This window comes from Bos grunniens, chromosome 10, assembly GCF_055505025.1.
Source record: "Bos grunniens cultivar Pamir isolate PY7600 chromosome 10, Bosgru_T2T1.0, whole genome shotgun sequence".
NCBI lineage: Eukaryota > Metazoa > Chordata > Mammalia > Artiodactyla > Bovidae > Bos > Bos grunniens.
In genome coordinates this window covers 43,534,803-43,775,879 of record NC_141174.1, presented here as the reverse complement: position 1 = coordinate 43,775,879, position 241,077 = coordinate 43,534,803, and the positions used below count along the sequence as shown (strand labels likewise).

The following is a 241,077-nucleotide window of genomic DNA, read 5'->3' as shown; positions in this document are numbered from 1 at the left end:
ATAAAATTTAGAAACTTTTAAATATAAACTTTATCACTTGGATTTTAAATATTATTTGATACTCATCGCCATTCACTTAAAAAAAGTAAACTCTTCTTCAAAATTAGAAAAAAAAATTTTTTTTGGCCTTGCATGCAGCATGTGGAATCTTATTTGCCTGACCAGAAATTGCACCCATGCCTCTTGCATTGGAAGTATGGAGCTTACACACTGGACTGTCAGGGAAGTCTCCCAAGTAAGAAATTTTACGTTATTCTTTTTCTGTCCTTGACTTGTGTTTCTATTCTACTTTCCCCATATGATTTTTTTAAAAATTAATATATTTTATCTTTAGTTTTACATTTATAGAAAAATTGAGTGAGAAAGTATAGAGAGTTCTCTTACACTCCTTTCAAAACCCTCCCCCTCTCCCGAGTTTCCCCTACTATTAACATCTTGCATTAGTGTTGTACATTAGTCACAATTGATAAGCCAACATTGATACCTTATTATTAATTAAAGCTCATTATTTACACTGAAATTCACTCTGTGTTGTATATTCTATGGTTTTGACAAATGTATAATGACATGTATCCTCATTACTCTATCATACAGACTAGTTTATTGCTTAAACATGCCCTATCCTCCATCTATACATCCCTCCCTCTCTCCTTTCAAACCTCTGGCAATCACTAACTTTTAAACATTTCCCTAATTTTGCCTTTTCCAGAATGACACAGAATTGGAATCATACAGTTTTTAGCCTTTCAGACTGGCTTCTTTCTCTTAAAAAATATTTGTTTCCTCTATGTCTTTTCATGGCATGATAATTCATTTATCACAGAATAATATTCTACTGTGTGGATGTACTACAGTTAGTTTCTCTATCCGTTTAATGAAACACATCTCGATTTCTTTGATTATTTGGCAATCATGAATAAGGCTGTTGTTAACAACTATTTGCATATTTTTACATGGACGAAAGTTTTTACCTCATTTGGGTAAATACCAAAGATCACAACTGCTGGATCCTAACAAAAGAGTATGTTTAGTTTTTGTCATACTATCTTCCAAAGTGTCAGTACTATTTTCCATTCCTGCAGCTACACATTTTTTGCCAGTAAGTGGTATTGGTTGTTGGGAGGTCTCAGTCCCTTGTCACATGTTCCACTTCAGAGGCTGCTTGAGTCATGACATGGCAGCTGGTTTTCCCCAGAATTAGTGATCTAAAAGAGTCAGGGGGAAGCCAAAAATGTCTCTTATGGCCAAGCTTAGAAGTCACACATTGCCATTTTCACGGTATCCCATTGATTACACTGATGAGCCCTATTCATTGTGGGAGGAAACTACACAAGAGTGAGAATACCAGGAAATGAGGAACACTGAGGGTCCTACGGGAGGTTGACTAACACAGCTACTAAGACATTTATTTTTGGTATAAGTTAGGCTTGTATCCATCTCTAGTCCCACTAGACCAGTGTTTCTCATCCTTTTTCTCATGATCACTCCACTATGGAGTCTTTTTAGAGATGTTTTTCCTAATTCCATGCTCCCTTCATGAAATGTTAATGTTTATGTATTGTGTGTATATCTGTGCTAGATATATATGTGTGTATATATACACACATATATAAAGTAATATTTTTCACCACTCCCCCAAGAAGCAATTTTCACTACCTTGAAGGAGGTGATGTCATCCCCTCTGAGGTTAAGAATGTATACACTAAACTGAAAGCTAAAAATCCAAGAGTTGGTACAATACCAAAGCTTTACATCTTTTTATATTTCATGAACTTCACTTGATGTTTTAAATAGAGTATAGTAGTAAATGTTTAATTGTTGCAAATAACTGGGCAAAGGTAGGGAGGAGAATGAGTATGTGATCCAGTGAGAGTGGAAAATAAAGATGCCATTGACCAAAATGGAAACAGAGCCTCTATGAGAAAGAAGTGAGAGAAGAGAGCATTTAATGAACTTTATCTGAAATATTGCATTTCTCCATCTTGTTCAGCACTGAATATTGAATAGGACTGTTCTTGATATATTCTTAGGAATTCAACACTTTTTTTTGGAATGAATAAATTCATCCAGCAGAACTGACAGCTCATTGAAGGTCAGCATATGTGAACTTCAGGGCTGTCTGGTCACCTGTAAACTACAGAATTTATTTTCAGTAGTTCAATTAAGGTATTGGCTGGAAAAAAAAAGCACAACATAAAAGTTGAGAATTAGGTTTTATTTGAGGACATTACTGAGTACTATAGCCTGGAAACAGCCTCTTTGACAGCTCCGAGAAACTGTTCCAAAAAGGTAAGGGAGGAGTCAGGTTACATTGGAGTTTTGCTGGAAAAAAAAAAAAAAAAGTAACTGAACATCAAAATATTACTGCTAATTACAAAAAACAGACATCTTAAGTTAAGGATCCTATGTATGGGAAGATGCAAGAGTCTGGGCTCATTGAAGTAATTCCTTTGATCCGCATCTTAACTATCTGGAGCCAATATCCTGTCTTTCTCTGTCCTGAATTCCCCTCAGAGCACAAGGTGGTAGTGGCTGATGGCTTGATCATGGGCAATATTTGTTGTTTACTGATATGGAAGGCACAATTTCTAACTCTAGACTAAATGTTCCAATTTTCCAAAAAGTTTTGGATATCAAGTATCATGGGGCGATTCTTATATCCTTTCTTAAAAAATTCTTTTTATTTATTTGGCTGGGCCAGGTCTTAGTTGTGGTATGCAGGGTCTTTGATCTTCATTGTGGCACTCAGGATCTTTAGTGGTGGCATGGTCAGCATGTGGGATCTAGTTCCCTGACCAGGATTGAACCTGGGCCCCCTGTATTGGGAGCACAGTCTTAGCCAAACTTTCTACACCAGCCAAGCAAGGGGACTTTGGTGTACAAAAAGGCCAGAGACACAAAGACCACGGAGAACAAAGCATTCTTTTCTGGGTTTCTTTTTTTTTTTTTTTTTGATCTTCTGCTTTGTTTCTACTTTTCAGATGATAAATTCCCCAAAGGCAGGAAGTATATAGGCCCTGCTGAGATCTAGATGATAAACATTTAGATCCCTTCCCCAAGAGGCTGACAATCTATCTAGTAGCAAGGATATGACACATTTTAAAACATTTTTTTACCTTTGGTCCCACTCAATAAGGTATCTCAGATGGTTAAGAATCTGCCTGTAATGCAGGAGACTTCGATTCGATCCCTGGGTCAGAAAGATCCCCTGGAGAAGGGAATGGCAACCACTCCAGTATTCTTGCCTAGAGAATCCCATGGACAGACCATGGGGTTGCAAAGAGTCAGATACAACTGAGCAACTAACACTTTGTACTTTCTTTTTCTACTTGATGAGGCATACCTTGTTTTATTGCACTTAAAAAATACTGTTTTTTTTTTTTTAAACAAATCGAAGGTTTGTGGCAACACTGTGTTGTCAGATGCTTAATATTTTTTAAGGAATAAAGTATTTTTAAATTAAAGTATGTGCTTTTTAAAGACATAACGCTACTGTATACTTAACAGATCATCAGATCAGATCAGATCAGTCGCTCAGTCGTGTCCAACTCTTTGCGACCCCATGAATCGCAGCACGCCAGGCCTCCCTGTCCATCACCAACTCCCGGAGTTCACTCAGACTCACGTCCATCGAGTCAGTGATGCCATCCAGCCATCTCATCCTCTGTCATCCCCTTCTCCTCCTGCCCCCAATCCCTCCCAGCATCAGAGTCTTTTCCAATGAGTCAACTCTTCGCATGAGGTGGCCAAGTACTGGAGTTTCAGCTTTAGCATCATTCCTTCCAAAGAAATCCCAGGGCTGATCTCCTTCAGAATGGGCTGGGCTGATCTCCTTCAGAATGGGCTGGTTGGATCTCCTTGCAGTCCAAGGGACCCTCAAGAGTCTTCTCCAACACCACAGTTCAAAAGCATCAATTCTTCGGGCTCAGCCTTCTTCACAGTCCAACTCTCACATCCATACATGACCACAGGAAAAACCATAGCCTTGACTAGATGAACCTTTGTTGGCAAAGTAATGTTTCTGCTTTTGAATATGCTATCTAGGTTGGTCATAACTTTCCTTCCAAGGAGTAAGTGTCTTTTAATTTCATGGCTGCAGTCACCATCTGCAGTGATTTTGGAGCCCAGAAAAATAAAGTCTGACACTGTTTCCACTGTTTCCCCATCTATTTCCCATGAAGTGGTGGGACCGGATACCATGATCTTCGTTTTCTGAATGTTGAGCTTTAAGCCAACATTTTCACTCTCCTCTTTCACTTTCCTCAAGAGGCTTTTTAGTTCCTCTTCACTTTCTGCCATAAGGGTGGTGTCATCTGCATATCTGAGGTTATTGATATTTCTCCTGGCAATCTTGATTCCAGCTTGTGTTTCTTCCAGTCCAGCGTTTCTCATGATGTACTCTGCATATAAGTTAAATAAACAGGGTGACAATATACAGCCTTGACGAACTCCTTTTCCTATTTGGAACCAGTCTGTTGTTCCATGTCCAGTTCTAACTGTTGCTTCAGATCATAGTATAGGGTAAATACATCTTTTATATGTTCTGGATAACAAAAAAATTGTATGACACAGATTATTGCAATATTCACTTTATTGCAGCGATCTGGAATGGAACTTGAAATATCTCCAGGGTACATTTGTACTTAAAGCTTGTTCACAAGTATAGCGAAAGCCTGTTAGGAAAAACAATGGGTGGATCAATTTTGTTGAAGAGAATTGCCTACTTCAGGGACTTCCCTGGTGGTCCAGTGGCTAAGACTCCAAGGTCCCAATGCAGGGGTGCCCAAGTTCCAGTCTTCTTTGGGGAACTAGATCTCATGTGCTGCAACCAACAGATCACACGTTGCAACTAACAGTTCACATGCAGCAACTAAAGATCCTGCATACTGCAACTTAAGTTTCCATATGCCACACTAAGACCTGGTACAGTCAAAGAAATAAACTTTTAAAAATATTTAAGAAAAGAATATTCTACTTCAGTGAATTGAAAGTTATAGCTATGCTGGCTGAAAGAAGCCAGATTCCCCTTGTCCCTCAAAAGTACATAGGGCATAATTTCATTACATAAAACTCTATGCTGGAGAAGGGCTTCCCAGGTGGCGTTAGCAGTAAAGAAGTGAAAGTCGATCAGACGTGTCCGGCCCTTTGAGACCCAATGCACTACACAGTTCATGGAATACTCCAGGCCAGAATACTGGAGTGTGTAGCCTTCCCCTTCTCCAGGGGATCTTCCCAACCCAGGGATCAAACCCCTGTCTCCCGTATTGCGGGCGGATTCTTTACCAGCTGAGCCACAAGGGAAGCCCAAGTGGTAAAGAACCTGCACGTTAACACCAGTGATACAAAAGATGCAAGGTTCGATCTCTGGGTGAGGAAGATCCCCTGGACAAGGGCACGGCAACCCACCTCAGTATTATTGCCTGGAGAATCCCATGGGCAAAAGAGCCTGGTGAGCTACCGTCCTCCATGGGCTCACAAATAGTAGGACATGATTTAGTGACTGAGCACTAGAATGTGCAAACTGATCTATAGTGACTGAAAGCACATTAGTGGTTGTTAAGAGGGCTTCCCCAGTGGCTCAGGTGGTAAAGAATCAGCCTGCAATGCAGGAGACCCCGGTTCCATTCCTGGTTCAGGAAGATCCCCTGCAGAAAGGGAAAGGCTACCCATTCTAGTATTCTGGCCCAGAGAATTCCACGGTCTGTATAGTTCATGGGGTCGCAAACACATAAATGACTGACTGCCTTTCACTTAAGAGGCGGTGATGGGGAGGGACAAGATGGAGGAATTAAAAAGAGTGGAAGGAAATTTGGGGGTAATGAATACGTTCACAATCTTGAGTGTGATGATATCCTGGATATATCAATATGTCAACACTCGTCAAATTGTATATTTAACTACTCATAGGTTATTGTAGGTCAATTATTCCTCAAGAAAGCAGTTTTTAAAAGATTTAACAAAGAATCACATCACACACGATCAGACAGAGGAACTCCTGACGCTTTTCTGGAGTATGAAAAGCAACATTTAATAAATTATCCCTAATTGTCAAACCTGGGCTGGTGCAAGAGCAAAAGAAAAAAAACCTGCACTCTGGTTTAGGTGTATGCGTGCCTGTGGGTGATTTCTGAGGAAGGAAAGACTAGTGCCCACAGTTAAAGACAGAAGAATTCTTGCTAGCAGAAACAGAGGAAGCTAGAGGAAGAACATGATTTGGGGTAAGACAATTTTGCATTTTGGACGAGGAGAGAATAACTTCTAAGGCCTCCACCCTCGCTGAGGCACAGCCAAAGGGCTAGGGAAAGCTGCTCAGAATGCAGACAGGGGCCAGGCCGAGTAAGCAGAGATGTGACCATGTCGCAACTCCGCCAGGGTCCCAGAGGTCTGGAACCTTAACCCTCAGCTATCGCTTCCTTAAGTTCCACTCCCCAAGCTGAGACAGACTTTTGTAGAAGTCCGGCCTACGTAGTCCACGCAGCCCTGGGGAGAACAACCTACCCAACTCGGCTAACACGGGGCGGTGCGGGTAGGGCGCTCGTGCCCAGCGCGTGCGCGCGCGACGCGCTAAGACGCGGCCTGGAAACGAGGGAGCGCGCGCCCTCCACGTGACCCGGCCCGCGGGCGGCGACGCACACGACGCGCCCCTCACGTGGTCTGTCTCCAGCCCCGTCGCCGGCGGAGGCGGGCGCGGGCGCGTCCCTGTGGCCAGTCACCCGGAGGAGTTGGTCGCACAATTATGAAAGACTCGGTTTCTGCTGCTAGCGCCGGAGCTGAGTTAGTTCTGAGAAGGTTTCCCTGGGCTGTCCTTGTCCGGCGGCCTCTGCTGCCGCCTCCGGAGACGCTTCCCGATAGATGGCTACAGGCCGCGGAGGAGGAGGAGGTGGAGTTGCTGCCCTTCCGGAGTCCGCCCCGTGAGGAGAATGGTACTGGACCCACTCAGGCCCCGGTTGGGGAATGGCCCGGGGGTTGCGATCAGGGAAGCGGGAGGACTCGGCTGGCAAGTGTGTGAGCGGGGCCGCTCTTTCTGGGGCGAAGGATCTCGGATTTGCGTTGAGGCTTCCGGACTTGCCCTGACGGGACAGGAGTGCGGATCTTTTCGCGGGTGAGGGGCAGGAAGCAGGTAGCAAATCTGGCGCCACAGCTTATTGCGGGAATCCCCTGAGCGGAGCCTGGGCTCCGGGGAGGGCCCCTCGAGGCGGCAGAGGCGCGAGCCGGGGAGGACCTGGCGGAGCTGAGCGGCCGCAGCGCGCCAGACGCAGCGCTCAGCCTCCAAGCTCCGCATCTCCCGGGAACGTGTTCCTCCTGGCGCTTGTTGCTGGCTGATAAGAGAGCCAAATGCTCTGCTCAAGTTCCGCAAGGAAGGGGAGGGAGGGCTGAGAAGGGAACAAAAAAGGGATAGAGGATACCGGTTTGGAACTGTGCCTTGTTTGCTGCGCAACGTGTACTCCACAGGTACATTTTCTTTTAGAGCCAAAGAGGAGGGATTTGACGATATTGACGCTAGCTCTGATTTGGAATTTTCTTTAGCAAGAATTAAGGGTTTTTATTGGGCTTCCCAGGTGGCTCAGTAGTAAAAAATCCGCTTGCCAACGGAGGAGACGCGGGTTCGATCCTTGGTGTCGGGAAGATTCCCTGGAGGAGGAAATGGCAACCCACTCAAGTAGTCTTGCCTGGGAAATCCTATAGACAGAGGAGCTTGGCGGGCTACAGTTTATAGGATCGCAAAGAGTGCGACACGACTGACCGACTAAAACAATAATAAGGGTTTTATTGGGGCGCTGCTGTAGGTACGCGAGACGATGCGTTGTCTGGGTTTGTGTCGAACCACCTCATCCGTTGCCGTAGAGAAGGGTTGGTCGTGTTTTAAACCAAAGGTGCGGAGAGGGATGCGGCGCATTGCAGCTTTTTGATAGAAGTTTTTGTTAAGGCCAGGAATAAATTAGAAAATTTCTTACAAAAAAAGTCATTTAGATCAGGGACTTGAAAGAGCGGGTAGGTGTTCCTGGTCAGTACTTGAACTAGATAGGCTTCAGGCGAACAACTCTCCCTCTGCTGGAATCTGGCAGGTATACTTTTCTCTAGAAACGAATTCAAATGCCATACAAAACTGAAACCACGAATATAGTTACACTGACTAAATAGTACATCTTTCCATTATTTTCCACCTTTTTGGGTAAATGTAAAGTCAATAAAAATGTCATTTTACCTTTTTTCATAAATTTTAAAAAGAAGGATTTAAGTTCATCTACCAACACTAAACTTTAACATTTATTAGTTAAGTGGATTTTAAGGGAAACTTTTTTTTTTTGGTGGTGGTGAGGGGTTGAATCAAACTGGTTTTTATTAAAAAAAAAAAAAAAAACAGCAAAGCATTAATAATGACTCTTCAGTGATGTGTCTCATTTTCTTAAATGGTAAATAGCATACATTGAACATACCATTTAAGTATTTAGAAAAAATTTAGATACATTAGAAAAAGGAAATGGAGGTGATTCATCATCTTCAAAACCATTGCTTCCTACTGTTTTGTTAAAGCAACCAGATGACTTTATTTCTAGTGACTTTCTAGTGAAAGTCAATTTCTTAGTCTTACCTTAGGTCCTGTTCTTAAGTCCAGCCTCTTAATGTCTTGCTGTTTACATACGTTGAAATGCAGCTTTCAAAATTTAAGATGTGTTTTTCTTGTGTTTGCTGAGTTTCCACTTTGTCCTGTCCTTTATATATGTATATATAGCAAATGCACTCTCCCAGACAACATGTTTGTATACAACATTGTTGTTTCTACAGGGAGAAATTCTCACTTTAAAATTTGACAAGAAGAATCTGGTTTTATTTTTTATGTTTCTTGGGTCCTGACTGCTGTTGAGTCCTGTGATTTTCCCTACAATTTCCAATTATAGTGAAACCTTCGGATAACCTAAGACTGAGGTTCTCCAATAATGATAATTTGTTGAGCCTCCTGCACTTTAAAGTCAACGTTGTGACCTGAAGGTTTCCCGAAGTATGCTGTAGTTATAATTCCTACTATAAAATCTTCTGTTTCTGGTAGTCATTTTCTTCTTTGACACTAAGAGAAAGTGTACAAGAATGTTCTGTACTGCTTTGAAACTAATCAGCCAAATGACCAAAAAAAAAAAAAACCAATAAATACAAGTTAAACTGGCATGGAATAAAATTTCTTACAAAATTAAAAACTATGGCTATTAGAAGTATTTGTTTTATTCATTTGGTTAACACTTAGTATTTACTAAGGAGAAGGAAATGGCAACTCCAGTATTGCCTGGAGAATCCCATGGACGGAGGAGCTTGGTGGGCTACAGTCCTCGGGTTGCAAAGAGTTGGACACGACTGAGCAACTTCATTTCACTTTAGTATTTACTATATTCTAAGTACAAAGAGTAGGACATGACTTATGAAATGACTTAGCATGCAGCATGAACAAGCACTGGAGTGGCAGAGATGTGATAGACAAGCTTCTACTTTCAAACCACTTACATTCTGGTTATTTATATAAGAACTATCTGTCTGTTGTCAAAGGAAGATGCCTACCTTACTTCACAAAACAAATACTTAAGTGTCTACTGTGTTGTAGATTCTATGATACTCTGTCTTGAAGGGCAGTATAGATATGCAGAAAAGCAAGAGAGTTCAGTCGCTCAACCATGTCTGACCCTTTGCTATCCCATGGACTGTGACACTCCAGGCTTCCCTGTCCATCACCAACTCCCAGTGCGTGCTCAAACGCATGTCCATTGAGTTGGCGATGCCATCCAACCATCTCATCCTGTCCTCCCTTTCTCCTCCTGCCTTCAGTCTTTCCCACCATCAGGGTCTTTTCTAGTGAGTCAGTTCTTCGCATCAGGAGGCCAAAGTATTCAAGGTTCAGCTTCAGCATCAGTCCTTCCAATGAATATTCAGGACTGATTTCCCTTAGAATTGACTGGTTTGATTATTGCACAGATTACTGTGAAAGTATAGGATAATCAGACAGAAAAGAAAGTCTGGATAGGCTTGCAAAGGAGCTGATATTAAAGGTGAGTCTTGTACCATGTGTGCTAAGTTGCTTCAGTCGTGTCCAACTTTTTGTAACCCCCCAGACTGTAACCTGCCAGACTCCTTTTTTCCATGGGATTCTCCAGGCAAGAATACTGGAGTGGATTGCTATGCCCTCATCCAGGGGATCTTCCTTACCCAGCGATCGAACCAGTGTCTCTTACATCTGCATTGGCTGACAGGTTCTTTACCAGTAGGGCCACCAGAGAAAAGGCAATACTAATTAATTAACCTGGAAGTAGAAGAGATGTAGAATTGGTGGTTTTAGTTTGAGGGAACTGAGCTTTAGAAGAGAAGCATCCATAGTTCATCTGACATCTATTATACTGTACATAGTTTAGAATGAATAGCGTATGAGATGATATAGTGTACTAGTGCGAGTGTTATAAAGATAGGCAGGGACCAGTTTTCTGAGGGCAATGTATGTCAGGAAGAGAAGTCTTGATTTTGTTCTGGAGATTAAGGATCCACTGAAGGAACAGTATGGAAGGTGAATTGCTGTGTGTTTAAACTAAAAACGGAGATCATAAGAAGTCTTTAGCAAGACTCTGAGCAAAATATTTAGGACTTGAAATGAAGATGGAAAGAAGGAACCAACTGAGGTGTTTAGTAGGAGTTAGAATATTCAGTACTTGGTTCCTTCCGGGAAGGGTGTTTGTGTGTGTGTCGGCAAATGTCAGTAGTAAGAACCAGATGTAAAATGAAAACATGAAATAGTTGAAGTCATTACTTTAATACGTGCACAGTGTAATGTTTAAAGGCAGTACTTAAAATATGTATTTTTGATTTTGATTTTTAAATGAAGATCTATTGATGCAATAACCTCTTAAGATTTAATTTTGAGAATTTTGCCAGTCATAGATATTTTTGATACAGTGCTCTGACATTCTCTTTCTTTAACATTCTAATGTGGGAAATTTGAAACATATAAAGGTGTAATAGTAAAATGAATCACCATATACCCATGACCCATTTCAACAGTTTGAAACATGTGAATATTGTTTCTTTTATTAACTCTCTCATTCTCCATCAACTGGATAATTTAAAAACAAATCCCAGACATGGTCCATCTATAAATACTTCATTATGTCTATCTGTAAATCCACAGTACTGTTGTGCTCAGTCGTGTTCCATTCTTAGCTTCCCCATGGACTGTATCCCACTAGGCTCCTTGTCCATGGGTTTTTGCAGGCAAGAATACTGGAGTGGGTTGCCATTTCCTATTTGCAGGGATCCTCCCAACCCAGGGATCAAACCTGAGTCTCTTGCATCTCCTGCATTGGCAGGTGGGTTCTTTACCACTGCACTTCCTGGGAATCTCTTACAGCACTATTAGCACACTCAAAATTAATAATTCTTTAATATCATTAAATATTCAGCATATTGCCTTAATTCTTTTTTTTTTTTTCCCCATTTGATTTGTTTGAATCAGGATCCAGAGAAGTCTACATAGCATTTGGTTTGATAAATAATTCTCAGTCTCCGTATCCCCCTGCCCACTGCTTTTTTTCCAGTCTTGTGATTTACCATTTAATAGGGGGAAAAATGCATTTCCTTTGCCCTGCAGAATTTCTCACAGTTGGGATTTTGTTGCATGTGTCCGTGTGGCATCGTGTAGCATGTTCCTTTCTCCTCTGTATTTCCTGTGAAGTCGTGGTTGATCTTAAGACTCTTAGATTCTTGTTTGATTTTTGGTAAAACTACTTAACAGGTAGTGAAGTATTTTGTATTGAATTACATTAATAGGCACATACCGTGTGGCAGTTTTTCTCTTTTAGGTGTTAAAGATTATCTAGTGGGTTGCTCAGAGAAGGCAATGGCACCCCACTCCAGTACTCTTGCCTGGAGAATCCCATGGACGGAGGAGCCTGGTAGGCTACAGTCCATGGGGTCACTAAGAGTCAGACATGACTGAGCGACTTCACTTTCACTTTTCACTTTCATGCATTGGAGAAGGAAATGGCAACCCACTCCAGTATTCTTGCCTGGAGAATCCCAGGGACAGAGGAGCCTGTTGGGCTGCCATCTATGGGGTCGCACAGAGTCGGACACGACTGACTCGACTTAGCAGCAGCAGCAGTAGCAGCAGCAGTGGGTTGCTGTTGTCAGCTGCCTGATCTTTTAATCGTGAAGTTTCCCATCATATGTTCACATAATAGTCGCAATTGGTGATTATTGCCATTGCTTAGTTATTTCATTCTAGATATCTCTTTCTCCTTTTTGGCACGGGTGATGGGGGGAGCCTTTCAGCATGTGATTAAATTGTACAGTTTTTTGGGGGGTGGGTAACAGCTTTTGAAATGCCTGTTTTAAGTTTGGTGCCTGGAAACACTTCAGAGTGGTTGAGATTTGTTTAGAATATGAGCAACATTTGGCTATCTATGGGAATTTGAACTGAGTCATTTATGTGAATTAGTATTAAAAAAAACTTAGATGTGTATCACTTTTATAGCGTACTTTGCAAATTATTAGATTAGTTTGAATATGAGTAAAAAGTGTGACTTGGAGAATTGGACCTCTTCTAGTTTATAAAAACAATTGGTTTAATTTGGTTTAAGCTCATACATTTAGATATTTTGTTCACCCTTTGGTTTGGTTCACCTTGGATTTAGAAAATTATTCTGAATCTTTTGGGGGAACATGTATTTAGTTTCCTGACCATTTAAAGGTTTTAGAACCCTGTTAAAGAAATTTTAGATATGGAGGTAAGCAGTTCTTTGAAACTGATAGACATGCCTATTCACTGAAGCATTTTTTGCCAAGTCACACTCTTTTACGAGCATCACTGTTACTGTGTCTGTGAAAGGCAGATGATAATCTTTTTTCTACTTGACCTCAGGAGCAGTACTCGGATTAAAGTCTGTGAAACACTGTCCTTCCTTGCGTCATGAAAACATGTTCGCAACACCTCAAGTATCCCAGCTACCACACTTCTGGAAACTTCAACCTTTGGAAACCCAACTCCTCATAGAAGGGAAAAAAAGATTTTGAGCCAAGCCATTATCAGAAATATGGCAACCTTGAGCCCAGAGTTCACTGGTTGAAAAATATGTGCAAAGTGAAATTTAATAGGCTTACTTACCTACTTTGCTCTGACAGTTTGGTAGTACACTAGAAACGATAGAAGTTATCTGGGAAGCAGACTGCTACTGCAAGGAGGAGACTGGAGAAACATTCACTAGAATAGAAAAATAGGACTGTAAATTACCCTTTAGTATGTGAACCAGTTCTTCCTTGTTTTTGAGTATTTTACCATACCCAATACCTGGAAGGGCTTCCCTGTAGCTCAGGTAGTAAAGAATCTGCCTGCAATGCAGGAGACCCTGGTTTGATTTCTGAGTTAGAAAGATCCTCTGAAAAAGAGATAGGCTACCCACTCCAGTATTCTTGGGCTTCCCTTGTGGCTTAGCTGGTAAAGAATCTGCCTGCAATGTGGGAGACCTAGGATTGATCCCTGAGTTGGGAAGATCCCTTGGAGAAGGGAAAGGCTACCCACTCCAGTATTCTGGCCTGGAATATTCCATGGACTGTACAGTCCATGGGATCGCAAGGAGTTGGGCATGAATGAGCCACTTTCACTTTCTTTCACATTTTCAGTACCTGGAAGATACTCTACCCAGAAGGTACTCCTGACTAAAAAAACTGTGTGATAGGCTTTAGACAAATTTTCACAATATTAGCTAACATGTATTAGCATATTAGCATTTTGGAGAAGGAAATGGCAACCCACTCCAGTATTCTTGGCTAGAGAATCCCATGGACAGAGATTCTAGCAGGCTACAGTCCATGGTGTCACAAAGAGTTGGACACGACTAAGGGTCTAATATTAGCATTTAGCTGTCATTGTTCTAAGTGCTTTGAAAAAGTGAAAGTGTGCCTGGCTCTTTGTGACCTCATGGACTGTCGCCCACCAGGCTCCTCTGTCCATGGAGTTGTCCAGGCAAGCAAACTGGAGTATGCCTTTGGATGCTTTTGTAGCGTTGCTACATAGAGTATATATACTATGTTATGGTCCTTTGGTGTTCCTAAGTTTGGTATATATAGAATTATGTACATCTTTTTATGGATCTTGGTTTTTTATTGAAGTATAGTTGATTTAAAATACTGTACTAATTTCTCCAAAGAAGACATACAGATGGCTAACAAACACATAAAAAGATGCTCAACATCACTCATTATCAGAGAAATGCAAATCAAAACCACTATGAGGTACCATTTCACACCAGTCAGAATGGCTGCCATCCAAAAGTCTACAAATAATAAATGCTGGAGAGGGTGTGGAGAAAAGGGAACCCTCTTACACTGTTGGTGGGAATGCAAACTAGTACAGCCACTATGGAGAACAGTGTGGAGATTCCTTAAAAAACTGGAAATAGAACTGCCTTATGATCCAGCAATCCCACTGCTGGGCATACACACTGAGGAAACCAGAAGGGAAAGAGACACGTGTACCCCAATGTTCATCGCAGCACTGTTTATAATAGCCAGGACATGGAAGCAACCTAGATGTCCATCGGCAGATGAATGGATAAGAAAGCAGTGGTACATATACACAATGGAGTATTACTCAGCCATTAAAAAGAATACATTTGAATCAGTTCTAATGAGGTGGATGAAACTGGAGCCTATTATACAGAGTGAAGTAAGCCAGAAGGAAAAATATAAATACAGTATACTAACGCATATATATGGAATTTAGAAAGATGGTAACAATAACCCTGTGTACGAGACAGCAAAAGAGACACTGATGTATAGAACAGTCTTATGGACTCTGTGGGAGAGGGAGAGGGTGGGAAGATTTGGGAGAATGACATTGAAACATGTAAAATATCATGTATGAAACGAGTTGCCAGTCCAGGTTCAATGCACGATACTGGATGCTTGGGGCTAGTGCACTGGGACGACCCAGAGGGATGGTATGGGGAGGGAGGAGGGAGGAGGGTTCAGGATGGGGAACACATGTATACCTGTAGTGGATTCATTTCGATATTTGGCAAAACTAATACAATTATGTAAAGTTTAAAAATAAAACAAAATTAAAAAAATAAAAAAAAAAACATAAAAAAAAAAAACTGTACTAGTTTCATGTGTACAGCATAGTGATGCAATATTTTTATAGATTATACTCCATTTAAAGTTATTATAAAATACAGGATATAGTCCCTGTGCTGCACAATATATCCTTATAGCTTATTGTTTTGTTTTGTTTTTTCATTTTAATGAAATTAGGTTTTGGAGATTGTCATGTTGATACATGTAAGGTTTAGTTTATCCCTTTGAGCTGCTATATATTATTCCATTGTAGGAATAAAAATAAATAAATATAAAATGTTATCCATTTTACTATTGGGCATTTAGGTTGTTTGCAGTTTTTTATTACTGATGTAACATTCTTGTGTGTATCATGAGAATTTTTCTAGGAAGTATATAAATAGAATTGCTGGGTCACAGGGTAGGTGCATCTTGAACTTTGTAGGTATTGCTGGAGTGTTGAGTAAAGTAGTTGTGCAGTTTCCACTCCCTCTAGAACTGTGTAAAATTCCCTTTCTTTTTTCCAACATCTTTGCCAACGTTTAATTGCTTAGGTTCTTCTGTTTTGCCCGACCCATAAATGTAAAGTAGTTCCTCATTGTTCTAATTTACATGTCCCTGGCCATGAATAATGTTGTTTTTTTTTTGGGAATGAATAATGTTGTGTGTCATTTCAGGTTAAAAGTTTTTGGCTATGGTTACTTTCCTTCTGGTGAATTCCCTTTGCTCAGTTTTCTAATGAATTACATTTTTCTTCTTTACTTGTAGAAGTTCTGTGTGTAGTCTGGACAGTATTTTTTATTGTTTGTTTTTTGTTTTATGAGCTACAAATATCTTCTCCAGTCTCTAACTTGTTAAGTTTTTATTTTGTTAATGGTGGACTATTTACTTGTTTTTAGATTGTTGATGTATATTGGTTTTTAGTGTAATAAGTTATCAGTATTTGAGCGACTGATCTGATCTGATCTGATTTTCTTTATAGCCTGAACTTTCGCTTATCTTGAAGTCATAAAGCTATTTATTTATTTTTGGTAGAAGTTGTAAAGTTTTGCTTTTTCACATTATGACTTAACCCATCTAGTATTCATTTTGGATTCTAGTGTAGTGGTTCGTATACATATAATAATCATACTGTCTCCTGATTTGTACTGCTCTCTCTGAAATCGCTGGGTCGTGTCCAACTCTTTGCAACCCCGTGGATGGTAGCCTACAAGGCTCCTCTGTCAATGGGATTCGCCAGGCAAGAATACTGGAGTGGATTGCCATTTCTTCCTCCAGGGGATCTTCCCACCCAGGGATCGAACCCAGGTCTCCTGAATTGCAGGCAGATGCTTTACCCTCCAAGCCATCAGGGAAGCCCATTGCTCTCTCTAGCACTCACCAACTTTTCTTAAGTGCAAGTTCCTGTTTTCCAAGTGATATATTCCATTATTCTGTTTGTCTTTTTTGTCAATGTATTTATTTGGATTTTTAGTAATCTTTAGGTGTCTACATAAAATTTCTTGACTTTGTATAAGAAATTAAATTTTTTGCCAACATATGTATCATCCTTTTTCTCATAAAACAATAAGTTTTGATCCCTTTTCATTTTAATAAAAGTTCTTTATGGTAAAATGATAAATTATTCTGAGTTAGACTTTATTTAGAATACTTGAGAAATAAATTACTGCTGTTTGAGCTAAATTAAAGTTGGTCACTTTTTAGACTCAGTGTCTGATCTTCAGTTATTTAATATGTTGGACTCCATGGAATGACACAGTGGCAACTGCTCATACTTAGCTTTATCAGACATTTTCTATCTTTTAAATTGGAGCAGTACTGTAGTGGTAAGCAGGTAGGGTAGCAATCTCCATGAGGTCAGCAGGGCAGCAAAACCAACAGAAAATAAGATTAAATGTAGAAGTTGGACTCTCTTTGCAGACACAGTCATGGTATGAATCTGATTCTTTTTATTTATTTTTGGCAAAAGTCTAACAGTTTATTGGAGCAGACTAGAAAAGTAGTCACTAAAATGACAAAAACAATTTTTTAAAAAACTTTTGATTTTATATTGAAAACAATTAACCAAGTTTTATTTTTTAATGTGTAAAACTTTGCCAACTATTTATTACTCCACAGAAGCTTTTCAGCAGTGTCTTTAAAACCTGTTCGGAGAGTTCACATCTGAATTATCAGTAATATCTAATTAGTTAAGTGATTGGCAGCCTTTTAAGCATAAGAGCAGAACTCTATAGAGTAGGGGCCTGAGTGCCAGGTCTCCTACAGAGGAAATCAAAGAATGCCAGCCATTTTCAACGTTTTGCTTCAAGCTAGCCTTAAGTTTTCTTTGTCATTATGCCTTTGCTGACGGACATGTTGTCCAATGTACAGAATTACCACAGAACTCAGAATTTCTACATCTGTAGTTTCATTTAACTTTTGTAAGCTGTTGCAGTTTATTAGTAGGCAAGCTTCCTTTTAATTTGATTGGCTTTTCTTTTGAATATGGTCACATTTTCCTGTTTCTTCTTATATCTACTAATTTTTGATTATATCGTAGATGTTGTGAATGTTATCTTGGAGAGACTGTGAGTTCTGTTTTAGTCCTCTGAAGATTATTGATTTTCTCTTTTAAAGTAGTTGCTACCGATTGAATGTTTATGTCTTCCCAAAATTCAGTGTTGATGTTATTTAAAGACAGGGCTTTGGGAAAGTAGTTAGAATTAGAGGGGGTCATGAAGGTGGGGTCATTATACAAAGAGACCAGAGAGCTTGCTCCCTATCCCCACCTTGTGAGGACACAGTGAAAAGACAGCTGTCTGCAATCCAGGGAGGGGGCTCTCAGATGCAGACCTTATTGGCCCCTTAATCTTGAATTCCAGTTTCTAGAACTTGGAGCAAATGAGTTTTGGTTGTTGAAACCAAAGTTGTCTTATTGTATTTGTATGGCAGTCAGGCTTCCCCACTCCAGTACTCTTGCCTGGAAAATCCCATGGATGGAGGAGCCTGGTAGGCTACAGTCCATGGGGCCGCTAAGAGTCGGACACGACTAAGCGACTTCACTTTCACTCTTCACTTTCATGCATTGGAGAAGGAAATGGCAACCCACTCCAGTGTTCTTGCCTGGAGAATCCCAGGGACGGGGAAGCCTGGTTGGGCTGCTGTCTATGGGGTCGCACAGAGTCGGACACGACTGATGCGACGCGGCAGCAGCAGCAGCAGGCTTCCCTGGTGGCTCAGAGGTTAAAGCGTCTGCCTCCAATGCGGGAGACCCGGGTTCCATCCTGGGTCGGGAAGATCCCCCGGAGAAGGAAATGTTAACCCACTCCAGTATTCTTGCCTGGAGAATCCCATGGACGGAGGAGCCTGGTAGGCTACAGTCCACGGGATCTCAAAGAGTCAGACACGACTGAGCGACTTCACTTCACTTCACTTTTCACTTCATTGCAGTCAGAGCACATTAGGATAGTAGTTGATTAACCTGACTGTACTCAAATTCCAAACTCTGACTCCTTCAATGGGCAGTAAAAATATCTGTTCGGTTAGTTACTCTATTCTTAACTGACCTGCTTGGAATCTGCCCCATGTATGCATGCTTCATGGGTCAGCTAGATTTCAGCAGTGTTAATATGCAGTATTTAGGGTTCCCTTTTTTTGTGACTCTGTCCTATGCAGGACTTTTCCCATCACTTTCCAGCTGCTGTTGTCACCTCTAAGTTTGTATTCTGGTTCTTCAAGCCAGTAAAACTATGGAATTTCTATTGGAGTTTTAGCTACTTAAGTAGGTATGCAGTGGGGCCTCTCTTAGCCATAAAATAGGAAACTCACTCAGTACTGTTCCTTTATCCTGAATACAAACTTCATCTGATTCCTTCCTGCTTTTGGTTGCCTGTTCAGTGCTGCTAAGTAGTTTTCTTTTTTTTAATTTTTATTTTATCCTGAGTTTATGGTTATTATCTTTGGAGCTTTAGTCCAATAGAAGCTCCATAGCTGGAGGCTCCTTTCTAATATTAATATATAGAATTGTTGGGTGTATTTAGTTGTAAAAATAGATTGATTTTCAGTGTTACCTTGAAGTAGAACTTTTAAAGCAGTCCTTTTTTTTCCCCCTCAATTTTCACTATCAGTATCTAGTCAAGAAGGATGTGCTGGTACTGATTTGTTTGAAGAGTAGAATGTGGTTAGTAGACTTCTTTGTAGCATATATGCCCCTTATTACTAGGAGACAGGAGGAATCTAAAATTGAATTTTGAAGCATTGTTGAGATATGACTGTGTGGGGCGCATTTTGCTAAAAACATGGATCATAATCTTCAGAGCAACTTTGTGAGATAGGTATATTATTCTATTTTATGGGTGAGGAAACAGAAGTTCAGACACTTAAGGTTGCATTAATAGAATAACCAACAATGAACAGGTTATTCTGAACTCCAGAATCTGATCTCTTTTACCACTGAAGATCACGTTTCCTTCTTTTGCTAACATTCTGTGGTTATAGTTTTTACTTTATCTAGAACATTTAAGTTTAGGAATTTTCAGATTTGTGTTTGTAGTGTGCCATCTTTTGGTAAAATACAGTAATGCAGTCTAGCAAAATAAGGATAAAATTAGGAATTTTTATATGTATTTATAATCCAGGGCACATTTTATTGGATTCTTGATTGTAGAGCAGAAGCTCAGAATTTCAAAAATTGTAGAAACCTATTATTGGGAATGATTTGCCATTATCAGCTGGGATATGTCACTGTCAGGCATAGGAAGCCAATCCCTAATGTAATCAATGAATGCCATAAATGACAAAACTGCTGTGTATGGGGAGAATATATTTATATTTGGTGTTTACACAAACAGGAGAGATGGTAAACTCTTGAAATAAACTTGGTGAATAATGAAGGTAGGGGAAACTGTGATAGTCTTGAAGCGTGGTAATGTTTTTGTATGTCTCTGTAGGCACAAAATTTGATAAAAATTTGTGAACATCAGAGTGACACTATTTAAGTGACTTAACCAGTTCAGTTCAGTTCAGTCGCTCAGTCGTGTCCGACTCTGCATGTGACCCCATGAATCGCAGCACGCCAGGCCTCCCTGTCCATCACCATCTCCCGGAGTTCACTCAAACTCACGTCCATTGAGTCAGTGATACCATCCAGCCATCTCATCCTCTATCGTCCCCTTCTCCTCCTGCCCCCATCCCTCCCAGCATCAGAGTCTTTTCCAATGAGTCAACTCTTTGCATGAAGTGCCCAAAGTACTGGAGTTTCAGCTTTAGCATCAGTCCTTCCAAAGAAATCCCAGGGCTGATCTCCTTCAGAATGGACTGGTTGGATCTCCTTGCAGTCCAAGGGACTCTCAAGAGTCTTCTCCAACACCACAGTTCAAAAGCATCAATTCTTCAGTGCTCAGCTTTCTTCACAGTTCAACTCTCACATCCATACATGACCACAGGAAAAACCATAGCCTTGACTAGACGGACCTTTGTTGGCAACGGTTTACTAAAGTTTTGGATGGATTTGTCAGAGACTACTATGAAAGATTTGAAGTTGTGAAGAGATAGTACTGGCTGTTTGTTTATTATTTTTAATAAGAGTGATAAAATGAAACTAACTATGAGTACATTTGTACCAGTCCTGCAATTTAACAATGTACCTGTTTGGGTAGTTTTATATTTTATCATAATAGACAAATGAGTACCGAAAGAAAGTGAAAGTGTTAGCTGCTCAGTTGTGTCCCACTCTTTGCCACCTCATGGACTGTAGCCCGCCAGGCTCCTCTGTCCATGGAATTCTCCAGACAAGAATACTGGAGTAGTTAGCCATTCTCTTCTCCAGGGGATCTTCCTAACACAGGCATTGAACCCATGTCTCTGCATTGCAGCCAGATCCTTTACCGTCTGAGGCACCAGGGAAGCCCTAAATGAGTACTAGAAGGGACTCAAGTGTTTTAAGTTGTTGGTGATTGAAAGTGACCATTTCTGGGGAAAGAAGCTAGGTATATGTACTCGAACACTGGATATTTTTCCCTCAGTAATGTTTACATTTCACGTTTACATCTATTTATTTAATGCCTTTTCTATTGAAATTCCTGCAGAAAAAAATAACTTTGTTCATGTACATCTGAGACTCTTTAGCCCCATCTTGTTTTTCCTGTCTTTAGAAAGCAACTCTTAATACAAGGGTCTACTGGGATTGTAGGCCTGGTAGAAGGGACGCTAATTATATCCAAGAAACAGTGCAGGGGAAGACTCTGAAGGACATGGCATAGACTTGTTAGATGGAATTGGCTCAGTGGAATTGTGAGATTTTTTTGTGGGACGCTTTTGTGAGATTTAGAGCATGGGTTGGCAAACTATGCCATGTATACCAACTCTGGCCAAGGCCTGTTCTGGCCAGGGCCTAAGCTCAGAATGGTTCCTATATTTTTTAGTGGTTGAAAAACAAAACAGTAGGTGATAGAGGCAGTAAGTGGTCCAAAAAGCCTAAAATATTTACCATTTGGCTCTTAATAGAAAAAGTTTGTTGATTGCCCATATAGAGTATAGCCGTACTTCTCTAAGTGCAAGTCGCTCAGTCGTGTCCGACTCTTTGCGACCCTATGCCTGAATACTGGGGTGGGTGGCTGTGTCCTCCTCCAGGGGATCTTCCTGAACCAGCATCTCTTAATTCTACTGCATTGGCAGGGAGGTTTTTTACCGCTAGTGTGCCCCTTGGAAACCCCACTGTTGTGAATGGAGTATTCTATGAGTTCCATCAGGTAAAACTGACTGATAGTGTTTAAGTCTACTCTGTTCTTTCTAGTTTTCTGCCTACTTATCCAATCAAGAAAAAGAGGAGGGGGGAAAAAGGGGCTGTGAATTGTACAAGATTGCATTTCTTAACCTTTATCTAAGCCGTATATTTTCAAGTTCTCCCTAAGATGTTTTCCTCTTGACAAAACTCCTTAAAAAGGTCCACTGTATTGTTAATTAATAAATTTGCTCCTGTTGTGTTCACTTTTCACCCATCTTTCATTCATGCTGTAGGCTTTAGGCCTGTGCTCATGAATTGCAAATAATTTAGTTTTTTAAAAAACATGTAGTTCATACTGAAGCAATCTGAGTGCGTCTCATGCTTGTATATTGCTGCTGTTTTAGTGTGTTATTTGCATATGTTGAATGTTTAGTTCTAGAGTCTGATTTTGATGGACTTCATTACTGTATCATGGGACTGAGCTGCCTTTTTGTTTGCAAATAAGCTCACAGAGAGAAATTCCAAACAAATCTTTTGTCTTGCTTTAACAACCAGTAAAAATATAGCAGTAAGTACAATCACTGAGCTGTTCTCCCCCACCCCAGCACAGTTCCAGTTTTTCTAAGAGAGAAGCAACCCTTTAAAAGATAAATCACAGTATAATTTTTGTTATTATAAACCCATTTTTATAATTTAAAATTTTATTTATTAATTTGGCCATGCCAGGTCTTAGTTGCAGCACTCAGAATCTTTAGGTGCAACGTGTGAAGAAATGTAGTTTTCTTGGCCAGGGATTGAACCCAGGCCCCCTACATTGGGACATGGAGTCCTTAGCCACTGGACCACCAGGGAAGTCCCTGCATTTAAAAAATATATATTTATTTATTTTTGGCTCTGGTGCATCTTTGTTGCTGAGAGGGCTTTTCTTTAGTTGTGGCGAGCAGGGGCTACTCTCTAGTTGCGGCTTCTCATTGTGGCTGCCTTTCTTGTTGAGAGCACAGGCTCTAGGGCACATGGGCTTTAGTAGTTGCAGCACGTGGGCTCATCCTCTGTGGCACCCGGGCTCTAGCGCACAGGCTCAGTAGTTGTGGCGCACCGGCTTAGTTGCTCCGTGGCATATGGGATCTTCCCAGACCGTGGAGAGAACCTGTGTCTTTGGCACTGGCAGGCAGATTCTTTACCCCTGAGCCACCAGGGAAGCCCCCTGTGATTTTTAATAATAGAAGAGGAGCATGATAAAAATTTCATGAGTTTAAAGTGTAAGTTAGTTTTAGTAAAAATTCAGCCTCACATCATCATGTATTAGAACAGCCTACCAAATGATTATTTTTAAAGTTACAAACAGAAGTCACATGAATAAATGTCTCCCAGTCCAGATGCGCTGCCTACCTTCAGTGTACTATGGTTCTGGAGTGGGAGAAGGGTGTAGGATAGCAGTAATATCAGAAATCTGACTGACATGGCCAGATCTTTTGGTTGTCAGGACAGTGCTCTCACTGTGATCCTGGGGATGGTTCCATTGTTCTGTAGTTGCATAAGCAGTAGAGGGAATCATGATTGCATATCCTAAATAGTGTAAGCCTCTTTGGTGGGCACATTTGCTTCAATTTTCTGAGTGAAATGAGAAGTAGGTCATCAGTTGAGAATAAGAATGGTGAATGAGGGTTGGAGGTTTGAGGAGAGGAGGAGATAGTGTGAAATCGTATAGGAGAATGAGAAAATGGACATCATTAAGGGATGTTTGTGGTTTTAAAGTGAAATCAAAAGGTGTTGTTTTGTTTGTTTTTTCCTGTAGTCGCATTAACATAGGCAGTTATGGAATGGATGAGGAATTGGATTGAATCAGGATTGGGTTTGCCGGGTGTATTCTTAGTTCAGTAAAACTGAAGAGAGTCCTATTTTTTTTTTTTTCCCCCATGAGAGATATGTAGGTAAAGCAGATTCTTCAAAGGAATATCAGACTTTAGTTAGAATAAGAATGTGGTGGAGGGACTGTGTTAATTGAGCCTTAGGGTGTAGGACATTTTCCTGATGAAGGGTCATGGGTTCTAGAGGGCATTCTGTGAGTTTTAAAAAATTTGTTTATTTACTTTTGACTGTACTGGGTCTTCAGTCACTGTGCACAGGGTTTCTTTAGTTGTGGCAAGTGGGGGCTACTCTTCTTTGAATTGCATGACTTCTCATTGCACAATGGGCTCTAGGCACATGGGCTTTAGTAGTTGGAGCTGCCAAGCTCTAGAGCATAGGCTCAATAGTTGTGGCACACTGGCTTAATTGCTCTGTGGCATGTGGGATCTTCCCAGATCAGGAATCAGACCTGTGTCCCCTGCATTGGCAGGTGGATTCTTAACCATTGGACCACCAGGGAAGTCCCCATCCTGTGGTTTTTGTAACTAGGGGATCATGGTACACTGCTTAAGTGTACCATTCACTTAAGCATGGATCACTGCTTTAGTGAATGTATTTAAAGGAGAACCATTGACCTAGAAAATGGACATTTTGAATGAAGAGACAGAATTTTGCAACCAGAATTAGATTAAAGGATATGCTAAGGTTTATGATTAGAATATCTAAAGGATTTGAGAGGAACCTGCAAACTTCACCATCATAATTCTGTTTAGAATATCTCTTCTCCTAGGGGCTTCTTTTTTTGTTGTTTTTGATTTGGCCCCCTGGTTGGCTTATGGGATCTAATTTTTCCAACTAGGCTTGTACCCTTTGCATTGGAAACTCCCCTGCCTAACCACTGAACTGTAGAGGTTTCATTAAGGAATATAGGCTCTTCCTTTTTGTATTGTCCTGGTAAGAAAGAGGCAGATAGAGAAGGGAAAAGAGATTCTGATAGAGAGCATGCTAATATCTATATTTAATATATAGTAATATCTATAGACATATTAGATATATAATTAATATTTTCTATATATCTAACATGTATGTTATATGGAGGATGAAGCTCAAGATCTTTAATCTACTCAGTCCTAATTTGTGGAGTTTCACTTTTTTCAATATATAATGCCCCATCTCTTTCTAATCAGTCACCAGTAGTAGGGTACAGAGGCTAGGGATCCAAGCAAAAACTTAAGTAGTGGTATAAACAGTAATTTTTAAAAACCTTTTAAACTTGAAATTGTTTCAGACTTACAGTAATTGAAGGAAATGTGTTAATCTTCCACTGTGATCCTAGATTTGTCTTACTCTCCCTGTTAATTTTTGTGCTGTATTCATTTTAGGACTGTCATATATAAGATTGTTCTAACAATCTGGTGAATCATACATTTGAAATCATGTAGTAACCTGTTGCTGTCTAGCATCTCTTTTTTTCTAGTATTATTTTTCTTTTGATTAGAATTTGCTTGATGCATTTTTGGGTGCCTGTGCCATTAGCCATTCCATGCCCCTGTACTTTAGGTATTTATCTTAGAAACAGAACAGAATATATCTAGGGGTTTCTTTTGGCTGTGTCATGCAGCCTATGGGATCTTAGTTCCCAGACCAGGGCTCAGAGGACCCAACTTGCGCCCCCTTCAGTGGAAGCACAAAGTCTTAGCCACGGGAATGCTTGGCAGGTCTCTGACAGTCACTTCTAATTGGCTGTAAAATGATCCACTTCCCGGGATCGTACCAGCCCCTCTTGAGGTTTTTGGCTCTGCATAGCACTGTTGATTTAGTATCTGCATAGTACTGTTGATTAGTAGTCTCAAACTCAGTGGATTTAAATGGAATGATTCTCATATTTTAGGTGTGCTGTCATCAGTAAACATGTTATATGTAATAAATAGTGAACTAAAAATGGAATTTTTTAATGTATTTTTTATTAAATTTTTCTTTGTAATATTAATTGGTTAATTTATAAACAGTCTTTTTAAACTTTCTGTTTTAGTCCCAGAAATCCTGGATAGAAAGCACTTTGACCAAGAGGGAATGTGTATATATCATACCAAGTTCCAAAGACCCTCACAGGTAAGTATACTTCTCTTTATTCTGAATTCTTATAGAAATTTAGATGTAAATTACATTGCTATTTTATTAAAAACTAAAGTTATTAATTATTTGTAGTTACTGTTGGGTGAAGGAAATGGCAACCCACTTCAGTATCCTTGCCTAGAGAATCCTGTGGACAGAGGAGCTTGGTGGGCTGCTGTCCATAGAGTCGCAAAGAGTCGGACACAACTGAAGCGACTTAGCATGCATGCATGCGTTGGAGAAGGAAATGGCGACCCACTCCAGTGTTCTTGCCGGAAAATCCCAGGAACAGAGGGGCCTGGTGGGCTGCTGTCTATGGGGTTGCACAGAGTTGGATATGACTGAAGCGACTTAGCAGCAGCAGCAGTTACTGTTAATTTTTGTGTTTACTGTTAATCTTTTAGGATTAGGAGGAGATAGTAGTAGCAAGATATCAGCATTCTGCAGTTCTTAATTGGAGAAGGCAATGGCATCCCACTTCAGTGCTCTTGCCTGGAAAACCCCATGGACAGAGAAGCCTGGTAGGCTGCAGTCCATGGGGTCGCTAATAGTCGGGAACTACTGAGCAACTTCACTTTCACTTTTCACTTTCATGCATTGGAGAAGGAAATGGCAACCCACTCCAGTGTTCTGGCCTGGAGAATCCCAGGGACAGGGGAGCCTGGTGGGCTGCCGTCTATGGGGTCTCACAGAGTCGGACACGACTGAAGTGACTTAGCAGTAGCAGCAGTTCTTAATGACATTTCACAACATGAAACCTCTCATTCAGAGTATTCTTCCTTCCCTGATCTTCCCCCATATCATACTAGTGTATTACAAAGATCAGACAGTTAAGTCTCTTTTTTAAAAATTTGATTTATTGATACTGAGAACTTAAAAAGTTTATGTATCTGTTTAAGGGGCATCTATTGAGTACCCAACACTATAGTTTATGCTGAAGAAACCAGTATGAACCTAATGGTTGCTATTTTTGTTTGCCAGTATGTAGCTGCAGATGAGCACCTATTGGAAAACCCGTCACCAGGAATTTGTTGGCATTTCTGATTGTCCTTTGGTCTTAAAAATGGCATTGATAATAGAAAAAAAATTTAAGTAAAGGACATGAGTTAGAATTCAAGAAAAAGATCTCTTGAGGTATTTATTGAAGAAACATTTTTCCTAATTTTCTTCTTTTTTCTGAGACCTAAAAATAGCAAAAAGCTTAAAAGGGTACCTCAAAGATATACTTACTTCCTGGACTACAAAGCACTTTTCTTCACAGGCACTTAGGACAAATTAATTGAAAAAGGTGTTTACTGGAGTTTTTAGTCATCTTACCATTCCTGTCTCCTGTTAAACCTTGTCTTCTATGCAGTTATCTTCTCTACAGCTTTTACTTCCATTTGATATATGGCTCTTATGCCAAGTAAGCAATCTTTTATTAACTATTTTAAGTTACAGTATGTGTGTGTTCAGTCGCTCAGTCATGTCTGACTCTTTGCTGCCCTATGGATTGTAGCCCGCCAGGCTCCTCTGTCCATGGGATTCTCCAGGCCAGGAGTACTAGAGTGGGTTGCCATTTCCTTCTTCAGGGGATCTTCTCGACCCAGGGATCAAACTGGTGTTTCCTGCGTTGGCAGGCAGGTTCTTTTACCACTGAGCCACCTGGGAAGCCCAGTCTTTTATTAATTGATGTATATTAAGTTATAGCACCTGTCCCTATTATTATGATATCATAGTGAATTCTCGGTAAATGTTTGTTGAATAGAATTTCTAAATATTTTGTTTGTATATTACATAAACCTTCTGTTTGAAATTCAACATTTCTTTTTATATTAATGGCAAAAAAATTTTAGTATCTGTCTCATTTATACAAATTTTCATTATAAGAGAAATGTGCATGATAAATTTTGCAAACTTGAGATGTAGAAAGTTGGCTGAATATTCAGAGTATCAAAACATGAAGACAGTCATTAATAACATTTATTGCGCCTATTTTTAATCTTTACTCAATGCATAGCTTTTGTTTTTAAAATATTGCTAAATTCAGTCTATATGTAAAACATTGTATCTGTTTTTTTTTTAACAAAATGTTATAGTAACTTTATTTTTCCATAATATCCCTTTAAGAGTAGTAGTTAATACTCTGTTGGTCTATATACAGTTCATGTGCATATCCTGCTATTGGGCACTTGAGTTGTTTTCAATTTTGAGCCTATTTTAAATTAAAATTAGGTCGTAATGGAGGTCTTAGTGGATAAAAACTATTTTTGTGTTTCAAGTTTTATTCCCCCTTAATATATATAATGCCAAAAAACTTTCCAAAAGATTAAAGAATATGATGTACATTGTCACCAGTAGTGACGAGAATGCCTGAATATTGATTAATGTTAGCCCTCATCTTCAAGAAAGTGATTAACAGAAAATTACGTATTAAATTTGCATTTATTTGATCACCATTAAGAAAACATTTTTTGTATTCTTTAATATTCCCCCAATTTTTAGTAATTTCTGTAAATGTCTTTTTAGATCGTTAAAATAGATAACCTTAGTGTCTCTTTCAATCATTACTCTGTGATTTATCTGAATTTCATACTAGTTATTAAAGATGGGTTTTGTTATAATATCATGTTTTTTAATCAGAGAGCACCAATGACATTTCCCAGGTCACATTGTTCTTTGTTCTTAATTGTTGCATCCTTACTAATTATATATCTGGATCATAATTTTAATATTCCCTGATTGATGGACATTTTAGCTAACCTGTTTTCTTTTTTGCTATTAGACAAAAGTATTCTGTAGTGAATAACTTTATTTTACACATATTCTATAGATATTTTTAACCTTTACTCTTAAGTACTGGAATTAAAGTTTGAGAGTACATTTTTCGTTTTGATGAGTTTTGCCAAATTGCCCTCCATTTGTACTCCTACCAGCGGATATAAGACTACTTTCTTCTATATTCATACTAAGACATTGTCTTAAAGGATTAAATAATTTTCTTCCAATCAAATATCTTTTCATATGTATGTTTTTACTTTGAATTATCTGTTCATATGGACTTCCTAGGTGGCTCTGTGGTAAAGAGTCCATCTGCCAGTGCAGGAGATGCAGGGGACATTGGTTCAATTCTTGGGTCAGGAAGATCCCCTGGAACAGGAAATGACAGCCCACTCCAGTATTCTTGCCTGAGAAATACCATGGACAGAGAAGCCTGGTGGGCCACAGTCCAGGGGTTGTAGAGTGTACACGACCGAGTGACTGAGCACACATGCATATATCTGTTCATATATTTTCCCATTTTATATTGATTTGATAAATATATTAGGGAAGCGAATACACTTTTTATATTATATATTCAGTTCAGTCGCTCAGTCGTGTCTGACTCTTTGCGACCCCATGAATCGCAGCATGCCAGGCCTCCCTGTCCATCACCAACTCCCGAAGTTCACTGAGACTCATGTCCATCGAGTCAGTGATGCCATCCAGCCATCTCATCCTCTGTCGTCCCCTTCTCCTCCTGCCCCTAATCCCTCCCAGCATCAGAGTCTTTTCCAGTGAGTCAACTCTTTGCATGGGGTGGCCAAAGTGCTGGAGTTTCAGCTTTAGCATCATTCCTTCCAAGGAACACCCAGGACTCATCTCCTTTAGAATGGACTGGTTGGATCTCCTTGAAGTCCAAAGGACTCTCAAGAGTCTTCTCCAACACCACAGTTCAAAAGCATCAACTCTTTAGCGTTCAGCTTTCTTCACAGTCCAACTCTCACATCCATACATGACCACTGGAAAAACCATAGCCATTAGGGAAACTTTATATATTATATTTATATTTAATATATTATATTATTAGGGAAGCTAACCTTTTTTCTATAAATATTTTTTCTCAGTTTATCTTTGGACTTTTATTAGTGACGTGTTTTTGCCATATAAATTTTTTTTTTTTTAATGTAGTTAAATCTGTCTTTTGTGGTTTCTGGGTTTTATGACACAACTAATTGTATTTAAAAAATGAAAACTGAGTTTTTAAAAAAGGTACAAATGACCTAAGATATCTCTTGAAAAATATATAATATTCCTTTGTTTTGTACTTTTTTTAATGGATTATTATAGTTTAGTTTAAATGAGAAGAAAAATGATTTTTCCTTTAAATAATAGATTTACCTTGTTTTATAGATGCCTTCCAGGATGTCAGATTTGTCAGCAACTTGTCAGGTAAGTATCATAACAATAACAGTATCGCACACATTTTGGAAAATAAAACTAGTATATGAAAAAAGTCAGAATACACTGGGATAAAATTCATAGGCCATTATGTTTAAGCATTACTTAACTCACACTTGGGAGGTAAAGGATTAGGCAGAGTTACTTGAAACTCAAGTGCAGGTGCCTGAGCAGAGTGCTAAAGTTGAATATGAATTAGCTGGTTAAAGATTGAGAAAAGGGATTTGAAGCAGAGAGAACAGTTTGTGGGCAGGCTTGGCAATGAAAGAGATTATGGTTATGTCAGGAAACTGCAAGCTGTAGAAGGTATTAATAGGATGGATATTGAAAAGACCTGAGTCTTGAGAAATAAATAGGGCCAGATCATTTTAACTTTTTGTATACTATGCCACACAGTTTTGATTTCATGTTAAAAAGATATTATATAGGGAAGTAGATTTTCTTTTTTTTCCCCTCAATAAAAGCAGTTGGCATTTTGAGGAGATTGGATTGAGAGGAAAATATAGTTTGGAAGTTTTTAGAGTAATTCTGGCAAAAAATAAGAGCCTGAATTAAGATACTACCTATGGTAATGAAGAGAAATAGGCATATTTGAAAAGGGGGATCAATCAGATAAACTCAGTAGGATTGGTGGTGTGTGGGGAAAGGGAACATTTGAGGACAGTACCTAAGTTTCTTACTCGGGCAACTAATTAAAGAGTAATGTTATTCTTTAAGATGTGATGAAGGAATGTAAGAGAAAGAAGAGAAGGTCTCCGGTTGGCAGGCTGAACAGCAGAAGTGTATAGAATGAGTTCATTTACATATATTGAATTGTTGTACCATTTCCAGGCCTATTCATTCCTTCCTCTAGATGGGTAGTTCGATCTGGCGTCTGTCTTCAGGCTGAAGAGCTTCCTTTAGCTTTTGGTATAATGCTGGTATACTCGATGGACATGGGTTTGGGTGGACTCTGGGAGTTGGTGACGGACAGGGATGCCTGGTGTGCTGCGGTTCATGGGGTTGCAAAGAGTCAGACACGACTGAGTGACTGAACTGAACTGGTATACTGGAGATGAGTTTTCTCAGCTTGGTTTATCTGAAAATATGTTTATTTTAGTCATTTTTGAAGGATGTTTTCCCTGAATATGAAATTTTGAGTTTTCTCATTACAATGATTTGAAGATACCATTCTGTTGTCTTCTGGCTCTTGTTTCTAGTGGGAAGTCAGCTGTCATTAGTGCAGTGGTTCGTCTGTGTGTAATGGGTCTCTTTTTCCTCTGGCTGTTTTAAGGATTTTTTCCCCTGTAATTTTGGTTTTTAACAGCAGGCCTGTGATGTGCCTGAGAATGGTTCTCTTTTTCCTTCTTTTTGAATAAATCTTGAATCAATTCAGTTCAGTTCAGTCTCTCAGTTGTGTCCGACTCTTTGCGACCCCATGAACTGGAGCACTCCAGGCCTCCCTGTCCATCACCAACTCACGGAGTTCACTCAAACTCCTGTCCATCGAGTCGGTGATGCCATCCAGCCATCTCATCCTCTGTCGTCCCCTTCTCCTCCTGCCCCCAATCCCTCCCAGCATCAGAGTCTTTTCCAATGAGTCAACTCTTCACATCAGGTGGCCAAAGTATTGGAGTTTCAGCTTTAGCATCATTCCTTCCAAAGAACACCCAGGACTGATCTCCTTTAGAATGGACTGGTTGGATCTCCTTGCAGTCCAAGGAACTCTCAAGAGTCTTCTCCAACACCACAGTGCAAAAGCATCAATTCTTTAGCGCTCAGCTTTCTTCACAGTCCAACTCGCATATCCATACATGACCACTGGAAAAACCATAGCCTTGACTAGACGGACCTTTGTTGGCAAAGTAATGTCTCTGCTTTTTAATAAGCTATCTAGGTTGGTCATAACTTTGCTTCCAAAGAGTAAGCGTCTTTTAATTTCATGGCTGCAATCACCATCTGCAGTGATTTTGGAGTCCAGAAAAATAAAGTCTGACACTGTTTCCACTGTTTCCCCATCTATTTCCTATGAAGTGATGGGACCGGATGCCATGATCTTAGTTTTCTGAATGTTGAGCTTTAAGCCAACTTTTTCGCTCTCCTCTTTCACTTTCATCAAGAGGCTTTTTAGTTCCTCTTCACTTTCTGCCATAAGGGTGGTGTCATCTGCATATCTGAGGTTATTGATATTTCTCCTGGAAAACTTGATTCCAGCTTGTGCTTCTTCCAGCCCAGCGTTTCTTATGATGTACTCTGCATATAAGTTAAATAAGCAGGGTGACAGTATACAGCCTTGACGTACTCCTTTTCCTATTTGGAACCAGTCTGTTGTTCCATGTCTAGTTCTAACTGTTGCTTCCTGACCTGCATATAGGTTTCTCAAGAGGCGGATCAGGTGGTCTGGTATTCCCATCTCTTTGAGAATTTTCCACAGTTTATTGTGATCCACACAGTCAAAGGCTTTGACATAGTCAGTAAAGCAGAAATCTTGAATAAATATCTGCAAGTTCGTGTTTTTCACCAAATTTTAGCCACTGTTTCTTAAGATCCTTTTCTGCCCCTTCTCTGACTCCAATACTCTTCCCTGGAAAATCCCATGGATGAAGGAGCCTGATAGGCTGCAGTCCATGGGGTTGCTAAGAGTCGGACACAACTGAGGGACTTCACTTTCACTTTTCCCTTTCATGCATTGGAGAGGGAAATGGCAACCCACTCCAGTGTTCTTGCCTGGAGAATCCCAGGGATGGGGGAGCTTGGTGGGCTGGCGTCTATGGGGTCGCACAGAGTCGGACACGACTGAAGCAACTTAGCATCAGCAGCAGCAGCCCCTTCTCTGTCTCTCCTCCCTCTGGGAGTCTGGGTATATTAGGTTGCTTGATATTTCCTGCAGGTCACTGAGGCCCTGTTTTATTTTTGTTTAATTAAAATAATTTTTTCCCATTTATCAAATTATATCATTTGTATTGATCTGTCTTCAGGTTCACTAACATTTATACATTCTCCAAAGCTGTAGATGGGGAAACAGTGGAAACAGTGTCAGACTTTATTTTTTTGGGTTCTAAAATCACTGCAGATGGTGACTGCAGCCATGAAATTAAAAGAGGCTTACTCCTTGGAAGAAAAGTTATGACCAACCTAGATAGCATATTGAAAAGCAGAGACATTACTTTGCCAACATCCGTCTAGTCAAGGCTGTGGTTTTTCCAGTGGTCATGTATGGATGTGAGAGTTGAACTGTGAAGAAAGCTGAGCACCGAAGAATTGATGCTTTTGAACTGTGATGTTGGAGAAGACTCTTGAGAGTCCATTGGACTGCAAGGAGATCCAACCAGTCCATTCTGAAGGAGATCAGCCCTGGGTGTTCTTTGGAAGGAATGATGCTAAAGCTGAAACTCCAGTACTTTGGCCACCTCATGGAAGAGCTGACTCATTGGAAAAGTCTTTGATGCTGGGAGAGGTTGGGGGCAGGAGGAGAAGGGGACGACAGAGGATGGGATGGCTGGATGGCATCACTGACTCAATGGACCTGAGTCTGAGTGAACTCCATGAGTTGGTGATGGACAGGGAGGCCTGGCGTGCTGCGATTCATGGGGTCGCAAAGAGTCGTACACGACTGAGCCATTGAACTGAACTGAACTGAAGTAGATGCCTCAAACTAAGTTTATTAATAGAAGCCTGTATCATCAAATATTAATGTATTTATAGTATTTTAATGCTATGGTTAACATATTAACTTACTGATATCCTAAAATCAAAAAGTCAGAGTATTTTCATATTCTTCAAAAGTTCCTTTATTTTCAAACAGTTTTTCATTGACTGATTTTTTTAAAAGGTCTTTTAAAAGTTTTATTATTTTTTTCCCTTAGGTGTTTTTGTGGTCGCTTGGTCAAGCAACATGCTTGTTTTACTGCAAGTCTTGCCATGAAATACTCAGATGTGAAATTGGGTGACCATTTTAATCAGACATTAGAAGAGTGGTCTGTGGAAAAACATACAGAACAGAGCCCAACGGATGCTTATGGAGTCATAAATTTTCAAGGGGGTTCTCATTCCTACAGAGCTAAGGTATATTGTGTATTAAAGTGTCTTACTTCATTTACCTTTTAATTAATTCCAGCTCTTTGCAACTCCATGGACTAGAGCCCACCAGGCTCCTCTGTCTGTGGAATTCTCCAGGTAAGAATACTAGAGTGGGTTGCCATGCCCTTCTCCAAGGGATCTTCCCGACCCAGGGATCAAACCCAGGTGTCCCACATTGCAGGAAGATTCTTTACCATTTGAGCTACCCAGGAAGCCAGTTAATTAAATAATGTATGTTTATTATCTGACAGCTTATATAATAGTGTGTCAGAAAATCAGTTTTAGTCATTTCTTTATTTTGAAGTTCTTTGTATTGGTACACACAAATACAGAATGTGTTTTGGTGCATTGAACCTTTTTTAGTTTCATTTACTATTTCACTTTCTCTTTGTTCCCTTTTTTAATCTTTTTGGTTAACGTATTTTTAATTATTGCTTTTCTTTATAGCATCTTATTTATATATTTTTCTGTTCTGCAGGTTAATTTTATAAATACTATAAAATACATCTTTAACTGGTTACTGTTACAGATTAGTACTTTTACTACTTCCTGGTCAATGCAAGAACCTTTAAAATACTTGTGACTGCATTTATTTCCCTCATGACTTACGTGCTTTTGTTGGCATAAATTTTATTTGTGTGTGTGTGTGTGTGTTTTGAAAACTCCCAAATTGATCCTCCTTGGTGGATCAGTGGTAAAGAATCTGCCCGCCAATGCAGGAGACACAGATTCGATTCCTGATCCTGGAAGATCCCACATGCCACAGAGCAGCTAAGCCCATGTGCCACAACTATTGAGCCTGTGCTTCAGTGCCCAGGAACCACAAGTGCTGCACCCACATGCTGCAGCTACTGAAGCCTACATGCCCTAGAGCCAGTGCTCAGCAACAAAAGAAGGTACCACAGTGAGAAGCCCAGAGCACTGAGGGAAGAGTAGCCCCCGCTGGATTCAACTAGACAAAGCCTACGCAGAACAAAGACCTGGCACAGCCAAATATAAATAAATAAAAATGTTTAAATCCCCAAATAATAATTTATGATTCATTTAGACTTGTCTACATTTTACCTTTTAAGTTACTGTCCCTGGCTCCCTCCCCGTCTTGATTTGCTAAGCAGTGTCATATGATGGGCCTGTCTCTCTGGGTTTTTCTGTTCTTTTGGATCCTGACACGACAAGTTGTCACAACTTTGGTAGCTTACTGATGTCTTAATAACAGGGGTCGTTAATCTAGTTTGTCTAGTTCCTAGGGGCAGAGTTGGTCCAAAACAACATAGTCCATCATTGTTGAAAATGGAATTCCTCATTTATTACTAACATAATCTCTTTTTTTAAAATTTTATTTATTCATTTATGACTGTGATGGGTCTTCATTGCTGTGTGAGGGCTTTCTCTAGTTGCTGCAAGCAGGGGCTACTCTTTTTTGCAGAGTGTGGCCTCAGTAGTTGTGGCACACAGGCTCATTTGCCTCACAGTTTGTGAAATCCTCTTGGACCAAGAATCAAACCCATGTCCCTGCATTGGCAGGTGGACTCCCAACCTCTGGACCACCAGGGAAGTCCCGTAATCTGTTTTTTAAATTTATTAGCTTTAGATTATTTTCCAAGCACCACTTAATGAACCCAAGTATAATGATAAGTTAAACAAAGCTAATACTTAAAGACTTAGAAGAAATCTCATTACAAATCATTCTTAAGGGAATCTGGAGTCTTCTCAGTTTTATATAACTTATGATATTTGGGGATATTTTCCCTTGGTGTTTGATCTCTGTAAAGGAATGGCTAATATATTGTTTTGGAAAGAACCTTTATTAGAGAAGATTAAAAGTGTTTTTTTCCCCCCAACATCTGAGTATTATAAGATTTGATATGAATATTTTTGATTTCTTCTTACAAGGCAAGAAATACTGTGGACAAATCTGTAAACCAGGTGAATGGTAATTTGGTTTATATAATCAGAAGGAGTAACAAATTTACATCTTAAAGTTTGAAAATTAGAGTGCCACTATTTCTCTAGCTCTTACAGAATGATTTTCCAACCTTAAAATTGTTTGTTTGTTATTGCTTATTCTTAGGAGTGTAAATATATTACAAGTAGCCTATGAAATCTACTTTATAATAATCTTATGCAAATAAAGTTTTTCTCAAGTCATGTGATGCTGCATTATGAAACTTATGAATTATTATTTTTTAAAAATCTTTCTTGTTAGTATGTGAGGCTATCATATGACACCAAACCTGAAATCATTCTACAACTTCTGCTTAAAGAATGGCAAATGGAATTACCCAAACTTGTTATCTCTGTGCATGGTGGCATGCAGAAGTTTGAGCTTCACCCACGAATCAAGCAGTTGCTTGGAAAGGGTCTTATTAAAGCTGCAGTTACAACCGGAGCCTGGATTTTAACTGGAGGAGTAAACACAGGTAAACAGTAATAAAATTGGTATAATATTTATTTGATGTGTTTGTAAATTTTTCATATCAGATATTTGAAAAGTCAACACAGTATAAATGTATACTAGTCTTCTGTTAAGTAATCTATAGTTCTTAAGTATAAATGCTAACTGAAAAATGAATTTGGTTTTTGTTTGTTCTTTTAAAAGAATAGTATGCTTTATCATTTACTTTTTTTTTTTTATTAAGACTTTGTTTTTGGCTGTGTCTTGTGGCTTGCAGGATCTTAGTTCCCCAGCCTGGGCCATTGTGATGACAGTGCCAAATCCTAATCATTGGACCGTCAGGGAATTCCCAAGAATAATGTGCTTTGGAGCAAGGGTTTGCAAACTATGGTTCCCTGCACCAAATCCAGCCTACTCCTTGTTTTTGTAGATAAAGGTTTATTGGAACACAGCCACGTTTGTTTTTGTATGGTTTTGTATCACACTTCTGTGCTATAAGAGCAGAGGTGGATAGTTCTTAGATTGTGTGTCTTGCAAAGCCTAAAATGCTTCAAATTTGGTCCTTTATAAAAAGTTTGCTGACCTACTGTATAGCAAAGTGTTATTCTTGTCACTTTGTAACTGCTGGTAAATTGAGAAAAGAATGGCAATTCATTGCCTGCTGCTAAGTCGATTCAGTCGTGTCCGACTCTGTGTGATCCCATAGACGGCAGCCCACCAGGCTTCCCCGTCCCTGGGATTCTCCAGGCAAGAACACTGGAGTGGGTTGCCATTTCCTTCTCCACTGCATGAAAGTGAAATGTGAAAGTGAAGTCGCTCCGTTGTTCCCGACTCTTAGCGACCCCATGGACTGCAGCCTACCAGGTTCCTCTGTCCATGGATTTTCCAGGCAAGAGTACTGGAGTGGGGTGCCATTGCCTTCTCCGATTCATTGCCTAGACAGTGGTAAAAAAATAGCTTTTGAAGTTAATTTTTAATATAATCTTATATTCTAAGTCTTTCCTTTCACATACACAGTTTGGATAGAAGGAAGGCCAATTAATTTTGATATCCAAAGTAAAACATAGTTATTATTTAAATTAGTTTGCAAAAATATATTTCATTAACAGCAACTGTTTTTTGAACCTTATTGTGGCACTCTTCTAGGCACTGAAAATATATCGTTACACAAAATATTTGCCTTCATGGAGCTTATATTCTAGTGGGAAAGATGTAGAAAACAAACAGATAACTAAGTGTGTAATAAATTAAATAATAAGTGCTTTGGGAGACGCATAAAATGTAGAGGAGGGATAGTGAGGGATGGTCAAGGAAGCTTTGTTCATAGGGTAACTTTGAGTAGAAGTGGAAGGAAATGAAGCAAATGAGATGAAGAATAATGTGGGACAGAGCATTTAAAGGAGAAAAAATGGGAAGTATTGGAAAAATAGTAAGAAAGATCCAATGTAGCTTGAGTAGAATGAGCAAGGACTGCTGGGTGATAAGAAAGTTACAGGTGAGTGGTGATGGTGGGTTTGACAGGGTTTGTGGTGAATATCAGGAGCAACAGATAGATCATCATATAAGGCCTTGCAGGCCATTATAAGCACTTTGACTTTTAATCTGAATTAGAAGGGGAGGTTTTAAACAGAGTTGACAGGAGCAAAGATATCTTGAATGATGGTTTAAAAATAGACTATAAACAGGCAAAGCAGCAATTGGAAGAACAGTAAAGATGCTATTTCAAATATCCCTGTGAGATATGAGATCTAATGTGCTATAAAAATCTAATTGAGTGATGCATTGATTTGCTAGGGCTATTAAAATACCACAGACTGGGAGGCTTAAACAAAAGAAATTTATTTTCTAATAGTTCTGGAGACCCAAGATCAAGATGTTAGCAAGTTTGGTACCTCCTGATGCAGCTCTCCTTGACTTACAGATGGCCATCTTTTCACTGTGTCCTCTTGTGGCCTTTCCCATTGCATGTGCATCTCTGGTGTCTCTTTTGTGTCCAAATTTCCCCTTCTTATAAGGACACCAGCCAGATTGGATTAGGGCCTACCCCAACATCCTCATTTTCACACGATATCCTAAAGGATCTATTTCCAAATACTGTCACATTCTAAGGTACTGGGGTTAGAGTATCAACATAGGAATTTTGGGGAGGATACTGTTCAGTCCATAACAAGTGGTAATGAGAAGTTATGTGCTCTTTTGAATTATTTTTTCTGTATACTTTCCTCCCAGTTTTTGACTCAGTTGGAAAACTGTTGTAGTTTTTTTCTGAGTTTGTATGTTTTGCTTATAGTCCTGAGCCATACTCTTCTTTTTTTTTAGATGATGTATAGAGCAGTAACAAAAACTACAGTTAACATGAGGAATCTAAGAGAGGAGACTAGGCCTAACAACATGGTAAAAGTTAGTTTTACGTGTGTTTCAGGCAGTTGTAGTGGTTTGACATTGTGGGTTTTTTTTTTTTTTTTTCCTTTCTTTTTCGTCCTTGTGTTTTCTTTTCAAAGTTTGTCTTTTGGACTTTGTTGCTATTTGTGAAAAAAAAAAAAAAAAAACCTAGCATCAGTTGTAACGTTACTGAGAATAGGATTGTTCTGAACACAATAAAGACTTTCAAATAAAGTGAATTTAATTTTATATGAACAGGTGTGGCAAAACATGTTGGTGATGCCCTTAAAGAACATGCTTCCAGATCATCTCGAAAGATTTGCACTATTGGAATAGCTCCATGGGGAGTGATTGAAAACAGAAATGATCTTGTTGGGAGAGATGTAAGAGTGTTTTTAAAAATTTCTTTTTTTTAAGCTTATGTCAGAACAAAATTAGAGTAAGAATAGTGCAAAGTCAACCTAAAATATTCATGATCATACTACAGTCCTTTTGAAAACACCATCATAGATTTAAACAGTTGTAATTATAGTGTTAGTACATTTGGTTTCTGCCCTTTTTTGTATAACTATTTCACACTTTTTCCATATCATGCCAGTCTGTGTAATTAAGTTTGTGATGATTGCATGATGTTAAGAATTAATTGTATTGTCTGTGAAAGTAGTAATCAAATGCTGGTGTTTTATTCAAGTAGGTTAAAGACATGCGAATTGGTTGTAGATATTTTTTCAAGAGATTATTAAAAAGGAATTAATTATAATGATCATTTTCAAATGCAGTTGAATTTCTAACATCAATTTTAAAGATTCTACTTATGACTGGAAAAGTAGCAATATGACATTAAACTGCTTTTATTCAATGTCCTTTATATATTGCACGTTATTCCCTAATAATCTAAGAGTTTCTTAACATTCTTTATTTATTTGCTTATTTGCTGCTGTTTCCTTTGCATGGGATGATGAAATATGATATATTCTGCAGTGAGAGCCAAAATATAATTGTTTGGTTTAGCCCATTATTGAATAATCTTCAGTTGCTTAAAAGCTCATGCTTTTTGATACATTCTTTTATATTTTGTATTTTTGCCTTTACAGATTATTTCAAAATTTGTTTTTACTGTATGTTATATTTAATCCTACCCACTAACTCTCATGTTTGTTATTGTTTAGGTGGTTGCTCCTTACCAAACTTTGTTGAACCCTCTGAGCAAATTGAATGTTCTGAATAATCTGCATTCCCATTTCATATTGGTGGATGATGGCACTGTTGGAAAGTATGGAGCAGAAGTCAGACTTAGAAGAGAACTTGAAAAAACTGTTAATCAGCAAAGAATTCATGCTAGTAAGGGCATTTATAAATTTGTTGTTAAAATTATTCTGGGCTGTATTAATTGCCAGCAGCATTCTATGAAAGGTAGAATGTTCTTTTAAGTCCTCATTTCCTTAGTAGCAGGATGACATTAAACAACAAAGAGTAACTGACCCTACACAAAATGAGACCTAGGAAAGGAAGTTTGAGATTAAACAGGATACTCAAATATCAAGGCCAAAGCCACAAAAGTTCATTGGAAGCTTTGTTGCTACTGTAATCCCATTGCATCTCAAGGAATTCAGAAATATTCTTAATGTATGATATATTCCAGTACATGACTTTGAAGTTCAGGATTGAAGAGGAAAAACATACTTTATTGTGAAGTAAGAATCACTTTACATAAAGTTGATAACATAAGTAGGTATCACTCTTTGGTAGATATGTCTTAAAAATTGGTATTCTAGAAACACATCTTTTCTAACCATGGTTAAACTTTCTGGTTCAACATCTAGATTTTTATTTCAAAAAGAAGAAATTTTGTAATTTTAGGACACCAAGAAGGTGAGCTCTATGATGAAGTGAAATATAAGTACAAAAATTACAGGATAGTATTTTCAGATTACGATGGAGTCATAGCATCTCCTAAAACTTAGGAATGTTTTAGAACTTTGAAAATACCTATATTTTGGATTTTTTCACTAGGTATTCACTAGACAAGGTATTCCCTAAATTTCTTTTCTGTTACTCTTATAGAGGTCTTGATTTTATTGATCTGTTCTGTTTATGTAATCCTGATTCTGTCATTAATTTCTATACTAATGTCTCATTGCATTTGGAATAAAAAAGTGATTAAAAATAGAAACATTGGAAGTTCAACTCATGCCATATTAAAAAGGAAACTGAAAACCAACTTGGTGTTTTAATTTCTAATCAAGAGTTAAAGTAGAGAAATATGCAAAATAGTTACTGCTTTCCAGTGAATATATGTTTTAGTGTATGCCTTGTTATATATTGAATTTTCTAATTTTGTTACTTAGAATAGACTTAAAAGTCAGTGTAAAAGTAATTGTTTTAGTATTTTATTTATATCAGACTAGTATCATGTTGAGTACTTTAATCCAACACAGTCTTTTAAGAAATTTTATTTTGGCTTTTTATTGTTTTTGATTGAGATAAAAATAAGATTAAATTATTGAATTTTGCCTAATATCATAATTAATCTTTTTACTTTTTTAAGGAATTGGTCAAGGTGTTCCTGTGGTGGCACTTATATTTGAGGGTGGGCCAAATGTTATCCTCACTGTTTTAGAATACCTTCAGGAAAGTCCTCCTGTTCCAGTTGTCGTATGTGAAGGAACAGGCAGAGCTGCAGATCTACTAGCATATATTCATAAGCAAACAGAAGAAGGAGGGTAAGTGTATGATTACAATATATTTTTAATGATTTCACGTAAAGAGGGCTGAGGGGGCTTCCTAGGTAGTGGAGTGGTAAAAAATCTGCCTGCCAGTTCAGGAGACGAACAACATGCAGGTTTGATCCCTGGGTCTGGAGTAGGAAATGGCAACCCACTCCAGTGTTCTTGCCTGGAAAAATTCCATGGACAGAGGAGCCTGATGGGCTACAGTTCATGGGGTCGCAAAGAGTAGGACACAACTGCGCACCCTTGCATAAAGAAGCTTGTGGCTTCTAGAATATTAAATTCATTTCGGTGTTTTATGAACATGAAAATACCTTCCTAAGTGTTGAGGAAAAGGCCTGTCTGACACATTATTAGAATGAGTTAAAATATAACTGTCTGTTATGGACAATTTTGCAAGATCTGTTAAATATACAGAGGCACATATCTTTTGACTTGATAGTTTTATTTCTGGTAATTTTCCTACAAATGTACACATATGAAGTAACTTACATAAAGTTATGCATTACAGTGTGGTTTGTCATAATAAAAGATTGGAACAATATAGAGCATATATCAAGGGGACTAGATAAATAACATGGTACATCTGCACAGTGGAATAGTTTGCAATAGTTTTATGTATGGTTTTAATCTGGTTAGTAGACTTGAGAAGATTAACAATATATATGTAGAAAAAGGAAAATGTACAGTAACATATATATTATGGTGCCTTTCATGTGGGAGAAAAGCAGAATTGTATGTATGGAAAGAGATCCTGGAAAGTTACACAAAATAATAGTGTTTCTTGAGAGCCGTTGAGATGGAATGGACTGATAGAAGACAGTGAAAAGGACACGTTCACTATGAATTTGCACATCTTTATATTTTATATCAAACTTTTGAGCCATGTAAATATATTCCACTTTGAGAAAAAGAAATAAAAATGCAAATGTGCTGATATTTAACACATTTTGGTGAAATACTGGTTTACACATCATAATATCTTAAGATTATACAAAATCTTATAGAATGTGAGTACTGATAATGTACTCACATGCCTTATAAAAAAATGTTGGAAATAATTCAAAGAGAAAAATCACTCCATTTTCCATTTTTCACCCTTGTGATTTGTAGTGGGAGTCTAATGAAGCAGATTTCACTCACGGTTGAGTATTTAGTTTTTTCCCAAGTACTTAATACAGTATCTTTAAATGCCTTGCCTGTCCAACAGTACTTGATGATACTAGATTCTTCAAATTGCAGAATTTGAAATCAGTGGATTAAGTTGTGTTTCCTCTTACTTCAGGAATCTTCCTGATGCAGCAGAGCCCGATATTATTTCAACTATCAAAAAAACATTTAACTTTGGCCAGAGTGAAGCAGTTCATTTATTTCAAACACTAATGGAATGTATGAAAAGAAAGGAGCTCGTAAGTAGATTTCATCAGAATAAGCCTTTTTATTTCATTCAAAGCACATTCTAAACTAGAGAAATACTTTTAAAAAATTAATTTTTGGCCACCCCTGTGGCTTGTGGGATCTTAGTTTCCCAACCAGAAATTGAACCCAAGCCCTTGGCCATAAAAGCACGGAGTCCTAACCACTGGACTGCAGGGAGAATTCTCAGTTAGAAAAATATTAAAGGTTTGAATATACTTGAATTTTATTTGGTAAATGATACAGATTTTTAATTTTGGGGTTTTTTTATTATAATGAAATTATTTCTGACCTCCCAAAATTGTATATGCCATGTACTTTGAAATTACTTTGTGATTTATGTGTGATTTATTTGCTTTATGCCTTAGCTTTTAAAATGTAAATGCATAATATTATGGATTAATCTTTAAATAGATCACTGTTTTCCACATTGGATCAGATGAACATCAAGATATAGATGTAGCAATACTTACTGCACTGCTTAAAGGTAAGGTTTCAAATTTATTTGTTAGGTCTTTCATTTACAGTCTTTATATAAGTTAGTGTTTGTTAATTTGAGAATTAAATTTTTCAATAATTTTTCTTTGTAAAAGACATAGCATTCACTTTCTATGACAGCAAATTCACTTTTGTCTTTATAGTATATAATTTTTTTAAAAGTTCAAACTAGAATTTATGCCATTAGGCCTGTTATCTTGTTAAGGATGTATAAAATGTGTTACATTTTTAATTGGCTGAAAAATAAGTGTTTAAAGGTAATAAGGTATTAGTTGATAGAAATTAAAGATAGTATTCTTAAATGTGCGATTTTTATTAGGAAGGAAAGTTTGGAAAGAAAACTTGTATCTTCTAGGACTGAGGGGTTATTATACTTTCACTTGAATTGTTTTTCTCTCATTATCTTTCCAAAGGCATCCAACTGATAAACAGTATTATAGTGAGAAATCTTTTCAAAAATTATAAACTAAAATGTTGTTCCATCTAAATACCTGACAGTGTGGAATGAGGTAGCAGAAGCAGAGCAAGAGGGTGTTGTCTTATCATTCACAAGAATTTTGCAAATGTTAGGCCATAATAAATTGCCAAAAGATCAAACATTTTAAAAATACTATAATAAATATAGCATGTTTACGTCATCTAAGAATAAAGATCATAAATAATAGGAAGCCTAGAAACCATAAAGGGAAAGGTCAATAAGTATGATTTCATAAGTATAAAAAATAAAAAGAGAGCACTAATATTTGCTATATTCTTTCTGTGAACTAGCTACTGTGCTTTAGTAGTTTATGTTGTTTACTCTTGCAGCAGCCCTAAGAGTTAGATTTCCTATTTTCTTCATTTTATAGATGAGATAACTAAGAACAGGAATGTGGAAAGATCACTGGAAGGTGTTAAAAATTAGTGATAAGCAGATGAATAATCCATGGAAAAATGAGTCAGAATTTATGTAATAGATATTAGCAGAAATGTGGAAATTTGGAAATGATAGAAAGATGTTAAAACAAAGAAACCCTATAAATTGGGGGTGGGGGGAAGCTTTTTATCCTCCTACTGGGTATTTGTATACTCCTGAAGGATGGTATAACATTTCTGGAATTTATTTTGGCAGTGTATCAAAAACTTTATATATCTTTCTACACAGCAGTTTGACTTCTATAAATTCATCCTATTAAACATGTACAAAAATGTACTTGCCAAAAAATTCAAATAAGTTAAATAAACTTGTCAACTGTTTTCTTTATTCAATTAGGCACTAATGCATCTGCATTTGACCAGCTCATCCTTACATTGGCTTGGGATAGAGTTGACATCGCCAAAAATCATGTATTTGTTTATGGACAGCAGTGGCTGGTATGTAAATAATGTATACAAGCAATGTATACATTTAGCTTAGTAATTAAGCTGAATTATAACACAATATTTGCTGAAACTGTGTCCTAACTTGACATTTTACCTGTCAGTCAAAAGTGCAAAATTACTGTAACTAAACATTTCTGCAGCATCCAGATCCATTTAGAATTTAGTAAGTTCCGTTTGCCTCTTGATAAAAACTGTGTTTTTTTAATAAGATATAGATCTCTAAAAATTCTATAACTTGCATCTGTGTTTGTCTGGAATGTTTTCCTGTAATTGCTTTTTCTGGTGGCGTCCTTGTCTGATTTGGGGCTCAGAGTAACTTTGGGTTCATAAGATAAATTTGGAAGAGTTTGAGAAGGATTGGTATTAATTCTTCTTTGAATGTTTGGTAAAATTTACCAGTGAAGCTGTCTGGTCCTTATTCCTAATTAATCTGTTCACAATTTCTATTTCATCATGATTCAGTTTTGGTAAGTTTATGTTTCTAGGAATTTAACTGTTTCTTCTAGGTTGTCCAGTTTTTTGGCATATAATTTTTATGTTAACCTCTTATGTTCCTTTATATCTCTGGTATCATTTGTAACATCTCTTTCATTTTTTATTTATTTGAGTCCTCTCTGTTTTTCTTCTTGAGTCTAGCTAAAGGCTTGTCGGTTTTTTTTTTTTATTGGAATTATAATAACTTCACACTGTTGTGTCAGTGGAAGCTGTACAACGGAGAATTAGCCATATGCACACATGTATCCCCTCCTCCTTGAGCTTCTCTCCCACTGCCCCGATCCCATCCCTCCAGGTCATTACAGAGCACCGAGCTGAGCTCCCCGTGTTATACAGCAACTTCCCACTAGCTATCTGTTTTACACATGGTAATGTATATTTTTCAGTGCCACACTCCTAATTCGTCCCACCTTCTCTTCCCCCTCTGTGTTCACACATGTCTATTTTCTACATTTGTGCCTCTACTCCTGCCCTGCAAATAGGTTCATCTGTACCAGTTTTCTAGATTCCTTATATATATGTTAATATATAGCATTTGTTTTTCTGACTGACTTCACTCTGTATGACAGACTCTAGGTTGATTCACATTACTACAGATGACTCAATTTCATCCCATTTTATGGCTGAGTAATATTTCACCATATATATGTAGCACATCTTCTTTATCCATGTCTTGGCTGTTGCATATAATGTCTTGGCTGTTTCATACAATGCTGCAATGAACATTGGGGTACAAATGTCTATTTGAATTATTTTTCTCTAAGTATATGTCCAGTAGTGGTATTGCTGAGTCATATGGTAGTTCTATTTTCAGTTTTTTAAGGAACCTCCATGCTATTCTCCATCATGGCTGTATCAGTTTACATTACCACCAGTAGGGCAAGAGGGTTCCCTTTTCTTCACACTGTCTCCAGCATTTATTGTTGACAGATTTCTTGATGATGGCCATTCTGACTGGTTGAGGGGATACTTCATTGTAGTTTTGATGTGCATTTCCCTAATAATTGGCTTTTCAGGTGACACAGTGGTAAAAAATCTTCCTGCCAATGCAGGAGATGCAGGTTCAATCCCTGGGTTGAGAAGATCTCCTGAAGGAGAAAATGGCAACCCCAGACAGAGGAGCTTGGCAGTCTGTAGGGTCACAGAGTCAGAGACAATGGAGCATGCGTGCACAGTTGCTTTGTTTGCAGGTATTTTCCTCCATTCTGAGGGTTGTCTTTTTGTTTTGTTTATGGTTTCCTTTGCTCTATAAAAGCTTTTAAGTTCCAAATGTTTGGGCTTTCAGTTTTATCTTTTCGAAGAAGTAGCTCTAGTTTCATTATAGTTGTCTTTTCAATCTGTTTCATTTATATCTGTCTAATCTTTGTTACTTTCTTCCATCTGCTGACTTTGAGTATCATTAATTCTTTTTTGTTCTGGTCTCTTGAAGTATAAAGTTATGTTACTTGAGACATTTTTTGTTCTTCTGTGAACTTCCGTTTTAGAACTGCTTTTGCTGTATACCATAAATTTTTGGTATGTCATATTTTCATTTTTGTTTGTCTCAAGATATTTTTTTATTTCTATTTTGATTTCTTCTTTGACCCATTTGTTGTTGAGTAGCATGTTGTTTGATCTTTACACATTTTTAAATTTTCCAGTTTTCTTTGTATGATTAATTTCTAGTTTCATATCACTGTGGCCAGAAAAGATGCTTGGTATGATTTCAGTTTTCTTAAACTTATTAAGACATGTTTTGTGGCTTAACATTGTCTGTCCTATAAAATTTTATGTACACTGTAGAAGAATGTGTATTTGTTGCTTTGAGGAAGGAACTTTCTGTATATCTGTATTAAATCCTAGGGTCTATTTTGTCATTTAAGGCTTATGATTTCGTACTGATTTTCTATCTGAATGATCTATCCATTTATGTAAGTGGCTATAATTTTGAATTGCTGTCTGTTTCTTCCTTTAAGTCTGTTACTGTTTGCTTTATGCATTTAGGTGCTCCTATGTTAGGTACAAAAATATTTACAAATGTTGTATCTTCTTGTTGAACTGACCACTTTAACATTATGTACCATCCATCTTTGTTTCTTATTACAGTTTTTTATTAAACTCTCCTCTATCTGATATAGGTAAGCTTTTGTTTGGTTTCCATTTGCATGGAATATCCTTTTCCATTTCTTTACTTTCAGTCTGCGTGTCTTTACATCTAAAATGAGTCTGTTATAGACAGCATGTAGATAGGTTCTTATATTTTTATTCATTTAGCTACTCTTTGTCTTTGAATTATTGAATTTAGTCCATACTCCACTCCAGTACTCTTGCCTGGAAAATCCCATGGACGGAGGAGCCTGGTAGGCTGCAGTCCATGGGGTCGCTAGGAGTCGGACACGACTGAGCGACTTCACTTTCACTTTTCACTTTTATGCATTGGAGAAGGAAATGGCAACCCACTCCCGTGTTCTTGCCTGGAGAATCCCAGGGACAGGGGAGCCTGGTGGGCTGCCGTCTCTGGAGTTGCACAGAGTCGGGCACGACTGAAGCGACTTAGCAGCAGCAGCAGCAGCACATTTAAAATAATTATTATAAGTATGTACTTACTGACATTTTGTTAACTGATTTCTGGCTGTTTTTGTAATTCCTCTCTGTTCTTTTCTTTTTTTTTCCTCTTGCTCTCCTTTTATAGTTTGATGACTTTCTTTAATGATATGTTTATATTCCTTTCTCTTTATCTTTTGCATATTTACTGTAGCTTTTTGCTTTGTGGTTACCATGAGAGTTACAGATAATAACTTATATCTCTTAACAGTCTGTTTTATGTTAATAACCACTTCTTTGATCCCATTCTAAATATTAACATTTTCATATTACCCTTCCTGTTTTGTTTTTGATGTCACATTTTACATCTTTTTACTGTGAGTTTCTCTTAACTAATTACTGTAATCATGGCTGTTTTTACTACTTTTGTCTTTTAACCTTTATTCTAACTTCATAAGTGATTAATTTACTACTTTACTGTATGTTTACCTTTCCACTGAGATTTATTCTTTCATATGTTTTCTTATTACTAAGTACCACCTTTTCTTTTCAGCTTAAAAGAAGCTCCTTTAACATTTCTTGAAAGGCTGGTTTAGTGATGATAGACCCCTTTATTTTTTGCCAGTTTGGAAAAGTCTCTCTCTCCTTCAATTCAGATTAAGAATTTTTGCCAAGTTTAGAGTATTCTTCATTGGAAGTTTTTTCTTTCAGTTCTTTGAATATATCATGCTACTCCCATCTAGCCTGCAGAGTTTCTGCTGAAAAATCTTCTGATAGTCTTATGGAGATTCCCTTGTGTGTTACAAGTTGTTTTTCTCTTATTGCTTATAATATCCTCTCCTTGTCTTTAACTTTTGGCATTTTCAGTTATGTATCTCTGTGAAGGTCTCTATTAGTTTCAGTTCAGTCACTCAATCGTGTCTGACTCTTTGCAACCCCATGAACTGCAGCGCACCAGGCCTCCCTGTTCATCACCAACTCCTGGAGTCCACTCAAACCCATGTCCATTGAGTCGGTGATGCCATCCAACCATCTTATTCTCTGTCGTCCCCTTCTCCTGCCCTCAGTCTTTCCCAGCATCAGGGTCTTTTCAAATAAGTCAGCTCTTCGCATCAGGTGGCCAAAGTATTAGAGTTTCAGCTTCAACATCAGTCCCTCCAATGAACACCCAGGACTGATCTCCTTTAGGATGGACTGGTTGGATCTCCTTGCAGTTCACCTTATTTGGAACTCTCTGAACTTACTGTATCTGGATGTCTGTTTTCTTCCTGAGATTAGAGACATTTCAGTCATTATTTCTTCAAATATGATTTCTACCCTTTTGTCTCACTCTTTTTCTGGGAAACCTAAAATATGTTAGTCCATTTGATATTGTCTTGTAAGTTTCTTAAGCTAACTTAACTTTTTGAAAAATTCTTTTTGCTACTCTGATTGGGTGAATTCTACTGCTTTATCTTCAAGTTGACTGATCCTTTCTTCTGCTTCATCTAGTCTGCTGTTGAACCCTGTTAGTGTATTTTTCAGTTTAGTCTTTTATTCTTCAGTTCTGTGACTTCTGGTTGATACGGTCCTAGATTTTCCATCTCTTCATTGAAGTTCTTGCTGTGTTCATTCTTCTCCACAGTTTGGTAAGCATCTTTATAATAATTACTCTGAACTCTTTCTCAGGTAAATTACTTACCTCCATTTCATTGTTTTTTCTTACTCTTTCATTTGGAACATATTTCTCTATTTTACTTGACTCTGTACTGGTTTCTATACAGTAGATGAAATAACCATCTCTTCCAATTGTGTGGTTTTTTTTTGGTCATGTGGTGTGTGCAGAATCTTAGTTCCCTACCCAGGAAGCAAACCCACACCACTGGAAGCATGGCATGTTAATCACTGGACTGCCAGGGAAATCCCCCAGCTCTTCTAGTGTTGAAGAGGTAGTCTTGTGTAGGGGATGAACCTTGTCAGTCAACTTTGCCCCAGCTTTTTGTTCTCTCTCAAACCTTTCTGCTTCTTCAAGCAGCATATTATATTTTTACTAGCTCCCAGTAGTTGAGAATGTGCCAGTACCTTTTAGTGTCCTTAAAGGGAGTGTTTTAGCATCCAGATTCAGACAGATGGAACCCAGTTGCTCAGACAACAACTTTTGAGAGAAGATCTTAGAAAAGTGAATTCAACAATATACCATAATCAGGTGGGATTTATTCTGGAGATCTACAAATCAGTCAAGCATGATACATCACAAAAAATGAGTGATAAGGGCTTCCCTGGTGGCTCAGTGGTAAAGAATCCACTTGCCAATGCAAGAGACACAGGTTTGATCTGTGATCTGGGAAGATCCCACGTGCTCTAGACCAACTAAACACATGCATCATGACTATTGAGTTTGTACCCTCTAGCTCGGAAGCATAACTGCTGAGCCCATGGGCCACAACTACTGAAGCCCCATGTTCCCTAGAGCCTGTGCTCTTCAACAAGAGAAGTCACCACAATGAGAAGCCTACAAACTACAACTAGAGAGTAGCCCTCACTCGCCACAACTAAAGAAAAGCCCATGCAACAGTGATGACCCAGCACAGCCAAAAATAAATAAAGTTATTAAAAAAGAAAGTGAATGATAAAAATTGTGTAATCAATTCAATAGATGCAGAAAAAGTATTTCACCTAATTCCATATCTGTTTATGATAAAGACTCAACAGAGCAGGTATGGAGAGAATGTCCTTCAATATAATAAAGACATATATGACAAACCTACAGCTAATGTCATGCTCAATGATGAAAAGTTGAAAGCTTTTCCTCTAAGATAAAGAATAAAACACCCTTGCTGCTTTTATTGCACATAGTGTTGGAAGCCCTCACTATAGCAGTTAGGCAAGAAAAAGTAATAAAAGGCGTGTAAGTTGGAAAAGAAGTAAAATTGTCGCTCTTTGCTGATGACGTGATACCATATGTAAAAAACCCTAAAGACTTCACCAAAAAACTGTTAGAACTAGTGTGTTCAGCAAAGTTGCAGGATGCAAAATCAGTATGCATAAATATATTGTGTGAAATGCTGGACTGGATGAAGCACAAGCTGGAATCAAGATTGCCAGGAGAAATACCAGTAACCTCAGATATACAGATGACACCACACTCATGGCAGAAAGCAAAGAGGAACTAACGATCCTCTTGATGAAAGTGAAAGAGGAGACTGAAAAAGTTGGCTTAAAACTCAACATTCAGAAAACTAAGATCATGGCATCCAGTCCCATCACTTCATGACAAATAGATAGTGAAATAATGAAAACAGGGAGAGACTTTATTTTGGGGGGCTCCAAAATTACTGCAGATGGTGACTATAGCCATGAAATTAAAAGACGCTTGCTCCTTGGAAAAAAAGTTATGACCAACCTAAACAGCATTAAAAGCAGAGACATTACTTTGCCAACAAACGTCTGTCTAGTCAAAGCTATGGTTTTTCCATTAGTCATGTATGGATGTGAGAGTTGGACTATAAAGAAAGCTGAGCGCCGAAGAATTGATGCTTTTGAGCTGTGATGTTGGAGAAGACTCTTGAGAGTCCTTTGGACTGCAAGGAGATCCAACCAGTCCATTCCAAAGGAGATCAGTCCTGGGTGTTCATTGGAAGGACTGATGTTGAAGCTGAAACTCCAATACTTTGGCCACCTGATGCGGAAAACTGACTCATTGGAAAAGACCCTGATGCTGGGAAAAATTGAAGATGGGAGGAGAAGGGGATGACAGGATGAGATGGTTGGATGGCATCACTGACTCAGTGGACATGAGTTTGAGTAAGCTCTGGGAGTTGGTGATGGACAGGTAAGCCTGGCATGCTGCAGTCCATGGGGTCACAAGGAGTCGGACATGACTGAGCGACTGAACTGATTGTGTGAAAATCTCATTCACAATTGCATCAAATAGAATAAATTACCTAGAAATAAATTCAGCCAAGGAAGTGAAAGATGTATGTGCCGAAAACTATAATATGTTGATGAAAGAAATTGAAGAATGTATACAGAAATGGAAAGATATTTCATGCTAATTGATAGAAATCAATATTGCTAAAATGTCTGCACTACTTAAAGCAATCTGTAGATTCTGTGCAGTCCCTATCAAAGTTCCAGTGGCTTCACAGAAATAGAAGAAGCAATTCTAAAATTTGTATAGAACCCCTGAAGATCCTAAGTAGCTGAAAGAGTCTTGAGAAAGAAGAATAAAGCTGAAAGCATTATGCTGCTTGACTTCAAACTTTTCACAAAGCTGTAGTAATTTAAACATGATGGTGGCATAAAAATAGATACATAGATCAATGGAGCAGAATAGAGAGCCCAGATATAAACTTATGCACATATTATGCCAATTAATTTTTGACAGTAGTCAAGACTATACAAAGGGGAAAGGACAGTATTTTTTCAATTATTTGTGTTAGAAAAACTACACAGTTGCATGAAAAGACTGAAACTTGACCACTGTCTTATACCCCACACAAAAATCAATTCAAAATGGATCAAAGACTTAAACATAAGACTTGGAACCATAAAACTTATAGAAGAAATCATAGGTGGTAAGCTCCTTGACATAGATTTTAGTGATGATTTTTTTAATCACACCAAAAACACAACCTAAAAGTGCAAACAGGTAAGACTACCTCAAATTAAAAATCTTCTGCACAACAGAAGAAGCCGTCAACAAAATGAAAAGGCAGCCTACTCATGGAAGAACATATTTACAAATCATAAATCTGATAAGTGACTAATATCCATAATACATAAGGGAAAGCAAAAACAAGCAAAAGATAAAAATCAAACAAAACCAAAAAACCCAACTGAAAAATGGACAGAAAATCTGAATAGATATTTTTCCAAAGAAGGCATGCAAATAGCCAATATATTCATGAAAAGACGCTCAGCATTATTAATCATTAGGGGAATGCATATCAAAACCACAATGAACTATCACTTCACACCTGTTCAGTTCAGTTGCTCAGTCATGTCCAACTCTTTGCAACCCTATGAATCTCAGCACGCCAGGCCTCCCTGTCCATCACCAACTCCCGGAGGTTACTCAAACTCATGTCCATTGAGTCGGTGATGCCATCCAGCCATTTCATACTCTGTTGTCCCCTTCTCCTCCTGCCCTCAATCTTTCCCAGCATCTGGGTCTTTTCAAATGAGTCAGCTCTTCGCATCAGGTGGCCAAAGTATTGGAGTTTCAGCTTTAACATCCGTCCTTCCAATGAACACCCAGGACTGATCTCCTTTAGGAGGGACTGGTTGGATCTCCTTGCAATCCGAGGGACTCTCAAGAGTCTTTGTTTTATCTCAAAGATTTGTTCTACATAGTATTATCTATTTGATTTATGCTTGTGCTGTGTGCTTAATCACTAAGTCATGTCTGATTCTTTGTGACCTCATGGACTTATAACCCTCCAGGTTCCTTTATCCATGGGATTTCCCAGGCAAGAATACAGGTGTGAATTCTTTGAATACAGATGTAATTCTTCTCCAAAGGATCTTCCTGACTTAGGGATCAAACCTATGTCTCCCTTATCTCCTGCAATACCACTGAACCACCTGGGAAGCCTGATTTTATGCTTCTTCACCCTGAACGTAGTCTGCAGGACAGTTGTTTATATTTTTTACTTTTATTTTTGTTAGGAGTTCAGTATGCACTGAGTATGTAAACAAATTCTGTTTTACAGACTTGTTTTTTAACTAAGCCTTTTTTCCTCAGGTGTGAAAATTTTGGTAGGCTTTGTTACTGTTCTAGGTCAATGATTATAAACCCAGTTGGCTAGAATACTTCTTTTTTACAACAAAAACTTTGTTACACCTTTTTTTATTATGTGGAAAAGAAATTCGGTAAATACCTACTACACAAATTGTTTTGAAAAATACTATAATGCCCTAATTATATTGAAGATAGGGAAATGAAGATGATTTATAGTAGAAACATATTTCAATAGAGCAAATGTTGTTAATGTTAGAATAAGTTAATTGCAAATCAGATTTGTATGTGATAAGAGAAAGTAGGATGTAATCTTAAACTAACATAGGAATAACATGCTATGATAAGTTACAGACTGTTAATATTTAAGAAAATAAGTGTTACATTCTTATAAGTTGTGCCTTGTTTTTAAGTGCAATGTCAAAATGTATTCCTTCTTATGAGGTAGAACTGAATGGTGAAAAAAATCACAGAAAATATCTTCCATCCATCCATCATGTGTTAGGCATGCATTAATACTTAGTCTGTATACTTAAAAAGATTTTGGAGACCATACCCTTTGCGAAATAATAGAAATCGATGATGGATTGATGAAGAAATAGTACTAGAAGCTGCTGTAAAAAGGTTATATAGTTGTAAACTTTTCTTAAAATTTATTTTTAATTGGAGGATAATTGCTTTACAATGTTGTTGATTTCTGTTCTATAGTAGTGTGAATCAGCTACAAATATACATATACTCCCTCGCTCTAGAGCCTCCCTCCCACCTTCTCCCTCATATAGTAAATTTCTGAAGATAGAATCGGAATAAGATTAAAACACAACAGGTGAAAAAAGCTAATGATTTGCTATTGATTTTCATCAGAGTTTTTTTTATTATATGATACCAAAATATTTTAAAATATGCAAAAGCGATGAAAAGATACTAATATAACAGTAGTATTAAATATACTGTTTTTAATGGATTTTAGATTCTTGGTGAAATTTCTCTATTTGCGTCTCCATTAATTTTAGGGTATTTGATTTAGAGTCTGTTGAAGCCTCTAAAAGAGTCTGTAAACAATTACAAGTGTTGAAAAGTTGTTAGTCACTCAGACGTATCTGATTGTTTGCAACCCCATGGACCTTAGCCCACCAGGCTCCTCTGTCCATGGAATTCTCCAGGCAAGAATACTGGAGTGGGTAGCCATTCTCGTCTCCAGACTCAGGGATGAAACCTGGATCTCCTGCATTGCAGGCAGATTCTTTACCATCTGAGCCATCAGGGGAGTGCCACAAATACTGATACATGTGTTATATTAAACTACAGTGCTGCATGTTATGTTGCTGTTAGAGATGTGACTTTTCTCTAATGGTGAATGGTTTCTTTTAAAATTCTAAAGAAAACTAAATATAATCTTGTCTGATTTATTCAGTAGTTGTATTTTTAGAAAGTCTGTGGCAATACTTTGTGTTTATATGTAAAGCAAAATTACTGGATTTTCATTTGTTAGTCTAACAGGATAATAAAAAGTTGTATAAGTGAAATTATCTGGCATACTGCATGATTTCTGTTGTCTTTTGACCCTGTCCACTAAATGTAGTTGTGGCCCCTAATTATTAAAATGATTCCTCTAAAAAAACCTTTCCTAAACACTAAAAATCATTGCTCTAAGCTATTTCCCCCCAAATTTACTTGATGATGGATTTTTTCTTATACCTCCACCCCCTTGTAACCCTTGATCTGCAGAATGTTCTTTTGGGAATACTACTCTAGATAGGTCTGTTTATCTATTCCCTATATAGTTTAAGTCCTAGCCTTCTAGATTTTGCATCTTTTAAATTTTGTTTTAAGTCTGTTCAGGAATAAATATGTGTAAATCCTAAGGATGTGCACTTAGAACTGTTTGTGTAATCAGAATGTGTGAAACATATTTATTAATTTTGATGCTGTTTTAGGTTGGATCCTTGGAACAAGCTATGCTTGATGCTCTTGTAATGGATAGAGTTGCATTTGTAAAACTTCTTATTGAAAATGGAGTAAGCATGCATAAATTCCTTACCATTCCTAGACTGGAAGAACTTTACAACACTGTAAGTATATGTTAAATTTCTTTGTGGACTAAGTTTTATCGTCTTTGAAAAGTGTCATTTTACTTGAATATATTCATTCCTATTGGTAAAACCTTTAATATTTTGCTAGATTACCTGAAAAAATTGTATCCAGTCTTTGTATAGATTGTTTATGACAGTCTGAGGCCCTTTCCCTGTTTCTGGAGACCTCCTCTGTTACCATAGCTACATAGGAAAGAGATGTAGTGTTAACAACCCTTTTTTCACCTCACCCCCCTTTTACAACTTGTAAGATCAGCTTCTTAATCATAGAGCCATTGTATTTCTTCTATTTCTTGGTGGTCATCTGTTACACCAAATTTGTTTTCCTTTAACGAATGGAGAAATTACACATTGCTTTTTTCATGTCTCCTTTTTGTTGTTTCTATTTATGATTTTGACCTTGTGGTATCTACTGTTAGCTTACATACTGTTTTCCATTTTTTTCTTTTAAAGAGCTCCTGAAAACTAATTATTCCCTTTACAAAGCTTTTCTCATTATGTTTGAAATTTCATGTCACTAACATTCAGAGGTAAATAACTACTACTCTTACAAATTTTTGTTACCAATAGCACTATACCTTGAGGAGTACTATGACCAAATCCTAGCTGTCTAACTTTGACTTCTCTGCTAAGCTGTTTCCCTTTATTCATCATTTTCTACCTCTTTATCTCTACCTTTGCATTCTTAATGTCTTTGTACTATTCAATCATTTCTAGCCTTTACTACTTCAATAATCTAATCTCCTTGTCTATCTTCAAATCTTTAACCCAAATATTCTTATAGTCACATATTTTATCATAGCTTTCCCAGTTTAGAGTTTTTTGATGGCTCATTGATATGTATACAATAATACTCAGGCCTTTAGACTAATTTTCAAAGCTCTCCGGCTTTTGAAATTTTGCCTCTGCTATTTCTGTCACTCAGCCTCTCAATTCCTAACTCACATCTTCCTATAGAATGGCTGTTGCAGCTATATCATCTACCTACTATTTCCCTTAAATATAAGCTTCTTTAGAAAGCATTTGCTATTTACACAGTGCTGGTCTGCATTTTTCTTCCAAACTACTTACCCAGTTACTGGATTTTATTCTTTGTTTAAACTTATTTCAAATGCCAAGGCATTGGTACAGTAAACCCCAGTGTCATAGTTTGTTAAGTACAATTTTATTTTCTACTATGGACCGTAAATTTCCTTTGAGTAGGGATTATATCTTTTTTCCCCCCATTTTTTTTCCTTTAATAGTGTCTAACACAGTCAAATTGAACTTTGTTGGCATTATACTGTCTCTAGCGAACAGATATAATATTAAACGGATTATTCATTGTGCTGAAGTAAGGTTTATTCCTGAAATGTAAAGCAAGTATAAAACAGTAAAAATAAAAATTGATCCGATTAGCAAGGCAAGTAATGTTTTAATAGTATAACTCAAAATTATTAAAATAATAGTTAACTTTCAGCATCAATTATTGATAAAATTATTTAAAGTTTAAGGGATTATATATACCATGATACAGCAGTGGTTCTCAAACTTTTTGGTATCAGGGTCCTATTATATGAAAATGGAAAAGTAGATTGAATTGATTACTAATAATACCTCAAAAAATTAACTATAACACAGAGAAAGTTTTTGTTTGAAAAATTTGGTGGGAGAAAATTTTCATTTGATATGTCTTTTAAACATCAGATTTAAAATATTGACAGAAAGTCTCTTGATTTATGCTGCATGGAATTAATTGCAGTAAATTTTATATAGATGAGGGCATTTCTAAAAAGTTTAGAAGAATATATTTTTGACTCTTTTATCTCAGTCTTGATGAGAGAGATAATAGTGGGTATTTTTTCAAAATATAGGATACCCTCAAAATAAGATTATGTAAAAATGAAACTTGTTTAGTCTACTGTAATATTTCATTTACATAGAGTTAAGATAATAGGGAAAAGACAGCATATATAAATGTTAAAGGTTTCTTACCCAAAATATTTAATATATTGCTGAAACTTGATGATTAATAACAGAAACAGAGATGGATATTTTAACAAGAGGAAAGAGAATGTGTGCTTCTACTCTCAGTAAAATATGAATTAAATTTAACATAATTGTGAAGCTTGCAGTGTTTGCATGACTGTTAGAAAACAAAAGCTTTTGTGTTTTTGCGTAAATAAATGTAAGAACATAAGAAAGTATACATCCTGTTTAAGGTAAATATGACAGTGTGAAATGGGTATATCTTTTTCTTTGTTCCATTTTATGAACAGAATTTCTATAACTCAGAAACAGTGTAATTTGTGTAAGAACAAAAGTCCTATAAGTAACAAAAACGTTATTTTAGAAGAAAAATAATAGTTTGCTCTGATTTTTTTTCTCATTAAAGAAACAAGGCCCAACTAATCCAATGCTATTTCATCTTGTTCGAGATGTCAAGCAGGTAAGAGATTATTTTTGTTTCTGAAAAGTGTTGTTTTAAAATCATTTATACTTCATGTGTTTCTAAAAACATTTCTATACATCTTAAAATCAGCAATAAGATCACTTTTTTTAAGATCAAAATAAAATGAGATAAATTTGTGATAATATAGGTGTGGAGAACATAATATATTAGAAATCAAGAAAAATAAAGTTTATGAAATTAAGACCTGAGCTTCTGGTCATCCAGGATAGAGTATGATGAACTTCATGATGCTCATTTGTCCATAAAGGATGATCATTGATAGGATGGATCTTCTTTCTCTGTGTTCAGAAGAAATTTGTTCCCTGGACATTTAAAGGACATTAAATAAAAGACATTGAGAGAAACACTGATTGATGATCTTCAGTGGCAGATTTGCCAATAAAAAGGCTGAAAATGCTCTCTATCTTTCTCCCTATGTCTGTCCTCGTCCATCCCCCGACTCCACCCCACCCCGCCTATTGCCGCCATCTCTCCTCCTTTCTCCCTCTCCCCCTTTTATATTCAGTATTGGTAGTAATTGCATATGTAACACTGTCGTATGATCTAAAGCCATTCTGTGGTGACTAAATTTGATACACTGATGTTTCTCTTCTACTGGATTCTCTGTGAGTTAATAGTTTTGAACATTTATTTTTAAAATTTATAACAATGTAAACTATTGATGTCCAACAGTTTTATTTTACTTGATGAAAAAGTACTTGTATTTAGTTAATTGAATTATTTTTAAAGCTTCTGCATGAAAATGCTTACTTTCCAAAATTCTTTACTTTTTACTTGCTAATAAGTGTGAGTGTGCTATTAAATGGTTGAAAACTGGATAGAAGTGTCATTTTCTGTGTTGTATAACATATCTAATAAAACTGACATTTCATAGAAAGAACTTTTAACTTCACTTAAAATGTCTTACTTTAATTCATTTTTCCCCACATGCTTATCTTTTTAGTTTTATTGAAATGTGTTTCACATACCATAAAATTCATCCACTTAAAGTGTATAGTTCAGTGAGTGACGTTTCTGTATTCAGGGTAGTGGCTACCTTTACCACAGTTTTAGAGTATTTGCAGTAGTCCCCTAAAGTAACTTCATATCTATTAGCAGTCTCTCCTCCTTCCTGTTCCTTCTTTACTCCTTACTTCTGACTTCACCCTCAGTTCAGTTCAGTTCAGTCGTGTCTGACTCTTTGCGACCCCATGAATTGCAGCACGCCACACCTCCCTGTCCATTACCAACTCCCAGAGTTCACCCAAACTCATGTCCATCGAGTCAGTGATGCCATCCAGCCATCTCATCCTCTGTCGTCCCCTTCTCCTCCTGCCCCCAATCCCTCCCAGCGTCAGAGTCTTTTCCAGTGAGTCAACTCTTCGCATGAGGTGGCCAAAGTATTGGAGTTTCAGCTTTAGCATCAGTCCTTCCAAAGAACGCCCAGGGCTGATCTCCTTTAGAATGGACTGGTTGGATCTCCTTGCAGTCCAAGGGACTCTCAAGAGTCTTCTCCAGTACCACAGTTCAAAAGCATCAATTCTTCGGCGCTCAGCTTTCTTCACAGTCCAACTTTCACATCCATACATGGCCACTGGAAAAACCATAGCTTTGACTAGACGGACCTTTGTTGGCAGAGTAATGTCTCTGCTTTTGAATATGCTATCTAGGTTGATCATAACTTTCCTTCCAAGGAGTAAGCGTCTTTTAATTTCATGGCTGCAATCACCATCTGCAGTGATTTTGGAGCCCCAAAAAATAAAATCTGACACTGTTTCCACTGTTTCCCCATCTATTTCCCATGACGTGATGGGACCAGATGCCATGATCTTAGTTTTCTGAATGTTGAGCTTTAAGCCAACTTTTTCACACTCCTCTTTCACTTTCATCAGGAGGCTTTTTAGTTCCTCTTCACTTTCTGCCATAAGGGTTAATCTCCTTGCCCTCTCTATGGATTTTCCTATTCTGGACATTTCACACTAATTTTTGTTTGTTTAAGTCATTAAAGCTTCTTTTTTATTCTCCCCTTAGAAAGCCTGAGTAATGGGGGAGACTTTCAATACTTTCTTAAACACATTTGCATTGTGATTTACTTAGGTGGTTTAGCAGAGCTATAGTTAATTCTGGAAATCTCACATATGAGATTTGTTATATTAACTACTTTTACATTGATGACTATAGTAATTAGTCTAATTTTTCTACTTCCATAAGTGAAAAATCCTAAAGTACAAGCAGTAACTGAGTATATTCTGATTCAAAAAAAGTTTTATAAGAGCTGTATGTATAGTTTGAGAAATTGAATCTTTTTTTTAGGTAATTCACATTATTTTCCTTAATTTATTGAAAATATTTATTTTATTTGTTTGGCTGTGTTGGGTCTTAGTTGTAGCATGTGGCATCTTCATTGCATTGTGAGGGATATTTCATTGTGGCAGGTAGACTCTAATTGGCACGCGGACTTAGTTGCTCTGTGGCGTGAAGGATCCTAATACCCTGACAAGGGATTGAACTGCATCCCCTGCATTGCAAGGCAGATTCTTAACCCTGGACCACCAGGGAAATCCCTGTTTTTCTTAATTTAAATATTTCCTATTCAATTGAATTCACAACATAAGGGTATTTGTCAGATTTTAAAAAAACAAACTAAGGTATCTATCGTACATGACATCTTCAGTCATAAAACATATTTTGAGATTGCTTAAGATAAAATAAAAACAAAAATCTTGTATTTAAGGTGAAAATATGTTTTTATTAGTTTTTAAATTGGTGACCTAAAGAACATAGATGTCTAGTTAGAAACTTCACAGGTGTAGCTAAAATATAAAAAGTATAAGCATTTTAAAAAGTACTAAGTTCATAAAATTACAATTAGGGGGATGAAAGAATGTTGACTATAGTAGGGCGGAATTGGTTAATATATATAAATTAACTGATGATTGAACTCTTTTAAGATTATTTAATGAAATTTAACAATACTTCTTTCTGAGACAGTCTTTCCAAACTCAAAAATGGCTTATGTTCCAATTCATAAATTGATGCCCTAAAAAGATGTCTTAACTCTGAACAGTGTTGTAGGTGGTAGTTGAATTTTAGTCAAGGCTATACAAATTTGTGTAATCTATAATATAGCCAATATAATTTTGGTTTAAAAATAGTAATAAGTGTTAATGGTCCCAACTGAAAACATTTATAGCATTATTTTTGCAGGAAAATACAACTTATGTGCCATGGTGAGGTGGAACACTTGGCACTTAGAGCTTTCTTTGCTTCTGTGTGAAGTATTATTACAGTGGAGAGATCAAATTTTCTTCCTACTGTAAGTCATACTCTTGTCCTGAGCCACACTGTTGGGACCTCAAACTTCAGAATCCCTGTTCTTACAAAAGGAAACAGAAGCAGGTCACTCTTTTCTGTAAAGGTAGCTGCTGGCAACTCCAGCTTTCTGTAGCAAGTGAACATTTGTTATTTTGGAGAATAATAGACACGTTGCTAGGCATGGCTTGGAAACATTGAGAAATACAATTTTGCCTTTTTAAAATTAATGTTTTGTTTCCAGGGGAATCTTCCTCCAGGATATAAGATCACTCTAATTGATATAGGACTTGTTATTGAATATCTTATGGGAGGAACCTATAGATGCACCTACACTCGGAAACGTTTTCGATTAATATATAATAGTCTTGGTGGAAATAATCGGGTATGTAATATTTGGGGGAAGTGCTATAGATGTTCTTTAAAATGAGCTTTTAAAAATTAACTCACAATGGTAAAAGTATTGACAGAATTGTCTTAAAAACAAGATTTTCAACTAAGAGTACTTAGAAATATTTTCTAATTGAAATTCTAAAGAAATCATGTTGGGTTTTGTTTTTTTTTGGTGTGTGTATATGCACATTTATATATACATGTATATGTAAAAATAGATTTTTAATTTTTATAGCATAACAGTGTATTTAAAATAGATTTTTAATTTTTATAGCATAACAGTGTATTTAAATCTGTAAAAACTGATAAACTTTTGCTTTCAGAGGTCTGGCCGAAATACCTCCAGCAGCACTCCTCAGTTGCGAAAGAGTCAGGAATCTTTTGGCAATAGAGCAGATAAAAAGGAAAAAACGAGGCATAATCATTTCATTAAAACAGCACAGCCCTACCGACCAAAGGTATTTTTGTTTAAATATTACCTGTTCTGGCTTTTGGATTTTATTCTTTTTAAGTTACTTGGTATTATGAAACAAAAAAGTCACTTGTTTTAGTAAGAATTATCTTTTGTTTTTAGATGTTTTATAGTATTCCTCAATTTTTCATTTTCCTATATACCAAAAAATAATATGAGGTAATAATTCTATTAAGCTTTTCATATTTAGCTATGATAATCAAAATTTTTAGATATTTTGGTCAGTGCTTAACTGCCTTCTTTTATTCCATATTTACTTGATTACCAGCATGCAAGACAAAGGTGGTACCAAACTTTTCCTTCATTAGAACTGTGTTTTATCAGATGTTAGTGGAAATATTGAGGCCCTTTCTCTCATCTTGGAAAACTTTTACAAAGACATTTTTGTGGAATAACATTTCTATAAAATGAATTTGAATTGTAATAAAAATCAAATATATAAAGTTTATTCTATTTTCATTTGTACATTTATCTGAAAAATCAAATAAAGGACATTTCATTAAAATTCTTACATGAGTGTCATATGGCCTTATTTTAATGAGCCTTATAATTATTTCCTCTTTAAGATTGATACAGCTGTGGAAGAAGGAAAGAAGAAAAGAACCAAAGATGAAATTGTAGATATTGATGATCCAGAAACCAAGCGCTTTCCTTATCCACTTAATGAACTATTAATTTGGGCTTGCCTCATGAAGAGGCAGGTTATGGCCCGTTTTTTATGGCAGCATGGTGAAGAATCAATGGCTAAAGCATTAGTTGCCTGTAAGATCTATCGTTCAATGGCATATGAAGCAAAGCAGAGTGACCTTGTAGATGATACTTCAGAGGAATTGAAACAATATTCCAAGTAAGTTATATTTTATCATTTGAAACATTTTAAAAATACAAAATAGATGGGGTTTAAGTGGAGATTATAGTGCCATGCACTAATTGGGTATGTGTATATATAATTTTATTGGTAAAATTAGGAGAAATCCACTTTCTAAATGTTTAAGTCTTTTTTAAAAAAATTCAACAGTATACTAACGCATATATATGGAATTTAGAAAGATGGTAACAATAACCCTGTATTCGAGACAGCAAAAGAGACACTGATGTATAGAACAGTCTTTTGGACTCTGTGGGAGAGGGAGAGGGTGGGATGATATGGGAGAATGGCATTGAAACATGTATAATATCATGTATGAAATGAGTCGCCAGTCCAGGTTTGATGCACGATGCTGGATGCTTGGGGCTGGTGCACTGGGACGACCCAGACGGATGGTATGGGGAGGGAGGGGGGTTCAGGATGGGGAACACATGTATACCTGTGGCAGATTCATTTTGATGTATGGCAAAACCAATACAATATTGTAAAGTTAAAAAATAAAATTTTAAAAAATAAATAAAAATTAAAAAAATATTCAGAGACCTAGGCATGTAATAAAGAGGTTATTATATCATTTACAATTCAAGAGTTAAATATTTCAGCAAGAAAGAAGAAATGCCAGATGTCAGTTTATTAATTAGTTGCACATAATAGCAATTAGATTAGATAAACTTCCATTTGAAGTGGTAGAGGAAGGAAGGAAGGGAAGCTTAAGCTGTTTTCTAAGGAAATAAATTTAGTTCAACTGGAAAGGCATTGCATATGGTGGAGCTACATGTGTAGAAGACTGAAACAATTCCCAGAAGTTCTACAGTTTACTTAGGGGAGTAATGGAATATTAAGCTAGAACAGTAGTTTGTATTGATAGAAAGCTTTGTAATAGAGAATAGGACCTCCCTCCCTGCAAATGGCCTCTCTTTGGAAGAGAATAGGAGTTATTAGGAAAATAGCTAAAACAGAGATCCTATGATCAACTCACCAGGGATTGAAGATTAGGATATTTTTCATACTAGGTTAGTCCGTATTGACATTCTTTTTCTCTATTAGGTACCAACCTTTTCTACTCTTTGAAATACTACATAGAGACTTTTTGAACAGAGCATCTGAACATTGTCAGTTTTAGTTTCCTGTGAGTCTGTAGGTTTATTTCTATGACCAGGGGAAAGTGCTCTGAAGTCACATTTTCAGTCTTGTTCCTAATGTGACATATTTTAATACTTTGTAATTTCCATAGAGTAGTGGAAATTACAGTGGAAAATTCTATCTGAAAACATAGGGCTATTCTGATGCTTCACAATTCCCCAAGTGTGTCTGAAGATATTAAAAAATTGGAACATGTTATGAATGACCCTAAAGATAATGGTTTAAAACTGCAATGTGGTAATTTGAATATGTTTTGGCTTTTATCTTTTGATAGTGATTTTGGTCAACTGGCAGTTGAATTACTGGAACAATCCTTCAGACAAGATGAAACCATGGCTATGAAATTGCTCACTTATGAACTGAAAAATTGGAGTAATTCTACCTGTCTTAAGTTAGCAGTTTCTTCAAGACTTAGACCTTTTGTAGCTCACACATGTACGCAGATGTTGTTATCTGATATGTGGATGGGAAGGCTGAATATGAGGAAAAATTCCTGGTACAAGGTATACTTTGGAAATAATTTAATATTAAGTATGTGATTAGATAAAAAGAACAGAGGAATTAGCCCACCAGTACAGTAGAATGTAAGGGCAGTAAGAGTTGTTGTGTTGGCATTTTATTTTAAGTGGCATTAAATGGCCTCCTTTTTCCCCCTTCACTCTGAATTCTTTTCAGATGTGGTGTATAATGATTATTTTCCCAGTTTGAGCCAGATGCATGATTGCAACAAATGGGAGTGGGAGTGTTGGCATTTATATAGCCCTGTGCAGCCATGAAAAAAAGTTGGTGTTTTATGAAAAGATGATTCCTAGATTCTAAAATTCTAGATCCTGGCCCATATCTACTAACTTAATAATCTGTTACTTTTCATTTTTACTTCACACATACTAGATCTGCTTGGTTTTTATGGTTAAAATTTTGGGTAAAATATTAACTGGTACTCTCAGTTTCATTATAGTGAGAGATTTTGCTTTAAACTTTCCTTTTTGTTGTATCTTAAATAAGGCACAGAAATATGGAAGGCAGAGATCATGCAAGAAGTTTAATCACAGACCATTATAAGTGAATAATAAATACTAATCATACATTAAAAATAATGGTGAAAGATTAACCTTGATATACAGTTATCATAGAAACCCTGATACACAATTATAATTTCTTTGTGCTTTTAAGATTTTGCAAATAATACATACAAGTTTAGAAATAAGCCTTTTTGTTTATAGGATACAACTTGAGTAATCACATTACGAATGGAACACTTGCAGAGAGATTTAGGGTAAAATTAAGCACATAGCAATTTCATAAGGCTTGAATTTTATTTATAACAAAAATGTATTCTCTGAACAAATTGTAATCTGATTCTTTAATGGGACAAGTCTATATTAATTATTAATTTTTTTCTATACCCTTCTAATACTAAAATGTTTTGTTATTCCTTAAAGCAGTTCCCCTTGGGCCTCTTTATATATAAGTGAAAAGTGAAGTTTTTTTTTTCCCTATACTACCAGGGGCAAAATGGCTAACTAATAACCAGGATTTTTATACCTTTTTATTGCTTTTATTATATTCTTGAAAGTCATTAGTTTTAAAATGTGAACTTATCTGTTTCTAAAATTTTTAGGTCATACTAAGCATTTTAGTTCCACCTGCCATATTAATGTTAGAATATAAAACTAAGGCTGAAATGTCTCATATTCCACAATCTCAAGATGCTCATCAAATGACAATGGAAGACAGTGAAAACAACTTTCAAAACATAGCAGAAGAGATTCCCATGGTAAGGAGGAAAAAAAATTTAAAGTAAATGTAAATTTATTGTGAGAAAATGTACCATAATGTTATTTTTATTTCAGGAAGTATTTAAAGAAGTAAGACTATTGGACAAGAATGAAGGGAAGAATGAAATGGAGATACAAATAAAATCAAAAAAGCTTCCAATCACACGAAAGTTTTATGCCTTTTATCATGCACCAATTGTAAAATTCTGGTTTAACACGGTATGGTTTCTTTTTATTGAAGTATAATTGATGTACAATAATATATAAATTATAAATGTATAATATAGCAATTCACAATATGATCCATTTATAGTTATAAAATACTGGCCGTATGTCCCATGTTGTACAGTATATGCTTGTAGCATATTTCATTTTTTGTAGCTTATCTCACACCTAATAGTTTGTACCTCTTGGTCCCCTACCTTTATGTTGCCCCTCCTCCCTTCTCTCTCTGCCCACTGGTAACCACTAGTTTGTTCTCTACAGCTGTGAGTCTGCTGCTTTATTGTTACATTCATTGGTTTGTTGTATTTTTTGGATCCCACATATAAGTAATATCATGCAATTTTTGTTTTTCTGTGTCTGACTTATTTCATTTAAAATAATACTAAGTCCATCCATGTTGCTGCAAATGGCAAAATTTTCATCCTTTTTTATGGCTGAATAGTATTCCATTGTAAATATTTACTACATCTTTGACCATTCATCTGTTGATGGACACTTAGGTTGATACTATATCTTTGCAGTTGTAAATATGCTGCTGTGAACATGGGGTGTATGTATCTTTTTTAATTAGTAACGTGGTATGGTTCAAATAGTATGAGCAAAATAGATTTTTTTTAACCACATTAAAAATCATTCAGTTTTATTAATACATATTAAATTCACACATGGTCTAAGCAAACCTTTATTCACCTATGATCCTCTTATCAAAATATAGATTATAGAAATTCAGAAGAATTCTTCTAATAGACTGATGTGAGAATTGTGATTTTTATGGTTTATAGAGAAAAGGCTAGTTATTTGATAAACGTGGATATACAGTTATTTTATAACTTCTAATGGAAGGGTTACCTGTATTTTTCTTAGTTTTCAATGAAAATGTATTGTTTCAAACATGCCAACTAATATTCATGACTTCTGTTGATTTAGTGAATGTTTATCAGGATTTTAATGAACTACCATCTTTTTATCCTTAAAAGCAAGTGGACACAGCTTCTTAAATTTAGAGTGATTCTCTTTCTTTAGAGTAAGTCCCTGAACACTTAACTAATAGTCATCATAAGAATGATTTAAATAAACAACACATGTCATCTCCATTTAGATTTTCATTATACATTTTACCTTATAGTCTTTAAACATACATGGAGTAGTGAAAATAAATGATTGCCCCCTAATATAGAACTTCTTTTATCTCTGAGGCATCAATAGTCAAACACATGAATTTACATTCACACTAGAAAGAAAGGCATATCATCTAATTTGGGAGTTATATTACTTTCAAATAACCTTAAATAATACTAGTATAAAAAAGATACTGATAATAGTTATACCTGGCTCAACATCAATACCAACAATAAATTGGATCAATATCTGTGATCAGTACAACAAATAAGTTTTACAGGTGCTTCAACTTTAGATTATTTTCTAAATAATAGAAAATATTTCCAGAGTAGTGCTGGAAAGTTATTGATTTTAATGCTTTCTACTGTGTTTGCTGATATTTATTTAGATTTGATTTTTGATTGAGTGCTTTTACATTTTTTTCATCTTTCAAGTTTCTTTCCACTATGAACTCTTTGGCTGTTTTCTGAAGTATATACTTGGGACTAATGTCTTTCACCACTTACTATGTTTGTAGGATTTCTATGATTTTGAGTGAGGTAACAGCTTTGATTAAAATTTTTGTCACATTCTCTGCATTTGTACAGTTTTTTCCTACTATGTTTTTTTTCCTACTTTTCTATGAATTTTGTTATTCTTTGTGAGCCAGTTAAAGGCTTTGCGACATTCTATACATTGGTGAGGTTTCTTCCAGTATGAATTCTTTGATGCTGAGTAAGATATGGATTTAAGTCTGAATTTGGTAATAAGGAGTTCATGATCTGAGCCACAGTCAGCTCCTGGTCTTATTTTTGTTGACTGTATAGAGCTTCTCCATCTTTGGCTGCAAAGAATATAATCAAACTGATTTTGGTGTTGACCATCTGGTGATGTCCATGTGTAGAGTCTTCTCTTGTGTTATTGGAAGAGGGTGTTTGCTATGACCAGTGCATTTTCTTGGCAAAACTCTATTAGTCTTTGCCCTGCTTCATTCCGTATTCCAAGGCCAAATTTGCCTGTTACTCCAGGTGTTTCTTGACTTCCTACTTTTGCATTCCAGTCCCCTATAAAGAAAAGGACATCTTTTTTGGGTGTTAGTTCTAAAAGGTCTTGTAGGTCTTCATAGAACCGTTCAACTTCAGCTTCTTCAGTGTTACTGGTTGGGGCATAGACTTGGATTGCTGTGATATTGAATGGTTTGCCTTGGAAACGAACAGAGATCATTCTGTCATTTTTGAGATTGCATCCAAGTACTGCATTTCAGACTCTTCTGTTGACCATGACGGCTACTCCATTTCTTCTGAGGGATTCCTGCCCGCAGTAGTAGCTATAATGGTCATCTTAGTTAAATTCACCCATTCCAGTCCATTTTAGTTTGCTGATTCCTAGAATGTCAACATTCACTCTTGCCATCACTTCCAATTTGCCTTGATTCATGGACTTGACATTCCAGGTTCCTATGCAATATTGCTCTTTACAGCATCGAGTAGGGAAAACCACTAGACCATTCAGGTATGACCTAAATCAAATCCCTTATGATTATACAGTGGAAGTGAGAAATAGATTTAAGGGCCTAGATCTAATAGATAGAGTGCCTGATGAACTATGGAGTGAGGTTCATGACATTGTACAGGAGACAGGGATCAAGACCATCCCCGTGGAAAAGAAATGCAAAAAAGCAAAATGGCTGTCTGGGGAGGCCTTACAAATAGCTGTGAAAAGAAGAGAAGCGAAAAGCAAAGGAGAAAAGGAAAGATACAAGCATCTAAATGCAGAGTTCCAAAGAAAAGCAAGAAGAAATAAGAAAGCCTTCCTCAGTGATCAGTGCAAAGAAATAGAGGAAAACAACAGAATGGGAAAGACTAGAGATCTCTTCAAGAAAATTACAGATACCAAGGGAACATTTCATGCAAAGATGGGCACAATAAAGGACAGAAATGGTATGGACCTAACAGAAGCAGAAGGTATTAAGAAGAGGTGGCAAGAATGCATAGAAGAACTGTACAAAAAAGATCTTCACGACCCAGATAATCACGATGGTGTGATCACTGACCTAGAGCCAGACATCCTGGAATGTGAAGTCAAGTGGGCCTTAGAAAGCATCACTATGAACAAAGCTAGTGGAGGTGATGGAATTCAAGTTGAGATATTTCAAATCCTGAAAGATGATGCTGTGAAAGTGCTGCACTCAATATGCCAGCAAATTTGGGAAACTCAGCAGTGGCCACAGGACTGGAAAAGGTCAGTTTTCATTCCAATCCCAAAGAAAGGCAATGCCAAAGAATGCTCAAACTACCGCACAGTTGCACTCATCTCACATGCTAGTAAAGTAATGCTCAAAATTCTCCAAGCCAGGCTTCAGCAGTACGTGAACTGTGAACTTCTTGATGTTCAAGCTGGTTTTAGAAAAGGCAGAGGAACCAGAGATCAAATTGCCAACATCCGCTGGATCATGGAAAAAGCAAGAGTTCCAGAAAAACATCTATTTCTGCTTTATTAACTATGCCAAAGCCTTTGACTGTGTAGATCACAATAAACTGTGGAAAATTCTGAAAGAGATGGGAATACCAGACCACCTGACCTGCCTCTTGAGAAGCCTACATGCAGGTCAGGAAGCAACAGTTAGAACTGGACATGGAACAACAGACTGGTTCCAAATAGGAAAAGGAGTACGTCGAGGCTGTATATTGTCACCCTGCTTTTTTAACTTATATACAGAGTAGTACATCATGAGAAACACTGGACTGGAAGAAAGACAAGCTGGAATCAAGATTGCCGGGAGAAATATCAATAATGTCAGATATGCAGATGACACCACCCTTATGGCAGAAAGTGAAGAGGAACTAAAAAGCCTCTTGATGAAAGTGAAAGAGGAGAGTGAAAAAGTTGGCTTAAAGCTCAACATTCAGAAAACTAAGATCATGGCATCCGGTCCCATCACTTCATGGGAAATAGATGGGGAAACAGTGGAAACAGTGTCAGACTTTATTTTTCTGGGCTCCAAAATCACTGCAGATGGTGACTGCAGCCATGAAATTAAAAGACACTTACTCCTTGGAAGCAAAGTTAGATAGCATATTCCCAACCTAGATAGTATATTCAAAAACAGAGACATTACTTTGCCAACAAAGGTCCGTCTAGTCAAGGCTGTGGTTTCTCCAGTGGTCATGTATGGATGTGAGAGTTGGACTGTGAAGAAGGCTGAGTGCTGAAGAATTGATGCTTTTGAACTGTGGTGTTGGAGAAGACTCTTGAGAGTCCCTTGGACTGCACGGAGAGCCAACCAGTCCATTCTAAAGGAGATTAGCCCTGGGATTTCTTGGGAAGGAATGATGCTAAAGCTGAAACTCCAGTACTTGGCCACCTCATGCGAAGAGTTGACTCATTGGAAAAGACTCAGATGCTGGGAGGGATTGGGGGCAGGAGGAGAAGGGGACGACAGAGGATGAGATGGCTGGATGGCATCACCGACTCGATGGACGTGAGTTTGAGTGAACTCCGGGAGACGGTGATGGACAGGGAGGCCTGGCGTGCTGCGATTCATGGGGTCGCAAAGAGTCGGACACAACTGAGCGACTGAACTGAACTAAAGATATGGATGCTGATCAAAGACTCTGCAACATTCTGTACTTGATAAAGCTGTGCAATATGAATTATCTGATACTGCTTAAGATTTAAGCTCTGTGTAGAGGCTTTGCGACATTCTTTACATGTGTATGGTTTCTCCCCAGTGTGAATTATCTGATGTCTGGTAAGTTTTGAGCACCATATAAAGGCTTTACCACATTGTTTACATTTATAAAGTTTTCCTCTAGTGTGAATTTTCCTGTGTCTACTTAGATTTTTTTAAAGACTTTCCCAGATTTATTACACTTGTAATGTTCCTCTGTAGTATGAACGATTGATTAAAACCTTATCACATTCACTACATTTGTAAGTCTTTTCTCCATATGAATCCTCTTATATGTAGTAATATTGAGCTTTGATAAAAGACATTTTTTTATTTATTACTTTTAGAATGGTTTTCTGAAAATTCAGTGCCCTGATTCATAAGCTTTGAGTCTTGGTCAAGGTTATTGTCTGATTTATTGCAAGGATTGCTTGTCATTCCATTATAAATGCTGTTGTAGTTATTGAATAACAGAGCTCTTGCTTAAGATCTTACACAATTTATTGCAGTTTAAATTTACAAGGTGACAGCTTTCATGTTTTCCCAGCAGCATTTTTTTGAAACAGATCTTCCACACCTACATTTTTGGTCATCAGAACCTGGGTGTCATAATAAGACAAAGCTTGGTATGTGGGCTGTTGTCTCTATTCTCTTCACATCCTAGAGATCCTTCTTTTGTGCACAAAAGGTGACCACATGTCTGGCTGACAGTAAGACCCAAGGAGACCAGGTCCCAGTAGTTCTCTAACATCACGTTCCTGTGTAATTCCCAGTGATTTTGATCCAGGCATTGCCACTCCTCTTGAGAGAAATCAGTGGCCATATCCTAAACATCCACAGTCCCTGAGAGGCTGCCATTTCCTCCTCTTCTTCCTGCTGCTGTGTGCTGTGTTCTTGTTGGTATCATGGTGAGGAATCACACCAGCATCTTAGAGCACACCTTCCCAGGTGTGTGCACTTCTCCCTCTCTGGCTCCTGTCACACCCACAAGCCAGGCTGTCAAAGCTGACTTTGAAATGCTGAAAGGGCCAGCCTCTCCGAGTGTCCTTTGTCTCAGGAGAGATTCAGGAGTTTGGGTTTTGGGGGGTGTGAACCAAGCATGGCCCTGCAATAAACCTTTCTCTGCTCCAGATTCTCCTGTTTAGGTACTGTTTGGCTGGGAATGTGGCTGCAATGGATACCACTCTACTCAGTTGGGGGCACCCTCTCCAGGACTCCTACCTGCCTTGGGGTGGGGCAATGCATTCTACTCCCAGCTGTTCCCTCCAAGGAGGGCCCCCCACCACCGAGTCACTGAGGGTGGAGCAGCCCTGCCCCTACCACCCAGAATGGAGCCCAGGTCTCCTTGGAGCCAACAAAATGTTTAAAGGATAGGCTTTAAGGGTACTTTTGATTGAGTCCATACTAATCTTGATACAGAACTTATGATACACAAATATAATTTCCTTGTGCTTTGGGACTTTGTAGATAATATTACAATTTTAGAAGTAAACCTTTTTAAAGTGTTAGTTGATGGTGATACAAGTAATCTAGATCATTCATACAGTTTTATTTTTCAGTGGTATAATAGCTTATTTCTTTAACTGTAGTACATGTTTGGTTATCTGTCACATAATTGGTTTTTTTCCTTGCCAGTGGAAAGACAGATTTTACTACCAGCTTAAAGAGCATACATGTCAATAGATTAATGGATTCTATCTGAGAAACATGAGATTGGTTACTTTTATCCAGGGGCTGAGTGACTTAAGTTTTTACTCCTCTTACCAAGAAAAATTTTCAGTTGTTTTTAATTTTGTTGTCATGTTTGTTGTGTTTCATTTTCATCGCTGTCAGGCTTTTCTTGAGTTGCCAAAGTAGGCAAATGGTTTTATGCTGAGATGAACATTTGAGAATTTGTTTCTTTGATCATTGCTTTCTCACCCACACACAGGCCCATTAATCTAAGAATAATTCTATACATTTCCTTCTCAGTATGAAGATTTTCTTGCTTGATCTTGTTCTGGTATTAAAATTACAAATCTGGATTATCTAATAGAATCCCCAAATTCTTTCTCCACTAATGGAAATAACATAGGTTTCATATGTTTGCATTTGTATGAATGACTAAAAGTGGACAATTCATGGGACTATAGGAATTTCTTTTTTTCTTTCTTATTGCATTGTACTTCCCTTCCCTGTCATAGCTTAAATCAAAGATATGACTTACTTTAAGACTTGTAGATGAGCTACAAGTGATGAGCTACAGTGATGAGCTAAAGTGATGAGCTACAGTTGTTCAGGGGTCAAAGAATTTGGGTTTTTCTCTGAAATGAATTGATTCTTCAGAAGTTATTTTACATTGTTCCTTATTATCTCCTTATAATTTTTCTTGTTAAGAGTCTGAAAGGTGGGATGTTCTTTTACCTAGGAAGAATGTTTTTCATTTTTGTTTCCATTTCTTGGGATTCAGCCTCAGTGACCAGGAGCTAAGAAAATACCAGTTGTCTTTCTTAGGAGTACTACTTGGTTGGAAGAAGGAGGAGCTAGGTAGTATGCATTTCTGAATGATGGTGATGAAATTCTATAGTAAGTTTAAAATGTTATGGTACTTTAGGTATAAGTGAAATTATGTGGACTATACTGAGAACATAAAGCTGGTATTATAAAATTCTTCCTGTGGGAAGTACTAAAAAGTTAACTAAAGTCTAGAATAATACATTTATACCTTGGGGGCCATTTATAAATGACTGGTTGATAAATGGAAAAAGAGTTAACCTCTGAAACTTTTCTAATGGTTAAAGCTGGGAGATACTTCACAGGGACTAGTTTAGTCTCTTTTTGTGTGTATGTTTAGAAATTTTCATAGTAAATTACATTTTATAATCAATTTTATTCATATCTTGTTTTTTTGTTTTGTTTTTTTACTAGTTGGCATACTTAGGATTTCTGATGCTTTATACATTTGTGGTTCTTGTACAAATGGAACGATTACCTTCAGTTCAAGAATGGATTGTTATTGCTTATATTTTTACCTATGCTATTGAGAAAGTCCGTGAGGTATGTCTTTAGTTTTTCCTACCAGTAACTTAGTTTGTAATTAGAGGGTGTTTTGTTTGTTTCAGTTATGTGTATGGGTATGTGTAGGTGTTATTCATAATTTCAGTAGGTGATGATATTATTAAAGTGTAGAATGTTTGGTTTTGCTATTCTAAAAGTGATGACCAAAGAATAGAGATTAGTGTGTTGTTAACTTTGTCCTAATTACAAAGATAGTGATTGTCTCAAAAAGTAGATTAGATTTTTATTTCCTCAACATTCATATTTATGATCTTTGCCACTCTCAAAGAATTTTAAATATACTAGCTAATCAGTTAGGTAAGTTATAAGTAGTTTCTTATTGTACACTCCTCTAAAGCATCTTGTGGACTTCCCAGGTGGCTTAGTGGTAAAGAATTCTCCTGCCAGTGTGGAGTTGGGAAGATTCCCTGGAGTAGGAAATGGTAGCCTACTCGAGTATTCTTGCCTGGAAAATTCCATGGACAGAGGAGAGTCGTGGGCTACACAGCCCATGGAGTCACAAAGAGTCAGTCTGAGCGACTGAGCAAAGTGTACTATATTGCCCATTGAATTGTCATTTAGATTTAGATCCCTGTGTCTATCAGAGTTTTCAGTGTAAAATTGTAAATTTTCTAATACCCTGACTTCGGGGGGAAAAAAGTTTTAAAAATCTTTTTACAATTTTCTGTTTAAAATGATACCTATATATATGTTGTTTTATAACATACTTATTTAAATACATCAGAATTATTTCATGTCTCTGTGCTTTTCATTTAGAGAATACATGAAATTGCAAAAATAGAAGGCATTGTACTTCTCTCCCACTTAAGTATTGTAGGATTTTATCTTATTAAATAACTTACTATGCATTTTAAATTCCTTTGAGTGCCATGGCCACTATATTTATGAAATCTATTGTTTTACTAATATGTTTAAAGAAATTAAGTTGTTAAATGGTAAAAGCAAGTTGCAAAGAATTCTTTTAAATGTATATTCATAAAACAGCTCTGCAAGAATTCATTAGATAATAATAAAAGTGGTTGCCTCTAGTCGGAAGGGGAATCAGTTGACTAGTGGAGAAGAATGGGAGACTTTTCAATATTTATGATTCACTATGATTTTGAAGCTGTAAATGTACTACCATTTCCCACATAAAAAAATTTTTTTTCATTTTATATCAAAGAGAAGAGCTAAGTATAGCATTTTAAACCATTGAGTTGTTTACTTTCTGCAAATAAGGCACTTTTGGAAGATCCTGCTTGAATGTCCTGGTGTTGTTTCAGTGAAAAATAAAACAACTTTTCAAAAGTATCTCACATTCCAAGCCTAGGGATCTTTGTTCTAATCCAGAATTTACAGCGTCTTAATTGGATGATCTTGGTTGAACAGGTTATTTATTTGTGGGTCTTTTTCCCCACACACACAGAAAATGAGGATAAGAACTGTCTCTCTGATATCTTACTGAATTGTTTTGGTGATCAAATACCAAGACAGTCAAAAATACTTTGAAATATTAAAAGATATATAAAATTTTATTGTGCTGTTATAACTGAATTCTGTTTTAATAGGAAGAAATTGATTATTATTATTTTTTAACCTTTAGATTTTTATGTCTGAAGCTGGAAAAATAAGCCAGAAGATTAAAGTGTGGTTTAGTGATTACTTCAATATCAGTGATACAATTGCCATAATTTCTTTCTTCATTGGATTTGGACTAAGATTTGGAGCAAAATGGAACTTTGAGAATGCATATGATAATCATGTTTTTGTGGCTGGAAGATTAATTTACTGTCTTAACATAATATTTTGGTATGTGCGTTTGCTAGATTTTCTAGCTGTAAATCAACAGGCAGGACCTTATGTAATGATGATTGGAAAAATGGTAAGTTGGGAGGTGTCTGATAATACTTGTGGGTTTATTGGTATTTTTTTCTTAGAATCATAAAAATGTTGCTAATACAATTTTACTTGAATCAGAGAATAGATAGTTCATGTTTATTTGCCTCATATTCGAAATAAACCATTTCTTAGGATGTTAACTTTTAAAGAAACTGTTTAATAGGATAAGGTTACAAAATCTTACTTGTTTTATCTTGAAATACTTTAATTTTTAAATGCTACTTTTAAATGTTAGGACTGTTTGAAAAAAATAGACATTTGCCAGGTCTAATCTGTGAATTTCTTTTCATCTTTACTGCCACCACACTAATCCAATCTGTCATCATCTGGTAGCAGCAATAGTCTAGTAATCTGTTTATTCATAAGCAGTCTGGCCTGTCTTCAATCTATATAATAGCTAGAGTAATATTTCAAAATGCCAATCTGAACATGTTACTTCTCATTCTTAAAAAAATGTTTTTTTTGATGGTTTTCCATTACTCCTAGAATCAGTGTACTTAATGAAACACATAAGCTCTGCCCAGTTTGACTGTTGGTTTCCTTCCTTTCTTCCTATCTCTCTCCCCTCCTTCCCTCCCTTTAAATTTTGAAATAATTACAGATTTACATGCAGTTGTAAGAAATAAGAGCAATTATGTGTACTCTTTGGTTTCCACCAGTAGTAACATCTCCTTGCTTTCTTTCTGAACCTTACTTACCCTTACCGTTTTTGACCTCTTTCCTGTGCTCTAGTCACACGTGCCTTTGTCATTTTTCTTTAACAGAGCCCCTACCAGAGAACCAAGAATAGCTCTTTTTTTTTTTTTTCCTGTGTAAAATGGTCATACTCATCTACACTCATATCCTTAGGATTTTTGAGTAATTAGTTTTGTTCTTCAGATCTTGACTCTTAACATGATTTTTTTTCAGAGAGAATTTTTTGTCTTTTTCAACTGGATGAAGTTTATTATCTGTATATTTTTATGGCACCCATGTTCTTCCTTTTAGAATATTTATCTGTGTCTAACTTTATTTTAAACTACATTTTTATTGGGTTATTTACATTCTCCTCTAGACTTTAAATTCATTGGAGTAGGAACTTTGGTGTTGAGCTATAGTGCTTATCACAGTCCCTGTCACATAGAATCTCCTTACTAAATATTTGTTGTTTGGATGGATAAAGCCATTTCAAGTAGTAAAAAAACAATGTAAAAATAGTGAACATTAATTGTACTTTAAAAAGTTGGTTCTTAAGATTTTTTTCTCTGATTTTTATATCCTTAACAGATTATGCATTTAAAAAACAGTAAAAATTCAACAAGTAGTTTTTAGTGTTCATTATATTCTCACTGCTATGCAAGACAGTGCAAAGGTATTAGGGATATTGTCCCTGAACTTTGTGAAATCACATTTTTCTTTTTTGACTTTATGAGTCCTGTCATTATTTTTAACAGTTACATAATCTAGCTTGAGGGGCCTGTCCTACATAAGGGATTTTAGGAAATATGAGATATTAGTAAACTATCAATGTGGTTGATTGATTAAGTTAATGAGTAGGGGATATAGGGATTCATGGAAAGAGAAAAGTCTATAGAGGTTTTTCTTATAAAGCAATGAAATGTGAACTAATCTTCGAAAGCTTGAGATAGATGGGAATAAAAAGGAGCAGCCTGTCTGGAACTTCTTTTATGATAAGGTACAGTTTGTTAGCACATTGGATAGAAGAGAGGGCATAGCTTCGAGTATATAGAACATTGAAAAGTAGGACTTTAGAGAAGAAAAATACAGGGAAACCATTGAAGAATTTTCCCCCTAAATTTTGATTTTTCTTTACCATAAAAGAAGTACGGTGACACTTTTCTGTCTTTCCTTATCATTTTGAAGTTACTTTTCAGTGTGTGGATTTGAAAGCAGGTAAGTCAGGTTGTTATGATGATTTTTAACCAGAGGGTCAGTCTGAAAAAGTCTTGCAAGGATTATGTGCAACTCCAACTCACCACACTAATCTTGTCCCTTTAAACAAATACCGTCATGGTTTATATCTTTAGATAACTCTTTCTTCCTCTCTTTACTGATCCAGACTATTTTTAAAGTTTATAACCAGAACGTCTAATCTTTTCCTGATATAATATGCCCACTATTTTGCTCTTTCTCATAGGCTTAACCAACTGGCAGATTCTGTTTTTTAAATATAGATGTCAGATTTAATGTGCAATCTTTATGCATTGAACTGAAAAAATCTAAAATGTATTGGGCCTACTCCTGCCATAAATAGCTTTCAGATTTTAGGGTATAAACTTTGTTATGCTTCTGTTGCTTTTGTGAAAGTAACTTCTTTCCTTGTTCTAAAATTACTATTCAAAATTTTAGCAAGAGCAGACAGACTACCCTCCAGAGATATTCAGTGTTAACAATTTGAAGTAAACCTTTCCATTCTTCAGGAGATATATAGGGAAAAAAAGACGTGTATATGAATACATGTGTTTATTTGTGTTAAATTTCACAAATGGGCTTATATATTATGCTTTTTCTCAATTCTTTTGAAATATCCACCCCTTTATAAAAATCTGTTCCTAGAATTTTTGAAACCCTTTTCCTTAATCTTGGAAGATTGGTTTTCTATATTAAATTTATCTTCTAAGTGACCCTTCTAAGTAATCCAATACAGGATTACCTGCATTGCTTTAAATTATGAAAACAGAATTTTTACAGTTTTTGAATATAAAGTTTTATTATTATATTTGCTTTTTCACACTATACTTTTTCCCTCTAGGAGAGTGTATCCAGCTCTCCCCAGTTAAAAATTACTAGTTTACTATTTGTTACATTAAAGGAGTACTTACTATTCATCATTTTGCATTATTTCATGAAGTAGTGGTATTTCCAGGAAAAGCAGGGGAATTAAGATTGTCAAATAGGCTTTACATGAACAGGTATGAAGTTCTGAGACCTCTGAATCATCAGCCAATACACCTTGTATAATTTTAGGATATTTCAGGTTTGGGTTTTGATCTGGGCATTTTCTTTAATTACAGATATATATTTGGGTTTCAAATTATAGCAACTGCCATGAATAATGTTTTGATGAATTATTTGCCTTTTAAAATCTTTTATCCCAAGATTTTGTTTATTGAATGCATACATTCTCTTAGTAGTGCTCTTAAATGGTCAACTAAGATATTATTTAACTATTTTATAAGTAAAAAAACTGCATCTTGGGAGAGTGTATTAGGATTCTTTGATTGCAAGTTACAGAGACCCTGACTTAATTTTAAAAGGAAATTTATTAGCAGATCTAACAATTTTAAAGCTAAAGGATCAAGACAAAATGATTATATTTAAGTAAATGTTTTATAATTTCTCCATCTATTCTAGATTTACTGTCCTCTTTACTTTTCACAGTCTCACCTTCCATTTCTACTTTCACTGTATACTTGTTCAAAACATATATGAAAATGTTACAATAACTTACTTTAGGTTGATTTATTACTGCAATTATTTTTAGTTCATAGTAGATTAAAATACAGATTTATTATACATGTAGTCTCTTGAATGGGATTTTCCCCTTATTTTCTGTGGATGAATACTACTACATATTGCTAGAGTGAGACTACATTCACTGTTTTATATGTAATTGCTGAATACATGTGTATATAATAAGTGGATAGAAATTAAAGTTTTCTTATTACATTTCACTTAATTATTTGAATTCCTGAGTAATGATGTCAAAATTCACATTGTGATTTAGCAGTAAAAATTGTTTTTTAATGATTTATTGTGTGAGAGCTCAGTTAGGCTCTTTTTAATTTTGTTGAAATTAAATAGTTGCAAACCATCTGACTTGCAAAAGGGTTTTTTAACCAGATATGGGGATCAGTTCTTTTTTAGACACACATACTGATAATTCAGTTTGTTGTTGTATTTACCTCTTAGAAGGTTTCACAGCCCAGGAGACAAAGCACCATGATAGAGTTCAGGATGGAAGAACATTCACGGAAATTGATTCCTTGCATCTGCCCCTTATGTCTATACTTCTTTAAAAGGCTTCATGGACATGAGATAGGCAGACTCTGGTTTCAGCCTGTGTTATGGTTCAGTATATAGAAGATGCCTATGAGTTGCCTGATGTCACAGATCAGTTTTTATATAATTTCCTTTATGTTCAGGCTTATATAGTGATGAGATTTCCTGAATGTTACTGCTAGGAATAAAAAGAAACTCAAAGATTCAAACTATCTGTTGGAATGTTAGAAACTTTTTTAAGATGAAGAATTATCTGTGTGTATAAATCCCCATGTATTTTAACAGTGTTCATTTTTTAACAGGTGGCCAATATGTTCTACATTGTAGTGATTATGGCTCTTGTATTACTTAGTTTTGGTGTTCCCAGAAAGGCAATACTTTATCCTCGTGAAGCACCATCTTGGACTCTTGCTAAAGATATAGTTTTTCATCCATACTGGATGATTTTTGGTGAAGTTTATGCCTATGAAATTGATGGTAAGGATTTAATGTGTATGAATTTATCTTATGTTAAAGTCAGAATTGCATTTTAATAATACTGTGTATTTTCAAAAATTAAGGTGTTACAACCTTAGCCTTCTCACAATATATTAATCTCAGAAGAAACATAAACATTAATTGAAAAAAGTATTTCAGATTTTTTTTTTTTAGTTGCAAATAATGGAATTTAGCCTAAACTGGCTTACACAGTAAGGACATATATTAATTCACATAACAGAAAGTGCTGGAGTGTCTTTGTGATGGGTTAGCTGATAGCTAAGGACACCTGTTCTTTTTCATCCCAGTGCTCTGTAATCAGTGTCTGATTCAAAAAGGGTTTCCTTTACAATTTTAAGACTCTCTAATTAGTGGCGGGAGGAAAGAGACACTGTTTTCCATAGTTCTCTCCAGAGGAAAATGTCTCGTATCCAAGATGCTCCCTATTGAACCTGTATTTTTATCTCATTAGCTCAAATTGGCTTCAGGTTACCTATGTCTAAACAAGGCAAGCATAATGGAATTGATTAGTTGATTGTATCAATCAGTATATACTATTGAATTTTAAAATTCACCTTTCAATACATTCTCTGCATAAGGTTATTCTGTTCTTTTTAAAGAGGCAAGTGGGCCTTAGGAAGCATTACTGTGAACAAAGCTAGTGAAGGTGATGAAATTCCAGCTGAGCTATTTCAAATCTAAAAGATGATGCTCTTAAAGTGCTGCACTCAATATGCCAGCAAATTTGGAAAACTCAGCAGTGGCCACAAGACTGGAAAAGATCAGTTTTCATTCCAGTCCCAAAGATGGGCAAGGCCAAAGAAAGTTCAAAATACCACACAGTTGCACTTATGTCATGCTTGCAAGGTAATGCTCAAATCCTTCAAGCTCGGCTTCAACAGTATGTGAACCAAGAACTTGCAGATGTACAAGCTGCATTTAGAAAAGGCAGAGGAACTAGAAATCAAATTGCCAATATCTGTTGGGTCATAGAAAAAGCAACAGAATTCCAGAAAAACATCTTGTTTCATTGACCATGCTAAAGTCTTTGACTCTGTGGATCACAACAAAATGAAAAATTCTTAAAGAGATGGGAATACCAGACCACTTTACCTGCCTCCTGAGAAGTCTGTATGCAGGTCAAGAAGCAACAGTTAGAACTGGACATGGAGCAATGGACTGGTTCAAGATTGGGAAAGGAATACATCAAGGCTGTATATTGTCACCCAGCTTATTTAACTTATATGCAGAGTACATCATGCGAAATGCTGGGCTGGATGAAGCAAAAGCTGTAATCAAGATTGCTGGGAGAAATATCAATAACCTCAGATATGCAGATGACACCACCCTAATGACAGAAAGCTAAAAGGAACTAAAGAACCTCTTGATGAGGGTGAAAGAGAAGAATGAAAAAGCTGGCTTAATACTCAACACTCAAAAAACTAAGATCAGGGTATCTGGTCCCATCACTTCATGGCAAATACATGGAGAAACAATGGAAACAGTGACAGACTTTATTTTCTTGGGCTCCAAAATCTCTGCAGACGGTGACTGCAGCCATGAAATGAAAAGATGCTTGCTTCTTGAAGGAAAAGCTATAATGAACCTAGACAGCGAATTGAAAAGCAGAAACATCACTTTGCAGAGAAAGGTTAAAGGTCTGTGTAGTTAAAGCTCTCGTTTTTCCAGTACTGATGTACAGGTATGAGAGTTGGACCCTAAGGAAGGCTGAGCGCTGAAGAATTGATGCTTTCAAATTGTGGTGTTGGGGAAGACTCTTGAGAGTCCCTTGGTCAGCAAGGAGATCGAACCAGTCAATTCTAAAGGAAATCAACCCTGAATATTCATTGAAAGGAGTGGTGCTGAAGCTGACACTCCAGTACTTTGGCCACCTGATGTGAAAAGCTGACTCATTGTAAAAGACCCTGATACTGGGAAAGTTTAAGGGCAGGAGGAAAAGGGGGTTACAGGATGAGATGGTTGGATGGCATCACTGACTCAGTGGGCTTGAGTTTGAGCAACTCCAGGAGGTAGTGAAGGTCAGGGAAGCCTGGCATGCTGCAGTCCCTGGTTTTGCAGAGAGTCAGACACAACTGAGCAGCTGAATGAGAAGACAACTTGAGAACATAGATGATAATGCAAACTTTCAGGGATGTTCTTCTGACCTCCACATTGAGTTACAGAATCTTATTTTTGTTAGTTTGCTTGTGTTCTGTCTTGCTCTTTCTCTTCCGTCTTACTTTACTCCTCCCTCTCCCTATTCCTGTGTTGCTCTTTACCCACCTATTTATAGGTGATTGGAACAGGGGATGGTAACATAGTGGTCACCAGTTGTTACCAGATGTTGATTAAAACAGATTTTACCAGCCTGGTAAAATTTTGTGTTTAATGGTTTCCTTTTTGGTTTCTTTTCCAGGTTTTTATTGTCTGTTCTTTTTCTGATGTGGTTCTAGTTTAGTTATAAAACATTAGATAAAGTTTTTTAGTCTCCTGCATTCTCTTTCTTGGGTATTTGCTTCATCAAACTAATCCAAATAGAATAGAAATAGTTTGGAAAATTTTTTTAAGAGTGAAAGGACTATATGCATCAGTTTGCCCATAAAACCATTTATTTGAAAGGAATGATACAGCCATGATGAGAATTTCAGTGGTGTATATTTTAAAAATGCATACAAGCACTTCCCTGGCAGTCCAGTTAAGACAGCCCTTCCACTGCAGAAGGGATAGGTTCGATCCTTGGTCAGGAAGCTAAGATCCTGCATGCTGCAAGATGAGGCCAAATTAAGTAAAATGCTTAGACAGTACCAGGTGCTAAGTGTATTATAAATATTTGTATAAAACTTGTCACTAATTGATGATTATTTAATTTTAATCCTTGCCATACTTGAATTTATTTTATCTTATTCCTCATAACTCTCTGGTGGGTATTAAAGCTCTTCCCTTCCTTAATCCAGGTATGTTATAGCTTCAGAAACATTCCAGGTGGAGGCAATAAAAAGCAAGGAATTAAAATCTAATCATTGTGTATTTGGGAGACCCTTTAACCATTCCTTCAACCCTGTTTTGTGGCATTATAAACTGAACTCAGTAGTCTACATGTTTGTAAATGTACCATGAGTTTATCATATTCTTTTATGGTTCAGTTATTTTTCTTATAGAATGTGTGGCTGAATCTCAGAATTTTATTCTCCTTAATGTTCCTCTGGCTAAACCCTACCTTGAAGGGTAGACATAATATGGAAATATACTTCCTTGTGTGGAATAGAGTGGTAAAATTGTACCTGCGTCCCTCACAAAATTCTTCTGTGTTTATATGGCTGCCTGCCCAGAAACTTTTGCTAGAATCTGTGAAACAGATTTATACTTAATCAAAACTTCCTTCAAACAAATATAATCTAATACTGACTAGAAGCAGTTAACTGCTAAATTACTGTGTTTTAATTCTTTTTTCTTTGTCTCTAAAGTTTGTGCAAATGATTCCAGTATCTCTCATATCTGTGGCCCTGGGACATGGTTGACTCCATTTCTTCAAGCAGTCTACCTCTTTGTACAGTATATCATTATGGTCAATCTTCTCATTGCATTTTTCAAGTAAGAATTTTACTCAGCTGCTTATTGTAATGAGATCATTTAATATACAGTTTTCTTTTTGAAGGAACTATACAAAATTTTAAATATGATTATATTGAGGCTTAAGCTACTAAGAATTATTTCTGACAAATATAAATTAAGCGTGCTTTTTCAAAATCACATCAGCTCTAAGTTTGAGACGCTACCTTTCAGCATTCCATTCTTTTATAAATTTAATATTTGGGATTTATTACTCAATGGTCAGAGAACACATGTACAGTATACAAAACAGAAAGGCAAATAGAAAATTCGTAAGTAATCCCATTCTTAATATTTTGATGTACATCTTTATCTTTTATGAACATATATGAACCATTTTTTTCCTTCAAAAACAATGTTCTTATAGTTTTGTGTACTGTTTTTAAGTAAGCAGAACATGAATTTTTCCTACATTAATAAATACTCCTCTCCAGTTTTTTAATGGCTGGCTAGTATTCCATGATACAGATCATGAGTTTTAAGCTAGTATGTTTTATTGCTGCATTTGATTATTTATAATTTTTTCTTCCCCAAGACCACATTGTGGTTAAATTTTTGATCAGTCCTTATGTATTTTCTTAGAGTGTTTTCCTGAAAGTAGAACTATTCAGTATATTTATATTTTGGGCTTCTTGCACGTAAGTCAAAATCTGCCTGTTTCCCCAAATCTGTGCTAATAGGAGGTGTTATCTTTTTGATGGTTGCTTATTTTTTATAGCACATAAGAGTCTTATTTTTATTTGCAGTTAGTGTGTTACTTCAGATTGAATATTTTCTTTTGTTTTTGTCATTTATATACCATTTTAAAAGCTTAAAATCATATTTTCTGCCTATTTTATGTTGGTTTGTAATTAAGACCCTCAACAATATCAATATGTTTATGTTTTTGCTGCGTATGTTTTTTCCAGTTTCTCATTTGCCTTTTAGTCTTTTTTATAATGGGATACTTCTTTGAATCCTTGTTTAGAACATAATTACAGTAAAATTTTAGTACTTCAAACTTTAAAATGTGCTTATCTGAGTTTGTTTATTCTTTGTTATTTAAGCAATGTGTATTTGCAAGTGAAGGCAATTTCCAATATTGTATGGAAGTACCAACGTTATCATTTCATTATGGCTTATCATGAGAAACCAGTTCTGCCTCCACCACTTATCATTCTCAGCCATATAGTTTCTCTTTTTTGCTGCGTATGTAAAAGAAGAAAAAAAGATAAGACTTCGGATGGACCAAGTAAGTAAAGTATATTAAGGCAAATGTTTTTATCACATGCCAGTATTATACTGAAAGATAAATATTGATTTTAGTCAGAAGACTTAATTGGTTAATGTTATTGTAAAGGCTTTTGGATTTGCCTAAGCATAAAGTATTTTTAAGTGCAATATGGTTATCTTTAAAAGTAAATTTAGTATTAAACTTGCTTTTTGATATGGCATCTCAATTTAGTTTTCTTAAAATGCTAATATAAACCATAACACTTGCTGTTTTACAAACCATTTTGACTGCTACATAAAGAATAACACTTTTAGTATATTTTGTAGACTACATGATACGAAGTCAAACTCTGCCTAAAATTTTACAGTGACTTTTTGTTCTACCAATTCAGTGTTTAAATTCTTCTACCTGAGGGAGAGGTGAGGGAGAGGTGAGAGAGACAGATGAGAAAGGGTGTTTCACAGGAAAAGGAAATTAGAAAAGGGGAAATACCATTTTCTGCTGACATCACACTGTGAGTGAAGAAAGAAGTAGAAATGACTTATGTATGGCTTCAGAAACAGTAAGTTTTTTAATAAGAAAACATTTGCAGATGATTTACATGATTTTATGAGCTCTTATTGACTTCCCTGGTGGCTCAGACAGTAAAGCGTCTGTCTACAATGCGGGAGACCTGGTTTCAATCCCTGGGTTGGGAAGATCCCCTGGAGAAGGAAATGGCAATCCACTCCAGTACTATTGCCTGGAAAATCCCATGGAGAGAGGAGTCTGGTAGGCTACAGTCCATGGGGTCACAAAGAGTTGGACACAACTGAGTGACTTCACTTTCACTTTCATGAACTCTTTAGCTAAAGTTTATCTTGATGTCTTTATGTTTTTTTTTTCCTTTTCCCTCCATAGAACTTTTTTTAACGGAAGAAGATCAAAAGAAACTTCATGATTTTGAAGAGCAGTGTGTTGAGATGTATTTTAATGAAAAAGATGACAAATTTCATTCTGGGAGTGAAGAGAGAATTCGTGTCACTTTTGAAAGGTTCAGAAACTCTTTAATTATAACTGATTTTATGTCAGAGTGGGTTCTGTTAGTTATGTCTCTCTTACATGGTCATTTTGCAATTTGTGTTTGTCAAACAAGTAAGTTTAGTAATGGTTTTACATTATATATTGGGAGACAGATCAGTTGTTTACTTCATGTAAGTCAGTCAGTCTCTTAATGTTTTTGGACCCTTGTTACAGGGGGCAGAAAAGAGTTAATATTCTTTACTAGTTGGTGGAGAAAAATTACTGTTTAATTATTTTAAATAATTATGTCTTAATTACTATATCTTTAATTATTTAAAACATGTGTTTCTTTACATTAGCTTTGCTACATTCTAAAAGTATATGGTGTTTGTGTAGTTACAGTAGTGGTAATAATAGTTCTATATTATATGTAGAATATAGAATATGTATATTCAATATATGTAGCTGAATACTCTTGTGTTACTCTGATGTGGGAATAAATAGCCTGTGGCACAAAAGCGTGTTTTGAAATCTTGTATTTTTACTGCAATAGGATTTTTCTTAAACATAAGGTATGCCTTGTTATAAATGAATAATTGTACAAGATTTTATATTTTACCTTGTTTGAGTGCATGTAAAATTTCTTTTTACCAACATCATTTATTAAGATTACAGAAATAATTTCTAAACTAATAATTTTTAACATTTGTAAAATGCCTGTGTTTCCGTTACAGAGTGGAACAGATGTGCATTCAGGTTAAAGAAGTTGGAGATCGTGTCAACTATATTAAAAGATCGTTACAATCATTAGATTCTCAAATTGGCCATTTGCAAGATCTTTCAGCCCTGACTGTAGATACATTAAAAACACTCACTGCCCAGAAAGCTTCAGAAGCTAGCAAAGTTCACAATGAAATCACACGCGAATTGAGCATTTCCAAACACTTAGCTCAAAACCTTATTGATGATGGTCCTGTAAGACCTTCTGTATGGAAAAAGCACAGTGTTGTAAATACACTTAGTTCCTCTCTTCCTCAAGGTGGTCTTGAAAGTAATAATCCTTTTCTTTGTAATATTTTTATGAAAGATGAAAAAGATTCCCAGTGTAACATATTTGGTCAGGATTTACCTGTAATACCCCAGAAAAAAGAATTCAATTTTCCAGAGGCTGGTTCCTCTTCCAGTGCCTTATTCCCAAGTGCTGTCTCTCCTCCAGAACTGCGACAGAGAATACATGGAGTAGAAACCTTAAAAATGTTTAGTAAAAATCAAAAACCAGGCAATTCATCTAACAGTATACCACATCTATCATCCCCACCAACCAAATTTTTTGTTAGTACACCATCTCAGCCAAGTTGTAAAGGCCACTTGGAAACTGTAACCAAAGATCAAGAAACTGTTTGTTCCAAAGCTGCAGAGGGAGATAACATAGAATTTGGAGCGTTTGTAGGTAAGTTTGGAAAAACTGATATTTGTCATCAACAGTATTTTTATAAAATTACGATTATCACCATAGAAATAAAAGTAAATTGCTGATTAATAAAATTATGTAATTGTGTGAAAAGTGCACTATCTTTTCATAGAGTATAGTCCTGAAGTTTTTAAAGGAATCAGAAGTAGGGGAAATAGGTTGAATTGGGCTGTAGTAGTTATATTAGCACATAACCTCTTTGGTGCAACTTACTATGATAGTGATTGTTTGGAAAACTTATTTGTACTCTGTCTTTTCTTTTCAACGTAGGATAGTCTCTTAATAATCAACTTTCATTGAAAGAACTAGAGTGATGTGTAAGTAAGTTTCAAATACTGAGGGAAAGAGGAGGCTAAAAGTAACTGGCAAAGAACAGTGTTTTATAAATAGGATGACCATATAGTTTTTCATTCAAACTAGTACACCTTTGAGAATGAAAGGTTATATTACTTATATTTACATTAGGACTATAGGGAAAGCTAAGATTCTGCTTGAAAAATGAGTATTTATGGCCAACCCATTTATGTACCCAGAGGAGAGCATTTCAGAAAGGAATGATTCAGTCTTATACCTCACCTGAAATAAAATGAGGACTGAAAATATGTATCTTTTGGCAATGATAACATATCAATGACCTTGGTGAAAACTGTTCTGGTGAAGGAAGTGATGTAGGGAGAAGCCAGATTATAGTGAAATATAGTGTGAATGGGAGGAGAGAAAGTAAAGTACCAGTGGAAAGGGGGCTGCTCAAAAACTTGGCAGTTAAGGCAAGAAGAAAGAAATAAGTAATATTTTGATTTGTATATTTAAGGCTTTATTTGTTTTGTTTTTGATAATAGTTTGTTATTTAAATGTTGACATTATGCCACATGAAAGGAAAAGGTGAAGAGAGGATGCTTTACAGAGCTAACCAGATCCCAGATATGTGTAGAATAACATATCTAACAGCCTTCCTCTTAGATTATTAAAGATAAAAGTATTTAAGAAAGAATTCTTAGAAAACAACTGGAGTTGTTTGTGGACATAACCAGAGTGTTCCAAGGATTGAAGGAGGCCCTCTGTCTCTTTGGGTTTGAATTTTTCCATGAGGTGGCTTCTTAGCCTTGTTTTTAACACCGTATGTAGCTTCCCAGCCTAGGAATTTACCTAGTCATGGAACATGTATAGAGATTGTTCAGAGAATATGTTACATCTATGTGAAGTCTCCACATTAGGGCCAACCCCATGATTTATCTAGGTACTGAGCATGCTGGTCTTTATTGCTAGACTGTGGTTTATAGAGACGATTTTTCCTACATTAAATATATCCCATTTCATTTTTAAAAAACACATTTTAGTCTATTTGTTAATATATTGCCACTGGGATGGATACAGATATCCTTACGTTTGATGTCTGTATATGTAATATGCATGTGTCATATGTATAATAAACATCTTAATATATAATGCTTTTTTATTGATAATAAAAGCTTCCCTGATGACTTAGACGGTAAATCTGCCTGCAGTGTGGGAGACCCGTGTTTGATCCCTGGGTCAGGAAGATCCCCTAGAGGAGGGAATGCAACCCACTTCAATGTTCTTGCCTGAAAATTGTGTGGACAGAGGAGCCTGGCAGACTATAGTCGCAAAGAGTCAGACACGACTGAGCGACTGACACACACACACACACACACACACACACACACACACTCTGATAATATAATGATTGTTCCCCTCTTCTTTTAAATTTTAAGCAATTCACTTCATATCACTTGTAGGACTCTTAGGATCCTGTTACTATAAACTGAACAGCTCATGTTCTCCAACTTTTAACAAGTATTTTCACTATCAGGAAAGCTACAGAAAACGGCAGAGCCATCAAAACTACTTACAACACAACGTAAATCATGTGTTTGAATAGACTAGGCAATCAGATTATTTTGATAGATCAAAATAAACAAGTACTTTTTGTTGTAATATTTCTCCCTCCTCTTTTTAAGGACACAGAGATAGCATGGATTTACAGAGGTTTAAAGAAACATCAAACAAGATAAAAGAAATGTTATCTGTAAGTAAATCCTTACAGCAGTGCAATTTATTTGGTTGTTTTGGGGTTTAGTTCAAAATAGAATTAAACATGTTTTTCAGTAAAAACAGTTTTAGCAGAGACCATCCATCATCATGATGATCTGAAATATGTTAAGCTCAGCAGACATATTTCTTTTCCTCCTGTATTTCCTGCCTCTGTTAATAATGTCAGCATTCTAGTTTACGAGGGCAAACTTGCACTCTTAGTCCTCCCTTCCAATCAACAGCCAGGTCTAACTGGTTTTGCTTCCTAAATGTTTTTTTAGTACTTCTGCTTCTCTTCGATTGTTAGTAGTAGTTACCCTGACTTAGGCTGTTATTCTCTAACTTATACTTCATTGAGCTCTTAATATATCTTTAACAAGGTGTTACAGCAACAGTTGAAAGAATTTATCATTACACTCTGATGGCATCATTTTGCTGTTACGAAGTACTTGTTATATATGGGAAATCATTTAGGATAAATGGACATTTCCTAGTGGGAAACGGTAAATGTTAGGGTTTCCCCACAGATTGCACCTTTTAACAGTGACCCTATTAAATGAGCTTAAAGCCAAAATATACTGAAAAATTTTAAGTGTGCAGATAGCTTCCTGCTAAAAACAAAAAGAAATAAGTTTCTCTGAGTGGCAAGAAAAGTGGTGGCTATGTTTTCAGTTTAACAATTTTGAGTAACCTACTTAGAGAAAAAGAACTATGCTAATAGAATAATGAGTTCTAGCTCATGTTGGTCAGAGACTTTGAGTTCTTAAACATTTGTGGGTTACATCCCTTTGAAAATCTAATAAAAATTTTAGATCCACTCCAGGAAAAAATGCACATATGTTTCTGCTTTTAAGGTATAGAGTTTACAGATACCTGAAGTTCACTCTTCAGTCCCATACTGGAATTTCTGTCAAACATGATTCTATAAAATTGATGTGTCACTGCATCAAAGAGTATATCAAGGAAAGTATTTAAGCAAAACAGAAACAAAAAATAACTAGAACTGGTTCCAAAAGAAGCAACTAAAATCAGAAAGGAAATTAGAGTTGCTTTGTGACAAAAGGAAGATTAACACTTTTTGTTCGCTAAGTAAATCAGCTGTAATGTGAAGAATGTGAAGCATCAAAGGTAGAAAAGTTTAATTTTCTTGAGATATGTTAAATTTGTTAATGAAAGTAATAGTTTATTTTGGTAGTAATATTTTAAAACCCATTGTTTCTGAGGGGTGGTAGAGGTTTAGAAATATTTTAAAGTCATAATAGTGTGACCTGTTTATAGTTAAAAAGAAACAAAATGAATTTATCAGCTTACCCTCATTAGTTTAATGAAATTCATTAGTTCATCTGGAAAAATGAATAGGTAAAAAGAAAATGAGGGGGAATTAGTTGTTAGATACTAAAATATCTATACAGGTGGTACAGTTGAAACATGAATATTTAGTAAAACATTTTAATGACTCTGAAATAACTCTTCTACAAATTAGAATTTAGTAAGGGTAAAATTAGAAATCAATGAGAAAAGGAATGCTTCGTCAGTAAACACACAAATTGGACAACTGGGTGGAAATTTGGAAATACCTGTTTCATATCACTTTATAAGCTCAATGAATTCCAGATTTAATGTAAAAATTCAAATCATAAAAAAACCTAAGAAAATAGAAATATTAAGTCAGTAAGTCAGGAATGCTTTTTAAACAAATATTAAGGGAACGATGTAGAGAGATGAGTACTTAAAAATATGAAGCACAGATAAATCTTAAAAAAATAGAAATCTGACAAATAATGATCAGATAAATCTTTGGTATACAAATCGCTTATACTGATCAATAAGAAAGCTACTGAAAATCCCCCAAATAAATTTCCCCTCCACTCCTTTACCTTCCAAATTGTTATCACTTTTAATTTTAGTGTAAAATAGTTTTTTTCTTTTTTAGGTTAACTGATAATGTTTTATTATTTCCCAAATTGTTTCCTATTTTTTCCCAAACTTTTTTATGAACTTGTATTACTATGGAAAAGGATTCATTCAGGTGGATTTATGAACAGTAAGCAAGTAGGTTATTTTGATGGCAGTTTTTGAGATTGATATTGAAGAAAATAATTGTAACTTGTAATATACTCTTTGGAGTCCAGGTAGATTAAAACATACTGAGCTAAATACATCCAGAGACTCTTATACTACTTAGAACAGTGATTTGAAATTTAGTTAAATTGTTTTAAAATTGTGTATGTGTACCCTGTGCAGAATGATATTCCTTCTGAAAACACTTTGAAACATGTGAGTTCTCACGCTGGATTTACTGAGTGTCACAAAACTTCTATTCCTCTTCATTCAGAACAAGGTGAGTGTTTTGACTACGTGAGTTATATTAAATAAAAGATATTTTATGTATGTCACATACCTGAGCAGTGAATGTTTCAGGAGTCAGAAAATGAAGATTCTGGTCCGTCATTGTTGCTCTCAACCTTGAATAGAACATAATCTTAACATTCTAATAGTTTTTCTTTTTTAACCAATTGTTTAGTCCTAAAAGAAATGCAGACTTACTTTTTACAAATCTGCTGATTTTAACTTTTACGAATGCATCTGCTCTGTTTTAATCTGTATAGTCATTTAGTCAACTTGTTTTTCTGATTTAATCTTTAAAAATAGCTAATACATTTATTGACTCAAAATTAAAATACACACAAGCACTTGGAAAATCGTTGTCAGTTTCTCACTTTAGCCCCATACGTAACTACTGTTATTTTTGCTTTTCCTCTAGAGTTTCATGCTTATATAATCATATATGACAATAAGTCTTTTCTGCCTCTCATTTTTAATACAAAATGTAGCATACTGTACATGCCCTGAACCTTTAGTTTTTTATCTAAAAATCAAATGGCCTGGGGATGTTTCCATATCATGCTTTTTTTTTAGTCATAGTTATCAATATTATATGTATATAAGTTTATTGTTACCTAAGTTTTCAGTTAGGTACATATAATCTTTTTAAGATTTCTTAAGAAAAGCAGTACTACTATATCGCCCTCCCCATCATTTCTCCTTTCTCTTCAATTTAGGTTTACTCTAGGAGTGCAAATGGGTTTAACATTCAAATATAATTAAGGCATGATGATAACAAATTAAAGGAAAAAAAATTATCTGGTCATCTTAATAGATGCAAAAAGGCTGACTTTGATGAAATTCAACATCCGTTCATGATTAAAAACTCTTAGCAGATTAAAAATAGAATGGAGTTCCTTAATCTAAATAAAAGGTATCTTAACAAAAATTTACCACAGATACCATACTTCATAATGAAATATTAAAAGCCCCAGAAGGGAAAAAGGATTCTGGCTTTTATCATTCCTATTTAACATTTTAGCCAAAGGAAGAAAAGGAAGAAAAATTGGTAGAAGGATTGAGAGGGAAGAAATAAAACTCTTATTTTCAGATAACTTGGATATTATTACTAACATTAGAATGCCTGTAGTTTTACATCCTCGTGTTTCAGTTTTTGGCAGTATCTATTGACCTCCCAGTAAAAAAGATAAGGGCTAGGATTATAGCAAGAATTTGAAATCAGGCCAAATGTCCATTAATTGTAGTTTGGTTAAACAAATCATTGTATGTCCTTTGTATGAAGTTCAATGTAGCATCCAAGTAGAATAGAAGAATCTTCTGTGTATTGATACTGAAAGATCTCCAAGCTTAAAGTTCAAAATCCAACAACAGGGACTTCCCTGGTGATTCAGTGGTTAAGACTCCATGCTCCTGATTGAGGGGGCCTGGGTTTGATCCCTGATCAGGGAGCTAGATCACACATGTCACAAGTAAGAGTTTGCATGCTGCAACTAAGACCTGGCACAGCCAAATAAATATTTTTAAAAACCACCAACAAAAAAAAGTCTGTAAATTAATTTTTAAAAAAAGTCTGAAGATATATGATTAGCATTTATGTTTAAATAAAAAAAAGGAAAGGCAGGGGTATATATACAAACACAAAGTATCTGGAAGGATACACAAGAAATTTGGAAACAGAAAGAGCGGGGTTTTTTTTTTTTTTATACTATTCTGTTTCATGTTGCCTATTCACAGAAAAACTGAATAATTTGGATATCCTGTCAAGAGACCCACGGGCCTCGTGTAATTCTTATGTTTAGCACTGTTAGGGAAAGGATACTTAGCCTTGGAAATTTTTATATTATGCCTTGAAATGCTTGTGTTTCGTTCAGTTCAGTTCAGTCGCTCAGTCGTGTCTGACTCTTTGCAACCCCATGAATCGCAGCACACCAGGCCTCCCTGTCCATCACCAAGTCCCAGAGTTCACTCAGACTCACGTCCATCGAGTCAGTGATGCCATCCAGCCATCTCATCCTCTGTCGTCCCCTTCTCCTCCTGTCCCCAATCCGTCCCAGCATCAGAGTCTTTTCCAGTGAGTCAACTCATTGAGTCAACTCAACTCATGAGGTGGCCAAAGTACTGGAGTTTCAGCTTTAGCATCATTCCTTCCAAAGAAATCCCAGGGCTGATCTCCTTCAGAATGGACTGGTTGGATCTCCTTGCAGTCCAAGGGACTCTCAAGAGTCTTCTCCAACACCACAGTTCAAAGGCATCAATTCTTCGGTGCTCAGCTTTCTTCACAGTCCAACTCTCACATCCATACATGACCAGAGGAAAAACCATAGCCTTGACTGCTGCTGCTGCTGCTAAGTCGCTTCAGTTGTGTCTGACTCTGTGCAACCCCATAGACAGCAGCTCACTAGTCTCCTCTGTCCCTGGGATTCTCCAGGCAAGAATACTGGAGTGGGTTGCCATTTCCTTCTCCATTGCATAGAAGTGAAAAGTGAAAGTGAACGGACATTTGTTGGCAAAGTAATGTTTCTGCTTTTGAATATGCTATCTAGGTTGGTCATAACTTTGCTTCCAAGGAGTAAGCGTCTTTTAATTTCATTAGTTGGTATTAAAAGTTTGTTTTAGTTGTAAAACTTTTTTTTTTTTTTTAATTTTCTCTTAGTGGAAAGTAGCAGCAGAAGGTCATCTGCAGAAGAAACTCATGAAGTAGATTCCAAAGCAGCTTTGCTACCGGTTTGTACATTTCAATTAAACATATGCATAGTATAAAATCATATTTATTAGAAAAGAGCTAAAACGTGATATTTTATTTGAGATGATGTGTAGCTTTAAAAAAAATTTTTTTAACTGAAGGATAATTGCTCTACAGTGTTATGGTGGTCTCTGTCATGCATCAACATGAATCATTCATAATTACTTATATATATATATATATTTATATATAATATATATATTTTGAGCCTCCCTCCCTCTTGAGCCTCCCTCCCTGAGCCACATCCCACCCCTGTAAGTTACACAGAGTACCAGGCTGGCTCCTTGTGTATAGCACCTTACTAGTTATCTGTTTAACACATTATAGTGTATAGATGTCAATGCTCCTTTCTCAAGTCATCCCACCCTCTTATTCCCTCACTGGGTCCACACGTCTGTTCTCTACATCTGCACCTCCATTTCTTCAATACTATTTTTCTAGATTCCATATATATGTGTTAATATACGATACTTTTCTTTCTCTCACTGACTTACTTCACTCTGTATACAATGAAATAATACTCAGCCACAGTGTAACATAGCTTATAATTAGATGGAAAATGTGTTAAACATTAAAAATATGGAAAATACTTCTGAATTGACCTTGGGAGACTAGATAGAATTTGAAGAGATTATAAACAACTTACAGTTTTCCAAAATCATGAAATGTATGATGATTCAAATTCAGGAAACATGAGTCCCAAACTGGGGAAGTAACAATAAATTGACACTTAGAAACGTAAAACAGCTGAATAAAACCCACCACATACACACATAATATGCCTGTTACTAGTGATTTCTTTGTCACAGTTTGCATGATTTTAATTTTTTTTCTTTATACTTTGATACATTTTTCTTTTGGCAGCAAACACATTTTTTTTCAGAGTCATAGAAACAAATGTGTATTTTAAGAAGAGAAAATTGTTAACCGACAACTATAATTATATTATAGGAAATAACACTTGTAAAATTCTTTATTCTACTTTGTGGAATGACCTTATGGTACCTTTTATAGCTATTTTTTATTCTATTGGCTCAGTTGTATAAACAAAATTCATAGTAACTTCTCAGCCCTTTATTCATAAAACGTATTACAGGATACAAAGCAGAGATAAACACTTATGCTTTGTCTAGAGACTTTTTCTTTTAACTTTTCATTTGTGTTTGTTTCTGTCTAAAGGACTGGTTACAAGATAGACCATTGAATAGAGAAATGTAAGTAAGCCTTGTCTCACCGTTAGTGTGAAAAGTACTCCAGTTACTGAATGTTGTCTTTTTTCTGTTCTTTGCATAGTAATCTCTTTAATACTTCTTGCAAGTGTTGATGATTTATTTTGGGATCTCCTGTCTTTACATTGAAAAGATTGGGGAATCATTTGTTATGAGTCAATGTATATATTTTATGATTTTATATAATTATACTATAATTATGTGCATATTGTAGTCACAACTTGACTAAAATTTTCCTTATAATGATAGAATTATGATTTTATTATTTAGTCCTATTTCCAGGTTTCTTGCAAAGACCTAGTTTGACACCTTAGTTAATTTCTCTGCCCATTGTTCCAATCAACAAGTCTTTCTTCTTGCCTTTGGAAAGCTTAGGTGATTAGAGCAGTAATACACAGTGTACCTTAGAAAGCCTGGATGCAGGGAAATGCCCTAGAAAGCTGATGTGGTAGAAACAGAAGACCATCTGACAAGTAGTCATCCCGAGAAAGTAAAAAATTTCAGTACAGATTAAGCATAAGAATCAAAGATAATCTATGTGTTTCTCAGCCTAGAAATTAGTATTTTAGGATTCCAAAGGACATTAAAGTAATCTTGTTTTGATACCTATTTGATATAGGAAGCATGCTTAAGAAGGGAAGCCAGTTTGAGGGAAATTATTATATATTATACAGTGTTTAGCCTATTTCCTTCTCTATATCAGACATAGATGCGAGAGTATAGAGAAGAAAATAAACCAGATGTTACATATGTATGCAGCTGGTCAAATTTTGGAGATATCCTGGTCCTGACTGGTACTTGAAAGACCTGTTTATAATGAAACCGCTTCAGAGAATAAATGTCTTTTGTAACTAGAACTGTAGGGTGTAAGTACAGATTTGGTACTTAAAGTTGGTATTAGTTTAGCTAATGAGAGAAAATTGAATTACAGAATCTTGACCCAGAGAAGTACCCACAAAGGTAGAGTTGGCAATACTCTTTGGGTGGTAAGAAAAGAGTGCTTTATCAATAGTAGAGAAAGGGCTAATGCTCGGTCAGAGTATTTCCTGTAAGAAAATATTTGTGTTATTAAGGTGAAAACCAAACATCAGAATCAGAATTTTAAAGCTAGAAAGAGATTACCAAGTTTCTACTTCTACTCTATAGGTCCTTTCAGGATCTAGTCCTTTAGTCCTGAGCAAAGCCACATAACTGTTTAATGGGAGAATGAAGCTTCTAATCCATTTTCTTTATTCCATTCCACTCTCTTTTCCACTATACCTGTCTATCTAATCTGGACTGTAATCTGTGGGATTAATAGACCCTCTACTTGGTACCAATATATGTTATAAATAAATTATGTTCAACATTGGAAAGAAATGTTTTTCAACTTTAGCAGTTGAGTTTTGCAAAATGATACTTAATTACTGTTCTTTCAGTTCTTTGCCTATCAATTCTGTTGAATTTTTATAGTCTTGCACAGTCATTTCAAGGCATTGTATAAAAGTACTGGAGTGAACCTCTATAGTAGAGGAGTCATGGAATATATTACTCTATTAGTACTCAACCTTCAGTTTGGCTCCAGACTACTACTGATATTTATGTAGGCTTGAATTGGAGGTATGAGTTATTGATAATGGGTTTATACATATCTGTGTGTGAATTTGATGTTAACTTAAGGGAAATGGCAAATACTCAAACAAAAATGAATCTGAATCTCAGAATTATTTTAATAATGTTATATTAAGAATTTATAATAACTTCATAAAATAAAGTTTTATGGTAGCCAAAACTAAAGCTGTAACTTAACTTATTATATTTTTTGGTGTTTTCCTTAAGGCCGCCTGAAGAAGGAACCTTAAATGGTGAGTGTGCAGTAAATATAATGTGAAAAGCTAAGGATTGTATATAATGTATTTTATTTTAGCAAATACTAACATTGTCCTAGAAAAGAAATATTAGGCTTCATATTTGAAAAAAGCCAAGGATGTAGAAAGTTGTTCCCTCAATTCATTTTTCTTTATTATATGTGTTTCACAAATATGGTAATTCACCATGTAAATGATGATCTTTTTGCAGTCTTCCGACTTCCCTTCATCCTTGCTGCCCAAACTGCTTCTTCCTTATATTCCCTGTGTTACTGAATGGTACTCTTTCATTCAGCTAGGTGAAACCTGAGAGGACGGTATTCTTGACCCCCTTGACCTTGCACTCACAAAGTCCTATTATATTTACCTCTTAAAACATTTCTGGAATCCATCTTCCACTCTGCATCCTGCTGCTGCTTTCAGTTCAGACTGTCATCATTTTTAAATCCTTTTATTGATGCATATACAGAAAATATGTAGTAAGTGAGCAATCCCATGTAATCGGCACCCAGATCACAAAATACACGTTGTCAGTATCTGAGCTACTGTATCATCTTATAACCTCTGCCCCTTAAACAACACAGATTGATTTCATCTGTGTGTATGTACATGTTTATCTATTTTTCTTTATTTTATGTATATACATTTGTGTGTATTTATATAAAATATATAAATGGAATCTTACAGTGTGCACTCTTCTTTTGTGTCTGACTTTTGTCCTAACACATGCTTATGAGATTCATAAACATTGTTGTATGTAGTGATGGTTTGTGCATTCTCACTACTATATAGTATTTTCTTATATGAATATATTCAGTTTATATATCGATTCTACCATTTGATGGGTATTTCAGTAGCTTCCAGTATATGGCTCATATTGATAGTGCTGCATGAGCATTCTTGTTCATGTTGTTTGGTAAACGGGATGTATTTATTTTCATTGGGTATGTACACAGGAGTGGAATTGCTGGTGGTAGGGTGCATGTGTTCACATTCAGTAGTTACTGCCAAATAGGGTTTCAAAGTAATTGTGCCAGTTTGGGCTCCTTTCCAGTCTCTTTTCTACTCTACCACCAAAATGATTCTTTTCAAAAGATCTGATTTTGTCACTACTCTACTTCCCATTTTTCTACTGTTTTTGGATAAAATCAGCATCTTTTCATTTTTAAAGTATTTTAAAAGTTTTATTTATTTATTTTTGGCAGTGCTGGGTCTTTGTTGCTGTGCGGGCTTTTCTCTAGTTGTAGAAAGCAGAGGCTAATCTCTAATTGCGTTGCATGAGTTTCTCATTGTGGTGGCTTCTCTTGTGGAGCACAGGCTTTAGGGTGCGTGGGCTTCAGTGGTTGCAGCACATAGGCTCAGTAGTTGCAGTTTCTGGGCGCTAGAGCTCAGCTCAGTAGTTGTGGCATACTGACTGAATTGCTCCATGGCATATGGCATCTTCCTATATCAGGGTACCCATGTCTCCTGCATTGGCAAGCAGATTCTTTACCACTGAGCCACTAGGGAAGCCCCCGGTGTCTTTTCTTAACATTGCATATTTGGCTTTTAACAATTTGGTATTCCCTGCTTCTGTAGCTTTATTTCCTACTGGTATGCCTGTACTTTTGCTCATTAATGTAAGATCTTGGTTGCATATCCAGATACGTGGTTATAAATCCAAATCAGTTGTATGCTGACACATACCTGAAGAGTTAGAATATTTTGGAGTGAGATCTGGGTAAGTCTATGTTTGAAAAGCCAGACAGGTGATTCTGATATATGGATAGGTAGGTAGATTGGTAGGTAGGTAGGTAGATAAATAAATAGATAGATGGTGTTGAAAACCACTGTTCTATTCATATTAAACAGGTTTCTGTTTCTCAAGTGTAGCAAATGTTACCCTGACCATGCCACACCTTCCAAACTACTCGCTTTTCCCTTCCTCTTTTCTCTGAGACATTCTTCAACCTTTCTTCAACCAGGAGACATTTGGTACCTCTCCTCCACAGTCCTATACTCTGTGTGTGAGAGAATATGCATACACACACTATATTTTATATAGTTTATCACACAGTGTTATAACTGTTAACTGACTTCCTTCTCCTGTAAGAATGTAAATAAAAAAGAACCTATTCTTGCACTTACATTCTAGAAATTTCTAGAAGCTTAACACGTAGCAGGTTCAATGTATTCTCCATCTTTCTCACTATAGTCAAGTGAAGTCCTCACAGAAATTAACATAACATTGTAAATCAACTATACTTCAATAAAGAAAATTTTTTAAAAAGTGAAGTCCTCAAATATATCTAGAGTTGGAGGAAGGGGTTTTTTTGTTACATTTCACGTTTGCTCGTGGTCAACCTGCTAAAATGGTTACAGGGCTATGTCTCCACACCCTGAAGATATGACACTTCTCTGACACTTTGAGTAGGAAATAAAGGGAAGAATGTAGTTTATGACAGGAGAGTGTGAACTATCATATGCTTTTTGAGTGCACAGTTACCACTAATCTGCCTTATCTGGCAAAATAAAATATGGTAATAAAGCACATGAAGGACATAATTTATCACTTTTTTTATTGCAGAGAGCTTACCTGCAGACAGCTTGGAATGATTAAATGAGAATGCCTGAGCAAAAATTTATGCTGTATTATTATTTTTAAAAGGGTCTCATTTGTTTATTTGCTGTTTTAGGTCTTGCTTCTCCATTTAAGCCAGTTATGGATACAAATTACTATTACTCAGGTTAGTAATAGTAAATATTAAAAACAAAATTTAGTAATGCTTTGAGCTTTGGGGGATTTCATTATTTCTCTCTCATTTTTTTATGCAGCTGTGGAAAGAAATAACTTGATGAGATTATCCCAGAGTATTCCATTTACACCTGTGCCTCCAAGAGGTAAAACCAAGAAGTAAAAATAAAAGGAGAAATAAACCCTTAATTAGTATGTGGGTTTAAACTGTAATATAGAACATAGGTGGTGACAGAAAGAGGAGAAATTGCATTAAGAAGTGTTAACTTCATGTAAGTTTTAATCAGCCTGATTACAAGAGTCAGGTATGTTTAAATAGACGAAGGCTTCAGACGTATTGATTTTTCTTTAATCTGACATATCCAGAAGCAGTGGTGTATTTTAATTCAGAAAAGCTCTTGATCATAGTTTAGTAATGAAAGCACTGATAAATTGATATCACAGGATTTGTGGAACAGATCTAACCTCCTGTCTGAAAGTTTAGCTTACAAATGCTTAGAAGTCTAGTTACTTTCTAAAAATTTTTCTCCAAAATATTCATGATTTCAAAAATGCTTATCATTACCAAATACATGTGAACTTAGAGATATTAGATCTTGGTTTCTGAATATTTCTTGTCCTTAAACTTCTTTTATAAAACTACAACCTGGTCCATCTCATTTTCTATTCCTTACTTAATCTTAACCAAAGATACCTGCCAATTGTTGCTCCATGCTTTTTAGAGTCATATTTTGACCTTAAAATGTGTCCATTCATCTTGCAGGTGAACCTGTCACAGTGTATCGCTTGGAAGAGAGTTCTCCCAACATACTGAATAACAGCATGTCTTCTTGGTCACAGCTGGGCCTCTGTGCCAAAATAGAATTTTTAAGTAAAGAGGAGATGGGAGGAGGTTTACGAAGAGCTGTCAAAGTACAGTGTACTTGGTCAGAACATGATATCCTCAAATCAGGACATCTTTATATTATCAAATCTTTTCTTCCTGAAGTGATTAACACATGGTCAAGTATTTATAAAGAAGATACAGTTCTGCATCTCTGTCTTAGAGTAAGTGCTAGTGAATGCATACAGTGAAGCATTGTTTGAGCTTCTTGTTTTCACTGCTAAAGTATAATTAATAAAGTCTTAATGTCAATGTTGAACAAGGGTTTCTTTTTTTCTGTTCTGTAGGAAATTCAACAACAGAGAGCAGCACAAAAACTCACATTTGCCTTCAACCAAATGAAACCCAAATCCATACCATATTCTCCAAGGTAAATCTTTACAAACTTCTGAGATCTTTTAGTGGATACATTCTCTTTTGACCTTCATTATAGATGCTGAATTTCATTATTTACCCATTTTACAGATTGATTAGAATTTTATTAACAAAACTGCTAGTAATATCTCTAACTTTCTCATAAGGTTCCTTGAAGTTTTCCTGCTGTATTGCCATTCAGCAGGACAGTGGTTTGCTGTGGAAGAATGTATGACTGGAGAATTTAGAAAATACAACAACAATAATGGTGATGAGATTATTCCAACTAATACACTGGAAGAAATTATGCTGGCCTTTAGCCACTGGACTTACGAATATACAAGAGGGGAGTTACTGGTACTTGATTTACAAGGTAAATTTATTAAAATATTGCTGAAAGGAAATTATGCATCAGGTTCTCATCTAGTCAACGTACAGAAATCTGCTTATCTGTAGATACGTAAAATCTTAGGTCAGTAAAAGCTGTTAAAACAGCAAGTCAATAATGGCCGTAGTATATGGCTATCAGGGCCCTGAAGAATAGGGTCTGGCTATTTTAATTGTTATCTAGGCAGTGCAGATGTTTTAATAAGCAAAAACATGTGAAATCCCCTATTTTACTCATAGATCTATAGCCTTAGTTTTTTAAAAGTATAAAGATTATTTCTTTAAAACAATAAGTAATCTTTATTGTTTCTGGAGTACCTGCTATTACTGTCAATTAAACTACCTAAATATTTAGTGGATTAAAAAAAAATTTGCTTTCACTTTTTTGGTTCAAGAATTTGGGGCTGGGTTATCTCTGCTGTACCCTTGGAGAATTTGAATGGCTGGATACTAGTTTGGACAGCTTGACTGAAGCCAAATGTTTTAAGTCTCTGTTTAAGACAGCTGAATTCTTCAGTTCTCTACCCAGTGATCTCTCTACATGGCTCGCTAGCTTGGACTTTTCTTATAGCATGGTAGTTTGGGGTAATTAGACTTTTTAGGTCTCATTTAGCTGGCTTCTCCAGAGAGAAAGCAGGAATTCTTAGGTTAGGCCCAGAATGGGCCCAGATCCGTTCTGCCACATTTTACTGGTGAAGGTAAGCTGTAAGGACAGATCAGATTTAAGAGGTAAGGAATAGATTACAGCACTTGGTTGGTGGAGCAGCATGTGTACTAGGAGGGAAAAACTGATCGTAGCCTCTTTGTAGACAGATTGTTTCGTATCTGTGAAAAAAAAAGAAGAAACTGGCTGCGAAAGAGCAGTGATTTGCTTTTTTCCTAAAGAGTAGCTTTAATTTCAACTGTTAACAGAGATCAGAATTCAAGTCACCTAAGAACAATTGTTCAGAATATTTATTACTTGATGACTTCTTTCATTATATAGATATAAGATTTATTGACAAGCCAACATTTGTCATTTCAATACCAACTCAAGAAAATTGTATAAAAATAGCTATTGTTTTTTCAGTTATTCATTTTACATAAATGATTAAGTGGTGTATATATAGTGAAAACTCTGATATATTTTATTAGGTGGGCCAATCCATTTCAAGTGTGCCTAGGAAGTAAGGCCAAACTATGAATATTGATTAAGAGAAGGCAGTTACTTTTAATAATCAGGGTAATTTTGATGTTCTCTATAAAATTAATGTTATGGAGCCATTTTTAAATAAAAATATTTTAAGATAATTACTACAAACAAACGACATAGAAATGTATAAAGAACAGAATGCTCCCATCTTTACTGTTTCTGTACTTTTGTGAAGACAGATTCACAAATTTTTTTTCCTTTAATCATTTTGTGTTGTGATTTTTCTCCAACTGGAATCATGCTGTATGTGTGTGTGTGTGTATGAGTATGTGTTTGTGTTTCACTTGTTTTTTTCCCTACCTAACAGTATATGATAAACATCTTCTGGGTTATTACTGATAAATTTGAGTCATTCCTTTTAACAGCTGTAGTATGAAAGCATAGAATGATTTAAATCCTCTGTTGTCACACAGTCACCCTATTTTTTAGGTTTAGAGAGTGCAATTTTAAGAGTGCCTGCCATATTAACTTCCAAAAGGTTGTAGGAATTCATACGCAGCACTGTGCAAGCACTCATCACTGCCCATGTCTTCATCTGTTCAGTATGGAATATCTTTGCCAGTCTGAGAAGAAATTAGTATCATATTTTAATTCTAGATTTTTCTGTTGTGAAATTCTAACCAGTTTATTAGATTTCATTCTAATGGGTAAAATATTTTATGATTGTTCAAGTATCAGTAGTTGTTCTTTCTTTATGTGAATGAATAGGTAAGACTGAAGAGATTTAATCTCACATTTAACACCTCTGGAGAGGACTGGAGGTGAAAAAAAATGTTCACAATCTTATTCTTTATGTAGTCTGAATCTTTTTTGAGCCAGGTGTATTCATATGTTAGTGATTTTTAAAACTCCAGGATACTTTTAAAATGGCTTGTAGATCATGCCTTCATGTACTTAATTGTTTTTTGCTAACTAAGGTGAAACAAGGGCAAATTGTAAATAAGGAAATATTTACTTGCAACCTTGGCCTTGTTGCATCAGAAACTGGTGCAATCAGGAACTTTCGTTGTCTCCCTGCCAACTCTGACATTTAACTGTTGTTCATATTGCAGGAACTGTACTTGTTGCTAGTGCAATGTTGAGGTCAAAAGAGAAAAACTATACTCTTTTTGAACAGCTTAAAACTGTGTAATGGTAGATGATACTGTAGAATCTCCTGTGACCTTTTTATTATGTATGTATTAGTATTTTATATCAATTACATAATATGAATTGTCTTCTTTGTATATACATATAAAGGTGTGGGTGAAAGTTTGACTGACCCATCTGTGATAAAGGCAGAAGAAAAGAGGTAATAAGTTTTAATAATTTCATGAAAATCTTTTTATAATTTCAGACTGTACATTTCTGTTTGCATCAACTGACTTTTTCTTTTAACTACCAATTCCACAGATCCTGTGATATGGTTTTTGGCCCAGCAAATCTAGGAGAAGATGCTATAAAAAACTTCAGAGCAAAACATCACTGTAATTCTTGCTGTAGAAAACTTAAACTTCCAGGTAAGCGTTTTCTTAATCAGTATAAAGTATATAAATTGTTAGCAGTTAGTTACTGCAGAACTTCATAAGGCCAGAAACATAAATGAATCTGTGCTTTCTTTCATTACTTACAGAAATATAGAGTTCACTCTCTTGATATATATTTATTATGTGTCTGGTGGATGCTAGAAATTGTGTTAGATTTTGACGATATGATAGTGAATGAGGCAAACTAGGTCCCTGCTCTCAGTGGAGTTTAGTCAAATCTTAAATACTAAAAGATTAACAGAATTATAGGACTATCATAAATATCAAGCAGAAAAAATAGACCAGGTAAACAGATCACTTAACACAAAGTTAAAGGTCAAGGAATGTTACCTATGGAACTAACAGATTTGCCTAAAACCGAAGGAGAAGGCAGTGGCAACCCACTCCAGTACTCTTGCCTGGAAAATCCCATGGACGGAGGAACCTGGTAGGCTGCAGTCCATGGGGTCGCACAGAGTCGGACACGACTGAAGCGACTTAGCAGCAGCAGCAGAAGGATGCATAGACTTTCAAGTTGGCCTGGAAAAGAGTATTTCATGAAACAGAAACAAGGAATTGCAGATACAGTTTCTCATTATAGTAATTTCATCTTTATATTTGAGAATTACAAGTTATTATTGAATTGTAAGTTGTTTCACAGACCAGTGGTTCTCACTCTTTGGTGTGCATCATCATCCTCTGTGGAACTTTTCCAAAATTACAGGTGCTTGGCACTTTCCCTGGACCTGTATTTCTGAAAGTTCCTCTCATTATGACCAGTAATGTCGTAATGAAGAACTTGGGCCTGGGAGCCAGACTCCAGGTCCTCAAAGAATATCTACATCATAGAGGTTTGTAGTTTTTTGTTTGTTTGAGGTTTAAACAAGTTGGTATTTGTGAAGTACTTCTGGAGCAGTGCCAGGGACATAGTAAGTATGTTACTACTACTGTCCGTAATTTTTTTTAATCGTTCATGTTAACAGATTCAGGAATTATTTATTTTTGTATATTGACCTTGTATCCTGCATTCTTGCTAAACTCACTTAGTTCTACGAAGCTTTTTGATTTGGTTTAGTTTTGTTTTTTGTTTGTAAATTCTGTGTAGACAGTAGAGACAGTTTTGTTACTTCCTTTGTGATTTGTATCCCTTTTATTTATTTTTCTTGACTTTTTTCACTGGCCAGGAATTCCAGTACAGTGTTCAATATGAATAGTGAGAGTAGACATCCTCTTTCACACCTTATTCCTTGAAGATGCTTATCCTGAATGGACCTTGAATTAGTCAGATGTTTTTTCTGCATCTGTATTTTTTGTTTGATCATTTGGTTTTTCTTCTTTAATTGGTTACTGTTACATTGAATTACACTAATTGTCTTTTTAAAATGTTGAGCCAGTCTTATATTCCTAGGAAAAACTCCACTTCATCTTGATATATTATCTTTTTTTGTGTTCATTTGTGTGTTCAAATTGTATATGGATTCAATTTTTTAATATTTTGTTGATCATTTTTATATCTATGTTCATGAAGAATGTTGATCTGTGAGATTTTTTTCCCCCCTTGTACTGTCATGCTTGTTTTCGGATAATACCTTAAAAATAAGTTGGAATTATTTACACCTCTTCTGTTTTGGGGAATAGATTGTATAGAATTGATACTATCCCCACTTCAAATGTTTGATGGAATTATCTAGCAAAACCATCTGTCTGAAGTTTTCTTCATCAGATACTTTTTAACTAAGAGTTTATTTTTTTAGATAGATACTGGTTTTTTGAGTGAGTTTTAATAGTTTGTGTCTTTCAAGGGGTTGGTCCATTTTGTTTGTTTTGAGAAATAGTTAATAATACACCTGTGTAAGTTTAAGGCATACAGACAGCATGATGGTTTGATTTACACAAACTGAAGTGATTTTACCACAATAGATTCAGCTAACATTCATCTTTTCATATACATAGAATAGAAATTAAAGAAAGAAAATATTTTTCCTCATGGTGACTCTTGGTATTTATTTACTCTCTTAACAACTTTCCTATGTATCATACATCAGTGTTAGCATAGTCATGGTATTCTACATTATATCCCTAGTGCTTATTTATTGTGTAACTGAAAGTTTGTGCCTTATGACCGCCTGCTTCCAGTTCTTCCTCACCTCACCCTCCACCTCTGGTAACCACAAGTCATCTCTTCCTGTCAGTTTGTTTTCTTAGGTTCCATATACAAATGAGATTGTGTAGTATTTGACTCTGTTTTATTTAAATTGGCAAATTTATGAGCATAGTTCTTTTTGTGATACTATTTTTTAAAACGTCTGGGATTCTGGTGAATCCTCTCTTTTATGGTATCATATGCTTTTTTTTTTTCAATCTGGCTAAAGTGTATCTGTGTTATTGGTACTTTAAAAGAACCAGTTTTTGTTTTCATTGTTTTATTCTATTATCTGTTGTCAGTTTCTTTGATTTTTTTTCTCTATTATTTCCATTTTTCTGCCTGCTTGCTCTGGGTTTAGTTTGTTTTTTCTCTAGTTAGGGTAAAAATTTAGATTATTGAGACTAGTGCTATAGATTTTCCTGTAAGCATTGTGTTAGCTGCATTTCATAAATTTTGTGTTAAAAAATATAGAGGAATATGTATTATTTTTGTTTTTAATTTTTTTAAATATAGCTTATTTCCCTTGAGATTTCCTCTTTGACCTATAGATTATTTACAAATGTCTTTTTTAGTTCTCGAATGTTTGTAATTTTTCCTGGTAAACTGATTTCTTGCTTAATTCCATTATGATAAGAGAACATTCTTTGTATGAATTCGATTTAAAGAAAAATTGTAAACCTTATAAAGATACTGTCTGTAGTGAATGAATGTTATATTTCAAGAGAATAGTCTCTTCTTGGATAAAGTATTTGATTAATGTTAATGACAAAGTTTTTTGATAGTGTTGTAGTGCTTTTTTATATCCTTGCTGATTTTCTGTGTACTTACTCTGTTTGTTACTTAGAAAGGAGGTCTTTAATTGTGAATTTGTCTGCTTTGCTTTCAGTTTTCTCAGTTTTTCCTGCATATATTTTGAAGCTTTGCTACACTGATTTACAGTATATATAAAGATTTTTATATATATACAAAGATTTTTACCAAGACGTTAAGGCTTCTTGATTTAATTTTTATCATTATGTAATGCTATGGTAATTTCCCTTGTTCTAAAGTCTACTTTGTCTGATATTAGCATAGCTTTTGATTGGTGGTTCCATCAGATATCTTTTCCTATTATTTTTACCTGTATATATTAACTATTTTTAAAGTGATTTTCTTATAGACAGCATAAAGTAGTTAGTTCCTAGGTTTAATCTGTTTTTCTTAAATCTAGCAATTTCTATCTTTTAATCGCTGTTTTAGACCCTTTATGTTGAATGTAATTATTGGTACCGTTAGGTTTTTATCTGCTGTTCTGTTGTTTTCTGATTGACGTCTCTGGTGTGTTTTGTTGTTGTTCCCCCTCCTTTTTATTTTAGTATTCTCTTTTATCTTTATGTTGTTGTTTTTTAGTGGTTGGTCATAGGTTCCCTTACCTAAGAACATATTTTGCTTTCATTCCTGAAGGGTATTTTCACTGGATCTGGAATTTTAGGTTGACGCTTTTTCTGTCAAAACTTAAAAAATGTTCTGCTGTCTTCTGGCCTCTCTAATTTCTGATGAAAACTCCACAGTCGTTTGAGTTATTCTTCCTTTTTACATGATATATCATTATAATATATCTCCTTTCAAGATTTATTGCTTATTTTTGGTTTTGAGCAGTTTGACAGTTTGATTTTATGTCTAGTTGTAACTTTCTCTGAGTTTAATCTTGTTTCAACTTTACTAAGCTTCTTAAGTTTGCAAATAGATGACTTCTGTCAAATTTGGGGAGTTTTTAGTTACTAGTTCATCAAATATGTGTCATCAACCTTTTCATCTGTTCCTGGACTCTCATAAAAAGAATGTTAGACCTTTTGATAATTGTCACCCAGGAACTTGAGACTCTGGGGACTAACTTAAAAATTAATTTTTCTCTTTTGTTCAGATTAGATAATTTCTACTGATCAATATACACATTCACTGACTCCTTATTCTTTCTTTATTCTGATATTAAGCTTTGCACTGAATTTTTTATTTCACGTAAATTTTTCAGAACTATAATTTCCTTTTGGTTCTTTTTGTGCTGACTATTTCTCTTCTGAAAACTTGTTTTCCTTTCATTTCAGGTCTTTTGTCCTATATCATGGAGTATGGTTATAACAGTAGCTAAAGTCTTTAATTCTTCCATCTGGGTTATCTTGGGATTGGCATCTCTTGGTTGTCTTTTTCTTTGAGAATCTTTTAAATGTTTCTGTTTTTTGTATCTCTAGTAATTTTAGAATATGTCCAGGATATCTAGAATATTATGAGATTTGAGATCTAATTAAAAATTCTCTAGAGAATTTTGAATTGTTGAATCCTCTTGAGATTTTTGATGTTGTTATATAACCATTTCAGTTAAATTCAAATCACAGTCTGTCTTTTGTGTGACTGTGAGTCCAATGTTGGTTTGGTTTTTAAAACCTTTGCATTATCATTCAAGTTTCTCTAATGTGTGTCAAACAGGGTCAAGTCTGGAACATGAACAAAGGCCTGCACCATAGTTTAATTCTCAAAGCCTGTGCTGTGCTATCTTTCTACATATGTGCCACTCAGGGGGTATCATGCACAAATTGAGGGTGTCTCTCCATTTTCCTCTTCTCCATGATCTTCCATACTTCGTGATTCCCAAGGGCTTGTTTTTTTCTTTTTTGGTACACTGACTAGAAAGCCAGGATTTTGGCCTCCCTGTGCTATCATATACTTTCTGTAATGTAGTCCATTTCTGGTGCTGACAGTAATACTTTTTGGATCATCAGATCAGATCAGTTGCTCAGTCGTGTCCATGAATTTGTGACCCCATGAATCGCAGCACGCCAGGCCTCCTTGTCTATCACCAACTCCCGGAGTTTACTCAGACTCACGTCCATCGAGTCAGTGATGCCATCCGGGCATCTCATTCTCTGTCGTCCCCTTCTCCTCTTGCCCCCAATCCCTCCCAGCATCAGAGTCTTTTCCAATGAGTCAACTCTTCGCATGAGGTGCCCAAAGTACTGGAGTTTCAGCTTCAGCATCATTCCTTCCCAAGAAATCCCAGGGCTGATCTCCTTCAGAATGGACTGATTGGATCTCCTTGCAGTCCAAGGGACTCTCAAGAGTCTTCTCCAACACCACAGTTCAAAAGCATCAATTCTTGGGCGGTCAGCCTTCTTCACAGTCCAACTCTCACATCCATACATGACCACAGGAAAAACCATAGCCTTGACTAGATGGACCTTTGTTGGCAAAGTAATGTCTCTGCTTTTGAATATGCTATCTAGGTTGGTCATAACTTTTCTTCCAAGGAGTAAGCGTCTTTTAATTTCATGGCTGCAGTCACCATTTGCAGTGATTTTGGAGCCCCAAAAAATAAAGTCTGACACTGTTTCCACTGTTTCCCCATCTATTTCCCACGAAGTGATGGGACCGGATGCCATGATCTTAGTTTTCTGAATGTTGAGCTTTAAGCCAACTTTTTCACTCTCCACTTTCACTTTCATCAAGAGGCTTTTGAGTTCCTCTTCACTTTCTGCCATGAGGGTGGTGTCATCTACGTATCTGAGGTTTACTGATATTTCTCCCGGCAATCTTGATTCCAACTTGTGTTTCTTCCAGTCCAGCATTTCTCATGATGTACTCTGCATATAGGTTAAATAAACAGGGTGACAATATACAGCCTTGACATACTCCTTTTCCTATTTGGAACCAGTCTGTTGTTCCATGTCCAGTTCTAACTGTTGCTTCCTGACCTGCATACAATACAGGTTTCTCAAGAGGCAGGTCAGGTGATCTGGTATTCCTATCTCTTTCAGAATTTTCCACAGTTTATTGTGATCCACACAGTCAAAGGCTTTGGCATAGTCAGTAAAGCAGAAATAGATGTTTTTCTGGAACTCTCTTGCTTTTTCCATGATCCAGCGGATGTTGGCAATTTGATCTCTGGTTCCTCTGCCTTTTCTAAAACCAGCTTGAACATCAGGAAGTTCATGGTTCACATATTGCTGAAGCCTGGCTTGGAGAATTTTGAGCATTACTTTACTAGCGTGTGAGATGAGTGCAATTGTGCGGTAGTTTGAGCATTCTTTGGCATTGCCTTTCTTTGGGATCGGAATGAAAACTGACCTTTTCCAGTCCTGTGGCCACTGCTGAGTTTTCCAAATGTGCTGGCATATTGAGTGCAGCACTTTCACAGAATCATCTTTCAGGATTTGGAATAGCTCAACTAGAATTCTATCAACTCACTAGCTTTGTTCGTAGTGATGCTTCCTAAGGCCCACTTGACTTCACATTCCAGGATGTCTGGCTCTAGGTGAGTGATCACACCATTGTGATTTTCTGGGTCGTGAAGGTCTTTTTTGTACAGTTCTTCTGTGTATTCTTGCCATCTCTTCTTAATATCTTCTGCTTCTGTTAGGTCCATACCATTTCTGTCCTTTATCGAGCCCATCTTCGCATGAAATATTCCTTTGGTATCTCTGATTTTCTTGATTTTTTTTTTTTTTTGGATCATAGAGGTATCTATTCTCAGTTCTTCTGGTCAGAGAGGTTTTTCTCTTGGAGTTGTGGGTGCTTTCCCTGCTTCCACCAGTGTAGGAATGCCTCTTCTTGACTAGAGCTTGTCTTAGGTAAAGGGCAGAAGAGCAAAAAGAAAAATTAAAAAGAGCATTCCCCTCAACATTTTCCATCCCACAGGACCTCCTTCTTATCCTCAAGCTGGGAACTCTTGGAGCTTTTTGTCCACATTCATTCTGTGATTGAGCTATCTTCAAGTCTAAGCCTAAAATAAGAGATGAAAAAAAAAAACCAAAAACAGGAAATTCACCACCATATAGCTCATTCTTCAAGTTCAGATTTTCCTTCCTATATATCTGCTGTTACTTTTCAGAAATCTCAGGTAGTTGCTTTATATATCATGTAAAAGGTTGTAATCAGTGAAAGAGAAGATGGAATATACTTGTCTGTTTTAGCCAGAAGTGGAACATACAGTGGTGAATTTAACAGGCAGCCCAAATACAGTTTTTACTTGGTTTTTGATATAGTGCAATTTTAATAGCATATCTGTTTTTTAAATTATCATTATAAGCAGGATTTCACAGCTTAATAGGGACATTAAAAGCAATCCAGTCCAAATCCATTGTTTTGCAGAATATAAAATAAGAGTTTACATGATTTGCACATGGTTACACCATTAGTTAACACTGCAGTTGTGAATTGAATTATAATTATGTTTCTGTCCATTGTTCTTTGTGTACAGTTCATCTGCAAATTAATTTGCATTCCTTAGGCCTAATGCAAAGTCTTAAATTTAAAGTTTATCAAAAATTGTTCATACTGTAGTAAGTATGTATTTGGATCATTGAACATAGACTGTTGCTGAAATTAAAATTAGCAGTTTATATTCTGAGTGTTAGTTACCTCTTATTTTTTAATTGGAGTATATTTGCCTAACTGTGAGCGTAAGTTCGGTTTTATATGGAAATAAAAGTAGAAGAGTTTATGGACAACTCTGGTTTAAAATATAAATTTGATTCTACTCCCTTAAGTTTTTCAATTCTGCAACCATTGTCATATGTGTCTGTAATGTCAAGTTCATCCTATCCCATAGCTATATATGCAGTTCCCATGCTATTAGTACCAAATTTAACTGAAGACTAACTTTTTTGCTGAGCTCCTGTTTCTATATTCCCTTTCTTTCATTGCTACTTGAATTACCTTTTTTTTTTTAATTGGAGGATAATTGCTCAACAGTGTTGTATTGTTTTCTACCATACAACAATGTGAATTAGCGAAAAGTATACATATATCCCTTCCCTTTTGAGCCTCCCTCCCACCTCTCCCCAATCCCACCCTTCTTGGTTGCCACAGAGCACTGAGCTGAGCTCCCTGTGTTGTATAGCAGCTTCCCACTAGCTATCTGTTTTATACATGGTAGTGTATATATGTCAGTGCTACTTTCTCAGTTCATCCCACCCTCTCCTTCCCCTGCTGTGTCCACAAATCTGTTGTCTGTCTATGTCTCTATTCCTGCCTTGCAGATAAGTTCATCAGTGCCATTTTTCTAGATTGCATAAGTATATCCATTATTTGTTCTTCTCTTTCTAATATACTTCACTCTGTATAACAGGCTCCAGATTCAAGTAACATTTTCACTTCAGAATTCTTGACTTTCATTTCCCTTCCCCACAAAACTCTACTTCCCTGTCTCATTAATGGTTACCAAGTTGCTCAGGCTCAAAACCTAAAAGCTAGCCAGTTCCTTTTTTCTCTCACTTTTCATAACCAATCTGTCAAATTCTGTCTGCTCAAATTCTGAAATCTCCCTAGAATTTATCAATTTCTTTTCATCGTCATTGCCACTATTTTGTTTCCTAGAATCTTACCATGTGACAATTGGAATGGTCATTTTAAATAAATTTGATTATGTTACATTCCTCCCTTAAGACTGCTTAATACCTTCCAGTGGAGTTTACTGTAATGTGTACTTAGCTTTGCTTGTGTCCCCTGAATCAGAGGTCAGCAGAGTTTTCTGTAAAAGGCAAAAGAAACAGGGACTTCCCTGGTGGTCCAGTGGTGAAGACTCCACACTTCCAATGCAAGGGGTATGGATTCAATCCCTGGTTGAGGAACTAGGATCCTGCATGCTGCATGGTGCAGCCAGGAAAAAAAAAAAAGCAAAGTATGTATTTTAGGCTTTGTGGGCCATGTGACTTACGTCACAGCTACCCAGCTCTCCCATTGTAGTACAGAAACGGCCATAGACAATCTATAAACAAATTTGTATGGCTGCATTCCAATAAAACTATTTACAAAAACAGGGCAGACCAGATTTGGCCCATGGGTGTAGTTTGACGACTATTGGTCGTTAACTGTTGCTTGACCTCATTTTTTCCTAGTCTTTCCCTATTTGCAAGCCATGCTGCTTCTTGTCATTCTTGGAACACACCAAGTCTATTTCCTTTTTATAGTCTGTAATCAACTTTCTCTCTGCATAGAGTACTCTTCTTCCTGGGACTTTGATAGGTCATTTCTCAATTGATGTTATTGTTCAGTTGCCAAGTCGTCTGACTCTTTGCAACCGCATGTACTGCAGCACTCTAGGCTTCCCTGTCCCTCACTGTCTCCCAGAGTTTGCCCAAGTTCACATCCATTGCATTGGTGATGCCATCTAACCATCTCATCCTCTGTTGCCCACTTCTCCTTCTGCCTTCAGTCTTTCCCAGAATCAGGGTCTTTTTCCAGTGAGTTGGCTGTTTATATCAGTTGGCCAAAGTATTGGAGCTTCAGCTTTAGCATCAGTCCTTCCAACGAATATTCTCAGTATTTCTCAATATTCAAGTCTTTACTCATATGTTATCTCCTGCAGCTCTTCTGCCCAGCCCTGTCTAAAAGAATCACCATATACCATCTCCCACTTGACCCTCTTCACACTGTTTTCTTCAAGGCACTTGTTACTGCTTATAATTCTGTTATTTTTCTGTTTGTTTTTCTTCACCCTTAAGAACATAAGCTCCATTAGAACAGGGACCTTATCTGCCTTGTTCAGTGCTGCATTTCTATACTTACATGAGTTATTAACTCATAGTCAGAACATAATTATTTGCTGAATGATTTCGTTTTTATGCATATACATTTTGTGACTTTTGAATTTATGACAATATTGTAAAAAATAGATCTGGCATGTTTAGAGGGAAATTGGTTTAGGAAATGTTCTTAATTTTCTTTTTCTAAGTAATACTGACTCTTTTTTTCTTTTTTTGTTGGGGTTGTGAATATAGATCTGAAGAGGAATGACTATACACCTGATAAAATAATATTTCCTCAGGATGAGCCTTCTGATTTGACTCTTCAGCCTGGAAATTCCACCAAAGAATCAGAATCAACTAATTCTATTCGTCTGATGTTATAATATTACTGAATCATTGGTTTTGATTACACCTCACAAAAATGTTACTGTGTCACTTTTCATTAGGAGGAAATTGTTTGATAATACAGAAAAGTGTGTGCTGAATCTAGCACAGTTAAAAGGTCAATATTCTTTTGGCACAATTAAACTAGTCAGTCAAGAACTCCCTATATGATACAGCTGGCAGCTGTTAAATTTTAAAGGTAAAGAAAAATTAGTATTTATACCTTTTTAAAGGGCTCTTTTTAACAGAGAATTTCATTTGACTTTGTTCTGATGAGGGTAATAACCCTCTCTTTGTGTGGTGCAATACCATTAACCAAAGTTAGGTGTCTGTGCAGATTTTCTTGGCAGCTGGTTTACTGCCATTCAGCGAGTGAAATGAAGTCACCAAGTCTTTTGGTTAAATGGCAGTCAGATGTCTTCCTCAATGTGTTTTAGTGTGTTCAGTGATAATGTCACTAGTGCCCAACTAGATGCTTGTTGGCCATGGGAAAGGAGAAGGCTTCTTATATAATTCTAGATCTACAGGGATATAGGAAGCCCAGGCTGAAAACCATTTTCTAAGAGGGACTTTATGAATCAGGGTTAGGCTCCTATTTAAAAGATAGAGCCAGTTTTTTGTTAAATAGAGCCCAAATTGTGCAGAAGTATAATTTTTTTTAAAAACATTGTTTTCTCAAGACATTGTTAAATAGAAGAAAGCCATGTTAGATTGCTATAACCTAAATATATCAAAGGAAAAACTTAACTCACTGTTCAAGAGAAGTTCCCTTGTGAGAAAAGTTAAAGTGCTTTTTTCCTATCATATATATAGTGACAACTTGGAAGTTACATACTTCTCAAAAGATTTTATTGACCAGTATATCAAATCAGAATGTAAACATGAATTCTTGCATATATTTAAAATTGTGTAGGATCATTTGAACATGAATATTGTCTGTGGTACTTAAGAAATTGAATTGGATTATCATTATCTGATGTTGGGAGATTGCAATGCAACTTTATGCCAATAAAATGTAATTTAACTGCCCCAGATATTGTTGAATGCTCAACAATAAGAAAAGCTTTTCATCTGTCTAAAGTTCTGTGCTTTGATTTTTTTTTTCTTTCCTTTTTTTTCCCCCTAGGTACTAATTTTAATTTTTATTTGGGAGGGAGCAGTGTAAATCTTATTTGTATTCAGTAGTGTATCTCATAGATACAGACAAGGCAAAAAGAGATAAGCTGTTCAAATAGTGTTTAATATTGATGAGGGGGGAGAAAGAAAATGTATTAAAAATATACTATATACATTTTGTATATCATTAAATCTTTAAAAGAAATTAAATAAATTTATTCTTGTTTACAGATGTTTTACTGAGTTTAATCATTCTGAAAAACAGTATTTTCAGTGTTAATTTTTTCGATTTTTTGTTGATTATATCCACATGAAAATAACAGTAATAGAACATTTATTTAGTACTTAATATGTATCTGATATTACTCTAAATACTTTACATATATTAACCCATTTAATCCTTAAAACAATCTTATGAAATAGGTGTTATTGTTATCCTGTTATGCTGGTAACAGGATAACAAGGCATTAAGTAAAGTAACTTTTCTCAGATTCTTACACTCACTAAGGAGCAGCACTAGTATTTGAACCCAAACAGGCTTTTATCTACATTCTTCAGCCCCATGGTATATTGACTTTCAAGTATAATGACTGATGATTTCTGTACCAATTCCTAGTCACTTTTTGGAAACAAATCTATTCATTAACTTTTTTGACTAATTCTAGAAAGTAACAGTTTACCTGAAAACTGCATTTCTCATTCAAAGAAGTGTTGTTTTTAGATTACTCAAGTTCATCAGTATTACTCCATGGTCTAAAAGTGTCATTTGCCTTCATCTCTTTGATACTTCTCAGTCTCATCCTTCTCAAAACAGAACTCCACCTCTTTACCAAATTACTTCATAAAACATCTTCTGCAAGTGTTCTCTAATAATATGCCTTCCTCAGTGTGGTGGTATATGTAAGCTACTATTATTTTTAAAGTAATGCATGTTGATTGTTGGGACATACAGAAACAATTTTAAATGTAAACAAAAATATAAAATTACCCTCCTTTTCCACCTTGAAGTTGAAATATGCTGTTTTCATAGTCACTGTCTTTCTTTTTACCCCCATTAGACTGTACAATTCACAAAGGAAAAGAGACCCCTAAAATTTTTCACTCCTTTAACACCCCCTCCCTACTTGTATACTGCATGCTTTGTGATAGACATTCCATAAAATTATGAGTTTTTAAATGTGTTTCTACAATATCAAAATTTCTCTAGGAAGATAGATCAAAATGATAAAATATTACGTATTTAAGCAGACAGTCAAGGCAAGAGCACCCAATAAATAGCTGTTATCACTTATAGGATATATCACATTATTTATTTGCAGGAAGGAGATGTATCATTGAGCAGGGATTTTTGTGATCCTCCTCATTTATCATATCTGTTCTCATTGTTTCCTAGGTAGTTGTCACACAAAGCATCTGTCTTTGAGGAACCCAGATATTCAGATCTGTCACAATTACCATGTAGTTAAATAAATAACTCAGTAATTACGTATTAGAGTAAAACTATACAACCACTGTGTGTCTCTCTCAAAATTAGATTGTCTGTATTACCAACTAAGAGATGTCTTATTTTTGTATTTCCCTTAGAGCCTTGCTGGAGCTTGTAGCAAACAAAATATAGGTACTAAATAAGTACGTGTTGAAGAAGTACCACAGAATATTTTCAACATTAGATGATCTGTGAGCTTTTTCTTAGAAAAAAAATCCCAGGTAAGGTTCTAATTCTCTCTAGAATATGTTTTCCTTCTAGGTTTATTGGAATTCCTCAAAGCAGAGTTTCTTCTTGGGGTCCTTGATTCTACTTTAGTGGATATGAGAGGGGCTGGGAGAAGGTATGGTTATTCTTCAGAAAAGTTACAATACATATACCAGTTTACAATAAACAGCACCTTTTAGTAGGGTACTTTCTTTAGTGCACTGTCCTAACCTACAGTTAGCACTTGCCTGTTTTTTACTTGGAATTTCTGAAGTCCTGGAATTTTATGAAGTCCTGAATTACGGAACTTAACTTTCACTTTAAATGTTTTAGTATGTGTTTCTAAAATACCAGAACTATAGTATCTTCACATCTAATAATTTAACAGTTAGTTAATATCAGAGAATGTAATCATTCTCAAAACAAATTTTTAAAAATAATTTGCTTGAATCAGGACTCAGATAAGCTTCATATATTGCAGTTGCTTGATTTGTCTTTAAAGCCTCTTTTAATATATAGGTTTCTGCTTCCACTTTCTTTTTTTTCCAGTTTATTTTTTGAAGAACCAGCTCTTTTGTTCTAAAAAGTTTCCCACATAAAAGGTTTTGTTGATTACTTCCGTAGTTGTCGTTTTATGTTTCCTGTTTAGTCCATAAACTAGTTGTTACGTATAGAGACTTGGTCACATTCAAGATTGATTGTCTGACAGGAATGCTTCACTGGTGGCATTGTGTACTTCCACTAGGAAACACAGGTCTTACTGTCTTTTGGGTGGTCATTGCCTAGATTTCTTCAATAGATCAGTGGTTCTCAGTGTGGACCACAGCCCCTGACATTCCCCACTACACTTTCTTTGGCCTACAAGGTCAAAACTTCTCATAACTGTAAGTTATTATTTGTCTTTTTCAATGTGTTCAAAGTTTTACTGTTGTTGCAAAATCATTGATGGGTAAAAATGCTGCTACCTTAGCATGAATCAAGGAAGTAGCATCAGACTGAACTAGTTGGTTGTTACAGTCTTCACCATCATGCCAGTTTTTCTTTTTTTAATCCATTTCATTTCAAATGTCACTGATGAAGGAATAAGGCAATTTTTAATTAATTTTAACCTTAAAACATGCCTTTAATATTCTGTGGGGCAAAATGAAAAATAGGCATAAAGTACTTTGCTTCATAAGGAAATGGGATGATTGTTTTAGGAAAAGGCAATTATGCAATTGTGTGAGTTACAAACTGGACTAGTCACTTTTTTCATTGAACATGTCTGCTTGGAAGAATAATAGACAAACCAGGGTTCTTCACACTGGGAGTGTTTGGTGGAAAACTAACAGTACTTACTAAAATTTGAGCTTTCAAGAGAAAGTTGCAGTTTTGGAAAACTTGCCTCTTAACATGGTAGCATGACAACATCCCGATACTTTTCCAATAAAATCATTGCTGATTTAACAATTTATTTTTTATAGTGTATAAAGAAATGTGTCAACATTTGTATAATCTGTGAAACAATCAATATTCTCCAAATGCTCTCTGCATGGATTACAAAATGGTCCATGAGTGGAAAAGGGAGTAAAACTCTAGCAGGGTAGAAGTTTACAGAATTCCAGATTCTACACTGCAGCTGACCTTTAGGAAACCACCATTTGTCCATTTTGGTACTGTTTCAAATATGAATATCCAGGTGTTCAGTCGTGGCTGACTCTTTGTAACCCCATGGACTGTAGCCTGCCAGGCCTCTCTGTCCGTGGAATTTTCCAGGCAAGAATACTGGAGTGGTTTGCCATTTTCTACTCCAGTGAATATCTATGGCTGTCTAAAAAGGCTATTAAAATGTTCCTTCCCATATAAACTTGACAAATGAAGACAGTGTATTGTGGCATATAGATTAATAAAATAGAATTGAGAGTCCAGAAATTTGTGGTTAATTGATTTTCAACAAAGGTGCCAGAGCAGTTTGATGAGGGAAGAACAGACTTTTCATGAAATTGTTTTGGAACAACTAGATACCCACATGCAAAAGAATGAAGTTGAACCCATACCTCACATCATATACAAAAGTAAACTTAAAATGGATTGCAAACCTAAACTTCAGAGCCTACATCTTGAAACTCTTAGACAAAAATGTAGGGGTAAATTTTTATGACTTTGTATTAGATGATAGTTTCTTAGATATGACACCAACAGCAAAGGCAATGAAAGAAAAATGGACAAATTGAGATTCATCAAAATTTTTAAAATTTTTGCTTCGAAGTACACAATCTGCAGTGAAAAAACAACTCTTATGGTGGGAGAAAAATTTTGCAAGTAATGTATCTAGTAAAGGATTTGTGTAAAGAACTTGCAACACAAGAATAAAAATACAGCTCATAGGACAAGGCAGTTTTCATCTTTCATGTATGTTTATACTCAACAGAAGTGGAAATATCTACACAAAGCCTTGTACACGGATGTTCATAGCAATTACTGATAATAGCCCAAAAGTGGAACAACACACATGTCCATTAGATGAATGGATTAATAAAATATGATATATCTAAAAGTAGAATATTCTCTGCCTATAAAAAGGAAGTATGGTATATCCTACAACATCCCTTTCAGTTCTGGAGCTACTGTGTATGCACGCAGAATGAAGCTGGATAGACTTGGATTCTTGTTCTGTCACTTCATGATTAACCAACTGATTGAGCAAGCCTCTGTGACAGTGTTTGTCCCATACTGTAAAGATTCAGTGAGTTACTGCTGCTGCTCGTCAGTCAGTAAGTCATGTCTGATTCTGCAACCCCAAGGACTGTAGCAAACCAGGCTCCATGGAGTTCTCCAGGCAAGAATACTGGAGTGGGTTGCTATTTCTTTCTGCAGGGGATCTTCCCAACGCAGGGACTGAACCTGCATCTCCTGCACTGGCAGGCAGATTCTTTATCTGAGCCACCCAGGAAAGCCATATACTCGGCAAACAACAGTACTCAAATAATAGATCTGTTCATGCTACCCTTTTTTCTTAGAAGTTCCAAGAAAGAGAAGAGGGTATGATGGAGAATCAAGAACATTCTGAGAGTGATTTTTTTCTTTATAAAGGAACTTATTATCTTGCAGATTCTTTTGTTAGTGTAGTCAAAATAACAGCCCACGCTCAAAAGATATGTGTATGTGTATAATGTGCTCAAAGTGTGTAAATTTTTTCCATATTCATCTCTTAACATTTGAAGCATTTTAGGTTACCCTTTAAGATTTTTTAAGAGTGAGAGAAGGAAAAAAAAAGTTGTCAGAAAACAAGTGTAAAACTAAAACAACAAGAAAATTCAAGTAAACTAACCATAAAAGTGCTTGGTCGTATACTAGTTCAGTTCAGTTCAGTCGCTCAGTCATGTCCGACTCTTTGTGACCCCATGAATCTCAGCACTCCAGGCCTCCCTGTCCATCACCAACTCCCAGAGTTCACTCAGACTCACGTCCGTCGAGTCAGTGATGCCATCCAGCCATCTCATCCTCTGTCGTCCCCTTCTCCTCCTGCCCCCAATCCCTCCCAGCATCAGAGTCTTTTCCAATGAGTCAACTCTTCGCATGAGGTGCCCAAAGTACTGGAGTTTCAGCTTCAGCATCATTCCTTCCCAAGAAATCCCAGGGCTGATCTCGTTCAGAATGGACTGGTTGGATCTCCTTGCAGTCCAAGGGACTCTCAAGAGTCTTCTCCAACACCGCAGTTCAAAAGCATCAGTTCTTCGGCGCTTAGCTTTCTTCACAGTCCAACCCTCACATCCATACGTGACCACTGGAAAAACCATAGCCTTGACTAGACGGACCTTTGTTGGCAAAGTAATGTCTCTGCTTTTCCAATATGCTATCTAGGTTGGTCATAACTTTTCTTCCAAGGAGTAAGCGTCTTTTAATTTCATGGCTGCAGTCACCATCTGCAGTGATTTTGGAGCACCCAAAAATAAAGTCTGACACTGTTTCCCCATCTATTTCCCATGAAGTGATGGGACCAGAATGCCATGATCTTCGTTTTCTGAATGTTGAGTTTTAAGCCAGCTTTTTCACTCTCCTCTTTCACCTTCGTCAAGAGGCTTTTTAGTTCCTCTTCTCTTTCTGCCATAAGGGTGGTGTCATCTGCATATCTGAGGTTAAGTACAGAATAACTAGTACAGGTGTACAAAAGTCAGAGTAACTGTTCTGTGGGAAGAGTTGGAGCCACAGAGAATAAAAGTAGTTAATAGAGGGTGAACTATATATATGAAAGTGAGATGTGTATTTTATTCACTATCAAATACCCAGCACAACGACTGGCACAAAGTAGATTTACAATAAATATCTTCTAGCTTAGTGAATGAGATATAGTGACTATTTAATAAAGCATTCCAGATTAAAAGATTAGAAGAGAGGAAATAAGTGAGAAAACTGCATAATTAATTGCATTTATGTTACTCTGCAAGAAGCAAAAAGAAGTATACAAAGGAAAAAAACATCAGATTGACACAAGAATTTTTTTTACCTGTACTGTAATATTTGGGGGAGACAAAGCAATATGAAGACAAAGGGAAGAGTTTAAACCAAGCTATTTAATGGTATTCTCAGAAAATGTACAGTTTTCTTGGAAAATATTAAGGATAAAATCAGAAAAATAAGGTCTAATTCTTGCTGCAGTAGTGCATATTCCAAAGTTGGAATGATAAAGGGCATGGCTCCTGCCCAAGGATGACACAAATTTTGAACTGTTCCACATTTCCCCTCAAGCCCTGGCCATACCTCTGTCTCCCTCTACCCCGCTCCCCCCTCCCCCTGGTAGATTTCCATTGCTCCTAGGAGAAGCCCAGCTCCCTCAGGGCCCCTTGGGTCATAGACTTGCCCACATAATGGCAGCAACCACCACTGAACTAGGGAGAAGCGATTGCTTGCAACTGAGAAGATGTGGCACCTGTTCATTTCGTGTCCAGCTCTCCAACTAAAGCAACTGGGCACACACACTGCATAGGGCTACTCCCACCCAACGATACACCAGGAAGACATTTGATTTCATAGAGACAAACAGAATTCAAAGCAATATGTTCCAAACAAAAGAGCAAAATCTCAGGGCGGAAAAAAACTAATGAAGGTAAGTAATTTACCTGATAAAGAGTATAAAGACAGGGTCATTAAAATGCTCATTGAACAGGATGAGATGGTTGGATGGCATCACCAACGTGATGGACGTGAGTTTGAGTAGGCTCCAGGTTTGGTGATAAACGGAAGCCTGGTAGTCCATGGGGTTGCAAAGAGTCAGACATGACTGAGCGACTGAACTGAAGTGAACTCAAGAGAAGAATGGAGGAACTCAGAGCTTCAACAAAGACTTAGAACATAAAAGAATGAACAAATCAGAACTGAAGAATAAATAGCTGAAATGAAAATTATACACTGGAAGTCATTAATAGCAGATTAGATAATACAGAAAAATGCACAAGTGATCTGGAAATTATGTAGAACAGTGGGAATCACCCAATCAGAACAGAAAAACAAAAATTTAGTGATAATTAAAGGGACTTCTGGGACAACATCAAGTGTACTAACATTCACATTATAGGGATCTCAGAAGGAGAAATGAGAGAGGAAGGGCTAGAAAATGTATTTAATGAAATTATGACTGAAAACTTCCCAAACCCAGGATACCCACGTCCAGTAAACACAGACTGTCCCAAACAAGATGAACCCAAAGAGACATCAAGAAATACCATAACTAAGGATGGCAGGAATTAAAGAGAATGTTAAAGGCAGCAACAGAAAAAGAGCCACATCTGAGGTATCCCCAGTAAGGCTATCAACTGATACTTCAACAGAAACATTGCAGATCAGAAAAGGGTAGCACGATGTATTTAAAGTGGTGAAAGGAAATAATCTACAATCTAGGATACTCTACCCAGCAAGATTACCATTCAGATTTGGAGAGAATATCCCAGACAATCAAAAACAATGAGTTCATCATCACTAAGCTGACCTTAATAGAAATGTTAACATGGTAGTATTCTTTTAAGAAAAAAAAGGCTATAATAAGAAATACAATACACGAAAGGAAAAATCTTACTGGCAAGTGCAAATAACAATAAAGGCAATGGATCTGCCAATGAAACAAGCTGATATGAAGATTAAAACACAAAACTGTAAAATCAACTGTAACTACAATAAAGTACGATAAAGTGGGCTTCTTTGGTGGCTCAGACGGTAAAAGAATCCACCTGCAATGCGGGAGACCAGAGTTTGATCCCTGGGTTGGGAAGATCCCCTGGAGGAGAGCATGGCAACCCCCTCCAGTATTCTTGCCTGGGGAATCCCCTGGACAGAGGAGCCTGGCGAGGCTATAGTCCATGGAGTTATAAGGAGTTGGAAACAACAAAGCACAGCACAGCACAATATACAGTAAATGGATAGACATAAAGATGTAAAATATGACATCTAAAACATAAAATGTGACGGAGTGAATTTTAAAATGTTTTGAACTGAAATGACTTAGTTTAAAACAAGTAGGTATAGATCAATATATGTGAAATTCATGATAGGCACAGATCAAAAATCTAAAATACATGTGAAAATTAAAAAGAGGAGGCCAAACATAACAATAAAAATCATTAAACCACAAAGAAGAGACTAAAAAAACAAAAGAACTACAAAAATAACCAGAAAAGTAACAAAATGGCAATAAATACTTATCTATCAATAATCACTTTAAGTGGACTAAACACTCCAAAAGACACACAGTGGCTGATTGGATTTTTTAAATGTCGAACAAGACCCATGTGTATGCTGCCTACAAAAACTCACTTCAGAGCTAAAAAACAGACTGAAAATGAAGATATGGAAAGAATGTTCCATGCAAATGGAAAGAAAAAAAGCTATGGTAGCAGTACTCAGATTAGACAAAGTAGACTTTAAAACAAAGTGTTTTCTATAATAAAAGATAAAGGGGTCAATACAAGAAGAGGCTATTAATTTGTAAATGTGCACCTGTCTGCACTTAATATAGTAGCATCTAGGTATGTAAAGCAAATATTAACAGATACCAAGAAAGAAATTGACAGTAATATAGTAACAGTAGGGGACTTTATTATCTGATTTATATCAATGACATGTTAAATGACATGTTAGAAGAACTTAACAGATATGTACAAGTTTCAGTTCAGTCGCTCAGTCGTGTCCGACTCTTTGCAACCCCATGAATCGCAGCACGCCAGGCCTCCCTGTGCATCACCAACTCCCGGAGCCTACCCAAACCCATGTCCATTGAGTTAGTGATGCCATCCAGCCATCTCATCCTCTGTTGTCCCATTCTCCTCCTGCCTCCAACCCCTCCCAGCATCAAGGTCTTTTCCAATGAGTCAACTCTTTGCATGAGGTGGCCAAAGTATTGGGAGTTTCAGCTTCAGCATCAGTCCTTCCAATGAACACACAGGACTGATCTCCTTTAGGATGGACTGGTTGGATCTCCTTGCAGTCCAAGGGACTCTCAAGAGTCTTCTCCAACACCGCAGTTCAAAAGCATCAATTCTTCGGGCTCAGCTTTCTTCACAGTCCAATTCTCACATCCATACATGACCACTGGAAAAACCATAGCCTTGACTAGATGGACCTTTGTTGGCAAAGTAATGTCTCTGCTTTTGAATATGCTATATAGGTTGGTCGTAACTTTCCTTCCAAGGAATAAGCATCTTTTAATTTCATGGCTGCAATCACCATCTGCAGTGATTTTGGAACCCAAGAAAATAAAGCCTGACACTGTTTCCACTGTTTCCCCATCTATTTCCCATGAAGTGATGGGACCAGATGTCATGATCTTCGTTTTCTGAATGTTGAGTTTTAAGCCAACTTTTTCACTCTTCTCTTTCACCTTCATCAAGAGTCTTTTTAGTTCTTCACTTTCTGCCATAAGGGTGCTGTCATCTGCATACCTGAGGTTATTGATATTTCTCCCGGCAGTCTTGACTCCAGCACAAGCTATTCCATCCCAAAACAGCAGAATACACCTTATTTTCAAGTACATGTGGAACTTTCTCCAGAGTAGATTACATGCTAGGTCATAAAACAATTAGCAGTAAATTTAAGAAGACTGAAACTATATCAAGATTCTTTTCCAGTTACAAGAGTATAATACTAGAAATCAAGAGAAGAAAAAATGGAAAAGCATACAGAGACTAAACAACTTGTCCCCAAAAAAGAAAGAAGCCAATGGGTTGATGAAGAAATTGAAGGGGAAAACAAATACCTTGAGACAAATGAAAATAAAAACACAACTTCCCAAAATCTATAGGAAGCAGCAAAAGCTGTTCTAAGGAGGAAGGTTATATTGATACAGGCTTAACTCAAGACATAAGAAAAATCTCAGACAAAATGGCAGGCTTGTGGTGAGCAGTAGTCAAGAAGCAGATTTTAAGAACAGTTTCTCTTCAAATTATTTCATGCTGACAAGCATCTTGATTCCATGGCAATGGCAGCAGTAAAATGGGCAATGTCAAACAGAACTAGCTTGAAACATTATTTTCGAGTTCAAAATGGAACCTTATATTGTGTTTGTCATAAATCTACATAGTCTTCTCTTCCAGATGACTATAATTGCAAAGTAGACAATTTTGTGACATCTGATGGCAGGATAATAGAATGCTATTACCCTTCCATGGACATCCCATATGAACACATAAAACCTATGCCTCAGCCAGATCCTGTACGTAATGAAGAAACACATGATCTAGGGCTGAAAACCAAATTAGAAGAAAAAAGGGAACACTTTGAGCAAGGACCCACGATAGAACAACTTAGCAAAATGTTCTTTACTACTAAGCACCATTGGTATCCTCATGGACAGAATCATAGACATTGTAAGAAACCTAATCCTCCAAAAGACAGGTGATAATGAGGTTTTCAGGATCCAAAGGGAAATATTATCCTTAATCTCATTTGCCGTTTGAGAAAATACAATTGGGTATGCACATGTGTGTGTGTGCTCAGTCGCTTCAGTTGTGTCCAACTCTTTGCAACCCGTTTGACTGTAGCCAGCCAAGCTCCTCTGTCCATGGGATTCTCCAGGCAAGAATGCTGAAGTGGGTTGCCCTACCCTCCTCTGGGGAATCTTCCCGACCTGGAGATCAAACCCAGGTTTCCTGCATTGCAGGCAGATTGTTTACCCGTGAGCCACCGGGGAAGCCCACAATTGGGTTTATCACTAATATATAGTAAAATCATAATAAAATGTCTTCACATACAAAAAATAAGAAAAAACTCAAATAAGTGACCTGATTTAGAACAAGCAAAGCCCAAAATCAACAGAAAGAAGGAAATAAATATCAGAGTGGAAATACATAAAACAGCAAAAAAAAAAAAAAAACCAAGAGCTCAATTTTTGAGAAGATAAGCAAAATCAATAAACCTTTATTTAGCCAGACTCATTAAGAAAAATGAGAGAGGGCCCAAATTAGAAGTGCAAAAAGTTATTAATGCAACCAATATCACAGATATGTAAACAATCATAAGAGAATACTACTAATAGCTATATACCAACAAATTGGACAGCCTGGAAAAAGTGAATAAGGTTTTCAAAATATACAATCTTCCAAGACTAAACCAAGAAGGATATAAAAAATTTGAACAGACCAATTTCTAGTATTAAAATTGAATCAGTAACCAACAAACTTCTAACAAAAGTCCAGGACTAGAGAGCTTCCCAGAGGAATTCTACCAAACATTTACAGAATAGTTAATACCTTTCCTCAAACTATCAAAAAAATTGCAGAGCAGAGAACACTTCAAACTTCTCCTATGAGGCCCGCATTACCCTGGTACCAAAACAGAAGACACTTTAAAGAAAATTACAGGCCAATATCCCTAATAAACAGAAATGCAAAAATCCTCAACAAAATAATAGTGAATGAAATTCAACAATACATGAAAAGGATCATACATCAGTCATGATCAAGTGAGATTTATTCCAGGGATACAAGAATGGTTCAATATCCATAAGTCAGTTATTGTGGTATATCACATTAACAATACCAAGACTAAAAATCACATGATCATCTCAATAGATGCAGGAAAAGAATTTGACAAAATTCAACACCCATTCAAAGGTGACATAGAGGAAACATACTTCAACATAATAAAAGCCATTTATAATAAACTTACAGTTAACATCCTCTAAGATCAAGAACAAGAGAAGGATGCCTACTCTCAGCATTTCTGTTTAACATGATATTGGAAGTCCTTGCCATGGCAATCAAACAAGGAAAAGAAAAGGCATTCATATTGGAAGGAAAGAAAGAAAACAGTCACTATTTGGAAATGACATGATAGAATGGAATATTACTCAACCATAAAAAGGATGAAATTTTGCCATTTGCAACAACATGGATAGACCTGGAAGGTATTGTTCTTAGTGAAATTGGTCAGAGAAAGACAAATACGGCATGTTTTCACTTACATGTGGACTGAAAAATAAATAAAACAGACTCACACATACAGAGAACAAACGAGCGGTTGGTTACCAGAGGAGAGGGATGAAGGAAAGGGCAAGACTGGTTAAGGGAATTAAGAGGTACAAACTATTATTAGATGTAAAATAAGATCCAAGGATATAATAGCACAGGGAATATAGCCAATACTTTGTAATAACTTTTTATATGAGTATAATCTGTAAAATACCAGGTCACAGAATTCCCTGGCTGTCCAGTGGTTAGGAGTTGGCAACTTTCACTGCCATGTCCCTGGTTCAGTCCCTGGGCAGGAAACTTAAGATTCCACAAGCTGCTCAGTGTGGCCAAAAACAAATCACTGTGTTCCATACCTGAAGTTAATATGTCAACTACACTTCACTTAAAATATAGGATTGAAATAGGAAGACCTGAAATAAAAGATACAGAGGTGAGCAAAAGGTTATGAAGTATACAGATTTAAATACTTGCTGAGAAGTGTTTATGTGTGACTTAATCTTTTTAAGTAAATTAGAATAAAAATTTTTTAATATGTAAAGAGTATTCAGGGGAAGGTGTAGTAAAGCATATTTATCTCACCTTTTGGGGTAAAGTTATATATTTTAATTTTTGACATTGAAAAATAATTTTAAGTATGAGTAGCCCTTGCTATCCTGACTTTCACTGTATTATCTCAAACACTGGATAAACTTAGTTTTCACACAAACTCATTACAAACCATCCACAGGTTCAAAACTAAATAGTTTGGGATAATACAGTATCCCTTGGTATTCAAACTTTGGATCCAAATATATTAAGGTAATAAGGGCTACTTGTATATTTGTTGAAATATGTAAAGGAAACATAGAACATAAAAATAATGTACAGCTTCCAGAAAGTTAGAAAAAAGGAAAAATGGGAGAGGAGAAAAGAGGAAGTTTTAAAAAAGGTAATCCATCCTTTCACTCTTCTTTGCTTGGTTCATGTCTTGATGTAACAGTAGCTCTGAGTCTGAAGGGAGACTCCCCAGACCGCTAAGGACTTGGCAGAGTGTATGCACACACTTGTCAGGGCCAGCTGTGTGCACTCACTGTGTCCGAGTTCTGGCTGAGGCCTCCCTGTCGTGGACTACAGTGAGGATGGATGCTGTGCACAGGGTCTAAACTGGCTGTAGTGTGAGAATGTGTGTGGACATCTGCTTTGAATGTCCTCAGTCCAAGGTGGGCACAGACATTGGCAAGGACATGGAGGGCACAATTTGCAGGAGAGACCTGTGTTTTTTGGACTCCTCGCATGACACACTGTGAGTGGGCATTACTGGCCTCTGTCAGAACACCTGCAGTCTATCCAAGTGTGTCACAGTTCTGCTCCCACACTTTTCTATAGACTGTTCTCCTTGGAAAATCCACTAAAGCATTCCTACAGTTGCCGACAGCTGTACCCCACCCCCACACCTGAATGCTCATTCTCAGGTTAAAAAGCTCTGTTACTTATGTTTCTGTAGCAGTTTAGTGAACTTAAAGCAATCTGAAAAGAGACACACACGAAAGGTAATCCATCAAAATGAGAAGCAGAAAATAACAGGGAAAGCCTGCTTGCTTTCTTCTCTTCCAGTATTTATTCACACTTTGATCTAAAAAAAAAGCCATAGTTGAGACCAATCTAGTTAGGCTTCATATTGTGGGGCAGCAGTGGCTTGACGTTGGGTATCAGAGAAGCAGAGTAAGTAAGGATGGTGTCTGTGTGTAGTGTAGTGGGATGGGGATCAGGGGTAGTAGCAGCAACAGGAGATAAGTTGCATGCAGGGAAGCTGATCAAATAAGGAAACAAAGGATAATGGGAGCCTGTGATACTGCAGTAGCATGAGTACACCTAGCTCCCAGATCTTGGTTTCTAAATACTGTTCTCTTCCAACAGGAACCAGGGCTCTCTGAGAAATGGCTGACTTCAGGACTGGTACAGAGGTAGTAACAAGGTAAGTGAAAGATCTTGCTGTGTTAAAAAGTAAGAAGGTGCTCCAAGAGTCAAGTGGGTACAGAAAACATTTTGAAGGGCCTCCTGCTGGCTAATCTTGAGACTCTTTGTACATCAAAAATAAATGATGGTAATAACAGATTCTAGTCCAGTGAATTTTAAAGTAGAAATTTGTGAGTCCACAAAGATGAAAACTTTTTAAAAATAAATAAGGAAAAGGGAAAACTTCTCTTTATAGTAGAGGACCAACTGATGAATGTAGTTGGAATTATGGCATTAGAAAATCGCCATTTGGCAACCCCTGTAGTGTTTTAAGTCTTCCCTACAAAACACTGATTACGTAAAGGAGAATATAACTAGAAATTCCCTGATGGTCCAGTGGTTAGGATTTTGCACTTTAAAACTGCTGAGTGTTCGGGTTTAATCCCTGGTCAGGGACCTAAGATCCCACAAGCTACACAGTGCAGCCAAAAAAAAAAAAAGGAAAAGTAACTATGATGGAGAAACCTGGCAGGCCCCACTTTGAGTGATTTAGAGTTAACATTGCCAGTGTTGGGACAGATCAAAATTGTGTTGCACCTAATATCTAATGTGAGGCAGTAAGAAAACATTATCGCTTCTGTGATATTTGTATGTTACAAATGCATGAAGTGAATCTGATCATGAGGAAAATCAGACAAACCCAGATTGAGGGATATTCTTCAAAATACTTGGCCAGTAATCTTCAAAGGTGTAAATTCTTGAAAGTCAAGGAGATTTATAAGAACTGTTTCAGGTTGAAGGATCCTAAAGACACTTGACAACAAAATGAAATATGTGATCCCAGCTAAGCCATGCCTGGACTCCGACCTACAGAAACCTTAGTGGTTTTAAACCACTTAGTGGTTTAAACTACCTTAGTGGTTTTAAACCACTAGGTATTTGGTAATTTGTGACATGGTAAAGAATACTAATCTGTAGGAGATTTTACTCAGTGAACGTAGATACAAAAATCTTGAACAAAAGATTAGCAGACAGAACCCAGCAATTCATGAAGATGATACTATGTCACAAATAAGATAGATTTCTCTTAAATGTCATGCCCTCCTCCAGGGGATCTTCCCAACCCAGGGATCGAACCCAGGTCTCCCGCATTGCAGGCGGATTCGAGAAATAGAAAGTGAGTTTAATGTATGACCATCATCAATAATTAACCACCGTAACAGAATAAAGAAGATAGAATCTCATGATTACCACAAAAGATACAGAAAAACCTCATCACACTCACAATCCATTCATGATTGCTACTCTCAAAAAACAAATTATGCCTTTAGTAAGTATTATTTTTATTTATTTTTTTTAGTAAGTATTATTTTTAATGGTGAATTATTTAATACTTTTCCTCAGTTCAGGAATGAGCTATGGATACCTACTATCTCACTTTTATTCAGCATTTTATGAGAGGTGCTAGCTAGTTTGAAAGATAAAAAATAAAATGCATAAGAATTGAAAGGAAAAAATCCAAATAACCTATATATTAATAAAAATTATACTAAAGTTTAGAAAGCTTCCTGGATATAAGATCAATATGTGAATATGAAGTTTATTTTTATCTTCCAGCATCAAATATAAAATGAAATTTTAAACCAGACTACATTGATTAGGAGAAACAAGGTCTTGGGAGAAATTAATCTACAAAAAGAGCAGGATGATAGTATTCAAGTCCTCCAGAACCACCACTGTGGTTCTGAACTTCAAGACTTCAAGAAACTCATCTGTAAATAGACTGCAAAGTTCAAATAACTGCAAGAGTTAGCCTCTCTAGTTGCCAGGATCCCTTTTTCAGGCGTCATAAATGATGCCTGAATTCTTAATGTCTTAATGTATTCTTAATGTCTTTGTGTAGCCTGAACATAAATATAAAGGTATATATTAATGTACAAATATCTATATAGATAGATAACCATTTGGATATACTACACGCAACTCTAAAGCATCTTGCTTTTTGACTTAACGGTAATATATCTTGGCTATAAATCCAAATGACAAGTATATCTACTACATTCTTAATTTTGTAACTGTTTGAGATAATTCAAGCTTACAGAAGAATTGCAAGAAGAGTACAATGAACTGTAGTATACCTTCACTCAGATTCACCAGTTGTAGGCATTTGGGCTACATTTGCTTCATATTTGCTTTATCACTCCCTTTTCCCTTCTTTCATCATGTTTCTGTGTCTGTGTATTTTTCTGATCCATTTGAAAGCAGGTTGCTTAAATCATGCGCCTTTACCCCTTAATCTTTCAGTATGTAGTTCTTAAAAACAAGGACATTCTCTTTAATAAACAGAATACAATGTTATAAAATTCAGAAGATTCAACAAAATACAAAATTACTCATATATAATCCATATTCTGATTTTATCAATTGTCCTAATAATACCCTTTTATACTAATTTTCTTCCTGATCCAGGATCCCACTCAGGATTGAGTATTTGGTCTTGTTTCTCTAGTTTCTTTTAAATCTGAAATAGTTGTCAGCCTACTTTCTTTCCTGATAATGACATTTTTGAAGCGCTTTTTCCATTTGTATGCTTGTATAACTGATGCTTAGTCACTCAGTTGTGTCCAATTCTTTGCAACCCCATGGACTGTATCCCATCAGGCTCCTCTGTCCATCAGATTTCCCAGGCAAGAATACTGGAGTGGGTTGCCATTTCCTCCTCCAGGGGATCTTCCCGACCCAGGAATCAAACCCATGTCTCTTGTGTCTCCTGCATTGGCATGTGGGTTCTTTACCACTGAGCCACCTGGGAAGCCCCTTCTGTAATCTCATTCATTTTACTTGATGTAGAGTTGAGAAAAAAGGAATTGAATTGGCCCTGATGGCTCTTTCTTTACCTACTGCTTACAGATTCTGAGTTTGCTTAGAGGAAGAACAGGTTGGTATTAGCTTTGTAGACAGAGCATAAGGTGGGGGGTTCTTTGCAAGGGGTTCCCTCTCTACTGAAGTTCTTTCTTATGCATGGTTCTCTATGAATAAAATGAGAGCTCAGGAGACCATGTGTGCTTTGCTATTTCTCAGCTTATAAATTCTTCTATGATGAACACTTTATTTGCCCCGTGTGGCACTAGTGTGGTGTGTGTGTGTGAATATGAACCTCTTTTGCACTCTAGTTGATGAGCATGAAGGGAAATACTCTAGTCTGTCCTAATGTTATATGTTTTGGGAAGCAGCAAAAACTGCTGTCTCCCTTTCCACCATGGGAAACAGTCCCTCGAAGGCCTAGAAGAGGTGTGGTCACTGGGTAAGTGGATGAGTGCCCTAAGCGGGTAGGGTTGCCATAGTGTCCACTGATGTGGAGGCAAATCCTCTGTGAATGTGTGTTTGTGAGAATGTATAATATATACATACAATAAACACTTGGAAAGATGGAGGAAAAGGGGTCATATGTTCTGTAAATTCTCTGAAATCTAACCTTTGAAAGTTTTAAAGCAGCCAAGTTAACAGTATCAATGGCAACATTGCAGAATCTTGAAGTGTAATGTAAAGGATTATGATGTATGGGAAATCCAAGTTGGAATGTAACTGAAGTACAGATGAAATCAGTTTGCAGCTACTGAAAGTAGAGAGGAACATACAAGTTGTTTATTAGAAACAGAAAGAACCCGAGTAACAGGCTTGGAGAAATGAAGCTAAAAGGATTAGACACAGCTCCTAAATAGAAGTGAAAGACCAATGTGGTTTCATGAAATGGCTTCACAGCGGTCTTTCCCTGAAGATGACTTCAGTATCTACTATGTCCTGTGAGCTTCTGTCTACTATAGTTTTTTAGATAAGCTTAGTTAGGGTGGTAGGAGGAAGCCATGCTTAAGGGGTCAGGAGGTACATGCCGCATTTTGAATGATTTTTCCAGGTTTGACTCATTGGGGGTTCCCCAAATGGAAGGGAAGATGTTATTTAATATCCAGCTAATAGTTATGCCTAAAGAGTGACAGGTCTAGGCCTCCCATGATATTGATAAATAAAAGGGAAATGTCCATCCAGGTAACAGAGAGAACTTGTCAAACTGGCAGAATTGTAAGTAGAGGTACTGAGGTGAGGTACCTGTCTCCTGGAGACCCAATTTGAGATAGTAAGCATGGAAAGAAGAATCGAGGGGACAAAGATACTGGGCTGCCTGGTGCAGTAGCCCAATCACAGAAAGCAGCTCTGTGTGGAGAAAGGACTCTCTTCTGTGCGGGTCTGGTTGATCCATATGGACATATGAATTCCATAGCTACTGCTAAGGATATTCTGGATCAGTCATTTCTTTAAAAATTTAGGTTAAGTTGCCATTTATTAACTATGTAATCTGTGCTTCACACCTTGCATCATTTAATCCAATCCTTAGAACAGTCCTGTAAGCCAAGTAACACTATCCTGTTTTATAGATGAGAAACAGACATATAAAAGTCCCAGATCATGTAACTAGTAAGTGCAAGAGTCAGAATTTAAAGTAAGATCTATTTTTTTTTTTTGCAAAGTATGTGCTCTTTCTCTCCCTCTATGTATGTTTGTGTGTTTATATGTATATGTGTATAATTTATATTATATTCTTGAATGTATATATGGCATATACATGTGTACACACACATATAGACTCTTAATATTTGATATATAAATCCAAATAACTTGACAGACAGATAATGGGTAGGTAGATAGATAAATATCCCTTCTCTCTACAAGTCACTGCACATGCCTTAGTATATTACCATGAGCAAATGACTAGCCCATTTACATATGATATCTCACCTGTAAAACAGGATTCAAAAATAACTGTACTACCCCATAGAATTGTTGCAAGAATTAAATAGGAAAGTTCATATTAAATGCTTAACATAGTGCCAGTTAATACATGATAGCTGGCTTCTTTGGTGGCTCAGACAGTAAAGAATCTGCCTGCAATGTGGGAGACCCAGATTCGATCCCTGGATCTGGAAGATCCCTTGGAGAAGGGAATGGCTACCCACTCCAGTGTTCTTCCCTGGTGAATTCCATGGACAGAGGAGCTTGGCAGCCTACAGTTCTTGGGCTCACAAGTGACTAACACTTTCACTTTCATTTTTACTCTGCACATGCTCTTGGTTGTGTCCGACTCTGTGACCCCATGGACTGCAGCCTGCTAGGCTCTTCTGTCCATGGGATTTCTCAGGCAAGAATACTGGAGTGGGTTGCCATTTCCTTCTCCATCATTGTTATTAACTGCTATCTATTATTATTATTACTAGTAGTAATAATTAAATTACTTGTCCAGCAAAAATGTAAATACTCTAAATAGTATTTAGAAAGAAAGTCTGCATTTTTAGCAGATTCTAGGACCTGAAAAGGCAGTGTTTTCTGTCCTCTTGCTTTGGTTTTAGGAAGAAATTTTATCTCTGTTTATTTGGCTGCAGGCACTGTTCAGAGTTTCCTGGTGGCTCAGATGGTAAAGCGTCTGCCTACAGTGTGGGAATCCTGGGTTCAATCCCTGGTTTGGGAAGATCTCCTGGAGAAGGAAATGGCAACCCACTCCAGTATTCTTGCCTGGAAAATCCCATGGACAGAGGAACCTGGTAGACTGCAGTCCATGAAGTCGCAAAGAGTTGGACACCACTGAGCGACTTCACTTTCACTGTTCAGAGAGTCCTGAGCCAAGTAACACAGTTTTAGACTCCAAGTCCAAATACTTCTGTCTTTGATAGGGAATGTATTTGGTATAAATTTTATGAAGAACTCTTTTTTGTGTCATGAGGCTGAGAGGGCCTGATTTCATTTGTGCATATTTTGTTTCTTCAAAATGCTTTCCTTTCTTTCCACATGGCACGGACACAGTTCAGAGTGCACAGATCACTATGACCCGTGCCCAGTTAACGAGGCTGAAGAGAACCAGCCGCATCTCCAGGGGGTGACTGGCCTGCGGAACCTGGGCAACACATGCTACATGAATGCCATCTTACAGTGTCTCTGCAGCATCTCACCACTGGTGGAGTACTTTCTCTCGGGAAAGTACATTAATGCTCTTCAAAAGTAAGACCATTTGCCTTACCTGTGGCCCTGCCCCCACCCCTGCTCTCCAAGGTGAGGTTAGGGAAGGGACCTTCTGGAAAGGGCTAAACCAGTTAGTAGAGGCTGCAGCGCCCCAGATCCCATTTCTAGGGTGAGTAAAACGAGAAGGTCAACCAAGAAATGAATCGAGCTTGGGGTCTGATGCCACATGATCAGCCAGAAACATTTCCCCTCCTTCTTAGGGACTGCAGTGAGGTTGCCACTGCCTTTGCATATGTGATGACAGACATGTGGCTTGGAGACTCTGACTGTGTCTCACCAGAAATATTTCGGTCAGCTCTTGGCAACCTCTACCCGGTATTTATGAAAAAGACGCAGCAAGATGCTCAGGAATTCTTGATTTATGTCCTGAATGAACTTCATGAAGCTCTGAAAAAGGTAGGTAGAATTAATGGTGGGAGACGTGGGCAGGAGGTGTGATGAAATAAGCTGCCAAAGCAGAACCGACTGAAAGCATAGCGCCTTTAGAACATTTCGCTAAGGCTGTAGAATCACTGGACAGTCAGAATGTGCTCCCAGAAATGCTGTTCCTGGGCATCAGCTAGATTCACATCAGGCTTGTAGCCTAACAAAATTGGGCCATCTCAGGAGTTTAACATTTGCTCTTTAAGAAACTTTTTTTTTTTTCCCCTAACAATAGGAGGCTAGAGAACATAACCTGAAGGGACTGGAGGAAAGATCCAATTCCTTTATCTTACCGCTAGATAAACTTGCATGACCGGAAGCCAGTTTGCAGCTTACCCTCTTCCCAGGAAAACCCGCCTCCAGAGCCCCATATCACAGGATCATTGGCTGTCAGCTTATGGCACCATGGACATGGATTTTACCAGGGTTAGGGTATCCTCATCCTCAGCTTCACTTAAAGAGGCAAATCAATGAATTATCAGAAATTATACCTATTATATACTCTTAAGATCTTATTCTATTTATTATCTGAATCCAAAACTAAAGTTTTGGGTAGCATTTTGATAGAAAAATCGGGTCATTTTATTAAAACAACTTTGATAACCAATAGTTGATTTGGCATGAATTTGTCCCTTGATTAGTACCACCGGAGAAAAGCATATGAAAAAAGATCCATTCCAAGATGCTGCAGGAAGATGATCGCCAATGAGTCCTCCATCATCACCCGGCTGTTTGAAGGGCAGCTTAGTTATAGCATCGTATGTTTAAAGTGTGAGAACTGCACCTACAAGAACGAAGTTTTCACCATCATCTCCCTCCCCATTCCATCCGAATACGAGTGCTCTCTTCAGGTAAGAATTCTTACTCCTGGAGACCTCTTTTGTCTCTTTCTGCCCCAGCCCTGGATTTTTCTCAGCGTTGTTTCCTATAGTTTCTAGTATAAGGGGATCCACTTTATAACTAAAAAAAATTGGAAGCCGATGATGACAGTGTTTTATAGAAAAGCGACATATAGCCAAAAGTTACTGTGAATTCAGTTGTATCTCTGATGACGTTCAGTAAAACAGCCTCACCGTAAAATAGATAGGTGGGCTTTATTCAACCTATTGAGATGGCTTGGTGCATACAGGAAATTTAAACTTATAAAAATTCTATGGCCCCTTTTCATCCCAGAGGTCTGTAGGTCCAGATTGAAAACTAGATAGAAATAAATCTGACTTTTAGTCTTGAGCCACTTATATTTGGACATAAGCTGAGGAATTTGAGGGGGAAGATAGAATGGAATGGTGTCTTAGTTTACCTCTTGAATTTTCTTTATTGTAATACCAAAAGTTAATATGTAAATGGAGTGGGGAGGGTCAGGGAGTGGGTGGGGGGTTGGCAGGGGTGGGAAGTGTTGGTGAAAGGTAGGTGGCTGTTAGGAGGCAGGGAGCAGTAAGTTTCCTTGCAGAAAAACACACATTAATATTTTTTTCCTGCAATTATGAAAGCACATCTATTGCTAAAACTTTTTTCACATACCAGAATTAGAGAAAAGAATTCTGCTTATTCAGACCTGGACTTTTTCCTCAGATCAAACTGCTAAAGCCTGCTGGAGATGAATTCCAAAGCCTCTAAATGAGGCGCTGGCAATCTGTGCTCACTTCTTTAGGCCAGTGGTTTGCAGAGCAGGGGGCTTGGATGGTTGGTGATGTCTCCTGTGGGCATGAGATCTGATTCTCTCTGTTCTGCTGTCTTTTTTATGGGCCACCCCCAGATACTGGGATACAGCCATTTTTAGTCACCAGATCACTTTTGTGATGAGACAAATAAAGCCTGACTTGGTTAGTGGAAATTGCATAGTTGGTATTATTCTGAAACAAATCAGAAATAGTAAAATGATGATTCAGAGATTAGAAATGAGATGGACATTTGGATCCCTTGCAGTAACTAAGTGAGAAAGCAGCACCTCCTTTGCCAGGAGGATTCTATCCAAACTGCATCTTGTGGTGCTGGCATCTCTTGAACTTGACTTTGAGAAAAGCACCGGGGATTACGTTTCTGCAGCTCTTTCAGAGTTCTAATATAGACAGTAGCCCAGATTGCTGTGGATCCGATTTGGTCATCAAATGCGTTTTTCCTCAATAGGACTGTCTCCAATGTTTTTTCCAACAAGACACATTGACCTGGAACAACCAGATTCACTGTTCCTTTTGTGAAACCAAGCAAGAAGCAGCTGTGAGGGCCACTATTTCCAAAGTGCCAAAAACAATTGTCTTTCACCTAAAAAGGTATGGATTTTAACATTTTGTGAGCAGATTTTTGGAACAGCTTTAACATGTAACTCACATACCATGCATTTTACCCATTTAAGTATACAATTCGATGGTGTTGGGTATATTAATTTTTTTAAATCTGTGGTAAAATATACATAATAAAATTTGCCATTTGGGCCATTTTAAGTGTATAATTTCACTGGCATTAATTACAATTCACAATGTTGTATATCAGTATTTCCGAAACTTTTTCATCACCCTCTACAAATACTCTGAAATCATTAACCACCCCTCATTCCTTTTCCCTTTAGCCTCTGGTAACCTCCAGTCTGCTTTCTGTGTCTGTAAATTTGCCTATTCTGATACTGAACATAAGTATAGTCACACAACATTTGTCCTTTTTGCTGACCTGTTTCACTTAGCATAATGTTTCCAAGGTCGGATATCCTTGTAGCAGAATTTCATTCCTTTTTACACCTATGTAATACTCCGTCATATATATGTACATCATGTTTTCTTTATCTTTTTAACTGTTGATAGACATTTTGGAGCTCACTTTGAGTGCTTTTTAAAGATAGATTCCCTAGCTCCACTGGAGACTCTAATCCCATAAGTCTGACGTGGAATCTGAGCATCACTATTTTAATTTTTAATCTCTACCCCCAGCTCAGTTTTTATTTTTAAAAGTTTTATATATACAGAAACATTGAAAAGGTATACAATGAGTATCCATATACCCTAAAATCTTCACTAGTTGGTGCCACTTTTTGACATTTCCTTCCATTCTTCCAGTCTTTCTCCCTCCAGCTCTCCCTTTCTCTGTCCCTTCCATTTTATTGGCTGAACCGTCTAATGTAAGATGCAAACACCAAGGTATTCCATGCTTAAATACTTTAGCATGTATCTATCACCTGAGAAAAAGGACATTCTCCTACATAATCACAACACCATTATCAAATAGTCCAAAAAATGTAACAATAATTTTGTATCACCTAAGATACAGTCCGTATCTAAATTCCCCCATCCCCAAAATGTCTTTCATTACTTTTTTTCCAATCCGTCCAGTCAAGGGTCATACATTGCATTTGGCTATCTCTTCAGCCTCTTTTAATCTGGACTGATCCTTCCCTCTTTTTTAATAGTTAAACTTTTTTTTCCTCCTGTTGAGCCATTTTTGCCTCCTCCTGAATTTGTCTGATTGTTTCCCCTTGGTTAGATTCAGGCTAAGCTGTTTTATTGTAGCAAGAATCTGCCACAGCTGATGTTATGGACTTGTCATTACATTACATCAGGAGGCAAATCACGAAAATTTGCCCAGTTTCCCAAAAAATATTTGGAAAATTTGTCCAAAAATTATTGGTAATGTTAAATTTGATCCCTTAGTTATGGTAGCAACTGTAAGATCTCACCATTTAAAGGTATAGTTTTCCTCTCTGCAACTAGTATCACTTTGAACTCATGGATATTTTAAATTTTAATGGGTTTAATATCCATTACTATTATCATTCTTTTTTTAAAAAATGATTTATTTATTTATTTTTGCTGTGCTGGGTCTTCATTGCTTCATGGGCTTTTTTCTAGTTGTGGAGAGAGAGGACTACTCTCTAGTGTGCCGGCTTCTCACTGCCACGGCTTTTCTTGTTGTAGACCACAGATTCTAGGGCATATGAGCTTCAGTAGTTATGGCTCCTGGGCTGTAGAGACAGGCTCAGTAGCTACAGCACACAAGTTTAGTTGCTCCATGGCTTGTGGGGATCTTCCGAGATCAGGGATTGAATCCATGTCTCCTACGTTGTCAGGTGGATTCTTTACCACTGAGCCACCAGGGAAGCCCTATTATTCTTCTTGATGTTCAAATTGTTCAGGTTGGCCAGTGGGATCCGCTTCAAGCCATCTCCTGTGAGCACCTGATTAGATAATTTAAGTTTATTAAACTATAATTAAATATATAAAATGTATCCTTAAGTGTATAGTTCTATGAATTTTGACAAGTGTAATATAACCATTGCTGCCAACAGAGAGATCATTTTCATCACCCCAAAAAGTTTTCTCATGTTCCTTTATAGTCAATCACTTCTTCCACCTTCAGCCCCTAGAAACTTTATTTTTTTAATTGGAGGATAATTGCTTCCCATGTGTTGTGTTAGTTTCTGCTGTACAACAACATGAATCAACTATATGTATACATGACCTAAAGAAACTTGTGATATGATTTCCACTGTTATAGTTTCACCTTTTCCAGAATGTCCTATGTTACACCATATGTGACCTTTTGAGTTTGGCTTCTTTCACTTAGAACAATGAGACTAATCCATGCTGTGGAATGTAGCTGTGGTTCCTTCTTTTGATTGCTGTGTAGTATATACCCTTTTATGAATGTAACAAAATTGTTACATTCACCAGTTGATGAACATTCAGGTTGTTTCCAGTTTGGGGCAGATAAGAATACAACTGCTATAAACATTTGCATATAGGTTTTTATGTGGATATAAAACCTCTTCGTTTCTTTTGAGCTGATACGTAGGCATGGGATCATATGATAACGATATTCCTTTCAGTTCAGTCGCTCAGTTGTGTCCGACTCTTTACGATCCCCTGGACTGCAGCACGCCAGGATTCCCTGTCCATCACCAACTCTCCTGGAGCTTGCTCAAACTCATGTCCATCAAGTTGGTGATGCCATCCAACCATCTCATCCTGTCATCCCCTTCTCCTCCTGCCTTCAATCTTTCCCCCTTTTCCCCTTGATATTCCTTTAGGTTTTGCAAACAAGATTCTTTACTTTCTGGCACAAGAATATCTTAGGCTCATCCAGTAATTTCCCTCCTCTAGAAGGAAAGTTATGACCAACCTAGATAGCATATTCAAAAGCAGAGACATTACTTTGCCAACAAAGGTTCGTCTAGTCAAGGCTATGGTTTTTCCTGTGGTCATGTATGGATGTGAGAATTAGCCTGTGAAGAAGGCTGAGCGCCGAAGAATTGATGCTTTTGAACTGTGGTGTTGGAGAAGGCTCTTGAGAGTCCCTTGGACTGCAAGGAGATCCAACCAGTCCATTCTGAAGGAGATCAGCCCTGGGATTTCTTTGGAAGGAATGATGCTAAAGCTGAAACTCCAGTACTTTGGGCACCTCATGCGAAGAGTTGACTCATTGGAAAAGACTCTGATGCTGGGAGGGATTGGGGGCAGGAGGAGAAGGGGACGACAGAGGATGAGATGGCTAGATGGCATCACTGACTCGATGGACGTGAGTCTGAGTGAACTCCGGGAGTTGGTGATGGACAGGGAGGCCTGGCGTGCTGCGATTCATGGGGTCGCAAAGAGTCGGACACGACTGAGCGACTGATCTGATCTGATCTGAGACCTAAGTCAGCCATTTTTCCAAAATGAACATAATGCATTTTTTAAAAAGCTCTGGAGTAATTCTGATATGACCTCAGATTTGCTGATCTATGTAACACCTAGAAAATGTGACAAGATTTTCACCAAGTTTTATCTTATTAAAGATGTATTAAAACCTCAGAGCTGGAAAACAGGACACTGCCAAGACAGTGTGTGCGGAAAGCAAGATAAGAAAAAGCTGAGTCAGCTTGGTTAGGGTAAACAGCATCCACTGGAGGAAAGACTTCAGGAAGCCACCAGCATGATTTCTACTCCTCCAGTGCTGATCCTGGCTTTAATTCCATTTTTTAACTCCTGCTAGATTGACTCTAATCCATCTCATTCCTTGACTCAGGCCCTTGGCCCACTCCAGCCTCAGTTTTGGTAAGGCTTGTGGATGTGAAGATTCTAAATATATGTAGATGAGACAAAGTAATTTTTGTAAAGGTCAGCACCAAATAATCTTTCCAAGAAATTACTTTTAACTACGAACTTGTGAAAGTATGTGCACTTCATTCATGAGTGATTTACAAACTTACTATCTCACACATTTATTTTCTCTCTCCAGGTTTGACATTCTGGGTACAATGAAAAGGAAACTGAGGACAGATATTCATTACCCGCTCACTAACTTGGACCTTACCCCTTACATTTGCCCAATTTTTCGGAAACATCCTAAATATAACCTCTGTGCAGTGGTGGTGAGTAAAATGCTGAAACTATATAGAGTAACACAGGTTTAAAGAAAACTGTAGAATTATTTGCTTGAATGACTACTCCTATCACTTCCTGACTTCTCTGTACTGTTCTTTTAAAAACAAAAGAGAGAGCCTGGAAACTGCCTGCTTTGACCTTGAACAGTACCAGAGTTAAAGAATACAATGTCCTCTACACTGGCTCCTTACTGTCCCACTGCTCCATGGTTATTTCAGATCTAGGGACATTTGTGAGCTGTGCTCTGGGCAGTGGGCAGCACAAGTTGGTTCTAGTAGCTTTATGTTGAATAATCATGAGCCTCTCTATGGTGAAAGCCCCCCAAACATAATCCCTGCCTGTGAGCATCAGTCCTGAGGAAACTCTGGGGATTCCATTGGCTCTGAATCAACTGTCATCATTGAGGATTCCCTGAAGGAAAGAAATCATGGAGTATAATTCAGACCATACCTTCTACAACTTCCCACAGCAGCAACCCACCCCAAGCACAAGGCCATCTCTGGGTTTCTGTTCTGGATCACAGTGTTATCTTCTTCAGAACATTCAGGTTTCACTGGAACATTCCAGTTTCACTTGAACTTAGAGGTCCAGTTGTGTCCGGTGTCAGATGGGCAAGGCTCCCACTCGATCCCAGTGTGACTCACCAGAGTCTTCTGGTGTGCTGAAGTCTAATTTGCTATTAAGCTTATCGCCGAATTAATATAAAATATTGTTTCAACTGGTCTTTCTCTTTAACATCTCTCAACTGAGAACCATACTTCAAACTTAAAAAAGATCCTTCTTTACTTTATCCTTTTTATGTTGATCCTTGACATTCTTCTTCTTTCTAATTTATCTTGCCCTTTAATATGGTTTTCCTTCTCTAACTTGCCAATTTGGAAATCTAGAGTGACATCCTCTTCTCTATCATAATAGACTCTAATGTGAATTCCAAAATGATATAGGAATTGCTCCACCTCCGTATTTTACTGTTTTAACTTCTCATTATAACTGTTTCTGCTTTAAATAAAAAATCCAAAAGCAGAATTTATAAAAACTTGTATGATAATTATCTGCAGTATGAAAAGGTACATGTTTATATTAAGAGAGACAAGCTTTGTTTAAATGATTACTAGTTAATTGAAGGGTAAAAATTGATTTTGAAAGAAATATACCTAGAATTTACTGAAAATTGGTGATTGATCAGAAGCAAGAACTAAGCATCTTAGAAACTGTGATGTATGGTCGTGGGGAAAGGCCATCCAGAACTCGGCTACACAAGGTGTCATTCCCCAGGAAACACCTGATAGAAATAAGAAATATCAGGCTCCACCCAACAATTACTGACTAGAAATTTGCAAGATCCCCATGTGATTGGAATGCATACTGAAGTTTGAGAAGTATTCAACCCTGGCCCAAAAAGGAAAGATTGCCTTCACACCATCCTTAGCAGATATTTATCCAGCTTTCGAATAAACCCTTAAAGAGCTCTCTGCTTTACAAGGAAGGCTCTTTATCTGCCAGATTTGTTTGATTTTACAAATATATAGTGCTTGCTATGTACCAGATAGTGTTCCAAGCACTTTATAAATAATCAACCATTTAATTCTTATGTAGCCCTGTGAGGCATGGGCACTATTATCATCCCCATCTTACAGAATGGGAAACAGGAACAGAGGTTAAATAAATCTGCTCCAATCTAATACCTACAAAGGGCAGAGCCAGGGTCTGCAGCCAGGCAGGCTGCTCCAAACAGTCCTGCTGTCACTACTATGTCATGCTGCCTCTGACTGTTAACTTGTCTCTCTACATTGGGCCCAAACTCTTTGGGCTTCCCAGGTGGTACAGTGGTAAAGAGTCCACTTCCCAGTGCAGGAGACGCAAGAGAAGTGGGTTTGATCCCTAGAGAAGGAAATGGCGACCCACTCCAGTGTTCTTGCCTGGAAAATGCCATGGGCAGAGGAGCCTGGCAGGGTACAGTCCACAGGGTCGCAAGAGTCGGACACAACTGAACACAGCACAGTTAATACCTATGTGACTTTTTGGTTAACAAATGCTTGTACGTACGTGTTAGCCAAACAGAACTCATTCCTTTTTTTTTTTTTTTAGATATCTGCTTTTCTTTAATAAACAGTAATCTTTTGATGGGCTTCCCCAGTGAATAACAGGTTTTTCTAATAGCTGATTAATAGGTTTTTCTAATGGCTGTCTTATGAGGTTTGCTTCATACACAGAAGCTCAGCGGTACTAGACAAGAAAGCAAAGATGAATACTTTTAACTAAAGGTATCTCTTCCTCAGTCTTATCAAAGTACCAGAGAATGTTTTGGCAGTAGATGCCTCAGAACTTTCTTAGAGCAGCCTCTGCACACCACCTGTAAGCACCAAACCAACACTTCGTGGCCAGTTTTAAAACTCGTGTAAGAGACTCTTTTGCCCTGAGAGGGGGTCTGAAAGTTATTAAAGGACTTACTATGTAAAAGTACAGAATGGAGGAATTGAGGTGTTTTTGCAGCATTTGGACAAGTCTAGAATTGCTTCCCCAGAGAAGGCAACGGCACCCTACTCCAGTACTCTTGCCTGGAAAATCCCATGGACGGAGGAGCCTGGTAGGCTGCAGTCCATGGGGTCGCTAGGAGTTGGACACGACTGAGCGACTTCACTTTCACTTTTCACTTTCATGCACTGAAGAAGGAAATAGCAACCCACTCCAGTGTTCTTGCCTGGAGAATCCCAGGGACAGGGGAGCCTGGTGGGCTGCTGTCTCTGGGGTCGCACAGAGTTGGACATGACTGAAGCAACTTAGCAGCAGCAGCAACAGAATTGCTTCCCAGGTGGCTCAATGGTAAAGAATCCATCTGCAAATGCAGGAGATGTAGGTTTAATCCCTGGGTCAGGAAGATCACCTGAAGAAGGAAATTGCAACCCACTCCAGTATTCTCGCCCGGGAAATCCCCTGGACAGAAGAGCCTGGAGGCCTACAGTACATGGTGTCACAAAAGAGTCAGACATGATCGAGTGGCTAAACAACAACAAGAACAATCTTTTGATATTCCAACTACCTGGTCTTTGCTACAAAAACTATGGGTTTTTTTTTTAGTTTTTTTTTTTAAAGGAATCTCCATACTGTTTTCCATAGTGGCTGTTATCAATTTACATTCCCAGCAACAGTGCAAGAGGGTTCCCTTTTCTCCACATCCTACGTAGCATTCACTGTTTATAGATTTTTTGGTGACGGGAAGCTGCTGCATAGCACAGGGAGCTCTGCTGGGTGCTCTGTGATGACGGTTGCATGGGAGCAGGAAACCGCAAGCAGATTAGCCATTTCCTTCAGTTTCTGATCCTGGAAATGAACTCCTCTAAATCCAATTTGGAAGACAGGCCTCTGGGGTACCGGTTTTGGATGTTTGATTTGAGCTGATCCTGGTATTGTTTTCTTTCTGACATGTGTCACCGACTATGGGTTCAGGAGCTTTCCGGGTGGAATCCATCCATATCCAGAGGGCAGGGAGAGACTGATGGAAGAGGTAGCCACTCCAGATGGACAGGTGGCGGTTTAACTAGCAGGTAACTTCCTCCAGGGCTGGTCTTCAGTGCCCAGAGACCAGGTCTTCACCTCCCCTCTGCCAGCCTGTGGCATCTGAGAGTTTATAGAGAGGCCTTCCTGGGGTTCAGTCACCCTCAGCATCCCAGGTCATTATTCCTGCTCTCTTGAGGTGCATCCTTGAAATGGCTCTCAGGAAAGGGCAAACAGTCCTTCTAACTACTAATCTCTTCTTGGCAGCAGAGCTCCATTTGATCCGATAGCATGTGAATGTCCTTGATCTCAGAAAAATTACTCCCTTCTGTAGCTCAAAACATCAGTCATAATCAGTGTCAGCCAAGGGTAACTTTGGTTCTCCAGGGCAATGATCTGCTGGAGTCAGGCTCAGCTCTGGCCAATGATATACGATCGGAAGTCTTATGGAATGCCTTTGCCTTCCTCTGCTCCTGCTTCTCCCGCCGCCTCCCCAAACCCCAGGGCGTCACTAGCATTCGAGTCACCGGCCTTGCTGCTTCTGCGATGTCCATGCCCAGCCCAGTCCGCCTCCCGTCGGAAGACCAATTCCCATACACCCGGAGCCCTAAAGCGGTTGCGGGTGACCCCCAGCTCCCAGGAGCGGCTAGACTTCATGCGCTTTGGGCCAGACCACCCCCCAGAACTCATTCTTATTTTTTATATGTGTTGTTGTTGTTGTTCAGTCACTCAGTTGTGTACGATTCTTGGCAACCCCATGGACTGCAGCATACTAGGCTTCCCTGTCCTTGTATCTTATACGTCTTATATGTGACAGTCCTTCACATATTTGAAAATAGTGATCATACACTAACAGCATTTACCCCCTTCAACCCTCTTCAAATGATTGGTTTCTAGGAAAACTTTTTAAAATTATGAAATATTTCAGGCAAAGAAAACACAATATGTACACACACAGATGTTAAGAATAGAATATTGTAGAAAAAAATCAAGCCTCTGTGTATCTTTAACAACTCCACTTCGCTCCCTTCTCAGTTGTAAGCACTGTCCTGAATTTGGAAGGAATTACTCCCATGCAGGGTTTCCCAGGTGGTGCTAGTGATAAAGAACGTGCCAGCCAATGCAGGAGGTATGAGACACGGATTTGATCCCTGGGTTGGGAAGGTCCCCTGGAGAAGGGCATGACAACCCACTCCAGTATTTTTGCCTACAGAATCCCATGGACAGAGGAGCCTGGCGGGCTACAGTCCATAGGGTTGCAGAGAGTCGGACACGACTGAGTGACTTAGCACAGCATAGCACATTCCTGTGCATTGTTTCATACTTTTGCCACACATGTATGTGTGATATAGTCTGTTTTGCATGTTTTATAAATCTGGTATCATTATCTTACATATCTTTCTGTAACTTTTTCCTCAGCTTTACTTTTGTGATATTAATCCATATTGATAGCTTAGCTTTAGTGCATACATTTAACCTGCTTTTAGTAATTCTTTGTATCTAGGTTGTTTCTAATATTTTGCTCTCACAACTTTGTATAATGCATTGTCATGTGCTAACACATGAAACTTTTTTCTTCCAGATCACATTTTGAAGATTATTGACCTGAATCTCTCCTTTATTCTATTAACAGCAAACAACATTGATTTTCTACTTAATTTTTTTTTGCTAAAAATATTTTCACATTTTTAATATCCATTTGCACAGTCAAGAAACTAACCTGTAACTTTTCTTTCTCATACTGTCCTTTCCTGTTTTTGTTTTAGGGATCAGCCTGTTTTGTTCTAGGATCAGTCTGTTTTTAGCCTCATAAAATAGGTTTGCCATTCTTTTCTATTTTCTGGCACAGTCTGTATAAGATAAAAATAACTTGTTTCTTGAAAGTCTGGTATAATTAAACAAAAAAACTATCTGGTCCTGGAATTTTTGTTCTTGGTGAATAGATTTTGAAATATTTGATCAGTTTGCTTTAGCCATGATGAATCTACCCAGGAGTTTCTGTTACTTCATTTTTTTTTTATTAGAGTATAATTGCTTTACAATGTGCTAGTTTCTGTTGTACAATAAAGTGAATCAGCTATATGTATACATACATCCCCTCCTTCTTGGGACTCCTTTCCACCACCCTCCTCCCCCATAGCACCCATCTGGGTTATCACAGAGCGCCAAGCTGAACTCTCAGTGCCATAAAGCAACTTCCCACTAGCTATCTGTTTTATACATGGTAGTGTATATATGTCGATCCTAATCTCCCACTTTGTCCCACCCTCCCCTCTCTGTGTCCCGATGTCTGTTTTCTAAAAATGGAAACCATGAATGTAAAACTCAGTAAAATTGCAAAAAGGTAACTTGCCAGTGTAACCAGAATATAGTTCAAGTAGAATATTACCAGTACCCTAACTGCCTGTGTGGCCCCTTCTGGTCCAGGAGACCACTGGCTGCTGACAGGTTTTGCCAGTTCTGCTTTATAGAAATGAAATCCTACTGTGTGGACTCTTTTGTGTCTGACTTCTTTCAGTCAAAATTATGCAACATTCATTCATATTATTGCATGTATTGTGGCTTACTCATCTTCATTGGACTTCCCTTGTGGCTCAGATGGTAAAGCGTCTGCCTACAGTGCAGGACTCAGGTTCAATCCCTGGGTCGGGAAGATCTCCTGGAGAAGGAAATGGCAACCCACTCCAGTATTCTTGCCTGGAAAATCCCATGGACGGAAGAGCCTGGAGGCTACAGTCCATGGGGTCGCAAAGAGTCAGACACAACTGAGCGACTTCACTTTCACTTTCATTGCTGTATAATATTCCATTGTGTGAAAATACCACAGCTTGCTCTACCCAAAGATCATGAAGACACTTATCTGTTATAACCTATAAAAGCTTTGTTTTACTTTAACATGGTTTTAAGGATATTTAAAATCCACCATTTTTTTTTGTTTGTTTGTTTTTTTACATTTTCAAATTTATTGGCAGAAAATTGTTTATAAGTGGCTTAGCAGTAAAGAATCTGCCTGCAATTCAGGGGGTTTGCAGGAGATTCTATCCCTGGGTCAGGAAGATCCCTTGGAGAAGAAAATGGCAATCCCTCCAGTATTCTTGCCTAGGAAATCCCATGGACAGAGGAGCCTGGCGGGCTGTCATTCATGGGGTTGCAGAGTCAGACATGATTGAGGGACTAAACAACATAATTGAATTGTCACTTCTCCCTTTGTTTATCCTTAACACTATAGTCTATCTATTTTATTATCTGAAAGAACCAGCTTATGGTTTTTTGATTATTTCTTTGTGTTCTATTTCATTGATTTCTGGTCTTTATTTCCCATCTTCAGCTTCCTTTGATTTCCATCAACTTGTTGTTTAGAGGTGCATTTCAGAAATTCCAAACATAATTTTACATAGTCATACTTCTGTCACTAGTTTCTAACTTAAGTGCATTCTTATCAGAAAATATGGTCCAGTATTACCCATTCCTAGTACGGGTTGATACTTGCTTTCTGTACTAGTTTTATGTGTGCTTGAAAAGAATTTTTAAATTAGGTTCAGAGTTCCATATGTCCATTAAATAAAACTTGTTGTGTTGTTCAAGTATATATTCTTAAGTTTTTATCTGCTTTAACAAAATGAATAACTGAAAGATATGTATCAATTTTTTGTCTTTTTTTAACTTTGGGCTGGGTCTCCACTGCCACTTGCAGGCTTTCCCTAGTTGCAGCGAGGAGGAGCTACTCTGTAATTGCGGTGCGCAGGCTTCTCACTGTGGTTGTCTGTCTTGTTGAGAGCACAGGCCCTAGGGTGCATGAGTTTCAGTGGTTGCAGCACGGAGACTAAGCGGTTCTGGCGCACAGGCTCTGGGGCGTGCGGGCTTCAGTAGTTTCGGCATTCGTTCTCAGGAGTTGTGGCGCATGGGCTTATTAGTTGCTCCACGGGCATGTGGAATTTTCCTAGACCAGGGGTCAAACCCATATCCCCTGCACTGGCAGGTGGATTCTTAACCACTGGGCCACCAGGGAAGTCCTCAGGCTCTCTTACGTATCACTTTTTCACTTGTACTCAATTTTGTTTGTGTAGGACATACTTCAGTGGACTTTACATCAAGTCTCTTATCCTGAAGTCTTAAGTCTCTGACTGAAAAAAATCTTTTGATTCTTGAATGCTTTAACTAGAGAGCAAATTCTGGATGCAGTTATGTTTTATTGTTTTAAAACTATTATTTCAGGTTTATATGGCTGCCGTGGAGTTCTGCCATCATGTTATTCTTTTGTGGATAATCCTTTTTTCCTGTTGACTTTAAAACTTTGTGTTTGTTGTCTTGCAGTATTATTTTTATTTATCCTTGGTTCACCATATTTTCTAAATTTGAAGATTCATGTCTTTCCTTAATTATTTCTAGTCATTGTCACTTTCAATAATGCCTTGTTCCTGTGCTCTATTCTCTAGCACTTCTAGGTATATGCTGAATGTTCTCTTTCAACTTCTTGCCACTACTCCATTCAGGGTAATTTCCTCAGTTTCATCTGTATAATTTATTCATTATCTCTTCAATTCTATGTACTATGTACTCTCAACACTTGACATTCTTAATTTCAAGTATTTATCATTTCTGTAAGTTCTTTTGAAGTTTCCAGAGTTTGCTTCCTGTTCTTAAATGTTTGTATACTTTCCATATAGTCTCTATTACCTAAAGTGCTTGGGGTTTAATCTTGTTATTTATTGCCTTTTCTTACTCATTGTTTCCTTGTGTGTTCTGTAATACTGAATTGTGAGTTCAGCATCACTGGCTTTTTTTTCTTAATGTGTGTTTATCCTGTACAGCTTGAATTAAGGTCCATCAATCTAGAAAGTTAATTCTTTTTGCCAAGCAACCCCAAAATAATTCTCATTCTCACATTAAATTTACAGGATTCTGACATACACAGGTATTAACAGTTTAAATGTGAATCCCCAAAAGAAGCCAGGTCTGTGGTAACAAATTTCTAGGAATTTCTTTTATTCTTTGTACCCAGAGCCTAAGCTAAGCTAAACACTGGAGGATAGACTTCCCCCGTCATTTATTCTTTTCTAAAAATAAAATATTTATTTAGCTGTGTCAGGTCTTAGTTGCAGCATGGCATGCAGGATCTTTTGGTGCAGCAACAGGCTTCTCTGTGGTTGTGGTGCACGGGCTCTAGAGCTCAGGCTCAGTTACGGCCCTCGGGCTTGGTTGGCCTCCAGCATGTAGGATCCTAATTCCCCCACCAGGGATCTCACCTGCATCCTCTGCATTGCAAGGTGGATTCTTAACCACTGGACCACCAGGGAAGTCCCATTTGTTCTGTTATCAAGGGTCAATCTCTTTTAAGAGGTTGTGGCTATATGTGTGAATCTCATTCCAACGCCTCACCTTGCAGGGACTTAAGACTTTACCTCCAACCCTTGTGCTACCTTTAAAACCCAAGCACAGTGGTTCCAGAGTCCAGGAACTGCCTTTACTCCCAGTCACAGCATCAACCATATATCACACTCATCTTTTATTTCCTCTGTACTTGGCCCCTTGAGATTACTCTGACTATACCATCTTTAAAGTTACCCATATATTCCAATGGGTATTTATCGGGTTTCATTCAGCATTCCTTACAGTTTCATACGAAGGCTTTCAGGCTAGCTGTTTGCTGAAAATACTGGGAATGGAAGTCAAGAATGATGCTTCACCTGCTTCTGCTATGTTCATTTTTTTTTGTTTTTTACAGCAAGCCATCAAAACTGAACATATTCTACCCATGATCTGTCTAGTCACTTTAGAACATTACTCATCATCTGTATCCACCAGACATTTTGTTTTTCTCAACCAAATTACATCAGACTACTATGGACATTTTAAGTATTTATCTTAGTTATTGGGCTGTGCTGGGTCTTAGTTGTGACCTGGGGATCTTTCAATCTTTGTTGGAGCATGTGGGTTCTAGTTCCCTGACCAGGGATTGAACCTGCCCTCCCTGTATTGGGAGCACAGTGTCTTAACCACTAGACCACCAGGAAGTCTCTGGGCACCATTTTATAAATAAGGAAATTTAAGCGAATCCGCTTAAGGTCACATGGCCAACATCAGGACCAGAGCTTGAATCTTTTAAATATTAGCTTTGGGATATTTCTCTAATGTATAAGGGGAGATGTGAGGAAGATGAAGGTCTAAGGGGACACTTAAAAAGTACCTCCTATGTGCTTGCATTACAAGAGAAACAGTAGTTGTACATAAGACATATATACAATAGTAGTTGTATATAAGGTCTTCTTACCCATCTTAAAAGATAGGGGAATTAAAGCTCAGAAAGGTTAAATAATTTCCTTAAGGTCATTGTGTAGTATTAAAGCTGAATTCATAGTCAGAATTGACTAGAAAAATCCATTTTCCTCCCCCTACCCCACGGATCAGCAAACTTGTTCTGTAAAAAGCTAGACAGTAAATATTTTATGCTTTGCAGGCCATGTATCTAGTCGCTATTCAACTTTACTGTAGTAGTGTGAAAGCAACCACTTATAAACAAGTGAGCATGGCTGTATTCCCATAAAACTTTATTTAAGGACATTGAAAAATTTGAATTTCATATAACTTCCACATGTCACAAGTTTTTTTTTTTTTACTTTTTTCAACCATGTAAAAATATAAAATGCATTCTTAATTCACAGGCCATACAGAAACAGGCAGTGGGCTGGCTCTGACCCATGGCCAGATACGGTTTGCTGACCCCTGCTATATGCCATACTACCTTCTGAGAAATGAGGTTCTCCAATGTGTTTGTTTCAAACATTCATGTACTGGGTTTGGAAAGACGAATGGAACAGATTCTTCTTTGGGCCTTGGGTGACTGAGGGAGCTGTTGCTGTGCACCCCCCTCAAATTGTGTGGTCACAATATGCAGTCGTCTTATGTCTTGTTGCCATGTTACATGTCTTTTTTCATGTCTAATCTTAGCCTATCTTCAAAATTACACTATAAGCTCATTTAGGAGAGATGATTATTATTTTAAAATTTCCTTTGATGTTTAATAGTCTGTCTATCGGAGAAGGCAATGGCACCCCACTCCAGTACTCTTGCCTGGAAAATCCCATGGATGGAGGAGCCTGGTGGGCTGCAGTCCATGGGGTTGCTAGTCAGACACAGCTGAGCAACTTCACTTTCACTTTTCACTTTCACACACTGGAGAAGGAAATGGCAACCTACTCCATTGTTCTTGCCTGGAGAATCACAGCGATGGCGGAGCCTGGTGGGCTGCCATCTATGGGGTCGCACAGAGTCGGACACGACTGAAGCGACTTAGCAGCAGCAGCAGCAGCAGTCTGTGTTTGGTAGGTGCTCTTGACTCCAGGTATCTCTTGGAGTAATAGGCAACTCCTGACTCCCAAGAGATACCTGGAACTTAGGCACAGGACTGGAAAAGGTCAGTTTTCATTCCAATCCCAAAGAAAGGCAATGCCAAAGGATGTTCAAACTACTGAAAAATTACACTCACCTCACATACTAGCAAAGTAATGCTCAAAATTCTCCAAGCCAGGCTTCAACAGTATGTGAACTATGAATTTCCACATGTTCAAGCTGGATTTAGAAAAGGCAGAGGAACCAGAGATCAAATTGCCAATATCTGTTGGATCATCGAAAAGCAAGAGTTCCAGAAAGATATTTACTTCTGCTTTATTGACTACACCAAATCCTTTGACTGTGTGGATCACAACAAACTGTGGAAAATTCTTCAAGAGACGGGAATACCAGACCACCTGACCTGCCTCCTGAGAAACCTGTATGCAGGTCAAGAAGCAACAGTTAGAACTGGACATGGAACAACAGACTAGTTCCAGATCGGGAAAGGAATACGTCAAGGCTGTATATTATCACTCTACTTATTTAACTTATACGCAGAGTACATCATGTGAAATGCTGGGCTATATAAAGCACAAGCTGGAATCAAGATTGCTGGGAGAAATATCAGTAACCTCAGATATGCAGATACCACCAACTCTCATGTCAGAAAGTGAAGAACTAAAGAACCTCTTGATGAAAGTGAAAGAGGAGAGTGAAAAAGTTGGCTTAAAGTTCAAATTTCAGAAAATTAAGATCATGGCATCAGGTCCCACCACTTCATGGCAAATAGATGGGGAAACAATGGAAACAGTGAGAAACTTTATTTTGGGGGGCTCCAAAATCACTGCAGATGCTGACTGCAGCCATGAAATTAAAAGACATTTGCTCCTTGGAAGAGAAGTTATGACCAACCTAGACAGCATATTAAAAAGCAGAGACATTACTTTGCCAACAAAGGTCCATCTAGTCAAAATACGGTTTTTCCAGTAGTCCTATATGGATATGAGAGTTGGACTATAAAGAAAGCTAAGCACCAAAGAATTGATGCTTTTGAACTGTGGTGCTGGAGAAGACTCTTGAGAGTCCCTTGGACTGCAAGGAGATCCAACCAGTCCATCCTAAAGGAACTCAGTCCTGAATATTCATTGGAAGGACTGATGCAGAAGGTGAAACTCCAATACTTTGGCCACCTGATGCGAAGAACTGACTCATTGGAAAAGACCCTGGTGCTCACTTCGGCAGCACATATACTAAAATTGGAACGATACAGAGATTAGCATGGCCCCTGTGCAAGGATGACACGCAAATTCGTGAAGCATTCCATATTTTTTTGAAACATGTATAATATCATATATGAAACGTGTCGCCAGTCCAGGTTCAATGCACGATACTGGATGCTTGGGGCTGGTGCACTGGGACGACCCAGAGGGATGGTATGGGGAGGGAGGAGGTAGGAGGGTTCAGGATGGGGAACACATGTATACCTGTGGCAGATTCATTTTGATATATGGCAAAACCAATACAATATTGTAAAGTTAAAAAATAAAATTAAAAAAAAAAAAGGAAAAGACCCTGATGCTGGGAAAGATTGAAGGCAGGAGAAGGGCATGACAGAGGATGAGATGGTTGGATGGCATCACCGGCTCAATGGACATGAGTTTGAATAAGCTCCAGGAGTTGGTGATGGACAGGAAAACCTGGCTTGCTGCAGTCCACGGGGTTGCAAAGAGTCGGACACGACTGAGCAACTGAACTGATGGTAGGTGCTCAGTATTAACTGATAAATACTAGCTGCTGTCAAATACTATCCTGTTTCATTCACATATTCTATTAAATAGTCAATGAACATAATGTATAACCATTTCAGTGACACAAAAAATAGAGAAGTCAGGCTATATGTATGATTTGACTTAAAATTGTCATTTCCTTTTAATCCAGTATAAAGGACAATTATTAAAAATATTTTGTGGCCCTACATTTTTGGCTGTAACAGTTAAGTATTTGAATGTAAACACTAAGTGTGACGTTTCCTCTTTCCCCCAGAACCACTTTGGTGATCTGGATGGTGGCCACTACACTGCTTTCTCCAAGAACTCAGTGACCCAGGCCTGGTACAGCTTTGATGACACACGAGTCAATGAGATTCCAGATACTGCAGTCCAAACTGCTGCAGCATATCTCCTGTTCTACAGCTGTCAGCCCTTTTCTATACCTACACAAAAATGCAAGACCTAAGAAAATGGTGTTTCCTGAAAACTGCAAAACTAGCAGTGAGAACCTGGTACTTAAGTTTTGCTTTGTCATTAAAAGTCTTGCAACTTACTTGCATTCGCTGACATTTTTAAGTCTTTCTGGCATATTATGCAACATTTTACAAGGTAAGTTTGTAACAAACATGGGTCCTAGCCCATTGAAAAAGGCAGCAAAGAAATGATGCGGTACTAACAGATGGGGACCTTTAAAGCACTCAGATTATGTACTGTGTGCATATTTCAAAGTGCATTGTTTAGTAATGTGTATTTTTATCATAGATTATCTCATAATTAGATATATCCAACAAACTTACTTTCCAAGGATACTTCATGGAGCTAAACCGAAATAACTTTCGTTCAAGTGGCTCTGTGATTTGAAAATATTAATTGATCTGATAATTTAGCCAAGAAGCTATAAGTCACTCAGACTAATTGCAGAACATGAGAAGTCGTCCATTTCACAATTCAAAACTGATTCTTGCATCTTCTTCCTGGGAATCCAGTAATGGTGACATCTTTCAGGAGCACCTTTATAATCTTGTTTTTATGTGGAGTGTTTATATTGATTTTACCTGTAACAACCGAGTCCCTGAGGTAGATGATAAATTCTACGCTCCTCTATCCCTTTTAATACATCAGTTGTTAAAGATGTGGTTTATAATGCAGTTCACTTTGCAGTTATCTTTTTACGTTAACCCTAAGAATTCTACTACTCGTGATAGAATAAGTCTGCCTGGGTGTTAAGGCTTTATATCCTACTCTGACTTTCAACTCTTGAGAGAATCATAAGTGCTATATGCAGTTCATGGTCAAGGGGAAGGAAGAATGGAATCAAGTGATGCAACAGAGTAAGTGTACTAAATTTTAAGTCACTGTATTGGGATAAAGTGTGTGTAAAAATTATAATTCTGCTGTCCTGTGCAACAATAAAAATTAAAGACAGAACACTTAATAAAAATTAAAGACAGAACACTTAATAAAAATTAAAGACAGAACACTTATAGGGTTTTAAATTATTTTTCTCATTAAGATTTTAATGTAGGTGTAAATGAAAATTCTCATTTAAAAAATTAAAGAAAAGTTTCCATTTATTTTTTTAGAATAAAGATTTAGTGCACAAATACAGCCCAAAGCCAACAGAAAAATAGCTTTGCCCTGTCATGTCCCTAAGAAAGCACTGCAGTTACTCAGAATAGGCCAAAAGTCGGGGGGGAGCAATCCTCTGAGTTCTAGGCTTCACAAAAGGACCACATATTATACTATGTACATTGATTTGATGTGCAAGTGTGCAATAAATATATACACATACATTCCTATCTGCTTTACATCATTCTAGAGTATTCAGTAGATCAAGCTGGGATTTAGAAATGTGAAAAGGCCATAACAGTGAATAGGAAAATAAAGGATACAATGATTTTTAGACCAGCAGAATAATAATGCTTAGCTAGTTAATTATTTTAACTTTGGAGCAAACTAAAAAACTTGTTTTGAAATAAATGGTACCTGTAAGGAATGCTTACTGCAATACTTGTTAAATGTTCTTGGTCAGTTTTTTGATAATGGCGCTGACCAGAAGTATATGGTATAGTAACACAGCTCTCATTGTCCTACAAGTCCTTTAAATGGTCAGCTATGCCTATCCAGAATCTTTATAAGCAATTCAAGAGTTGTGTTGCTCAGCCTGTTAAAAGATAACTAGCTTAAAACCTACTTCTCCTTACGTGGCTACATCAGTTATTCGTGGTCCCAGTGACGTATAAAAGAGGATATAAGCTGCTGAAGATTTCACCGAAGAAATGGAAATATCAGAAACTTCATGATCGTCAAATTTAAACCACCGCTGTCTTGCTGCATTTTTACAATAGGCAGTGTAGTGGCCACCGTCCAGCCCACCGTAGTGATTCTGTGCCAAACAAGACAGAAAATCAGTTCAAGTTGAATTATTTAAAATATGTCAATAATTTCAAAGCCTTAATGTAGTTCCTACTTTCCTCTGAGGAAAGGAACAACCTGAAACTTGTTTTTTCAGTTTGCTTCGAAAGAAAAAGTATTCTGGTCAATGAGATACTTACTGAAACAGAAAACAAGTTGTATTTCTTCAGATTGTTCTTTGGGCCAATAACATACTGCGACAAGTCAAGATTTTCTAATGGAAAGTCCACAGATGTCTGTAATTTTTGTTTCCACCTGCCATCATAGGAAAAACTGCAGAGCAAAACATTACAGCAGTTACACTGACAGACCAAAGACATCAAAATGAACCCTCCCTAATTCATTCATTAACAATCCAGAGTTTTAGACAGTTTTTATGTTTAGACATAAAATCTATTTCAAACACACACCCAGCATTTTAATAGTGGAGGGACTTGTCTAAAGATACTTGGTTTCATTTCTGTTTTACAAATGAAACTGAGGTGCATAAAAGTCTTGGCCCAGGTAAACAGTGATGGAGGTAGAGCCACAAGTTGGTCCCTTAATCCCCAGACCAGCTAGAGCCATTAGATGAGTCTTAGACAAAGGCAAGAAGTCAGTAACACCCCCATTTATAATGCTAATCACCACAAAGTACAGAGAAGTAACAGAAGAGAGTGGCTCCAAATTTAAGCTTGTACTTTGAGATCCAACCAGTCCATCCTAAATGAGATCAGTCCTGGGTGTTCATTGGATGGGCAAATGTTGAAGCTGAAACTCCAATACTTTGGCCACCTGATGCGAAGAGCTGACTCATTTGAAAAGACCCCGATGCTGGGAAAGATTGACGGCAGGAGGAGAAGGGGACGACAGAGGATGAAATAGTTGGATGGCATCACCAACTCAATGGACATGAGTCTGGGTAAACTCCAGGAGCTGGTGATGGACAGGGAGGCCTGGCGTGCTGCAGTTCATGGGGTTGCAAAGAGTTGGACACGACTGAGCGACTGAACTGAACTTGAAAAAACTAGAGCCAGAAACTGCATGCACACAGCCTAGTGACTGAAATAATGGCATTCCATCATCCTAACACACACTGCTTTAAACACCAAAATACTGGTTGGTGTAATATGGTTATTTCAAAATTATTTTTTAAAGAGTGAACTCTGAACCATTTTTACTTTAAGATATTTTCCAAGAATAATACATAGCACTAATAATCTTAACAGAACAAATGTGTAATCATTTGTAGAATGTTTATCTATACCTTTGCAATCTGCAACAAGCAGTAAAGGACAACCGATATAATAAGCTTTTGTAGAAAATCTACACAAGAGATTTGAATATATCAGTGTTGAAATTAACATAAATAACTGCCTAAGAATCTCCAATAATTTGAAAATAATTTTGTTTCACTGATTTGTAAAAATGTTTTATATTGGAGTATCATTGATTAACAATGTGTTAGTTTCAGGTGTACAGCAAAGTGATTCAGTTATACTTCTATCTTCTTTTTCAAATTCTTTTCCCATTTAGGTTATCAAAGAATACTGAACAGTGTTCCCTGTGCTATACAGTAGGTTATCTATTTTAAATACAGCAGTGTTTATATGTCAATCTCAAACTCCCAATCTATCCCTCCTGCCCCAGTTTCAGTGATTTTTAAAGACAGAGTTACATGAAAAAGCGGTGCTGTCATTTTGCAGTTATTGCAAAAATGCAAGTGAACGAGCCTCTTCATTTCTGCCTAATTTTCCTGCTGCTGCTGCTGCTAAATTGCTTCAGTCGTGTCTGACTCTGTGAGACCCCCGTAGAGGGCAGCCCACCAGGCTCCCCCGTCCCTGGGATTTTCCAGGCAAGAACACTGGAGTGGGTTGCCATTTCCTTCTCCAATGCATGAAAGTGAAAAGTGAAAGTGAAGTCGCTCAGTCATGTCCGACTCTTAGCGACCCCATGGACTGCAGCCCACCAGGCTCCTCCGCCCATGGGAGTTTCCAGGCAAGAGGACTAGAGTGGGGTGCCATTGCCTTCTCTGCTAATTTCCCCCTAGAAGTACCCTAACCTGATAATCTTTCTTTGTTATACATCCTAAGCAGACAGCACAATAAAGTTTAGAATAAAATACATAGAAATCCTTCATCTAAAAAGTACTAAACAGGTAGAAAAATGTGTCCCTTTTACCGTTTCAGATGCACTAAAAGCACAGGTGGCAGCTTCCAGATTTCTATCTTTTTTAGGGAATCCCGACGAGCTCTGCAATGACTGCAATAAAACCTGTTGTTATCTGTGAGTTTTTCTTCTTTGGAAAATAACCTAAGGCAATCCTGGAGGCAAAAATAAGTAGTAGATATTTGTTAACTTATTTTTTTTATTACTGAGCATCTATTCAATAAGTTACTTTGTCAGGCATGAGGAGTAAGCTATTTACAAAGCAGCTCCTGTTCCCCCACCCCAACCCCCCACCTCCAGAGTTATGATCTACTGAGGAAGCAGATGGGAGGAGTTGATAGGGACAAATTATGGAGAGTGATGGTGCTGTGCCCATGGAGGAGGGAAGACGTCTGCATGTCCTGAGAGCATCAAGGGGTAACTTCTACCTGGTGGCTCAGGACGTTCTGACTAACAAGAGGCTAACACTAAAAGCGTCAACAAGCTCTCTAAATCACACTGCTGTTGTGTGCAAAATAGGATATTTATTTGACACCTCATGTAGAACAATTTCTTCTAAAAAGTGTACCTGAATTAAAGTCAACATACAGTTTCCCAAATTAACTTCTAAAACTTCAATACAGACTTTGAAAAACATTATCAACTCTAAAAGAATATTTAATAGGAAAATATTTTGAAAATTTCTTTTAAAAATGCATATTTTCTTCAAATCTGCATAGGCCTAATTATAACAATTTTTCTGTGAGTTTTAACCTATAAAATGTGTACAGGGATAAAGAGCAGAAATCAATTACCAAGTAAAGTACAACTCTATGTGCATATAAAAAATGTTTTCCTTCAATAAATCATTTCCTCTCAATCCTAATTTACCTGTAATGTACATTTACTTGTGGATGCTAGTGGGAGAGACAAATACATGAAGGCCTCAAACGTCCTGGACTTTTTGTGACAGGTGAGGCACTGCACTGTGGATTTGAATTGACCCTGAAAAAGTGCAACAATGATAGACTCATTGAGCTGCTTGTGCTTCTGCCATGCATGTTCTGCAGCTTTAAGGTCATCGAGATGATCATTATTTTCTTCTTTATGTCTCTTCCGATTATCAGCCTGAAAATAAGATTTAAACTCTCTATTAATATCTCAAAGTCAACATTTAAATATAAAACAAAGTATATTCAATATAAATCTTGGCATCACTGACTCGATGGATGTGAGTCGGGGTGAACTCCGGGAGCTGGTGATAGACAGGGAGGCCTGGCGTGCTGCGATTCATGGGGTCGCAAAGAGTCAGACATGACTGAGCGACTGAACTGAACTGACTGAATCAAAAAATTTGATGCTACAAAAAAATGCTAATCAAAAATATCTGCCCAAAAAACCAAAACCCACTTTATCAAAAGGGTGTAACTAGTTTCAATTTCTTAATAAATTTTTATTTAAAAAGCTGAAAAGTCTGATTTTGAAAAGACATTCCACATATACCTGGGAGTTAGGGTTACAACTAGATGTCATTTTTCTGGTCCTAGTCTCACAGATGGATACACACTATCTTCATAAACATACACATACAGACATACACATATATGTGTGTGTCTATATGTGTACGTCTATGTTCACTGGTAAGAGAGGTGATAGCAAAAGTATTTGAAAGAGAAGACAGCTTGGTGCTAAAAAGAAGCCATTGTATACAAATAGTAACTTTTCACATGAATCCTTTGGTCATATGGGTCACAAACGCAGGATCTCTGACAACTGTGTTTACAAATTTACAATGTTTATAAATTCCTCACAATAATACAGCCTGTTAACATTTTCACAAGTAAATACAAATTGTATATACTTCCATTCAAATAGTCAGAGAAGGTAATGGCACCCCACTCCAGTACTCTGGCCTGGAAAATCCCATGGATGGAGGAGCCTAGTGGCCTGCAGTCCATGGGGTCGCTAGGAGTCGGACACGACTGAGCGACTTCACTTTCACTTTTCACTTTCATGCATTGGAGAAGGAAATGGCAACCCACTCCTGTGTTCTTGCCTGGAGAATCCCAGGGATGGGGGAGCCTGGTGGCTGCCGTCTATGGGGTCACACAGAGTCGGACACGACTGAAGTGACTTAGCAGCCATTCAAATAGTAAACCTAACAGATGTATTTATTTTAAAGTTTCATGCCGTAGTCCCTAGATTTGAATAAATTAGCACTGAACAATCAACAGCTATAATTTTAAATTGCTATAAAAATGAGTGCAACACTGAGCAACCCTAAAGAGCCTTCACAACTTAGAAAAATACAATCTTACTTTATTAAGATCTTCATGGAGACCATCCATTAGGAACAGAAGCAGTTCTTGTGAATCTTGCTGGCTGTATCCTGCAAACTGGTCATTGATCTTCCCAATGGTGATTTTAAAGTCTTTTGGACTGATGTACCGGTACTGTCCCGTCCACAGGGCTTTCATGATTATGCCAAATTCTTCTGCAACTTCACCTTTATGCCCCAACAAATTTGACCTTTGCAAACATAATTAAAGTTACAAAACACAAATTATAAAAAGCTAAGATACAGCAGGTTCTTGATATCAACATTAAACTACTCACATACTGTAATATGTGACCCTACACTAAAATGCTTATTCATAGGTTTATCACCAAATACTTACCTGAATCTCACTTTGATGACACCCCTCCAAGTTGCTTCTTTTTGGCTACCAGCCCTCCGCAGTCTCCCGTTCCTTACCAGTAGGCTCCAATTTATGACAGTGAGGTTCTGCCTTCCTGCACTGTTCCTTTCCTGTCTGTCTTTCACCAATCAAAGAAGGCTTTTCTTTACATTTTTCTTAAGAACAATGTTCTCTACATTGTTCTTTCCTAATCTGACATCTCTGGAGCTGGGTGGTAAGGAAGTGTGGTTAGAGCACCCTTTTAATATGATATTGCAGAAAAGTATGATATTTCTTTACCTATTAATATCATCCTGGTAACAGTTGCGGTTGAAATAATCAGCCAGATGTGGCGTATTGCACAGGCACTGTAATATTGAGTTCATATAACAAGTATTTCCTAAATTACGAAGTCCAGTGAGAGCTGGTCCAGATCCTCCAAAAACAGGATTGAGGTTCCGAATTTGAGAAGCAGAAAGTCTTGTGATCTCAGCTTTAGGATAGCTTGTTGGCCTAAGGAAGAAAAAGTGCACATGACTTCTTAAAATGCTGGGCACGTGACATGAAGGTTCATACTTCAAAGGGCAGCAAACTCCAGCATCTGTAATGGTATATGGTAATCCTGCAGATAGTTACTAAGGTCATAAGGTACTGGGTCTTAAAGAACATTTAGTATCTAAGTGACACTGGTGATGCTCCCATGAAGGTCTTTAACTTCTTACGTGAGCACATGTTTCTTACAGATACCCTGAGATATCAATAGGTTCTCTGGTTTCTCATGAACAGGTAGAGTGTTCTAATACAGAAGGCTCTTTCAAATGTTTTAAATGATCCCAGGAAGTTTAGCATTACTAAATGTTGAGTTCAACCAGAATGCCAGTAACTGCAGAGCACACACAGAAGGCAGAGGTTATTTGGGTACTATAACCTGAAGTCTAGAGCTGTGCTGACAAATATGGTAGCAACCACTAGCCACAATAAATTTAAAATTTTATAGCTCTTATAGTAGCCACAATTCAAAATAGCCACTACCATGCTGGACAAAACAGGTAAAGAACATGTCTATCAACATGGCCACTGGAAGCACTGAACTAGAGAATGCCTACATGACTTTTGTCATGCAGTATATTTGATTTATATATGTAATTTTTAGAACTCTAAGGACACTAAGAAAACTAATTGGTAAGTCTTTCTTTTATTACTGATCCTAAGTATATCTCCACCTCTGAAAGGAATACTGAGAACAGATTAAACATTATATTCCAACCAGTTTTTGTTTACACATGGCTCAGGTATATGCACTCTGTTCAATATATATTTAAAAATATACAAACTACATATGCTGTAGTTTTTAAATTGTCAAATTAACAAACTTTAATAAGAATGATGATTCAAGAAAGAATTAAATTCTTACCAGTTTTAATAGTGAGCCCTGAAATCTACAGATTTTCCGAATTTACAAAATCTCCTCCAGTTCAAGCTTCTACCTGGCAGGGTAAGTTCTTAGGAGGAAAATACATTAACTACTTTTGGGGAAAGTGATTCTGAAGAGGCCAAAAAGACAGCCTAGTTAGAATTCCTCAGCAATTAAGAGTGTATTTAACAAATCAAAAAATCCCATTTATTTTCACCTCTATCTACCCTACATCCCCCAAAATTAATGGTCAGAAGTGACAGACTAGAAAACTATCTCATAAACCTATCAATCATAAGCCAGGAGCACTGGAGTATTCAATAACTGATAAAGCCAGGAATACATCTAAATGAGATACTGTTTTGGGAAAACTTAAATGAACCTATTCATCACCACTGGTAAACAGAGGAACAGAAATGCAATGAAGAAAAGGGAACAGAAGAAGGATTAGAAGCTGATACACACTATAATGCTCATTATTTTAATACATTAAGTTTGCCCCCATGTTACTGAGTTTTTCTTAAGTTTGGAATTTAAGAGCTACAACAAGACATATTCAACAATCCTGTAAATTATAGTTCTCAAAGGGAAATCTAGGGATCTTATGAAGTTTATAAAAACATCTATGTAGTCGCACACTGAAAAGATAACAAGGTGCGCACTTGTATATCTACATTAATACATATGCATTAGCGAACGAGTCACAGAATCCTTTTTGACACATTTAAGTTAGTCTGTGACATTTGGGAGAAAAACCAAGGACATTTAATCCATTTATTTTTTTCCTCTACAGTAAACAAAAACAGCTGGCTTAGCCATCCACAGAATCTTCTGTCTCCCTGATATTAGTAAACTGGTATGTTTAAGAAGTTTTCAAATACAGCAAATGATTCTGTTCCTAGAAGTTAGGATAAACTTACTTGTTTTCCCGATTAACTGCTGGAGTTATTGTTGGCCTCCTCTTCTCTTCCTCTTGAATGGCCTGGGTGATATCTGGGGAGGAGTAGGAGCGCTTCAGTTTAGACGGTTCCCTATCCCGCTCAGCAGGAATCTGTGGCTTGGCTTTATGAGTTGGAGGGGTGGAAGGAGGTGCAGATGAAGGAGCCATTTCCGGTGGATACATATGAACAGTGTTGGTAGGCGAATGATAGTAACGAAAAGTTCCAGTGATGGGATCAAGAAACTTAGGCGGGGAAAGAAAGCACAGGTCAAAAAACAATGAACATTCAATAAACAACAACAAAAACTCAAAAGTATCCCACTACTAAGTTTACTTTTGGATTAAAATAATTTGAATAAAATGGTGATAATCACTTCTATAATTAAACTTTCAAAGAACCTGAGGTTTTAAAATCATACACTGTTTTTAAATGACATGCCAGAATGCTCATATATTATAGCCAGCATCCCTGACTGGCTATCCAGAAATCTAACCATGCTGTAATTAGGGAAATGAGCTATGTCCTTTATAATGAAGAAATAGAGTCAACTCTGCGTTAGAGAAGATGCAGAATAAACAAGTTCGTAAGTTGGTTTTGTTTTTTTTTTTTTAAACAAAACAGTGCCATGTAATTTCTTTCTGTGCTAATTTGGAGTTTTACCTTGGCCCAGCCTGATGGCAGTCCTGGTACAACCCTCCCCATTTCTTCACTTCTCGCTCTTGTCAAAGGCTCTCGAGACTTGTTTTAAAAAGAGAAGGAAAAGGATTTTTAAATTAAATTTTGCCATAGCAAAGAACCACAAACCTGGTGTTGGCTGCCCTTAATATTTTTTAAAAGATGAAGAACTATACATGTTTTCTTAAAGTCCTAAAATTATCACAGCAAGGGGAAGGAGTATGTGTGCACAGCTTATAAAGATGGTGGCTTTGTAAAGTTTCTCAAAAAAAACACAACACAATTTCACTTCTAAGTGTCAACTCCAAAGATAAGAAAATTTATTTCCACACAAAGACTTGGATGCAAATGTTCATGGAATTATTATTCATAATAGCCCCAAAACAGAAGCAATCCAGTGTCCATCAAATGTAGTATATCCACACAAGGAGGATTATACAGTGAAGAAAAGTCAACCTCTTCAATGAATGGTATTAAAGATGCACCACACTTTTGAGCTATATAGGCAAGCATATAATTTTTTCCACATCTCTTTTTATTGAACAAAATAATTCAAAATATGTAGGCATTCTAAATTTCAGCATACAAAGAGCACTGACATTTTATTAATTTTAAAAACAAACCAGGAGTTCCCTGGTAGTTCAGTGGTTAGGATTCAACGCTTTCACTGCCATGGCCCCAGGTTCAATCTCTGGTTGGGAAACTAAGAGCCTGCGAGCTGCATGAAGCAGCCAAAACAAACAAAAACAAAAAAGCCAAGAGAGAAGACATAAAACAAAAAACCCCAAAATATTTTTAAAACCTGGTTTTGGAAAAACTGGACAGCTACATGCAAAAGAATCAAACTAGTCTATCCTCTCATACATACACAAAAATAAATTCAAAATGGATGAAAGACTTAAATGTAAAACCCGAAACCATAAAACTTCTAGAAGAAAACAATGGAGGAACACTCTGACATTCGTCTTAGTAATAATTTTTGGCATATGTCTTCTCAGGCAAAGGTAACAAAAGCAAAGACAGAAAAATGGGACTACATCAAATAAAAAGCTTTTTGCACAGAGAAGGAAACTACCAACAAAATGAAAAGGCCACCTATACTGAATGGGAGAAGATATTTGCAAACAATATATCTGATAAGGGGTCAATGTCCAAATTATACAAAGAACTCATACAACTCAACATCAAAGAAACAAAAATCTGATTTAAAAATGGGCACAGGATCTGAATAGACATTTTTCCAAAGACAGATGGCCAATAGGCGCATGAAAAGATGCTCAACATCACTGGTCATCAGGGAAAAGCATCAAAACCACAATGAGATAACACCTCACACCCATCAGAATGGCTATTATCAAAAAGATGACATATAACAAGTGTTGGCAAATGCAAAGAAAAAGGAACCCTAGTACAACACTGTTGATGGGAATGTAAATTGGTGCAGTCACTATGGAAAACAGTATGGAGATTGTTAAAAAAGAATTTAAAATAGAACTACCATATGATCCAGCAATTCTACTCCTGGTTATTTATCCAAAGAAACAAAAAACACTGATTAGAAAAGATATATGTACCCCTTTGTTCATTACATCATTATTTACAATAGCCACGAATATGGAAGCAACCCAGATGCCCATAAATAGATGAATGGATAAAGAAGATGTATAGTATATATACACAATGGAATATTACCCATAAAAAAGTGAAATTTTGTCATTTGTGACAACATGGATGGATCTAGAGGGTATTATGCTAAGCAAAAAGTCAGCCTCAAAAGACAAATATATGATCTCACTTACATGCAGAATCTCAAAAACAAATGAACAAGACAAAACAGAAAGTTATAGATACGAGAACAAACAAGTGGTTACCACCAGAGGTGAGGAGTGGGGCGGCGGGTTGGTGGGGTGGTGGCAGTGAGGAAAAGAAATAGATGAGGAAAATTAAGAGGTACAAACTTTCAGTTGCAAAATAAATGAGTCACAGGGATGAAATATACATTGTGGGAATGTAGTCAATAGCTGTGTATCCTTGTATGATGACATAGTATATCTAGACTTACTATGGTGATCATTTGGAAATGTATAGAAACACCAAATGGCTACGTTGTGTAACAGGAACTAACATAGTATTATAAGTCATTTATACTTCAAAAACAAATACAAAGGAAAAAGGATCAGACTTGTGGGTATCAGAGGTAGGCAGAACAGGAAATTGGAGGAAGGTAGTTGAACAAACTTCCAGTTATAAGTGGATATAAGGTACTACATGACTAATTAACGCTGCTGTATGTTACATATGATAGTTGTTAAGTAAATCCTAAGAGTTCTTATCACAAGTTATTTTTTTATTAAATTTTGTATTTCCGTGAGATACAATCATTATATTGTACATCTTAAACTTATACAGTGCTGTATGTCAACTGTATCTCAATAAAACTGGAAGGAAAAGAATAAAGTAGGATTTTTAAAAGCCCAAGACACTTAAAAGAGTTCAAAAGGAAAAGGCACTATTAATTGCATAATAGACAAAAAAAAAAAAAAGCCCATGAAAAGCACACATGACATTATTAGGTTAAAAAAATCTTCTCTGGTAGGGCTGAATCTCTTTGCGGTTCACCTGAAACTATCATAGCACTGTTTACTAACTGGCTGTATCCCAATACAAAGAAAAAGTGGAGCTCCCTAGTGTCTAGCAGTTACGATTTGGCACTTTCATTGCCGAGGCCCAGGTTCAGTCCCTGGTTGGGGAACTGAGATCCTACAAGTTGTGTGGGGTAGCCAAAAAGAAAAGAAAAAAACATCTCCAAAATTATGAAAATCAATGAAGAGTAATAGCCAAGGGTAGGAAAAGGCAACATTAATGGGATTACTGTCAATATTTTTGATCAGGTGAATGAACAAACAAATGACACAGACGACAAATAAAACCATTACACGCAAAGATAAACTGGGCATATTCTAAGCAGACACAAACTTCATCATATAAATATTTGGCACCTAATTCCTCCATTGTGAGATCAGAAGATTATATTTCACTCTAGTCTTTTGATGATCACACATCAAGCATAAAAATGAAGAATGCAGCTATTTATCTCAATTAGCAAAAATATGTTGCATTCCATAGACGTGAAAAGCAATTCCAGTCCCAAATAATCAAGAGCAGGTAAGCAAGTGTAATTGGATCAGTACAAATCTATCATCTCCTAGAAAATCAACTGAAATGTCTACCCTGTTTATGGAATGCTACCGATATCACTTTTTACATATGTTTTTTTACACTTAGTTGGCAGTCTGTACTGTTTCCGCTTACCTTGCCTGAACTTGAATCTCCTGCCACAGAGGCATGAGGCACATCTGCTGACCTCTTCTGCACTTCCGGGGTTGGACACCTCTTCCCCCTATCTTCTACAGACTTCTTGGCATCGGTAGTCTCATGTTCACTTTTACTTTGTCTTTTTACTCCTGTTATTTCTCTGCCCCTCTTTGCTGAAGTTTCTTTATCTTCTTTCCTGGCCTGTTCACTTTCTTTCTTTTCCATTTGTTCTGCTTTTTGTTGCTTCTCTGTGATTTCATTTTCTTCAGCTTCTTGTTCCTTTCTGTCTTTTTGTTCTTGTTCTTCCCTCCTCAGTCTCTCTTTCTGTTCCTCTTGCTGCCTTTCTCTAAGTTCTTTTTCTTGTTTGTTTTTTTCCATTAGAAGAACAGTTTCTGCGTGAATACGAGCTTTTTCTTCGTCTGTTAGCATAGCAGTTGGAGGGGGAAATACCGGTTTTGTGGAACGATCAGGAACAACTTTTTCACTCTGAGGAGACTGTTCCTCATGATCTGTACTTTCATATTTTATTCTATGATCTTCAGGCAACTTGATTGCCGGTTTTTTACTACGATCAATCTGTATCAACAAATAACAGAGAAAAACATCCTTTTGTTGAAATCCAGGAACACAATAACCTCAGTTCTTGATATCAAGTTGTGATAAAAAGAACCATCACTCTGTGGAGACAGTATCTGCCAAAAACATCCATTTGTAAATGACCTAATGTCAAGATTTCTCATAAGGCACTTGGCACTCACATCCTCTTGATTCCACACTTTAATATGTTCTGTGTATGAAGATTTCATTCTATAACATAAAAGAACCAGACCTGAGCACCCCTAAAGTTCCATTTCCACATACCCAACTGCCTACTCAGTGTCTTCACATGAGTATCTCACATATACCACAAACCTCATACGGCCAAAACCAAATTCATGATTTCCCCCAACAAACACATGGGTGTGCCCACTATGTCTTGCTCAAATAAAAAAACTCAGAGTTTCATATATTTCAGATTTGTTTCTCCATTCTGTTACCAGAGTAATCATTTTAAAACATAGATCTGACCACTGACTTAAAATCTTACTGTCAAAAACCACTGACTGTACTTAGATTACACAGACTTAGATCTAAATGTCTTGCCATGCCTGTGTGGTCTCTCTTCTGCCTATCTCCCCAATCTTATCTCATACTACTTGATATACCAGCCATACTTACCCTGCCCCCATCTTTAATTTTAATCTCAAAGATGCCATGCTTCTTCCCAAGTCAGGCCTTTATACTAGTTGTTTGGCTAGATAATGCCCACAACATTAAGTTTTAGCTTAAATATCTCTCCCTTAGAAAAGACTTCCCTGATCCCTAAGGACCAGCTAAGCCTCTTGATATATGCTGTCATAATACTCTATTCTTTTCCTTCTAAGTAGTTACTGGGATTCTGATTAAACAACTTTAATTGTTTAAAATCTTCCCTATTAGCACATAAGCTCCAGGAGGGTAGAGACTGTGCCTGACAGTAAATAAAATGTTGCAGAGAGAATGAATAAAATATTCCAGAACAACTTTCATAAGAGATAAGATACTAATTAAAATTGAGTAATTTACCTCAATTTAACAATATACTAACCCTACAAAATTGTTAAAAATGACCCTAACATCATTTCTTGAGACGTTCACTGAAATAAAAATGAGACTGTCTGCCAGTAACAACCTGTATAGTGTCCCTACAAAATGAACTGTATGTTTTTCCCATTAGAAAACACCACTACAAGAAGGAATCATTTCTCTGCTCTGCTCTTTTTGCCTCTTCATTTAAAAAAAAAAAACCTTCCCTGCCCCTACCCTTTTCTAAATTTATTTGTGAATAAAGTTAGAACAAACACCATGAGGATGAGGTTAACAATAAAAGGTGAACAGGGATCAAAATAAATGTTTTCATCCACATTTTCCACTCATCTTAAAAGCATAGCTATGATCATGTTACTTTCAAGTTTAAAATTCTTTCAAGATTTCCTTTCGCCTACATGACAAAATTCCAAGAGAGATCAAAGTCTCTCTTGATGACTTCTGTCCACTTTTCCAATCTTATCTATCATCACACTCACCTCTCTCCGAGAGCTGTGCCCAAGCCTGTCAGAACTACTTACCAATCCCAGAACATGCTTTGTGCCTTCAGTCATAAAATTTTTCCACTTGTTTCTTTCATCCTTAAATCCTACTCCACTCTTAAAGCCCAGATAAAACTACTACCTCCATGAAGACCTCCCTGATGATACCCACTCTCAGTCAGAACTTCTCTTCTTGATGTGTGTGTGCTCCAGTGACTATTAAACAGTATATATTATTGATACATATTATTGATTGTATTAAATAGTACATGTTTATCAAGGTACAATTCATAAATTGTACATATCTCAGAAAGTCACACAGGGATTATGGTTTAAATAACATGATTAAATTGAAAGGAAGTGCAATGTCATAAGCTCTTTTTAAAATTTCTTAAATTTTCATTGTAAGAAAAAATTATTCAAATAATTAGTCTTAAGATTTAATCCGAAATATTAAAAGTAGGCCTTAAAACATGAGGAAATGAACTGCTTTATTTTATATCCCCCCAAAATGACTAAATTTTCTAATCAGAGCCTGCTCCACAAACCAGATGTTACCTATTTCAAATATGAAATATTATTTAAATATCTGAGAAAAAAAATTAAAAATGGTAAAAAAAAATCTTACTGGAAAACACACAGGAAAGAATTAGTTTATCTTCCTTTAAGTAAAATCTAATGACAAGAAAGATGTTACAATTTTTTATTATAACATCTTTTATGTAAACTCTTTTAGACAATTATTGTTAAAATATGCCTGTAATTTATGTGTCAAAGTCTAAGGAAATCAAACTAAAGAACTATTTCAAAACCAAAATACTGACATCATACATCTATCATCTGTAAGTCAAACCATCTGGGAAAATACTATGAATTAAATTTATAATATACACCTGCAAGTGTTGTTCAAGTTCATTGTGCTAATACTGTCTTTGGAAGGAATGATGCTAAAGCTGAAACTCCAGTACTTTGGCCACCTCATGCGAAGAGCTGACTCATTGGAAAAGACTCTGATGCTGGGAGGGATTGGGGGCAGGAGGAGAAGGGGATGACAGAGGACGAGATGGCTGGATGGCATCACTGACTCGATGGACATGAGTCTCAGTGAACTCTGGGAGTTGGTGATGGACAGGGAGGCCTGGTGTGCTGCGATTCATGGGGTCGCAAAGAGTCGGACACGACTGAACGACTGATCTGATCTGATCTGATCTGATACTAAATGGACCGAGTTAGGTTTAAAATTCTTTCAATTATCTATTCTGAAATTGCTGTGGCAGTAAGACAATTACAATGAAGTTTTTTTAATGGCAAAAATGTACCAATATACCAAAAATAGAGGAATATAGATTTTTTCAATCTTTTTCTTTCTAAAATACTGAAGGTACATATACACTGGATACATATTGCTATACTATATACTTAATATAATATTAAAAGAAAAGACATAATAAAATTAAAAGAAAACCAAAAACATACCTGTGGAATATTCTTTAAAATAGGCACTGGCTGAATTATGGGTGAAACATCATATTTAGAAGCAGCAATTGGTTCAACTGGAGCTGATATATTCAGTGGTCCCATTCTCTCATCTTGACTGTTTATCAATTCTGTATTTTCACTGATTTCTATAGGAGGTATCATCTGGGCAGTAGGTTTAGAAGGAACTGATTCTTCCAGTGAAGGGTAAGTAAAGTCCACTAAAATCCCCAAAAGATAAAAATATTATGGAAAGAAGAGCAAACCCCATAAACAGTACTTCATGTCTCATGCATGTTCTATGTCGTAGTTAAAGTAAGCAGTGACAACCACAACAGTCTTAATGAATTGATAAACATTAACTTTCAGACTGTGGACATCTTGTATTTTTTTATGCCTAAAAGCAACTGCTATCTAACAGGACAAATGCACACACAACCAAGAACACTACCCTGAGAACAGAAAATGTTTAAAATTTTACCAAAGCAATTTTAAACAAAAATTTTCACATACATACATGAGATAGACACCTCTTCATTCTTGCCTCGTGGAGGTGGCGTAACTTTAGCATTTGTTGTATACTGTGGATAACAAAGGAGCCAGTTTTCATAGCCTCCTTCTAAAACCAAAGGTTCACTGCGCAGGACAGCTTTACTTTCCCACTATAAAATAAGGAAATAGTATGTTTAATAATATGGCAGCAGTCTCTTGACAGCTAAAAACACAACAAACCTGAATATTAAACTGTTCTTAAAAGATCCATTTCTTATAAATGATTACCAAAAAAAAGAGACAGCTGAATTCAAAATTCAGCATTTAATGAAACAAATGGATAGATCGGGTTTTTAAAATCACACAAGTAATCCATGATCTTAAAAGAAAAATAGGAACACAACTTAACATACAATAAAAATCTTCTGTGATATAACCTCATCACCCAGAAATAACACTCCAACATTTTAGTTTATTCTTACTGTTTTCTATATATACTTTTTCCTTTTTTAAATAAAATAATGAAACTTATGCTGCTTTTCTTTTATACGATCATCTATTATCCATAAAGAGCTATATCATCATCTGTAATGACCAGATAATATTGTTTTATACAGACACATACACACACACACACCAAAACTGAATCAACTGTTTCAACAATTATTATTTTTCCTAATTATAAAAAATGCTGAGATAAATGCTAAAGATCCTATACATATGCCTAATTGACTCCATTAGGAAAAGTTCCCAGAAGTAAAGAGGGTAGGCCAAGAACATTTTAAGGCTTTTAATACATATTGCTCATCTTTGAAATGAACTTTTAAAAATATGTTTGTGTATTTCTGTACAATAATTTCCTAAAACCATTGGCTTAAAAGATGCCATCAAACTGCCCTTCAAAAAGCAATGTCAATATACAGATTTACCATCAGTGTATGAGAACGCCCATTGTAAGTCTTTATAGTTTTTACCAAACTGGGGGACATACAATGAGTTGTATTAGCATTTATATGTGAAGTTTAACATCTTTTAATACATTTAGTAACCCTTTATAGTCTATGGCTTAATCTCATCTTTTGCCCATTTTTCTACAGACTGCTATTTTTCTTAGTAAACAGTGAATGTACTCTGAGTATTAAGGAAAATAGGTTTTTGTCTTGTTACAAATATTTCCTCTGACTTTTTATTTGTGGTATTTTCAGTACAGTCAAATATATGAGCCTCTTTGGTTCAGGATCAAGGTAATAAAAACATTTATCAACGGTTTTTCCTGGTAGTTCATTGTTTGATTCAACATATTTATGTCTTTTACCCATTTGGAATCTAGTGTGGTCTAAGAAATAAGGCAGAGATCCTCTTTCTTTTACTTACAGGCTAGCCAGCTCTCCTCAAACCAGTTATTTCAATCCATCTTTTCCTCACTGATCTGTTATGTCATCTTTATCATACACTAAACTTACAGGTACCTTAGGCTTACCTTTATGAAACTGTCACTTTTTTAGTGAAAAGTAGGTAAATACTGGCAATTTCATATATCAGCCTATACCTGGGTATATTCTGCGATTTCCTACTTTGAAGCATGATTGTTTCAAGGCTTTTAAGACCGCTGTCCTGGAGGACAATGTTCCATCAACTGACCCTCCGACCAGCACACCGAGTTTTATTCTTACCACATGCTTACCAGCATTTAGTGGTATTCAATAATTTGACATATTAAACCAAGTATTATTTTTATCTCCGTTAATCTGATCGAGACAGTGACAGTAACTGTTTGGATCTGCATTTCTGATTACTAGCATGCTGGTATTTTTATGTCTTGTCACTTTCACATCTTCTATCTATGTCTATCTGTGTCTACTACTTACTTCAGCATTTTACCTTAAGTAATTGTATTTATTTGCAAAAACTCTTCAGATTTTAGGTGTTCTAAATCAGTGCCATATCTGTTGCAAATATTTTTACCTTCTGCCTTCAAATCGGTACATTTTTTCACACCTAAGTTTTTATTTTATTGTTGTATCTATCAGTCTTTTTTTCTTAGTGATTTCTTCCTTTATGTTTCATAACAAAAACAGCATTTTCCAAATAATTTACATTTCTGAAAGTTCTAATTATCCTATTAAGATAATTTTAATATTATTGGGTTATTCAAAACTAGTCTTTTAAATTTGAATTTTTTAAAAGTCTACAACCAAAGCATGATGGATCTTGATGTCGTTAAGATAATCAACTAGTCAACATACCCTTCTAACAACCAGAGAAGGCTTGCAATTACAGTAAACTAACAAGGAAACTTGCTAACCTTGAAAAGTGCATCTTTCAGACTCCGTAGAGTTGTCCCAAGTTGTAAATCTTTTGCAGAACTAAACCAGTCAAGAAGGACCACAGAGTCCACACTCCCCCTCTTCTTCCACGTGTCTTTAGAATCATCTGGGAGGTTTGCTTCAATCCAACTAGCAGTGACTCTGAAATGTATTAACATTTGTATTGGGGCAAAAGTAGATGAGAGGTCCTAATATACTATTATAAGACACCAAGTTTTGTTCTACAGTCTTTATCATACCATAGCAAACGTTTTTTCTTTTTTGGCCATGTCATGGGGCTTCTGGGATTTTAATTCCCCAACCAGGGACTGAACCCAGAGCCCTTGGCAATAAAAGCAGAGTCCTAACCACTGGACCGCCAGGGAACTCCTCATATCATAGCAAACTTTAAGACAGCTTCCTTTCTAAGGTCAGACTATATGTTAAGAATAGCCTAAAATGTTTAACACCTTCACTAATGCATAATATTAAAATATATTTTAGTAATTATTAGAGACTGAAAGAAACAGACTCACTTGACCCTTAATATTAAAAAAAGGGGTGGGGAGGCAAAAAATAAAAACATAGGAACTCATTTGACTACATCTCAGTCAAATATAAATAATGGAGGAGAGGGGGTAACACTTTTATATTTCAGTTCTCTTATACCTATACAGATAATTAAAGTAACCAAATACCAAAATGCTTATTTAACAAACACATACAGCATTTACCATATGCCAGGTGCTATTCTAAATGTTTTATTCTCATTGACTCTCACTAGATCCTCACTATACTCCTATAAAATAGGCATTATCCTTATAGATGGGGAAACTGAGGCACAAAGGGGTTAGTATCCAAGGTTACAGTTGCCGCTAGCTCAGGTGTACACTCTTAACTGTTGTGCTGTGCTGCCTACTACATCATCATCTGTGAATCATACCAAGTCTACACTAAAGCACGTTCTTCACTTCCTCCTTCGCTCACACAAAAGCTTAAATTCTTACCTAAAGAGCCCGATGCATGGCTCCTACCTCAAATCCTATTACCTGAACATCCTTATCCCTGCTTAACTAACTTATTCCCCTCAATCCCACTGCACTCTTCGCTGCCTTGTGGCTCCTGGTTTTTGCAGGCATGCTCCTGCCTAAGCGCCTCTGCTCCTACTGTCCCCTCTGCTGGAACCCTTTTTCCTCAGGTAAGTGCATCACTCATTTCCCTTATATCAAGGTTAGCTGAGGGATAGCTTCTCCATGAAACCTTCATGGATTAAAATGTGTAATACTCACCCCAACATACACACTTAATACAATCATCTCCATAGCACTTATCAGTGGCAGATGTACATTTTAAGCTTTATTGTCTGTCTCACCTATCCTACCATCCTGTTAAAACATAAGCTCCACGAAGCAAAGATTCCTGTCTGTTCAGTGATTTAGCCCCAGCTCTTAGAACCACAGTAACTCAGCCCATCATGAGTGCTCAGTAAATATCTGCTGAAATGGAATGAATAATAGAGATTTGTACCTCCAGGTAAGGAACTCCACACTATTCCTAACAAGGCATTTCAGGATTTAACTGGTGATGTTGTCAACGTGGGCAGAAACTTGTATTCTAAGTAAAACTAAATGGTTTAGATAATTTAAGAGAAAAAAATCCTGTTCCTATATAATAATGTTGGTTACCATATCTTCTAGGAAATAAGGGGAAAAAAATATAAAATACTGTTTTATAGTTAAGTCCCACTTGATATACAAAGATTAGAGATTAAAAGGATGCTTGGTCAACAAAGGAGGAGGAAAACTGAAACATGATATTCTTAAGGACAATTTCTGACTCTAAGGATATATTTGCCTAAATACACTTTGTCTAAAAACTCATTAGTATTCTTCAGAACTCTAGTTTAGAAAACAATAAAATCATTCAGTACTCAAACTCCAGTCTTTCAGGTACCCCCTTCACAAGTTGCTACAATTCTGCTCTCCTTTGTCTACTGTGTAATGTTTTAACTATTTAATTGAAAGTAAAACTTTACTTGAATTGTTTTTAACAGGAAAGTGTATGTTCCTATATGCATGAAAAAACAGCATCATGTCCAATAAATAAAGGATAATCCTAAAAGTAAATAAAACAGATCAGTGAATTATGCTATGTTCACATAATAGATCACCAAAGAGCAATGAGAATAAACAAATTACAACCGCACACAATAATATACATGACTCTCACAAACGCAAGGTCAAGTACAAGAAGCCAGACATTGAAGACTTTAGACTGTATAATTCCATTTATAGAAACTACAAAAACAAATCTGTTGGTGGTTCCCTTGGGTGGATGGGGTATATGGATAGCCACAGATAGGTAGCATAAGGGGGGCCTCCTAGTGTGATGGTAATGTTCTGTTTCTTGGTCCAGACACTAGCTAAATGGATACATTCAGTTTTTGAAAACTGACTGGGCTAAATACTTAGGATAAAAGTGGTTTTGTATGTATACAATACTAGTAAAATAGGTATTCACCACCAGCTAGCTGTAGATACTGTTACCTGTAGAGAACTCTGAGGCCTGCCCTCTGGCAAGAAGGGGATATTAACAAATACTAAAAAGGAAAGCTAGCACCAACTGAAACATCTTTTAACTAATTCAGAAGGACTGAAACAGAAATTAAAAGGTAATCATTTTCTTGGTATGCAATTCATTGATCTTCAGTCTTCAATCTAAACTCACCTTGAGTTTCACATTAGTCAAATTCTTGCATTTTGGGAAACAGTTAAAGTCAACAAAAGTCACCAGCGTTCTGTTAGTATAGGTAAGACCACTGAAGATTAATCATAACTCTGTCTTTTAAAATCCTAGAAAAAAATATTCATACCTACTTGATTAGACTATGCACTCTAATCTCATTTTTTTCCTTTTTAAAAAATTCTTATTTTATTTAAAAATTTTTTTTCTTCTTTCCCCCACTTTGTCTTTCTTTCTAATCTCATTTTTAAATAGCATATTTGCAAAGTACTCTATTCTTCAGGTTGAGCAATTATAAGCCTCAGCAATGTGCTAGAAACTGCGCAAAATTTATTACCGAACTTTAAAAATGTATCTTTTTAAGATCCCTTAAGTTACACCATAGATTTTAACTAATTCAGTAGCATAAACTAAGACCTAGAGAAGTTATATAATTTTCATAACACTGATAATAATGAAAATAGCCATGGAACTGGAGTTCTGGCTCTGTCACTATTATAATAATAGTTTCTAATATACAATGTATTCATGCAAGTAACTTTAAATTCTTTTACAGGTTAAAGGCTTTTAAAAAAAGAAAGAAAAAGATTAGTAGGTCCTTACTAGTGCCAGACACTGTGCTAAATGTATGCATATGTAAAATCTGTCATTTAAACTTCTCAAAACTTCTCAGATAGGTGGTACTATGGGCTTAGAGAGGTTAGATTACTAGCTAGAAGTAATGTAGCTAATAAGTGACAGAGTTACACAGTCTGAACACAGCCTGATTTTAGAACCCGTATTTTTTTCTTAATCACTTAGCTAACCTGCTACTTCTTCAAGAAAGTATTTGTGTATCTCTTACCACAGGTAATAGTATGGGGAACTTAAAAACAGAAAACAATTCAACTAGTTTATCAGTTTAGTCAGTTTTGTAGATATGATTCACAAGCTCAAAAATAAAAAACAGGAGCAATTACTCAACAAACACCTGGGGAAAGAAGACACACAAAAGCAGTTTCATTCCTCTTCTAATAAGGCTCCAAATGCCACAGACAGGAAACAACAGCCGAACGGAATGTCTTTTACACTACCCCACAGAAAGCGTAAGGTGTGCCACTGAGGAACAAAGAATGAAAAGGACCACAGGAAAAGAAAAGACCCACATTTAGCATGGATGCTAAGTTGCAACATTTACTACTGTCCACAGCTTACCATTTTATCTAAATATACAATGACTCACCCTGGACTGATGGCTTCTTCAGGAACACTGAGAGAATCTGAAATATGGGAATCCAGATAATCCTGCATTCTCCGAGCATCCATTATAATCAAGCTGATGTTTTTATCCATCATCATTGTGTATAGCTCCTTCGCTGTGATTGCTCCTTGGAATTGAGAGAGACAATGTAAGTGACAAGAAGCACCCAGCTCCATGTGCTGTCATATCACTGACCACACGGCAAGCATAGTTTTCCTGGAAGTGTCGTATACTTGCTGTCCCATCACATTATTTATTACCTTTTAAACTAACTTTATACACAATTTGCTTTTGGCATTTATCAAGAAACTAGTTCAAAGCCTTTTTATAAAGACTTAAATACCAAAACTTGCTGGTGAATATTACAACTACATCTGGTGTTGGCTCTGTTGCTGTATAAAATATTAATAATATGTGTCTCATGAAAATATTCTAGTTTAAAAAATTAAGTCATTTGAGAAATGTCAACCAGAAAAAAAAAATTTATGAATCAAAAGTTCTTGAAAGGTTCTAAATTTTTTAAAAGTCTCCTTGGGGTCTTTTCGAGGCTATCTGAAAACCTTGTAGATTTCCTAGAATAATAAGCCAAAAGTTTGTTATCTGTGTCCCACATGGGGTTGGTTAACCACGGTCACCTGTTTTCACTGGAACACAGCTACACTCATTTGTTTACATTGTCTATGGCTGCTTTCATGCAAGGCCCACAGGGCTCCTCAAGCATAAAATGTTTAATATTGAGCCCTTTAATATTTAGCAAAAATAAATACTCCCTATGTTGCTATTTTCCTTCCAGGTTCTACCACCTGAAGTGAAGATTAAAAAGTACTACCAGGAGGCTTAAATACATACAGAACTATTTCACCTGTGTGAAGAACATAGTCACGCTACCGCCAAAGCTAAAATACCCAGTTGCTAATAACCATCTTACTTCCTTTTCTAACCACCAAGATCACTTTGACATCAAAACAGTCCAAAGGGTGAAAACAAACCACCAAGAAGGGTAAAATCTAAGCAGGGTGAGATACAAAAGAACATATGGATAAAAACTATCTTAGAATGAATTGGTAACAGCTTTCAGGAAGGTACCTCACTACACTCAGTTTTACTTTTTAAACTGTTGTATGGCAATATTTTAAATAGATAATTTTAGTGTTACAAACAATCACTGTTGAAGTTAAATCTTTTCTGAGAGAGGAAAACTTAGGTAACTGCCTAAGTCTTATTGTTTAGGTCACACCCTTGTTACTGGCACGTCAACACCACCTATGGATAACATCCAAATTACTGGTTCAGATTTTTTTTGAGGGGAATGAAAGAGGCTTTGAATAATTAAGTCTACCACTCAGAGTCATAAGTACTAACAGTTACTTATATGACGTTTACTGTGTTCTAAGAGTATCACAGGCATTAACTCGATCACTCCTTACAATAACCCTAAGAAATAGATGCAATTATTATCCCCATCGTATGGGGGCAGGGGTGGGGGGGTGGGGAACTGAAGTAGAAAGGCGAAGTAATAAGCTCAAAGTGAAACTCAGAAGAGTGTACTCAAATCTGAGAAGTCTGACTTCTGAGAGTCCAGGCTCTCACCCACTATGCTAAGGTACATCTCGGGGGGTAAAAATGACAAGTACCAACTGTAATTTTGATGTTTTCAAATGTATATTACCAAAAATATTCCCTATGATATCTAAGTATAGACTATAGTGCATTTTCAGTATTACTGTACAAGTTAGGAAAAATGATAGAAGCTCACGTATAGATGAAACGAAATGCTAAGATCTCACTGTGTAAAATCTGAGATCAAGAGATCTCAATAACCTAAAAACTCTCTCTTTCTGAACACACTTACCTTTCTCTGTAGTCTCATTTTTTTCACTCTTTTCACCATTTATCTATTTCATAGGGAAAAAAAAGTTTCAACTTTAATAGAAACAAAAATTTTTACAGAAAGAAAAAGTCCAACTTTAATACTTCTTTGAAACTGAAAGCCTTCTAGAAAATGCAATGTGCAGGGTATTGGCATTTTATAAAAATACAGATGAACAGTAACGGCATTAGCAGGCTACTCTGACAACAGCTGAAACAACTAGTAACATCACATTCATACGTCATTTCCTCAAATTTTTCTCCAGTTAAAGGTGAAATATAATTTCAAAGCACAAATTATTAGAGAAACTTAGTCTTTAACTTAACAAGACAGCACTTCTTACAGTGAAATAAAAATTCCATTCCCTTCAGCATCCTCCAGTATAGACTTAAAGGAAAATGAATTAATACAAAATTTGTATTTCCTAACCAAGATAAAATGGGATAATTCTCTAAGGCAGTAGTCCCCAACCTTCTTGGCATCAGGGACTGGTTTCGTGGAAGACAATTTTTCCATGGACCAGGGCGCGGGTATGGATGGTTTCAGGATGATTCAAGTGCATTACATTTATTGTGTACTTCATTTCTATTATTATTATGTCAGCTTCCACTCAGATCATCAGCCATTAGATCCCAGAGGCTGTGGACCCCTGCTCTAAAGTACTAACTTATTTTGCAGATGGGAAAACTAAGGACCCACAAGAATTTATAGATCTATTTCTGCATCACTAAAAGTAAAAAAAGAAATGTAGATTATGTGCCTCCTAATATGATATAATATAAAGTACACAGTATCACCTATAAGCATTCTTGTCAAAAAAAAAAAAAAAACTGAACCTGAATCTAACTGAGCTCTTAGGCTGAACTACCAGCCTACAGGAAATATAGGAGACAGAGGAACAAGCTAAGTGACACAAGGAGGAAGTAATCAGATAAATCCAGAATGTGGTTCATTTTATAGAACTGATCTAGTATTAAAAAGCCAAATGCAAGAAATGAAAAATGAGAAGGAGACTCAAGTACAGGATGCTATAGAGACTTAAGACACATTGCAACCAAAAGAAAATGAGTGGACCTTGTTTGGATCCTGATTCAAACCGATCAACTCTAAAAAATCATGAGACAAGTGGGTAAATATTAGACTGGGCTTTATTTTATATCAGGGAGTTATTGTTAATTTTGTGAGGTAGGAAAACAACATGGTAGTTATTAAGAAAAACGGTCCTTTCTTTGAGATGCACACTAAAATACTTAGCGGTAACATGATATGTCATCCAGAATTTGATTGAAGAAAGAAGAGGTGCAGATAAAAACCAAAGCAAACGTTAGTTGATTACTGAAGCTGTGTTAACAGAATTTAATTGTATTCTCTTTTCAATATAAAAAGGCTAAACAAAAGTAAAAGTAATGAAAGATAGCCTTGCTGTTGGAAAAGCAGCAAAATCAAAGTTTAAAAGTTCCTTTCATATAAGTCTTGGGAATCTTGACTTTTTTTTTATTAGCCATTTGACCTATAAATGAGTATGTCTCTACAGCAGTACTATTTATCTTACATTATGAGTTCCTAAAATCAAAAGATTGGATTTCTTCACTTCTTTTTACATAGTACCTCACCCACTATCAGAAGCAATTCAACTACTACTTCTTAATGAAATCAGTGATGACCCACATACAAATGATAGGTGAAAGCTACAAAATGCTTAGGAAAAATTAAAGTAGAAAATTTTACATGAATTTCAAACGTGCTTAAGGAATTATATTTTACAAAGAATAGCTTCTGAGGAGGTTAAAGGCAGGGAGTTATATTGATAACTGGTAGGTATCACTAACAGTTTCTGGCAAACAAATGATACAGCTGAAAAAACTACAAGTAATCGTTGAACAAAATGGAACCCAGAAGAAGGCAAAGAGGAAGGGGAACCTGGGACAGAGAAAAGAAGAAAAAGTAAAAGGGAAAAAATAAGAATAGAAAAAAGGTTTCATACCAAAGAAACAGTGTACCCAATCTTTCCCTAATGTAAATTACATTTATTACAAAGGAGAGACCTTAAAGATCATCTATTTTAAGACCTTCATTGGCCAAACTAAGTCCCAAAACAGTTAAGCAAGACTTGATATGGGACCCGAACTCAGATATACTGAATCACAGTTCAAATGCCCTTTCCACAACTCTAGTAAAGTCTATAATGACTGCTAAAACCTAATAATATACACAACATATTTCTGTAGAAGCATCAAAAAAAAATCTGGAATCTACTAAAGCTAGAATTAATTAATTCACTTTCTAGTGAAAACCCATTAAATATTATCCTTACTGCCTAAAAAGAAAAGACACAGTGAGTGGTATTTCAATCCCTCTTAAGCAAATCACGTGACAAGAAGAACCAGTCTTTCTAGCTCACAGAATAAACCTGAAATACCTTTTGGGTTTTGTCTTTGGCATCCAGTACATTTTCCAAAGAACTTTTATCTGATGTGCTATCATCCTCTCTTTCTGCTTCCTGCTTTTTCTGTTTCTGCAGCTGCTCTTTCTCCTGTCTGTCCTTTTCTTCAAGTTTTTTCCGAACTTCAGCTTCTTCATATCTAGTTGAAAAAAGAAGTCAAGATGTCTTTTATTGGCATAATGGTGGAAAGTAAAACATATCCAGTTCCTCACCTTGAAATATTTTATGGCTGTATTCTTTCAACTGAAATTCAATTCCACCAGTGTTGTTACAAATCACAAATTTGCCCTCTGTAGATTTATTTCAAATTGCTCAAAAAGCTTGAAAAGATACTCTATGCTCTCACGTGGAAGTTGTTTAATATTCTTTTTGCTCTTTGCCTCTCACTAATTTCAATCCTTTGAAGATTTAAATATGCTGCAATTTCCTTTTCAAAGGATTTACAGTCCTAAAATCCTAAAGCTAACTATAAAGCCTTATTATTCAATACCTCAAAATACAAAAGTACAGACTTTAAATAAGTGTAAGAACCTAAAGCCCCAAAGATCGAGGAATAAAGAACATGATTATTGCTATTAGTAGTATGATTAGGTAAATCTAGGCAATACAAGAGTAAACAATAATGGGTAATCCCAAAATTAGAAGAAACTCTAATTCTACTTGGTTGATTAACTGGCTAAAGGAGAAAGGGAATAGTGATTCTAAATGATTTCATCCACCTTAACATATTTCAACCCCAAGATTAGCAATTCTGGAAAGGACCAAGGGAACACATTAGTTGGAAAAGATAATGTCTAAGTAAAGGCTATGATGTATACAAGTATCCCTGCTTTTCCAAAGTTTTCTTTATGCCACTTCACTTTTACAAAAGACTTATCCCATGGACGGAGGAGCCTGGTAGGCTGCAGTCCATGGGGTCGGGAAGAGTCAGACACGAATGAGGGACTTTCCTTTCACTTTTCACTTTCATGCATTGGAGAAGGAAATGGCAACCCACTCCCATGTTCTTGCCTGGAGAATCCCAGGGAGGGCGGAGCCTGGTGGGCTGCCGTCTATGGGGTCACACAGAGTTGGACATGACTGAAGTGACTTAGCAGTATACATGAGTACCTGTTTTTACTAACTGAAACAAATCTGAAGATGATTTTCACTTATAGAAAAAGGTGAAAAATGAAAAACAAGTGCTTAGCAGTTTTTTTCAGCAAGCTGTTAGAGAAGTAGTGTACACCCTGGGCAGAGCTGGCACTGCCAAGCTCCTTCCCCAGGAACTACACTAGCATCTCAGCACCAAACTGTTATAACTTTGCACTGTGTCTGTGAGCATCTGTGCTGTACCTCGATTATTTGTTTTGTGCATCTGGTAACAAGACGTCTTCTAAGGTATTGCTTCTTCGCCCTCTGCCATTTCAGCTTAGGTATGGTTTCACAGAACACTTTACTTTCAGATAGCAAGGGAAAACCTGTTTAACTATAATAGGTTGGTGCTATTAACTGATCTAAGTATTGAAAATCCATTGAGAAAAAATAGTGAATTAAAAATAGTTCCCTTTTAATTTTGTTATTTAAAGAGTGACTAATGACTAAAAACTGAAACATATGGTGTTACAACATGTCACTGCAACATGAAGCATATGAGAAATTCGTGTTTTTCTGAAGAATCCTGTCAGAAACTTAGAAAAAAATGGACGAGTTATAATCTAATACACCAATGCTTATCTTAACAATGTATCAGTCTAAACATTTAAAATTTTCAGTAAAGAATATTAATGGTAACACACAAGTAAGACTTTTTCCCCAGGAACTGAAATTTATATGCATGGTCATATATAAATGAACAAATTCTAAACATTATTTTTATCTTCTAAATATACATTTTTCTAAAGATTTCATAATAGTGTCCATACCTGAGTTTAAGGCTTTCAGAGAGTCTCTCAGCTTCTTCAATAGCTTTTTTGATGTTTGCAGGTCCAAGTATAGAATGAAAGTGGTCCTAAAATTATATGAAAACCATTTCATACTGTTGGTACTAGCTACTGCACATAGCACTAATGCTAAAAACAGAAAATCATGCTGTGTATATAAACAAGTTTAGATAAAAATATTACGACTGAATAAAATCCTTTTTAAAACTTTAAACCTACATTAATGCATGACTTCTCCAGTTGTTTCAAAAATATTTCTTCATATCATTAGTATGCTTAAAAGTAAGTACTTTGTAACACATCTTTAAGGAGTGTAAATACTATTTTCATTGCTTATGAATAAGTGCCAAAAAAGCAAACTACATATTTTAGAAGCAATATATATTTTCCTACTGTAAATTTGTTACTTAGTTTTTTTAGTCTCAGAAGCAGTAAAGCAAATTCTATACCGATCTACAGCATAGCGTTTTTCTTATTTTATTTTATTTATTTATTTTTTAATTTTATTTTATTTTTAAACTTTACAATATTGTATTAGTTTTGCCAAATATCGAAATGAATCCACCACAGGTATACCCACGTTCCACATTGTGAACCCTCCTCCCACCTCCCTCCCCTCCCCTCCTTCTGGGTCGTCCCAGTGCACCATTTTTCTTATTTTAAACTGAGATGTTTCCTTCTGCTGCTGCTGCTGCTAAGTTGCTACAGTCGTGTCTGACTCTGCACAACCCCATAGACAGCAGCCCACCAGACTCCCTCGTCCCTGGGATTCTCCAGGCAAGAACACTGGAGTGGGTTGCCATTTCCTTCTCCAATGCATGAAAGTGAAAAGTGAAAGGGAAGTCGCTCAGTTATGTCCGACTCTTAGCGACCCCATGGACTGTAGCCTACCAGGCTCCTCCATCCATGGGATTTTCCAGGCAAGAGTACTGGAGTGGGGTGCCTTTGCCTTCTCCGATGTTTCCTTCTACCTGTATTTTATACCTACCTACCTCCCAACTGGAGGTAAATCACTGTAGACATAAAACAAGTTTTACACTTGAGGAAACCATAACAAAAAATCAAATGCCAGGAAATAAATCATCAATAATATAATCTATGTATCTACGTTAAAACACACACAGACACACACACACAGGTTTAGTACATAAATTATTAACAAGTACAATGAAGTTTAAAAAAAAAAATCACTTCCCTAAGGGGACATTCACTGGATCTTGCAATCAGAGATATTTTCAAATCACGGCTGGTTTGACATGACAGTAGTATAGTGAGAGTCAGCTAACTAAGTAATGGAACTAATTCGCCACAGCTTATCACTATGAGTTTGCAAACAGAGCCTACTAGCACAATTCATCACAAATGATATTGTACTCAAAAGTTATGGAAGAGCTGGTAGGATAAATTTGTTGATAACAACTATCATATGTCTATCTAACCTAAAAGCAGATTGTATTTTAGTTGATTTTATTCTTCTAGATTAAATAAATAAAAGAGCATTCACCATGTAATTTTAATAAAAGTATAGTTTATTCAACATTATATCAACTAAAAATTGTAGTGGAAGGGAAGTGGAATTACTTCCATTATCACAATGTTCTGACTATTGATGTACTACTTTAAGAGAAAATAAAATATAATCATTAACATTTCTCTGATAAAAACAAAATATAAAGTACAACCAAAAAAACACTATGAGTTGCTTTGTTAATTTTTTGGTATGAACTCATTTAAAAGCCTGACTTAACACTGTTGAAATGCTGAAAAAATTATGTTTGGGCATGGCTGTTAAAAACTCCCAGAAGACATTCCCCTAATATCAGTGAGGTTTCTTGTCAATAATTATCTCTCTCTGTGCTCTTAAAGGAACACAGCTCAAGTAAGTATAACATTTTTCCAACTTTTCAATAGCATTGATAATTAGCAGAATAATGAAAAAAATGTCCAATACTTATACAACTAAAAGCATTTGCTTCTTGGTTTACCTATTCCTGAACACACAAATTCAAGCAATTCTAATGCTTCCCGAACAAAATGGTTTACTAATAATAATATTTAGGATTAATTATCAAGATCACCATGGAGATGTAAAAAAATTTTTTTAAAAAGGAATAAAAATATTCTAACTGCATCTAGACTTTGCTGTACTAATATTTTCAGTATATCTGCCTTCCCTTTTTTTAAGATAACCCTAAAAAATTGTTCATAAACTGATATTTGTCAATGAATAAATAATAAACATGTTTTCTACTATTGAACTTGCTACATTAACAAGTTTTCTCTAAATCTTGGTGTAAAACCAGTGAAAAATGTTTAAGTTTCTGAAGAAGGCTGGTCACATTACATTCTGTCCCTTTGGATTTAAAGGATGAAAACCAGAAAATATGTAGTTACTAAAATTAATATTTCATATACTTAAACTGCACCAGAGAAGCTGAGCTAAATGAAACAAAAAACAGTTCTATGACTGAAGCAGATGTGGTACCCCAGACAGAGCAAATAGAAAAAAACAATCCCTTTACAGAAAACCAAGAACTGAACATCTGCAGCATATGAAGTGAAAGCTTGGGTTACTTGAGCCTTTGCAGGGAGCTTCTTCACCTGAACAAGTCCTGCCACTTTCAACTATTAATGATACATTCTTCAGAAATGCAACAGATACTCTGTGGAAATGGAAAACTTTCTAACTGATTAAAATTTACTCCAACCTCTTCAAGCTTTAAAAAAAAAAAAAAGTAAATACATAACCACTCCCAATCTTGTCAAAGAAAAAAAAAGTAACCACTAAGTTAGAAAAATAAAGCAAAAGTTAAGTAAGTACATAAAAAAATTGGCTCTACCACAAAAGACAAAAACGCAGACACCAAAACTACCGCAGTTCTCCAAATCTTCAAATCTTTCAGTATCTTTTTTATATTTCTGACAGAATTCAGATTTATGTTTTAATGAATAAAACATGTTTACAATAGAAATAAGCAGAATAACTGCCACCATTTATTCAATCACCCATCCAATATTTATAGAATACTTACAGTATGATAGGAATGATAATACAAGACTTATCTCTGATTCTTACCGCAACCCACCAAGAAGTTCCCCTTTACAGGAACTGGGGGTGCTCAGGATAGATGAAGGAACTTGCTCAGGAGCCCAAAGTGAGAGAGTGCAATCCCAACCCATGTATGTTCCACCCCAGTCTGTGATGTTTTTGTGATGCCACCAGGGTCTTCCAGCACTGGGTTCTTTTTTATTATTTCATAAATAAGCCAAAGCTTTTAGTTGTGGGTAGCCCTTCATAACCCATACATATGTATTTAGCAGAGTGGCTTTTCTTCAATTTTATGTTGAGCAGAAACAACATGACTCAAAGACCCTCTGAGTAAAATGTCCATTACATAATTGTTATTTTCAGAAATCTTCCAGTGGAGTTAGGAAACACATCAGGGATGACAGGAAGTATTAAATACATGAATTATTTACTGGTTCTAAGCAGCATCTTTTTAACAGATATGGTAAAAACCATCAAAGAGGGTGCAAAATAGGGCTCCATCTTTATCTGAAGGTAAGTATGTTCAAGAATGTTCCAAGGGCAGGACCATTCCACCCACCTCTAGACAGGAAGATGAAGCTCCAAATGCAAGGGGCTACCTTTCCAAAGCTAGATCTAAAACCCTGTAAAGATTACTAGCATAATTTTGCTGGTGAGAAGAAACACCAGCAATCATTTGCCACCATTAAAGAAAATAGTAAAATTATCCCATAACCCACAACCAAAAGAAATTATCAGTCCCATTACTGTGGACAAAAAAAAAAAAAGGTTATTTTGAAGAGTAAGAGAACTTCGCTTTTTATGCTTCTATAAGTCAATTTAAATGAAACAAGCTAATTCTGCCACTAGTGAATCAAAGTAAAAATCACAATATTAATTCAAGAATGGCTTGTCTACCAGGTAAGAAATCTATGAGCAGGATTTTGCTACTATTCTCTAGTAGCAAGATCATTCCTAGGTTAAAGGTAGAACCATGAACACAATATTCTTCCCATTTCTTTAACCCAGTTTCTGTTTTCTTCTTTCGTTTGTTTCTGGTGTGATAAAAATGCAATCATCTTCTCCAGCAACACTTATCCCAATCAAAAATTCTCTTTACCCACTAACACCTCTCCCACCATCCCTCCTGGTGCTTCAGCAAATTCAAAGAAAGGCACCTGGCTCAAAGGACTGAAAATAATAAATATATAAAAATGGAAGCGGTCAACATTAATTTTGCAAGCTGAGATCTTTAATATGGCTATGATGTCAATTAAATACAAGAGCTATCACATAAAAACAAGTGACTAAACCCTGACTCTTGAAAAAGTATAACTACAGTCATATATTTCTTACTTAATGCATGAATAAACTGAATCCTTCCATTTGACCTGGCAATAATTACAACAGAAAACTAACTACAAGTCTGTATGTTGCTATAAACTTGTTCTAATGCAAAGCAAATGAAGTGTGTGTATACAGTGCGAGTATGTACACACACACACACATATAAACTTGCAAATAATTAAAGTAAATCTTTAGTTAGCTTTTTCTGCTTGCAGAAGAATTTGAATTTGCTGCTAAATTTCAGGGTTAGTTAAAAATTTTAGAGATGAACAGCTCTACCATGTGACAATAACTTAGCAAATAAAAGCTTAGAAATAAAGGGTACCTGCTGTTGCATGAAATCAGGCCTTTTTTTGATAAGATTATAAACAGTCACATATTTCATATATAGCACATAGGCCCTTTCCTCATCACGATCTAATCTGCTTTCTTCTGCAGTCTTGAAGATCTTCAGGGCACTCTGTACATAACTTAAAATCAGAGGAAAACATAATTATAACACTTGACATCTGGGAGGAAAAAGTCATGTATAAAGTCTACAGAGAATCTCAATACATTTCATAATTTAGACTGCACTACTTCAGAATTGATACAAAGTTAGATATAAGTTTGGATACAACATGAAAATTTCCCTTATGCTACAATTAAATACTTACGTTTCCTAAATTTTTTGTATGTCACCAAACTGTTCAAAATGCACCTAAGACTAGTTTTGTTTTTTTTTTTAAACTTTACATAATTGTATTAGTTTTGCCAAATATCAAAATGAATCCGCCACAGGTATACATGTGTTCCCCATCCTGAACCCTCCTCCCTCCTCCCTCCCCATACCATCCCTCTGGGTCGTCCCAGTGCACTAGCCCCAAGCATCCAGTATTGTGCATCGAACCTGGACTGGCATCTCGTTTCATACATGATATTTTACATGTTTCAATGCCATTCTCCCAAATCTTCCCACCCTCTCCCTCTCCCATAGAGTCCATGAGACTGTTCTATACATCAGTGTCTCTTTTGCTGCTAAGACTAGTTTTTAAAAGATTACTACAAAAGATAATCCTGAGGCAAACAGTCCTCCAGCATCCATATAATAGTCATACTCTACAACAGAGCTGTATACTACTCGTATTGAAGTAGGGGAGATAAAATAGTTACTATTTTAAAGTTAAATACTTTTCAATTCTCCTTACTCTTTTCTAATTAACCATGATGTAAAATTCTCCCCACCCAAGAAACTAGAGCCAGGAAAGGGGACATGAGTTTAATCTTTTAGAGTTTTCTACACAATAGCTGAATGATTCACTGGCCCTAAAAGGAAAAGAGATTTAAAGTCTAAAAACATGTCATCTTAAAACTCCACTTCAATAAAATAATTTGAGGATTCTATGGCATTCATTCTAAGGACATTTTCCTGATTTAACAGTCCTCTGAAAGCAAATTAATAAACATTTCTACAAGAGGAATTCATTCACCTACAACTAAAGTTTCACCAACCAAGTTACAATACCGATCTTATACACGATATGCTTTATCAATAATTTATTTCTACAAAGCAGTGCATCCGGTTTTCTATATTTTTCAAACTATGCTCTAAGACTGAGACATGGATTAATGATGAAGTTGGTCAGGTGAAGGAATTAGAAAACCACAGAAAGGAACAGGGGCCAAAGCAGTCTCTAAGACGGAAGGCAGTCCTACACAAGGACAATCTGTCAGTGTGTATGCCCTCTCAAGCATAGCAGTGAAGGCCTAGAATAGAGGTAAACCAAACCAGAGCTTAGTAAGGAGATTCTCTAAGAGTTTAGGAGTGGGTGCAATAGCCCTTAGGTTTTTCCAAATTTCTTTTCACTAAGATGCACGTAAATCTCATGGGCCCATACATACCAGATCTAGCTGAGACGGCTGCAATGCCTGTGTGAGTCCAGTGAACCAGCCACACATCTTAAAAGGATTCTAGCATCCGCTAGACTAGTACTATGACATTGTAACAGTATGAGTTGTGGTGGTACATTTAGGAAGTTCCTCCAAGATACCACTTCCTGTGGGGTCAGGGTAGTCCTAGAGCTAAAGCAGACACTGCTAAAACAGATTTATCTATTTTAAAATTAGATGAAGCTCTCTGAGAAAGCTTCAAGATGGTTTTATCCTTCCCACTATTTCCTATTTGAAAATCATTCCAAGCGAGTGTAACAGAGCTACTTTCTCTATCACCCCATCAACACCAACTTGGCTCAAGAAGTAGGCCAGTCACTCTCTCATTCTTCCGACCCCTTCCCCACCCAAAAATCTTTTTGAAAGCCCATATTATCTTCAGTAACCTTTAAGAGTATCAGTTCATTCTAGACTTTTCTTTCCTGATCCTCTTTAAAGTTCTTACTATTCTGTCTTCATCCATGTTGTATTGATATTTTCTTCCCATCTTGTTCATTTCCTCTACAAAATGACTTATAAAGATGTCCCAGTGCAATCACAGGTTTAAGATGCCTCTTCACAGGTTCATTTAGAATCATATATATTATTTTTTAGAGCCTTACATTTATCTCCAGTCACAGAACACGTGTTTTCCCCCAATTTCTAAAATCTGACTGCCTCAAGTGTAGGGTATAAGGCTGCCAAGACCCACCTTTCTTTCTGAAACTCTCTCAACTCTGTAATAATATAGTTACATATGTCCAAATCATCTCCTTTGTTGGTCAAAATAAATTCAGAAGAAAAGTTCCCCTACTGCCTCCTGTCCTTACTGGAGATAAAACTATCAACAAGTTAACAATTTTAGTGATATCCCATTTTAAGCTAAATAACTTCCAATAAATATCAAAATACCCAGACTTCTCCATCTCTACTATATTTTATCTCAGGGAAAATTCAGGAAGGTATTATCTCTAGCCTCTACTACAACATACAGTTGACTTCAACATAAACAGACTGCATGTCCTCAAAAACAGACACACAAAAAATAAACCATTATGTTAAAAGTTCATGTCAAATTGGCACAAATACAGTGCTGAATACGGCATAAAAAATACATATTTCTTTTTTTTTTAATCAAAGAAAGACTGCTGCTAAGTCACTTCAGTCTTCTCTGACTCTGTGCGACCCATAGATGGCAGCCCGTGAAGCTCCCCCATCTCTGGGATTCTCCAGGCAAGAATACTGGAGTGGGTTGCCATTTCCTTCTCCAATGCATGAAAAGTGAAAAGTGAAAGTGAAAACACTCAGTCATGTCCGACTTTCAGCGACCCCATGGACTGTAGCCTATCAGGCTCCTCCGTCCATGGGATTTTCCAGGCAAGAGTACTGGAGTGGGGTGCCATTGCCTTCTCTAAGAAAGACTATGCTAGAACCATATTTTATATATGAGATACACAAGAATAAAAATGATCTTCAATTAAGTACATTTATACTGTTGCAAAGACATTAACTGTGGCTGAATGAGGTTTGTAGAATCCTTGCAGACTTTACCTCTTAAACTTACAATGTGATACATTTGTCCAGAGAACAGATAATATGCATATTAGCAGAATATGTATGTATTTTGCCAAGATAAAATTAAGAACTTCTCTAACTCATTTAATAAAATGGAAATAAATTAAAAGTTAATAGCTATCCCCCACATTTCATAAAGTTATTTTATATCACTTTGCTTTTACAGAAGACCTAACTCAATACTTCTTTTTCAGGAATGGAAAGAAATTCGAAGGGAATTTTTGCTTTCATGAAAAAAAGATAATTGTTTCCTTTCTTTACACTATTTTAGCTTACCAAACACTTCATAGAACACTCTAATTTTCAATAACAGATGATACCTGAATATAACTCAAACTAGCAAAGTATACATACTTCTTAGTGCTTATTTTCTCCGGTTTAACTTCTGTCTTCTTATTGAGGTCTTTTAGTGAAGAACTGAGGTAGAGTTCTTTAGGAACTGAAGCCACGGCAGGCATGATGAATAATCTTTACTCTTCCACTTCCGCAATGAATCGTGTACTTCATTAAAAGGAGTTCTTTTCTGAAACAAAATGAACACATATAATCCTAAATCCACCAACAGATGAATTGATGAAGAAGATAGGGTACATATATACAATGGAATACGACTCAGCCATTAGAAGAATGAAACTGCCATTTGTAGCAACATGAATGCAACTAGAGATTATTATACTAAGCGAAGTAAGTCAGAAAGAGAAAGACGAATACCATATGATATCTCTTGTATGTGGAATCTAAAATACGGCACAATAGAACCTATCTAAAAACAGAAACAGATTCATAGACATAAAGAACGGACTTGCGATCGTGGCGGGGAAGGCACAGTAGAGAGGAGAGCCGGGGGGAGGGACGGACTGGGAGTTTGGGGTTGGTGGGTGCAAACTATTACATTTTGATAGGTAACAACAGGTGCTAGCACAGGGAACTAAACTCAGTATCTGTGATAAACCACAACAGAAAAAATATACAGAAAGATGTAGGATATATATATGTATGACTGAGTCACTTTGCTGTACAGCAGAGACTGGCACAACAGCTGTAAATCAATTTATACTTCAATTAAAAAAGAGAGAACTTTTTCCCTATCACTTATTTCCACAATCTTAATGCTCTTCATTCTATCAGTTTAGTAATATTAGATGAATGGACATCAATGAACACTGACTCCTGTGATGCTGAGTAAGGTACAACTTAAGGGGGGAAAAGGCTTCTGCTCACCTACGTCAAACTCCAAAAGTACCCCAATTTGCTTTGATTCTAGTCACATTTTACATTAAATATTAATGCTTTCTCATTTCTTGATACTCATCCCTTCCAACCTTGTGCCACTAATCCACTCTTATTCACCAAACCTAGCTATTTTTCTCTAAAAGTCATTGTTATAATTTTAAATTTTTTCCATCTATACCATCTCTATGCATCTACAAACACAGATTTAATTAAGCACTTGAATTAGTAGTCTCAGATCTATGCATTTAGAAACAAAGATCTCATACATAAACATTTTCTACTCTCCCCCCTGCCCCCCGCCCTGTGAGTTCTATGTCTAAACCTATCAGTGATAGGGCAGAAAAAGCTCTGAACCATACCATAACTCCCAAATGGATTAATCAACATTAAATACATCCTTCTCCTTAGGTATCTAACTCATCAACAATGCATCTCCAGGGGAACACGTGTAAACCCATGGTTGATTCGTATCAATGTATGGCAAAAACCACTACAATATTGTAAAGTAATTAGCCTCCAACTAAAATAAATAAATTTTTAAAAATTAAAAAAAAAGAAAAAGAGAGTGACACCACCAGAAAGCAAAAAATAAAAATAAACCAAAAAAAAAAAGAAAAAAAGCAATGCATCACCAAAGCAGCAAAGAGCATCCAATAAAGAAAGAATACGATAGGGATCCCTTGGATTTCCAGATAATAACACTGAGGGTCTTACCTTATAAGAAACATAATGCTACATGTTAAATTCACAAAGGATATATAAGTCATGGCCCCTGATCTCCCAAGATAAACAGTTTAACTGGAGAACATTCCCTAACCTGCTATGCTCAACACCTCCTCAATCTCTGCTTATGCCCCTAAAGCTGAGTGAAAAAGCATGAATACATACAACATGACACCTTTTGTATGAAGTTTTAAAACAAACTAAAACTAGCAATATATTGCTTAAGGATAAAAATCAGATAAAGCTATAAATAAAGGTAGGAACAGTAAACATAAAATTCTATTTCTGGAAATGTGGAGGGTATAATGCACACATGGAGCTTCAGGGGTATCAGTAAAGTCAGGTTTTATTTCTCAAGTTGGGTGGTATATTCACAGATGCTCACAGATGATCATTTTATTTATGTATTTATTTAAGTATAATTGATTTACAGTATTATACACTACAGGTGTACAATACAGTGATTCACAGTTTTTAAAGGTTATATTCCATTTATAGTTATTAGAAAATATTGGCTATATACATCCTCTAGCTTATTTTACATATATTAGTTGGTGTGTTGTGCTCAGTCACTTCAGTCACGTCCAACTCTTTGCGACCTCATGGACTGTAAGCCACCAGCCTCCTCTGTCCATGAGATTCTCCAGGCAAGGATACTGAAGTGGGTTGCCATGCCCTCCTCCAGGGGATCCTCCCAATCCAGGGACAGAACCTGAGTCTCTTACATCTCCCGAATGGGCAGCTTGGTTCTTTTACTACTAGCGCCACCTGGGAAGCCCATAATAGTTGGTACAGATGATCATTTTATTGTAAGGCTTTTATAGCATATAAAATAACATGTAATGTACTTAACATTTTAAAATTTTAGAGAAACCAATTATATTAATATTCTATTAACAATGCAAATGTGAATAAAATATCCAGCTGTATAGAAATATGAAAAGAATACCCAGACAGATGTAAGTTAGAAGTTATGGGTGAAACAAGTAAACGTAAAGTTTATGTTTGTAAGCACTCATTAAAAAGACAAGACAGATTTGGAATAGAGTCTGGTATATATAACATCACTGAACACAGCTTCCACACAGTGTTATGACGGGAAGCAAGAGCACAGCATTAAGGAACAAAGGAATGGAAGTAGACTGTAGATAACTTTTTTAAAATGGCAATGAGAAGGAATATGATGGGATAGAGTAGTGCTTCAGAAACATAATTTCTTCTGAAACATAAGCAACGGTTGAGGAATAATACTTCTGACTAAGGAAAAGCACACTAAGGCCAAGAAACTAAGTTTCCTGGAAGGTGCTCAAGGAAACGGGAGGCCTTAGTGATGCTACAACAGAAGGTGACCGAGGGCAAGGAATGTTGGAGCTTGGACTATTCAGGAAGGCTAGAGGACACAGGGCTTCCCTGGTAGCTCAGCTGGTAAAGAATCGCCTGCAATGTAGGAGACCCCGGTTCAATTCCTGGGTCAGGAAGATTCCCTGGAGAAGGGATAGGCTACCCACTCCAGTATTCTTGGGCTTCCCTAGTGGCTCAGATGGTAAAGAATCTGCCTGCAATACAGGAGACCTGGATTTGATCCCTGGATTGGGAAGATCCCCTGGAGGAGGGCATGGCAACCTACTCTAGTATTCTTGCCTGGAGAATCCCATGGACAGAGGAGCCTGGCGGGCTACAGTCCATAGAGGGTCGCAAAGAGTTGGACACAACTGAGCAACTAAGCACAGCAGAGGACAGAAGGTTAAGGGTAATAAAACTTACCCTGCCTTTTCTACCCCCACCTAGCTCAGCTAGGATTTTAAGCTTACTCAGTCATAAGAAATATTTGCTCCCCTTGATATAGGCTAACTCTTGAAATATAATTTCCAAAAAGCCCAATGATTTTTCACTGGTAACACTAAGTGTACTAAGATAAGGATTAACGCCAGAGATAGACAGAGTAACTTAGCACCAGTCCGATAGTATCTGTTTTTTCCAACTCTATCCTTTTTCTGGGTCATTAAGTATTAGTGGTCTAATCACAGAACACACATTCAAAAAGTCAGGTAGAGTCTATTTTGTTGATTCCTGACAATCAAGTTTCTTGGTTGGGAAAGAGAGCTATTTATTTGAACCTTCTAAGTTGAAGATCGAGAATATGTCTCAGTCAAATCTGTTTCTCATGATTACCTTAAAAGCTTGGATCTTTGAAAGACAAAGAATATTAAAATGTATATGCTACCTAGGCAACTTAAAATAAAAAACCATTAGCCATTTCAAAGTTAAATTCAATTTGAACATTCACAGATATTCTACCATAGAAGACATTGTGCTCCCAGGAACTCAAAAATTATATGCGATCCATTTCCTCACAAAGTTTAAAAATTAATGTGAAAGAGAAAATATTAAGTAGTGTTAATACAACATGTAACCATAAGTATCAAACTATAAAGTATAAATAATGTACAATAAGAAAAATTAAGAAGATCAAGTATAACTAGAGGGATCTTAGGAAGCATCAGGGAAGGGATTGCATTTATGTGAGTCTTGGTGAGAGAAGGCTTTTTGATAGATAAGCAAGTATGAGGAAAAAGTCAAAAAGTAAAGAATATTTTTGGGAACTAGCCAGGATAGAGAATGCACAAGGATTTGCTAGTTAGATTATATTCTTTGCAGCCAAAGATGGAGAACTATACAGTCAGTCACTATACAGTCAGCAAAAACAAGACTGGGAGCTGACTGTGGCTCGGATCATGAACTCCTTATTGCCAAATTCAGGCTGAAATTGAAGAAAGTGGAGAAAACCACTAGACCATTCAGGTATGACATACAATGGGAGTAAGAAATAGATTTAAGGGACTAGATCTGATAGACAGAGTGCCTGATAAACTACGGATGGAGGTTCATGACATTGTAAAGGAGACGGGAATCAAGACCATGCCCAGGAAACAGAAATGCAAAAAAGCAAAATGGCTGTCTGAGGAGGCCTTACAGATAGCTGTGAAAAGAAGGGAAGGAAAAAGCAAAAGAGATAAGGAAAGATATACCCATTTGAATGCAGAGTTCCAAAGAATAGCAAGGAGAGATAAGAAAGCCTTCCTCAGTGATCAATGCAAACAAATAGAGGAAAACAATAGAATGGGAAAGACTAGGGATCTCTTCAAGAAAATCAGAGATACCAAGGGAACATTTCATGCAAAGATGGGCTCAATAAAGGACAGAAATGGTATGGACCTAACAGAAGCAGAAGATATTAAGAAGAGGTGGCAAGAACACACAGAAGAACTGTACAAAAAAAATCTTCACGACCCAGATAATCACAATGGTGTGATCACTCACCTAGAGCCAGACATCCTGGAATGTTAAACCAAGTGGGCTTTAGGAAGCATCACTACAAACAAAGCTAGTGGAGGTGATGGAATTCCAGCTGAGCTATTTCAAATCCTGAAAGACGATGCTGTGAAAGTGCTGCACTCAATATGCCAGCAAATTTGGAAAACTCAGCAGTGGCCACAGGACTGGAAAAGGTCAGTTTTCATTCCAATCCCAAAGAAAGGCAATGCCAAAGAATGCTCAAACTACCGCACAATTGCACTCATCTCACACACTAGTAAAGTAATGCTTAAAATTCTCCAAGCCAGGCTTCAGCAGTACGTGAACTTCCAGATGTTCAAGCTGGTTTTAGAAAAGGCAGAGGAACCAGAGATCAAATTGCCAACATCCGCTGGATCATGGAAAAAGCAAGAGAGTTCCAGAAACACATCTATTTCTGCTTTAATGACTATGCCAAAGCCTTTGACTGTGTGGATCACAATAAACTGTGGAAAATTCTTCAAGAGATGGGAATACCAGACCACCTGACCTACCTCTTGAGAAACCCATATGCAGGTCAGGAAGCAACAGTTAGAACTAGACATGGAACAACAGACTGGTTCCAAATAGGAAAAGGAGTACGTCAAGGCTGTATATTGTCACCTGCTTATTTAACTTCTATGCAGAGTACATCATGAGTAACACTGGGCTGGAAGAAGCACAAGCTGGAATCAAGATTGCCGGGAGAAATATCAGTAACCTCAGATATGTAGATGACACCACCCTTATGGCAGAAACTGAAGAAGAACTAAAGAGCTTCTAAATGGAAGTGAAAGAGGAGAGTGAAAAAGTTGGCTTAAAGCTCAACATTCAAAAAACTAAGATCATGGCATCTGGTCCCATCACTTTATGGCAAATAGACGGGGAAACAATGGACACAGTGGCTGACTTTATTTTTCTGGGCTCCAAAGTCACTGCAGATAGTGACTGCAGCCATGAAATTAAAAGACACTTGCTCCTTGGAAGGAAAGTTATGACCAACCTAGACAGCATATAAAAAGCAGAAACATTACTTTGCCAACAAAGGTCCATCTAGTCAAGGCTATGGTTTTTCCAGTGGTCATGTATGGATGTGAGAGTTGGACTATAAAGAAGGCTGAGCGCCGAAGAATTGATGCTTTTGAACTGTGGTGTTGGAGAAGACTCTTGAGAGTCCCTTGGACTGCAAGGAGATCCAACCCGTCCATCCTTTAGGAGATCACTCCCGGGTGTTCATTGGAGGGACTGATGTTGAAGCTGAAACTCCAATACTTTGGCCACCTGATGAGAAGAGCTGACTCATTTGAAAAGACCCTGATGCTGGGAAAGATTGAGGGCAGGAGGAGAAGGGGAAGACAGAGGATGAGATGGTTGGATGGCATCACCGACTCGATGGACATGGGTTTGGGTGGACTCTGGGAGTTGGTAATGGACAGGGAGGCCTGGTGTGCTGCGGTTCACGGGGTCGCAAAGAGTCGGACACGACTGAGCGACTGAACTGAACTGAAGGCCTGAAAAATAGAAACATATAAATGGAAGGCTGTGAATGTCATGTTAAAGCATTTAGTTTTTTTCTAAAGATAAAAGAGAGCCATAAGCAAAGATCTAAGAACAGTTACATGATCCAAACTAACAGTACAAGGTTAGGCTTTAAAAGACTAGAGATAAGGAAGATATTAGTTACACATTATAATGATCCTAAGGAAAGATGATGAAGGTCAGAACTAGGGCAGCAGAGATGGAATGGAGGAGGCAGATAAACATTAGAGACACCACAAAGGTGTCTTCTTTGACTGAGACAAATTCTTGACAGAACTTGACAACTGATTAGACACTCGGGGGCAAAGTACAGGGATAAGATTGTGAGGACATCAAAGTTTTTAATGAGGGTTTCTAGGAGAAAGATTCTGATTTTTTAAAGTTATCTTTTCTGTCCTTATTTGATTTTTGAGAACAGCTGAAACAAAGAACAACTTTCTCTGATGACATCATCAGAGGATCACAGTTGTTTCCATTTTCATTCATTAAGTTGTAAGTTATACTGTCAAACAGATCCTGAGTGTTAAAAACACATCCAGCATTGCCTCAATTTCTATTTCAGCCTCTACAATCACATACATTTCTGGAGAAGTCAAGGCACAAGGTAAAGGGTATTTTTCCCTAATTGAATGAGAAAGCAAAGAAAAATACGAATCCAACTTAAATGCATGTAAACTTTAATGAATTATATTTTTGATAAGTCACTCTGCTGCATTTTGCCATTAAAGAAATTTTAAAAGAGAATGACATAAAATAACTCAAGGCCAGAATAACTGAATGGATTTACAATTTCTTACTTTGGCTGCAATAGTAACAACAAACCCACTGATACTTACAATGGGAATGTTCAATAACTACAGAACTCAAATAATTTTAAAAGCTGCTTGTGTAGCTCTAGAACTAAATACAACATATAACCTGAGAAAACTATGTACACTTCAAAAAAGATTTTAAGTACAAAAAAATGAAATAAATGTATGTAAGAAAAAAGGTCTTCTAAAACAAAAAATAAATGCTTAAGACGTGTAAACCTGACAAACACTAAGGACTCCAGCTTAATCAAACAGCAATGCTCCGAAAATGAAAACCAGGCAGTACTGAAAATGAGTTGATAATAGGGAGAAAATGGAAGAAATATATACCCCGCCTCTTCCCTTTTGACATCTTTCTGATCCTTCCAAAGAGAATTAGCGATTGGATAACTTGAACCACAGAGTAAAGACTAAAAAGTAAAAAAAGTAACAACTGAGGTTTCTGGTCATTCAGACTGGTCAAGATACCTGACCTAGGGCTTCACACCAGTCACTGCCAAGGTTGCTGGCAAGACTGAAAGGAAACTGAAGTTTGTCTTTGTTGGCCGTCCATCATCTCATCTCCCCCCATCTCTGGCCTTCAGACAGCAACAGTATTCATGAGACATCATCTGACTATCTTAAATTTCATATAATCCATTCAACACCCTTCCAATTAAAATGCCCAGACAAGTGAGTATTGATGAAATAATCTGTTTCAAAGAAATACTTGAGGGCTGAACTCTTTCAAGGATTAAATCACTGCTAAAAAACAAAACAAAATTTATAGTATTGTCTGAGTATTTACTCAGTGTCCAGTGACAAGCACAGTGTTTTAAACAATCAATTCAGAAGGTCACAATCATCATAAAAAAAAAACAACACACAACTAAATCCTAAAGAGAAAATATCAGACCATGTCACACATAGTAAGGTTAAGAATTGTTTCATGAAATTTTAGTTTAAAAAAAAAAAGAAAGAAATTTTAGTTTAGGCTATGTGTACCTGTGTATGCACCTACAGAGCACTGGGTAGAAACATGAAATGTATTTCTTACTACAGGTTACAACTGAAAAAGTGAAGAAGTCCTGCAGAGCAATGCTATACTCCAAGTGTGGTCTACAGACCAGTGCTGGTTGAGGAATTGCTGGTTACCAGTCTGTGATAAAATAAGCTTATAACAGGGAGGCCTGGCGTGCTGCTATTTCATGGGGTTGCAAAGAGTCGGACATGACTGAGCAACTGAACTGAACTGAACTGAACTGAAACCAATTAAGCACACTGAATTTTTCATAGTATCAAGACTTTCTTTAGGAGGAGAGCAGTGTACTCATTTATATTCTAGTACAAGCTGCAAGCCTATAATAGAGACTGGCTACTTTGAGTAACTGCTCTAGGGGGATAGAGAATACCACAGGGCTTCTGGTCACAAATATCTTGGTCTAGTTACCAAGACCAAACTAATACTCATTAAATAATAAGCCAACAACTAATTCCTACAATATACATTTATATATATATATAAATGCACAAATATATTAACTCCATTCATTGGGAAGTAAAAAGGAGGGAAAAATTCAGTGTAACTTGGGGTGAGGGGGGAGCTTCTTCCAGCCCAGACTATACTCTTTTATGCTGATCCTTTGTCCTTCAAAAACCAATTTACGTGAAGTCCCTGGAGGTCCAGTGGTTAAGATTCTACACTTCCAGTGCAGGGGGCACAAGTTCGATCCCTACTTAGGGAACTAAGATCCCACATGCCGCAAGGTGTGGCCAAAACAACAATAGCAACAACTTAAGTTTCACCTCTTCCATCCTTGATGGTCTCAGATCTGGAGTTTATTTCTTGGTCTAAATTCTATACTATTTGTTACCTATATCATTCTTTCAGTACAGAATTTGGACCAGATGCCAAGTGTGACTACACTTTAAGTTACTCATACGTCATAAGCATGCAGTATCATGATGCTGTGATAAAAGACAGCCACCTGCCCTAAGGACAGGAGTTAGCCATGAAGAGAGTCAGAAAGGAGGGCATGCAGAAGAGGAAATCAACACAAACAAAGACACAAAAAGAGGAATCAGGACAAAAAGAGTAAAGTAGTGAGAAAAATAAAGAATACAATAGGGATTATTAGGAAATAATCAATTAGATCAAGGAATTACACTTACTCGTCTTTACAAGTCATTACTCTAACATGCTAGATCTCTAATAATTACTTCAGTAGTCCTTAGAGTCAATCTTTAATAACTGCTGGCTAGCAATAATAAATTCTATTAGGTAAAGCAAGGGAGTTATATGATGGAGAACTTTTGAAACCACCCAAAATTATCTATATTTAATTCAGCCCACAGTAAGAAGCCAGACCTTCCTTAAAAAGGAAAATAGTACTTCTGGGCAGGTCAAAGTGGGACATGTAAGATAGATGTGAAGGAAACAGAAACAAGGGAATGATACTCTAGAAAAGAATAAGGAGCAGGCCACAGAAAAAAGAACATAAACAGGTAGAAAGATGCTTTGACTGAAACAATGTTTTCTCTCTTAAGTGCATACACACACACACTTTGAAACCCTGAGAAATGGGAACAATGGGAGTGCTATTAACAAAACAAAGGAATACTGCAGTTTAAAACACTGACCAGTTTACAGCAGCATCTCTCAACGTGGGCACTACTCACATGTTGGGCTGAAGAACTCTTTGCTGTGGGGCTGCCCTACACATGGTAGTAGGTTTAGCAGCAGCCCTGGCCTCACCCACTAGATGCCAGTAGTATCCACATCTCTCCAGTTGTGACAACCAGAAATGTTTCCTGACGGACAAATGTCCACGATGGGGGTGGGGGGCAGGGGATGCAAAATTAACCCCATATAAGAACCACTGATTTACAAAAAAAATTTGAACATGTTAAGTATATGAAAAAGAAATAGTATCTAAAAAAAGATGCCCTGATAGAGATGTAAATATGTAATTAGATACCAAGTTTACAGAAAGCCAAATAGATATTAAATCAACTATTAAGACGTTAATGTTAACTTTTATAATCCTTATTGTTTTGGGAGATAACAAAGTATTGACATGAATAGGTTATCTAGGATAGTTTAAATAATTCTATTCTCTTCACTTTTATGTATATTTTAAAACTTCTAAAATAGTTTTAAAAACATAATCATCATTCACACTAGTAACTAATATCAGGAGAATGAATCACTAAGGAAATGATATCTTGTTTCTCTACAGCTGACAAGATACCTTAAGGACTGGAACCTGGAGAATTCCAAAGTTACAAAGTTCTTACACTGCTAAAAAGAAAAACAGAGTCAAATAACTAGCCTTAGTTTTGAAGAGTGACTAAAAACTGGCTTCAATTTGGTAACGTTTAGAATACAAAGTGCAGGGCTGGGGGCTAGAGAGAATACAAAGAATATACCTCCTCATGTAGTTCTACCTCTTAAGAGGAAAGGTAAGTACACAATGGTAATACAAAGCAACTACCCTAATATAGGCACTAACATACCACGCCAAAAGTTTCTTGGTTTTATTAAGAAGGATCATTCCTAGAAAATAGACAAGGGTAACTGTTTTACACAATAAATAGGTGTCTTTCTACATATGTAACCTTGCTCCATTTCTTATCTCTCCTCCCTCTTTATCTCTTCAATTTTTCTTAACTGATGCCAAATGGATGAGCTGGGAACCCAACTGTACTTAGTAAGTACCAGAAAAAAAGCTATGGTTTGCAACCCTAGCTGTATATTAGAATCACCCAAGAACTCGAAAAAAATACTCATGCCCAGAATCCATTCCTAAATAGTTCAATTAGAATCTGAGTGAGATTTGAACATAAGATTTTTATAAAGCTCCTCAGGTTAATTCTAACATACACTCAAGACAGAGAACCATGAGCACAAAGAATGGATATAAGTATGTTGCTGCTGCTGCTGCTGCTGCTAAGTCGCTTCAGTCGTGTCCGACTCTGTGTGACCCCATAGACAGCAGCCCACCAGGCTCCCCTGTCCCTGGGATTCTCCAGGCAAGAATACTGGAGTGGGTTGCCATTTCCTTCTCCAATGCCTGAAAGTGAAAAAATAAAGTGAAATCGCTCAGTCGTGTCCCACTCCTAGCGACCCCATGGACTGCAGCCCACCAGGCTCCTCGGTCCATGGGATTCTCCAGGCAAGAGTACTGGAGTGGGGTGCCATTGCCTTCTCCATAAGTATGTTACTAGAAGCAATAAAACAGTCTGAAGATGACAATTAGTTTTCAGCTGAAATCAACATCTTAAGTTATATCATTCCCAACCTACCAAAAATTATGAGAAATCATTTTTATTTTTAATATTTTATAATTAAAAAACTAAAGTAAAACCTCCAGGATTCCTACACCCACAGCTTTTCAATGTTTGAAATTGATATTATAATGTATAATAATTTCATTTCATGACATTAGAGAGACATCAGGACAAATATCATATATCACTTACATGTGGAATCTAAAATAATGATATAGGTGAACTTATTTACAAAACAGAAATAGATTCATAGACATAGAAAACAAGCTTATGATCACCAAAGGGGAAAGGGAGTAGGGAGGAATAAATTTGGAATTAACAGACACACACTACTATATGTAAAATGAATAAACAATGAGGACCTACTGTATAGCACAGGGAACTATACTCTATATCTTATAATATCCTATAATGCCAACGAATCTAAAAAAAGAATATATATATATATGACTGAATCACTTTACTGTACACCTAAAACACTGTAAATCAACTATACTTCAATTTAAAAAAAGACATGCAGGTTCACATCATTATTGGTACATTTCAGATAATTTAGTATTATGAAAGACTAAACTGTAATGTGTTAGAAAAGACAAAGTTTAGCTCTCTCAACACTAACTTTATTCACTACGCATGAGTACTGTGTTACTTGAATTAGTATGGTTATAAATATGTAATTCCAAAATAAGTTTAATATAATATTTCATATTTACTAATAAATTCTATATTATGAAAGTACTGCAAGTCTTAGTTTCATTTCCACTTACTATCATATAACTCTGGGCAAATTCCTTAAATCCTCCAATGCCACCAGTGCCATTGCTCAGTTTATTTTCATCTGCAAAATGGAAATAATCCATCTGCTTCTATAAAGTTTTCAAAGGTAGCAAATGAAAAATTTTTTTCAAAAAGTGCTCCAAAAATTATAATGTGCCATGAGACGGCTAAAAAAAATCAGAAGTGTAACTTACTCTGCATCTACTATTATATCTAAATATTAGTCTAACACAACCTTGTCAACAAAATTATGGTATGCTCAAGATGGCCACAAGTTATTATCAGCACTGGCTCCTTCAAAAGTCTATTATCTGGTGGAGGGAGGACTCTAACTGCTCTAATGAACAGAGAATGTTGGAAGTAATGCTGTGCCAATTTCTGGGTCCAAGCTTGAAAAGATTTTAAGAGAAAGCTTCCACTCCTTCAAACACTTGCTCCTGGAACTCAGCCTCCATGCTGTGCTATGTCTAAGACACATGAAAAGGCTATACCACAGGCACTCCTGTCGACGTCTCAGCTGAACTCTCAGCCAACAGCAACTGCCATCGATGGGAATGAGCCATCCTGGATGTTCTGCCCAGCTGAGTTTTCAGATGGATATCGGACTACAATACAAGAAACCTTCATCGAAAAGCAACCAGCTGAATCCAGCTGGCCCAAGAAACATGAGATAATAAACTGTAGCTTTAAGCTACTTTGTTTTAGAGTGAAGTGTTATATAGCAATAGGCAACTGGGACAATAACCAAGATTAAAACAAAAAAGACTCAATAATGTTTAACTTATTATCACCTCATATTTAATGAACACTTTTTCCCTTTCATCTCTCCAAAAATAAGTATATTTTCATGTTCGTAATAAAATATAATGTTCATAATAAAATATAATGCCAGACATTTTATGGAAAAAAATCTGATGTACTGACTCTTCTACTTTACAGAAGCCATCCTGGTTCTTTCCTATTGTGTTCATACTAATAAATAAAAGACCATAACAACTGACAAAGTTCAAGTAAATATATTAAAAAATTAAATTACAGAAAGACATCCTTAAAATATTTTTGTTTTTCTCACTCATTGTTTTCTCAAAAACTACAATTCATACCTATGTGCAATTAGTATGTATTTATGTCATTAGTGACAGGTTGTGTGTTCTTACTATTTAATTTAAAAGGTGCACCTAATGTGTCACAAGAAATGGAATACTTATTTCAACATGTTAGAAACATAACACAACCTACCGGAAACCTTTCAGACAGATGAGACCAGTATTCTGGAATCATGACAAATGATCTAAATACATCATGAAAGACATTCAACAATGAATCTTAAACAGAATCTGTTGAAATGCAAAATCTGCTTACATAGCAAAGCCACAGAAAAAGCCTACAAGAGGAACACTTCCCTAACAAAGACCACTGGGCATTTTTCATGGCTGCAGTAGAAAGCATACAAAAATTAGGATGTTTGCAGATTTACAGAGAGTAAAATCTTTATTTTGGCATCCCCTATAGTTGAAACCCTCAGGGCTCTTAACAAGTATTAAATTCCTTAGATTCTGCAACACCTCTGTCTTCAGGTAAATATTTTCTTAGTGATTAAGGGACTTGTTTCAAGGTCACAAAATGAACTGGAGGCAAGAAATAAACCGAGAAGTGTGGCCTGCAGCTTTAGGTATAAATTCAGGGTTCTAATAATTTCCAAGGTGGAGTGGAGGTGAAATTAACTTATCCCACAACTCCAGGAGAGAGGGCACATTTTAGGAAAGAAAAGCTTTTATTTGAGGAAGTCACAGTTTTAACTCTGATGCGCTCATAGTTTCTTTAAACGCAATTTTGAACTTCACTAAAAGCAAGTTTGACTGGATCAGAAGACGGACTGAAAAACACTCTGAGAGGTTGTATTAAGGCTTGGGGATGCAGCTCGACAGCAAGTAAATCCGAGAACGGAGGCAAGAGGAAGGAGGTCAAAGTCGGTCTGACTGTCCAAGAAGATGGAAGAATGGTCAAGGCCACCTTTCGAGACCGGAAAACCTGAGCCCACGCGGAACTGGCTGGGCAACCCTAGGTGGACAGCAGGAAAGACTTGAGGTTGGGCCCTTCCTCCAAAAGCCGATTGTCCCACCCCTCTCCGAGGACAGAGCTTGTCTCCCGGGTGATCAGCAGCTGGTGTAAGGTAAGGGGCTTCGCTGCGGTCGGATTCCCAAGGATCAAAGGCCAGGACCCAGCCCCGCACTCACCTTGGAGCCCGGCGCACTTCACTAACGCCAGCCTCCTCGCCAAAGGCCCATCTCCCACCAACTCGAGGAAGAATCGCTATCCGGACGGAAGCCAGCCCAGCTCATCCCCGATTCCCAATTTGCACTGCGTTGCGACGCGTCGCGTATCTGACGTCACGTTGCCCGCGCGCGCCCTTGACTATTTGCTCCTCCCCAGTTCCAGCTCTGCCTGTGGCAGCTTCGCCTGAGGGCCGAGGAGGGCTAAAGAGGACGGTTTGGCTGGACGGTCTGGGTAGCGACCAGGCTACGCTTAGTTGGGGCGAGCTTGTCCGCCCGTCCCCTGCGCCCTGCATTTCTCAGACTTAGTTTCATCACCTGGTATTAACTCTCATCCTGGGCCTTGCAGCGCTGGAGGCAGTGCTGCCTTTAACTCTATGCTTCTTTCTCTTCAAATTGGAGGTTTAAGGCTGACTAGAAAGAGGATGTGAATCTCAAATTTTGGCCAAAAGTTTAACATTCTCCGAAGCCACGCCTCTGGTAAGAGAAGAATGGATACGGTTCTAAAGCATATTATATATGCGCAAACACAGTTAAAAGCCTAGTCTAAAAAAGCAAAAAGAGTGGTCCGAACTTTGTCGTGAGGTGATTCTTTATAGGTAATTGAATGCTCCGATTATATGTAAAATAAAGTAGCTTGGATGGAGTGATAGGCCATGGTCACTTAAGTCCTCAGGGACAATCCAAGCGTCTCATGGATGGAAAAGCTGGAAAGTGGGGTCTGTCTACTAAGTGCGTTAAGTAAAAGGGTGTGCCAAATAGGTGTTCAATAAATTCGTAATGAATAAATGAAAGCAACTAGTCAAATAGTGTTTCACACATAGTAGTCTTTCCATTGGATTTCCCAGGTTGGCTCAGTGGTAAATAATCTGCTTGCCGATGCAGGAGATCTGAGTTTGGTGCCTTGGTCAGGGAGATCCCCTGCAGTAGGAAATGGCAACCCTCTCCAGTATTCTTTCCTGGAAAATTCCAAGGACAGAGGAGCCTGGTGGCCCACAGACCATGAGATCACAAGAAGTTGGATACCACTGAGAGATTGAGCATACGCAAACACACACAGTCTTCCCATTAATGTTAATTTCCTTTCTTTTGCAGTGGAATACCTGCAAAAATACAGTACTTCTTTTATATCAAAGATATACACTGTTTTCCCGAAGGATTAAGATTGATATAATATTAGCTGTACTTTATTACTGGAGACTACTAACTAGGAAGCCTTAGCAAATTTTTCATAACTGAGGGGGGAAATTGCATATACCTTTGAAAGTGGACCTTAAGAAAGTAAATTGATTGTTGGTTGTTTGGTTTTGGGGGGCCAGGGTGGGAGGGGGAGCATCTGTTGAGCATTTTGATGAATTTGAGTATGCTAATAATCCAGAGTTGAGTTCAGGAGTAGGAACCAAACAAATATAGAGGAAGAATTTGGATTTCGCTGAAGACAATCTGGGAGATAGGACCTAGAAATATAAGGCGATGAAGAAAGGAAGATGCCCATAAGAATGAAACAACCAATGAAAAGAGTCTCCTATGGTGGGATGACAGATTTTAAAAATAGGACTCTTTAACAGCCACCTAAAGTTATTTTTGCTGCTCTGATTTAGTTGTCCCAATCCTGACCCCACCCTCCCAGTAGGTAGAATTCCCCAACTTCCCTAAAACATCAGTCAAGTTTGCTAAAACGCAAGTCATTTGCTTGAGTTCCCACATGTGGGTCAACAGGAGTGGGAGAGAAACAATGCACAAGATGACAAGATGATTCCAAAACTGAACGGAGTTGGTGAAAGCAGAAGAAACGAGAACATTCCTGGGAAACTCCGAGAAATCTGGGGACAGGCTCTGGACTTTTAAAACTTGGTGGAACAAGAGTTCATAAGGAGCAGGGTTACCTAGATGAAACTATGCTTACTAAATGGAATTAGAATCCCTAACTCCTGTTCAAATGTGTACTGTAACAAACCAGACAGCAGTATCTATGATGCCCGGGATCTAAGCAAGTGCCACTAGCTGTTTAGAAGACATGGCCTGTATTTAACCATAGCTTTGATTCCCAGGCCATTTAGCAAAAGCAGCAGTCTGAAACATCACTGAACCTGACTCATCCTCCATCTATTCAAGAGGTATCTACTGAATATATGTACTATGCCACGGGTTATTTTATTTTATTTATAGTGTTTCTTTTTTTAATTTCTTTTTATTAGTTTCTCTGTTTTTGGCTGTGCTGGGTTTTCGTTGCTATGGGGACTTTTGTCTAGTTTCGATGTACAGGCTTCTCGTTGCAATGGATTCTGTTGTGGAGCACAGGCTCTAGGGCCTGCAGTTTTCAGTAGCTGCAGCAGGTGGGCTCAGTAGTTTTGGCTTCCAGGCTCTAGAGCACAAGCGATAGTTGTGGTGCACAGGCCCAGTTGCTCTTCGGCATGTGGGATCCTCCCAGATCAGAGATTGAACCTGTGTCCCCTGTATTGACAAGTAGATTTCCTTACCACTGAACCACCAGAGAAGCCCCAGAGATTGTTCTAGACTTAGGTTATAAAGTCCTTCTTCAACACAGAGCTGACTTACATTCAGATAGGCAAGACATATGATAAGTAAATACATATACAATTGACCCTTGAACAACATAAGTTTGAACTGCCCAGGTCCACTTAAATGTGAATTTTTTTCAGTAATAAATACTACAGTAGTACACAATCTGAGGCTGATCAAATCTGCGGTTGTGGAAGTGAACTAGATCCAGAGGAACCTGGGATTCGGGTGCTCAACTATAAGTTATACTCGGTTCTTCAATTCTGCAGAGGCTTGGTGCCCTTGGGCCCTATGTTGTTCAAAGGTCAAGTGAAATTGGGGAAAGGGCCAGCAAAGACAGTGGTATTTTTGATGAGATAGTCAGGGAAGAGCTCTCTGACAAAGTGACATTTCCATAAAGCATTTAGTGAAAAGAGGGAACATGCAATGGATGCTTGTGGGGTAAAGCATCCAGGCAGTGGGAGCAGTACCAGTGAAGGCAGTGAGGCGGGAAAAGGTGAGCGTGCAGGAGGGACAGCAAGGAGGGCAGTGTGGCTGGAATAGAGTGAGTTTGCCTGGGCCTGGGAAAAGTACCAGAAGAGGAATCTCTACTCCCTACCTCCTCACATACTTTTGGAGGAGTTGGGAGGGAGCAGGGATCACCCAGCCAATTTGGAAAACTGAGCTGCAGCTACAATTTTATTGGCTTAAAAAACAAGATTTTTGAGACTAGTAGCCTGTGGAATTTTCCTTATCAATTCTGGTTTCTGTCTGAGGCCTCACAGCACACCCTGCTGAACTAGCTTGTTGCTAGGCTGCAGAAGAATGAGAGCACCCAGGTTATCCAGCAGGCTACATAAGCACCAACTTCTCATTTACACTGAGTAGATAAGGAAAAAACAACAAATTTCCATTTTAAAATATCTATGGCAAGGACTTCCCTGGCAGTCCACTAGTTATGACTTGACACTTCCACTGAAGATGGCACAGGTTCAATCCCTGGTCAGGGAACTAAGATCCCACATGCCATGGGGTCCGGCTGAAACATTAAAATCTATGTATATCTAGTGGAGAATCCCATGAACAGAGGATCCTGGCAGGCCACTGTTCATGGGGTTGCAAGAGTCGGACACGACTTAGCAAGTAAACCACTACCACCACCATATCTAGTGACACTGATGCTGGTGGTCATGAACTCCACCTTTGTTGTTGTTCAGTCACTAAGTCGTGTCCACCTGTTAGTGATGCCATGGACTGCAGCGTGCCAGGCTTCCCTGTGCTTCACTATCTCCTGGAGTTTGCTCAAACTCATGTCCACTGAATTGATGATGCTTTTGAACCATCTCATCCTCTGCCATCCCCTTCTCCTTTTGCCTTCAGTCTTTCCCAGCATTAGGGTCTACCTCAAGAAATTAGAAAATAGTCTCTTCAATCTGAATTTATTTTTTAAATAGCTGTGAGAAATCTTATGGAAGGTTTTTGAAATGTTAACCATAGGATGAGATTCTTTATACATTATTCTCTGCAATATTTTAGACTTCTAAATCCATCAGTATGTCATTCTGTAATCTGCAGAAGTACAATGCCCAAGTCATTTTTAATGATCCTCTTTGTGGCAGAGATGTGTAAAAACAGCATGCCATTCTGGTTGATCTTTCTTCCATGTCAGTTATTCTGTTAGAGTTTAATTACAGAGGCATGAATATATAGATATGCAAAAAGAGTCAGAACATTCATCTTCTCAGTGGGTCTTATTGGGCTGTGAACTGCATAAATATCTCAGTGATTAGGCAGTACCTATATGGAGAGATGAGCATATTTCAGAAGGTCATAGAGTGAGTGAATGTTTCTGCCTGTTTTTGTATAGTATGGGGAAGGCGTGCTTTGTATAGTATATTCATAGGTAAAAATGGGATAACTGGATGAGCCTATTCAAAAATCTGTTTCTAGGAGTGTGATGATTTGGAATAAGGTAAAAATGCATAAGTAGATTTTTTTTCCTACTGCTTCATGACTGGACTGTATGGAAAAGATCAAATGATTTATGTTTTTATCCTGTTTAGGATAAATGTGCAAAATGTCGTTGCTGCTGCTGCTGCTAAGTTGCTTCAGTCGTGTCCGATTCTGTGCGACCCCATAGACGGCAGCCCACCAGGCTCCGCCGTCCCTGGGATTCTCCAGGCAAGAACACTGGAGTGGGTTGCCATTGCCTTCTCTGGCAAAATGTCATTACTGGATTATAAAGATGATTCCCACTGTTCCAACTTATGTTTCAACATGGATAAATATAAGGAATCTGGATATTTGAAAAATGGATAAACACATGGATACAGATAGTTGAAAAAAATATCCCGTATTTATGTTAAACAAGGGTTTAACTAATGCTTGGCGTATAACTGGTCCTCAATGAATATACTGCCCGACTGTGGAGGTGCCTAGCACCTAAGAGGAAAAATTAAGGAGTGGCTTAATACGCTTCACGGGGAAGGCAATGGCAACCCACTCCAGTACTCTTGCCTGGAAAATCCCATGGACGGATGAGCCTGGTGGGCTGCAGTCCATGGGGTTGCTAAGAGTCGGACACGACTGAGCGACTTCACTTTCACTTTTCACTTTCATGCATTGGAGAAGGACATGGCAACCCACTCCAGTGTTCTTGCCTGGAGAATCCCAGGGACGGCGGAGCCTGGTGGGCTGCCATCTATGGGGTCACACAGAGTTGGACACGACTGAAGCGACTTAGCAGCAGCAGCAGCAGCAGCAGTAATACCCTTCAGTAAACTCCATCAGCAACACCCCACCTCATTCTTTAATGGGATCAGTTAACATTTTTATCAATATTTTTGGCAAAGTGCCATGTAAAAGGAATTTTAGGCCTGCTCTTCCAACAGGACTGAATTCCAGTGCCCCCACCCACCCCCCAATACACAAACTGTATGCATCCTTTCAGTGGTTCATATTAGGCTGTGGAATTTCCAGTGGTTCTCTGACTCACCAACATGTATTGTCTTTGAAATAATGTTGCTTTCTTTCCACTATTTGTTTTTCACAATTAGTAAGACAGACAAGGTTTTTTGTTGTTGTTGTTGTTGTCTTGTTTCTTCGATGTCCCAGGTGGCATATAGGACCTTACTTCCCCAACTAGATTAGACCCATACCCCCTCCTTTGGGAGTGCAGAGTCTTAACCACTGGACCACCAGGGAAGTCCCCCAGACAAGGTCATTCTTAATCCCTCCTCTGACTTATCATGGCAACTGAAAGTTACCGTTATTCATTACTTCATATGAAAATGTAGCATTTCTGAGAAAAACCTTCCCTCTTAGCATTTAACTAGTTTCCCAAATCAGGAAGCCTTCTATTAGAGAGAATTAAACAGAGCCGGTGGGGGGTGGGGGGTGGTGAAGAATTGATACTTTTGAACTGTGGTGTTGGAGAAGACTCTTGAGAGTCCCTTGGACTTCAAGGAGATCCAACCAGTCCATCCAAAAATCAGTCCTGGGTGTTCACTGGAAGGACTGATGCTAAAGCTGAACTCCAATACTTTGGCCGCCTCACGCAAAGAGTTGACTCATTGGAAAAGACCCTGATGCTGGGAGGGGTTAGGGGCAGGAGGGGAAGGGACGACAGAGGATGAGATGGCTGGATGGCATCACCAACTCGATGGACATGAGTTTGAGTGAACTCCGGGAGTTGGTGATGGACAGGGAGGCCTGGTGAGCTGCGATTCACGGGGTTGCAAAGGGTCGGACACGACTGAGCAACTGAACTGAACTGACTGAAACAGAGAACAAAGAGATTTGTATAGGATTTTGAAAGTGAAGATAAGATGGGAGTAATGTGAGAAACAAGGTTTCATAGAAGGCTTTGGGTAGCCTAGAGACAGCACAGAGAAATTTGAATATACGTTGTTATTCAATTGCTCAGTCATATCCAACTCTTTGTGACGCCATGGACTGCAGCATACCATAATTCCCTGTCCTTCACTGTCTCCTAGAGTTTCCTCAAACTCTTGTCCATTGAGTCAGTGATGCCATCCAACAATCTCATCGTCTGTTGCCCCCTTCTCCTATTTTCAGTTTTTCCCAGAATCAAGCAGGGTCTTTTCTAGTGAGTCAGCTCTTCACATCAGGTGCCCAAAGTATTGGACCTTCAGCTTCAGCATCAGTTCTTCCAATGAATACTCAAAATTGATTTCCTTTAGGATTGACTGGTTTGATCTTCTTGCTATCCAAGGGACTCTCAAGAGTCTTCTCCAACACCACAGTTTGAAAACATCAATTCTTTGGTGCTCAGCCTTCTTTATGGTCCATCTCTCACATCCATACAGGACTACTGGAAAAACCATAGCTTTGACTAGATGGACCTTTGTCGGTAAAGTGATGTCACTGCTTTTTAATACACTGTCTAGGTTTGTCATAGCTTTTCTTTCAAGGAGCAAGCATCTTTTGATTTCATGGCTGCAGTCACTGTCCACAGCTATTTTGGAGCCCAAGAAAATAAAATCTGTCACTGTTTCCATTTTTCCCTCATCTGTTTGCCATGAGATATGACCTCCTCCCTAACAAAGGAGAATACTTGAGTGCACAAGGCAAGGCCCATGTGCCGAAGTTCCCTGATTTTTTTGTTTGTAAACAATTTATTTAGTTTATTATACTTAGCAGGTTCACAGCTAAGTGTGCAGTAACATGTGAGGTATTCCTGGGTTATACAGGAGCCGGTGGGTTACACAGCGCTGAGCTCTAAGTCCAAGGACAGAGCACCAAGGTTTCAGAGTCAGACCAGGCCAGAGACCCTGAGCCAAGGGTGGGCTAATGTCCAGACAGTGACAGCTGCTTTCTTATCCCATCTGGGCATACTGAAAGGCATGTCTTCAACACTACATCATTTCACTGATATCAGGGAAACATGTTAAAGAAATGGAACCCATGTCCTCATGCATCTCAGCTGTTGTTGCTTTGTAAGTCACATAATAGCGTGAGTGCAAAATTTTTATAATAATCCAGTAACAGTGGGCCACAGAGTGGTAAAACCTCTATGTTTCTCCCTCAGTGCTTCCTTGCCTGTTTTTACTCCCCCCATAATTCCCGTCCTCTAGCCATAATTCCCTGATGTTCAAAGTCTCACATACACAACAGAGTTTTCTCAGGTGACAACAGCTATTTCCAAAGCAGCATCTTGTGCAGAAAAATTTATGGCATCAAGAAAGTGTCTCTGGTTAGCTTTCCTCTGTTAAAAGAGTCATCCACCCCTGGCTAATGTCTGATTCAAAACATAATTTAGCAGGCAGATTGGGGAAGTGGAAAATGGCTAAAAACAGGAAACAAACTCCAAACAGCTATAGTCTTTGGGGGCCAGCTAACAAGCTCACTTGAAGACTATAAAATTGTTGCTTACACATTATTAGAAACATATTAGAGTCCACAGCTGATAACCTGCAAACTGCTGGGTAAAACTCCTTGTCTTAGGGTGAGAGGGTCAGAGTCTAGCTCAAACCTCTAATCCCCACAAAAATGCTGACTTGAAAGGGAGTCACACCACCTATAGCATTTCAAAGGCAAGAAAGACCTGTTAGAATGTAGAAGGTACACACAATAGTACACGTTTAGTTTTAAAGAGCACCTTGAATTCCATTTATAACTTCTCTGAATTTATGTGTCAGGAACAGACTGAAGGACATTTTACTGGGATTTAGCTTTTTGGCAAAATAGAAACCTTGTTTATAGCTATGGTTATATAAAAATGTTTTAAAGGAGTTATTATTTCTAATTAAATAATATTTTTCATAAATGATACATATCAATAACAAGGTAAACATCTTCATATCTAATGTAAGAGCAGAACCTCTCTACTAGCATCTTATTTAAATACAGCAAAAGAGTCAGTAGAGCTTACAAATGGTGGTGGGTTCTCTCACAGGGAATCAAGAAAATAGTAAAATAAGGCATAGCCTGTTTTTGTCACAGATCTGTGTTAGGCAGTATTGTTCTTTTTGGGAGGCACATGTCAGCAATCTTATTACCTAAATGTTTAAAATGTGGTTCTGAAGATAAGTGGAAACACTAATGCACTACCTGACTGAAGCCAAAGATATATTTTTTAATTAATTAATTAATTATTGGCTGCGCTGGGTCTTAGTTGCTGCAACCAGGCTTTCTTTAGTTGCGGTGAGCAGGGGTTACTCTCTAGCTCTAGTGTGTGGACTTCCCATTGTGGTGGCTACTCTTGTTGCAGAGAACAGGCTCTAGGTGCACAGGCTTCAGTAGTGGTGGAGCACGGGCTCGATAGTTGTGGCTCGTGGGTTCTAGAGCGTGGGCTCAGTAGTTGTGCTGCACAGGATTAGTTGCCACTCGGCATGTGGAATCCAGCAATCCATGTCTCCTGCACTGGCAGCACTGAAACACAAGGGACATCTTGAAGCTAAAGATATTTTGAAGTTCATTCCAACTCAAGGATTTATTATTCTACTACATGCAGAGAGCTGTCTCTTCCTTGAGAGTTGTTATATATCACCACCCAACCCACTTTCAGTCCTAGGCTACTTGTGTTCTACATCCCATCCCCTCATGCCTCCTCAGGAACCTTGCTTTGTCAATTACCACCCTGCCTTTTTTCCCTTGTAACTTCTGTCTCTGTCTCTCTGTTATTGCCTTTCCTTTCTGAACATGAACATGCTCTTCTATCTCAAACACACACGTCCCCCAAACTTTTTCCATCCTATATCCTCCTTTATCATCACTCTCTTACCCTCCTTCCTTTTCCATACAAGACTCCTTCACATTTTTAATAGAATGCTGAAGTTCAGGGTCTCTCTTTCTTCACCTTTCTCTCAGGAGTAACTCTTCTTGCTAAAGGTCACCAGGGATTTCCTAAATGCAAGATCCAGTGGGGACATTTTAGTCCTTTCCTTCCTTCACTTGTCTCTAGCATCCGTTATAACTCTGTCCTGTCTTGATTTCTGTGGCTTAATGGTCTCTTGGTACTTCTCCAGCTTCACGGGTAGCTCTTTCTCAGTCACCTCAACGATACCACTTTCTCCGTCCACCCCTCTAAGATGGTGTTGTCTCCTATCATCCACCATCAGCCCTCTCCCCATCTCACGGTTACTCTCTGCAGGGAATTTCATTCATTCATTTCATAACTTCAACTACTACTTGGCTCTAAGTTATTCAGCCCAGTTCTCCTTGAAGATCTCTGGATACATAAATATATAAACAGCTCACTAGCCAACTATGCTTGTATGTTTCCCCACTGTGACATTTAATTTTATTTCTTAAGTAGATTATGGGTATTTTTGTAGATGTGACAAACATTTTTTCAACTACTTTATTGAGGTATAATTGAAATACAAAACAGTACATATGTGGGATTTCCGTGGCAGTCCGGTGGTTAAGACTCCATGCTTCCATTGCAGGGGGCATGGGTTGGATCCCTGGTCAGGGAACTAGGATCCCACATGCCACACAGCATGGCCAAAAAAAAACCCCCAAACCTCCAAACAAACAAAAAACAAACAAAACCAGCACATTTTTAATGTATATAATTTGATGAACTTGTAGGTAAGTATATGTCTGTGATCAGATTGGCTTCAGCAATACATGAAGTGAACTTGCAGATGTTCAAGCTGGTTTTAGAAAAGGCAGAGAAACCAGAGGTCAAATTGCCAATATCCATTGGATCATCGAAAAAGCAAGAGAGTTCCAGAAAAACATCTATTTCTGCTTTATTGACTATGCCAAAGCCTTTGACTGTGTGGATCACAATAAACTGTGGAAAATTCTTCAAGAGATGGGAATACCAGACCACCTGACCTTCCTCTTGAGAAACCTATATACAGGTCAGGAAGCAACAGTTAGAACTGGACATGGAACAACAGACTGGTTCCAAATAGGAAAAGGAGTACGTCAAGGCTATATATTGTCACCCTGCTTGTTTAACTTATATGCAGAGGACTTTATGAGAAACACTGGGCTGGAAGAAGCACAAGCTGGAATCAAGATTGCTGGGAGAAATATCAATAACCTCAGATATGCAGATGATGCTACCCTAATGGCAGAAAGTGAAGAAGAACTAAAAAGCCTCTTGATGAAAGTGAAAGAGGAGAGTAAAAAAGTTGGCTTAAAGCTCAGCATTCAGAAAACAAAGATCATGGCATCTGGTCCCATCACTTCATGGGAAATAGATGGGGAAACAATGGAAACAGTGTCAGGCTTTATTTTTGGAGCTCCAAAATCACTGCAGATGGTGACTGCAGCCATGAAATTAAGACACTCCTTGGAAGGAAAGTTATGACCAACCTAGATAGCATATTCAAAAGCAGAGACATTACTTTGCCAAAAAGGTCCATCTAGTCAAGTCTATGGTTTTTCCAGTAGTCATGTATGGATGTGAGAGTTGGACTGTGAAGAAAGCTGAGCCCGAAGAATTGATGCTTTTGAACTGTGGTGTTGGAGAAGACTCTTGAGAGTCCCTTGGACTTCAAGGAGATCCAACCAGTCCATCCTAAAGGAAATCAGTCCTGGGTATTCATTGGAAACTGATGCTGAAGCTTAAACTCCAATACTTTGGCCACCTCATGTGAAGAGTTGACTCATTGGAAAAGACTCTGATGCTGGGAGGGATTGGGGGCAGGAGAAGAAGGGGATGACAGAGGATGAGATGGCTGGATGGCATCACTGACTCGATGGACGTGAGTCTCTGTGAACTCCGGGAGTTGGTGATGGACAGGGAGGCCTGGCGTGCTGCGATTCATGGGGTCGCAAAGAGTCAGACATGACTGAGTGACTGAACTGAATTGATATGTCTGTGAAACTATCACTACAGCCTGTAGTGATATAAACATGCCCATTACATCTAAAAGTTTCCTCTTTTCTTCTTTATTATTATTAATTTTTTTCAAGTGTAAGAACAATTATAAGGTCTACCCTCTCAGTCCATTTTTAGGTATAAAATACAATATTGTTAACTATAGAGTTTATTCTGTACAATAGATCTCTAGGACTTATTTATCTTACATAACTAAAACTTTGTACCCTTAGATCAAAGGAGTACATTGTGCTCTTGTACCTTCACGCTTCCTTCCCTACCCAGCCCCTGGCAACCAATCTGAGTTTGCCTATTTTAGATTCTTCATATAAGTGATGTCAGATGTGATTTGTCCAGATGTGATTAACATTATGCAATCAGCTGTTTTAAAGTAAAGCAGATTATAACATGAGTGGGCCTCATCCTCACCCAATCAGTTGAAGGCCTTAAATGCAAAAGTCTGAGGATTCAAAAAGAAATTAAAACCACTACAATATTGTAAAGTAATTAGCCTCCAATTAAAATAAAGTAATTTAAAAAAGACCCTGATGCTGGGAAAGATTGAGGGCAGGAGGAGAAGGGGATGACAGAGGATGAGATGGAGGGGTGGCATCACCGACTCGATGGACATGGGTTTGTGTGGACTCCAGGAGTTGGTGATGGACAGGGAGGCCTGGCGTGCTGCGATTCATGGGGTCGCAAAGAGCTGGACACGACTGAGCAACTGAACTGAACTGAATTAAAAAAAAAAAAAAAAAAGGAATTCTGCTTCCAAACCGCGGCATTAAAATTCTGCCCAAGGTTTCAGCCTTCAAACTCAAAACTGTTATATAACTCACCTGAATCACTAACCTGCCAGCTTGTCCTATGAATTTTAGACTTGCTAGCCTCTACAAATGCATGATCTAAGTCCTTAAAATCCTTTCTTCTTTCCCCATCCTTTCCTCCCTTCCACCTTTCTTTCTTCCTCCCTTTTTTCTCCCTCTCGCTGATTATAGGGATTCCTTGGTGGCTCAGATGGTAAACAATCTGCCTGTAGTACAGGAGAACTGGGTTCGATCCCTGGTTGAGAAGATGCCCTGGAGAAGGGAATGTTTACCCACTACAGTGTTCTTGCCTGGAGAATTCCATGGACAGAGGAGCCCAGCAGGAGCAGTCCATGGGGTTGCAAAGAGTCGGATATGACTGAGTAACTAACACTCTAACTTTCACCTGATTCTGTCACCTCAGTTATAATCCCAGAGCCCCACCTCATACAGTGGCTCAAGGAATTAAATTATTTAGTACCTAAGAGGTGCTTTGGAGAAGGCAATGGCACCCCACTCCAGTACTCTTGCCTGGAAAATCCCATGGACGGAGGAGCCTGGTGGGCTGCAGTCCATGGGGTCGCTAAGAGTCAGACATGACTGAGCCACTTCACTTTCACTTTTCACTTTCATGCATTGGAGAAGGAAATGGCAACCCACTCCAGTGTTCTTGCCTGGAGAATCCCAGGGATGGGGGAGCCTGGTGGGCTACCATCTATGGGGTCACACAGAGTCGGACACGACTGAAGCGACTTAGCAGCAGCAGCAAGAGGTGCTTAGCACAAAATTGCTCCCCTGAAATAGTAGCCACGATTAACTGCTGTTCATTCCAGATCACTAATTAGTCATCTAATTAATTAGAAATGCAATGGGCTGCAGGGAGAAAGAGCTTTCTAGATAGAGGAAACATCATATTTGAAGTCCTGAGGTAGGAAGGAGGTGCAGGTTGTTCGGGAGAATTGATAGGATGTGAAAGTGGCTAGAGCAAGCAGGGGTCAGATCATCTGGGGCCTTATAGACCATATGTAGGATTTAGGATTTTGTTTTCATCCTAAAAGCCAAGAAAAACTTCTCAAGGGTTTTAAACAAGGGGATGACATGATCTCATTTGCCACAGTGGGAAAGAATAGTTTGAAGCAGGTGAGAGGAAATATGAAGAGATCAGGTGGGGAGAAAAAATGATGATGCTGACACTATCATCCACTGGGTGGATGATGGAGCCATTCATTAAGATAAGGAGGGACTTCCCTGGTGGTCCAGTGGTTAAGACTCCATGCTCCCAATGCAGAGGCCACAGGTTCAATTACTGATCAGGGAACTAAAATCCTTTGTGCCTCACAATTAGGCTCCCCCCACCAAAAAAAGCTGGGAAACATTGGAAGAGAATCAGGCTTGGATTGGGGAGAAGAGGATCACTTTTGAACATGTGCTATCTTGTAGTAACACTTAATATAATCTGTAAAAATACTGAATCATTCCACTGTACACTTGAAGCTAATATAGTATTATAGTAATATAAAAACTATACTTCAAAAAAAAATAAAAATAAAAATTTGTAATTTAGTCAGCCCTGCCTTCCCCCTCCCCATGAACAACTGTATATGTAGTGACTAAGAGACCTCCAAACGGAGATAGATAGTTAAAGAAACTGAATATATGTGTCCAAAGCTTACAGATAAAATTTGATTTGATCTCTCTTGAATTTGCAGGGTCAAGGTGAAAAAGAAAATTCCCATTTAAGTTAAAGTTAACAACTTCAGTTAGGGATGGAACAGTGATCACAAAATAAGTACATTTGGTAAGAGGAGAAAAACTTTCCTGTGACTTTTGATTGAAGCACAAGGGACAATTAGCTTAGAAAGATCAGATTTCAAGCAAACATTTCAGCAAGTGACAACTTGCTGCTGCTGCTGCTAAGTCGCTTCAGTCGTGTCTGACTCTGCGCGACCCCATAGACGGCAGCCCACCAGGCTCCCCTGTCCCTGGGATTCTCCAGGCAAGAACACTGGAGTGGGTTGCCATTTCCTTCTCTAATGCATGAAAGTGAAAAGTGAAAGTAAAGCTTCTCAGTCGTGCCGACTCTTAGCAACCCCACGGACTGCAGCCCACCAGGCTCCTCCATCCATGGGATTTTCCAGGCAAGAGTACTGGAGTGGGTTGCCATTGCCTTCTCCTAAGTGACAACTTAGGCTTTGATAATTGGCAAATAAATAGCTCATCAATTTAAGGATTTTTTAATTACTCAAAGAAAGGGGGGAAAAGGACAGAGTTTCCGTGTCTAGTTTTGAATACTTTTCTGACGCAGGTCAGAACTATCAACCAAGACCTACTCATCTTTTCAAATCGAAAACCCCCACAGGCTTAGATTTTAAGTGGTACTTGAGGTAAGCATAGTGCTTTGTGGGAATCTAAAAGGTCACTGTTAATCTTGCTGAAACATTGCAAGTTAAATTAACAGTGGCTTGTATTTGCTTCGAAGCTTTAATCTTTTAGAGACTCTTCAGGCTTTGGATTAAGTCAGAGATTTTGAGACCAAAAGCTCCAGTTATGACAAGAGCTATGGATTTAATATTTTAACAAATAGCAAGTTATATAAAGTATTATGTTCATAAGAGTGTCAGAAAAGATATTTTTACTGAAGGAAATGTCAAACACAGGGAGGAAAAGAACAGTGTAATGAAGATCCATGTACCCACTCTCCAGCTTCAACTACCATCACTTGTCTGCTTATAAAAAGATATATTTTTAAAATAGTTGTTTTTTTTTTTCCACAAAAGTAATACTTGTACATTGATGAAATCCCAGGGCTATCAATAGTCTATCTGATGTTTTTGAACAATTCAGAAAAAAGGTATCTCCTTGCCTTGGCTGTGGGCAGCCATGTGCCCAAGACGCAACACTAGGTGAACAGAGTAGGAACTTGACCTTTGCTCTAACTCTCCTGCTAAGCTCCCTCTGGAGAATTCGACATGAAATTGGACATGGCACACTTGTCTTCTAACCTCCTTTCTCTACAAGGTACATATATATTTTACAGTACTGTGTCATACTATACCCACTGATTTGTCATATCCTTTTCACTTACTATTTCATGAACACTTTTTTTGGTCACTATCGAATTCTAAAATTCACTTTTAATGACTGCAGAATATTACTCAATAACTTCCTAATTTATTTAACTCTAGCACTGGACACTTAGATTATTCCTTCCTTGGTGGCTCAGTGGTAAAGAATTTGCCTGCCAATGCAGGAGATGCAAGAATTCAATCTGTGGGTCAGGACAATCTCCTGGAGAAGGAAATGGCAACCTATTCCAGTATTCTTGCCTGGGAAATCCCACGGACAGAGGAGCCTGACAGGCTACAGTCCACAGGATTACAAAGAGTTGGACGTGATTAAGCGACTAAACAACAACAACAAAACAATATTATAAAAAGCATTTAATATGAAAATATACAGCCTTATGGATTTGTAACATAAATATTAGTGTATATCCATGAAAATCTCCTTAGGATAATTTTCAGAAGTGGCATTTCTGGGACAAAGGGCAGGGCAAATCCCAAGAAGAGCTCACTAAAAGGCAGTTTGGTAACAGGTACCCCTGAGCTCTTATGAACCAGCTCATACCCCATTATCAAGCATTTTCCCAAAAACTTGATGACATTAAATGTGATGATGAAAGATATGAATTCATATTTTTACAATTAAAAAACCCCAAGAGTTTGTCAGTTTGTTGCTTTATTTGGGTTTCTTTGAGTGGTGATAAAATGAAAAAATGTTTTTATATTAGTCATTCTTTTTCCTGAATTTATCAGGAAATTCATATTCATATGTATCATTTATCCTTTAGCACTTTTCTACTAGCGTATTCTCTGAAATCAGAAGTTTATTTGGGTGAAAGTTGAATATATGTGTCATACTACCCACACACTACTGAAAGAATGAAAAGTATAAAAATTGTTAAGAAGCAATGCATACCATATTTAAAGAAATGTAAGTAATTATTTGACATATGGGTGCTGAATATTTTGAGGAACAAGATTATGTAAGGTTGAACCATGTGAAGTTGCCAACCCTCTGTGGTAGTGGCTCTCAAATTGTGGTCTGGGGATTGCAGGAAGTTCCCAATTCCATTTGGGAGGTTCACAAAGTCAAAACTACTTTCCTAAGAATACTAAGACATCATCTGCATGTTCATTCCCTTACAGATGTACAATGGAATTTTCTAGAGGCTGCATGATGTGTGCTATTCTAACAAATTGAGTGCAGCAGCAGATGAAAATCCATCTGTCTTCTATTAAGCCAGGCATTGACGAGATCTGCAAAACATAAAACAGTGTCACTTCTCATGAAATTTTTTTGGTTTGGGAAAATATACTTATTTTTCAGAAAAATGTCATCTATATTAACACATAATGGGTTTATTATTATTGCTAAATGATAATTTTTTCAGTTTTAATTTAGATTATGGTGAATGTCAATAGATGTAATCCACATAAACAAAAGCTCTTTAGGGCCCTCAATTTTTAAGAATGTAAAGGGGTCTTGAGTTAAGAAGTTTGAGAATCTCTGCTTTGTGGCATTTGAACATAGTTGCCTTTTATTTCAAAGACAGAGCAACAAATGTGACACGTTTCCCTGAAAACCAAACGAAATTAATCATGCAAGTGACTGTTAAGGGTTTTATACCATCCTGAGTGTCAGAGACACTTCCATGTTCTTTAATAATTTAGTTTTCCTGGGCCTAATGGCAGTACTGTAGAAGAGCAATAATAATGGAAAATTAGCTGATTAGAGATAACACATTCAGATTTTCACCACCACAACAAAAAAGGCTGAAACACAACCATGTGTTTGTTCCTCTTCTTCCCTTTGTCCTAGCCAAAACTAAAAGACAGATTTATCTGCGACTGTTAGTAGAAAGTCTTTCCTTCCTGAATTATACTAGGAGAGATGTAATTTAAAGAGGAAAATGGGTTCACTTTCTGCCCACTTGGGCTCTCTTGGGAGAACTGAGTCCCCAGGAGTTTCAAAGTCATTGCTCGTGTTTATTTAGAAATTAACATTGTAAGAAATGGGCAGGGACTAAATGAGAAATCTTTAAAACGTTACATCAAAGAACAAGAAAATAAATGAAAAGATATATCATGTTCCTGGGTTAGAAATGGAACGTTATTAAAAATGTCATTTATTCCAAATCACATTTTTGGTGAAATGCAATACCAATCAAAATGCGCATGCCCTCTGAACCAGGAATGTAGTATTTTTTGAATCCTAGGAATCCATGACATTAAGCTTGTTTTTATTTTCTACTACTGTGGTAACATGTTTTGTTTTTTTTCCTCTAGTACCTAGATGTCCATATTGAAAGTATTTTTGCATAGTCCGTGGTCTCTTCAGAATGCTGAATAACTAATGAACAAGGAACCCCTGACCTCAACATGCCTCCACTATCATTACTGTTCCTTGAACTTGGTGTTATCACCCAAAATGTTCTCAAGGAGACTGGAAGACTAGAATGTGGCAACAAAGGCGTCAAGAGAACTGACCAAACCAAGGATTCCATAGCTGTAGTAGTGCTGCAAGGATTTTATACTTGTGAATTTCAAACTGTTTGTTATTCCCCATTTGGTTATTTGAGCAATTTCATTAGATTTGTGGATTAAGGGAGATACTCTGTTCTCTATAACACAAAAGCACAGACCACAAAGCACAGAACTTGGCATAATATTCTCCTGTGTGGAAATCATTAAAGGGTTTCAAGATGTGGAGAACTTGCCAGTTAGAGATTTGCAAGGCAGAAACTAATGAGAAATGTGAATAATTTTAATAAATGGATGAAAAAGGAAAGAAAATAATAAATTACAATCCTGATCATGTCTTGATTTGAGCCTATCATGAGGACAAGGTTGACAGACTTGAGATCTCTGTCTTAAAAAATAAATTCTGAAGTATAGCATATACACAGAAGAGTGCATGAATCATAAATGTACATCTCAGTGAATTTCACAAGTTGAAATCACCTGTGTAACTATTGTCAGATCAAGAAAGAAAATGTTATCCCCACTCCAGAAATTTCTCTTGCTCCCCTTTCTGGTTGCTACATTGCTCCCCCATCACACACACCAGGGACAACCACTATCTTCTTTTCTAACTGATTAGATTATCTTTGCCTGTTTCTGAATTCTAATCATACAGTATGAACTCTGACTTCTTAGCCCACTATGATGTGTGTAGTATAATTCATATATACTGTTGTGTGTAGTTGCAGTTCTTTCATTCCCATTGTTGAGTAGTATTACACTATATAAGTGTGCTACATTTATTCATTCATTCTACTGTAAGACATATGCATAGAACCCAGTTGTTTCTGCTCTATAGATGCTTAGTGCTGGATTTGCTTATGAGATACAAGTAAACTGTTTTTCAAGGTGGTTGTACCAATTTATACTCTCACCAGCTATGTATGAGTATTCTAGTTGCTCCAAATCCTTATCCAACACTTGAATATTTCCTGTTTTCATTTTAGTTGTTTCTTACTGATTTATAGACATTCTTTATGTATTCTGCTGCTGCTGCTGCTGCTGCTAAGTCGCTTCAGTCGTGTCTGACTCTTAGCAACCCCATAGATGGCAGCCCACCAGGCTCCCTTGTCCCTGGGATTCTCCAGGCAAGAACACTGGAGTGGGTTGCCATTTCCTTCTCCAACGCATGAAAGTGAAGTCGCTCAGTCGTGTCCGACTCTTAGCGACCCCATGGACTGCAGCCTCCCAGGCTCCTCCGTCCATGGGATTTTCTAGGCAAGAGTGCTGGAGTGGGGTGCCATTGCCTTCTCCTTATGTATTCTGAGTATGTGTCTATTTACATATTGAGGACATCTTTCACTCTGTGTTTTGGTCTTTTTCTTGTCTTATTGATGTCTTTTGATAAACAAAACTCAACGATTGTTTAATAGTATCCAGTTTATCTTCCCTTTCTTTATGATTAGTGTGTTTTTGTCCTGTTTAAGAAGTCATTGCCTATTCTAAGGTCATGAAGCTATTCTTTTATGTTTTCTTCTAGAAGCTTTATTCTTTTACTCCTGGCTTTTAAAATGTCTGAATTGGGAAAGTTGTGAAAATCAACATCTATCCAGATTGAACAGCTTTTTTTGAAGAGCCAGTCATAGAGTATTGTGATACCAAATCTGAGGTGGTTGAACAAGCGGTTCTCTACAGCAGGAATACTAGGGAAAACAATGACAGAACTCCCATTCTACTTCAACAGTGTCTTTTACTAAGTAGGCTATGTTGCAAGCCAATCTGAAATTGCTTTAATTGCCAAGGGACTGGGAAAAAAAAGCAGGGTGAGATTTTCCATACAGGAAAAAAAATTATCTGCAAATCATCTGAGATCATCTGAAGTAGAAACTGAAATTCTTTATCTCTTATGCTTAGAAATTATTGTCACACAAATAGGTCCTATCTTTTTCTCCACTAATACCTTTGAAACCATAACCTTGCTCTATCATTTACCCCATTCTCTTTTGTCTTCAAGTTTTGGTCGGCTTTTCATTTTCCCTTTCCATCTACAAGTAAGCTCAATCTCTCCAGTTCATCATATGATGAAAACCCTCAATATCTTTCCTCATACACTCTTTTCCTTCACTGCCAAAGTTCACAAGAAGTAGCTGTGTTTGCTGCCTCTTCTTTCTCACTTCCAATTACTCCTTAACCACGTGTCCCATCTTACCTATTGTTTCTATTGCTCTACGGAAACTGATCTCCTGTAGATTCACAAAACTAGTGTGTCCGTTTTTGACTTCCCCCAAGCCTTACATTTCTTATTTCTGTTAATGGTACTGCATCCTCTCAAGCACTCAGGTTGCCAATAACCGCACCCCATGTCTGCAATTCTTCTGTCATTTGGCCTCTCCCTTCTGTTCCTCCTGCCACTTTCTACATGATGTTGGTACTTTTTAGTATTTTATTTATTTATTTTGGCTGCATTGGGTCTTTGTTGCTGCACACAGGCTTTCTCTAGTTGAGACTAATGGGGGCTACTCTTTGTTGCGGTGTGTGGGGCTCTCATTGCGATGGCTTCTCTTGTGCAGTACAGGCTCTAGGTGTACGGGCTTCAGTGGTTGCAGCACACGGGCTCAGTAGTTGTGGCGCATGGACTTGGTTGAACCCATGTCCCCTGCATTGGCTTAGGTGAACCCATGCTGGCCTACCAGGGAAGTCTGATTTCGTTACTTCTTACCTAGCTATTTTAATAGTCTCCTACTTGTCCTCCTTGCTCTTAGTGTACCCTTAACGAACTTATTCTGTATAAAACTATAAACTTAATATCCTTAATTCAAAGTTCTAACCTTATCCTGTCACAGTTTGAATATCTTTAATAGTGTCCCTCACTGTCTTTAATCCCACCATAAACTGGATCAAATTCATTAATTTCTACTCACATATCATAGTAAGAACTATTTCACTTCATACTTTCTTCTGATTTTCTGATCTTTGTTGATCAATTCTGGATTTACCCTACTTCTGAATGTTTAGTGTCTTCCCATTTTTCAAAATAAAAAGACAACGTCTTAATAAATATCCTTTCCAATCTTCTCTATCTGGTAAACTCCTCCTTATCCTTCAAGAACCAGCTCAAACATCATTTTTTGCTCAGTCTCTGTACACTGATTTAATCACTCTTGATCTCTACTTCCAAAGCACATTGAACATACCTCTTATAAAGCAGTCCCTACCCCCTAGTACTGCAATTGTTTTTTTCTATGGCTTTCCCCCTTAGTTCTTAGTTCCCCCAGAACAAGTGTGATATAATTTAAATTTTGTATTCTGTGTCTAGCCTAATACCTTGCAGAGACACATCTATGATAAATGTCTAATGAAAGATTGAGTAAACCCATTTTTTATTGTCTCCAGTTGGAAGTAATTTTTCCTTATTAAATCTCCATAGCATTTTCTCTGTACATCTCTTTTGTCCTTAAGGCATACATTACTTTCTGCCTTGTGTAACTGCTATTTATTTAAATATCTTATATTCTCTATAGATGGTTATCATGTAAGGGGCAGAGACTCTGCCTTGTCATACCTGAGGACCTCATGGAAACTTGAGAGATCCTTACAAACCAACTATCCTTGACAAAGCCAGATTTAACGTTTAAAATCAGGACATAGTGTGACACACCTCAAGAGCACAATGTTCCAAAATTGAAGTGCTATAGACAAGCCAAGGCAAACTTCTAAGAGACCTGGTTTTCCCCTGTGTTTAGAAACTGGTACTACAGGTTTCTATAAATAAGGCAAATATTACTGCTTGGGGGAGCTGTTCACTTGTTTCTTCATTACTTTGTAAATCACTTTGTGGATAAGAAGAGGGATGGGTTTGAGTCAGTTACCATATGCCAGGGATTTTCACATGCCTTATCTCTAAATCACTATAACATTATTAGATGAGCATTATTATTTCTAAATTTAAAAATAAGGAGAACAAGGCTCAGAGTGGTTTGTTAGAAAGTGTTAGTCAGTCATGTCTGACTCTTTGCGACCCAATGGATGGTAACCCGAGGCTCCTCTGTCCATGGAATTCTCCAGACAAGGGTACTGGAGTGGGTAGCCATTCCCTTCTCCAGGGGATCTTCCTTACCCAGGGATTGAACCTGGGTCTCCTGCATTGCAGGCAGATTCTGAGCCACCAGAATGCTTTAGTGATTTGAAATATTCAACATCATTGAACTGGTTGTTGACAAAACTAGGATTTGAAAGACAGTAGTATAAGGGACTGATGGTTAGTTAGCATCACTGACTCAATGGACATGAACTTGAGTGAATTCCAGGAGATAGTGGAAGAAGGTGAAGACTGTACATGCTTTAGTGAAGTGAAAGTCTCTCAGTCGCGTTTGACTCTGTGACCCCATGAACTATACAGTCCATGGAATTCTCTAGGCCAGAATACTGGAGTCGGTAGCCTTTCCCTTCTCCAGGGAATCTTCCCAATCCAGGGATTGAACCCAGGTCTTCCACATTGCAGGTGGATTCTTTACCAGCTGAGCCACAAAGGAAGGCCTTCATGATGTAGTCCATGGGATCACAAAGAGTCACACATGACTCAGCAACCGAACAACAACAATATATGGGAGTCTCAAGCATCTCAAGCGTAAGCTTTCTCCTACTTCATCATGTGATATACTCAGAAGGTTTCTAGAGAAACCACTGGAGAAATCCTTGAGTCTAGGGTAGCATAACCTGCCAGGACCAAGAATCAGGCTTTTTATCAGATTTTTATATGGAGGAAATCTTTGAGGGACAAAAACAAACTTGCCAAGTTTTATCTTTTTCTGAATTGTGGTATAATTGACATTAAATATTAGTTTCAGATGGACAACATAATGATTTTATATTTGTATTTACTGCAGAATGGTCACTAAAATAAATCTAGTTAACACCCATCACCATACATAAAGAATATTTTTTCCTTGCAATAAGAATTTTTAAGATTTACTCTCTTAACAACTTTCAATATGCAATATAATATTAACTATATTTGCCATTCTGTACATTACATTCCCCTTACCTATTTATGTTATAACTAACTGAAAGTTTGTTTGACTTCCTTCATCCATTTTGCCCATCCTTCACTCCTTGCCTCTGACAACCACTAATCTGTTCTCTGTGAGTTTTTAAGACTCCACATATAAAAAGATTACACAGTATCTGTCTTTCTCTTAAAAAATTGTTTTGTTTTTTTTGAATTTGGTTGTGCCATTTGGCTGTGGCATGTGGTGATCTTAATTCCCAACCAGGGATCGAACCTGTGGCCCCTGCATAGAAAGCATGGTCTTAAACACTTTTGTTTCTGTTGAAGTATAGTTGATTTACGTTATTGTATTAGTTTCAGATATATCAGCATAGTGACCCAGTCATTTTTAAAATTTTTTATTTATTTAGGCCGTGTTTTGTCTTAGTTGCTGCATGGGCTTTTCTCTAGTTGCAGTGAGTAGGGGCTCCCCTCTAGTTGTGATGCACAAGCTTCTCATTGCGGTGGTTTCTCCTGTCGCAGAGTACAGGCTCTAGGTGTGTAGGCTTCAGTAGTTGTGGCACATGGGCTCAAGAGTTTCAGCTCCCGAGCCATAGCGCACAGGCTCAATAGTGGAGGCACATGGCCTTAGTTACTCCGCAGCATACGGTCTCTGCCCAGACCAGGGATTGAACCCATGTTCCCTGCACTGGCAGGAGGATTCTTTACCACTGAGCCACCAGGGAAACCTGTGATTTAGTATTTTTACAGATTATACTCCATTTAAAATTATTATAAGATATTGAATATAATTCCTTGTGGTATTTAATATATCCTTGATATTTTGTACATAGTAGTTTTTAAGTAGTTTAATTAATTAATTAATTTTTGGTTGCACTGGACTTTCTTTGCTGTGCCCGGACTTCCTCTAGTTGCAGCAAACTGGGGCTATTCTTTGTTGCCGTGCATGGGCTTCTCATTGCAGTGGACTTTCTCATTGCAGAGCATGGGCTTCGGAGTGTGGACTCAGTAGTTGTGGTGCAGGGGTTTAGTTGCCCTGTGGCACGTGGAATCTTGGTTCCCCAACCATTGTGGTGACTTCTCTTGCTGCGGAGCATGGGCTCTGGGTGTGCAGGCTTCAGTAGTTGTAGCATGTGGGCTCAGTAGTTGAGGCTCCCAGGCCCTAGAGCAGGCCCTTTCCTGTGTCTCCTGCCGTGGATGTCAGATTCTCAACTGCTGAACTACCAGACAAGTCCTCTTCCCAACTCTTAAATTTCTGTTTATAGTTAGGAAGGCATTATCTTCTTTAAAAAAAGGTAATAAAAAAAATTTAAAAAGGTAATACACTTTACTCATATGGTTTGAAAAACAAAACAATATCAAAAGGTATACACTGAAAAGTCCTGCTTGCATTACTGTCCTCGTGGGTATGTATATTTATCTATATAGCTTCTCTTTTTATTAAAAGGTAGCACAGTATATTGGAGAAGGCGATGGCACCCCACTCCAGTACTCTTGCCTGGAAAATCCCATGGACAGAAGAGCCTGGTAGGCTGCAGTCCATGGGGTCGCTAAGAGTCGGACATGACTGAGCGACTCCACTTTCCCTTTTCACTTTCATGCATTGGAGAAGGAAATGGCAACCCACTCCAGTGTTCTTGCCTGGAGAATCCCAGGGACGGGGGAGCCTGGTGGGCTGCCGTCTATGGGGTCACACAGAGTCGGACACGACTGAAGCGACTTAGCAGCAGCAGCAGCAGCAGCAGCAGCACAGTATATACACTTTCTACACCTTACTTCTTAATGATATATCGTTTATATTATACTATCACTGCTTTTTTTTTTTTTTCTTCTGTAGTTCCCTATCCCAAACATTTGGTGCTACAGACTGAAGTTTTTGTCCTCCCAAAATTCTTATGTTGAAACCTAATCCTCAATGTATTTGTATTTGGAGCTGATATGTTTGGGAAGTGTTTAGGTCCTGAGGATGGATTAGTGCCCTTACTGAGGCTTTATCGTCTAATATCTACCAGATGCTCATCTCCCTTTATCACTCTTCTTTGCCAGTTTTCTGGCCGTTCTTGTTTATTTTTTCCATACGAGCTTTCAAATCAGCCTTGCTGGCTCCCCTCCTCCCATTTCTTTTGTTCCTCCTAGAACCTTATTAGTATTTTTGGATATGTTAAATAACATTATTTTTATGATGTTGAATTTCTTAGCCAAAAATAAGGTGTGGTTTTCCATTTGCTCCTACTTCTGTGACCTTCAAGGTAGTTTTAAAGTTTGAACATAGAATTTGAATTTGTTCACATTTACTAGATTTGGAGAAGCAGAAGGTTGAAGTGAATACACTTCTTGGAGGGAGAATACAGATATATTTCATTTTATTGAGCTTTATTGCAATTTACATATATTGTGTTTTTTATAAACTGAAGGCTTGTGGCATCAAACAAGTGCACTAGTGCCATTTTTGCCACAGCATTTGCTCATTTCATGTCTCGGTGTCCCATTTTGGTATCCTTGCAATACTTCAAACTTTCATTACATTTGTTATGGTGATCACATTTTATTTGTGATCTTTGATGTTAATACAACTCGCTGAAGGCATAAATGATGGGTAGCATTTAAAAATATATTTTTAAGTTTATTTTTGGCTGTACTGGCCCTTTGTTGCTGTGCAGGCTTTTCTCTAGTTGCGGCAAGTGGAGGGCGACTCTGCGTTATGGTGCTTGGGCTCCTCATTGTGTTGGCTTCTCTCATTGGGGAGTATGGGCTCCACAATGCCTGGACTTCAATAGTTGTGCATGGGCTTGGTAGTATGGTTCCCAGGCTCTAGAGCACAGGTTCAATAATTGTGGCACACGGGCTTAGTTGCTCTGCTGCATGTGGGATCATCCCAGATCAGAGATCAAACCTGTGTTTCCTGCATTGGAATGAGGATTATTTATCACTGAGCCACAAGGGAAGCCCGATGGGTGGCATTTTTTAGTAATAAAATATTTTTAAAATAAGGTATGTATTTTTAAGATACAATGCTTTGCACACTTCATAGACTACAGGATAGTGTAAATATAACTCATAGGCACTGAGAAACCAAAAAACTCATGTGATTTACTTTATTGTGATGGTCTGGAACCAAATCTGCAATATCTCCAAGGTAGGCCTCGGACTACCACTGGTAGTCTTTGGGACAGTAAAGAAACTAGCTTGATAAAAAGAAAAAGAAGTCAACAGTGCCTGCTATATGCCAGGGATGATGCTAAGTATTTTCACATGCTATCATCCTTGTCCACAAGCCTGCTCAAACCCAGGGTTGGATAGGGCCTAGACACTCTGTAGCATCATTCTCAGAGGAGTCTCAAGATGAAAGCAATATTTGAAGACGATCACAATGAAAGTCAGGCAAGATAGTCGGGGCAGACAGGAAAGGTTAAATTCAAAGAGGGCAATAAGACTCAGTCATCTTAAGGAAATATGGTAGAGTCGTTTGAGTTGAAGTCCTTACTTGTGAAGATAAAGGTTAAAATGCAAAAGAGGTTCCTTTCCAGGAGGACAAGCAATTTGCACTAAAGAATGAAGAAAGTTTGGCTTTGCAGACACTATCACCTCCCAGCCAGTCAACTCCGCTGTTTTCTTTGATAACGCTGTGCATGGTAAGCCCTTGGACCATGTCTTTTTCAAGCTGTTTGTAGACAAAGTTGCAAAGACAGCAGAAAACTTTCATACTCTGAGCACTGGGGAGAAAGGACTTCATTAAAAAGGTTCCTGCTTTCACAGATTGTGAAAAGATTGTGAATGATTGTGGGCTTTATGTGCCAGGTGGTGACTTCACACACTATAATGGCACTAATGGCAAATCCATCTGTGGGGAGAGATATGATGATGAGAGTCTCATCCCGAAGCACATGGGTCCTAGCATCTTGTCCATGGCAAATGCTGGATCTGACACAAACTGTTCCCAGTTTGCACTGTCAAGACTGAATGGTTGGATGGCAAAGCTGTGGTCTTTGGCAAGGCAGAAGAGGACATGAATATCATGGAAGCCATGGAGTGCTATGGTCCAGGAATGGCAGAACCACCAAGAAGCTCTTTAATGCTGACTGTGGACAACTCGGCCTTCCCAGGTGGCACTAGTGGTAAAGAACTCACCAGCCAGTGCAGAGACATAAGAGACGCAGGTTTGATCTCTGTGTTGGGAATATCCCCTGGAAGAGGGCACGGCAACCCACTCCAGTATTCTTGCCTGGGAAATCCTATGAACAGAGGAGCCTGGCGGGCTACAGTCCATGGGGTCACAAAGAGTCACACACGACTGAAGTGACTTAACATGCATGCACGAATGAACAACTCCGATAAATGACTCGTGTTTTAGCTTCTGTACCATTCCTTCTGTAGCTCAGGAGTGTACCCCACCAACTTCATCTCTTCACTCCATCCTATAATCTCTGTGCTATTTGAAAATACTCAACATCTATTCATGTGCTGCAGCTTTTTGGGTTCTATAGTTTCCTTATTTCCCTCCTAGTCTAGTTGGATTGCAGAATTAAGTTTAGGATTATGAAATAAAAACTAAATCAGAAAAATGAAGATAAAGTTTTGAGCCTGGAGTACTTACAAAAGGCGGTACCTTGCTAAAGATAAAAAAGTTGGGGAGGGGAAAAGCAAAATGAGTTTCATTTGAAGAGCTCAAGGGGAAGAGGGATACCTGAGTACTTCCTTCTAGATCTTGTGCACATGTATACAGATGGCAGAAGGATGGAAAAATCAGGTTTTAGTACATGTGAAAAACTAAATATCTAAATTTAAATCAAGGTATGGGCTTCAGTTCTTTACTAAATAATACCTCGTGCTGTGTGCTAAGTCACTTCAGTAGTGTCTAACTCATTGCGACCCCATGGACTGTAGCCCTCCAGGTTCCTCTGTTCATGGGATTTTCCAGGCAAGAATATTGGAGTGGGTTGCCATGCCCACCTCCAGGGGATCTCCCCAGCTCATGGATCAAACTCGCATTTCTTCTGTCTCCTGCATTGGCAGGTGGGTTCTTTACCACTAGCGCTACCCGGGAAGTCCCAAATAATACCTTACCCCAGCTATTAATTTTCTGCTGCCAGAGAGATGTGTTAGCCAGGGGAAAAGGCAGCTCTCACCTTTTCATCCTACTGAAAGCCTTCTCAATAGGTTAGGCAGGGGCATTTTTGAGTTTATGCCCTTAAATAATCTGTAGGTATTCTCTCACTCTTACTTGAAATTCTCAGTTTCTCATTTTTTGGTTTTCCAACTCTTAAGGTTCAAGCATCTAATATTTTTTAAAAAGAATCAAATATGTTATAGCTTCTCTGGTGACTCAGTATATTCTTGCTAGGTCAAAGTTCAGCTCTCTGGATAAAACTGGAGTTTGTGCTCTTACTCTGTCATCTTAGGTTTTTCTGGCCCAGAGTTGCAGAAATCCAGGGGCAGGGAAAGTACACCATGGAGTTAAAAGTCTACCCCACATGACCCACTCTGTAGGCTAGTCAGATGGGGTTATTTTAAGCATAGGTAAGTCTAGATTTGCCTAAGTATGGTGATTTTTATTTGCAGGATGGGTAGGTGATGGAGAATAAAGGGAATGTAAATACCCAGATCCCACATAAGGCCTTTCTTTGATTCAAGTCTTGCTTTAACCATGAGTGCTTATAAAATCTGGTCTCTTTCCTCCACACACTTTATGATGGGGCTTTTAAACTGTGTCACACTCTATATTATGTATTCTTAAAGGTCCACTGTTAATAACTGGTTTGGAATTAGGGAGCTGTCCCAAGCTCCCTTAGATTGCAAACTTGGTATGTTCTTACTAAGAGAAAGGAGAAAGCAAGGGGCGGCTGGCCAGGCTACTCCGTTCCTATCTTGTACCTTGTCCATTTCCTGAACTGTGTAGGTGCTGCTTCCGACTGAGGGTGGAGTGGGGATATGTTAGGCGGGAGGAGAGAGGTAATTGTGTTAGGATTAAGACCTCCATCCCCACCAGCTTTACTGAAATCTAACTGATATATAACATTAAGTTTAAGGCACACATGATGATTGACATAAGTTTATATTGCAAAGTGTTTTCCACAGTAAGTTTAGTCAACACATCCATCACCTTACAGTTACCATTTTTTTTCCTGCCTCGAGAACTTTTAAGATTTATTCTCTTAGTAACTTTCAACTATACAGTACAGAATTAACCATAGTCACAATTCTGTACATTAGATCCCCAGAACTCATCTATCTTATAACTGAAGGATGCACACTTGAACACCTTTACCCATTCTTCTCTCTTTCACCACACCCCTGCCCCTCAGTACACCCCTGGCAATTGCAAATCTACTCTAAGAGTTTGGTATTTATGTATGTATTTGTTTGTTTGGCTGCACCGGGTCTTAGTTGCAGCCTGTGGGATCTAGTTTCCTGATCAGGGATCGAACCTGGGCCCCCTGTGTTGAGTCTTAGCCAAGGGACCACCAGGGAAGTCCCTGAGTTTGGTTATTTTAGATTCCAAATATTAAGTGAGATTATACGGATTTTGTCTTTATCTGACTTATTTCACTTAGCATAATGCTCTCAAGGTTAGCATAAAGTCCTCAAGGTTGAGCTCTTAATTTATGTTCTGAAAGTGAGATGAGGATATCAGCTTGGCATCTTGAACAGTAACTGACACAAATGTATGCAATAATGGTCAAATGAACTCTTGGAGAACAAAAGCTTGGTGAGTTAGATCTAGAATTTTATCAATTCTTTGTTTCATGGTTTCCTTTAGGTGCTTTGGAACTCAGGGCTTCCCTGCTGGCTCAGCTGGTAAAGAATCTGCCTGCAAGACGGGAGACCTGGGTTTGATTCCTGGGTTGGGAAGATCTCCTGAAGAAGGGAAAGGCTACCCATTCCAGTATTCTGGTCTGGAGAATTCCATGGACTGTATAGTTCATGGGGTTGCAAAGAATCACACATGTCTGAGCGACTTTCACTTTTCACCTACACTGTTTTTGGGACCTCTAGCTGCCTTAACAGGAAAGGAGAGGACAAAGACTCCAGAAATCTTCCACACGTTTGTCCCCCTGTTGTGCCAGGCTTTCACTACTAAAAGAAAAACAGCATGGAGGAAAAGGTGGCCAGATATGTCTGAGAAGCAGCATGGTATAGCAGAAATAAAACATGAATTTGGGGAGACAGACTAAATGAAGGAAAAATTCCAATTATGCTATTTTCTACCTGTGTATTACTTATCTAGAGTCTGCATATCCCTCCTTTGTAAAATGGGGATGACACCTACCTTTGCAGAAATTAAATGAGAAAAATCTACAGGAAAGCATTTAGTGGCTGCTGGATAAATGCATGGTAAGTGAAGTTCAATTCATGCTAATGGCCAGGATTTAAATTTCCATGCTTCAGAAGACATTTGAATAGATGATTCTTTATATGTTAATTTCAGCAGGTATAAGTCACTAGTTATACATAATCATATTTTAACAACATTTTAGTACAGAAAATGTCAACATATACAGATGTAGAAAAGAATACAAAGAACACCCTGTATCCATCATCTAGCTTTTGCAGTTAAGCTGAGTGCTGAAGAATTGATGCTTTTGAACTGTGGTGTTGGAGAAGACTCTTGAGAGTCCCTTGGACTGCAAGGGGATCCAACCAGCCCATTCTGAAGGAGATCAGCCCTGGGTACTCTTTGGAAGGAATGATGCTAAAGCTGAAACTCCAGTACTTTGGCCACCTCATGCGAAGAGTTGACTCATTGGAAAAGACTCTGATGCTGGGAGGGATTGGGGGCAGGAGGAAAAGGGGACGACAGAAGATGAGATGGCTGGATGGCATCACCGACTCAATGGACGTGAGTTTGAGTGAACTCCAGGAGATGGTGATGGACAGGGAGGCCTGGCGTGCTGCGATTGATGGGGTTGCAAAGAGTCGGACACGACTGAGTGACTGAACTGAACTGAGACCACTATCCGGAGAAGGCAATGGCACCCTACTCCAGTACTCTTGCCTGGAAAATCCCATGGTCGGAGGAGCCTGGTGGGCTGCAGTCCATGGGGTCGATAGGAGTTAGACACAACTGAGCGACTTCACTTTCACTTTTCACTTTCATGTATTGGAGAAGGAAATGGCAACCCACTCCAGTGTTCTTGCCTGGAGAATCCCAGGGATGGGGGAGCCTGGTGGGCTGCTGTCTATGGGGATGCACAGAGTTGGACACGACTGAAGCGACTTAGCAGCAGCAGCAGCAGCAGCAGCAGCACCACTACTTATAGTCCATCAAGTGAATGAGTTTAGACCTGCATTTATATGCCTCTTATTTCAACTCTAGAGACAGAATGGTTGTCAGGTTGATTTATTTCTCTCCCTTGTTCATTGCAACAAAAATTTGGAACAATGGACTAAAGGGTTTGAACCAACAGAAAAGTTACAGCTCAGTTACAGTTTAAGTAGACAGATCTTTTATTAAACAGGTACTCCCAAGACATGGGAACAAGCCAGCCCCAAAGGAGTTATAAAGATCCCTCTTGGCATCACCCTTTTCTTACTTCCTGTCTCGTCCTTTGGTTGTGCCCTGTGCAAAATAGGGCTTATACCTGCCACCAGTCAAGAAAGGGAATGCAAATGGACATATGCTAAAGGCCAATTGACAGTTGCAAGCTACGTAACAGGCTTTGTTGTTCACATCTTCCCATAATTCAGTCAGAGGGATTGGGGGCAGGAGGAGAAGGGGACGCCAGAGGATGAGATGGCTGGATGGCATCACTGACTCGATGGACGTGAGTCTGAGTGAACTCCAGGAGTTGGTGATGGACAGGGAGGCCTGGCCTGCTGTGATTCATGGGGTCGCAAAGAGTCGGACACGGCTGAGTGACTGAACTGAACTGAACTGATAATCAGATGTATGTATGTAAACAATGTTTATGAACCAGTCATGGGCCCCTAGTTGCCTAAGGTTACTTGAGGAAGCCCCTGTGGTTAGTTTGTATCCAGTGTATGCCTAGAGCTAGTGTGTTGGGAGTTGGAAAAGCCCCCGTGGTTAATTTGTATCTACTGTGTGCCTAGGGTGTATGTGCAGGAGTTGGATAAGTCTCTGGTTATTTTTGTAGCATATCTGTGAGCTTTTCTGGATGTGTCTGGGATGGGGTTTAGAGATCAGCTTGCACCATTTTCCATCCCCTCCTTGCTCATGCCTAACTTCCTACCTAACAATTCCAAATTCCAGGTCACTCCTGAGATGCAAGCCACTCCTGAGATGCAAATTTGGGTATATTAAATAAACTGAAGAATTCCCCAATAGTTACCTGCCATGCCTAAAGAGGTAACAGTTTCCAAATTTTGGAAAAACTACACAATGTGTTGTTTGCAGTCAATTTAAAGAAAGACAGAACACTATTAAGAGTTATGACAATTTTCTTTCCGATGGACTTTCATGAATCTGGAAAACTAGAGATACAGAACTGTGGTGCTGGAGAAGACTCTTTAGAGTCCCTTGGACAGCAAGGAGATCAAACCAGTCAATCCTAAAGGAAATCAATCCTGAATATTCATTGGAAGGACTAATGCTAAAGGTGAAGCTCCAATACTTTGGCCACCTGAGGTAAAGAGCCAACTGATTGGAAAAGACCCTGATGCTGGGAAAGATTGAAGGAGGGAGGAGAAGGGGACAACAGAGGTTGAGATGGTTGGATGGCATCACCGACTCGATGGACATGAGTTTGAGCAAACTCTGGGAGACTAGATGACAGGGAAGCCTTGCGTACTGCAGTCCATGGAGTTACAAAGATTCGGACATGACTGAGCTGCTGCTGCTGCTGCTAAGTCGCTTCAGTC

At 37.4% G+C, this 241,077-nt stretch overlaps 3 protein-coding genes, 1 long non-coding RNA gene, 1 other non-coding gene and 2 pseudogenes across 7 annotated transcripts; 6 read left to right on the top strand and 1 right to left on the bottom strand.

Annotated features, from left to right (window-relative positions):
- The first annotated feature begins 6,656 nt into the window (after window positions 1-6,656).
- TRPM7 (transient receptor potential cation channel subfamily M member 7) lies at window positions 6,657-116,367 on the top strand. Its single transcript, XM_086319039.1, has 42 exons — window positions 6,657-7,005; window positions 7,083-7,293; window positions 7,350-7,452; window positions 12,893-12,966; window positions 25,668-25,747; window positions 29,903-29,941; window positions 33,796-33,994; window positions 36,216-36,429; window positions 39,045-39,169; window positions 39,956-40,127; window positions 41,335-41,509; window positions 42,801-42,924; window positions 43,346-43,418; window positions 44,682-44,782; window positions 55,466-55,600; window positions 57,996-58,049; window positions 61,609-61,749; window positions 62,081-62,215; window positions 62,796-63,076; window positions 64,515-64,743; window positions 65,862-66,017; window positions 66,094-66,237; window positions 73,919-74,047; window positions 75,651-75,929; window positions 80,251-80,425; window positions 83,890-84,016; window positions 85,081-85,265; window positions 86,148-86,280; window positions 86,984-87,699; window positions 89,700-89,767; window positions 92,017-92,113; window positions 94,772-94,842; window positions 96,041-96,075; window positions 97,909-97,934; window positions 100,613-100,663; window positions 100,752-100,817; window positions 101,435-101,718; window positions 101,842-101,924; window positions 102,076-102,281; window positions 104,727-104,778; window positions 104,880-104,986; window positions 114,890-116,367. Exons 1-42 carry the CDS (start codon window positions 6,737-6,739, stop codon window positions 115,018-115,020), a joined length of 6,255 nt encoding a protein of 2,084 aa, XP_086175165.1. The 5' UTR covers window positions 6,657-6,736; the 3' UTR covers window positions 115,021-116,367.
- Window positions 116,368-116,841: 474 nt separating this feature from the next.
- USP50 (ubiquitin specific peptidase 50) lies at window positions 116,842-156,192 on the top strand. Of its 3 annotated transcripts, XM_086320911.1 has the most exons (9): window positions 117,722-117,844; window positions 130,166-130,223; window positions 131,315-131,534; window positions 136,055-136,249; window positions 136,471-136,666; window positions 137,335-137,544; window positions 138,821-138,963; window positions 142,898-143,030; window positions 155,914-156,192. In XM_086320911.1, exons 4-9 carry the CDS (start codon window positions 136,164-136,166, stop codon window positions 156,103-156,105), a joined length of 960 nt encoding a protein of 319 aa, XP_086177037.1. In that variant the 5' UTR covers window positions 117,722-117,844; window positions 130,166-130,223; window positions 131,315-131,534; window positions 136,055-136,163; the 3' UTR covers window positions 156,106-156,192. The 3 variants fall into 3 exon arrangements, with proteins under 3 accessions (XP_086177036.1, XP_086177037.1, XP_086177038.1); XM_086320910.1 differs by lacking the exon at window positions 131,315-131,534 and having other exon boundaries at window positions 116,842-117,844; XM_086320912.1 differs by lacking the exons at window positions 117,722-117,844; window positions 130,166-130,223; window positions 131,315-131,534 and adding an exon at window positions 133,811-134,007.
- Window positions 126,127-126,839, top strand: LOC147364427 (large ribosomal subunit protein mL42 pseudogene; annotated as a pseudogene).
- LOC147364426 (U6 spliceosomal RNA) lies at window positions 155,097-155,200 on the top strand. The gene has a single exon (XR_015135651.1). It is a non-coding gene; the product is annotated as a U6 spliceosomal RNA (small nuclear RNA).
- A 1,000-nt stretch (window positions 156,193-157,192) lies between the features above and the next one.
- On the bottom strand, window positions 157,193-208,710 carry USP8 (ubiquitin specific peptidase 8). Its single transcript, XM_086320909.1, has 19 exons — window positions 208,585-208,710; window positions 194,016-194,184; window positions 190,504-190,648; window positions 185,786-185,871; window positions 183,858-184,020; window positions 181,421-181,463; window positions 179,551-179,695; window positions 175,586-175,748; window positions 173,306-173,450; window positions 172,789-173,009; window positions 169,202-169,780; window positions 165,875-165,952; window positions 165,194-165,456; window positions 163,160-163,372; window positions 162,500-162,710; window positions 161,073-161,309; window positions 160,215-160,357; window positions 158,195-158,327; window positions 157,193-158,025 (listed from the first exon to the last, which is right to left on the bottom strand). Exons 2-19 carry the CDS (start codon window positions 194,117-194,119, stop codon window positions 157,840-157,842), a joined length of 3,258 nt encoding a protein of 1,085 aa, XP_086177035.1. The 5' UTR covers window positions 194,120-194,184; window positions 208,585-208,710; the 3' UTR covers window positions 157,193-157,839.
- A 42-nt stretch (window positions 208,711-208,752) lies between these two features.
- On the top strand, window positions 208,753-226,593 carry LOC147364423 (uncharacterized). Its single transcript, XR_015134467.1, has 2 exons — window positions 208,753-209,100; window positions 226,080-226,593. It is a non-coding gene; the product is annotated as an uncharacterized LOC147364423 (long non-coding RNA).
- An 8,010-nt stretch (window positions 226,594-234,603) lies between these two features.
- Window positions 234,604-235,374, top strand: LOC147364422 (peptidyl-prolyl cis-trans isomerase A pseudogene; annotated as a pseudogene).
- Window positions 235,375-241,077: the final 5,703 nt, after the last annotated feature.

Excerpts from the sequence above, each read along its gene's own strand:
- TRPM7 (XM_086319039.1), top strand. The coding sequence starts at position 6,737 with ATGAAAGACTCGGTTTCTGCTGCTAGCGCCGGAGCTGAGTTAGTTCTG. Across the intron at positions 74,048-75,650 it reads CTATTGAGAAAGTCCGTGAG|ATTTTTATGTCTGAAGCTGG; the intron begins GTATGTCTTTAG and ends TTTAACCTTTAG. Across the intron at positions 104,987-114,889 it reads TAGAAAACTTAAACTTCCAG|ATCTGAAGAGGAATGACTAT; the intron begins GTAAGCGTTTTC and ends TTGTGAATATAG.
- USP50 (XM_086320912.1), top strand. The coding sequence starts at position 133,940 with ATGTGGTTTCATGAAATGGCTTCACAGCGGTCTTTCCCTGAAGATGAC. Across the intron at positions 136,250-136,470 it reads TACATTAATGCTCTTCAAAA|GGACTGCAGTGAGGTTGCCA; the intron begins GTAAGACCATTT and ends CCTCCTTCTTAG. Across the intron at positions 137,545-138,820 it reads AATACGAGTGCTCTCTTCAG|GACTGTCTCCAATGTTTTTT; the intron begins GTAAGAATTCTT and ends TTTCCTCAATAG.
- USP8 (XM_086320909.1), bottom strand. The coding sequence starts at position 194,119 with ATGCCTGCCGTGGCTTCAGTTCCTAAAGAACTCTACCTCAGTTCTTCA. Across the intron at positions 165,457-165,874 it reads TGCCATCAGGCTGGGCCAAG|TTTCTTGATCCCATCACTGG; the intron begins GTAAAACTCCAA and ends TCCCCGCCTAAG. Across the intron at positions 161,310-162,499 it reads TCCATGAAGATCTTAATAAA|GCTGATAATCGGAAGAGACA; the intron begins GTAAGATTGTAT and ends TCTTATTTTCAG.